We start from the raw sequence: 273219 nt of genomic DNA on the forward strand, positions 1-273219 counted from the left end.
CCTCCCCCCGTTGTAGTTCTTCTTCTCTCGTTTTTTGTTGTACTCGCCGTGAAGTGGTTTTGCGCCTGCCAGTAAACCCAGAGAAGAAGAAGACGAAGTGACGTCAGCGTAATCGTGCCTCAGGGAAAGTACTGCGTGTGTGAATGCGATTGGCACTAGCCCCCTGGCGGATTAGTGCCGTGGTACTTAGTGGTACTTAGTGCCGGCACTAAAGTACCGCAAGTCCTGCGGTGTGAAAGCGGCTATTGAATGTTACTCAGATTGTGGACAGTCCTACTCGCCCAAATATTAGGTCCCCTAATAAATCCTCCCTAATTGATCTCATTTTTAACTAATGTTCCCCATATATTCTTCTGTGGGAGTATTTGCAAATGATCTGAGCGATCACTGTGTTGTAGCCACAATTAGGGACATTAAGGCCCAAAGGTTAAACCTCGCATATCATTAAGAGAGACATAAAAACATTTTGTGGAGCAGGGTTTTGTGCCTGATCTGTTTGATTTTGATTTGATTGGGTAAAATCGATTTGTGTGTTGATGTTGAGACCGCATGGTCTTATTTTATCTTGGTTTTATGGAGATCATTGATAGACATGCACCCCTGTGTAAATTTAGAGTAAAGGGACGAGACAATCCTTGGTTTTCTGCTGAGCTGTCTAGTCTCCTTCATGAGAGAAACAAGGCCTGGGCAAAGGCTAGGAAATCAGGCTCAGAGGTAGAATGGCTGCGTTTTAGGCAGCTAAGGAATAGCTTCACTTCAAATGTCAAAAGTGCAAAGTCGAAGTACTATTTGTCAGTTACCACAGAAAACCTAAATAATCCTAGGAAATTTTGGAAAGCAATTCAACCGATATCAACCGTGAGATCCGTAATGAGCTACCTCCGTGCCTTACCACACTGTAAAAAAAAAAAAACGTAAAAAAACGGACAAAGTGCTGGTAATTTGCTGCCAGGACATTGTCCGTTATTCCACGGACACTTCCGTCAACCCTTTAACGGATATTTCTGTAGATTTACAAGACTTTTTCTGTACCATATACGGAAACTTCCGTCAACCTTATAACGGATATTTCTGTAGATTAACAAGACTTTGTCCGTAATATTTACTTACACTTCTGTTAATCCTAATACGGATAATTCCGTATTTTAACAGTCCTTAGTATGTACTATTTACAGACACTTCCGTCAATCCTAATATCTTTTTTCTTTTTAAATCGTGGGATTAAAAATGAAAATAAAATCCTAAATAAATAACAATTACACTTTCAAGCACACTGAATAAAGCACAATATATAGAAATTGAACAAAATGTATTTATTTCTTTCCATAAAACTCAACATTCCCCGCTGCCCCAACCTGTAGGAGAACATGCAATGACAAATATCCCCCTCCCAACTTCCCTCCCCCGAACATGGGGGATTTGAACCCAAAGAATCTGTGGTGGTGGGCAATAATTGTACCCCTCGCTACCTGAGTGCCATACAAATGGTTTTAAAAAAAAAAATACATTTCCATACAATTGTAAAACCCTAACATGATCATACATTCAAGTATGTAAAATAACAGCAACAATAACCTTTTTCTTAACACCATGATGTTAGAGGTCGGGCTGTGTGGACATGTGCGCCTCAAGATCAAATTAGTAGTTATAAAGCACTTATATACTAATAAAGGACTGGCTTATCTAAAGCCAGTTGAGTAGCACTTGAAATGTTTGGCTCTATGAAACCTGATGTACTTATATGATTCTGTTTTCTTCAAGGTTGTGTCTTCCTGGTCGAATGTACTTATTGTAAGTCGCTTTGGATAAAAGCGTCAGCTAAATGCAATGCAATGTAATGTAATAAATTCCTCCCACTGTTTGCCACTGCTGTTGCACCCTACTGGCTCACCTGTCAGTGAGGAAGGAGGAGCCTTCATGCAGTGACGACAAAAAAAAAAAAGAAAAAGTAAACTGTTTTTTGTGTGTGTTGGGATGTTCAGTCCAAAAGTCCAGTCCAAAAAGTTCTGTTTTGAGCTTTGAGGAATGCTCACATGTGCCAGTCAAATTTCTTCAGCTCAGTCACGAGCTTCGACAGTTTTGGAGGAATGTGGTGCCGTTTCTTCCCCTTCATCTCAGCCTTGGACCCTCGGTCAGGATTCATTCCAAAGAAAACTCTAAGGAAACAGAAATATGTTTAGCTACACATGCAACTAAATGAATGAAACTGAACTAAAGAGTAACATGCCGACAAAGCTCAGATACTACTTGTCGTGTGGCTCTACAGGAGTGGAGCCGTCTAAAATAGCATACATTTGTTTTCTCCACCATGCCCGTGTGTGTCCATCTACAGCTAATGTTGCAAAAATACTACTATTACAATAACACTTTGCTCCTGTAAGCTGAGCAACTCAGACAACGTGCTGTTAAAGTCTGCTCATCACCAACATACTATACTGGAAATGTCAGCATAACCCATGCACCTGTGACTTGTGTGGATATACTGTACGTGCACTGAACGATCTCAGGGCACCGTTAACTCAGTGCATGAGTAGCACAGCTAGTAGTAGTCGCTAGTAGTCACGAGTGCTGAAAGAAGTTGTGACGATTGATAACAAAGTTTTAATCTGAAATGTATGTCTAAAATGTATTAATTATCCGTTTGTGTGTCTGTGTGTGTATATGTCTGTGCGTACTGTATATGTGTGTGCATGTGTGCGTCTGTCTGTCTATGTGTGTATGTCTATGTATATGTGTGTGTGTGTGTGTGTGTGTGTGTGTGTGTGTGTGTGTGTGTGTGTGTGTGTGCCTATGTATGTATGTATGTATGTGTGTCTATGTATGTGTGTGTGTATGTGCGTATCTGTGTGTGTCTGCATGTGTGTGCCTGTGTTTGTATACGTGTATCTATTAGGGTTGCCAGAAACTGACCATGATCAAAATCGATTATTCGGCAGCCCTGGCGAATAATAATCGATTATTCGACCCCCCCCCCCGGGGGAGAAAAAAAAAAAAAAAACTCAGACAAAATGAATTCTGTTGTTGTCTTTACTGTAACATGTTTAACAGTACAAACACACAAGCATGTCATCACAACGACGTGGCCTTGAAGTGAAGTTGGTAATGGCCAGCTGTGCTGCGTCTTTCTCTGTAACCTCTTTGGCGTGCCTCGCACTCAAATGCGAACGCATTGTTGAGGTTGAGTTGTGATAGACCAACGTCTTTTCGCAGAGCTTGCATTTAACTTCCTTTGGACTTGTATGTTCGAAGTAGTTCCACAAGGAGGAACTCTTTTTACCTGCCGGCTGCCGCTTTGTTCATCTTTAGTCGCACGTGTGAGGGAGAGGGGGGGTGGGGGCTGGGTCGGTGTGTAGCGTGCTGCAGCAACAGTCTGCTCTGCACGCAGGCTTCCTCCAAGTTTACAGTAAAACAAACTGGTGGTGTGACCAATGGCCATTTCCAATTATTAATACTATTATTATTATTAGCATATATATATTTATATATATTTTGGTTGAAACTAAGCCAGAAAAAAAAAAAATACATAAATAATAACAAAAAATATATATAAATAATAAAAAAAAAATATATAAATAAAATCGATTTTTAAAAATAATATTCGATTATGGAGACTGTAACGAATAATCGAATAATCGCTGGCATCCCTAGTATCTATGTGTGTCTATGTATGTGTGGGGAGGCGTGTGGCGCAGTGGGTTAGTGCACTGATCTTCGAACCAGGGGATAGCAAGTTCGAGTCCCACTGCAGTCAGCATGTCGTTGTGTTCCTGGGCAAGACCCTTCACCCCAAATTGCTCCTGTGGGGATTGTCCACAGTATTGAGTAAGTGACGTGTGTATGTGTGTGTCTGTCTATGTGTCTGTGTGTGTGTGTGTGTGTGTGTGTGTATGCCTGTGTATCTGTGTGTGTGTGTCTGTATATTTATAAGATAAACTATATTTGTTGATGATCTGTCACATACATTGAAAACAGTTATTATGCTGACTTACATGCCACAGCCTCAGAAACCTGGAGTCATCCTCATGCAGAAATCCAGGCAGGGAGGAGAGCAGCACGTCGGCTATGGACGTCACCGTGATCCTTGTGTGCGAAAACATATCTTTGTGTTACTTTGGATGCTAAACAGCAGAGCCACACAACCATTTATATCACAAGGGCTCTTCCACGACTGCAGAGATGACCATTTTGAAGCAATTGCGGCATCTGCGATCCCACCTGTATCTCATTAGCACAGCAACAAGGTGCAATAACATTAACACTGCTGTTCCCTCCCCAAACACAAGTATCTTAATAATAAATCTAACCCTATCAGGCTGCCCCCCCCCCCCCCCAACACACACACAGAAAACTCCACTCTAGTATGATAATAAAACACCAAGAGGCTTAACCGACTCACCTGGAGGTCATAGGCGGTGAAGAGCTGAACTTCAGACACTTCGTCTTTGCGTGCCGCCTTCTTCCTGTACAAGCTCAACAGCATGCCGATCCAACTCCGCGTACAAGTGGTTCTTCAGGTTGAGGTTCGTTATCCTGTGAAACTCTGCCAACATATAAAATGACTATTTAATTCAGAGTACAATTTATATGTGGACTGAAGGCAGCTGAGATAAACAGAAACATAACATGCTAAATCTGAGTAAACATGCCAAGCTATTAGTGACAAAGGCACACAAAATTATTATATAGTTGTAATATCCAAAATATTTTCACCTGTGATTCCATTGTCAAGGCAGGCCAGCGTTCCAGGGTCTCTCCAACAGGTAGCTCATCATTGATTATCTCATTGCGCTGCAGGGCAAAGGTAGTCTGCATTAACTTTGCAATCAAGGGATGGTTTTTATCTCTCATCTTAACACACACACTAGCATGCACCCCCCCGTGCCTCCCCCACGCGCGTTATAGTTTCTCCACTGCAAGGCTTACCAGGTTGAAGACGCCCTTTATCTGCCAGTTGCTTCAGTTTCAGCCTAAAGAGAAAAACAAATTGAAGGTTAGCTGGGTTGCAAAGTTTTCACAAAATGATCAGAGAACAAAAAAGAAAAAAAAACTCCCGCCATTTGCGGTTCGAATTTTCCAGAGAACTTTTGCAACACAAACGTTCCACTTTGAGATATAACTTAAAGCAATATAAAATACTGTCTTACAGGTTTAAATCATTTTTCAAGTGAGGCAGATATTAAATCTAGGCTAGCTAACAAGAGCTCAAATCAAACTAACACACCATGCGACACAAAGTGCATTAGATGCAGAAATGAATAACAATTAAATACTGTGCAAAGGCAAGAGGTAACTTACCAGAGTAGCGCGGTCAAATTCCGGCAGTGAGACTCGAGAGCACGGTGGACAAACTTCTGGAAGTTTGAGTGATTTCATCCGAGAGGAGCTATAATGGCGGACTCAAATGAACAGCAGTGAGACACGTCGGGGGCGGAGCACATACGTGATGAAGTTAGAGAGATTCAGTAAAACATTTTAGTAAAATCCCCAATATGACCCAAAGTGGAATAATACTGTATGCACAATATTACAAATCAGTTCATAGTCATCAGAAAATTTGCGGTGAAATAACTTTTATAAATCTTTGGGTTAAAACAACCCATATTCTTCAAGAAGCTTGTACTTCTTGGTCTTACAGTGCAGTTAGAAGAGAGTTACCTGCCAGACGTCCACGTAATAAAACAAATATTTAACATTAACACAAACTTTATGTTTACCACAAATATCCTTTTTGATTAAGAAATGAGGTTCCATTCCCAAATTAAACACAATGAACCAACCTACCGAGCAGACTTTCAGTGCGGACGGATTCCTGTAATGGCGGCCACCACAGATATTTTTTACCGGGCAAAAGCACCCACAATGCAATGCGCAACCAGTGTTGCCAGATTCTGTGAGGGACACAAGGTCAAGGAAAAAAAAGCCCAAAAGAAGTGAAGTGGGCCACATGAGCACTTTAAACCTATACAGCAACTATTAGAAAATAGCAGATCACAACGTGCCTCAACGCGATGCATTGTGAGCATGGACTGTTTATATAAATATATAAATATGGTTGTGAGCTTGTAGATCTGCTATTTTCAAATAAAATCTTGGGGGAAACTTATAATAAGCAGACCTGGCAACACTGTTTTCAACGGAAAAAGTAATGTAAAAGTCGATTACAGTATTTAAACAGTAAAATGTTACACCACATTGGCCGTAATTTTACAGATTTTTCTTAGAGTGTAGTTCTTTTTCGTCCTGCATTTATTGTGCCCCCCTCAGAAAATAACTGGCCCCACAGTGGCCCCCCCAGTCAAATTGGTCTAGAACCGCCACTGTCCTGCAGCAGGGCATTCCCACAGCCCCAGGCCTCACTCTCTCTCAGCTCCGAGAGCTCTCGGACCAGGTCTCCAGCGTAGCTCCCCAGTCCGGGGCAGCAGCTCCAGTCAGCTCCCCATATGCCCCTTTCACACCAGCGCCTTTTCAGCTCCGGCTCGGAGCTAGAGCCTGAAAAGCGCCGGGTTTTCCTGTTCACACCGCAGCGGCGCCGGCTCTTAGCTCCGGAATCCGCTTCATTTCCAGCTCCAAAAAATTGTCGGTCCAGAGGCAAGAGCTTCGGAGCTAAGAGGTGGCGTCGCTTACGTCTCTCTTACGTCGAGGCGTGCAGGAAACTAAACCCACCTCCCCTGAACATGGGTCGACTGTTATGCCTGCCTGCAAGCAGTAGTGCCTATAAACACACTTTATAAAGGGCACGGAGCTTGGCTCTCCAAAGCGGACATTACCGATGCCTTCAAAATCATCCCCATTCATCCGATGGTCTCAGTGGAATTTGTTCGGTATTAAGTGGGAGTCCAAACTCTATTTCGCCGTTCACTTGACCTTCGGGTGCAGAAGCAGCCCCTGCATTTTCAATTCCTTCTCGGAAGCGCTCTGCTGGATCCTGCTGAACATCGTCAGAATCCCCTCCGTCCTTCACCTTCTGGACGACTTCCTCCTCATAGATCCGCCAAAGGACAGCTCAGGGATCTCACTGGCCAAGCGTAAACACTGCTTCAGGAGTTAGGTGTCCCTCTCTCCAAAGAGAAAACATTAGGTCCCGACACACGCTTAGAGTTCTTAGACATCATCCTCGACTCCATAGACATGAAGGCGTCTCTCCCCTCCGACAAATTGCAGCGCATCCGGGACATCACCAAGTCATACTGCGAGCAACAAGTTATCACAAAACAACAGTTGCTCTCCCTTCTCGGACACCTCAACTTCGCCATGTGCGTCATCCCCCAGGGGTGCTCGTTCATCTCCCGCCTCCTGGACGTGGCATCGGCGGTTGACAACCTCCATGACTGCGTTTTCTTAGACGAAGGCTGCCGCTCAGACCTACGTTTCTGGTCCCTCCTGCTCGCCCACTGGAACGGAGTTACTTTCTTTTACGATGACCTCGTGTGTTCCTCTGACTCAATGAGGTTTTTCACGGATGCCGCCCCATCCGTGGGTTTTGGGGGTTTCTTCCAGGGAGAGTGGTTCGCAGGGTCATGGCCCCCGTCATTCCCTAATCATGCTTCATCCTCCGCTCTGCACGAGATCCTGTGGTTCCGTAAACGCATCCCGGTGCTGTGCGACAACCAATCAGTGGTCGGAATCATTAACAAGGTGCGCTCCCAGTGCAGTGACATCATGCCATTCATGAGAAGCATCACGCGGTCCTCCATAATCCACAACTTCATAATCACAGCTCGGCACCTCGAGTCTGCTAGATTCTTCATGAGAAAGGGCTTCCACCCTCAAATCCTATGATTTCGCATGGAGAACGTTTGCCTTTTTCTGCTGCTCAGTAGGTGTCTCACTCAAACCTGTCCTCATCTCCACCGTGTGCGCCTTCATGTGCTACTGCAGCACTGACCGACACCTCAAACCTCAGTATATCCGGAACCTCTTAGCAGGCATTCAATTTAATATTCGCTGCTCCGATCCTAGCTTTCCCAGCCTATTTTCAAACCCAACAGTTAAACTTATTCTAAAAGGGTTGTATAAGACGTTTCCCCCCGCTGCAGACCCGAGGCTCCCTATCACGCTCCCCGTCCTGCGCCTCATGCTGTCCACACTTAGGAAATAATTATTCTCCCCCTATATCGACGCGCTGTTCGATGCCGTATTTTTATTAGCCTTCTATGCGTTCCTCCGACCTGGCGAATTCACCACAGCTTCCCTCACGTTCGACCCCAGTCAAGATGTCTGCCTCTCCGACCTAGTTTTCAACGCCAGCCACTTTAGTCTCAGCCTCAAACACTCCAAATGCGGAGGAGCCTGCTCCGTTATCGCAGCTCGTACCGATTCCCCGTTCTGCCCTTTTAATTCTATGATTAAATTCCTGCGCTGCAGACCCCCCACCAATCCGTCCTTACCACTTTTTCTTATTAAAGGAAATGCTCCCTTAACGCAGCGCCTGTTCAATTTCTACCTCAAGCAAGTTCTCATTAAATCCGGCCTATCACCTATATCATACTCGGGACATTCCTTCAGGATAGGTGCAGCCACCTCTGCTGCTAATCAAGGTCTCTCTACCTCATCCCTACAACAACTAGGACGGTGGTCCTCCTCCGCCTTCACAACCTACATTCGCCCGGACATCAGCGCCGTACTGGCTTCCCAAAGATCTCTCAGACCCTAACTATGGTATCTATGCATATAACAGGTGGTGGTTCATAACACGTTTACACGTATACATGTCTCATTATGGTATCGGATTTCAAACTGCATTCCTGTCCTAGTCCGCGGGCCCCCGCCCACAGGGAATAATGTCTCGTCTCACATTGCATCTACATGTCACGGGCTACATTCTCCTGCACGCAGGTATCTAATCCCAGGCCCGTGCTCAAATGTGTCTGTGTAAAATGTATACCCTGCGACGTCAGGTTGTGGACTGTGGGTCCCCGTAGACTTCGGTCTTGTGGACTGCGGGTCCCCGTAGACTTCGGTCTTGTGGACTGTGGGTCCCCGTAGACTTCGGTCTCTGTTAAAAAACAAGATCCCTGCTTCGGCAGGACGTTCAACCTTCGTGGCGGCGTAGTCAAGCCCTGCTAGCCGGGCAGGCGACCCTCAGGTCGTTTTCAGATAATACCGGCACTGATTTTGGCCGTCAGAGTCTCAGCATGACCCGTTAGCTCCGGCAGTGATTCCGGCCTCCTGCCGCATACATATATTAATCTATTATTTCATCCCCAGATCACCACAGTTACCCTACAAGGTAAGAAACTCAGTTAATCTCAGTATTCTATATTTCACTGGTTTTGGGGATTTTCTCGGAGCGGTTCTTTCCCTCCTGAATGATTATCCTGCAAACTGGGGCCTAATCGCCAAACACCATTCCATTCTCCTGTCGTATTATCATGGTAATCATTTCATTCATATGACCAGCGGCGTAGCTGTGGGTGGGCCCGGGTGGGCCTGGGCCCACCCACATGCACGTCTGGCCCACCCACAGCCAATTAGCGCTTCATAGCGCAGAGCCGGGAAGCCCAGAAGGAAGTGCCACAAACTGCAGTTCATCTAGTGGCCGACAGGGGATGGATGCAAAAAGGAGCAATTCCCATAGACCCCCATGTTAAAATGCCCAACTTTACAGCAGAAATAAACATCTTTCTGTCCTGGATCCAATAAAACGTATTCTGGATATAGTTAGATTCCACCTTCATGACAATGGAATAGGGAGTGCATTTTTTTACCGTGAGTTTTTATAGTAAGTAAAGTAACTTTTGCCGTGAGTGAATGAAAGTATTATTTCATCTTGAGGTCTGCAGTTTAGCGTGTACACATTTGCTGAATATGAAAACACTCAGTGTGTGCCCATTGTGCGACTGTCAAGGATAAACAACCTGTGCCCCCGATATATGTTGTATGTATTATTGCTACACAAACATTACATTGCAGTTTAAGTGTCGCCAACTCCGTTTAAGAGATCTCGCCCCCGTCTGTGTGAGAGGGGGCGGGGCAGTTTACACACACGCAGCTGCTACAACATGCAGCAACACACACACACGGAGGAGATGGCGGAGAGAACGCGCTCCGAGGTGTGGTTAAACTATAGCCGTGTCTATGTGGACAATACTCGTTATCAAAAGTGGAATAAGAGTTTATCATGTGAGGGCGGTAACACGAGCAATTTGTCTAAACATTTAGCAAAAGTGCTCCACATCCAGACGGAGGAATGCACCGGGTTCCACTGTCTTTCTAGTAGCTCTGTAGCCCCATCCACGAGGAACGTTTCCACGTCAGGTGTTATGTTTGCTAGCAGCGACACACCGAGTTAACTACATTATACAAACATGGGTTAATGATTAGAGGAAACTGAGTTATTTATTTTGTTAAAGTTTCAGCTATTCTGTTTACAGTTCTGTCATCACATTATTTAATATGATTTGTTAAAACATTGTTGTTTCTTTTGATGTGAAATATTATGTATTTAATTTAAATAAAAAGCAATGTTAGTTTTGTTCACAATTTGTTTAGTTAGTTTACCTTCTTTTTTTCTCCAAAAGAACCGATAAAAGTAATGTTAAAGGACCGGATCGATAAGACATAGACATAGACATACTTTATTGTCATTTCAACAAGACACAGAGTGTACTATTAAAACGAAATTTCGTTGTACTGGCTTACAGGAACAGGACAATATAAAAACTTGCTAAAATTGTACATATAAATAAATAATAGTGACGTGGTGCTGATACAATTAAAGATAAAGTGTGTGTTTAAAATATAAAGACTTACTATACATATAAATAAAATAGACATACTATATAACAAATATGTGCCCTTTACACAGCGTAATGTAATCTTTATGTTACTGGTCTGCTTGCTGTTCAGCAGTCTGATGGCTTGGGGAAAAAGCTATTGCAGAATCTGGCTGTTCTGCTCTTAATGCTGCGGAACCTCTTGCCGGAGGGCAGCAGGGAGAACAGAGCATGGTGAGGATGAGTGGGGTCTTTAAAAATGTTCTGGGCTTTTGTTAGGCAGCGTTTCTGAGCGGTGTCTCTGATGGGAGGGAGAGAAACTCCGATGATCTTCTCTGCTGTCCTGACCACTCTCTGCAGAGACTTCCAGTCTTTGGCGTTGCAGTCTCTCGACCAGATGGAGATGCCGCTGGTCAGCACGCTCTCTGTGGTTCCTCTGTAGAACGTGGTGAGGATGGGAGGGGGGAGCTGTGCAGGAAGTGTAGGCGCTGCTGTGCCTTCTTAAATAGTGATGTAGTGTGAGTGGACCAGGTCAGACTGCTTGTGATATGCACCCCCAGGAACTTGGTGCTGCCTGTAGTCTTCACTTGCTGTGCCGTTGATGTGGAGTGGTGGGTGCTTTTTGTTCCTGAAGTCGACAATCATCTCTTTTGTTTTATCGACATTCAGGATCAGGTTGTTGGTGTTACACCAGTCTGTCAGATGTTTCACCTCCTCCCTGTAGGCCTGTTTGTTGTTGTCCCTGATGAGTCCCACCACTGCTGTATCGTCCGCGTACTTTATGATGTGGTTGGTACTGAACCTGGAGCATAAGCGTAAGCGCTATCGATAAAAGTAGTAGTACCGTTAAAGCCTTAACGATAGCCATCCCTATGTGGATGTCAGTTTTACACACATTCTGAGGCCGCCGTGCCTATGTTTTTGTTTTCACTGCTAATTTATGCTTAAGTTCTATTGGTGCATTAAAAAATCATTACAATCATTAATGAAGTTTCAGCTCAGACCCCACACTTAATGTCTCCCCCTGGCCCACCTACATTTCTCCAGGCCCACCCACACAATAATTCCTGGCTACGCCACTGCATATGACGTGTAACAATAAATATGTATTCCATACATCACGTCTCTCCGGTTTGAAATGAAAGCTTTAGCGCAAGTTCAATAAGGAAGACCTAACAATGACTCACTTACGCCCCGTCCACACAGCAGCTTTGAAAAAATCTTGAAAATCTTGGACCTGGGCGTGTCTGAAAGCTTGGGGATTTTTTGCGAGCAACGCGACCAACAACCAATCACATGAATCTCCCGCCCCCGATATACAAAGCAAAAAAACCCGGGGATTTTATGCGAGCAATATATATATATATATAAACTCCCCAAACAGGCGAAAACCTACCAGTTTCACCCACTGTCTCTGCCACCTCCCTCCATGCCTGGTTCCTCCAGTTTGTATCCCGTTAATAGTTCTGGTCGTAAAGAACCGGGTGATTTGCTACCGTAATTTCTCGTTTGGAATATGAGGAAATGAACTGCGGTCTGGCTCTCCCAGCATACACGTGGTTTGATTGGCTAGCTCTTGTACTGTCGGATTTGCATAAACGGGATTTGATTGGCTGACGCTTCCAGCTCAGCTTCAAAAGTTGAACATTGCTCAACTTTTGAATCCTGAAAATCCTGGAAATCCTGGAAATCTTCGCTTCGCTACCCCACAATGCAGTTCGGCGAAAAGCGAGGCACAGTGACCTCATCCCCATTCAAAGTCAATGGGCAGAGAAGCGTTGGAAGATTTGTTTAAAGCTGCTGTGTTGACGTACCGTTACACGTCACTCTATTGCTCTCTCCCCCCTCATTAAATGCGAGGGCGTCACCCCTCAGCAGCCAATTGCTGCACATGTTAAATTCCTTAAATGCCTGCTCTTCCTTCCTGTCAGTTGTCATTTCAGGTGACCACACGCAACGCTCCTCCACCCCTCTCGCCTCCCGTCTCCTCCAGGACAAAGCTAAACCTTCCTCCATCAGACCGGTCCCACCTACTTATCACCACCACCAGTGTCTAGACCCCGGGGATTTCATCGGAGCGGTTCTTTCCCTCCTGAATGATTATCCTGCAAACCGGGGCCTAATCGCCAAACACCATTACATTCTCCTGTTGTATTATCATGGCAATCATTTCATTCATATGACGTGTAACAATAAATAGGTATTCCTTACATCACGTCTCTCCGGTTTGAAGTGAATATGTCAGATTACTGTGTCTTACTTAGAGAACTGTGTGCAGTGTTTTGCAAAAAGCGCCAAGTTGATTTGCAAATTGGGTGCAGAGCTGAAAATGTGTTTAGAGTTTTGTAGATTTGAGCTGAGGTTTTGCTCTTTGAGTCTGAGATTAAATAATTTTGTTTTATGTGAGATTGTTGTGTGTTAGCAACTGAAAAAAATGGTAAGTTCAATGGTATGTAGTTGGTTGGACAAAGTGTCTTGTACTAGAAATGAAGTGAGTGCCATGTGGTGCAAAAGTTGGGTTTTGATATGTTTGATATGTAGTTTTGGGTGCAGTTAGTCATTCTGCAGGATGTATGAGGTGTTTTGCACTTTGGGTGTGTGGTTTTGTGAATTGTGTAAAGTGTTTTGAGAAAATTAGCCGTGTTTTCAAACTTGTGTTAGCAATTGAGAAAAATTGTAAAGTGAGATGATGCTGATATTTCAACTTTGCATACTACACTACAAATGACAGTGTGCCACATTTATTGGAAAAATGTTTTAGTTTTTAGTACGACTTGTGCGTTACATGTATTTACCGAATTTCAAAGTGAATGATTGACAATGGATTGTTTACATTGCTCAACAAGTCCAAATAAAAAGGAAGCTGGCAGCACAGATAAGAAGAATCAACAACGCAGTGTGGCAATACAAGGTTAGATATCTTTGAGTTTTCTTTTCAAATGTGCATTTATTAAAACGTTTCACCTTTGCTTTTTTCCATACACAGATTTGTGTACAGACTGGGGAAAACATGAAGACTGTGATTCTCCCTTTCATGGTGTTGGTGGTGGTCAGCCAGGGTGGGTTCAGAGTTCAGGAAACACGAAAAGCCTGCAGTATATTCAATTCAAAGTGCTATGTTGATATGAGTAAAGTGTCAAGTAATAACGGGTTGAAAAAGAAAACATATATGTGACCCGCTCTATCGAAATCAGTCGGAAGTCGCAACGGCTCATTTCAGAATAAACGTGGATTTACGTAAAAAACAATTTTTTCAGGGTTCGGGTGTTTTGTTTGATTTTAAACAAACCAAGTCTTGGCTTTCAGAATATGAAACTTTTATTTCCAAAATCACACGATAAGTACATTTTTGAAGCTTGTGAAGGGACGAAGACAGGCACCTCTCACTCGCACTCTGCTCTTCCAGCAGCGCCGCCCCCCTCCCTCCGGCTGACATTATGAACGTAAGAGTAAAGAAATCATAGATAACACGGCAGGATCCTTTACAGTTTGTTTTCATCTGATTTAAATTAAACAGAGTCTTGGCTTTCAGAATATTAAACTTGTTTCGGCAAATTCAGATGATAAATATAACTTTGAAGCTTGTAACGGCATAATTACAAGCGGGGAACGGAGTCATTTAACGCCACAGCAGGCACAACAACAGCCGGTGTTTCTTGTGAGGGTTTTCCCCGGGAAACAAACACAATACACACAAACGCAAAAATACACAAACACACACACGCACACACGTATACACACACACTCGCGAGCTTCCCCTCCAAACGAAAATATCTTCCCTCCGTAGTATTTTGATCATTTGCTCCACTAATAATCAATCAGATCGATGGATTCCAGAGAAGAGGAAACTTTAAAGGCCTTTTTCTCAAAATGAGGACTCTGTGACAGTCATTATATAATGTGACATATTTCGCTTAATATTTGGAGTACAAAAACAATCCTGATATCATTAGAAAGCTAGGAATCTCCTCTTTCCAACCGTGTATACAACTCAAAATGTGTCTTCGGGTCAATGCGACTGATTTCGATGGAGCAGGTCACATATAGTGTGTACACTATGCTTTTCTCTGTGTATCGAAACCAGTAATGGTTAATGTGTTTAAAACTGATTTTACAGCTGAAGGACAATTGTATATGGCTGTAATAATGCAGCATTAATTTGAACACAAATGATTTATTTTCTTCCCCAGGTGAAGCGTTGACGTGTCACTGTTCAAGCATCCCTGCGATATGTCCAGGTTCAGTGGAAACCTGCAAGTTAGGTGAAGTCTGTGGCAGCATCGCCGTTGGTGTTGGACCCCGTAAGTATAGGCCACTCATTCTACTGTGTCTAGAGCTCATTCTTAACAAATAAGAAATAACATACTGTATTGAGTTCAGAATCATTACTTTGATTGAAAACTTGTAGAAGTTTACTCATAATTCATGCTGTGTTTTTTCATGTTTTCACAGGACCCTACAATGTGAGGAAGTGCATGGATGCAAATGAATGCATGCGTGTGAGTAACGCAGGAGGAGCGTATTCTCACGGCCGCTGCTGCAGCCGAGACTTGTGCAACTGATGGACAGCCTGCAACACAACTTCCAGTATTAATAATAACCTGCTGTGCACTCAAGCACTCATAATAAAGATCAATCTGTCACAACGTGGCCTTGTCACTATCTCTTTTTCTATTGGTATTTAAAAACAACATTAATCTCATTTCAATTCAATTCCAACAAAACTTCGTATTAAAGATCAAATGTCGCATATGTGAAATCCACATTTGAATAGCCTTGAGTGTTTTTCAACTATTTGAAGTGGAAAACTTTGCCATGTTATGGTTTGTGTTTATTTTGTATGTTTGGCTTTTTAGCTTACTGAGTTGTACAGGCGAGCAGGTGTCCAGTCAGAACTGACCAAATACATTTTAAAACACCTTTGTTTTTTACAGAGTGGCTTTAATAATTCTGATTTCATCATGTTCTAGTGTAAATCAAGGCAGTTTGTGCTTTCCATGTTGTCAGCATGTTGGAGGGGCTACACTGGGTTTTAACTGTAGGTTGTACTTGTAAAATATCAATGAATACACAAGATTGAGTATAACGACAACCCCCACACACAGATAAAACAGACTGTCCGCATGCATTCAAAGATATTACAGATTAGATCAAAAATACTGAAAAACCTTCAATTAAAATGACATTAAAGTAGTCTCAGTGAAGTTTATAGTGAAATAAATCCACATAATCCAATTGTTTTCCGGCCTGCTGCCAAGACTCTGTCAAACAGCTACAGAGGAGGAGGAGGTGAAGACAATAATACAAATATTGAATACTTGTTATTTGTTTACTTGGAGAGGTCCCAGACCACCTCCTGGGCCCTGCCGTGGTGCCCTTGAGCAAGGCATCTGACACCCCCACTCCCAGAGCTCCCCGGGCGCTGTACAATAGCTGACCACTGCTCCTAGTACTAGGATGGGTTAAATGCAGAGGCCACATTTCACTGTGTGTGCTGTGTGCTCTGCATGTGTGACCATTAAAGAGCGTTTTATCCCTCTGATTTTAATAAAGGTATTCTGATTCTGTATGCTCGTTAGGGTCTATTAAATGTTACCAATATTAGCCATTTTCCAGGTTAAGAAGTATAGAGGTAATGTTTGTTTTTTCACAGGAGGTGACTATCGGGCTTCTTTGGTCTATTCCTCTATTTGAGCATTGCATATTGCCCAACGAAAGGACAACATTTCCCTTGGGAAAGTACAACTTGTGCTACACGTGTCTTTAGAAGAGGGAATGTTTGACACTGGATTTCCCCTTAATTGCGCAACAAGCCGAAATAAAAAGGAAGCCTCAGCCTGGCAGCACACATCTGAGGAATCAACACTCGAGGAGGACAGTCGACCCGGTGAGATATCTTAACTTGTTTTGTGTGGATTTGGATTTGGATTCAGATGCTTCTAGGTAAATGGAACATTTGAATCCTCACACGTTTCACCTTTGCTTTTTTCATATAGAGATTTGTGAACAGACACGTGAAAACCATAGACTGTATTTATAAAGGTGAAAACATGAAGACTGTGATTCTCGCTCTCATGGTGTTGGTGGTGGTCAGCCAGGGTGAGTTCAGTATTCAGGAGAAAGAAAATAACTTCCTGTCCGTTCAATATTTCCTTTATTGGAGGAGTGTTTTTCAAATGTTTTTACATTTACTTTGTGGTTGTTTTTCTTACCTTTGATCTTCTTTAACTGTGTTTTTGTATGGACAATGTAAATTCCTCGTATGTGTGAATCTACTTGGCAAAAACCCTGTTTCTGATTATGATTATGACAAAGACAACAAAATATGAAATAACCAATTAATCTTGAACTGTGTTTGTGTTTTTTTATTTTATTATTTGGAGTCATGAAAATGCAGCACTAAACAAACGTTTTGTCTTTTATTTCCAAGGTGAAGCGTTGAGGTGTTACTGCGGAGGCTCAAAGGCATGTTCATCAGGCCGAATTGAGACTTGCCACGGTTTCAATCAAGTCTGTGGCAGCATTGTTATTCATGCTGGACCCCGTAAGTATAGGCCACTCATTCCAGTGTGTTGTAAACAATAAGGAAAAAAAGACATTCCCTGGACCAGTTCAGAGTCGATACTTTCATTGTTTCATTCGTATTTTTATCATGTTTTCACAGATGTCAGCTTCTTCAAGGGCTGCATGAGTGCAGATAGCTGCAGGCAGATGAGTCACTCACAGGTGTCGTCTGGCTCCTGCTGCAGCCAAGATCAGTGTAATACATGAACGGCATGCAGCACAACTTCCAGTTATAATAATAATCTGCACTCATGAGCTGTATATTATTTCCTTAATAAAGATCAATAAGTTGCAGCAATAGTTGTTGTTGTTTTTTAAATATCATATTTTCTTTTATTTCAAATGGAATTCTGACTTTTAAATATTCACATGTATCTGTATGATTTAACAATTTTCACAATTGAATTCCTAAATCCTAAACCGATGCTACAATATCCATCATGAGGAGTCAAATATTTGTGGGAAAGTTTACAGTTTTTTTCAGTTGCTAACACACAGAAATCTCACATAAAGCATCATTATTTACAGTTTTTTTTCAATTGCTAAAACACATTTTTTGACGACACGGCTCATTTTGTCAAAACACTTTACACAATTCACAAAACCACACACCCAAAGTGCAAAGCACCTCATATAGCAAAATGAAGCACTGCACTCAAAACTACAAACAAAAGGTTGGCACCAAATGGCACACACTTCACTTAGTGAAGACATTTTGTCCAACCAACTACACACTGTGGTGCTTTATCTAAAGCACACTCATTTTTTATGGTGTTCTGTATGTAGAGAATTCTGCATAAAAAGATTGTTCAAGTTCACAAACATGTGTGGAGAAACACAAATATACTGTTGTTATACTTTTACTTTTCTCCAAAACAAATTGTTGCAACATTCCTGCACAACACATTACTATGGAAGCCTGTTTGCGCCACTGGAAAAAAAAAAAAAATCTTGTAAGTCATTATAATGAATTAGCTATCTCATTATAATGACTTACTATCTCATTATAATGACTTAGTTATCTCATTATATTGACTTAGCTATCTCATTATAATGACTTACTATCCCATTATAATGACTTAGCTATCTCATTATAATGACTTACTATCTCATTATAATGACTTAGTTATCTCATTATAATGACTTACTATCATATAAGAGCGCTTTTTTAATTAGCTTTCATCCCTTTACACCAAAACAACAATAGCAAGTGTGTGGGACACCCTTAGCTGAACTAATGGATACTATAATTGAAGACTACTTTAGACGCGGATTCACAAATAAGGACATTTTAGTGGTTTTGGAGGAATCACACAATATTAAACTAAGCCTACGGACACTACAGAGGAAGCTACAAAAGAACAAGCTTTGGCGGAGAAAAAATAAGACAGATGCAGCTGAAGTGGCATCGTTCATCGAACAACAGCTACACACATCTGGCAAACAGCATGGCTACAGATGGATGCACCAGAAATGTTGGATGTCCGGTATAATTACAGACAGAGAAACGGTACGTCAACTGTTGCGACTGATGGACGGAAATGGGGTTGACCTACGTGCACGTAACCGTTTGAGATGGCGTATGTATGTTAGTCGTGGGCCAAATTACGTGTGGCACATTGATGGATACGACAAATTAAAGCCTTATGGCATATGCATAAGTGGCTGCATAGATGGCTTCTCAAGGAAAATGATCTGGCTGGAAGTATATAAAACCAATAATGATCCTCGTATTATTGCAGGTTATTTTATAGATTCTGTGACTGAAAACAATGGCTGTCCACAAAGAGTAAGGTTAGATCACGGTACGGAGAATACCCATGTTGCACAGATGCAAAAGTTTTTGCACAACATTGAGGATGAGAATGGCATGGAGTGTGTCACTTTAGGTCCAAGTACTGGGAATCAGCGGATTGAACGCTGGTGGGGCACCTTGAGAAGTGAATGTGCCCAATTTTGGATGGACCATTTTGACCAGATGAAGGCTGATGGCTATTTTGTTGGCAGCTTCCTCGACAAATCCTTGATCCAGTTTTGCTTTCAAAATACCATACAGGTACAGTAGCCTAAATAACTATTTATTATCAGCAAAGACAGAAAAAGTGTTATATAACGTTTTTCATCTTTTTCTATCCAATATAAAGGAGGAGCTTGATCACATTGTTGCTGTCTGGAATGACCATCGCATAAGAACAAGCAACAACCCTCGGGCTCCCAATGGTCGCCCCTCCATAATGTATGCGGTTCCCGACCTATATGGGGCTCAGAGTTTCTTGCAGCCAGCTGATCAAATGAAGGTTGAAACATGTCGAGAACACTGTTGTTTTAAGGACTATCCTTGTGATGAGGATGTGTTTGACCTATGTATTGAACTAATGTCTGAGCACAGCCTGGCAATGTCAGAGGATGTTTATGAAATTACGGACCTCTATATAAAACTTCGACAAATGATTATTGATGAGCTGGGGGAATAGAGTATGGTTTTGTTCTTTGCGAAAAAGCGCCACCTTAATAGGCCTACCAGTATACCAATATGCTCTGAAATATTCATTGTATCCTAAATGTAGGCCTGCAGGTAGATACACTTTGCTCTTGTTATCAGTCACGGTCCAAGGGCTTGATTGTGACAGTGACTGCATGCATCAGTCAAAGTGTGCATGGTAACTCTATAGTCTGTGGTGCTGAATAGTACATTAATAGGTAATCTTCAACAGGGTGTTTTAGAAGATCATGCAATGTAGTGAGTATCAGTTTAATAATGTCCATATTATTCCCAATATGTAAATAATGTTATTTAATGTACTATTTTGTATCAATCTATGCACCTTTTTTGGCACATGCTGTAATATTCATGTGTTCAGTCATTTTAAAAACATATTCATTTATATTTCTTTATTTTTTAAATAAAGGTTGATTTATAGCGATGGACGAATAACTAAGTAAAAGTAGCAATACTGCAATACCAAACAATACTGAATTATCAGCAAACTTTTTATTTAGTCAAAATAAACATGTGACTGCACAGTATGAAACAGGCACAACAACTGGCGACATTGTAAACTGCCATTACAAATAAAGAAAGAAAACAATTTGAGTCAGGAATTTTGATATCTTCAAAATATATTTTGGAATGATCTTACACATATCCCCACATATAGCATTTAGAGTGTACTGAACTCACACATACTTCCAGACAAAGCCTCATTCTACTTGGCGAGAATACACACATTTGTACCTACTTGGGCCAGTCAGCTGCCATGTTCTTCTTTAGAACAAGTGGACATGGACAAATTATTACTACAAAAATAAACCAAAAAATAAACCACCCAACCCATCTGTAGTGGGCAAGTAGCCACACATATTTTTACGATTCTTCGAATTCCCAGGGCCTAATGGGCCCCTGCCCCCATTGGGCACCTATCCAATGTATCCACATCCATGAAAAAGACACAAGAAACACTGATTATACACAACAAATTAATTAAATGTCAAGTTGCTGCAGGAATGATTTGCTGCAGGAATGATTTGGGATTAAGCATCGTACCTTGAACTCACAACCTTCTGGGGCATCAGCCTGGAATAGTTGCTGTAATAACAGATCCTGTTGGACAGATCAGATTATGTCCATTACCCACACATTAGACTCCAACACCTTGTTCATCTCAGAGCTGAAGTCAGGAAAGCTGTCATAATGGATTGACAGCTCCAGGACGCAGCCACAAGTATGGGCCACAGGTCTTCGCTGAAAACCTTGAATCTGGGTAAAGTCAATTATGATTTCCTTCCCCAGGAATAGATCTGAGCCTGTGCAGAACCTGAGGAACCAAGACAGATGCTGCATATCAGCATTCCTTAAGTATGTGGTTAGGTACTTTTGAATGTCCTTCTGCTGGACATTGATGGCCTCTGGGAAGGTGAGAGACTTAACAACCTTTCTTGCCGTTGGTTGTAGAGTTTCATACAATGATGGCAGGTCCTGAAGGCTGTGCCCAGCTGTGCATAGTACTTTTGCCCATTGTTCAATGACATATGCAGGCTCTTGGACAAGAGTTTTTTGGGTAAGCTCCTTGAGGATTTCATCTACATTGCTGGCTGTAGGCCTTCTTCTGCAGCTGTGGTTGTCCAGCACTTCCAAAAGCTCTTCTTGGTCCACACTGTCAAAATCGGATCGCCAGGACTCAAACACTGAACGATCCGATTCTGGCATGTACTGTAAGAAGTTCTCCACCAAATCGCTCTTGATACACCCTAAGGAAGCTTGCTCCAATATGACGGGCGCGATCTTCACAGGAAGATATTTTGCCCTTGCCCATCCGAAAGCAATGATACGGCCGACACTTTCCCACTGCTTCTCTTGTGACGACCGCTCCACACCACGTGGGGTGCCGTCTGGTTGTGTGTGTGGTTGTGTGTGTGATTGCAGGTTCCAGCTGCAGCTGTCTGATGAGGCGCACCTGCCGGATGAGTTACACCTGGAAAGGAAGAGGATATAGGAGGAGCCCAGCCATTACGTCGCTCTGTCTTCTCTGGGCACTTGTCCTGTGTAGCATCAGGGACCTGTTGCCGGTTCTTGTTGTTTGTTTGCTTGTTTGTTTTGGAATAAATTAACATTATTTATCATACCCCTCGTCTCGCCTCCCCACTTTATGTTGCAGCCCAGGAGCCGGGTTGTAACACACTCCAAAATCATGCCTGAGGAAAGGCACTCTAAATGTGTTGCCCATGGTGCACTGTTCATAGAATTCCTTCCAGAATTCTGAGAGGCAGTCTCTGACGACTCCTCCATCGTCATATGCCATCTCAGCTTTCCCGTCCGGCAGCACAAGCTTGATTTTGAAGTCGACCTCCTGAAGTTCTTCATCACAGAAATGTGCAATGAGCTCTTGCAGTACCTGGCCTCTGTGAACAACCAGTATTCTCTTATGATCACTGGATGGCATTGTTGGTGGGGAAAGAGGTAGTGTATCATCCAAATGAATGTGCTCATTTTCACCAATGTCTCCTATAAAAACAATGTTGCTGTTCTCCAAAACATCCTCATATCCACTTCCTGAGAGATAAAGAGAAAAGTCAAAGTTGTCCTCAGTTGTGCTCTCAAGAAATACCATATCCGAGCTGATCGTTTCAAAAGATATGGCTGTGGCAACACCAAGAGAAGAAGACTGATCCTGAACACTCTCTTCTCTCTCCAAAGGTGGGGTCAGTCCTGCGGTTTGACTTTGTGGACTATCATTTTCTTTCTTCTGTGTGGTCAAGTAAAACCTTAGAAGAGGAAGTTTTGTGTCAGTGTATAATTGTCTGATAGTAAGTTCCTCATCAACGGTCAGCTCTTGATAATTTTTTAGATCCAACTTAAAATGTGTTGATGGCCCTAGCCTGTTCCTCCCGTTTGGAAAGAACAAGCCAACTCCTTCCTGTATCAACTCCATTTTCTGAGCATCCTTTGAAACTGTGACTTTTCTGGTTCCCCCTCCTCGTTTGGCTCTCACTTGCTTGAAAACCTCTGCCTCATCATCGTAATGCATCCATCCTATTTCAACCTGTCGCATCGTCTTCATGGCATTTTTTTTCACTGTTGGTTGGGAATGGTCTCCTTGGTTTTTGCTGCTCTCCCCTTCATCATTGGGTTTTCTTTTGGACAATTTACTTTTCAAGCGCTCAAAAAGCTTTGATTTTCCAGTTTTGTTGTGACTGTATTCCTTTCGCCTACAAAATCCCAACACTGCTAGGCGATCACCATATGATGGCAGAAAAGTCTTTAAGTCTTCATCTGTCATCAGCTGTATGGTGCTGGCATCGATCTAAAAATGGTTTTAAAAGAGAAATCTTGATTATTGGCTTATCATTGGTTAAAATGTTTTCATAACGATCAACTGGAAGTCATTTATAAGCTTTAATTGAATAATAAACAAATGATCAACAAAATATTTAAATATGTTTGTAAATGATTAGGCGCTTAACATATCAAAATTGTTTTGTAACTCATCTCACACTTTAAGTAAATCATGAAATAATCATATGCAAATAAGATTTACAGTCAGCGAAGTTAATCACATGCAGGTAAAAAAGAGACTAGCAACTCCATGTGATTCATAGGACGCATAAGTTGTGTACCCTGTGAACCATAATAAACACACAAAATGGGCTATATGCAATGACTTAGACATCAAATCAGCAGAGGTTTATGTTATTTAATGGGAAGAAGGTAAAATGGAATAGAAACTCTGTATAGTTTTTATGGACGTGTATTAGGTTCCTGCGGCTGTATAAACCATTTAGAAAAAAAAGCCTCCACAACCATATTCGGTAATGAACTCTGTTACTTTCCTTACTTTAGACATTCTTTTAAAATGTATTTGAACTGTTTTTAGGCCTTTTTTTTTTTGCTTCATCATACAAATATCTTCACAGTCTGTCATTTCTTATTAAATTCATACATGTAATAATAAATACATGAACTACATTTAAAAGAGATCGTGAATAAATCCTAAACTAAGTAAATAAATATACAAATTAATACGAATACATGAAAACATGGAAAATTGAAAGAGCTGATGTGCATTATTTTAAAAGTAAATAAATAAAAAAGCCATCTAAAATAGAAATATAATTGTATGTCACATTTGACAAATTAATGAATATATTGGAAGGCATATTATTTCTGTTGCTAGACTGTCACTGTGATTAAATTCTTATTTTTCATCAATTACTGTAAAGTAAGCCAGCTCACATCAGTGATGTTTACATTTTTATGTCTTGTAACTTTCAGGGTCTACCAAAACGCATGGCTCATGACTAATACATGTGCATTTAAATAATTGCTTTTCCTTTGTAACAGCAGTGAAACTTGTATGTGTACATGGTGGATAGTTTAGATTGGGCGTAGGCAGTTTGAAACAGGTGAGAAAGATATACAATGATATGTAACACATTAACGTGTTATTAAAACGTTTTTTTGCTGTCTTTTCAAATGATTCAGTAATACATTTACACATTATTTACAAAATGTGAGTACAGAAGTCATAACATATTGTACACATAACTTTAAGACTTTGTTCATGCATAATAGTTTATACTTTATATTAGCTTCTGCTAAATAATTCCATGTGTTAGTACACATCTATTATAAATAATGGTAATAATGTGTGCATTTTTTGGGCAATGTGGATTATTTTTCTATACCTTCTCCCCAAAAATAACATAAACCTCTTCTAAACTGATGACCGATTTCATATTCATATGGTCCATATGCAAATGGTCCATTTATATTGTGTACCACAGTAAAGTAGGCTACAATGGTATGCCTTCTCTGACCCACATTAGTTACCAAGAAGGAGTTCCGGCCCCTTCTTTTTACCTGCCTGTGAATAACTTTACTGACAGGTCATAACATGTCTTACTTATTCACCATTTACAAAGGATTTGATAATGATTATTTCATGTTTGACAACAAGTAACTGTGTTATAAAACAGTGTTGTTATGTTAAGCACTTATTAAACATAGCAAAAAAGGTAAGGACATTTGTGTTTGGTAGATTATTTCTTTGTTGTAACAATGCTTCTTGGCAATAAATCGTATACCGTTGGAAAGCCTGTTTATTTACCTTTCAAATGGTGCCACATGTGTGAGGAACATCACATGTCCTTACTTTTTGTGCTTTGTTTATTATTTTACAAACATATCAACATGTTTTGTTGATTATTGAACCATTATCAAACTAATTCTTTACAACTTCAGAATGATTGGTTTTACAAAGTTTGACCTAATACATTTTATATGTTGAAGAAACAATGAAAGGGACAACAGTTTGGCTGATATACTGGTTATGCATATGCTTTTAAGTACCTTCTCATTCTCCAAGGTCTTTATTGTTTCCTCTGGAACATTTCTCTGCCTCAAGAAGTCACTTAAGGCATCCATCCTGTGAGTATGCATTAAAAGTAGTATAGTTATCATACAAAATAAACCATACACAACAAGAGATTTGAGCTACAGATGAGCTATGAGTTTGTAAGGGAAGTGGGCATGTTTACTTTAGAGTATATAACTGCAGTCAAACCCTATTATGAAGTGCTTGCATTACAAACTGTGGCAGCGCCTGGATGGGCCAACAGTGTTTACTTTGTAAACCGAAAAGTATACAAAGATTCAAATGACATCATTGTTCTGTATTGTAAAATCACGAGGTATATTGTATATCCAATTTGGTTTTGCTATTTTAACAATAGTACAAGCCGACATTTGATAATGCAATATAGTGTTCAATGAGCTAATGAAGTATGCATACTGTAAATATAGTTTTGAATGGATTAATTCAGCACTCAATTTAAAACATCACCTGCTAATTTTACAATTTAGTCTCCTTTTGCCATATATGCCATCCTGTTCTAATCCTGAAAACAAGACAATAGGCACAAACCATCTAATTGCAGATGGGCTGGGAAACGAAATCTGGAGCACCTGAAAGCCAAAGGAGAAAGCTTCTCCAATAGGATTCATTTTCCATCATGTCTCCTGCAGAAACACGTTTTTATCTCGAGCAGAGCAGATGGAGCAAGGCATGGCATTATAATTATATTCAGAAACCACAGCTATATACACGACATGTCTTATTTAGACCGCATGAGAAACAAGTTCACGTTAGGCCTGTAGGGACAGACTTGAAAAACGGCCCTAACAACTGTCAATTAACACACAATTCTTTAACCATATTGGCAAAGCAGGATAGTGAGTAAACCAGTCTACGTTGATATATGACTGAATGTGGGGGATTCTTACAGAATTAGCTGCCTACGGCTGCTTTCTAGTGTTAGAAGCGGTTTCATATGTCTTTATGAACTCTCTGCAGCATGTGAACTGAAGGCAGAAACAATGATGAACCTGCAGCCTCTGAGAACTGTCGCCAGCGCGCAGAGCGCACGGACGCAGAGCGCACAGCCAACCACTGTTTACCTTCATAAGATATGTTAAAAACCAGAGTTGCTGCTACAGTCCGAACTCTACATCAGATGTTCGGTTATACTTCATATTTTGCTTTCATGATTATGTAGACGTTCGGTCACCAGGGCGAGTTAGCCTCTTTCCGATTTAAACAAGTTATATTTTACTCTTGACACAGGCGTATGTACGTGTGTGTACATTCACAGTGGACAGGACACAATGAACACGTAAACAACGCTGTATGTGTACGGTCGCTTATGTGAATTTAAAACGTTATTCCTCAGTTATTCCTCAGAAAATAAATGTCCTGTAGTATCGTCCCGGTGCACTCTGGCAGCACTGCACATGGAAACGCAGGAGCCCGCAGCAGCTGTGTCACAAACTGAAAATCACAACTGTATGTCTACAACGCCTTAATCTGAACTCATAATATATATTTAATTGACGAGTAAGAATTTAACGTAGGCTATGGCTTATGGATAGGTAGACGGTGTGCAAGCTTGAACACGTTTTAAATAACCATGGTGGAGCTCCCTATGTCTCTAGCACAGTATTGATACTGCAAGATAATGTGCATTGGTCAATGCACATTAGCTCGCCACAGAATGCTGAGCTGACCTGTTTGAAACGTTTCTCCATCTACTATATGCGTCCAACACGGTATGAATCCTGTCAAAATGTAGTCAAAAGCAAAAACTCTCCCTAATTAATCGACCCACAGTGCGCATCGTTCCGAGGCTTCGATCCGCTTCAAGTTATGCATAAGTGCCATATGCCCTAGCTAGCGAACCTAGCACAGTATTAATTGCATGCTAACTGCAGTTCGCTGTGTTTACCTTTTAACACCAGCAAAACAACAACTATAGTAGCCTACTCATGCACATTATTGTAAAGAAATTTAAAGAAATTTCTGAACAGGAGTTTTTAATGTTATTTAATAAATACGTCAGTTAAACCCAGTAAGCTAACACTACACGAAGCTAACACGACACGAAATATAGCAATACAGTTAGTGCATGCTATATTTAACGTTTATCTATTTAACATTAGGCCTATACCAGTTCACATGTTACCTTTTTAACAGTAGATGATACCTTCATGAAGCATGTGGCAAGAGCAAAAACAATGTTCTTTTCAGGAGTGCTCAATGTGTTTTATAGACTTGGAGAAGGCGTATGACCGGGTTCCCAGGGAGTTACTGTGGGAGGTGCTGCGGGAGTATGGGGTGAGGGGGTCTCTACTCAGGGCCATCCAATCTCTGTACTCCCAAAGCGAGAGCTTTGTCCGGGTCCTCGGCAGTAAGTCGGACCCATTTCCGGTGAGGGTTGGCCTCCGCCAGGGCTGCGCTTTGTCACCAATCCTGTTTGTAATATACATGGATCGGATTTTGAGGTGTAGTCGTGGGGGAGGGGGTCTGCAGTTCGGTGGACTAAGGATTGCACCACTGCTTTTTGCAGATGATCACAACCGAGTGTGAAGCGGCTGGGATGAGGATCAGCACCTCCAAATCTGAGGCCATGGTTCTCAGCAGGAAACCGATGGACTGTCCACTCCAAGTAGGGAATGAGTCCTTACCCCAAGTGAAGGAGTTCAAGTATCTCGGGGTCTTGTTCTCGAGTGAGGGAACAATGGAGCGTGAGATGGGCCGGAGAATCGGAGCAGCGGGAGCGGTACTGCAGTCGCTTTACCGCACCGTTGTGACGAAAAGGGAGCTGAGCCAGAAGGCAAAGCTCTCTGTCTACCGGGCCATTTTCGTTCCTACCCTCACCTGGTCATGAAGGATGGGTCATGACCGAAAGAACGAGATCGCGGATACAAGCGGCCGAGATGGGTTTCCTCCGCCGGGTGGCTGGTGTCTCCCTTAGGGATAAGGTGAGAAGTTCAGTCATCAGGAAGGGACTCAGAGTTGAGCCGCTCCTCCTTCGCGTCGAAAGAAGCCAGTTGAGGTGGTTCGGGCACCTAGTTAGGATGCCACCTGGGCGCCTCCCTAGGGAGGTGTTCCAGGCACGTCCAGCTGGGAAGAGACCAAGGGGTAGACCTAGGACCAGGTGGAGGGATTATATCTCTTCGCTGGCCTGGGAGCGCCTTGGGATCCCCCAGTCAGAGCTGGTTGATGTCGCCAGGGAAAAGAAAGTTTGGGGCTCTCTGCTGGAACTGCTACCCCCGCGACCCGACCATGGATAAGCGGGAGAAGATGGATGGATGAAAGCTTTAGCGCAAGTTCAATAAGGAAGACCTAACACGAGTCACTTACACGTCACTCTATTGCTCCCTTCCCCCCTCATTAAATACGAGGGCGTCACCCCCCAGCAGCCAAATGCTGCACAGGCTAAATTCCTTAAATACCTGCTCTTCCTCCCTGTCAGTTGTCATTTCAGGTGACTACACGCCGTGGTAGTACTACAATACTCCTCCTCATGAGAAAAACCGTAAGAAACAATTAGCTCAAGATGTCCAACTCGGACAATTCGCAACACGAATATTCTCTGGAAGTCTCCGATCCCGGTTCGGCTCCCCACAGCGGCTTACCAACAGAGGCAGACTTCCTAATCGCCCGGCTCCTGCAGCAGGGCATTCCCACAGCCCCAGGCCTCACTCTCTCTCAACTCCGAGAGCTCTCGGACCAGGTCTCCAGCGTAGCTCCCCAGTCCGGGGTAGCAGCTCCAGTCAGCCCCCCAGAGAGCAGGGAGAGGACGCGGCCGCAGCCGCGGAGGTAAAAAAGGGCAGGAAGTCGAGCCCTCCAGGATCCCGTCCACCTCCAAAATCCACCCCTTCCCAGGCTCACCAGTCCGGGAGTGTCACTAACACACCCCTTATGGAGAGTAGCGTGGCCGGCTCCCTGCAATCCCTGGCTAGCTCCATGATAGCTATCGATGCTCGCCTCCAGGCCCTGGAAGACTCCGTCACAGGAGCTTCGACTCCGTCACAGGAGTTCAACTTCCGTTGCCCTCAGGTACTAGTTTTAACGAAAATGTTTTCACTCACCCTTACACAGGGTTGGGTTGTAACAGAATACATGTAACGGTGTTATGTAATCAGAATACAAAAAATCAAGTATATTCAGCTGGCGTTACATTTGAAAAACGAGTAATCTGAGTACAGTTACTTTCGTAAACCTGAAGTGAATACTTATTGGAATTATTGGTGGAAAAGTTTCCTCACAAAATGTAATATTCATTACCGGCAGAACCGTGTGCACACTGCACAGCGCTGCAGCGTGTCTGTGAGCGAGAGATGCAGCGTGTCTGTGAGGCCCCGCCCCCGCACGCAGATGAGAGAGAGATCTCTTTCAAAATATATTGAAAGGTAGAAACGGAGATGGTTAGATAAAACGTGGAAGATAACGTTTATGTAGCATTTATTTATTGTCGAAATTATGACATTTATAACGGATCAAACTGAACGGACTGCTGCTGCTGAATGCATGGGGCAAGTGACTGGGAAAAGTTTTAAAAGTTATTACATCGTTTCAGATAATAAATAATAATGATAATTCATTCTATTTAGGGGCGCCTTTCAAAGGACCCAAGGACACCTTACAATTCATAACATATTCCAAGGAAAGGTTTTAAGACGGTACAAAGAATGCAGTCTGGGTGAGTTTTTTATGTGTGTGTGCAGCAAGAGGGATCGGCGGAGCAGGTGTGTGCAGCAAGAGGGATCGGCGGAGCAACACGCTCATCTGTTAGCAACCAGCAGTTAGGTCGTTTAAAGTCCGTACCGTTTGTCTGATCCACCGTCATCCGTCATCATACCCTTGCTTCACGTTCTTGGATTATTGTGTACAAAGCTGAAAGGAGCCGCTCATCTCACAAAACCTTAAAAACCAGGACTGGATTGCTAAAACCGACTGACATTCTCCTGTGGTAATTGACTGTTTTATTTATTTTGAAGGACACCCGGAGTGGAACGTTTTGGATTTAACATTGAACTGTGGGAAAACGAATTGTTTGGGGGGGGGGTATTCAAAAATACACTTACTATTTGTGATTATGATTTTGAGTTGTGTCCTTTCTTATATTTTAATGTCATTCAATGTTGGGTGTTTGCAGTGAGATGTATACACCTGTGTGCAGATTTACAAAAACTGACTGACTAGCCAAATCTGAAACGTCAGGAGAGAGACCTGACTGGCACCCCAAATAACCTAAATAAGTAAACTGTCACAATCCGACCTCTGCAGCTCATTCAGAATGCAGCGGCTCGTCTGGTCTTCAACCTTCCTACATTTTCCCACACCACGCCGCTCCTCCGCTCCCTTCATTGGCTTCCGGTAACTGCTAGAATTCACTTCAAGACACTGGTACTTGCGTACCATGCTGCGAATGGATCTGGCCCTTCCTACATCCAGGACATGGTTAAACTGTACACCCCAGCATGTGCACTCCGCTCTGCATCAGCCAAACGGCTCGCTGCACCCTCGCTGCGAGGGGGACCCAAGTTCCCATCAGCAAAAACACGTGGGTTTGCTATCCTGGCTCCAAAATGGTGGAATGAGCTCCCCATTGACATCAGGACGGCAGAAAGCTTACACACCTTCTGGCGCAGACTGAAAACTCATCTCTTTCGACTCCACCTCGAGCGATATAATTACTAACAAAGAACTGTTAACAGAGCACTTATATACTAATAAAGGACTGGCTTATCTATAGCCAGTTGAGTAGCACTTGAAATACTTGGCTCTATGAAACCTGATGTACTTATATGATTCTGTTTTCTCAAGGTTGTGTCTTCCTGGTCGAATGTACTTATTGTAAGTCGCTTTGGATAAAAGCGTCAGCTAAATGCAATGTAATGTAATCTGCCACCGGTACCGGCGGGGACTGTTGTTAGCTTCTGATGCGCAGAAGAAAGATCTGGCCCATCCTATATTTTTACAGGCCCACCCTAAAGTAAATTTCTGCCTACGCTACTGGTCCGCACAGCAGCGTGCGTTGACGTTGGCGGTCGGCGTGTCTGAAGATTGGGGATTTTTTTTGCGACCAACAACCAATCACATGAATCTCTTGCCCCCGACATACAAATACAAATACAATAGCAATGTTAAAACGAAGTAAACTGGAAAAAATCCCCAACAGGCGAAAACCTACCAGTTTCACCCACTGTCTCTGCCTCCTCCCTCCATGCCTCGCTCCTCTGGTTTGTATCCCGGTAGATGAACTAAGACTGATCATACAGCACCGGGTGATTCACTACCGCTATAATGAATTTTCCCTCCATTTTTTGGAATATGAGGAAATGACCTGCGTAGTCTCTCCCAGCATACACGCGGTTTGACATGGTTTTCCATGTTGTCAGCATGTTGGAGGGGCTACACTGGGTTTTAACTGTAGGTTGTACTTGTAAAATATCAATGAATACACAAGATTGAGTATAACGACAACCCCCACACACAGATAAAACAGACTGTCCGCATGCATTCAAAGATATTACAGATTAGATCAAAAATACTGAAAAACCTTCAATTAAAATGACATTAAAGTAGTCTCAGTGAAGTTTATAGTGAAATAAATCCACATAATCCAATTGTTTTCCGGCCTGCTGCCAAGACTCTGTCAAACAGCTACAGAGGAGGAGGAGGTGAAGACAATAATACAAATATTGAATACTTGTTATTTGTTTACTTGGAGAGGTCCCAGACCACCTCCTGGGCCCTGCCGTGGTGCCCTTGAGCAAGGCATCTGACACCCCCACTCCCAGAGCTCCCCGGGCGCTGTACAATAGCTGACCACTGCTCCTAGTACTAGGATGGGTTAAATGCAGAGGCCACATTTCACTGTGTGTGCTGTGTGCTCTGCATGTGTGACCATTAAAGAGCGTTTTATCCCTCTGATTTTAATAAAGGTATTCTGATTCTGTATGCTCGTTAGGGTCTATTAAATGTTACCAATATTAGCCATTTTCCAGGTTAAGAAGTATAGAGGTAATGTTTGTTTTTTCACAGGAGGTGACTATCGGGCTTCTTTGGTCTATTCCTCTATTTGAGCATTGCATATTGCCCAACGAAAGGACAACATTTCCCTTGGGAAAGTACAACTTGTGCTACACGTGTCTTTAGAAGAGGGAATGTTTGACACTGGATTTCCCCTTAATTGCGCAACAAGCCGAAATAAAAAGGAAGCCTCAGCCTGGCAGCACACATCTGAGGAATCAACACTCGAGGAGGACAGTCGACCCGGTGAGATATCTTAACTTGTTTTGTGTGGATTTGGATTTGGATTCAGATGCTTCTAGGTAAATGGAACATTTGAATCCTCACACGTTTCACCTTTGCTTTTTTCATATAGAGATTTGTGAACAGACACGTGAAAACCATAGACTGTATTTATAAAGGTGAAAACATGAAGACTGTGATTCTCGCTCTCATGGTGTTGGTGGTGGTCAGCCAGGGTGAGTTCAGTATTCAGGAGAAAGAAAATAACTTCCTGTCCGTTCAATATTTCCTTTATTGGAGGAGTGTTTTTCAAATGTTTTTACATTTACTTTGTGGTTGTTTTTCTTACCTTTGATCTTCTTTAACTGTGTTTTTGTATGGACAATGTAAATTCCTCGTATGTGTGAATCTACTTGGCAAAAACCCTGTTTCTGATTATGATTATGACAAAGACAACAAAATATGAAATAACCAATTAATCTTGAACTGTGTTTGTGTTTTTTTATTTTATTATTTGGAGTCATGAAAATGCAGCACTAAACAAACGTTTTGTCTTTTATTTCCAAGGTGAAGCGTTGAGGTGTTACTGCGGAGGCTCAAAGGCATGTTCATCAGGCCGAATTGAGACTTGCCACGGTTTCAATCAAGTCTGTGGCAGCATTGTTATTCATGCTGGACCCCGTAAGTATAGGCCACTCATTCCAGTGTGTTGTAAACAATAAGGAAAAAAAGACATTCCCTGGACCAGTTCAGAGTCGATACTTTCATTGTTTCATTCGTATTTTTATCATGTTTTCACAGATGTCAGCTTCTTCAAGGGCTGCATGAGTGCAGATAGCTGCAGGCAGATGAGTCACTCACAGGTGTCGTCTGGCTCCTGCTGCAGCCAAGATCAGTGTAATACATGAACGGCATGCAGCACAACTTCCAGTTATAATAATAATCTGCACTCATGAGCTGTATATTATTTCCTTAATAAAGATCAATAAGTTGCAGCAATAGTTGTTGTTGTTTTTTAAATATCATATTTTCTTTTATTTCAAATGGAATTCTGACTTTTAAATATTCACATGTATCTGTATGATTTAACAATTTTCACAATTGAATTCCTAAATCCTAAACCGATGCTACAATATCCATCATGAGGAGTCAAATATTTGTGGGAAAGTTTACAGTTTTTTTCAGTTGCTAACACACAGAAATCTCACATAAAGCATCATTATTTACAGTTTTTTTCAATTGCTAAAACACATTTTTTGACGACACGGCTCATTTTGTCAAAACACTTTACACAATTCACAAAACCACACACCCAAAGTGCAAAGCACCTCATATAGCAAAATGAAGCACTGCACTCAAAACTACAAACAAAAGGTTGGCACCAAATGGCACACACTTCACTTAGTGAAGACATTTTGTCCAACCAACTACACACTGTGGTGCTTTATCTAAAGCACACTCATTTTTTATGGTGTTCTGTATGTAGAGAATTCTGCATAAAAAGATTGTTCAAGTTCACAAACATGTGTGGAGAAACACAAATATACTGTTGTTATACTTTTACTTTTCTCCAAAACAAATTGTTGCAACATTCCTGCACAACACATTACTATGGAAGCCTGTTTGCGCCACTGGAAAAAAAAAAAAAATCTTGTAAGTCATTATAATGAATTAGCTATCTCATTATAATGACTTACTATCTCATTATAATGACTTAGTTATCTCATTATATTGACTTAGCTATCTCATTATAATGACTTACTATCCCATTATAATGACTTAGCTATCTCATTATAATGACTTACTATCTCATTATAATGACTTAGTTATCTCATTATAATGACTTACTATCATATAAGAGCGCTTTTTTAATTAGCTTTCATCCCTTTACACCAAAACAACAATAGCAAGTGTGTGGGACACCCTTAGCTGAACTAATGGATACTATAATTGAAGACTACTTTAGACGCGGATTCACAAATAAGGACATTTTAGTGGTTTTGGAGGAATCACACAATATTAAACTAAGCCTACGGACACTACAGAGGAAGCTACAAAAGAACAAGCTTTGGCGGAGAAAAAATAAGACAGATGCAGCTGAAGTGGCATCGTTCATCGAACAACAGCTACAAACATCTGGCAAACAGCATGGCTACAGATGGATGCACCAGAAATGTTGGATGTCCGGTATAATTACAGACAGAGAAACGGTACGTCAACTGTTGCGACTGATGGACGGAAATGGGGTTGACCTACGTGCACGTAACCGTTTGAGATGGCGTATGTATGTTAGTCGTGGGCCAAATTACGTGTGGCACATTGATGGATACGACAAATTAAAGCCTTATGGCATATGCATAAGTGGCTGCATAGATGGCTTCTCAAGGAAAATGATCTGGCTGGAAGTATATAAAACCAATAATGATCCTCGTATTATTGCAGGTTATTTTATAGATTCTGTGACTGAAAACAATGGCTGTCCACAAAGAGTAAGGTTAGATCACGGTACGGAGAATACCCATGTTGCACAGATGCAAAAGTTTTTGCACAACATTGAGGATGAGAATGGCATGGAGTGTGTCACTTTAGGTCCAAGTACTGGGAATCAGCGGATTGAACGCTGGTGGGGCACCTTGAGAAGTGAATGTGCCCAATTTTGGATGGACCATTTTGACCAGATGAAGGCTGATGGCTATTTTGTTGGCAGCTTCCTCGACAAATCCTTGATCCAGTTTTGCTTTCAAAATACCATACAGGTACAGTAGCCTAAATAACTATTTATTATCAGCAAAGACAGAAAAAGTGTTATATAACGTTTTTCATCTTTTTCTATCCAATATAAAGGAGGAGCTTGATCACATTGTTGCTGTCTGGAATGACCATCGCATAAGAACAAGCAACAACCCTCGGGCTCCCAATGGTCGCCCCTCCATAATGTATGCGGTTCCCGACCTATATGGGGCTCAGAGTTTCTTGCAGCCAGCTGATCAAATGAAGGTTGAAACATGTCGAGAACACTGTTGTTTTAAGGACTATCCTTGTGATGAGGATGTGTTTGACCTATGTATTGAACTAATGTCTGAGCACAGCCTGGCAATGTCAGAGGATGTTTATGAAATTACGGACCTCTATATAAAACTTCGACAAATGATTATTGATGAGCTGGGGGAATAGAGTATGGTTTTGTTCTTTGCGAAAAAGCGCCACCTTAATAGGCCTACCAGTATACCAATATGCTCTGAAATATTCATTGTATCCTAAATGTAGGCCTGCAGGTAGATACACTTTGCTCTTGTTATCAGTCACGGTCCAAGGGCTTGATTGTGACAGTGACTGCATGCATCAGTCAAAGTGTGCATGGTAACTCTATAGTCTGTGGTGCTGAATAGTACATTAATAGGTAATCTTCAACAGGGTGTTTTAGAAGATCATGCAATGTAGTGAGTATCAGTTTAATAATGTCCATATTATTCCCAATATGTAAATAATGTTATTTAATGTACTATTTTGTATCAATCTATGCACCTTTTTTGGCACATGCTGTAATATTCATGTGTTCAGTCATTTTAAAAACATATTCATTTATATTTCTTTATTTTTTAAATAAAGGTTGATTTATAGCGATGGACGAATAACTAAGTAAAAGTAGCAATACTGCAATACCAAACAATACTGAATTATCAGCAAACTTTTTATTTAGTCAAAATAAACATGTGACTGCACAGTATGAAACAGGCACAACAACTGGCGACATTGTAAACTGCCATTACAAATAAAGAAAGAAAACAATTTGAGTCAGGAATTTTGATATCTTCAAAATATATTTTGGAATGATCTTACACATATCCCCACATATAGCATTTAGAGTGTACTGAACTCACACATACTTCCAGACAAAGCCTCATTCTACTTGGCGAGAATACACACATTTGTACCTACTTGGGCCAGTCAGCTGCCATGTTCTTCTTTAGAACAAGTGGACATGGACAAATTATTACTACAAAATAAACCAAAAAATAAACCACCCAACCCATCTGTAGTGGGCAAGTAGCCACACATATTTTTACGATTCTTCGAATTCCCAGGGCCTAATGGGCCCCTGCCCCCATTGGGCACCTATCCAATGTATCCACATCCATGAAAAAGACACAAGAAACACTGATTATACACAACAAATTAATTAAATGTCAAGTTGCTGCAGGAATGATTTGCTGCAGGAATGATTTGGGATTAAGCATCGTACCTTGAACTCACAACCTTCTGGGGCATCAGCCTGGAATAGTTGCTGTAATAACAGATCCTGTTGGACAGATCAGATTATGTCCATTACCCACACATTAGACTCCAACACCTTGTTCATCTCAGAGCTGAAGTCAGGAAAGCTGTCATAATGGATTGACAGCTCCAGGACGCAGCCACAAGTATGGGCCACAGGTCTTCGCTGAAAACCTTGAATCTGGGTAAAGTCAATTATGATTTCCTTCCCCAGGAATAGATCTGAGCCTGTGCAGAACCTGAGGAACCAAGACAGATGCTGCATATCAGCATTCCTTAAGTATGTGGTTAGGTACTTTTGAATGTCCTTCTGCTGGACATTGATGGCCTCTGGGAAGGTGAGAGACTTAACAACCTTTCTTGCCGTTGGTTGTAGAGTTTCATACAATGATGGCAGGTCCTGAAGGCTGTGCCCAGCTGTGCATAGTACTTTTGCCCATTGTTCAATGACATATGCAGGCTCTTGGACAAGAGTTTTTTGGGTAAGCTCCTTGAGGATTTCATCTACATTGCTGGCTGTAGGCCTTCTTCTGCAGCTGTGGTTGTCCAGCACTTCCAAAAGCTCTTCTTGGTCCACACTGTCAAAATCGGATCGCCAGGACTCAAACACTGAACGATCCGATTCTGGCATGTACTGTAAGAAGTTCTCCACCAAATCGCTCTTGATACACCCTAAGGAAGCTTGCTCCAATATGACGGGCGCGATCTTCACAGGAAGATATTTTGCCCTTGCCCATCCGAAAGCAATGATACGGCCGACACTTTCCCACTGCTTCTCTTGTGACGACCGCTCCACACCACGTGGGGTGCCGTCTGGTTGTGTGTGTGGTTGTGTGTGTGATTGCAGGTTCCAGCTGCAGCTGTCTGATGAGGCGCACCTGCCGGATGAGTTACACCTGGAAAGGAAGAGGATATAGGAGGAGCCCAGCCATTACGTCGCTCTGTCTTCTCTGGGCACTTGTCCTGTGTAGCATCAGGGACCTGTTGCCGGTTCTTGTTGTTTGTTTGCTTGTTTGTTTTGGAATAAATTAACATTATTTATCATACCCCTCGTCTCGCCTCCCCACTTTATGTTGCAGCCCAGGAGCCGGGTTGTAACACACTCCAAAATCATGCCTGAGGAAAGGCACTCTAAATGTGTTGCCCATGGTGCACTGTTCATAGAATTCCTTCCAGAATTCTGAGAGGCAGTCTCTGACGACTCCTCCATCGTCATATGCCATCTCAGCTTTCCCGTCCGGCAGCACAAGCTTGATTTTGAAGTCGACCTCCTGAAGTTCTTCATCACAGAAATGTGCAATGAGCTCTTGCAGTACCTGGCCTCTGTGAACAACCAGTATTCTCTTATGATCACTGGATGGCATTGTTGGTGGGGAAAGAGGTAGTGTATCATCCAAATGAATGTGCTCATTTTCACCAATGTCTCCTATAAAAACAATGTTGCTGTTCTCCAAAACATCCTCATATCCACTTCCTGAGAGATAAAGAGAAAAGTCAAAGTTGTCCTCAGTTGTGCTCTCAAGAAATACCATATCCGAGCTGATCGTTTCAAAAGATATGGCTGTGGCAACACCAAGAGAAGAAGACTGATCCTGAACACTCTCTTCTCTCTCCAAAGGTGGGGTCAGTCCTGCGGTTTGACTTTGTGGACTATCATTTTCTTTCTTCTGTGTGGTCAAGTAAAACCTTAGAAGAGGAAGTTTTGTGTCAGTGTATAATTGTCTGATAGTAAGTTCCTCATCAACGGTCAGCTCTTGATAATTTTTTAGATCCAACTTAAAATGTGTTGATGGCCCTAGCCTGTTCCTCCCGTTTGGAAAGAACAAGCCAACTCCTTCCTGTATCAACTCCATTTTCTGAGCATCCTTTGAAACTGTGACTTTTCTGGTTCCCCCTCCTCGTTTGGCTCTCACTTGCTTGAAAACCTCTGCCTCATCATCGTAATGCATCCATCCTATTTCAACCTGTCGCATCGTCTTCATGGCATTTTTTTTCACTGTTGGTTGGGAATGGTCTCCTTGGTTTTTGCTGCTCTCCCCCTTCATCATTGGGTTTTCTTTTGGACAATTTACTTTTCAAGCGCTCAAAAAGCTTTGATTTTCCAGTTTTGTTGTGACTGTATTCCTTTCGCCTACAAAATCCCAACACTGCTAGGCGATCACCATATGATGGCAGAAAAGTCTTTAAGTCTTCATCTGTCATCAGCTGTATGGTGCTGGCATCGATCTAAAAATGGTTTTAAAAGAGAAATCTTGATTATTGGCTTATCATTGGTTAAAATGTTTTCATAACGATCAACTGGAAGTCATTTATAAGCTTTAATTGAATAATAAACAAATGATCAACAAAATATTTAAATATGTTTGTAAATGATTAGGCGCTTAACATATCAAATTGTTTTGTAACTCATCTCACACTTTAAGTAAATCATGAAATAATCATATGCAAATAAGATTTACAGTCAGCGAAGTTAATCACATGCAGGTAAAAAAGAGACTAGCAACTCCATGTGATTCATAGGACGCATAAGTTGTGTACCCTGTGAACCATAATAAACACACAAAATGGGCTATATGCAATGACTTAGACATCAAATCAGCAGAGGTTTATGTTATTTAATGGGAAGAAGGTAAAATGGAATAGAAACTCTGTATAGTTTTTATGGACGTGTATTAGGTTCCTGCGGCTGTATAAACCATTTAGAAAAAAAAGCCTCCACAACCATATTCGGTAATGAACTCTGTTACTTTCCTTACTTTAGACATTCTTTTAAAATGTATTTGAACTGTTTTTAGGCCTTTTTTTTTTGCTTCATCATACAAATATCTTCACAGTCTGTCATTTCTTATTAAATTCATACATGTAATAATAAATACATGAACTACATTTAAAAGAGATCGTGAATAAATCCTAAACTAAGTAAATAAATATACAAATTAATACGAATACATGAAAACATGGAAAATTGAAAGAGCTGATGAATATGTGCATTATTTTAAAAGTAAATAAATAAAAAAGCCATCTAAAATAGAAATATAATTGTATGTCACATTTGACAAATTAATGAATATATTGGAAGGCATATTATTTCTGTTGCTAGACTGTCACTGTGATTAAATTCTTATTTTTCATCAATTACTGTAAAGTAAGCCAGCTCACATCAGTGATGTTTACATTTTTATGTCTTGTAACTTTCAGGGTCTACCAAAACGCATGGCTCATGACTAATACATGTGCATTTAAATAATTGCTTTTCCTTTGTAACAGCAGTGAAACTTGTATGTGTACATGGTGGATAGTTTAGATTGGGCGTAGGCAGTTTGAAACAGGTGAGAAAGATATACAATGATATGTAACACATTAACGTGTTATTAAAACGTTTTTTTGCTGTCTTTTCAAATGATTCAGTAATACATTTACACATTATTTACAAAATGTGAGTACAGAAGTCATAACATATTGTACACATAACTTTAAGACTTTGTTCATGCATAATAGTTTATACTTTATATTAGCTTCTGCTAAATAATTCCATGTGTTAGTACACATCTATTATAAATAATGGTAATAATGTGTGCATTTTTTGGGCAATGTGGATTATTTTTCTATACCTTCTCCCCAAAAATAACATAAACCTCTTCTAAACTGATGACCGATTTCATATTCATATGGTCCATATGCAAATGGTCCATTTATATTGTGTACCACAGTAAAGTAGGCTACAATGGTATGCCTTCTCTGACCCACATTAGTTACCAAGAAGGAGTTCCGGCCCCTTCTTTTTACCTGCCTGTGAATAACTTTACTGACAGGTCATAACATGTCTTACTTATTCACCATTTACAAAGGATTTGATAATGATTATTTCATGTTTGACAACAAGTAACTGTGTTATAAAACAGTGTTGTTATGTTAAGCACTTATTAAACATAGCAAAAAAGGTAAGGACATTTGTGTTTGGTAGATTATTTCTTTGTTGTAACAATGCTTCTTGGCAATAAATCGTATACCGTTGGAAAGCCTGTTTATTTACCTTTCAAATGGTGCCACATGTGTGAGGAACATCACATGTCCTTACTTTTTGTGCTTTGTTTATTATTTTACAAACATATCAACATGTTTTGTTGATTATTGAACCATTATCAAACTAATTCTTTACAACTTCAGAATGATTGGTTTTACAAAGTTTGACCTAATACATTTTATATGTTGAAGAAACAATGAAAGGGACAACAGTTTGGCTGATATACTGGTTATGCATATGCTTTTAAGTACCTTCTCATTCTCCAAGGTCTTTATTGTTTCCTCTGGAACATTTCTCTGCCTCAAGAAGTCACTTAAGGCATCCATCCTGTGAGTATGCATTAAAAGTAGTATAGTTATCATACAAAATAAACCATACACAACAAGAGATTTGAGCTACAGATGAGCTATGAGTTTGTAAGGGAAGTGGGCATGTTTACTTTAGAGTATATAACTGCAGTCAAACCCTATTATGAAGTGCTTGCATTACAAACTGTGGCAGCGCCTGGATGGGCCAACAGTGTTTACTTTGTAAACCGAAAAGTATACAAAGATTCAAATGACATCATTGTTCTGTATTGTAAAATCACGAGGTATATTGTATATCCAATTTGGTTTTGCTATTTTAACAATAGTACAAGCCGACATTTGATAATGCAATATAGTGTTCAATGAGCTAATGAAGTATGCATACTGTAAATATAGTTTTGAATGGATTAATTCAGCACTCAATTTAAAACATCACCTGCTAATTTTACAATTTAGTCTCCTTTTGCCATATATGCCATCCTGTTCTAATCCTGAAAACAAGACAATAGGCACAAACCATCTAATTGCAGATGGGCTGGGAAACGAAATCTGGAGCACCTGAAAGCCAAAGGAGAAAGCTTCTCCAATAGGATTCATTTTCCATCATGTCTCCTGCAGAAACACGTTTTTATCTCGAGCAGAGCAGATGGAGCAAGGCATGGCATTATAATTATATTCAGAAACCACAGCTATATACACGACATGTCTTATTTAGACCGCATGAGAAACAAGTTCACGTTAGGCCTGTAGGGACAGACTTGAAAAACGGCCCTAACAACTGTCAATTAACACACAATTCTTTAACCATATTGGCAAAGCAGGATAGTGAGTAAACCAGTCTACGTTGATATATGACTGAATGTGGGGGATTCTTACAGAATTAGCTGCCTACGGCTGCTTTCTAGTGTTAGAAGCGGTTTCATATGTCTTTATGAACTCTCTGCAGCATGTGAACTGAAGGCAGAAACAATGATGAACCTGCAGCCTCTGAGAACTGTCGCCAGCGCGCAGAGCGCACGGACGCAGAGCGCACAGCCAACCACTGTTTACCTTCATAAGATATGTTAAAAACCAGAGTTGCTGCTACAGTCCGAACTCTACATCAGATGTTCGGTTATACTTCATATTTTGCTTTCATGATTATGTAGACGTTCGGTCACCAGGGCGAGTTAGCCTCTTTCCGATTTAAACAAGTTATATTTTACTCTTGACACAGGCGTATGTACGTGTGTGTACATTCACAGTGGACAGGACACAATGAACACGTAAACAACGCTGTATGTGTACGGTCGCTTATGTGAATTTAAAACGTTATTCCTCAGTTATTCCTCAGAAAATAAATGTCCTGTAGTATCGTCCCGGTGCACTCTGGCAGCACTGCACATGGAAACGCAGGAGCCCGCAGCAGCTGTGTCACAAACTGAAAATCACAACTGTATGTCTACAACGCCTTAATCTGAACTCATAATATATATTTAATTGACGAGTAAGAATTTAACGTAGGCTATGGCTTATGGATAGGTAGACGGTGTGCAAGCTTGAACACGTTTTAAATAACCATGGTGGAGCTCCCTATGTCTCTAGCACAGTATTGATACTGCAAGATAATGTGCATTGGTCAATGCACATTAGCTCGCCACAGAATGCTGAGCTGACCTGTTTGAAACGTTTCTCCATCTACTATATGCGTCCAACACGGTATGAATCCTGTCAAAATGTAGTCAAAAGCAAAAACTCTCCCTAATTAATCGACCCACAGTGCGCATCGTTCCGAGGCTTCGATCCGCTTCAAGTTATGCATAAGTGCCATATGCCCTAGCTAGCGAACCTAGCACAGTATTAATTGCATGCTAACTGCAGTTCGCTGTGTTTACCTTTTAACACCAGCAAAACAACAACTATAGTAGCCTACTCATGCACATTATTGTAAAGAAATTTCTGAACAGGAGTTTTTAATGTTATTTAATAAATACGTCAGTTAAACCCAGTAAGCTAACACTACACGAAGCTAACACGACACGAAATATAGCAATACAGTTAGTGCATGCTATATTTAACGTTTATCTATTTAACATTAGGCCTATACCAGTTCACATGTTACCTTTTTAACAGTAGATGATACCTTCATGAAGCATGTGGCAAGAGCAAAAACAATGTTCTTTTCAGGAGTGCTCAATGTGTTTTATAGACTTGGAGAAGGCGTATGACCGGGTTCCCAGGGAGTTACTGTGGGAGGTGCTGCGGGAGTATGGGGTGAGGGGGTCTCTACTCAGGGCCATCCAATCTCTGTACTCCCAAAGCGAGAGCTTTGTCCGGGTCCTCGGCAGTAAGTCGGACCCATTTCCGGTGAGGGTTGGCCTCCGCCAGGGCTGCGCTTTGTCACCAATCCTGTTTGTAATATACATGGATCGGATTTTGAGGTGTAGTCGTGGGGGAGGGGGTCTGCAGTTCGGTGGACTAAGGATTGCACCACTGCTTTTTGCAGATGATCACAACCGAGTGTGAAGCGGCTGGGATGAGGATCAGCACCTCCAAATCTGAGGCCATGGTTCTCAGCAGGAAACCGATGGACTGTCCACTCCAAGTAGGGAATGAGTCCTTACCCCAAGTGAAGGAGTTCAAGTATCTCGGGGTCTTGTTCTCGAGTGAGGGAACAATGGAGCGTGAGATGGGCCGGAGAATCGGAGCAGCGGGAGCGGTACTGCAGTCGCTTTACCGCACCGTTGTGACGAAAAGGGAGCTGAGCCAGAAGGCAAAGCTCTCTGTCTACCGGGCCATTTTCGTTCCTACCCTCACCTATGGTCATGAAGGATGGGTCATGACCGAAAGAACGAGATCGCGGATACAAGCGGCCGAGATGGGTTTCCTCCGCCGGGTGGCTGGTGTCTCCCTTAGGGATAAGGTGAGAAGTTCAGTCATCAGGAAGGGACTCAGAGTTGAGCCGCTCCTCCTTCGCGTCGAAAGAAGCCAGTTGAGGTGGTTCGGGCACCTAGTTAGGATGCCACCTGGGCGCCTCCCTAGGGAGGTGTTCCAGGCACGTCCAGCTGGGAAGAGACCAAGGGGTAGACCTAGGACCAGGTGGAGGGATTATATCTCTTCGCTGGCCTGGGAGCGCCTTGGGATCCCCCAGTCAGAGCTGGTTGATGTCGCCAGGGAAAAGAAAGTTTGGGGCTCTCTGCTGGAACTGCTACCCCCGCGACCCGACCATGGATAAGCGGGAGAAGATGGATGGATGAAAGCTTTAGCGCAAGTTCAATAAGGAAGACCTAACACGAGTCACTTACACGTCACTCTATTGCTCCCTTCCCCCCTCATTAAATACGAGGGCGTCACCCCCCAGCAGCCAAATGCTGCACAGGCTAAATTCCTTAAATACCTGCTCTTCCTCCCTGTCAGTTGTCATTTCAGGTGACTACACGCCGTGGTAGTACTACAATACTCCTCCTCATGAGAAAAACCGTAAGAAACAATTAGCTCAAGATGTCCAACTCGGACAATTCGCAACACGAATATTCTCTGGAAGTCTCCGATCCCGGTTCGGCTCCCCACAGCGGCTTACCAACAGAGGCAGACTTCCTAATCGCCCGGCTCCTGCAGCAGGGCATTCCCACAGCCCCAGGCCTCACTCTCTCTCAACTCCGAGAGCTCTCGGACCAGGTCTCCAGCGTAGCTCCCCAGTCCGGGGTAGCAGCTCCAGTCAGCCCCCCAGAGAGCAGGGAGAGGACGCGGCCGCAGCCGCGGAGGTAAAAAAGGGCAGGAAGTCGAGCCCTCCAGGATCCCGTCCACCTCCAAAATCCACCCCTTCCCAGGCTCACCAGTCCGGGAGTGTCACTAACACACCCCTTATGGAGAGTAGCGTGGCCGGCTCCCTGCAATCCCTGGCTAGCTCCATGATAGCTATCGATGCTCGCCTCCAGGCCCTGGAAGACTCCGTCACAGGAGCTTCGACTCCGTCACAGGAGTTCAACTTCCGTTGCCCTCAGGTACTAGTTTTAACGAAAATGTTTTCACTCACCCTTACACAGGGTTGGGTTGTAACAGAATACATGTAACGGTGTTATGTAATCAGAATACAAAAAATCAAGTATATTCAGCTGGCGTTACATTTGAAAAACGAGTAATCTGAGTACAGTTACTTTCGTAAACCTGAAGTGAATACTTATTGGAATTATTGGTGGAAAAGTTTCCTCACAAAATGTAATATTCATTACCGGCAGAACCGTGTGCACACTGCACAGCGCTGCAGCGTGTCTGTGAGCGAGAGATGCAGCGTGTCTGTGAGGCCCCGCCCCCGCACGCAGATGAGAGAGAGATCTCTTTCAAAATATATTGAAAGGTAGAAACGGAGATGGTTAGATAAAACGTGGAAGATAACGTTTATGTAGCATTTATTTATTGTCGAAATTATGACATTTATAACGGATCAAACTGAACGGACTGCTGCTGCTGAATGCATGGGGCAAGTGACTGGGAAAAGTTTTAAAAGTTATTACATCGTTTCAGATAATAAATAATAATGATAATTCATTCTATTTAGGGGCGCCTTTCAAAGGACCCAAGGACACCTTACAATTCATAACATATTCCAAGGAAAGGTTTTAAGACGGTACAAAGAATGCAGTCTGGGTGAGTTTTTTATGTGTGTGTGCAGCAAGAGGGATCGGCGGAGCAGGTGTGTGCAGCAAGAGGGATCGGCGGAGCAACACGCTCATCTGTTAGCAACCAGCAGTTAGGTCGTTTAAAGTCCGTACCGTTTGTCTGATCCACCGTCATCCGTCATCATACCCTTGCTTCACGTTCTTGGATTATTGTGTACAAAGCTGAAAGGAGCCGCTCATCTCACAAAACCTTAAAAACCAGGACTGGATTGCTAAAACCGACTGACATTCTCCTGTGGTAATTGACTGTTTTATTTATTTTGAAGGACACCCGGAGTGGAACGTTTTGGATTTAACATTGAACTGTGGGAAAACGAATTGTTTGGGGGGGGGGTATTCAAAAATACACTTACTATTTGTGATTATGATTTTGAGTTGTGTCCTTTCTTATATTTTAATGTCATTCAATGTTGGGTGTTTGCAGTGAGATGTATACACCTGTGTGCAGATTTACAAAAACTGACTGACTAGCCAAATCTGAAACGTCAGGAGAGAGACCTGACTGGCACCCCAAATAACCTAAATAAGTAAACTGTCACAATCCGACCTCTGCAGCTCATTCAGAATGCAGCGGCTCGTCTGGTCTTCAACCTTCCTACATTTTCCCACACCACGCCGCTCCTCCGCTCCCTTCATTGGCTTCCGGTAACTGCTAGAATTCACTTCAAGACACTGGTACTTGCGTACCATGCTGCGAATGGATCTGGCCCTTCCTACATCCAGGACATGGTTAAACTGTACACCCCAGCATGTGCACTCCGCTCTGCATCAGCCAAACGGCTCGCTGCACCCTCGCTGCGAGGGGGACCCAAGTTCCCATCAGCAAAAACACGTGGGTTTGCTATCCTGGCTCCAAAATGGTGGAATGAGCTCCCCATTGACATCAGGACGGCAGAAAGCTTACACACCTTCTGGCGCAGACTGAAAACTCATCTCTTTCGACTCCACCTCGAGCGATATAATTACTAACAAAGAACTGTTAACAGAGCACTTATATACTAATAAAGGACTGGCTTATCTATAGCCAGTTGAGTAGCACTTGAAATACTTGGCTCTATGAAACCTGATGTACTTATATGATTCTGTTTTCTCAAGGTTGTGTCTTCCTGGTCGAATGTACTTATTGTAAGTCGCTTTGGATAAAAGCGTCAGCTAAATGCAATGTAATGTAATCTGCCACCGGTACCGGCGGGGACTGTTGTTAGCTTCTGATGCGCAGAAGAAAGATCTGGCCCATCCTATATTTTTACAGGCCCACCCTAAAGTAAATTTCTGCCTACGCTACTGGTCCGCACAGCAGCGTGCGTTGACGTTGGCGGTCGGCGTGTCTGAAGATTGGGGATTTTTTTTGCGACCAACAACCAATCACATGAATCTCTTGCCCCCGACATACAAATACAAATACAATAGCAATGTTAAAACGAAGTAAACTGGAAAAAATCCCCAACAGGCGAAAACCTACCAGTTTCACCCACTGTCTCTGCCTCCTCCCTCCATGCCTCGCTCCTCTGGTTTGTATCCCGGTAGATGAACTAAGACTGATCATACAGCACCGGGTGATTCACTACCGCTATAATGAATTTTCCCTCCATTTTTTGGAATATGAGGAAATGACCTGCGTAGTCTCTCCCAGCATACACGCGGTTTGACTGGCTAGCGCTTGTACTGGCAGATTTGCATAAACGGGATTTCATTGGCTGACGCTTCTGCTGAGGCACCAAAAATTGAACATTGCTCAACTTTTGAAGCGAGCAACGCTCCACGTCGCTTCCCAAAATACAGTTCTGCTAAAAGTGACGTCACCCCATTCAAAGTGAATGGGCAGAAGCGTTGGAAGCTTTAACGCACGCCACCGTGTGAACGGGCCGTCACAGTAGCTCTGCGCCAGAAACCTCGTGGATAAAAAATGTGGAATATCACCCCTCCACTACCATTAACATCCCTCAGCTGCGCTATCTACTCACCCAGATTCCGTGTTTGTTGACCATCTCCTGTCAGGGCTCTCCCAAGGCTTCAGGGTAGGGGTCCTCCCATCTCCCACAGTGACTTTCGTAGCAAGGAACTTACAGTCAGCCGCTAAAGAACCCAACATAGTTTCCCAGCTCATCGACAAAGAACTTCTCAAAGGATATATAATCGGCCCTTTTAGCTCCTCCCCCTTCTCAGTGTTCCGTTCAAATCCCATTGGAATAGCCACACGTAAATAAAAGGCTGATTTTCGATCTGTCCGCTCCCTGCTCCGGCCCATTCTGCAGTGTCAATAGCATCATCCCTCCAGATCAGTTCTCCCTTCACCATGCCTCAGTGGATAATGCAATAAAGATGATCAAGTTCACAGGGCACGGAGCTCGGCTCTCCAAAGCGGACAATACCGATGCCTTCAAAATCATCCCCATTCATCCGTCTCAGTGGAATTGATTCGGTTTTAAGTGGGAGTCCAAACTCTATTTTCACCGTTCGCCTGACCTCCGGGTGCAGAAGCAGCCCCTGCAATTCCTTCTCGGAAGCGCTCTGCTGGATCCTGCTGAACATCGTCAGAATCCCCTCCGTCCTTCACCTACCGGACGACTTCCTCCCCATAGACCTGCCACAGGACAGCTCAGGGATCTCACTGGCCAAGCTTAAACACTGCTTCAGGAGTTAGGTATCCCTCTCTCCAAAGAGAAAACATTAGGTCCCGACACACGCTTAGAGTTCTTAGGCATCATCCTCGACTCCATAGACATGAAGGCGTCTCTCCCCTTCGACAAATTGCAGCGCATCCGGGACATCACCAAGTCATACTGCGAGCAACAAGTCATCACAAAACAACAGTTGCTCTCCCTTCTCGGACACCTCAACTCCGCCATGCACGTCATCCCCCAGGGGCGCTCGTTCATCTCCCGCCTCCTGGACGCAGCATCAGTGGTCGACAAACTCCATGACTGCGTTTTCTTAGACGAAGGCTGCCGCTCAGACCTACGTTTCTGGTCCCTCCTGCTCGCCCACTTGAACGAAGTTACTTTCTTTTACGATGACCTCGTGCATTCCTCTGACTCAATGAGGTTCTTCACGGATGCCGCCCCATTCGTGGGTTTTGGGGGTTTCGTCCAGGGAGAGTGGTTCGCAGGGTCATGGCCCCCAGGGTCATGGCCCCCGTCAATTTCTACCTCAAGCAAGTTGTCATTAAATCTGGCCTATCACCTATATCATACCCGGGACATTCCTTCAGGATAGGTGCAGCCACCTCTGCTGCTAATCAAGGTCTCTCTACCTCATCCCTACAACAACTAGGACGGTGGTCCTCCTCCGCCTTCACAACCTACATTTGCCCGGACATCAGCACCGTACTGGCTTCCCAAAGATCTCTCAGACCCTAACTATGGTATCTATGCATATTGCTCAAATGTGTTTGTGTAAAATGTATACCCTGCGACGTCAGGTGTGGACTGGGGGTCCCCTTAGACTTCGGTCTCGTGGACTGCTGGTCCCAGCAGACTTCGGTCTCGTGGACTCGGGCCACCGTACACTTCGGTGTCAGTTACAAAACAAGAGCCCTGCTCCAGCAGGACGTTCGACCTACGGGCGGCGTAGTCAAGCCCTGCTAGCCAGGCAGGCGACCCTCAGGTCGTTTTCAGATAAGACCGGCACTGATTTCGGCAGTCAGAGTCTCAGCATGACCCGTAAGCTCCGGCAGTGATTCCGGCCTCCTGCCGCATACATATGTTAATCTATTATTTCATCACCACAGTCACCCTACAAGGTAAGAAACTCAGTTCATCTCAGTATTTCATACTTCACTGGTTTTGGGGATTTCATCGGAGTGGTTCTTTCCCTCCTGAATGATTATCCTGCAAACCGGGGCCTAATCGCCAAACACCATTCCATTCTGCTTTTGTATTATCATGGCAATCATTTCATTCATATGACGTGTAAACAATAAATATGTATTCCTTACATCACGTCTCTCCAGTTTTAAATGAAAGCTTTAGCGCAAGTTCAATAAGGAAGACCTAACACGAGTCACTTACACGTCACTCTATTGCTCCCTTCCCCCCTCATTAAATACGAGGGCGTCACCCCTCAGCAGCCAATTGCTGCACAGGCTAAATACCTGCTCTTCCTCCCTGTCAGTTGTCATTTCAGGTGACTACACGACTCCACCCCTCTCGCCTCCCGTCTCCTCCAGGACAAAGCTAAACTTCCTTCTTCAGACCGGTCCCACCTACTTATCACCACCACCAGTGTCTAGACCCCAGGGATTTCATCGGAGCGATTCTTTCCCTCCTGAATGATTATCCTGCAAACCGGGGCCTAATCGCCAAACACCATTACATTCTGCTTTTGTATTATCATGGCAATCATTTCATTCATATGACGTGTAACAATAAATATGTATTCCTTACATCACGTCTCTCCGGTTTGAACTGACTTCAGTTCATCCTCCCTCTCTCTTATCCTACCTCTTCCTCTTGCTGCTGTCCATATATCCATTGTTGTTTTTATAAATGTCTTACATGAAGCCTTTTTCTAGTGTTGACATCCTGGTTGATGAGTCAACAATAAAGCAGTTTGGTGTTTATGTTCATTTGGCACGTGTATTTGTTGATTGGTTCATGTGTGTAGCATTTTTAATGGCAGTGTTTTGAAAATGGCAGACAAGTGAATATGTCAGATTTCTGTGTCTTACTTAGAGAACTGTGTGCAGTGTTTTGAAAAAAGCGCCAAGTTGATTTGCAAATTGGGTGCAGAGCTGAAAATGTGTTCAGAGTTTTGTAGATTTGAGCTGAGGTTTTGCTCTTTGAGTCCGAGTATAAATAATTATGCTTTATGTGAGATTGTTGTGTGTTAGCAACTGAACAAACTGTAAGTTCAATGGTATGTAGTCGGGTATGTAGTTTTGGGTGCAGTTAGTCATTCAGGATGTATGAGGTGTTTTGCACTTTGGGTGTGTGGTTTTGTGAATTGTGTAAAGTGTTTTGAGAAAATGAGCCGTGTTTTCAAAAACTTGTGTTAGCAATTGTAAAGTGAGATGATGCTGAGATGATGCTGATAGTTCAACCTTGCATACTACCCTACAATGAAATGACAGTGTGCCACATTTCTTGGAAAACTTGTTGACTTGACTTGTTGAGCAGATCAGACCAGAAGAATCAACAACGCAGTGTGGCAATACAAGGTTAGATATCTTTGAGTTCTCTTTTCAAATGTGCATTTATTGAAACGCTTCCTGACGTAGCATTTTATTTCTCAGACCTTTTCCCCTTTGCTTTTTTCATATAGAGATTTGTGAACACAGACACGTGAAAACCATAGACTGTACATATAAAAGTGAAAACATGAGGACTGTGATTCTCATTCTGATGGTGTTGGTGGGGGTCAGCCAGGGTAAGTTCAGTGTTCAGGAAACAAAGAAAAAACCTTCCTGTCACAATGTGCTTCATTGGCATGATTGTAACAAAGAAAAAGTTGACTTTGATTTTGCCAGAGCTTCATAATGAGATCAAAGAAAAAAGTATTATTCAAAAAAATCTATGAAATAGCTAAATGCAGTTAACCCTTTAACTGTGTTTGACTGTGAACATGTAAATGAATTACACTGATCAGCCATAATATTATGACCACCTGCATGCCTAATATTGTGTAGTTCCTACTTTACATTTTATTTAAGTAACATTTCAGATATTAAAAATGGCTAATAAGAAGTAGTGTAATTACACCACTCTTTATTAGCCATTTTTTATAATTTGATATTTTTCATCAAAGCCAAATAAATCAAAGTCAACTTTATTGGCCGACTTTCAGTTTATGCGTACAGACAGAGAGATTAAATATTGTTTCCCACAATCCCGAGCATTACAAAATACAAATACTGTATATAAAAAATTACAACAGTCAGATGTGGATGAATATATTACAGTAAAACATTTTTACATTAGTGCAAAAGACTGTCCATAGTCAGCGTAAAAAGTGTTCGGTGCTGGATGTGTGTGTCTGTGTGTGTGGGGGGGATATTAAAGTCCAGGTCCAATGGGGACAGAGGGGAGGGAAAGAAGGGAGAGAGTTCAGCCTGGGGACAAAGCTGTTAAATCGGGTGGAGCTCGACGAGTGACGTGGTGTTGTTCCTCCAGGAGAGGTCCTCAGTGATGGTCACCCCCAGGAATTTGGTGCTGCTCACCCGCTCCACATCCACTGATTGTCAGTGGGTGGAAAATATTTTTGGTGGGGCTGTTGATATAGTGAGTAAACATTTTTTTTTTGGGAGAAATGACCCCTTAAATTAGGACTTCTGGTGATCTAATGGCGCGTTTCCACTGCAGCGCGGAGCTCGCTTTAAGCGTGCCGAGCCCATTTTTGGTTGCGTTTCCACTTGGCCTAGTACCGGCTAGCGGGTCCTAATTCACAGTTTTTCTGGCCCCATAAAATCGTGGTTCTAGGGCCAGGAACAACCAGGCTGAGTCGGGCTGAGTATGCTAAACTAGAGAGAGAATCGCTGACAAGGGGGCTACAACTACAACAAGATGAACATATTTGACCATGATTTAATTGTAATACACGTTTCAAAATGATGCCGAAGTGTTACGTTCCCAATTGGCTAGGGGGAACAATCAATCAATCAATGTTTATTTATATAGCCCAATATCACAAATGTTACATTTGTCTCAGTGGTCTTCACAGTGTGTACAGAATATCAGTATGACAATACGACACCCTCTGTCCTTAGACCCTCACATCGTACAAGGAAAAACTTCCAAAGAAAACCCAGTTTAAAGGGAAAAATGGGAGAAACCTCAGGGAGAGCAACAGAGGAGGGATCCCTCTCCCAGGACGGACAGACGTGCAATAGATGCCGTGTGTAAATTGAAAAGATAATACATTTGCAACATAGGTAGTCCAAATGTTTGGAAATGCATGTGTGTATAATAGGAAGATGAATCCACGAGGATATCCATCCAGGACCTATGATCCAGGACCACAGCCACGACTCAAGATCCAGCGCTCGCGATCCAGGACACAGGATCGCAGGATCATCCATGACTCCGGATCCCAGCGTATATAGACACCAAAAAGAAAGAAATTTGGGGAAGCTGGGTTAATCGGAACATGAGTGTACACGGGTATAGACAGAGAGAAGGAAGAAGTAAGATGTCCCCCGACAAACTAAGCCTATATCAGCAAAACTAGGGGCTGAATCTAATCAGCCCTAACTATAAGCTTTATCAAAAAGGAAGGTCTTAAGCGCACTCTTAAAAACGGATAGGGTGTCTGCCGCCAAAAGGGATACGACACGACCAGATTAGTATTGGTATAATTATAGGTGATTTATTATAAAGCAAGGTGTAACAAAATGGCAGGCAGGCAGCCTGAAACAAACAAAGGGGCCAAAAGGGCACAGGTTGACAGATAACCAAACTAAGGGAGGACTCAAAAGGAGTCTAAAGGCATACAGGGAAAATACATACTAATGTGCTAAAATAGAGAACAAAACAAAACCTCACTTCAAGAGTGGTACAACTAACAAAGGGAGTCTACACAAAACACACAGCTAACCTCAAGGCACCAGTCACAAAATCCTAATCTACTCTAAACACTAACTAAGCTACTCTACACTCTAACTAAACTACTCTAGACACTACTACTCACAAGTTTAACCACAGTTAACAGAATTCTATCATAGCGAGAGGCGTCTGTCCACATGTCAGAGCCTCCAGAGTGAGGATTGTCCGCAGCCTTTGTACTCCTCCCCAGCAGGTGTGCGCAGGCTGTGCTCTGCGATTGGACGACGTCGATCCAATCACCATCGTCAGAGGCGGACCAGGAGATGGGCAGCCAAGGATGTTGGAGCAACCACACAGCTCATTTGCATGAACACACACACACAGCTGAACACAATCCCAGACAGATTAAGGAGCAGACAAACAGCATCCGTAACACGAAGTAACAACATACTGATACCGGATAGTAAAAACCATGAATTAATGCTTAGACAAGTCTGCAAACATACTGCAGGTGAAAAACCCTTTTAAAATTCGTGTTTTCTAAATGGAGCTTGGCTAAGCTAACGTTATATATGCTCCGACCGTCCACACTCACAACAACGGCCTAAACAGACATAAATAAACCAGCGACTGTATTCACCATGACACAGGCAGTCTGTGGTTTGTACGTGTTTAACTTTTGTCTAGTTTCTGAACAGATATGAAGAGCTGTGAGCTCTGAGTGCTAAGAGCTAACGGCTGTGTTGTTATGCTATGTTAGCTTTGCCTAGCATGGCTAGCTTGAAGGTACTTGTCATATGTAACTTTGTGCACTCGTGCTTTTTAATTTTTTCGGACAAATGCTTCATATCGTTTACCCCCGTCACAGTCCACGGGCACATCGTATCTGTTCCCGGCTGTTTGAAGAGCAAGCATGGGAAACAAAAGACAGCATAACCTCTTTGCATCAGGTTTGCATCCAGCTAGCCATGCCTTTCTGGTGTACCAGCTACGTGAAAAGCCTCGTTGATACGTTTTGTCTTTTTCCCGAGCTTGCTGCGATATATACAAATCGGCTTGGTCCGGTCCAAGGTCTTTAAGCAACAGTTTATCTCCCAAACTTCTCCTTTCGAAAGGATTGGAGAGTAGCTCTTGCACGGAATTGGGTGCGGACCGAGGTCCGGCGACTCACCTGCACACGAAGCCATTCTCATCCAATTACTGCGTCACCTTGGTCACTCACGGGTCTAAAAAACAACTCACGTCAACGCACGTAAGCAACGTGGGCGCCAACGTGGGCGCCAACGTGAGCGCCATCGTGACCAAAATATTTGACGGCGCTGATTGGCTGAAATTATGTTTCGGCGGCACAGTTTACTATTGAGACTTTTGCAACGTGCTGGTTGCTGCTGTTTGGCTCGGGGGCACGGCCCGGTAATGATAAACTAATGCCACGGGCAAGGCCAGGCAGGAAACATGTGACTTATCAGTAACTTTAGACATCGTAACACAATTTTAAACGAGATTTTATTGTAGATTATACATTTTACTGATACCAATTGTATGATATTTACCTTGTTAATTAAAAATAAAAATATAAAATATATATATTTTTAAAATATATATTTTTTAAATATATATTTTTTTATTTTATATTTTTTTATTTTATTTTATTTTGTGTATGTGGGAAGAGGTGGGGCGACGCCCCTAGTGCCCCTATGGGCCGGCCGCCACTGGGGTGGGGGTGTTAGTTGTAGGTTCTCCTGAAGTCGACAACACTCCTCTTTCTTTCCCCCACATTAAGGAAGAGATTGTTATGAATGTACAAGTGGGAGGCCTGATTTTATGACTAGCACTAACACTTCATGATGGTGGAAGTCAGTACAGGGCGGTAGTCATTGAAGCAGGATGGAGATGACTTATTCGGCACAGGTACGATGGTGGTTTCCTTGAAGCACAGGGAACAACAGCTTGGCTCAGGGAGATGTTGAAGATGTCTGTGAGCTCAGCTGTGCAGTCCTTTGGTACCAACCAGGAATGTTGTCAGGCTGAGGCCCATAAGCGTTTTGAGTGTTAATCCTTAACACTGCCTTTTTTTTTTTTTTTTTTTACAACTTTTCAACTTATTTTCTCAGATTGTTTATGTTCGCACAGCCAGACACCAAATTCAAAAGTGTAATGTGTAATGTGTATGACAATACATTTGATTCTGATTCTGATATAAAAATGTAATTAAGAGTTCAGTGAGGTTATTTGATAATCGTAGTAAAATTATATTTTTAAACTGTTGTATTAATGTACGTGAAATGTAATATATAATCAATACGTTAAGAATTAATTCAATGTTATATTTCATATGTTCAAAATGTGTAATGACGTCGAACGAAGGTGTTTTCAATATGACAGTATGTTGGCTCTGCCTCTGAGGCCCAATATCCGGACATCTGATTGGCTGAAAATTGCATCACATGACTGACAAATCCAGGAAGTATTTTGGTTACCCAAGGCGGAAGCGTATATTTTACCGAACCTGAAAGTGTTTTCAAGAAAGAACATTGTTTAATAGGTCCAACACGGTTACAACTCACTATTCACAGGGAGGATTGGATGTCTTTACGTTGTTGGTAAGAACGCAAACTTGCTATGTTTGTCATTTGAGTATTTTTTCTTGTTAGCCGAGGTTAGCATGCTAACTGAGCGTTAGCCTCGAAGCTAACTTACAGTTGTTGTTTTTCATATGGTTATTCGGTCAAAGTTAGGATCAGCAGGCTAATCAGTTTGTTTAGACATTGTTATAGTCGTGCTATTAGGTCAAATACATATAAATGATATGTTATTCTATACTGTGTTTATAAAATAGTGATGCAAGATAATACAAGTTGTGTGTCATCTCAGTTATGTATGTTAAATGAACAGATAAACCTTCATAGTATCTCACCTTTTAGAAACTGTATCTCCCACATGTGATCTAACTAACGATTACATTATTTCTACAAACGTTAATAGAGTTAGGTGTTTATGTGGTGCCAACCAACATTACACTGTACACTTAATAAAGTGCACATGTATTTGTTGTTAACTGGTAAAGTAGAAGATAACCAGATGTAAATAAACACATACCAATTTAAAAATAATTAAAATAAAGGTTGAGTCCCTGTCCTATTTCTATAAACAAACAAATATAACTGGGCTGCAATATAAGACTTATTTGTATCATCAATTACTCTGCAAATGATCAATCCTTTTCTCCCAAATATGTCAGGAAAAAGTGAACAATTTGTTGACAGACTTTCAAAATGACTTCTTAAAAAAAAAAAAACGTCACCCAAAAAGGTCATGTTTAAACATCATGTTTTGAATTTAAAAAAAGTTTAATTAGTTGGCAATTTGTGTTATGTTTAAGGTTCCTTGGCAATACGTCTGGCCCGACTGGTTATGCATCATTTGTTTTGTGTGTAGTAGTTCACTGATAATAATAATAATAATATCCACTGATAATCCAGTAATTTCCCATGTTTTTATTCTTCAAGGTAGACTAGGTGACCCAACCGCTGCCCGATCCGATCTGGTTCTTCCCACCGGGAGTTTTGACCTCTGACCCCGCTCACACTCAGTACTTCCAGACTTAGCGTTAACCTGTAGTTTCAGCCCATCTCATACATAACTGCCCCTTTCTCTGTCAATGGCTGGGCGTGGTGGAGGATCGACCAGGCCAAATGGTGCTGCCGCAGCAAGCAAAATCTGCCAATTCAAACTGGTGCTGCTCGGGGAGTCAGCCGTGGGCAAGTCCAGCTTAGTGCTGCGCTTCGTCAAAGGCCAGTTTCATGAATTCCAGGAAAGCACCATTGGAGGTAAGAGACAAAAACATACCTATTGACTTTTGAAGAAGTGTTTTTTTCTTCAAAATGTGTTTTGGCTGTCTCAGTTGACAGATTGTGTGATGAATGCATGGATGAATGTATCAACAATAGTTCCAATATATTGAGTTCAGAAATGTAAATATAAAGACATTGTCACATCTACCTACAGATATTTTCACACGTCCTGTTCCCAATGCTAAAAATGAACTTGAATGCTCAGAAGAAGTGACATGTATCATTCAAAATTCAAAATAAATAATAATTGTGTGTGTGAGATTGAGAGAGTATTTAAGCCCTTAATTGCTGTGTACATGGACACTAAAACAACGTCATTCCACTGATCTCCATTATCCTGCTCTCCTCAGCCGCCTTCCTCACTCAGACCGTCTGTCTGGACGACACCACTGTGAAGTTTGAGATCTGGGACACAGCCGGTCAGGAGCGCTACCACAGTCTGGCTCCAATGTATTACAGAGGCGCGCAGGCAGCCATTGTGGTCTACGACATCACCAACACAGTAGGTTTCACCTGCAGGGAAACCACCCCATGATACACTCAGACGAGTTGTTGCTCTAGCAGTAGTGTTTTAGTTTTACTTCACTTAAGTGGCCTATAGGGCTGCCACGAAAGACATATGTTCAGTATCGACGAATCTGCCAATTATTTTCTGATTATTTTATTTGGTCAATTAAATGTCTACAAATTTGAATAATGATCACTGTTTGGAAAATCTTAGGTCATATCTTTTTAAATAGTCTTGTTGTGTCAGTCTAAAACCCAAAGTTATTTAGTTACCACAAATTATAACAGAAAAGCAGCTAATTTAATTTTCTTTATGAGGCCAACAAAAGCATTTTCTGCCATTTAAATGTTAATAATATTTTTTGTTTCTTAATTGTTTTCATATTCCTCGCTATCGTTACCAAAAGTGGCACTAAAAATATCTTGATTCACAAGTTGAGGCAAAACTATGAATATAATCAGAAGTCATTGAACATGTTGTAATATTTTAGGAGATGTCATTTAATTGTATGGCAGCTGTGTTGAAGGGTAGAGCAGCCTGGGTTCTGAGTTTACAATGAAATGTCACCTACAGTAGTCTAAAATTACACTTGTAGGTGTTCAGACATGAAGGTGTTTTGACGTCACAGTGACAATACATGTTCCACTCGGCCTGAATATAGTTATCATGTGTGAACATTCATCGCAGAGTTCCCGTTAGAATATTTTTTCTCGCCAGTCAACATGCCCGTTAAAGTTTACATCTTCCGGACAACATTTGAAACGTGCCGGTCAAAGGTCTTCTTTGTTATTTATTGAGCTTTAAAACAAATTGATATGATTCGATATTAAACAAACTAATTATAGTAGATTAACTATTCAAAAGTGTACAGTAATTTATAATAACACGGGAATAATAAACGGAGCGCTCTCCCTCTCCTGACAGCCCGTCAGTATCATGCAGCTCGCGGATCAGTAATGAGTGACCCGACAGTAAAACTAAACATATCTATAACTAGTTTAGGTAGTTTGAGAGGTCAGTAAATAGCTACGTGTGATATTCTAACCTGAAGTGTGTGTTTTGTGCCGCTCACAGTCACCGCTGCATGTGATCATGCAGAGCTGCGCGTCGACTCGTCAGCAGCAGCTGATCTCTCTCTCCCGTCAGATTAGACTTCACTCGTGTTTATGTCCATATCGATCGGATCCAGCTAGTTCTAGCTAATGATATGACTACCTGCTTATTAAAAGACACCTAAACAATAAGTGTCGCCATGCAACCGGGTGAGGCCGCAAAGTATAGCGCAGCATTATACATTTGTTTACAAGCGCACCGGAACCCCGAGGCATTACCAATAGATCAACGCACAATCAACCCATACAGGACATCTCTTTCTCCACATTAAGTGTTAGACATTAGAATGGACTATTCTTGTCTGTTACATACTCTTTTGTCTGTCACATAAGTCAAGTGGTGCAACTGATGCGGTATTGCGCTAAGAGGAAATTATTTTTGACCGGACACTTTGACCGGAGAGATTTAGATTTGCCGGTCTTCAGCATATTTTACCGGTCATAGTCCGGTAATTACCGGCTAACGGGAACTCTGATTCATCGATATTAATACAGTTTGTTGCTCAACTAGGATACATTTACAAGAGCAAAGAACTGGGTGAAGGAGCTGCAGAGACAAGCCAGCCCCAACATAGTGATCGCTCTGGCTGGAAACAAGGCCGATATCGCAAACAAGAGAGCCGTAGACCTTCAGGTATGACGAAGTACAGCACAATGAGTTCACACATTCAAAGCCTAAGTCTTAATTTATTTGATTGTAAAATTGTAATAAACTTTCCAGTGCTGTAAATGTTTATCTGTGTCCCTTAATATCTAAATGATGTGCTTAGGAGGCTCAAACATACGCTGAGGACAACAGTCTGCTGTTCATGGAGACCTCGGCTAAGACTGCCATGAACGTCAATGAGATTTTCATGGCTATTGGTAAGTTCAATTACACACATTTCAAAACAAGATAACTGACACTTACTTTGACTGACCTCACATGAATTAGATAGGTACTTAATTGATTTTTGGCCATTTTTTGATTGAGACTGACACTGGCTGTCAGATCGGCACATCCCTATTGGGGCAAAAGCAGATATATGTCCACATTACTTCATCCGAAATCAAAAGAAACATTTAATCACCTTTTTTAAATACAAGCGGTTCGCTCAAATAAGAGCTGTTTGTGTCCAAGAGATTTTAGGTGAAGACAAACTTAAAGCTTGTAAGTGTGAAGATTATTTTGTTATGCTGCAACTTACCATAGCTCTTTTCAAACATCCGTTGTCCTGTCCCTGCAGCAAAGAAGCTCCCGAAGAGCGACCCCCAGGGAGCTGGAGCGGGGGGGCGGACCAGGACAGGAGTGGATCTACAGGAGTCTGCGCCTCAGAGCCGCAGCAGCCAGTGCTGCGGGGGGGGCAACAGTGGCAATTAGCAAGGAGAAAACCATGAACTTAGTGAGCGAGCACTGAACATCGTTTTAAGGACAGCACGTAGCTAAAATCCCAGAGAGGCAGGAGAGGGCAGAGCCACTCGCCACCCTGCACTTAAACTGAGATTACAGATGAGATTATCTGGATCCTCTTTGATTAAAGGAACTTTTTTTTTAAAGAATCATAAGCTAGAAGGAATCACCAGGATCCCTCACTACTTCTCTGTCTCTCCCGCGTGTTACCATCTACCTCCCTGTTCCTCTTTGGCCTCCCCCTCCTTTGATTGAATTCTGTCTTAAAATATTATTATTTTTGAAGAGTGATGCTGAGGTTCTTTGCCATTTTCTGTATTTGTGTGTGTGTGTGCGTGTGTGTGTGTGTGTGTGTGTGTGTGTGTGTGTGTGTGTGTGTGTGTGTGTGTGTGTGTGTGTGTGTGTGTGTGTGTGTGTGTGTGTGTGTGTGTGTGTGTGTGTATATAGTACATACACATACATGTATAATGGCAGTTTACTTTTCTACTCATCCCTCTATATTGATCGTTACAATTAAAGATAAAAATACCCACCTACTAATGCGGAAATTGCATACGACAGAGCATTTAATCTTTTAAGGTTTTTGTCTTATTGCAATTTAGAGAACAGCATTCTGTTCTTGCTTAGGGACCTGGACATGACTCAGTTATAAGGAAAGCTCTAGACTTTGCTTCTCGAAGCAGGTTGTGATTTAATAGGCTACACTTCTGAAGATGTTTCTGAACTGTGCAACAAATGCAGTTGTTTGCATTCATTGTGTTTGGATACCTGTAACATCCAAGAGTTGTTAGCCTTTTTTAAAAGAAATGTGAAAATAATGTGTAAATCAAAAAAAAAAGTAATAAATAACATGCAAGTTTTGTTTTGTTTTGTTTTTAATTGTTTTGCAATGGTATGGTCAGTCATTGGAGGATGATAATTTGATTTGGATGAATGTTCTTTATTAGCAGGAGTGTTCAAACTACTCTGGTCTGGTTTAAGGTTTTATAAACGGGGTTTTTAGATTTCTAAGATAGTCTTCTTCATCTTTACATCCAGGACTATATATTTGTGTTGACCCTTTCTCTTATACTGGTATAATTTCACACATACATAGTGATATCTATATCACTCACATAAGAGATATGTCTCTTTTACCCAGTAACTAACAAATGTCTGAATCTTGCCCTGTATTATGCTATTGGAAACACATTTTTTAAATGATGGGAATTCTGAAATGCCCCTTTGTGCAGTGTGGGCCAGAAATAATCAGATGGCAGGAATGATATCAGTAAACCTTTCCAACCACTAGATGGCAGCATCACACTTTAATCTAAAGTCCCAAATGCGTCCTTTACAAGGCATGTGTGGCAATTAATGTATCATGTTTCCTTATGAGTAACTAAACACATTCAATTGGTATATAATTGCTCTTAGTCTTCAATCTTTAATTCTTCAATTGTTGATATTGAATTCAACATTAAAGTTATATTTTGTGCAAAATTGTCAATTCAATAGCTTGAAGAAAGTCTGCCAATCTGTGTGACGATATGTACATATATGCCAAAAGCTATTAGTGGCAAAATTAGAAAAAGATGTCTTGCAGAGGATCGGACCAGAAGGGGTTTGCTTCTTTTATGGCAGCCTGATTATTCTGCAGCTCATTTTAAAGAAGGGTTTTGTTTAATGAAGCGTGTACACTCTGCTTTAATGAACGGTGCCTTTTTAATAGAGGTCTGAAAGCTTTGAGCTTTAAGAATAGTTGCTTAAGAAACTGTAAATGTCATTCATGCAAAGAAGGTTTTCTATAAATGTAATAATTGCATCAGCCTGAGCAGTAATAGCAGTGAGATAGTAGCCATGCCATGCATGTTTAAATGTATCACACATTTAAAAAAGATTTTTCAGGAAATCTAATAAGAGAATACGTCTTACACACCAAAGGACCTTGAAAGTGTCCCTTTATAAAACATTTATTTGGATAATAACTTTGTCTTGATGCTTTACTTTAAATGTGAATTCTGCATACAGAACACACCCAACAAACACATTTAAACAAAATGTCAAATATGAGATTTATTTTTGAATGGTAATATAATGAGTACACTAATTGCTGTTTAACCAAAATACAAAATAAACTAATGAAGAATGATGTACAATGCAGTGGATTAAAGTATTGTCTGTTGTTCTGACCCTCCAAATTGTAATGCAATTTACAGACACACACACACACACACACACACACACACACACACACACACACACACACACACACACACACACACACACACACACACACACACACAGACAGACAGAGGCACACTCGCCTCAGAAAAAGGCAGCGTTCGGCCGCTCTTTTCACAGTAAATGATTTCTCATTTGTTGAACTGTCAGTCAAGATGTGTTCTGTCAGAAAAGAAACTCATTTCATACTTGGCCTCTGTGAATCATAATGCTGTGAGAGCTGGACTGAAATTGACTGCGTTTAGAGGAAGAGATTTGCAGAATAAAGGAAATGTGCCGTGAAAACAAATGCAGCCGGTTAAGCTTTTACATTATTTCTACTCATATTGGTTCAAGAAATGAGAAATTGGTTAAATAGCCAAAATCTAGATTTATTGTGTAGTTTTAATAACAATAAGGATTTCAGCATTGGTTTTGTGATCTTGAGCCACCAATGGGGCAATTTTAGGGTAGTACAAAAGACAGAAAAACAGACTCAGTCAAATTCTCGCTCTGATAGATTCCTTCTATCTGCCTGGACAGAAAGACATGTCATTAAATACCAAGGGCACAGAGACACGGTATCTGGATTGCATTCTGTAGTTAGAGATTCCTGATAGCGATAGTATATGTGATGCGGTACAATAATTGTCTCTTATCTAAAATGAAACATACAATGTTGCCACCGGGTAGGAACATCAGGAAGCAGGAAGCAGAATAAAGCACAATGGACAGTCGTTGAATGGAAAGCAAATGTTATGTTGAATCAGATTTTGCCCATGCTATGTTTTATTGAATATTCACACTTTGCTAACTGATTACTAAAAGCCAAGTAAAGAATGAATTCAACTTTTTTAATTTACCCATTCACTTGAGTGAAATAAGAACATATAATCCCATATCTGTAGAGTAAATATAAATCCCCTGTGACCATTTCACATTTAAAAAAATAACATTTATGTTCGCGTTTTCTTCCTTTAATCACTTTTTCTTCAAGGCATTACCACCCTCCCAAGCATAGTTCTGTTTCTGAGTAAACACAAGTGGACCTTAGTGGCATTGGCCCTCAAGGAAAGAGGGGGCGATAGAACAATGATGCACACTCAGCACATCTCACCCACAATCATTTGAATCCGTTTTTAAAGGTGTCATAATTTATTCTCAATTCCTAGGATCAGTATTTTACCGTCACATGTTTCTGTCTAACCTTACATTTATAAACGGCTAAGTGTTGACAATGTTTGAGTCAATCAATACCAAGAAGTTACTTGTGTTCTATGATGAATAAAAGCCCTTAATGGGCAGGCGCCATCTTACCTTAAATAACTCATTATACCCTACTGTCCTACTAGGGCATTGCGTTCCAAGAATGCAGGGTTGTTGGTTGTTCCTAGAGTCTCTAAAAGTACAATGGGAGCCAGAGCCTTTTCTTATCAAGCTCCACATTTGTGGAATCAGCTTCCAGTTTGTGTTCGGGCGGCAGACACCCTATCCGTTTTTAAGAGTGCGCTTAAGACCTTCCTTTTTGATAAAGCTTATAGTTAGGGCTGATTAGATTCAGCCCCTAGTTTTGCTGATATATAGGCTTAGTTTGTCGGGGACATCTTACTTCTTCTCCGGAAGTGTTTCCTTGTACGATGTGAGGGTCTAAGGACAGAGGGTGTCGTATTGTCATACTGATATTCTGTACACACTGTGAAGACCACTGAGACAAATGTAACATTTGTGATATTCGGCTATATAAATAAACATTGATTTATGATTGATTGATTGATAGATTGATTGATTGATTGTAGTGTGTTATAAAGGTGTTTGTGATGCAGGAGTTTCTCTCCCACACACTGCCCCCCCCCTGCCTGAAACGCCTCGATTGTAGTCCTTTGTTTACTTTTGCGCCATATTGACATCACTATGTAACACTTGCGTTTCTTTTGGCTAGCACTCCAACACATTGTGTATGTTAGCTAACCAATCAGAGCAGATTCGGCTCTGGTTTCAGACTGAGGGTGAAATTAGGTGATGCAGCACAGCCAGTATAAGAAAAGTAAAGCTCTTTTTGAACATTAAAGCATGTAAACATGTCACAGCAGAGGGAAAAAATACATTACATTTCATGTAATTTGTTAGACGCTTTGATCCAAAGCGACTTACATACATTCAGTACTGTGGAAAATCCCCACAGGAGCAATTTGGGGTGAAGTGTCTTGCCCAGGGACACAACGACATACTGACTGCAGTGGGACTCAAACTCGCTATCCCCTCCCTGATTTGAAGTCCAGCACACTATCCACTGAGCCACAGCCTCCCAAATACAAATATGAAACCTGAATATGAGCATAATAGGGCCCCTTTAACCGAGGAGGGTGACACTGTTTAAAACTGTGAACGTCCATCAACATGGGTGCAGCATCCTCTCCTCCAGATTCTCACTCTTTAAATGAACTACTCTTATCTTTCAAAGTGCCATCTTAATCAAACTTTATAGATGGAAAACGTTGCCATAGTGACCAGGTTAAACTGAAGGGTACGGCAGGTTTCTTACTAATTCTGGGACCAGAGGAATAGAAATGTCCTATAATGAAAGCACTCAAGATAATGAGCCGAGCATTGGTATTCACTTTGATGCCTGATTGGACTACGGCTTCTTGGAAATATGGCAACAAAATACACCATATTAAGCCATTCGTTTCAAATGTTGCTTTTATTGTGAAGCATTATTTTCAAATGTAACAAAATACGGTATTGCCATGCATTTTCTTTTTATATACATAGTGTGATAAGAAAAAGAAAATGGTTTATAATAAATTAAGTCATCTAAAAACAAAGTTATAGAGCGGCAACAATTATTTTACTTATTGATGAGTTGATTACCAGAAAAATTAAGTATTTTGATGATCAAGCAGTCATTTCAGTAATTCATGAGGCAAAAATCACAGAAAATGCTTGCTTTTCAGCCTTGAAAATATGGATATTTCATACTTTTCTCTGTTTTATATCATATTAAGGTAGTATCTTTGGGGTTGGAAGACAATTAAAGACATTACTTTGTACTGATATGGATAAAAATGTCAATAGATTATATGATTAGCAGATCGATAATGACAATAATTTATTGTTTCAGCCCTTAATAATAATATCACCTGTGTAACTTCATGTACAAAATGTTATTTATACGTAACAAAAAAACACAAAAGATCTAACACAAAACCAGCACACCCCATACCAACAGGAGACGCTGCTGTTGTGTGCTACATGTGTCCGCATGTTTTCTTTGTATCCACAAACACAAGCAGGGACGTCACTCCATGTTGAGCTATGATATCTTACACCGTTGTCTCTGGTCACACAAACCCGTGCACCTTTTATTTTTAGGGCGTCTGCCTTGTCTGCCTTGTCTGCCTTGGTCAAGCAGGGAGCAAAAGGACTTCAGTGAGAAGGACATAGCTCAAACTCCAAGTATGTTTCCATCGAGATCTATCATCGTCCGGCTGACAGCTGACCCAGACAGCAGGTTGAACGGCCGCAGCAAATACCAGCATGAGTCTGTGTCACTGTACTCCCAAACTCATCTGCAGGCATCTACTTTTGAACATGGCCAAACAATGTTAATAAGGGGCTATAGAGGGGTGGGATTGGGGGGTGATGTCTGTTGATAGCATACACACAAGACCCAAAGGTGGAGAGGATTTGACGTGTCAGGGTGATACAACATTTTCCTTTGATCCCTCAACCAATTCATCTTACTGAAGTGGCTTCTACGTGTAGGTTGTAATAGATGTATGAACATGCATTAGCAATATTTCAGTAGGTCTTTTTCAAATAACTTAATTGAGGTCACTCAAAAATGTATTTTCCCTGGACAACATTATCAAGTAATGAGACAGAGGTATACTCAACTGGGTTTACATATAATGTATACTCTTCATGGTGATTATTACAAATCCGTCTGTTGTATATTGTCCTCTCTAAACATGGCATTAAAAACTACAAATACCACCATGCATCCCACCTTACAAACAAGGTGTTGCTAGTTGCAATCCAGTTGCATTATGGTTGCATTTTACTGCTATTTCTTTTAATCTACTGTCTATATGTTGCCTTAATTTGAAATGTATGTTTTTTAAGAATTCCTCATGAAAAAACATATGAAAATGAATGATGTCAATTTAGAAGCAGTGGCAGCGTGATATACACTTGTTTGTCCACATCATAGCACTGACTTCAATGTAGGCCTACCACTCAGTCCATGTTGTGTTCCCAATTTGTAAGTATCTTTCTAAATTATTTTTATTTTTATGATTTGTGTCAATGTTTTTTGAAGAGGCAAAAACCCCATTATGTTATGCTCTACTATTCACTGTCTCATATTGTTGTCTTAGAGCTAAGCAGCATGTTGAAGAAACAATCACACTTAATCAAAATCTATTCTGAGTATAAAGTCTGTATTATTGTGTTATATATCAATTATTGTAGATGTGCAGCTAATTTGTAATACTTTGTATGCTGCAGGGTAGCTTGTGAATGTTTCTCCTTGTATAAGTGTTGTATATATTTCACATTATTATTTCAAATCTGCAAAGTTACTAAAGATATTAAATACATTTAATTGGGTAGAAGTACAGGATTTACCTCTGAATTGTAGTGGGGTATACGTTCAAAGTTCAAATTGTAATTGAGTAAAATAATTGAGTACTTAGTTACTTTAAACCAATGGAATGGTTGTTCCTCTGCTTTAATTTGTCCTCTCCCTCTCCCTCGTTCTCGCGCGCAACGTTTTGGTATCTCAGTCGCGCAGGCGGCAGTGGCACAGCGCGCGCACATTATCCGCGTGGTTTATCTCGGATTGCTCACAGGACTGAAAAGCCTGCAGCTGAGCTCGCTCTGTAATCAGTGACACCTGAACATGGACAGCAGCAACGGAGCAGCAGTGAAACACACAGGTAGGAAAACGCTTTTAATTCCCACATGTCGAGGCGGTGTCATTTTGTCCGAAGCTGTCACAAACCAGCAAATACACTATTAGTTGTGTTTGTAACGCTACTCGAGGGACAACAGTGTGTCTGCAGGTGTTTTACTTTTCTTAAATGAACACATTTACCCTCTTTTGTTACGATGAAGCTGTTGCTGCCTTTAAAAATAATGTGGTTGTTGTCGTTTTTGAACCAACTTGTTGTAAGGCTGTGAATGTTTGAGCAAGACTGGCCAGGATGCAAACATGTTACCCTTTATTTTAAGTTGAGCTTTCAATTTGTTATCTTTACTTAACTCTCGAGTTTAGAGTTAGAGTTTAATAAACATTATGTTTTTTCATACGTTTTTCTTTATTTATCATGGTTCATACTAGTGGTCTTTCAGTGGATGGAGGTCAAATGTGATAAAGCAGGTTAATGAATTGAGTCATTATCTAAACCTTGGACTTCAAGGATCTTACACATACCCACAAAGTAAAGTTGTGAATGTTTGTGTTCCACATTTTCACACTGGTACATGTGTGTTCGTATGTGATGCTTATGTTCACCATCTTTATACCTTTAAAAAAAAATACTATAGGACTTATTGAGGGTGACTGTTGTATGTGTAGGCGTTTTATTCCTCCATCTACACCTAGACTGAATAGAAAAATACTAACTCTTAGTATTGGAAAAAACTGAAAACTGCTTATGTCTTGTTATGTCCTTGGGAGAAGAAAGGAGTGAACTTGGTTATTAGTGGTTATTCTCTTGATGCATGCATTTATATTATGATCTGAAAACAATCAAAAAGGCCCAAGATAAAACATGTGTAATGTTGGTTTCGTCAGGCCAAAAAGTAAAACAGTAAATACTGACAATTGAGAGATTTTTATTTAACATTTTACAAAAAATAATGATTGAATCACTTATCTGACTTTGCAAGTAGTTACAGAATCCTTTCAGGTCTGAATTATACATAATGCAATGTGTTGAAACACATTGTGAGTCAGCCTTGCTCACATTTCAGCTCATTTGTGTTTTATCCTGCGGTCTTTCACTGTCCTTACTGAGTGTTGCCATGGCTTACTCAGCTGCTACTCAATTTGAGCCGAGTATACCCACTTAAACGCCAAGCGTTGGCCACATCATCTTCTTCATCCTCTTTAGATGACCTTGCTCTCCTGCGTCCCCCTCTGCGTCAGTTTCAAACCTAAATGGCTGCAAATAACGCCCGCCTTCCCGCCTGCCAAGCACCGCCGCAGAGATGTTCTTTCCCACTGCATGTGAGCAGTCATTTTCACTGTGAACAAAAGGTCCTTGATTCATCAAATCCCGCACCTCCTACTGCCCACTCTCCAGAGTGATGCTGTAATTTTCACTAGCACTGCTCCTGTGTGATGTGGGGAGAGTCCGTAGTGTTTTTGTTGTACCTTGTGTGATTCTGGTGGTGTTTTGCTGTAGGTGTGTTCACAGCTGGGACACACTTACACTCTCCAAGCAGCATGATGACTCAAATTCACAAAATGAGCCTCCTAAAAAAGGCTAAGCCGGTTTTGATATAGAATATTTTAAACATAAGATAAACTCATTCTGCTACATACACTTTACATTAAACATGTTGAGGAACCAGACTGCTAACAGCTTTAATTGAAAGGCAATAGGTAATTGATTTGGGGCTCGTTTTAAAGAAATGACTCTGACAATGAGACCATTTTAAATCCTCAGTCAGTGACAAACCTCACTTTCACCAGAACAGTGCACAAATGATGTGAGAGGTCTGGTTAGCTTCTGAGTGGGTATACAAATCGTGGTTCAAGGCCACCCAGAGCTCTGTGAACAAAAAATATTCTTAAAGGTTTTTTAGGGAGTAGAGGACACGAGCTGCCTAAAAATAAGAGGACAGATCCTGTCCCCTGCACACATAGCTTAATATTCACAATGGGGCTCAATGGCTTCATAAGTCTGCTTTGTGACATGGCAGGCAAATGCAAATATGGAGTGCATAGTGCTGAAATCAAATAAACAAGAAAAGTAATGGACAACCGTTTTCAAAAACCCTGCAAAATGTGCAATAATAACATCTAATGAATTACAGTGAAAGCCAATAAAAACAAATGTGCTCCTACGTAGGCCTGTCTTTGCTACTTAACCAGGAATATACTAAATGTACCAAATAAATATATTATTTAAACAACTCACAGTAAATTGTGTATTCGTTTGGGACTATTTTCTGCTGCAGGATTACTACGCTTGTGATAATTCAACTGCAGGACGGTGAATGTGGGATCTACTTTATATTCCCTACAGTGCACAGTTAATCTCTGAGATATGATGGGTGGATAGGCCACTCTAACCATCTTCAGCCACCTCTCTGGAATGATATGAGAAATCCAAACATTGATCTTCGCTTTGTGATGTGTGGCCAGGCCCTTGTTTCTTCAAGCAGAGCCAGCGTTTACCCTCACATGAATCAGGGTTTATACTCTTTGACCCCATATATAGCACACATCTCATCCCTGCACATGGCTAGGTCCCATTCACAGATTACTTCTCCAAACAGTGGTGATGAAGTTGAGTGTCCAGCCTATCACACCCCCCCCCCCCCCTAACTTTCCCTCCCACCTCAGAGCAGTGTCCTCTGTACTTTGGCATTTGGCCATCGCCGTCTGTCTCAGTAAAAACCATCGGCTGTGAAATTGAGAATAATCATGTGGAACGAGATTGGGACCGGAGCAGCTTGAGCTCCAGCGCTTCCCTGACAATGGACTCATGGCTCCTGCTGATAAAGTCCACCAGGGATTTAACAATAACCTACAAAACCCTTTTTGTTGACGTGTGAAGAATATTACTTTTGGTCTTTGGTATGACGAGTGAAGATCTACAGACTCGTCAAGCTTGAGCCTTTAGTTTATCACTCAGATCTGTTTATTGTTTAAATATTAAGGAGATTTTCAATTGGCACTCATAAATACTAAAACGTAACCTGTGTGTTAATAATATTTCACTGAAAGTATTCAAGTTTGACTAATGAATTAGGCACACAAACCTATTTTTCTCTATCTGATGAGCCTCTGGATAGTTGGCGAGATAAAATACAATTAAACTATGAAATAAAAAACCTAACAAAACATTCAAACCCCATGAGAAAAATACTATATGGAACCAAAAGGGTAAAGTGTGGTAATCCTATTATCTCTGCTGCACTTAGCAACATTATTGAATGCTAATGCTAACATTATCATATATTGTAGTGCTATCAGAAAGGATAAGTAGTCAAGTTTAATGTGTTGAAATATACGAACATCTCACAAAGTTCCCTATAGGAATATATGTTTTGAATAAATGAACGCTGTGCTCGGATTTAATACTAATACGCTGTCAAGTTTAATTTGTCTCTGTTATAAACTTCTATTTAAATCATGAACAATGGAAACCAAAAACAAAATAACCAAATGAAATAAGACAGTTCAGATATATAAAATAATGTATACAAGATGTAAGAGAATGTTAATAAGGTTGTAAAATCACTCGGTCAAATGCGCATTTCAAAATAAACCCATCATGTTAGAGTCAGTGTAAAAAACTCTTAACTTGCTCTGTGGATAAACGGTAATTATTCATTATCACACACAAACCAGAGACCTTAGTTGAAAAACCACTTCATGTCTGTACCTAATGTAAAAAGGTAATACTTACAACAATAATAATAGATAATAGATATCACACTGAAATGTCATTGTCATGGACTTGAACAAAGCCGGTTAAATATTATTTCTGGCAAAATTATAAATTATGTAAAGCTGCTCAATATTTACTTAGAGCCTTAATAAGTGTGAATCCAAATTTAGTTTCCAGTCTTGCTTGACATCCTGTTACAGTGACTTGCCTCTTTGGAAAAAATAAAATCTATATTATGTTTGTTTAATCTTTGTTAGTTTAATCTTTGGTAGGATGCTTCAGTGTCGCTTTGTGACTGTGGTGTTTTCCAGGATGAGGAGGAGCTGCATTCAGGGCCATATCGGAAGATCAGCAGTGCATTAGAAACACTTCATTGTGTTTGAAGTGTTTACCTCCTCTACAGATAATGCTTATAGCAGGTCTCCAGCCTCTTTAAAGGGGCAGATGGGCACCACCTGCTCCGTGGCATCTATAGGACCAAACGTCTTCAGTCAGGGCACATCCTGTTTCCCATAGTCACCTCAGTCTGTTGGAGGTATCACCGGCGTCATATCCCTTTCATTTTCATTAATGCTCATGTAACAAAATGTCATTTGTAGGCGGAAACATGTTTCACATATTGACTTACCTTCTGTAGCGCTATATTGATAATCGGTTTAATGCAAACCGATTTAGGCCTCCATAATACATAGATTTATTGCTTTTTCTCTGGTAGTTATAATATTATTCAGTGCAGTGCTTTTGTAGCAGCCATGTTCTGCCTAAATTGTTTTTGTTGCACCCCCTGCCTGTGTTGTCAGCACACATTACCCTTTGCAGATGTCCAATAGTAACACAGATAAAGGGAGAATTAAGACAACAAATGTTCAGACAAACACTTCTGTCTTCATTCTGTGTTACTAATTTGGCCCAAAAATACTCTTATCCACCATCAATAATAATTTCAAATGCACTGTCAGTGTAAATATATACCAGGGTCACCCTCAGACGAAGCTTCCAACAGTTAATGTGCAGCTTATCACAACAGACCCCCAACAGATTGCTCTTCCCCAGACTCCCCTCAGACACACTGAAATGGATTTCTGCTTACGTCTCCCATCAAAGATGTAATGGCTCTCTGATTGTGTCATTACAAGTCAGACGACCCCTTCGCACAGTGGCAGCTTGAACCTGCCTCTGGACTGATAACTGTGATCTTTATTTGGCTGCCCCCTGACGCTCTGCTGACCACCCTCCCCCCAACAAATGTCAGTCAGCTGGAGTCAAGCGTGGACAAGCTGTCCTTCAAGGTTCTGCAAAAATGTCAAAACCCCCCCAAAAGATGAATACAAAACTATAGGTTACTTACTAGAGCCGAGACTCGATTAAAAAAAGTAATCTAATTAATTGGAGGCTTTGTAATTAATTAATCGAAATTAATCGCATTTTTAATCAAATATACATATTTGACCTGAGAACAGTGAGAAGCAATTTTCACATGGATCTTACTCCAAGTGGTCTACAGTCGAGTGCAATCCAGTGAGCCAGGGAGTTGGTTATTTTCTCAGACGTGGACTTACTTATCCTGGCCCTGAAACCAGTCATCTGGTTGAGTGTGGGTTGGGTCAGGGTGTGGATCCTTGCACTCGGAGTCGGGCTAACGTCCACGCTAGCTGCTACATGCTTTGCATTTAGGTGATACTTTAGGCTTGATGTGCTGCGGTGATATGCAAATTCTTTTTTGCATAATTTGCACACAACCGTGCTCTTATCGACGCTTCCATCCGTCCGTTTTTTAAAACAAAATTTCCCATCCACGGGGCCGACCAAAGCGGTCTCATCAGCTTGTTCGTTCATGTTTGACTATTGTTCACCGTGGTTTGTTGTTGTTTGAAGTCCCATGCTGAAGTCATGAACGTTAGTTGGTGCTCCAGTATAATCGGTACGCCTGAAACTCATCCAGTGAGAAACGTTCCGCTGTGCAAAAATAAGTGCGATTAAAATGCGTTAATTTTTTTAACGCGTTAATTTTTGTGTAATTAATTAATCTTAATTAACGCGTTAAAGTCCCGGCCCTATTACTTACGTAACCCCAGTTCTCAGAGTAACATGAAGTGAGATGTCTCACTATGGGATGCGCCTAATCGCGGAGCAAACAGAAGCATCAATCTCAATTGACCCCCTATAAGTAGCTTGCGCCACGACGCATGCGTCATTCAAAATAAGCACCCCTTCTCGCTTCACCATAGCAAGGAGGGCCGTCTGGTGAGACATCTCACTTCATGTTACTCTTAGGGCTGGGGTTACGTAAGTAACCTATAGTTCTCATTCATAACACTCCGTTCGATATCTCACTATGGGAAATTGTAGCTCCCGTATTGCCAGACGAGCTTATCTCGAAAATCACCAAACCAACCAGAACTTTAACAGGTAGGGCTCTGACTCAACCAGGTGCCCAGCACTACTTGAGTCACACTGGGAGTAGAACGTCCAGACTGTTAAGAGGCGGACAAAAGTGAGCAGCGAGGACCCGCTCGCCGCTTGCACCAATGTCTTGGATGGGAGACATCCTGGACAGAGCCCAGGATGCAGCCAGACCCTGAGTCGAAAGAGTTCGTGGACCCGAGGGTGCCTGCGAACTCTCACTCGTATGGGTCCCAAAGCAATTGCTTCCACAAACCAGTGGGAAAGCCGTTGCTTAGTAACAGGCTTGCCCTTATAAGGGTTAGCCCAGGACACAAGGGGTTTGGTCATTATGACGAAGCACCCTTGATCTGTCCCTGTACGTGCGTAAAGCACGGGCTGGACACGGCAAATCCGGCCGCTGTTCCCCGGAGGAATACAGTGGCGGGGAGGATGCCTCAATGTCAAATGTGGTACTTGAACCAACCGCCTTAAAATAAAGGCAGGGTTGGGCTCCAACCACACTCTGTTTGCCCTGGGGCGAACCGAATGCCTGAAGACTGTACAGATAGCGCATGAGTGCCACTGGCTCGCTTGGCAGCTGCCAGGGTCCCCCGCTTGGGACAGTATGTCCCTGCGTAGTGGGAGCTGCCATGGCTGCCCGCACAGCAGCTGATATATCTCCGCTAGCCAGTACATAGCTGGCCAGTGCGGAGCTATCAGAATAAGTGTGTGGCGTTGCTCTCTCACTCTGGCCAGAGTTGGAGGTATCAGAGCCAGGGGTGGGAACGCGTACAGAAGGCCCGGGGGCCAATCGTGCGCGAGTGCATCCACGCCTAACGGTGCATTTAGATCACGCATCGAAAAGAACAGCTGACACTGAGCGTTGTCTTTCGATGCGAACAGATCCACCGCGGCTCTGCCGTAACGCACCCACAGCTGGCTCACAATCCTTGGATGTAGAGTCCAGTCTGCATAAAGTGGTGTACCTCTGGACAGTAGATCTGCCCCGAGGTTCATCACTCCCGGGACGTGCGTCGCTCTCAGGGAGAGGAGACGTCTACCGCTCCATAGGATAAGTTTGCACGCCAGTGTGTGTAACTGGAGAGAACGCAAACCCCCTTGGCGCTTAATATACGATATTGTGGTCGTATTGTCTGTCCTCACGAGGACGTGATGTCCCCTGAGGAAAGGCAGAAAGTGTCTTAGGGTGAGAAACACCGCTAAAAGCTCCAGGTAATTTATGTGCGCCCGCTGGAGGTCTCTGCTCCAGAGACCCCTCACCGGGCGACCTTCATAAATACCTCCCCAACCTGTCAGACATGCGTCCGTGGTGACCACTTTCCGTGAAAGGACAGCACCCATAGGCACACCTCGTACTAGGAAAGTCGGGTGCAGCCAGTGGCGCAGTGCCATTATGCATTTCACAGTAACCATCACTCTGTGCCATGGCGCGCGGGGTTTAGTTTTAGGGCGGCCACCCAGCGCTGAAACTCCCTCATGTGTAACGGAGCGTCCACACTACAGCTTCAAAAATAGCTTGGAGCTGGGCGTGTCTGGAGCTTGGGGATTTTATTCAAGCAACACGGCCAACAACCAATCACATGAATCTCCCGCCCCCGACATACAAAGCAAAAACCCCCGGGGATTTTATGCGAGCAATATATATATAAACTCCCCAAACAGGCGAAAACCTACCAGTTTCCCCCACTGTCTCTGCCACCTCCCTCCATGCCTGGTTCCTCCGGTTTGTATCCCGGTAGGTGAAGAGGGTCTGGTCATACAAAACCGGGTGATTTGCTACGGCGATAGTTAGTTTCTCCTCCGACTTTTTTTGAAATATAGAAATGAACGGCGGGATATCTCTCCCAGCTTAGACGCGGTTTGATTGGCTACGGCTTCAGCTGTCAGATTTTGGGAAACGGGATTTGATTGGCTGGCGCTGGCTACTCCGGCGTCTCAGGCGACAGAAGTTGAACATTGTTCAACTTCTCTCGCCTGAGACGGACCGCTCTGCTACCCACAATTCAGTTCGGCGAAAAAGCGCGGCTACGTGACGTCACCCCATTGAAAGTGAATGGGCAGATTGGAGCTTTCGACGCTGTCGACGCTGTAGTGTAGACGGGCCGTAAGCGTCCCAGTCGTACGACCAGGACGGCTGACGCCATGAGCCCCAGCAATCGCAGGCATGATCTGAAGAGAACATGTTTGTGCAGCTGGAAAAGAGCAAGACAAGCTCTGAAAGCTTTCACTCTTTCCGCTGACAAGCGAGCTGAAAAGGGCACCGAGTTCAGGCGTAAACCCAGGAAGAGTATAGTCTGCGCGGGGCACAACATGCTCTTCTCTGAGCCATCTCGCTCTTTCCTGCACCACCATGATCCCCATTGCCTTGCCCGTGGCCTGGACGGCGCAGCGTTGGACACTGAGACAAATGTCCGTGACCGCTGCCATCTCGTCCAGAGTGGCTGCCCCCGGTTTACCCGACAGGTCCTCGCAGAGCTCCGCTTGGTAAGCGGTTAGCAGCGAGGAAACATTCAAGGCCCTGGCGGACAACGCTGCAGCTTTGTAAGACTTTTCAGTCATTGTCGACTGAAATCGGTCCGACTTTGCTGGCAGCGTGGGGTTCCTGCTTGGTGACGGGCCCACCCTCGGTAGGAGGTGGGCCGCTACCAGCGGTTCCATGGGCGGTATGCAGAGCAGAGGGGTCCTGCTCTGACAGGCTAGCTTGTCGTGCTAACCGTCGGCGGAGGCTCTTTACCAGGGTTGCCAACTCTCACGCATCTGGCGTGTGACACACGCTTTCACCATCAATCTCACGCTCTCACTCTGCCCAAACTATTCTCACGCCAAAAACAAGAATACCGAAGACTAGAAACGGTTTTGAAAACTTTTGTCAGGTAGTGATCATCTTCTCAATAGAACATCTTTGATAATGTCTTCTGGCCAATCAGAATCAAGATAACGGCGTGGTGTTGTTGCAGGAAGTCCCGACGGAGAATACTTTTGCTGTAGTACATCGATACAACATTACGTGTTGATAGAAATCAACACGTAATGAAATAAGACCCCACGGTTTGATGATTGATAGGTGTGTGGTCTGTCTTTCATGTTGACACACAGAACAATGGGGGCTATCAACCCTTATCCACAATGTAAAGTAATTAACACAGCTTCTTCCCTCTTCTCTCTGTGAGGAGCAGCAGGTTCAGCTTTCAGAACAAAGTAACAAAAAACTAAAATGGCATTCATTTGTTTAAATATGTCGTGTAGATGTATTTATTTTTCTTCTCAAGAGAGTGTATTTTATGTTAGTATTTCAAAAAATCTCCTGGGGGAGAATCCCCCCAGACCCCCCCTACAGGGGTTGGGCTTTCAGCATGTCAACTCTTTCACCTGTGGGTAAATTGCAGGATTGGCTCCAGGTCGCCCTTTTTATTTACTACAAGACAAATGTGCCTTTTTATTTCATACAGTTCAATTTGGATTGAGACAGGGAAATAATCTAAACTTCACTCGTGGCGTTTCACTGTCAAGGGGTAGCGTGTATGTAATTACATTGCAAATACTGACTTCACCCCACCACTGTATGGGTTAGCCCTACCATAGATTACCCAACAAAAATACTCTCTGGTAACTGCCGACCCGTATTGCGTCAAGCGCAGATCTAAGATCCAGTAGAAATGATAAAAAAAGTAAAAGTCTGCTGCTTATTGTTCTGGCCAAAATAGAGTGTGTTAATTAATATGTTTGGCAGTTTGGAGTAAGTCTGTAGATTTGTTTGTGTGTGTGTTTCATGTATAGGCCTCTCACGATAATTAATTTTGTTGGATACATTTTCCAGGAAATTATTGCGATAAACAATAATATTGTCGGCACCGTTGTATGACCATTTTAGACCCCTGACATAATGATAATATATAATAATAATTGAAGTACATCCTTTCGAACTGCTAGTCACATCCTCATGTAAATGGAAATGTATCGAGTTCATTTTTATTTATCGTACGATAAGGCAATTAATTGCTTATCGCCAGGCACACAATAAAACAGTGGAAACAAACATGTGTTTGACTTTCATTAGTGAATGAAACTTTGTGCCCTTTATAGTCTGTGTCCAATTTTGTGTATTTGTATATATTGTATATATATCCTATATCCTATATATATGCTAAGGTCCCGCTGCTGACACGATAGCAGTCATTTAGTGCGCATATGTGTAATTAAATCCATGATATCAAAATCTCACTCCAGCCAGGTATCCAAAGTTGGCAACCCTGTCTTTACGGTGAAGCGGACACAATGTCCGCACGAGCCGGGGTTGTCGATAGCGCCTCGGGCGTGTTCCAGCCCGAGGCAGGACGAGCAGACCTGGTGTGTGTCTGCGCCCGAGATCTTCAACCCGCAGCCGCAGAGTCGAGCCACCGAGTCGAGCCACCGAGTCCCTGACTCCTCTGGTGTGAGGGAGAGGGGCGTCCATCTTGTTCGCCTCGTGGCGTGGAGAGGGCCCGCTCTCGACAGGTAAAATGGGAGAAAAAAAGATGTTACCACCCTGTCCTTAATCCGGAGAAAAGGACGGTGTGGGTCTTTTATTCCCTGAGAATACTGACTGGTGTGGCAGTATGCTCCTTTAATCCTTTCTTCCTCCGTGGAGAAGAAAAAAGAAAAAACGTCCTCGCTACCGTGGTGTCGATAGAGAGGGAGCGAGCTAGCAACAGGTGTGTTGCTAGCTTAAAAAATCAGACCTACCTTACTTTCCGGGAAGAGAAGGGCGAGGTCGATTTTTTTAATACTAACTAGCGTTAGTATTACCGTCTTCCTGCGAAGCAGAAGGAGTAGCCAGCGAGCACCCGTCGACCGAAATGGGTATTTGGGTTCAGTCTGTGGACCGTGAAGCTTGTCCGGCAACTGTAGAGAAGTGCTCTGAAGCGAGAAGAGGTGTTTGAATGACGCATGCGTTGTGGCGCAAGCTACTTATAGGGGGTGAATTCCCTGACGCTGACGTCAAGATCACCAGCCAATCAGGATTGGCGTAATGAGATTGATGCTTCTGTTTGCTCCGCGATGAGGCGCATCCCATAGTGAGACATCGAACGGAGTGTTATGAATGAGAACATGTAATGACAACACAAGTGGGTCAATACTGGCTGTAGTGATGAGAAAACTATAGAGAGACTGGCTTTCGGTTTTTAAGACTGAGTTAAATGTTTAATTACACTGACGAGTCTTTTCAAAGCTCAGACATCATTGACAGCATCAATCATTTTCTCAGCAGGTTAGGCCTGGTTTACATTTTTGGAAACGCATGGAAGGGTTTTCCTTGCTGCTGAACTGTTCATCCTCCTTCTAAATCACAAGCTTAATCTGAATTTGAAAGAGGTTTATTGCATAAAGCTTTTCACTTACAAGGAATGTGCTTTGTGTTTTAAGTATACAATAAACATATTATGAGAATGAACATACAACTATAAGGAAGGTAGAAGGTCGAGAACCGAAGTATGGAATAGAAAATATGGCTTTTATGAAGAACATAGAACAAATATGTACAATGTGACAGTTAAAGTGCAGGATGAATAGACATCTTATATGGGTAGAGGGATGTTCAAAATACACACACTGACTCCTCTTTCTCACAAGCTCATCTGTGTTTAAAAACGGCCTTGTTTTATGTCTTACAATAGTGTCAAGGTGCAAAGGATACACTGATTTATACAAATAGCAAAGCTTCTCTTGATTTCACCGTCCCAGTATTTTTCAAAATGCCAGGCGGTTAGGTTAGTAACACCCAATGGTATTTAGCATATCACATGTTACCTGCATTTACTGCATAAATACTTCTGCACATTGGGGTTTACGTTGGCTAATAGGTGGACGCCCACTCGGTCTCTTGTGTGTAAACTGGCAGCCATGATGGATAGTCACTCTTTGAGTCTCCATCATACGGACAGAGGGCCAGCAGACTCCTTCAGGGCTGTGTGGGAAGTTGCATTTCCGCACGGTCCATTACCTCTCCATTCCCCTGTGGCTGCATTGCAGGTAGAGATTCAACACAGTAGGCAGGCAGGTAGGTGTGTGTGTGTGTGTGTGTGTGTGTGTGTGTGTGTGTGTGTGTGTGTGTGTGTGTGTGTGTGTGTGTGTGTGTGTGTGTGTGTGTGTGTGTGTGTGTGTGTGTGTGTGTGTGTGTGTGTGTGTGTGTGTGTGTGTGTGTGTGTGTGTGTGTGTGTGTGTGTGTGTGTGTGTGTGTGTGTGTGTGTGTGTGTGTGTGTGTGTGTGTGTGTGTGTGTGTGTGTGTGTGTGTGTGTGTGTGTGTGTGTGTGTGTGTGTGTGTGTGTGTGTGGCCTGTGCATGCACATGCACATTAACATACTTGTGTGATAGTGAGGATGCATGACTTTAAAATGTCCGTTATAATGGGAAAAGCAGAATTCCTAAGAAAGAGAATTCCGTATATTTAGATGATTTAGCACCGGGATTTTACATTTTTGATCTACCATTTGAACTGCCAGTGTTTGTGTCCCATGAATTCTTCCTGTCCTTAAAACAAAACCCTAGTAACTGCTCTGCACATGTAAAACAACTCAGAAGGGGCACCTTGATGTTATGTTTGCAGCAGATGAGCTTTTCTTTTCTCTATGAATATTTCTCACCTATTTACAGCTTGCAGAGGGGACAATAATTGAAACAGGTTTCTGCAGTGTATGTTGTTCGCTAATCGCCAAAAGATTAGTAGATATCATCAGAAAAATCAGAATTCATTTCTTTGAAGTAATGCATAGGAGACCCTCGTCTTGTTGAGAGTTGTTAGCGGTTGTCAGGCCTACATATAGCAGTGAACCCAACAGAAAAATGATATGGGGGAGACAGCTGACGACAAACAGCACCCTGGCCATTTTCAACCTCCTCAGTTTTCCTCCGATTGAACAGCTTTGCTTCGCTCCAGATTTGTCATGCGATCTCTTTTCATAAAATGATTTTGCTCTTTGTACTTGCATTACATGGTGTGTTACATTCTCTCTAATGGCCATTGCTACTAAACACAAAAGACCAGTCAAGCAGGCCAAATGAAAGGGTCGTTAATTGAAGGAGCCATTATGGCTCAGCTGCCCGTAGTGCCGCCTTTCTCAGACTGAATCACAGCAAGCTGAGGGTGAAGCCTCCGGACTGTTATGCTCCATCACAAGCTAAGATCATCAGTCATACGACTCAAATGTTTTTTAATACATCTCAATAATCACTCATATGTTCATTATTTTAAGGCCCTATTGGGTAACAAAGTCTGATGATTTTTGTCACAATTTCTACCTTTTTAGGGAATGTTTTCTTTATATATTTTGCAAAAGTGAAGGCTCATTCTACTACAGTACATTCCCTGTTGAGAATTTAACTCGGGTGATGGATGAACGTTTCAGGGCAACAGCTGCTGAGAGTTGCATATTGTCTTATGTTGCAGAAATACTTCGTAATTGTTTTTGTTCAGAGTTTTTGCAGAAACTGTCCAAAAGACTTACACTGTTGAATCAAGTAGTGTTTACCAGTTACAGAGAGTTGGAAGAAAGTGGGGAGTATAACAAATGTTGATTTATAAACTGCAACAACATACTCTTTTTAGCCACTTGGGGACAGCAGATACGAGTTATGAACTCACAAATGACATATTATGGTCTTTTAAGTTGATCTGATAGTACATAGTGTAATACCTTAACACAAAAGATCATGTCAGATAATGCTTGTCAGCATTAACTGTATTTAATTTTGTTCGAGGGTGATAACAATTGGATTGAATTACCTGGCAGTCAGGCTGGTTTATTTGTTAAAACATCCATCCAGTGCTTCTCATTGCCCAACCACCTTAAGGAACCGCTGAGATAATTCAGGCAATTAAACCCATTTTACCTAGGGAGTGCTACCTAATTAAAAGTCAATCCAATTTAGCCTGTCAGGTTTCCAATACGAGTCAGTGCTGATAAGGACTTGGAGGATGGATGGAGGGGAGCGAGACCGAGCCACCATCTTATCTGCAGTCATCTGTCAGCGTTGGGATGATTCGATCCAGAAATAAAACACCATTGAGTTTATTCATGTGATTAGATGCCTTGGAAATTCTCATTGAATTGAAAAGCAACTCATTTCAAAGTCTGGCCGGATAATTACTAACGCAGGTAGCTAAGAATCAAAGTGATAACACATAGATATTTTCTTGCACATTGGAAGCAGAATTACTACCGATGTCTGCGGCCACGGGGTCTCTGGGTCTCTGGGTCTGTATACATTGTTTAAAGTTTTTAGAAGTTAGTAAACCCATTTATTTTTGCTGATATCATTTTTACTAGGAGATAAGTGACTGTCGCTCCTTTCCTTAAACCTTAAAAAGCGGATTTCTTTTTTATAACTGCTTCGGAGCATTGAAAAAAAAGTCAATTAGCTTTAGATTATTTTAACCGACAAAGACTATTATGTCTATATGCTAAAATGAACGATATGAAGAAATGCTAAACAGGAGACTGCTACTACTCCGGAAATTGGTTTTGTTGCTAGGGAATTAGCGACAGCTGATAAAAGCTTCCATGAAGTTACCACTAATGTCTAGCACTCTGCTCTTTGTTAATGGTAATTATTGCGCTAGCTTAGTGAATCTGTGCTTTTTGTAACACTGCATTGTCTAAACTCAGAGTCCCTCACCGGTGCACCAAGTCCTTTTTTTAACATTCACTCACTTTAATTTCCACTTTCATATGCAGCAAAGAGCTATCTGCTGTGATTTTTTAAAACAGCACAGCCTGGTCCGTGCGATTTGCAGCTAAAACAATACTTTGCATGTATTTAAACTATTTGAGATGGCTAACGTTTTTAAGATATGTCACTTGCATATTGTTTTCAACATATCAGTGACAATATTTTAAGATGAGGCAGGCAAGAGATACACAAAAGTTAAAAAGTGATCTCTCTTTGATACAAAATATTCTGATTTGACTCCCATTGTGATTGCCAATATATTTCAAGAATTGCTTGTCTTTGCTCACTTGAAGCCGTGTATCTATATAAATAGCCAGCAGTTACACACACCAGACTACACACTTCACACAAAGTATATTTTTGAATGATAAAGCTAGACATACGCCAGACAAATGACATGAAGAAAGCATCTCTTAGTCATCCTCATTAGTCATTGCTGCCTCCGTGCTCCCCTCCGCCCACCTCCTGCTGCTATCACCCAACATGGAAAGCATACGTTTCCCATCCATATGGAAGTATTTTCTACTTGGCATGCCATCAGTTTACATAAACATATTTAGCATGTTGCTGTAGTTCAACAAACAGTGAGAATACACGCTAAAGCTGAGAATCGTTTTTATAGGGCGGAGGAGAGACAATTTGAGATATGGTGCGTGTCTCTGGGATTGAGATGTCACGAGTCCCTGCTGCAGTGTTATCGGTGTCACGCAGAGACTGATCCCAGAGCTGTCAGGAGCACAAAGCCCAAAGGGAAAACAGGCAGGAAGTGGCTTGACCCTGCTCTGCCCCCGGCTCCTCTCAATGTGTAAACACGTGTTCACACCTGTGTGTCCGTGTATTGACTAGACCTCAGCCAACATTTCTTAAATCGCTCCATGGGTTCTTTTCATTGCCAAAGCTATATTCAGAATTTGAACTGTAATAATAAACTCGACCACCCCACTGCCTAAAAATTCGAAATAGACATTCAGCAAACTAGTTGTAGTTGGGGTGGCGAAGTCGATAGGGACTTGGCTTGGCAACTGGAAGGTCACCAGTTCAAGTCCCGGCAAGACCAAGTGCTACCGAGGTGTCCCTGAGCAAGGCACCGTTCCCCACACTGCTCCCCGGGCGCCGTTCAAAATGGCAGCACACTGCTCCTAACACTAGGATGGGTCAAATGCAGAGAAACAATTTCCCCACGAGGGATTAATATAAGTTCATCTTAGTTAAAAGCTAGATATCGAAATTAACGGAAAATGATCTGTTTATAAACTTGTCAGTTACTTTTGACTATTGGATTTTTGTCCTAATGGATTAACTGTTTTGACATTGTTCCAGAAGATACCTGTGCAAGTCATTGAGATGTAGAGCTTCTCTCAAACACAGCTGATAGCACGAGGGGAATAGTGTGCACATTCAACTTTGAGAACTTGTAGCTCTGACTACAACAAGAGATACACAAATAAAACACTGCTAGACCTAAAAAAGAAGCCCTTTCCTTACAGCCTTTAAAAACCATCTTCGATTGATAATAAAGCATCTGATGAGTCCTCCGAACATTTAGTATTCTTGTATGTTTGTAATGCATTTTATGAGAGTAAATACACCTGAATCATAATCAGATAGGACAGGAAACATAATCCATGCTAATTCTTGCAATAAACCCCTTTTGTTAAATGCAATGTACAGTAAACCATAAAAGGGAATGTAGGTCAAGTCTTGTTTTGAGTGTGGAAGGAGAAAGAGGAGGATAAGAGCTGACTTCCACAACCCACGTCTCCCTGTCGGAAAAGAAACAGCCCAGTTGTCTCAACTAATCCATGTCATTATGATCATCTCCCTCGCCACATTTAATGTCCCTGAACCTGCCTGAACGATCTTTGAAACTAGCAATATCTATTCAATTTAAAGCATTGATTTCATGTGTTATTTTATTAAAGGTATTATGCTTTTCTTGTTAGGGATGTTTAGATATACTAAATTATTATTTGTATTTGTTTCCTGTCTGTGTACACATGCAGTACAATACAATTAGACCGTGCTTTGTTATTTTTCCACTGACTATTCAATTTGGGCGTCAATTATGTGGTTTTGTTAAGAAAGCGCTCGATGTAGCCAGATGAACGTTTCCAGTACAATTCAGGCTAGCTTTATCTCATGTCAACACTTTCTCCCCTTCTTGTCTCCAAATCCTTACTGTATACATAACAGTTCATTTACATTTCAACAATAGCTTCGAGGAATTTAAATGGAAAAATCTGTTTGCTTGACTCATTCCAATTGGATTCTTAACAGGTTGAAACAACATAACTATTTTACCCTGTTTCCAGTCTTTATGCTATGCTTCATAAATACCAGACAGACAAGTGACAAAAAAGCGAATAAGCTTATTTCCCAAAATCATATTGGTCAACAACCTAACCGCAATTTATTATATCCCATTTTGTACAAAACAGCTAATGGATTGTTTAATTCATCACCAGGTGTAACAAGCAGAACGTTTTGTATTGAATGCTGTGCCATATGTTTTGCATCAATTACCCTTCAGATGGTATGCAAGTTGTGATAAACAAGTCACTTTCCTCATGTCCTCTGTTTGCATGTGACTATCAGCAGTGTCCCATACTCTGCTGTCATTCGTGCACAGGTCAGGGGAGCTCTGGTCCCCTGCAGCCGGAGGGTTTCCCAGATGGCCTATGACAGATGCCCACGATTGCTGTTGCCCTTGGTTGGAGCGTATTTCCTCCCTCCAGATAGAAAAACTAAAATATGTCCTCACACAACGTCCCAGTTCTCCTATTTGCCCTAATCTGAACCCCCCCCCCCCCCCACCTTCAACCTATGTGTCTATGTTGTCTCTTAGGCTGTATATCTTTGCTCATATATTAAACTATCTCAGTTTATTCGAGCACCTAAATCCCATTTTGGTTTTCCCAACATCCTCTCCCGTCCTGCTGCACCATTCATCGTCCTTGGCTTGATCCCATGTCCCCTGCTCCTTCTGTATCATAGAGCTGGATGCTAACCAAGAGTTGTATCCACAACGAGGTGTCCATTCTTTTGTCCTTAATGTGCTGTCTGGGTAAAGAACATGGAGACTCATCCTGTTATCTTACCCTGTCAGGCCCATGTGGTATTGGAGTGTCTTTGAAATATCTGCTTCAAAGCAAAGTTTTCTGAGAGAGTAAATGCATAGATATATTTTAATGTATTGTGTTCCTAAAAAGACTGTTGGTTTCCAATCAGTTATAATTTTCATTTTAATTTATTTCTGCATTGGATGAAAATACAGTGAATATCTGTTTTTGTTTTACTTAAGAAATGTTCACTTCCAGTACAACTTCGTTACTGCGTAGTGATGAAATACTTTATTCAAAACACAAACGAGCATTAAATTCATTCTGAAGTCTTTGAGCAAGTGGATTTTCAGTTAAAGAAATGAATGGAAATGAATCGCATCTTAGAAAGCGGTCAAAAAACTACTAATACATCTATAACAACAATCTAATATGACTTTGGTACGCTTATGATGAGTGAAATACAAAGTGTACAATGTAGGATGTTTTATATGAAACAAGCTAATAAACAAGCATTAACACAGTGTGGTCCCTCAAACGTTAAACATCATAATGAAGTAGGAGTTCTCTGGTAAAACTAAAATTGTCCAGTGCAAGTATTCTGTGTGGGTTATTATATTTCTGTCTCCATATGACAGTCATTCTGCTTTGCCATGTGCAGGAAGACACGTCAGCTGAGTCCACCTGGGGGAAGGAGATTACATTTAGTCCTTCCTGACTGTTGCCTACCTCAGCAGTGTTTATGTGGAGCACAGAACTACCTTTTTAAGTGAATGTGTCAAGGTTTGTGCTGCGGGGAAGATGAAGTGCAAGGACAGGGATTTATTCTCAATAGACGAGCACTGGGTTTCTAGGGTTATGAACAGTGCGCTAAATACCGGGCCATACAGTTATTAGATTCCTTCTAGTTCCCTTCACCGAAGCAATAACATTTAAGAACAGCTACGATATTTGGAGAATTAAAAAAGAGTTTATTGTTGTTTTGAGTTATAGTATTTATTGGTATGGTGATTATAACATCCTACTGTTATATCAGATTAGCTTACTTCAGTGTTTCTACAGCAAGAGGTTATTTGTATGGGTCAGAACATGCAAAAAAAGGATATTTATTGTTTAACATATTCAGTAAGTCTTGGCGAACACTCACTCACCTTACAATGACCACACCTAACATAAAGCCTTTAGTATTACAGAAACACAGGTCTGAGGTTGTCTCTGTTCTTCTTCTGGGCTATCTTTATGAGTCCATTCCAGAGAACAGGGTCTTAACTTTGAGGCAACATTGGGATACGTTTTCCTTAAAGTACTTGCTACTTTAAACAGTTCTGCTGGTACATTTTACTCTTTGTTTTTGGTCACTGGCGGCCACAGAAAATCATCACATAATCCTGCACATAAACATGACGGCAGCTGCCAGCCTCATCATTCTCAATCATAATATAAGGCAGCTTGTCGGGATCAAACGGATAGAAATAAATTCAACATACCAGACTGACCATGTGGTGTGTGTATGTATAGTTAGTGTGTTACTATTAGCCAGATGTATTCTGATGTCTGAATGGCACTGTGGCTTTATCATACCCCTCTTAGGGACGGGTGGCGCAGTGGTCTGTCAGATCAAGGGGGCGTTGGGGAACTCCAGTTCGAAACCCGCTCCCGCCCCACTGCGTCAGGCCGTTGTGTCCTTGGGCAAGACACTTCACCCGAATTTGCTCCTGTGGGTATTGTCCACAGTAGATGACCATTACATGTATGATCTGTATGTGTAATGTGTACTTGTAAAGCGCTTTGAGAGTCATTGAGAAAGCGCTATAATAAATATAAAGATTATTATTATTATTATGTGGCTTAGGTGAATCAGCAACTCAAAATGTCTTGAAGATGTGATATATCCATGATGCAGGAATCCACTTTTTTCAAAGTTATAAGTAAGTACAGAGAATGGTTGTATCTTGAGAAAACATAGATGGACTTCCTGATTAACCAATAATGCCTTTACACCTGTAGGACAATCTTTAAAACCTTTGGGAGGGAAGAGAAAATGTCTTTGTCTATTTGTCTATTGGTGCTTGCAGTTGATTTTCTTGGAACAACTGATGCATTGGACTTAAGGTTCTCTGTATAAAGTGGAAAGATATGAGTGCAGTATATTTTTGTCCTGTCTACGACGCTCTGATTTTGTCTTCAGCTTCCACTACAGACACAGAGACATCATCATAATCGATCAGCCTGCACACCAAAACATTTCAGACACTTTCTGCTGGAGGACATTACAGCGTTGAAGAAAGAGAGGCTAGAGAAAGTGTGTGTGTGTGTGTGTGTGTGTGTGTGTGTGTGTGTGTGTGTGTGTGTGTGTGTGTGTGTGTGTGTGTGTGTGTGTGTGTGTGTGTGTGTGTGTGTGTGTGTGTGTGTGTGTGTGTGTGTGTGTGTGTGTGTGTGTGTGTGTGTGTGTGTGTGTGTGTGTGTGTGTGTGTGTGTGTGTGTGTGTGTGTGTGTGTGTGTGTGTGTGTGTGTGTGTGTGTGTGTGTGTGTGTGTGTGTGTGTGTGTGTGTGTGTGTGTCCTCCTCAGATACCAGTGGTCTAATTAAAGAGCTGGCATGTCAGAAACCTGTCCTCCCTCTTTGTTTAACAGTAGGCCTAATCTCCTGCTACACAGTGGTTTGGGTGTGTGTGGATTGTGTGTGTGTTATCTTTTGATTGCTGTGAGGTGTCTACAAGATGGATGCCAAACCTCCACAGACATTTGTTGGGCCCCCGACCAAGATACCCCAGAGGACTGTGTGTGTCTCGCTGTGTGTGTCTCGCTGTGTGCGCGCGTGTGTGTGTGCATGCTTGGTTGTTCATTTGCACATGCATTTAGCATGCTACTGGGGTTGCCATGAAGTTTAAGTCAGGACATTGTTGAAAACATTGCTGATTATAGTCGAAAATAATTACCTCTTTATTAAATTGTCTTTTTTATTTTTTCATTTTTCGTTTATTTAATAACTTTTCTTAAAGATTGAACTTGAAATAAGGAATAGAAGTTCTAAAAAATAAACGGTGAGTATCTTTCCCTCTCATCACCTCTACTGAAATGTGATCTCCTTTATGTTACCGGCACCTCGGCTCGGTTAAAGTGCGTTTTTCTGATCGACTTAGTCAGAAGTAGACTGCAGTCCTCTATAGTCATTATTTCAGAGCTTACAGAATAATCGACATGGTCTTTTAAAGTGTATGTCACTGCCTTCATGTGTCCCAAACCATACAGTACACAGTGTAGATGTCCCATGTTCTCCGTTGAGTCTAATGGAAATGTAGAAACTAAAAATATGCTCCCACTTATCAGCTCCCACTCACTTACCTAACAGTGTGAATCACTGCATTATACGTATGAGTGGAACATTTTCTAGATGACCTTGTCATAGAGATCTCACTCACAAAATAGCACTCATGCTGTGCGGGTATGAATGCCAACACAGTTGTCTCTATATGATACATTACATGCAGTGTGTAATGAGCCAGTGTGTTGCAGAGGGGCGTTGACTATGTTTTTGAATGTTAATGTGTTGAATGCACCTGTGCGTGTCTGCGTGTGTCTCATTTGTGTGTGTTTATACTTTATTGAACCCTCACGGCGAGTCATGCTTCTCTTTGGACTCCTTTCATAACAAAAAGTTCTTTGTCATCCTCAAACTAAATGCACCACAGAGAAACATCTTCGGACAGTCTTTTACTTTACCACCAACAACATGTTCTGTAAAAGGGTTTACAAGGTGACAATTCAATCAATTTATTTACCAATGTATAACTTCACCAACTCCCCATTGCCACACCAAGCAACAGCCAGATACAATACTTCCCTTAGTGTTCGTATTTTAGGGCTGCAAGTAGAGATTCTTTGATTTTATGGCTTTATTATTTGCCATTAATTGAAAATATTACGTTGAACAATGAATGTCTGTAAAATTACAGAAAATAGTGAAGAATACACTTAACCTTTACAATGTAACAGCATGTCCCCTTCCAGAAGTGTTATTTGTCTATCTCAGACTCTTAAACCCTCCCTTTTTTCGTGCTTTTTAGATTTGTTGCTGCCTCTTCTGACTGCTTGCCTTTTTTGCTGTTGCATTCTCTCTCTTACTGCCTAGTCGGGATAGGGACAGATAGTTTAAAATAAAAATCTGTGATTTGAACAAAATCAACTATTTAATGACTATTTAACATCCATTACTTGATTACCTTTAGCAGGTAATTGCTTTTTGATATTTTCAATGTCACAGATGTAACATTTAAGAAGAAAACTGGCTTAAAAACAGTGTGGATATTTTAAACGTTCCACAACTGAAACAGTATTATTCTCTAATTGAATTCATCCTTGTTTCATCTCAGAGATAAATACATCTGCAGTCATCACACTGACATCTTACAGAGTTCACTCACATCCATTTATCGCTGCCTTTCTCCAGCCACCAATCAGTAAAATGCGGCTCTTTTGTCCGGTTCTTTGCCTTCTCTGTGCAAATTACACCATAATTGAGCTGCAATTTGAGTGAAAAAAGCCTCCAATTCATGTTTTCGGCAGATGTGTGCAGGGTTGCCTAGCAACACAACTGTAATTGTAGTCCACCTGCCGCTCGCTTGTTCAGTATGCGTTTCGACTGTCAGGAGTGAAGAGACATGTCGGTGTTGGCGTTTTTTATCTGGACACACTCATCCCTTTCATATAGATCTGATGCAGCGATTCATAGAAATGCCAAGAATAGTAGTCATATTTCTCCAGCATCCAGTTTTCCATGTTAAGCCAGAGACTTTCTGTGCTGTCGTCTGCTGCTGATTTCATGGAACAGGGGCGACAGGTGTTGAGACGTGACAAGTCATCTTGGGCCAAGCCTCTGGAACAAGGCCATTTTTTTAAAAGAGCATATGCTTGTGTCGACACTTCTCATTCACAGCTGCATTGCGTATCAACGATAAAGGTCCTTTTCTTAACACATCTGGATTAGACATGCTAGTTCCAGGAAGTTTCCTAGATCCCACACCAGAATGAACTTCAAAAGTTCACAGGCTCAGGTGGATTAAAATCCTGGAGGGTGTTGAATTTGTTCTCTCTTTGCGCTTTAAGGTCAGTCTAAACTGAGGACTTAGTTCCCTGAAATATATTCTTAGGCCATATTGTAATTGTATGTCATTATTTTGGATTTCAAAAGCTTTCATTGTATGGAGACAAACAGGCAGTGTGCAAAATAAATATTACTTGGAACCAAGCCTTTATGGTGTAATAGATACAGTTGCAGGGAATCAAGTTCAGCTATATATAGAGAATTACCACTCTGTTCTAAGTATCCTTGAGAAGATGTAGGACAATGATCCGCATGATGACAAATGCTTTTATCATATAACTAATGCAATGGAACCAGATCTTTCCACACAATTTAACCAAAGTCAAAATGAGCAGCTCTTCCGCTCTCTTTGAGCAACAATTGTATGCGTAAATCAGTGGAGCACCTGATATCCAATCCTGTTTAATTCCAAATCACTTATTTGTGTTACTCTTATCCATGCTACAGCGTTTCCCCCCTTATTTGTCAAAGGTCAGTTGCTCCCGGTGTGAAACCAGGGCACATCAAAGCAGGCAGCACATCACACAGATGGGGAGCGCAGCTTGAAGGAAACGGGTTGGTCAGGCTGCCAGTTTTAAAGCTGCCTGTCTGCTGGTTGGACTGTTCCTCTATTCACCATCCCAGATTGAGTGTATGCTGCTTCTTGTTTCTTTCAATGACAGCTCTCACAAAGACTTTGTATTGTTGAATGGTTTACATATATACTAGTAGTTTTAGTTTAGAGCCACGGTAGCGAGGCGGTTCCGTGGGCGTACAAAAGAAGCTTTGGAGGGACAGCCCCGTTATGGAAATTGCTTTTTCGTTTTTATTTTATTTTACTAATTTAGTTATGTACTTAAGTTGCCGTTTCTGGGTCACTAAAGAGATATGATTTGCAAAACTGTACTTTTAATATAATGTGACTCCAAATAAAGAATACAAAAAAATAAATAATAATAATTGCTCAGTGGCACATGAAGCCAACTTGGCCTGACTCGTGGGAACAAAAATACCCAGATCTTCCGTGGATCTTTCACTGATCTTCCCCATTGGACCATCAGAGCATGCGCACTGTAGGGATTCAGCTTAAAGTGCATTTTACAACTTTTATGATGATATGCTGATTTACACACATCTTTCCCAAGGCTAGTCAAGGGAAAAACCTATCTTGGGGCACTTCCTTGGGGCCTGGGCTTTACTTAAACACATTGGTGTGTTGAGCTAATAGCTAATGTTGCTAACACCTTTTCATCATTTTGATTGGCATATGGAATCTGGTTCTTCGTGTAATGCAAATTATAGCTCTGCCCACCTTCTACCTGAGGCTAATTATGATAAGTGACAACCCCTTTGCGGCTGAGAAGCAACCTTGAGATAAGGTCCCTTTCTCTTCCCATGTAATGCCCTAATGTGCTTTACCAAATACGTGACCTCGCTCTTTCTTCACAGGACTCTAAAACTGTGCATTAGATATAGTGTCATATCTATTCCGCTCTGCATCGGCCAAACGGGGAATGCACTTATTGTAAGTCGCTTTGGATAAAAGCATCAGCTAAATGTAATGTAATGTAAAAATGGGTTGAAAAATGATATCCTTGTCAAAGAGCAATTTGAATGATTCCTCATTTAAGTAGGACCCATGTGGAGTCCATTAACCTCTAGCCACTCGTGAGTATATACAGTCTATGTGAGGCCCTTGATAGAGTAATTTATGAGTTGACGGGTCATATCCATGCAGCTGTCTCAGATCATAAAGCAAAGATGTGGAGCACGCAGTTGGCCGCGGGGAAAGTTGAGTGTCACACAAAGAGACTTCAAGCAGGTGAACTTAATGTTATCTGCTGTGTTGTTCGCCTGGTCATTAGTTGGAATCCTTTAACAAGATGCAAAGGCTGGGTGGAATACCACTGGATAATTGGGACATTTTCTTCTTTTAAGAGTTGTGAGAAATCAATAAACAGATAGTTTCAGATGCTTTATCTTTAAGAAAGATCTCTGTCTATTTCTGTCTCAAAAATATATATACTATGGATAATGTTTTTTGTTATATTGCAAAATCCCATCTGCCTCCTTTTCAGAGCATTTTAAGTATGAGCATAAAAAGCCGAGTGGAAACGCCAAAATTCAGAACACCCTTTTTATGAGTTTTAAAGAATTGGTGTCTCGATTTGGTTGTCTTATGCTACTTGTCTATGATTTCAACTTCATAAGGCGAATCAGGTCAGAGAAAGAGAGAGTACACAGAGCAGCATTTACGACCTTTGCTTTATGTTCTTGGCTTGTGTGTTCTGATGGTGGACCAGCAGCCAGACAGGCTGATGAGTGCTGGTATTTAAAGAGCTGCTGAGGCCAGATACTTTGCTACTAAGTCAATTATGAAACTCTCCTGTATGACAACAAAAATGAAATTCTGGAATCAATTATTATTTGAATGTGATATTAGGGAACTGCAAAACGAATACAGTTTTTGAGTGACAAGTTCCCTGTTAATTACATTTGTGTGTATCTTCTGCTGGTAGAAGTTTTTTACGTTGTTCAGTTCCCATGATAATTTGCTCAATATCACGCTCAATTAGATGCTCTCCTTTTTAATGAGCATAGTTCAATAGTTTATCATGCATTCATTTGTTTTTTCTTATTCTTATTCAGTTTGCTTTGAGGTTTAATTTATTTATAGCAGTCCAGTTGTGCTCGGGAATTCTTAATTTCTCCATTTTATGTTGTCCTTTAAAAGATAATAGAGTCCCATCTGCACATGATATATTAGGTTTTTCTTCTTAAAGTGAAAAATAAACAAACATAACTTGGATTGAATGCCAAACAACTATTTTTACTTTTAAATGATCAAATGTAGGCCTGAGATTGTCATTTATTCCAATTTTAAAATGCTTCATTGATATTATTTAAACTTGTGACATATCACATCAATCAACTGAGGAATAGAGGAACAGATACAGTGAAAACCTTTTTATTTTGTGTAGCTTCATAATAGAAATCCAACACATTTAGTTAGTAATGGGAATTAGTATAATAATATACTGTTTATACAATAACATTGCACAATCTAACAACCTCTTTTTTCCCATTTAAATGTAGCAATATGGGACCAATGTGTTTCACTATTTAGTGTTCATTTTATTTAGTCTCTTCTTGCAACATAGGTATATGTTATATAATTGTTTGGGACACACATACAATTCAGCATAATTCCCTGTGCTAATATTGCTAGTGTTAAATGTTGTGAGAAGCTTTAACCTGTGTGTGTTAATAACCTTAAAGCTTTTTGTGATAACTTCATTGCAGATCAAAATGAAATAACACATACAAATGTGTTGCTTTTGTTAATGCTTGACAGAACAAAACACAAGGCACATACTCAGTAACTTGTTCTCTCTTCAGTCGTAATGAGAGTCAACGGTGTATTTCTGGGTTTCTGTCCAGATTATTGCTTTCCTGAGTTTGTTATAAACAGAAATCATCAATTCCTCTTTGACAATCTCACTCCAGTCACGTTCATCACACCTAAACAGGGCCTTTCTTAGGATGTTAAGTTACACACAATATTTTACAATCTGCAACACTGGCAAAAAGGAAATCTTAACATATGGATAAATAAAATGCTTCAATGCTCCAGAAACGTAGGCCTTCATCCCTGTAGCAGAGTGCCGGGTGGTCCCAGCTGCAGGCGGAGGCCCGCTCCATCAGGAGGGCCGGGCTGTGGAGCAGAGAGCCAGCAGAGACCAGCAGCTGCTGCCCGAGCAGCACCCTGTGAGAAGTAGTTTTGTAATGAGGCTGTCAGGTGCCAACTCCAGCTGACCACATAAAGATGATGAGTGGAGCAGGGCGGGGGGCTCCGGTGTGATGGAGAGTTTACACCAAGACTACGTCAAGGTGCATGATCAGACCTTAGCAAGTGAATTGATATATTTATTTTGATTTATTTATTTAAAACCATATTTAACCATATAATAAAACTCACAGATAAACAGATGATTAACGCTTTATTTATCGGCAAATGAATCTGTCATATTTCCTGAACATCTCTTGACAGGCTGAATCACATCTCACAGTTTCTCTAACTCATTGTCTGAATATGAAATTGTCCTTATTCCATGAGTTTTCAACAACATGACAATTTGCATAACAAAAGAGGACTAAACTGACATCCTGTAGTTTTACCATCCATGTTATCCCTGCATGGAGAGACCTTGCCAATGCAAATGTATGTCCAACTCAACGTATGTTGGACAACTCACACCTCCCTCAGACTGACCTTGTCTGTGGTCTACTCATCAATACTGTCTGTGAAGCAGACCATTTACTCACAAAATACTTTGGGTAATACACCAACAGTCTGAGCTCCAGCCTAGGCTGATAGAACTGAGCATGTTATTTAAAATCAGACAGTGAACAGCAGCATATTCCTGCCTGGGGCTTGTTTTGGGAAACACAATTAATTAGTTGTTGACATGTATTCATTGGTACATGTCCAGCAATCAAATCAAAAAGTACCAGCCAAGAAAATAAATATAAGTTTCTCAATCAGTCAGTAGATTAACTGAAATTGTTCCTTTTGTTTTAAATATTTGGATGGACTAGGTTTTAAATGTCCTCTTTAAAAACGTGGTAAAGATGTATTGAGTAAATTAAGAAATCTCCATACAAGGCATTTTCTGCTATTTTTGCACCAAAACTCACTTTAATGATTCATTGATTGTTAAAAGATCGACATTAATCGATTATTAATCTGTCGATGAACTGAATTGCAATTGAAGACATCAATTTAGGCTCTGGGCAAAGGCCGGTTGAAAATCTGGATTTTCAGTGAAAATACAGAGCAGCCGGTGAACAGAATTTTGCAGGGAATTAGGAATTATACATAATCCAGTCAGCTTTACATGTATTTCAAAACATATTCGCTGCTCCAATTAGTTTAACATAATCTCTCTGAGGCAGGCTTGTTTATTTTCATACACCTTGTTGTGTTAAAATGCTCCTCAAACCATCTCACCTCACCAGCAGTAGCTCATGTTCCTCTCCACCGGCAGCCCATACTAATATAAGGCATCATTCAAATAATCACGGTGATGATGGGCTGCAGCTTTGAAGTCCCTGCTGCTGGTCGGAGGCTGATGAATTCCAGTGAACACATTTCCCTTCCACTTTCATCTCTCACCAGTCAAATTGAATTTCGAGAACGGCAAAGATTATTTTTATTTTTTTTACAAGTACTGTTTGGCGGGGGTTGCGTTCACGAGGCGGGAAGGAAAAAATGTCCAGCACCATGAGGACTTAATTGATGCCATTATCATATGAACAGCAGCACCAAAACAATGAATTGAATTAGACTTGGGGTGACATTTCCACATTCACAGCAGCGCTCGTGTTATTACTGCAGATTGATTTATGCCGTCAGTGTGCCGCAATCGCTCAGCCATTACAGGTATTAAAGCTGTGTGCTCACACAAAGAAACATGTAGCTTTTTTGTTCCCCGGGAATCGGCTTTTATTATCTGTTAAATTGAAAGAAGCTGGAACAAGATACTCATCTGCAGACTGTACTCTGATGTAGTGCTGTGCCAGAGATAGCCAATTCCTTTCAGCTAAACGCATGTCTAAGGGTCGGGTTGTACTATGTCATATACTGTGGCCTTAATTTGAGCTCTTTAATGGGATTGCATATATTATATTTGTGCATGCTGACAGTGAACGCTCTGGTAAAAGGATTTAGATAAAGTGATAAGCATGTTTATTTCTGCCTGTAAAACCTGTTTCGTAGAATGAAATAAAAAGCACTGTAATGGTGGTGCTGATCAAATTGCAGTTTGAATCACACTGAAGAAAAAGAGCCATTTTCCTCTGCTCTGAAAGAAGCCGCGCTGCTCTGTTGCCCCCCTGTGGAGACTTTAACTACAAACATTCTGCTGGAATGCCTCACAACGGGGCTGTATTTTTTCTATTTCACATGTCAACACGTCTGATGAATACCCTTTTTTTATTTGTATTTCTCCAGATATGAAGCGTCCGAAAAGCCCTGACCCGCTGGAGAGTATCCCTACTCCCAGGAGTCAGGAGGAGGATGAGGAGGAAGAGGAGGAAGAGAGGAAGCTGGCGTCAGTGCACAGGGCCAAGAGAGAGCGTCGTCAGGGCAGCAGCAGTGCCACGATGTGCCAGGTGTGCAACATACAGCTGAACTCCAGCGCCCAGGCCCAGATCCACTACCGAGGGAAGACGCACCAGAGGAGGCTGCGCCGACTGGCCAAGGCCGTCACCACAGGTAGGGACGCTCCGATTTACTGATGTGTGGAGGTATGGGGAAACATGTAAAAAACACTTCATCCATCCAATTTACATGCTACAGAAAAGAGCTTCAAGAATTGATGGGAAAATACTGAATGTGCTCTTCCAATATCAGAGTAGCACATGATAACAAAGGCCCTACGTAGCTGTGTACGTGACAGGATGATTACCCAGAAGAGCGTCAGGACACACTGTTTTAGGCATATGATAGCTATAATCATCTCAATCATCATCACGATTAACATGATGATTCAGCCTCTATGGATATAGACATATGAGTATAGTCATGTTTATTGCTTACGCAGGCCTTAGCTAATCTGAACTAAGCATAGAATACTGCTTTGAACCGGTATTCTGCATCTTGTGACTGTAACACCCTCTCTTGTATTTAAGGCATGTCAAGGACACTGTTCGGGGAACTATTTTGTCCCATGCAGCTCTGTAAGTGATGACTACTTCCATTCTTTTGCAAGGATAATAAATAAATGTATCCTGATATTGAAGACCAAGCCGGTGACGAGTGATATTTTTCTAACAAGAATTAGCAGTCCATCTTCATTATGAGCAACAAACGCACAATATATTTTTACCACCTGCTTTCAAATGTTGTGATCTAGTCAATCTTGTGATAATGAATTACCTTAAGAAAAACTGGGAAACACTCAAATTTAGATGTAATTATTATTTTGTAGTAAAAATGTTAGTTAACCTTTACAGGTGGTTATTGAACAGGTGGCCTATTAGAAATTATAACAAATAAGGTCAGGTAAAATAATCCCATCCCCCTTTAAATCTTGGCAGTCAAACTATTTTTGTTTTCTCTTTTAATTTGATTCCTGAGTTTAATGGATGCTTTTTGGAAAATTGTGTACAAAGGCTGAACAGAAATATGACTCCTACTGAGAACCTATTTCCTTTGCCAAGAAGAATTACCTACTGATTAACTGAAGAAAATGATTTAATAAAAAAGTGAGCGAGCACTCGATGGCTAAAAAGAACATATCACTAAGATTTCTGTCTGTCATTGTATTTCCACTTTGTGCTAAGGATCAAGATGGCCTGACACAGTTAAAAGCTAAACAAATAGACTAATAACAACTATAATATTTAACTCAATGGTTAACTTTGAGGGTGTAGTTTACAATGCCGTTGTATTCTGTACCTCAAAGGGAATTTATTAAGAAGAATATAAAATGACTTTTCAAGATAAATTAAGCCAACTTTCAGTGGCAGAAAAAGGCCAGGTAGTCCCAAATGAAGTAACTGTGATAACAGGAAATGCACAGGTATAACTAACAAAGTTAATGATGGCTCCATTACATTTAAAGTGTCCCAGTAAGCCATACCAGAGAGACATTAAGTGCAATAATGGAGAACAGGAGCATCTGAATGGGACAGAGACAGTTTATAAATTACCCCTGCGGAATTTTTTCCAATGATGAAAAGTTAAAATGTAAATGCCTAAAAAAACGACTGTTGTTGGATCTTCAAACTTGTGTTATTTTGTAAAAAAAGCAGCTGAAAAAGGACAACAGACCACTTATTGCAAGACAGGAACATTCAACATTGGCTGAAAGACTCATAAACTGACTGAAGTTTAATAAACAGCTCTTACAGTCTGAACAAAAGCGGGACATTATGAACTTCTTCAAATTGCTATTTGCTGCAGGGCTTTTGTTATTTTGTCTTCTGCAGGGTTTTAATCACGTGTCACTCCATGGAGGGAGACTTTATAAGTAATAGAAACAAAATACTGCTTTGTCTCCAAGTCTAAAGGTTTGTTACTGGAGTTTGTTACAAATAAATCTCAGCTTCAGTAACAGTGTAAGTGAATGTGACAGTGCAGGTACTAAGAATGTCTCTTTTCAGAACCCGATTTACAATGGGAGAAACTTGATTTTGTAAAGAAATACAATTAAAATAAATATATTAACATGGAAAAGCAAAACTAAAAATGTACAAATTGTACTATATATTATCAATAAATATGTTAGAACATGTATTTGTATAATTCATGCTGGGGCTCAGTCCCTTTGCAAAGTATCTGGATTCGATTCTGGCCTGTGACAGTTTCATCAATAAAGACACTGGTGGCCTAAAAATATCTTTACAGTATATACATCATATTTAACTATTAGCATTATAATGATGTTATTGCTGAAAAAAAGGTATTGCTCAAATGTGCAGTACAGTGTAATTCAGTACAAATGTCAAAGTGGATCAAGTATTGCAGAGCTTACACATCTGTGTTTTTGTTCTGATACATAGGGGGAAAAGCATAAATGTAACATTTGGAGCCACCAAAAGCTGTCAAAACATCTTCACTCTCATAGACACTTACTAAGCAAGTTCTGCAAAGAATGTGCTTTCCAGCAGAAGTTATGCTGATTGGTGTTTTTCAGCACACTGGTGCGTGGTGTTTTATATATTGTTTATGTAATATAGTCTCTCTGTCACAGTCTTGGTAATGTTTACATCGGCAGACAATGAGGAGCTGTTATGTATTTGGTTCATTTTTAAACATTTTGAGCACACCTGTTTTGAAGAGGAGCCATTAATCACCTTCAGTCCCACCACCTGTGTCACTCTGCCACGCTGACCCGCCTGATCAATCAGCTCTCAGGAAAAGAGACTCTAATGAACAACTGGCCAATCAGATGGCACTTTTTCATGTTGATTTATGAGGCTGTCTCTCTCTGTTGGCTTACTACACATATTTAGCTGTTCCAATCTAACACAGTGCATGAAATACAATTATTACTTCATCCATTGTTTAATTTCTGCCTCACTTCAAACTCATCTTGATATCATCAGAATGTTATTGACTTTTTCTGTGTCAGATAATAGCTTTTGCAGATCATCATTCATACTTTAAAGTGTGAGACTGATCCGGAGCAGAAGCCATTTTTGGCCAAACTTAACATTTTTGATCAGGTCTTTCTTTGATTTTAGCTGCTGTAACTTTGATGGAAAACTGAGCCGATGGCCTAGTTTTGTACTTTTTAGTGCGGAAAAATACCTTTTTGGGAATCTTACTCCATTTCAGGTGAACACAACTCAGTTTTTCTCTCCACAATTCACAAGTCAATGACGATGTACTGCCATTAGGCAGCTTTGATTTGATCTCAATATATTACAATTCAAATGTTTTGTCTGCATACTGTCAGGACTGTTTTACATTAACTTTATTTTCTAACTCCTCCCTTGTACGAGACATACTCAAAACCCGCCTATATTTATGGGATTGGGTTACAGCTTATGTGTGATTGGGATAGCTGTAGACCTTGTTGGGACCATCTTTAAAGGCCACTACAATGTGAGAAACTGTATGTGACCTCATTCCATTTTTATTGCGCATCATTGCATGACTTCTAATTAGCAGCAGCATCACTGACAGAGTGTAAACAGTCGACCTGCTGCAGGCCACAGTGATGGAGCGATCTCATCCGATCATTTGAAAGACAAATAGAGACTCCCGGCAGATTTTTGTCAGTCCCTCGGGATGAAGGTTCCTGTTGTAACATCACGCAGGGCGCTCAGTGATTTCACACCTGCCATGTTATACTGTTCTAATGAACCCTACAGTGTTTCAACCCTTAGTTTGGGTTGATTTCAAATCAAAAATATCAGACAAACACGTGACTGGCTCAAATTAGCCCTGAAATTGTTTATATTTGGCGAAATAGAGCACAGACAGCTAAATAACCTGTAAATGATGCTTTAAAGACAAAGACCGCCTATGTTGTTGCCTGTGACTTCTGCTCATCATTTCATTGTTATGCTTTTGATTCTAGAAAATATCTAATAGAATAGAAGTTGATAAAAGTATAGATACTTTCTCACAGTATATTCCATTTTGGATTATTTCTGACATTTCTCCAGATCTAAAGCATAGATTGTAAAAAATGTTTCACTCAAACATGTATACATTTAGGTATTTTGTTTATTTCTGTTATGTATGAACCGATATGAACCGTAATGCTTCTCTTAATGTGGCAGCTGATACGTCGTTTTGTAAAAACAACATGACTCATTACTGGATTAAAAAAACATTTTCAGGCAGCCAAGCAGATTTTCTGTTAAACCTTGTAAACAAAAACAAAAGAACATTCATACACACAGATGCCAAGTTTTCTTTGTATCACAGCATTCTCCCTTTTGCTTATTTCGTGGTAGAGTAAAGTATATGAGGATGTGCCAGATCAATTAAGGTGATTCAGTCTGTGCTGCGAGGAACAACCCTAATAACACACAATCCCTCCCCACAGCTGAACTAGCACTCCCTTTATTTAGCCGCATGGAATGATTGCCCAAATTAAAAGAGACTTTAATAGGGTGCTTCTCACTCGGGGCCTTTTGAAAAGAGAATAGACGAAAGCAGTTTCCACCTCCTGCTTCTGGACCTCAGTGGAGTCGTTTCATATTGTCTAGGATGTGTTTGTGACATGCATTCATCAGGTTAGGGTATAAACTCACTTGATATTGCCATTAATATACTGTTATATACTGCGTTTTCAACCTTACCGGATAATAGGCTTTAAAATGTGCCTCTCATTCACCTATTGAATCACAAACCCACAGTGGACGAGCTGCCATTCAAGGCAACTGTAGGTAGAGGAGAATGTTTTTTTCAAAAAATGAATTATTACAGACACATAGTTGGCCCCAGATGTTTAGTACATTCAAGGTTAAGTTGCACAAATAGCGTGAATTAAAAATCTATATGTCTTTTCAGCAACGCACCCCTTTACGTTAATCTGACGGCAATTTAAGACATCGGTTATAAGTTTGATTTGTTACAGTGTGACGAAGATGGCTTCGTCACTGTGGACTGACGGCTTTGGGCCTTGTACTATTGCACATGTGCTTTTATTTTGAAAAGTGTTTCCCTTTCCCCATGTCTGTTACTCCTGATTGTGTTCACCTGGTGCCTTGTGTTGTCTCCTCCCCCCCCTCACCTGTGTCTTGTTGTGTTGATTAGTGTGTAGGTATTTAGGCTCTGTTTTCCCTGTCTGTGGAGGCTGGTAGTGTGGGTGAGATCCTTGTGGCTGGTGACTGTGTTCACCTGGGCAGCAATATTGAGGCTGTGTATCCACAGCGATGAATAAATGCCCACACCGGGTTATATTTGAATTCTCTGCCTCTGCCTCCTTGCTTGGTCGGGCCGCTCAACGGTCAGCTTCACATACAGTTCCAACAAAAACACCTTTCCCTCTAAACTTCTACGTTGGTTTTATTTAAAGCCCAAAGAAGTTGACTAATCCACTATTTCAGAAAAAAAAAAAATTCAATTTTTTCTTTTTCAATAACTTAAAAGCTTATCTAAGCATTTTGCTTTTCCATGGGTCTATTTGAGATTGAGCAACTAATGATCTTCTGAAGACCTCTAACCCTCGTCAGGAGCAACATAAATATCCAGGCTTTGCACCGTTATAATCTTATACACATCTACAAAAGTTGAAAAACAAACAAACATGTTCCCTTAATTTATGCATTTTCCTGCAAGATCCATCGTGGGGCCAAGCTGAATGTCACGCCTGCAGAATTGGAAACACTTTCCTGAGGGCAATGCTTGACGCTGCTTTACGGTTGTAGGGTTTATCTTTCCTGGAAGCAGATTTTGTCTAACTGATAATATCAGGGAACATATTTCTTGAGCGCAGTTGATACCACAGATAAAATGAACAAGACCGTATCATCATTGCATGCAATATTTGCACTGATATGCATCTTTGGCTATTTTTAATATGCACCCTGTACCAATGTGTATATCAGGGGCTGAAGATTCAAGTTTCACAGTGGTGTGACCAAACTTGGTTTTCTACTCTTTGATTTTCACATTATGAAAGTTCACATAAAAATAAATAAAAACAGAAAAATGATGTTGGTTATAGAAGTGAACCTTATCATTTCCTGCAGCTTTTATAACAATCTTCTATCACTAATGGAAATTCAAAACATTTCTCAAACAGAGCTCCACTGCAGATCGACTCGGCTTGATGCTTTTCTGAAGGTTAAATCCTTCCTTCTGCTGTAACATACAGTAGATACATAACAACCATAAATGCTGTATGTCTGACTCTGCAGGCACATATGCATACATAGACATGCACACGCATGCTTAAACACACTGTGTGAGCTGTGAACTGGGACATTTATCAGCTGGGGTTTTGTGCTGCTTGGCCTCATTTCATACAGCAGGGGCTGCTCAGCAGAAAGCAGACATTTCTAAGAATTCACTTGATCTGTCATCGGCCATTCAGCACAGTCTGAAGGCTTGCAGGAAGAGCAGGAGCTGGAGAGGGTGAGACAGAATGACGGGAGTGATGTTGAATTGTCTTTGTTTTGACTCAGTGGTTGCCAGCTATGGCACCAACACCCTCAGGGCGTATAGTGTCAGAGCAGACGCAGTATTCCCAGTGGCTGTGTCATGCCCAGGTCAGGGACGTATCGGAGATTACCCAGCGAGCTGTACCTGGATTTTTGACTCAAATAAAACGGAAAAAATCGTTTATTTTTGGTACTTTAGTGTGTTAGGGTTGTTATTCAGAGCCGTTAGACAAACATAGGATTTATCTTGGTGGATAAAGAGTACTTTTGGAGAATTTTGAATGTTTTGACGTTTGCCAAGATACAAATATGTTAATATCAGTATATTAACTTGTCTTATGTGTATTTAGGAACGTGTAGTCATTTAAAAACCTCTATGTATGTATGCAAGGGGCTGCAGTTTTGTTCAAATGCAGAAAACGTGTTTTTCTGGGTGAATTAGGTTGAGAGAAAAGAGGCTTTGTAAATCCTTTTTCTTCTCTGTTTCTGCCTCCCTTTACCAAATCAATGATTTCCATAAATAACATGGCATGTGAATCATCTCCACATACAGAGAACATGTAGGTTGAATAGAGATATGCATAGCTGATGTTTAGGATGTCCGCAGCTTGATGATAGCATGCTGTGTGTATCCGCTCTGCTCGAGGCCATCTCCCCGCACGTGTATACGGATGCAGCCGGATGCAGCCGGATGCAGCCGGCTGAAATCAAGTGTATAACTGTCAGGATTTGTCAGTGTTGTGCTTCCACGCCACACTTATTCGAGTAGACAAGGAGCCAGCAAAGAGCACACAGTGTAGACACAAGCAGCGTGTGTGTGTGTGTGTGTGTGTGTGTGTGTGTGTGTGTGTGTGGTGTGTGTGTGTGTGTGTGTGTGTGTGTGTGTGTGTGTGTGTGTGTGTGTGTGTGTGTGTGTGTGTGTGTGTGTGTGTGTGTGTGTGTGTGTGTGTGTGTGTGTGTGTGTGTGTGTGTGTGTGTGTGTGTGTGTGTGTGTGTGTGTGTGTGTGTGTGTGTGTGTGTGTGTGTGTGTGTGTGTGTGTGTGTGTATCTGTTTCATGTGTGTCTATGTGTGTGTTGACGACACTTGTATTTGACATTTGAGGCCAGGGTTTCAGGGCACAGGCTGTGAGAATAATTGTGTTTATTTGAAGTGATTACAGTGACTGTGGAATGAATAACAATGCATTGCAAGCCAAGCCTCTGTGTTGCCACTATGAATATCCAGCTATGTGTTTCTGCAATGAGCTGAGGCTACATGGCAGTGATTCTTAAGGTTTAAAGTATTACCCTATTATTCAAAGGCATGTCCAAATGGGTCACAAATTGTTTACCTGAGAGCCATAAGAAGATGTAAAAATATTCATATCCTCTATAGCCTGTATGCGCTACACTAGTATAATGTGTAAGACCAATATATAAAAGTTCTACAGTACTTGAAATAAACGTCTTATTTGCGTAATAATTCCTTAGTTTACAGTTATTTTGCTTTGTCATTCAAACAGTACAGAGTATTTGAACATCCTTAATTTAAATTATTTAGTATTAGTAGTTATAAACCGATACATTTACCGATTTCTTTGCCTTTTTTGGGGATCGGACAGTTGAACCACTTGCAACAAACATCTCCAGCTGGACTTGAACCAGCGTCCTTTCGTGGTTAATCCTTAGGCTTCAAGGTCATCCAATGAACATTTAATCTTAATCTGTAAAATAATGTATTTTACAGTAACTAGCTGTCAAACTAAGCTGCAATGTATTGCAGTATGTATAACCTAAAATGGTATATTTTAGGTTAGCCAGAAAATGAGCAAGCTATTAGGTGAACAATAATCTCTCCCACCTGCTCTTTATAACAAACACACTGTCGGTTCCTTGAGCTGAAATAGTTTTGATTAGCACGGAGTGAGGAAGAGCTGCACTATCTAAGCTTCCTTGATTTATGGTCTAGATGTGTGTAACTCGTTACAGAGATAACCCTCTGCTGCATGGAGCCATTGGAAGATTGGGGTCTTCTGATAATATATCTAAAATAAATTATGCCTTTTGAATGGAATATTTTATATTTTTTCATGACTACACATTATACTCTGCTAATACTTGAGTCCACCCTTTATCACATTGTACTTTGCAAAAAGCTGGTAATACTGTTATAATAAGATCATTCTTCGTTAAATGAGTAGCTTATTCTTTAGGTATTATGAATGTGTGTTTACTGCAGAGGGGTGAGACCTTTACATAACTGCTCATTCATTCTCTGTGCTTTACAATGTATTGGCATGTGTGTGTCAACAGTGTTCATTGTTTAAGAAATGAATACAGAGTCACTTTCATTTTCAAATCCTCCTTTTTTGTCATGGTTCCACATGCGGTGTGGCTTCCTTCCCCCCCCGAAAAAATGAAGCATTAAAGCCACTTCAGCCACTCATGTGATCATCATCACAAATAACCTGTAAAAAGATCTAAATATTTAGAAATGAGAGGGTGTTTGAGTCCAAAAGATTTGACATGCAGTGAATGTTTAGGCTTAAGAACACCGAACAGAGGTTTATTGTAGGAAAACAAACCGTTAATTTAAATATTACTCTACTCTATTGTGGATGTCATGCGAGCGTAACATGGTGAAAACAATCAGTCTAAATTAACAATCGGGACGGAAATGTTCGGATTTCCAAAGGGAGGTTCTGAGAATAAATGAAAAATCAAGAACCAAAATAATTGAACTATTCATATCTTAGACTGCACTGTAACTTTTATCTTTTAATGTTTATTTTATTAGCTTTTCTTTTTAATGACTGATTTTAAATGCCATTTTCTTAATGTCTTTCATTTTTTGTTTTTCTTTTAATGTTTCTTTTATTATCTTTTACTGTTTTTAAATGCCTTTTATCTGAATGTTTTTCATTTGTGTAAAGCACCTTGAATTGCCTGGTGCTGAAAGGTGCTATATAAATAAACTTGCCTTGCCTTACTGCTTACTTTGGCTAACACTCAACCATTGCTGTTCAATTATGATGGTGATTATTATTGCTATAGGAAAAAATAATGACTATGTGCTGCATGAGTGACTCCGGTATTCTGATTGAAACCTCTGCACATTCAACCTATTGGAAATGTAAACAGGAGTGTAGAAATCATTTATTCTAATCAAACAGGACCGTGCAATCAATCATCACCAACACAGGACTGCAGTATCTGATGGAAACGCTTTCGGAGTAACAGAAAACAAAGGATACGATTTTTTTTTTTAAATGGAAACTGTATTCTGTTACAGTTAAAGAAAGTGTAACATTTAGTACTATTAGGATTATTAGCAGGATTACAATTTTTATTTCAAAATAAAGAACAATTTACAGTACTACCAGGCACATTACAACACTTTGCAACATGAGTCTCACAAAATGGACAAATCCGTTCACTGGGTGAAAATGTCACAATTATGTTTTATGTAAAGCAGGGAAGGTTGTTCCACTTTCTGCTCGACACATCATGATTATATACATCATGGTAAAGTGCAAATGATTCCAAAGTAGGATGGTTTGCGCTCTTTACAGTTCATCTGAGGGCTATTCCAGTGTGAAAAGACATTTGTAGTAAATGAGTAAACCACTTAAACCTTCTGGTCAAGCAGAAGTAGTTCCTTCATAAACTGTATAGTGGACATAGTCAACATGACATCACCTATCGGTTTGTGGACCAACACTTTAAAGCTTTGAGTTTGAATTGTTACCGTTTCTATCTTGTTTATTTCCAACCAGAAGCTTGGTTGGAGCTCTGCTCGGTGATGTTTCCTTTTCTGCTTAACATACAAAATAAAAGCTACATTTTACCATTCTTTTTAGCAAGTAAGGAATTGAGTTTATCTCAAAGTAACGCAAACTAATCAACTTGCGTGACTGTAATACTTTGATTAGGTTACTGCCTTTTTTTAACATGTAAATAGAAATTGAATTGGATTTTTTTGTTAAAGGGCCCATGTCATGCTTTTCCGGTTATTACCCGTCCCCTTGTGTGTTATGAAGGTTTTTCTGCATGTAAACGGTCTGCAGAGTCACAACCCCTCAAAGTACACCCTGTAGCGAGTAAAACTCTAACACAGAGAAGACCTGTCTATGCTGCCCCAGAACGCCTCGTTGGAGATTGCTTCCTGGGTTCTGTGATGTGTGAACACCCAAATCAACAACAAATGACCGGATTGGCCCAAATATACCAATCCGCGGAGCACCTCGCACACCAGGATCCCTTGGCTAACTAACAGGGAGTCCCATTGACTTGCATAGAGCTCCCTGAATGCTGGTAATAGACGAGTTGGGATCGCGGAGAAATGCTCTCCGCAGACCCATTCTGACAGCCTTATAAACCTTTTTCTTACTCAATATCAAGCCACACTTATTGTTTTTACTTCGGCTGTGAGTGTTTGTGTGTGCTCAGGATGAGTTTCGCTTGTTCTCGCTGTATCGCCGACCCGGAAGCCTGTCTGCTCCTCGCAGCAACGAGCCTCGCAACGTCCCGACCAATCAGAGCACACTGGGCACACTGGAGCAGGAGCTCCAACAAGCCTGTTAGGACAGAGAGTCAATACCTGGTGAATACACATACTATACAGAGATGCTGTTTGAGAAACCAATGTGATTTTGGAAAAGTGCACAATTTAAATCTATTCTAGTAGACCTCAACAATGGAATTATGATCAGTAGAAATGGCCATGACATGGGACCTTTAAGTACACCCTGCATTTAAGGTGTATCATTTGGATGTGGTTTTAAAACTGTCAACTGTCTTTGAGCCTCAATAATGGAAAGTGTGGGGATAACATCTCACAGCTGCATTTCAAGCAGGGCTTTCAGCAGAATAGAAACAGATTGATAAATGATGGCCATTGTTGTCAATTAATGCCAGGAAGGAAATTATATGTAATAGTCCTTTAGGGAGCATGCAGGTGTGAACCCTAAATAGAAAATGTTTCTGGGAAGAAGAAGGAGAAGGGGGAGCGAGGTGGGATGTTCATGTTGTTGGTAGCCAGTCTTCTGCCAGCCCCCCCCCCCCTCCTCTTCCTCACTCACTTACTCACTCGCTCTCTCTAACACACTCACGCACAGAGAAGAATACACACTTGCTCTTCAGACTCTCACCATCGCGCTCTCAGCCTCTTATCCCTCTCCGCTGTTTCTCAATGCGCCTCGCTCCCAAACGTCTCACAAAGGCCAGCGGAGCGCGAGGCTTTTAATTGAAGCACGTATGTACCGTTCACTTTGGATCACAGCCAAGATGTGTCGTTGACCGGAAAATAGGATATCCCCTCAGTAAGTGAATCAAAGTGGAGGAAATATAGACACAGAAGAGAGACGGAGATCTGCGAGGTGGCACTTTGTTGGTTTTTGTTCAACTTCTCTGATGGGAGATAAACTGGCAGGAGACGCCTGAGTGAATCACAGAGAGAGTGGCAAGCCGAGGAATCACATAACACGTGGAGATGCTGTTCGGTAAGACCGTTTGTTTACTCTCTCCGTGTGTCAGCACCACTTAGTTATGGTGATGCAATTGCCTCACAAGCAGCTGAGGTTGTATCAGGTTGTATTTGTCTTGAGATGTGTTTGTTTTCATTGATCCACCAGACCAAACGCATGTGAGTACTCCCCTGACAGTGTGTGTTTTTCCCAACAATGACTTCACACCATTGCTCAAGGGCAGGCTCCTGCCTACCATCTGCCCTCTTTCAGTTCCTCTGCATCCAGAATGAGTCCCTCGCCTGTTTGTTTTTCTAATTGACCCCTTTTGATGAAACGGAGTGTGGAGTTCAGACCAATACAACACCGTCGCTCCCAGATGTGTCAAGTCATTTTAAAGCCGCACAAGAACAGAGCTGATATCCCTGCGCAGATTGGTGGCAATTATGTCTTTGCCTCCCGAGGGAAATATGCCCAGATTAGCTTGCATAATTGGAGCCTGTTAAAGATAAAGGCAGTGTGGGGATATTCAGTCATTTGTGTTTGTTTTCTTTACTCGGCTAAGGAGCAAAAGGCTGATTGCATTTAGGGTTTTTAAATTTAGAACCACTTAGGTTAAACTCTTTTACTCAGACAGCAGTGAATTCACCAGTCTCAAGTTCATAGTTTGACCTCTAGATAAATGCATGCAAATGAATCAGTAAACAAGAGTTCAGTATGAATATATTCTGTAGAGCTGAAAGGATGAATCTGCATTGATTTTGATTATCCATAATTCATGTTTTTAGTTTCCTAAATGCTAGATCTGTTTTACATGAATTTGTATTTATTATATTTTGAGCTTGGACCCTTGATTAATAAGAAGGAATTTAAACATGTCACCTACGCCTCTCGGAAGTTAAGATACAGTTTTCACTATTGTTTTAACATTCAATCGAAAAAAAACAACACATTAATGAAAATAAAATGTAGTTTTGCCATTAATACTGCAAACATTTATGGTTTTTTTCTTGGTACATATTCTTATGGTCTATATAAAACAGGAGGAGAAATGTGTAATTTCTCATCTCAAAGAGTCAATGTATGGCTCAGGTTTAAATCATTTGTATACATTACATTTGCATTGTGTGATGTGCTTCAGTGGCTCGGGGGCAAATACACGCTGTGCCGTGTGTGCCGGGATGGAAATACAAGTGTCAGTGCGGCTGCTCTGGATGCTGTCTTCTTCAAATGGCAGATTAGAGAGATCAAAGGGAAACAGTTGGAGAGGAGATAACTGTGGAGTTGTGCCTGGTGGCCATGCTGCAGCTGTCCCCACCCCTCCATCCCCCATCCCTCGTCTAAAGCTTCGTTCGGGGGCCGCAGTGACAGCTATGTATATAAATCTCATTTTGAGTATGAGATGCAAGAGACTTAAATATCCTAGAACAAAGGACATATTTCAGAGCTTTACATCTTTCTTTGTCTTTTGCAGAGAAATGATTGTTATAAAATTATATGTAGCCAAGCAGAAACTGGCCCTAAGTCATTGGATAAAACATGTATTCTACAGCAGACCAGGATCATAATCGAGTTATGACAAATATGAAAAGCTCTGTTTCGGTTTAAAATTCCCCATGATGCACAATCATGAAGTTAATCTTCGCCTAAAGTATGACTTGTTGACTGGTTTTGGTAATGGTGTGTTCAACACAATTAAACCACAATTGGAGATGAGCTGCATCCAACTGCAGGTAAGTGATTGTCACATGGTTCGTTCAAGTGTTGTTGTTTTTGTTTTTTAAACAAATATTAATTTAGCCCTTAAACAAAAGATTCACAATTGCTTTGAAACAAATAAAAAAACGTAAAACAGAGTGAAAAGATACAAGTTTTACTATTTGGCATATGTCAAGGAACTGTTGTGTACAACAAATAAACATTACGAAACAATGAATAGGGTTAAGATAATTCAAGGCCACAGCATTTAATGTGACTTTAAAACACATTCATTCATTATGACATTGCAGAATAATGTATTCCAGTGCTTTTGGGCACATTGTCTCCTATAGTTGTTAGTTATCAGCCCCTTGTCCCCCCTCCTACATATTTGTTGTTGCAGTGTTGGGAACAAATCAACATATTCATATTATAAACAAGGAACCGGAATTGGTTATGGTTACAATAAATATATTATCATTGAGTGTGTGCCACAGGCTGGATGGAGTCTTGACATTTAACCTCTTTATTCCCTTTAAAAGGTGACGAAACAAAAGTCTACACTTTACTAAAATCCTATTTTTGCCTAAAACCCTACTGCGTCATTTCATTATAGCACCCTGTGATCCATACCACCCACACCAATGATTTACTATACAGAATTTGACAGAAACAACACATAATTGCCTTTTATTGCAACCAATGATAGCTTTCTTATCAGCTGGAAATAAATGACTTTAGCAAAGCATGAAGCCGTTTAACTTATTGTATTGGATTTCACCTGAAGTATACTTAATAAAGTACATTTTCTGTATGACAAAGTAAAAAATGTATAGTGATTAGAGTAAAACCGGCTAATGCAGAAGAAGAAATAAAACCGTTGAGTGCATGACAGAGAATTACTCACTTTATTAGAAAGCAGTTACATTAGCAAGTGTTATATTATGACCCATCATTTGATAAATGAAGCATTCATCTGTTTCCAGTTGGGATCGAGAACGGTGGAGATAGCTAGTTCTTATTTTCGTCACATGCAATGAAAAGTTTTTCGAAATGTTTGGTGAGACAGAAGTCAGTTCAGAGATGGGTCCATTAATGTTCCTATTGGGGCTCAAACTCACTCTCCTGCCGCGTTAATGACTCATTATTCTAATCATAGAGTAATGAGTATGGCGCAGTATGATTTTAATAGCAATACTGATTGCAGATTATCATAGAGAACAAATTTAATTAGGCTACTGTACTTTGACTCAGCGCCTTGTGTCGGTGAGAGCATTTTAATCTGTGTGCCACAGCAGTATCTGAAACAACTGACATCAGTGTGAGGCCAAGTTTGCAAATGTAGTGAATAGAAAGTAAAGTATGTTGACAGTACTTCTGTTGATGATAATTAAAAATGTAATCCATATGTAACAGAAAGAAATAAGAAATGAACTTTCTCATGTCACTATTTAAAGAAAACCCACATAAGTTAAGTTTACTTTATCAAGGTTAGTAAGACAAAGTGTTATATTTGGGTCAAAGGTTAACGAAGTAAATATTTGATTACAACCTCAGTTGAAGGCAACACGGGTATGCCATCTATGAACCAACTATAATACAATGACTTTCTTTTGATACGAAATCATAATAAATGTGTAGTTTTATCTTTTAGATTAGATTATAATCAACTTTATTATTATCATCGCACTTACTGAAGTAAAATGAAATGCAGTTAATTCAGCCAACCAGAAAGTGTAACGAGAAGATAAAGTGCATGAGGTTACAATATGTTTACACCTTTTCATGGTATACAAACATATTTCTTTCACTTGTCCATAGAGCATGTACGCAGTGTTTTCATAATCATTTCACATAGTATGCTGATTTACACAAACTAATTTTAATACATTATGCATTCAGTCTGAATGGATAAATGTTGCTTCATTTCCAGTTTTGTGTGTGTTCAAATAAACGTGCCCTCCTTTAGTTAGCCACCCTGCTAACAGAGGCTGACGCCCGCAATCAGTCATTGTAGAGTGTAGAGTGTTGACAGTGTACATTTGATTAGACTGGTAATGACTGTGACACACACACACACACACACACACACACACACTTGTTTCTTTTACTTTGACTAGTGCCCATGTGCTGAACCCTAACCATTCTCTAATCTAATCCTAATCATAAATACAAGGTTTAGCTTTAATGCTAACACTAGCAGGGACCTAAATGTTGTCTCACTCTGACAGTCCCTGCCATTGTCTTAACAAGTTATTGTCCCGCAATGTGATCATTCAACGCAACGCACATGTCATCTTATTTCTTATCCACCACGGTCACCTTGATTTGTTCACTTAACATTTGGCTGCATCCGAGCAGCGTGGATGAGACGTTGCTTTTTACTCTGAAACTGCTTCATTCAGTGTTTTTTACCAGTATTAATCACCTAATTTTTTTGTTTGGAGAGATTTAAACATCTGCAGATAATTTGGCAAATGGTTAAAAACCTCCTGAATGAGGGGAAGGAATCCTAACCGGGAGAAGCTGACGGCAAAACGACAATATAACAACTCCCTTGATCAAACGCTACATTAGATCATGACGCCACCAATTGCCGTTTTGTGTATCGAGACTAGTTGCAGGAAATTATAAATTGTGCGTTTAATTTTGTATTGGTGTACATCTCCCTTTTAGAGCCGGATACGTTTTTCAAAAAGCCTGTATTTGAGCTGTTTTAAGCAAATATGTAATCATCATTTTGAAAGTGGCAAAATGTAGTTTTAAAACATCAGACGCAGTTAAAAGATGAAATTGTATGCAACAATTTTCTCCATTATCCTGTCAAACATGTAGGTGTACATGTAGAAGCTTCGAATGACTCACTTCATGAATCAAAATGAGGGCACATTTTTTCCAAATGTGCTTTGGGAATGAGACTGCATGCCAAGATCAACTACATGAAGTCATTTGAATGGTTTGGACACATGAATGCCATCGATTTCTATTATTCTTTTGGATTTGCCAAGAGCTCGTGTAGCCTCAAGATATTCGGTAAGCGAGAATGTGACAGGATGATCTCAGAGGTCTGTGGAGGACACGTGGACCTGTCTGGTTAGGACAATGCAGGTTTTTTTTTTATACATTTCAGATTACATCTCCTACAGTGTGGCTTGTAAAAAGAAAATAGTGATTATTTAGTTTCTCCAATTAGTAACATGTATAAAAAAAACACATAAAATCCTTAATAGACAAGTAGGTCCTGGAAAATATTTGAAATTACATTACAGAGCCCTTTTTTGGTTGACTGTCAGAACATTTTTGTGGTCAAAATTAGGACTAGGAAAGTTGATTACACTTTGTACCTCCGATTTGACTTTGGGACTCGAGGCTTACTTATTAATTACGGTAAATGAGTTTTTCACTGTTTAGTTCTGGTGGCATTACCTACAGAAACAATTAAAATATTTAGCGGCATTGCTAACACGCAAACACTTGTAAACTGGCTGTTATGTGTATATGTATGGCTATGTCAACAAACCCGTTAAATATTCAGCCAGAAGACGTTTTCACCTCGCGTAATTTGCACAAATATGATCGCTTGACTGTCCACTTGCATCTTTCATTTGATTTTGTTGGCGATCACAGTGAGTACTTACAATTGAATGCAAACACTGAACATACGTTGCATGTACACAATTCTTTGTGGTCTTTTGCTTTGCAGCATTGTGATAGATAAACGGCATAGAAACAGAAGGGAGGATGACGGGGTGTCTGTGCACTCTATTGTGTCAATAGCCATCAGACTGTATAGAGGCCAAGATTATGTTGTTGTCCTGTTGTTTGTTATTGATAGAGCAAAAATACAATCTTTCTTCAAGGTCCACTTTCCAGCGTTGTAGTTGTTACTCCCCAATGTGGCGCCAAAAGAGGATATTTCTCCAACATTTGTCATGGAATTTGGTATTTACTTGAAACCATGAAAATTCTTCAAGTGACCTTTTGTCTAGAACTACAATTTGTTTTCTGTGAATATTTATGGTCCCTGGAGGATGGTTTTCTTTATCATATTTTTGGTGACCTTTTTATGTCTTGGTGATAGCCGTGTCCCGAGGCATTTAATTCACATTCTCGTGAACCCAATATCTCGGGGAAGCCTAGAGGGATTTCTTCAGATGTTATGCGTGCTTCAAATTTGACTAAAGGATTGATTTATTAGAAGTTGCGGATCAAAGGACATGGTCACCATTGTGATGGAAACTTCTGAAGCAATGGAGACAGGACTCAGAGAGACACGAGGAGAGCAGGAACTTTCACTGATGGTTTATTTGGAGCTTCGGCCGGAGAATTCACATGTATTTCTCTGTCCCCTCAGCAAAAAAATCGATTGGCAGAAGAGCATTCATGTTCAAAGCCCCAACAGACTGGAATACTTTACCCGCTGCTATTAGATCTCTTGCATCATTGGGTATGTTTTATACATGCATTATCATCTCACTTTCAACTGGTCTGCACTTGTTATTGATGAAACAGGTATTGATGAAACTGATCTGCTCGACTGTCTCTCAAATTGTAATGATTGTATGTATTACTTGAATTTACGTGGGTTGTCTTGTGTGTCATGTTTTGCTTTTTGTTTATGTGTGTCTGTAAGTTGTTGCTATTGTCGGGACCCCCTTGAAAACGAGATGGTGCATCTCAAGGGGTTTATCCCAATAAATACAATTTCTATATATATTCACAAGACGTGCTGTGCCACGAGTTGACACAGCGGTTGCCAAACCAATTTTGAAGATCTCTACCCCAGACCCATGTATTTAGCTGGTTCTGAGAGAAGAATCAACATTGTGCATAAAAAGATAAAGCACTATAATGGCACATTTCCACTGCAGCGGGGTAGTCCCGTTCAAGCGTCCCTAAGCATCCTCGCTCAGGCCCGAGGGCTGCCTCGCTGGCCGTCCGAGGCCGTGGCGCATTTCCATTACAGTTTAGGACCTTGGGTAGCAACGCAGTGTAGGCGGGGCACATTTCGAGTTGTTCCGTTGAGCTCCCGCTGGATTTTATCATCCCCAATGAGATGTAGGAACGTCGTCACCTCCTCAGTCAACCACGGTGTGCTTTTCTTTGACATTGCCATTTTTGTAGCTCCTCCGTTCCAAAAATGCTGTGTATAAAAATGCTGCAAGCTTGCTTCTAGATATATACTGCATGAGACGCAAGGGATGATCTCGCGGGTGAACTTGTGACGATTCTCTCTGACCAATCAGTAGTCGAGTGTTGACGTCACTAGTTCAGTTTATGGGGCCGGAAAAGAGGGAAAAAGTACCCGCTAGACGGTGCTACGCTATGGAAAGGCCACCAAAAATTGGCCTGGCCGCTTGAGGACGAATAAGGACGCTTAAACGGGGCTACCCGCTGCAGTGGAAATGCGCCATCACACCTCCATCAGCTGACGCCAACAGGCAGGAATAGGGAGACAAAAGCCTGTGCTCATAAGGTCATTACAAACTGATAAACTGGGTCAGAGTTATGGGCCCAGGAAAATATTTACCCAGCAACCATAACTCAATATTTTTAACGCCAATTGTGACACTTTCATACAAAGACTGGCTTTCACACAGAGGGGAAATACTCACTACACAATGATCTTTTCTGAAACACACAACAGTGGTAGTAGTGCTACCTAGCTTAGGCTAGTTAGCCTGACTGATTCGTCCATTCCTAACACTTTTTTCTCTCTGTGGTTTTGGAAAGGTTAAAGAACTCTCCAAACTTTTTTCATTGATGATTATCACTGTTTGTGCAGTCTGCTGATGCTAGCTTGTGTTCTTTAATGTTTTCATGATAAGCATCGTTCCAGATGCACCAGTACGCAGAGATCCGGTGATTCTCAGCTCTCAACACGCAAATGTACGATCCTTCAAACTCACTCCGCTAGGCAGACAGCCAGAGTGGAGCATCCATACAGAAAGCTGCTAATTACTAAGTTTGTGGTGCGGATAAAGCTGCAACAGACTTTAAATATCAATAAGTATGTGCAGCACATCTGCTGACTGCCGCTCAGCAGTTCTGATTGGATTCAGGCTTATCTCAATTCAAGCAGATGGTGGCAGTTTATTTTAAGTGTGCTTGATAAAGACGTGCAGAGCGTTATGGAAGGGCAGAGGGTCGGTAAAGGAAACAAAACACTGCTCTATCTGGGCTGCACTGATAGTGCTTTCATGCTCATTTCCCAGCAGATCAACATTATCTCCTAGTGTTTGTTTATCCTTCATGGTCGAAGAAGCAAACAATATATTCTGTGCATACAATTTGGTGTTTACCTGTTTTCAAAAGAAAGTCTTCTCGACGAAGTAAATGGAAGATCATAGTGAGAGAATCTTAAATCATGTGCTCCCAGAAACTAACCAAAATTGGCAGTTATTAAATCTAATTTCGTGCCAGTTAAAACATTAAACTAAATATGATGTCCTGTGGAAACGCTGTGGAACAATAATGTAGATATAAAGCCACAGCCTCCTTTTTAAATTATGCTTAATCACATTTGCTTTCTAATCTGGAGACACATACATTTGAACTCTCTATTGTTTTTTGTAATTCTCCTATATGTGGACATTAAAGGCTGCGGTAGCGTGTGTCCTTTGCAGAATAATGACAACATACCCCAGGATTTCTGTTTGACCTGAGGACATTAGTCCTGTATTTCACCTTGAACAAAATAAATAGATGTTTTTGGACCCTGGGGTGAAAATGGGCCCTCAGTGCTCCTGTTGAAAGTAGGACAGATTACCGCGGGGAGCCTGATCTGGGTTGGATGTTGCCCCGCAGGTAGAAATTCTCAAGAAGCCGCCAGCTGCGGCTGTGTGAATTTAAATAGACAGTGACTGCCAGCAGGATAATTTGCCCGTTGGCTGCTGTTCGTGCCCTAAATGTACTTTGTCAGTATAAAGATGATTTATTTAAAGACCACACAGTGCAAGACGGGGGGCCGCATTCTAAGCCATCATGGAAATTAGGCCTTCACTTCCACCATTTTGTTTCCGGAGGAGGGAGCTAAGCGGTGCTGTCAATGGCGTTTTTAATGGATGCTAATTCATCCTCCAGAAATCATCATAAATGCCCATCTTTCGGCCTATTGTGTAAGCACTGAATAGCATCATCATTACTGCAGAAGAGCAGTGCACTAACCACTTCTGTTTTATGAGTCAGAGAAGCTGCTTGCTTCATGCTTTGATGAAGTGGAAAACATACCATTCCATTTTCATCCTTGGACAATGTGTTTTGCAGGCTGAACAGCAAAACTCTGTCAGAGAAGGGACAACACTTTTTACTATTTCTGGTCCACGTTCCTCAGTGCTTAATCCTGCCTTTGATTAAACCGTTTGTTATGACTGAGTGCCATTCTGCAAATAGAAAGATTACTGTAAAGATAGAGCGAGTGGGATTTTCTGATCTGCACCTACAGAATACACTGTGCAGCAGTGGCTTAATGTTTTGATTTAGAGCATGGCAATGAAAACAGCTTAAATATACTATGGTTGTAATAATACTGTATAATATTACGAGTGAAACACCTTTCACATGTCAAAAATACTCATGATGTCGTATTATGAGGTGTTTACAAGGGTGTGTTGTAAAATGTAATGTCTTGTAATAACAGGCTCTTTAGCCAGTGCTTATGTCAACTAGTTAAACACAGATTGTTAAACAGATTTATTATGTGTTACGGCCCTCATCTCAACTCCAGAAATTAAATAAACACATAACCAGATTTGTGGTTTACAAAAAGGTTCCTTAGCCTGGACCACTGAAGCATTTCATGACCTTGAAGCCTTGTCAAAAACAAATCCAAATCCTACTATAATGGAGACTTTTTATATATATTTATTTTATTTACAAGTTAGTTTTATTAGATAATTATTGACTGTTATTTCTTGATTTTTGCTCTCAAGACGAATCTGGTGAATTACCATTAAAACATTTTAATCATCAATTTATTTGTTTTTATTAATATTTTCCAAAAAAACAAACACACAGACTTCTTCCGCCTTGCTTATATTTACCATAATACTCCAAAAAGTGACATTGAAATCATAACAAAAAAATAAGTAAAAATATAATGACATTCACACAATAGAGAAAGGGAAAGAAAATGCTTATACATTCATTCATTTTCTGTTGTGATTTATTTAACAGAACAATTTTAATAATCCTCAATTACAAAAAATCAGTGAAAAATATTTCCAATAATTTTTCAAATGTTTAGTTTAACTATAGTATTCATTCATGCGGAATGAATGAATGTTGTGCTTCATCTTAACCTAAATAATAATGAAAATAACCCAAATGTATTGTCACAAAGCTTAAGCCAGAATATGAAAATAAAACTAATACAAGAAATCTTGAATTGATTCAAACGTGAAGGATTAAAGAGACCATAAAGTCACAAACCTGAGGTCGATATGGATCAAAGCTCTAATATGTATGTTATCTACAATAATAATGATAGAACAATCTGCAATTTCCACCTGCATGCTTGACATGATAGGAATCCATTTTACACCACAATGTCTTTATTCTCTGTCCCTGAATCTGCGTTCAATCCTAAAGCAGTCGGATGTGCATATTTCATTGGATGTATTTTAATGATGATATTATATCATTATGCCACATTATATTCAGTGAAATGAAACATGTTGTTAATGTCACAAACATCATCGGGAACTCATCAGGGGATGTTGGCAGGCGTCAGGAAAGAGAGTGTGCATCCACTCCGCCATGTTGTTTCTGACTGAAGACAGAGAGCCTGGCTCAGACAGATGATCTCTGGAAATGCATTCACCATGAAAGGAACCGAAGCTGCCTTTCCTCTGATGCTTTTGCTCTGATTCGCCGCATTGAAAGCCTCTCATCCCCCCTTTTTTTCCGCCCTTCATAAAGAGATGCCATTTCCTTCCCTCTGCCATTGCTGTGATGTTGAGTCACCCAGAGACTAATCCTGGAAATAATAGAGATTAAGCTTTTCCCCCAGTTTTTTTTAAGGTGCTATAATTTCTCCAGCTCATACGCTTTTATCCCTTCTCAATAAGGGAAGGTTGGCTGCTGTGACCTACACTCCCAGCTTCCATGAAGAAGCTATCTTTCTCCATAGGAAAAGAAAGTGAATGGAGATTAGAGCAAGCAGAAACCGGCTCCTTTTTCAAATGTGGAAATGCCTTTTGTAGAAAGAAAGAAAAGACAAATCTAAAGTGACACCATCCTCGCTCAATTAAACGTTTCCCAAATCCCTGTAAAGAGCAAAATGTATTGTATTAAAAAGTGTTTTTCTGCTCCCGCAGTTGTTCGGCAAACTAGTTAACCGGCAGTAAAAAAAGAACACCAACGGGTTTATGAGCTAACCAATGAAAAAGGTTACAGTACATGTCAAGTTAAACCTATACAACACACTTATTTATGTCAAACTTAAGTTTCAAATTAAGCTCTTTTTAAAACAATGTGTTTTACTCTTGAATCTTTAAATTCTTTCTAAAACCCTCAATCCACCAAAACAAAGTTAATGGGGAAACACAAATACACAGAACAGAAGGGAAGATGCGTCCTCTTGTGGTCTTGTTGATGTTATTTTCTGTCTTTAATGGTGACTTAATCCCTCTCAACCTTTTTATTTTAAGGCACAGTAATTGAGTTCATGAAGTTCTAAAGTGATGAATGACTATTTATAAAAACTAATCATGGCCGTGCTGGTTAACACATTCCCAGCATGATTGGAGGAAACCAAAATAACCCCCGCTTTAGTCCATCTTGTCAAAGTCACAGGATGAAGCTTTTCTGTGGCACTCTAGATGTAAACAAAATGGCAAACATGAAAAAGGAAAATCTGAAGCGACTGATGTACAAATTCTCACAGATGAAAGCGGTTTCTAGTCTTTTTTGGCGCAAAACGCAGTTAATTAAACGTCCCGCCTTGCTGTGTTTTGTGAATACATGCGTGGGAGATTAATGAGATCAATTTCAGATTTAGGGAATCAATGTCCCCAAAAGTCATACTGACAGGCAGATTAAGCACATCGGCCCAGCGGAGGGGGGAAAAACAGTCTCTCATTCGCCTGCGTTGTTTCCCCTCTATCGCTCTTTCACTCTCTGATTTCTCACCACTCTGTCATTCGCTCTGGATTCACTGTAACGCCATTCAATACACATTACTGGCATCAGTGGAACATGAACGGTCCTGGCGGAGCATTTAAATGAAATCGGAATTCATCGCAAACAAAATGAAATCAGTAAACACATGTAACCTCGGGGTGTTTTTGTGCATTTGTGTTCTCCTCAGAGATCTGCACTGCACATGGAGGATCAGATCAACAGTAATAATCAGCTTCAATCATTTCAAATTCTAATCTAAAGAGTACAGTATGCTTGCATGCCTGTAAATCCCTGAATTAACAATGTAAACTGTGCTGAAATAGGACAGGAGTAATATTATGTAGGCTATTTGATGTAACAACTTGGCTTCATTCGGTTAATTAGGTGTTACGTTTAGTGTTGTCTTTTGTTAACGCTAAAAAAGGCTGATTATAGTGAAAATCGCTTCACATGTTAATGCTATCTCGTCTTAGAATAACGTGTAGTATTTCCTCTTTTGTTCGTCCTTTCTCTTGCGTTTTGACCGAGGTGATTGTTGCTGTAGTTTTGGTCAGATCCTTCTCTTGTCTGTAGAAACAAAGATTTAACTGCCAGCTTTCATTCCATGCTTTGAATCAGATAGATATTCACTTTTCATTGTGTTGGCTGTTCAATGTTGCAGACAGGCAGCTTTAATTTGTTCAGTTGTGTCTTTTTAGTTTCAGATTGTGAGGCAGTGCTATTCTGAGGTGAATCCTTAACTGGTGAGTGTAGTTTGGGTTATTTGGATTCGTCCAATAATTTGGTTTATGACTTGTAAAAATGAATGACTTTCCCATTACCCACAGCTGGATTTATATTTTAGTGGTAGCATATGTTAGCATGCAACACTCTAAAACCGAAAATGGTGAACATGGTAAACATTGTATGCTAAACCTTAGCTTAGCCCTTTCATGCATGAATTATGAAAGCCTCAGTCAGGATTTTTTTACCAAGTGTTATTATTGCTCTTGCGGCATGAAAAACAAGATTTGAACTTTTTTTTTTAATCTAGTTTTTTCAAAGAGATTTTTATATGTCCACTCAGGTGGACAGTATGCGTTCAGGGTTTGAACTGAAGAGATGTATATTTTGAAAAAATCATACATAAAGATGTGCAAACTTCAAATTACATTATAATAACATAAGTATATTGATTTACGGCCCAAAAAGATATTGCAGATGAAGTATAACCAGGGCCAGGGGCCAATTTGAGTCCCCACGCACAGTTATTTGATGAGTGCTAGTGGAGCCTCGCAACGGCGAAACCGTGCCGTGCCACCCTAATTGCGCCACATAAGCGCATAGGTGCGCCTCAGATGAGGCCCCCCTCCACAAGGTGAGGCCCCACACAGTCTGCATGATCTGCCTGTAGGGAGGGACGGCCCTGGGAACAACAGCAGCAGTACAAGTATGAATTGTAGTTGAAATATAGCCAGTGATGCATGACGTCCACTGTAGTGGACAGGTGGTTAATCATGATTTCCTGCAAACATAAAATCAATACTTTGATAATTTATGAATTATATGATTCCTTAGTTGTTACTTGATGTCACCACATGTTTTATACCTGCAGGGGACACTTTCCATAAAAGGATTGGCAAGATATAGATGGGTGACTTGGTCCATGTGGCTTTCTGTCGTCCATCTTGGTTTAGAGACATGTATCATGCACTTACACTGACTTGGCACTGAGTGGCAGTGTCTGGGATGATGCAATAGGGTCCTATGTAGTGGCTGATGGTGCAACTATGCAAAAAAAAACAATGCATATACAAGAAAACACCTTTTGACCCTGAGGCATTTCCAGCTGTAAGCGATGATAAACCAACACAACACTGCTGCTCTTTTTGTCATTGAAGGCTCTGACAACAAACAATATAAAAACAATACATGAATAAAAACACACTGGCTAACCTGCATGGAGCAACTCAACGTCTTTGATCTCTGTAAACCTCTTTTATATGACTATAAGTCATGCGCTTGTTTTAAGTATTTCCTCTACAGCACTATTCATACAATTTCTTAGGGCCTGCAGATTTTGTTTTTTCTTTCCCCTTCCCCTTCCTCCGTGTGCTGCTCACTCAGGCTTTAGGAACCATTTTGAATATGGGACCAGATTAGAAAAATCATGCTAATGCTCAAAGACTTTTAATCCTGTCTCATCCCCAAGGATAAAACCTTGAAATCCAGAGGCAGAAAATTGGGGGAAATTGCTTTCTTGTTGCAGCTTCCAGTTATATAAAATGAAATCAACTTAAAGACTGTATTACATCTTTAAAGAACAGGAGAATAACTGTATTATAATCTGTGTTTGGGTGCTGTACGCCTGCATTCATATATCTTCCCAAATCAAACGTGAGTGAGTCATCTCTCTTCTTCCTCCTGTCGTCATCTGTTATGTTAATATTTCTGGCTTCATTGGTTAATTTCATTCAGTTTTTATATGCAGAAATCTCCTCCCACCAGCCCGTGCTCCCTTCAGCTGTCTCATCAAACTCCTCTTGACATTTTCCGTCCCACTAAGGCCAAATCAACCCTCAGTAACCACAGATTTTAACTTCATATACCAAGTAGAGCTCTGACTTTGAAATGGAAAGAAACACTTTATATAATTTGAAGAAACGTCTAGTGACATTACTTAATATTATGTAATGCTCTAAGCAAAACACACAAGTTTAATTTCTATTGCAAATTATTTAGTACATGTATAAAGACACTTCCGTAATGTATATTTGATTAAAAAAGGTCTTATCAAAATACATTTAAATAAGTTCAAATACATAAAAGAAACATTCAAATGAACTGAATCCTGATCCAGTGCTCACTTATATTCATTTTTAATATATTCTGTAATTTACACTTGACCTTTTAACAACCTCAGGACTTTGAGCTTATTCTTATGTAAAACACTGTGCATTTTAATGTGAGCGCACTCATGTTTACTCTGGGTCTATAGACAGGGGCGCACCTTGCAAACAGGCAAGGCAGGCAATTGCTTGGGGCCCCGGACCAGAAGGGGGCCCCCAAAGAAGGTAGATTAAGAATGTCCACAGCAACGACAACATGAAACGCCCTTTAATTTACTGCAACGACATCTCGGGTAACCCCCTCAAGGGGTCCCCATGCATAGCCAGCCATCAAAAGCTCATCATTTCAGTTGCGCTGCTCTGCTCCGGGGGGGGGGGGGGGGGCGGGGGGGCACAGACTCTAGACACTGTCTATAGACATAGATCAGGGCTGTGCTGCTCTTTAACAGCATGAGCAGTCTGGAAGCATTTAGGCAGACCAAAATTATGCGTGATGAGACGAGAGGTCATGTGGAAGGAGATTCTTTGGCAAACTGCCACGGGGTGCATTAAAACACACTTCATAAGTAAAGTAAAATATTCATGAAGACATAAAATGGGTGAGGAACAAACAGCCAACTAATATTAATTAAATTGATAATGTACCGTCTTTGAGTCTCTTAAGCCTTGTGACCTCCTTATACAGTACTTTTCTCTTTAAGTCGACTAACCCATTTGCAGGAAGAACAGAATGCACTTACACACTCCACTGCTGTTTTTAAAGGCCAGAGACATTTGTCATGACGTGTTAAGCTGGAAAAGGCCACACAAAGACTCTCATTATTTATCCCCTTCTATTGAGCCACTGAAGTCATTAAAGCTCTACTGAGTGAATCTTTCACTGTGGTCCTTATATCATATGTCGTGAGTTAAAATATGTCTCTACCCTTGTGAGTGTATAAGGATGTTCAGCTTTGGTTGTGTCAAATACAAATGGGTGAAATCTGTGTCCCTCCAAATATCGATTCACAGAATAAAGTAAATAAGCGTGTGGTCCTCCCTTCTGCAGGTGCCCTCTCCCAGAGCCAGCTCCACCCTCTCCTGGGCGCACTGCACCTGCCGGGCCGACCCCTGCAGGGCCGACCCCTGCAGCCGCGGCCTCACGCCCAGCTGGAGCACTTCCTGCCGCTCAGGGTCAACAGCTCCTCGCCGCTCAGCCTCTTCCCCAACTTCAGTGCGGTAAGATACCATATCACACCTACAGACTGTATACAAAGATCATGTTAGAGCCAGTATTTTGATTTTATAAGAAAGGCCACCTAATTGTGACGTCTGTAGTCAACGCACTATAAAGGACTACAATTCCCACGGCGCCTGTGCTAAAGCCACAGTGATAGGCAACCTGTTGAGAGACGCTGTCGAGGAACAGTTTTTAACCGTACTCGTACTCGTGCCGTACAAACCGTACAAGTACCCTTTAAGTTGTGAAGTTATAAGCCTTATCAAGAAAGAAATAATACCTAAGTTGTGTGTTGTTTTATTTGAGTTTTGCCTATTTCTTTTGAAAATTGTCAAGGCCTATTTTTCTTTGTTGCATGTGCAAAAGTTTATTATTTTATTTTGAACAAACACATCGCAACATCTTCTAAACCATCGGAGGCCAAGCAACACTTCAAACTGTGAGTAATTTAAGGAAATAAACGAGTTAGAACTGTCTGTTTAATGCGTCTAGTGGCTTGGTGGAAAAACAAGGTAGGAAGCCACGACAGATCATGTTATCCTAAATACTCACTCAAAAAGCGATTTCCTTCCAAAACAGAACCCTGATTTCTATTCCTCCAAACCCAAGGAAAGATTAAGGAATATTGTTGGCAACATTAAACTAAACTCCTACTGGATTCAGTGTGGCTTAGAGATTTAAAATGCTTCTCCGAGTGTTTCCTCTTCACTCGTAAAAATGTTGTTTCCTGTTATCTCAAAATCCCCAAACATATATTCAAACAAAAAAGTTGTTAGTTTTTAGATTACAGTATAATTGAGCTACAGTACACTCAATTGTATAAACAAAGACATATATACAAATAAAGCTGTGGAGCAGGGCTATTCAAAAGTAAGGAATGTTTTGCAAAAGACAACTTTATTTTACTTGAAATGTTAACAAAGTAGCTACACATATAACTTAAATAAATATAACTTTGCCCAGTGGTGAAGAAATACTATCCCGACATTCTGAATACAACAATAATCTCACACACACACACACACACACACACACACACACACACACACACACACACACACACACACACAGACACAGACACTCTAAATGTAGATGCGACAGACTGCCATAGTCTACATTTAGCTTAACCCATATGAGTCAGTCAGAGCAATGCGATAAATGTTTCAGGCATGTGGGAGGCTGCAAAAAAAAAACCTGCCTGATGCTAAAAAAATATGAATCAACTGACAAAGCTGCCCTGTAGGGGTTACACATATAAACAAAAGACGTAATAAAGAGTTAAAAAGTGTTAATTTAACAAAGGAGTTTCTACATATTTTATTCCGAAAATAGAAACAGCTTCATTCATTCTTTTCTCCGTGAATATCTAATTCACGGAGAAAATCTAATCTAAGTGAAAATAGTTACACCAGCACGGATTTAAGCTACTAAGCACTAAAGCACGTTCCAAAAGTCATGGCCATATTGTAATTGAAGACGTCTTTTCACACACAGTGCACCTTACACCTTTATCGCAGCAGGAGGCCCCCAACATCGCTACTTGTCGTCACTGTGTTATTTTTGGGCTAACTGCTTAACTGAAATTGCCTGTTTGCATTTACTCTGAAACTAAAATGTGTGTCTCTGTGTTTGTTTTCCCCTCCTAGATGGACCCAGTGCAGAAGGCGGTGATCAACCACACCTTTGGCGTGGCTCCACCCAAGAAGAAACCCATCATCTCCTGCAACATCTGTCACCTGCGCTTCAACTCCACTGTGAGTCAGACACTTCATTCAATTCAGTTCTTTCCCCTGATATCACAGAGGGAATCAAATGTGATTTATTCCCCTTTGAGCGTCCTTTGAACTTTGGAAAGTGGATAGAACAGAAGCTTGAAGAAAGGTCTGGATTTACTTTTTAACTCACTGGGGAAAGGTGAAAAACACCTTTAAGCACTCTTATCTGTTTTCTGCAGCATGTAGGCATTAGTTAATAAACTAGACCCTCTGACCCCCTTGATGTTATAGCTGAAAGTCTGCTTTGCTAAATTTTAAAACACAAACACTTATTGTCTCGTGACCTGTCATCTAAGGCCCAATTTTTGACCATTTTTGCACTCAAGTGTCCACACATTTTCAACATATCTTATATTTTCTGCATCCTATTCCACTAAAAGCAATCTTGGAGCGTGCTTTTCATCGTATCAGTATATTTCTAAAGCTTCCATTTTTTAAATAGAAACCAGTCAGCTAGTTCTATGCGGTTTTCCTCTTTATCACATCTCCCTATTTCTATTCATTTGGCTCTCATACCTATGGACTTCGTTTATACATATTTGCATTTATATTGTCACGAGGAACCTGGTGGAATAACAATTACTCCTCTTTGTAAAAATTGAAGAAAGCAGGACACCAGCGTGAGCCCATCATACCTCCCTTACTTCCTCATCTGCCTCTTTCTTCCTCTCTCTGTGTCTTCCTCTCTCTGCTCTGGACTTGTGGACACAGTGATGCTGCTGTAAGAAATGTGTTTCTAGCTAACAGGCTGTCTCCCCCCCCCTCTGTGTCACATGCAGCTGAGCTGAGGGTGCTGGTTGACCCGGGAGTTGGATTACGGGTTACAGGCAGGTACAGGGTGCCCAGTGCGGCTGGAAAATGCCCTTGATAGAGAATATTGACTAAAGGAATAGTTCAAAAATAAATTCAAGTCTTTTCATATTTTATACTGACTGTCTGTGTAGTAGATTTCATTTTCACCGTCATTTATATTTGACACACAACTTCAGGTTGTCATTTAAATGTAAACATTGGAAATCCACAGTCTGATACAAACTAGGATTTGTAACCAAAGCTAACATGATTGCTAACAACAGCAGTAGATTTAACAGTAGTCGATCATGCTGAATTTGAATGGTCATTATGAGTCATTATCAGAAATGTCATTAGGATTTCATTTCTGTGAACCATGAACAATCTACAGCTGTCAACATATTTCAGTATGTACCAGAGCAGTGGACCAAAAGACCAGCATCCCTAGAGCCAGACCACTAGCAAACCTAATGTAACAACTGTTTTAAGAGAGGAATTTAAACCACATAAATATAGGGAGATGGTTTTCAGAAGTGAATTCACAATGTGGTATTTTATTAGAATCAACTCAAGCAAATAAACAGAAGTATACATACAGCCTGCATAGTGGTAATATATAGAATAAACAGTAAGAGGTAGATATGAATATGCTAAGATATATAAACAGAATTACATTTAGCGTTCGTTAAGAATTACAAGTACAAGTAGATTACAAATACAAGTAATGGCAATAGTAAGATATTTTGTACGGTATATAGTTGCTCATAAAGTACAGTAAAATACTTTTCTTCTGTATGAAGACAAAGATGGATGGCTGTGAAAATGATTTCCACTCTTTATATTACATGACAGGTGTGCATAAGAAAAAGAAGAGACTTGAAGATTTTGAAATTATTCCTTTATTGCTGCTAAAATCATTGAAAAAAGCATGAAAGATTCAAGCCTGAAGGATCGCACATGATATTCTGCCCTGTTGTCTAGGACAGTGGTTTGGGCATCAGTGGTGTGAGAATGCATAAAGCAGCTTGAATCAGCAGACAGGCTCCTTCAGGTTTCTAACTAAGGATCTATGGTGAACTCATACTACACTGGCATGCCAGACAGTATGGCAGTGTGCGGATGGGAGCAGATGTACCCCTCTGAGTTGAATATCACGCTGAATGGTTAGTGTGCACTGACATTCAACGCAGCCAAAGGGGTCGTTCACCCTTTGCTCAGCCCTGTATCCCCCCGCCACACACTTTGACCCACTGTGGTACCCTTTCTGTTTGTGTAGCAGCCTAAGGTTTATGCAAAGTGTTGATGGGGAGAATCGTACTCCATGAGTGTGCACACAGTCACTGAAAGATCTGCACACTGAGCTCAGAGACTGTACAGTGTGTGCCTGGAAACTGGATAATTTGAGCAATGACAAATTATCTAAAGGGCCTTAGCTCGATCCTCCAAGTCTTGTTACACTGTTCAAAATGCAGACTATGTGACAATGTAGGGAGTGCACTTGTGTCTTTGATATACAGAACGGCATTTGTGTTGAAAAAACGTGTGATCTTAAATGATGAGACTGGTTCTGTTTGCGTTCTTGTTATTATCAGATCTCATGAAAAGAACAAAGTCCACTCAACATCACTACCTTGTCTGCGGGACTCAGGACCATTCATCCATATTGAAATATTTAAAAATGTCCCATAAATATTATTGTGTATATAAATTACTTCTTTAAACGACCAGTCATGTCAAGCGTGTTACTCAAACACATATTAATACACATACAGTCTAGCGTGTGTATGCCAGTTAATAAATGGTTGGTTTTGGTTTTTGGTTGACAATAACAACAATCTAGAATATCTCTAGACCCATCTTTTATGACTTCTGCTTGTTTTGTATCCTTTATGTCATGTCTAGGTTTCTCCAGGTAATGAAGCTTTCAGAACGTTTCACCTTCAGAGAGTAGGTCATAACTCTCAGAAGACTTGAGAGACCACAGTACATAAAAAGCACAGGTGTAAAAAATAGAATAAATAACTGATGAATTTCATTTGTGTTTGCGTTTCAGAGTCCTATTGTAACACCTGATTTTCTTACAATGAATACGAAACATTTACTCTTATATATTTCTTCCTCTAGTTACAAAGAGTTAACATTTTTAAACAGCCTCTCGGGATGGAGTTTGCTAATTTTTCATGAATTAAGTGATCATAAAATGTTATTGAATAATAAACAGGAAAGCTATATAACCTATTGTGAAGATATTTGTTTTGAGAAACAAATGAATCAACAAAATGCTTTACAATATTGCTGTTTGTTTCCTGAAACTAAGTAGAGCATGTAAAATAAATATGTGCTGTATTGTGTGGAAATATTAATTGTTTATGGATTACCAGATAATTGTGTTCTGCTTCACATGTTTTGTTTCTATGTTGGTGCACTTCTATTGGCTAGATCCTCTGTCCAATACATTAAGCTTTATCTAAAGCCATCAAGAGCCATTGTGGGATCCCTTATCTGCATGCATCTGTGTTCGCACTGCCACAAATGTTTTTCCTCTCTTGATAGGGAGGCACAGAGGTCATTTTCTGTGGCAGAATATAACGGACACGGGCCATTTTGTGTCATAACGAATCAGTGGGGAGATGAGGCAGTGGGCTCAGAGGATGCTCATGAGATGTCATCTGATGCTCATGAGATGTCATCTGATGCTCATTTGTGCACAACCGTGACGGCGATGATGATCAAAAAGGGCGATGTCACTTTTCCTTCGAGTCAAATTCTCATCGCATGAACTCCATGGAAGCATGTGAAGCCAAAGAGATGGAACAGATGGAAAGATTACACTTTACTGATTTCTGCTGCCCTTCATTAGTGTAATCATGTCAGTGGCTCTATTCATATACTGTACACTCACGTTCTCTTCTGTTTGTTCTGCCCTTATATGTGTGCTAGACTCAGGCAGAGGCCCACTACAAGGGTCACAAACATGCTCGCAAGCTGAAGGCCCTGGAGACGCAGAGGAACCGGCAGAAGAACGGACAGAAGAACGGACAGAACCCATCCATAACTGGAAAAGACAGAGACCGAGAGAAGGGGCTGATGGGAGGAGGAGCGCAGCCCACGGACTCAAATTTAAAAGACATAACGGGTATAAATCTTTCCTTTTTTTTTTAAGGTGCCACTCTCTCCCTCTTCTAAGTAATTAGTGTTAATTGGAGAGACATAAGCGGCACTAAAGCTTGGGAAGCTGTCACTCAGTCAACTGGCTAATTAGCAGCTATTACCTGTGTACCTGTGTGTATCATTGGCTATGTCAGATAGTTAATTACTCCCATCAAGCAAAGATGTGAAGCCTTAAAGCACCTGAAAAATAGATGCTATCTAAGGAGCGATGTAGTGGTGTTACTGACTTTGAGTTTTCATTTTGACTCAATGCAACACCCACTTACAGTTCCTTTTTCTATAATGAAATGTGTTGTCGGTTGCTAATGGGCACGTCAAAGGGTGGAGTAGAACATTATGGGAGAGAGAAGAGTAGTAGTGTGCGCCTTCATGTTTTCTTATCAAAATCTGACTTAATTAGAGTTGTAGTGGAGGAGGAGGAGGCCAGTAACAAAAAATAAAACAGCAGATGCACGGAAAGGCGAACAAATGTTTATCTTATTGCAACAACAAATTAAGATTCACTTAGAAGTTTGAATTTAAATCTTGGTAGGTTTGAGAATAGCTTTGCAATTTCCATATTTGACGTCATACTGAGAATAAGTCTGAAGACTATGTTCACTTAGAAGGCCACCTAATGTATATGTCTCTTTATCCAACCCCTTGGTGAATGTTGTACTGCACAAAAATGATGATAGATCATGCCCTTATTGTCTTTTAGTCTCCCCACTTCTCATTCTTTAATAAGGAAAAGTCACCATCTTCCTTTCTTTACTCTGTCTAGCTTTTCTTTTAATAATTGATCTTCCCCCTCCCATTTTCTTCCGCCCCTATCATTTTTCTTCCATCCACACAATGATAAGCTTGTTGCTTTCAGGGGTTGCCATGGTTTTTGATTGATGGTGACAGAGTGAGCTGCTGCAAAGATAATGAACAATTGACAGAGACAGAGGAAGATTGATTCAGAAAAAATAATAACAAAGGGAGGAAAGTGTACACAAATTCAAGAGAAAAGAGAGCAAAAAGAAAAAGTATAATATCAGGACTTTATTAAGACATAGAACAAAAACAGAAAATGTCTTGTCGGCGCCACAAAAAGACAGATAAGAAAATAAAACAAAGAAGATTGCATTAGTCAAGAAAATATGTATTTATATCTTAATTGTGTAAAATTCATTGATTGTTGTTGTTGTTGTTGTTAACTCTACTGTACAGGCTTTTGTTTGCTGTGGCTTTACAGGCGTAATGATCTCAAAGCTAGAAAAAAAGGATTTGTGAGCAGTGTATATTATAACTCAAAATAATGAAGATTTACCCACATATTTGGTGTTTATTGACGTTTTTTCCAACTAAAACTTTTGTTGGCATAGAGAGGCGAAGTCCCTCCCTTTCTGGGGGAGCTCCATGGGACCTTATTTCGGAAAAAGTATGTATTGAAGTCAATGGGGAGAGAAAGATTATCTTTCGATTCCGTTTGAATTGTGCCATGAATTACACACATGATGTTTGTCAATTTGTCAAAAGTCAAAAAAAAAGAAATGTGTCGTAAAACTGTGAAGTAACACTTTTTTTGTGTGAAACCACTCAATGAACTACATCTCCTGTCTCGCACCACACACCAAGACGGCTGTCACATTGGCACATTTCACTTCTTTCTTTCAGAGTGAGGTGAAAAGTATTAAACGAGGTGAAAATCACTACAAGTCTGGGCATGTTGAGAGCTGTACACACACACACAAGGGGAGTTAGTCGGTTCTGTAAGAGCCAGCATGCCGGACTGGGATTTGTAGTCTTTCTAGTTGCGTATTTTTCATTGTCTTATATTTCAACAGTTTTACAACAAACTGTGACTTTTTTGACATGGAAATTCATTTTAAAGATTGACAAACATCATAATTATGTGTAATTCGTGGCACAATTCAAACGGGATCGAAAGATAATCTTTTTCTCCCCATTGTCTTCAATGCATAATTTTTCCGAAATAAGGTCCCATGGGTCGGAAGTAGATGGGCGGGACTTCGCCTCTCTATTGAGTGAAGGCTGGTAATGTATATAGAAAGATAATGACTGATTGTAACAATATGTCTTCCTAAAGTAGATACAAATGTTGAAAAATACTGTATAATAACTTTTATTTTACAATACTAATTATTATCATCAGAATAACTTTGCATACATTTTGCATTTTGCTTTTGCATTTACTAACGTTTAACCGTATAATAAAAAAAACATATCATATTGTAACTCAAAGTATAACTTCTTTGTTTATTTGTCTTTCCTCAGGCCCAAGTACCTCCTCCCAACCTGCAGAGCAGCAACCAGAAACCGTGCCGGAGAGCCCACTGGTTCCCTCTCCGTCCTCACAGCTCTTACCCACAGACTCCTCCTCACTCGGGTCTCCTCAGCTGTCTCCACAAATCTGCGCCGACTCTCAGCTTCCTGATCTACCTTCTGACAGTCCTCCAGTGGAGGAGTGCAGCCCGGCGTCCGGTTCAGCCCCTCAACCTGACCCTCAGGGGAGCTCCACGGGAGGTGAGAAGGAGGTGGTGGGGAAGGTGGAAGAGACTAAGGAGGCCAAGAGCGACAAAAAACCTCTTCACTGTCCTACGTGCAAAGTGACGGTCAATTCGAGCTCACAGTTGGAGGCTCACTGTAGTGGTATGTCCTACAATACTACTGATATTATTTAGTGGAAACAGACAACTTTTCCCCTTTAATGTCTCCAATTGGCATCATTGTGGGCACTGCTGTTGCAAAGACAGCCGTGTTGCTTTCCATTTTCCTCACAGCTACCAACAACCCAGGATACAATAGATCGAAATGTAGTTTGCAACATGGCAACCGTCCAAAGCAAAACACAACCATAAATATTCCAATTTGACCTAGAAACCGTATATACTGTAAGATTTTTGGATGAGTTGTCAGCTATTTCTTTTAGATGCCTCCTGGTGCAGATCTCTCTGGGAGTTTTTGATTCAGTGTATATGTTTGGGGCTTTTTTTGTGAAAGGTTCAAATTAAAACCAGCTGTTAACAATGTAGAGCCAATACAACGTTTGCCGTCTTGTATCAGACGAAAGAGCCTACTTATTACTTATTATGATTGTATTAGCTTCATAAGTAAAGGCCCATTTCAAGGCTCTCCTCTTCCTTTGTGTGCCGTACATCGAGCCTTCATTTTCCCATGAGATCGCAAGCCAGAGGCTGACAGAAATGATCTGAATGCCGATGATGTCACTATTGTAGAGCCATTACAATGCGCAATCAACATTGACTTCATAATGACACGTTCAAGAAGAATCGTGAATGCCACTTTAATGTTAGCTAGTTTTTTATCCTAACATTCAGTCCTCTTTGTTGGCTGATTCAGGCTCTAAGCACAAACAGATGCTTGATGGTCACAAGGGCAGCCAGTCACAACGCAGGGTCCGGATGTCATCATCACCCAGGCCCACCAGTCGAATTAAGCAGCGAATGGGCAGCAAGCCCAGAGCCTTGGTGGGTGTATCCAGCCAGCCTTTTCACTGTGAAATGTGCCAGGTGTCCGTCAACTCAGAGACACAGCTGAAGCAGGTGGGTTTAACCTGATATTATAAATGTGACAGATTTGACTACAGAACCCTAACCTTGGTGTTTCTCGATTCAAGATTTGTCTATTTGGTTTTCCTAATCAGTGCTGTCCTGACTGAATAACTTTATATTGTTGCCCCTTTTTAGCACATGAGCAGCAGGAGACACAAAGAGCGTTTGGCTGGGAAGCCTGTCAAGGCGAAGTTCACCCCTTATAATAAACTACAGCCCAGTGCTATCTTAGCGGTGAGAATTTGTTACACACACACACACATACATTTGAAATAACATAATCAATTCTTCCTGGTCTAGTGTCAACATATTTACAAGTTTAATGACTGCTTAGTGGTTTATAAATATAAATTAATTTGTTATGGTAAAACACACTTGTCCAGACAGAAATATCTCAACATATCTTGGATGGACTGCCATGACATTTTGAACAGACATTGATGGTTACTAAATGGTGAATCGTCATGCCTTTAATGATACTCCGACCTTTTTAGAGGCATCATCAAGTCAGAATTGACATTTGTCCATTTGTTGTTTCATGTATATGCATGTGTATGAACAATTTAGATACAAGCACAACTAATGATGTTCCCATGTTACCAATATGTACTCTGTGTTAAGTGTTAATTAGCAAATGGGGAACAAGGTAAAGGTAAGTTATAACGGCTCATCAGCATCTTAGAATCTCATTGCAAACCAGTTAGCAGGATCATTTTGATATGTATTGTGACTTTGGTTTCAGACTAAACTGGCCCTGCAGAAGCACTTTTCCAAGGCCCTACCGGCGGGGTTCCTGGCAAACCACCTCAATCAGGCTGCTTTGTGCTCCATGGCTTCTGGAACCTTGGGACTTCGCCTGCCGCAGGGGCCCACAGCCATCATCCACGGCCCCCTGATCAGCCCAACACTATTCAGGCCTGCCCCAGGACCTCTGAGGGCCACACATGCACCTATTATCTTCTCTCCTTACTAGCAATGAGCCACGCTAGGTTGGAGGACTTACAGTAGAGTGGACATAGCCTAGCCAAAGCTGGACTAGCAGGAAAGACAAGCATGGTCGGTGAGGATAAGGCATGGGACCCCCTAATGGACACCGGGACACAACGCAGACCGCGCTGGCAGCATATCAACATGTCATGTTTGGCAGTTTTTAGTCATAAGAACAGTATGCCCACTCCCTGGTGTGGATTGATATTTCAGTACTGACCATATTGTCTCCTCTTTCAAAATGGAAGGACCATCACTCAGCTGTTTCCCCTTGACTTTGTGTTGAGTGCATGATCCCTGGGGTCTGGACCTCTCTGGAAGCCATATTGACAAGCATCTTTTAGTTTTATTTATAAGAGAATCCTAGACTAATAGAATAGCGTGAGTAAATGTAATTAAGTGTTTGTTGCCAAAATTCTTAAAATGTCAGAGCTTTCTAATTTTACGTACAGTACTTCATTCCTGCTTTAGTCTTCATAACCAAAATCAAGAAAAAATACAGTTTGCTAATGAAATGACAAAGGAGATTGATTGCTGAGGATCTTGCTTCTAAGTTGTACATGTCTACAGCCATTGTCTGAAATGTATGTGTTTCTTTATAATTTATTTAAGATAAATACATTAATTTCTCTGTCTGTTTCTCTCTTGCTCTCTGTGTTATGAGGTGACAATCAACGACCACCCTGATATGATGCCAAGAATTTTCGCCATATGGAAATACATTCAAGACTTGTTTTTAGTTAAAGTTATAAGATTAAAAACTTGTGTGAATAAATAATTTTAAGCAACAGCTTGATGCTGTGCATATGAACAGACTCGCTGATGTGTGCTGTTCCCCAAAATGTAAATCATGTATCTACAAGTTATTTAATGTGTCTTTGATGTCTTTATTACATCTTTTATTTTTGTAAGAGAATTGTATTAAAAATCAATCTTCTTTTACTTTAGAAATCCCTTCCCATCTGATTGTGTTAAATAATTTTAAGCAATATTTTGTTTTGAATTGCCCCTTGGTCAAATGTATGAATAGTGTAAGTGTGCATCAATTGCAATAATGTAAATGATTATGTGGAAAAAAACGTCAATACTGTATTCTATATGAACTTATAAATGGTACTGTCTTTTTTACACTTGTGTTATTTTCTTTCTTCATATTCAAATATGAGTCTCTTCTATAAGAAAGTGAGTCCTGATAGATATACAGTGAGTAAAGGTGTAGTTCATGATTGATTATAGTTATGGGCAAGAACACTTAAAAGTATTGCATCATCAGTAAGATACTGTTCTCATTTGAGATCACTCAAAGGTCAGGGATATCATAGGCAAATGAAAATAATAAATACATGTTTTTAACAAAATGAATCATCAAGCACAGTAGAGCATATCAACTGTGGAGAGTCACTGAACTCTAACTCCAATTCTTTAGCCGGAAACTGTTTAGTGGGAAAGTCATGCTAATGTGTGTCCCATACCTGATACCTTATGATACTCTAGTGCCCTCTATTGGTATTTTGCTAAAAAAAAAACAAGCAAGATGGGTTGAATAGGAGCGGAGATGTCAGGGCTTTTTCTGAAATATTATACATTTTTATCAATCTTTATCAATCTAAAAAGTAAGAGCGTATAAGTATAAATAAAACAGAAATGCCATTTAAATCACTGTATTGATACACAAACTGTGTTTTTCTATAGTGTCAGCTCTTAATGTGACACCGGGCACGGCGCCACGAGGGGGCAAACGGGGGCATTGACCCCTCAGTTGTATTCTTTACCCCCTCACTTTGAGCATCATTCATCCATCAAAAAGTACAATAAATGTCACAATTATTAAATAATAACTTTAAATAATTATCTTCCCCAATACACGTTACTACGTTTAGATCAGATATGTGGGCAGGCAGTCAAGCAACATGTAAAAAAGCCTCCACACCAAGTGAGCTTGTTGTCTTTATGTTAGCGTGTGTGCTTAGCTGTAAACATAGTCGGATGGGTGACAAAAACTACCCCTTTTTCCGGGCAGAGTCCCCGTTTTCGGTGGTTGGTACCCGGTTGAAACTCCCGGAAATGTTCCCATTTTTAACCTGCGTTAAAAAAAAATAGAGCAAGGTGAAATCAAATGTTATATGTCAGTAAAAACAGAGTAACAGTGTTGTGCCTGTTTGTAGCGTTAGCATATTTCTTCTTCTACTACTACTACTTCTTCTTCTTCTTTAATGGCGAATTGCTTCCACTTGGAGCATATATCGCCACCTACTGTTGATTTATTAAATGTTTATATTAAATCCTTGTCCTCAGACCAGTGTTTTTGAGGAACTTGAAGATCAGCTTGTTTGCTTCATTTCTTGATCTACTTTCGTATATTGACTTGAAATCCATGTCCTTGATGTTATGTTGTTCCAGTGCAAGAATGAGTCTTTGTCTGTTATAATCCGGGCAGCTAAATGTAATTTTTCTCCCCAATTTTCGGCACCCCGATGGGTTGATGCGCCCTTAGCATTCGCCTATACTGGTGAAAACAATATGACATCAACACAAAATAAGAAAGACAACTACAGATAGCACCACACATGATGGTTAGCCTACAGGCAGCCCTATTATTTAGGGCTGCCTGTATGCAGTGATGTACCTGAACGCGTTTAATGAACGATCGTTCATGAACGCGTTCATATTTTGGGCGAACGTGAACTGAACGTACTGTATTTCCGCTAGATGAACGTAATTGAGAACGCGTTCATTCTCAGCGCTGTATAACGGCGTTCAAAAGTGCGTTCATTCTCAGCACTGTATTATAACGGCGTTCAAAAGTGTGCCAGATTTCATATGCCTTTCAGCCGAAAACCCAGTTAAAACACACCGTAAACAGGCTTCAAAATAATGCGGAAAACCACCCAATCTGGCAACAGCAAGCTGCCTGTGACGCGTACGCGCCTGTCACCCCTGGCTGTCGCACTAAAATATAAATATACTAAATATATCAGACTCCTCACAACAAACAATGTGGAACCGGCGAGCATTGAATGAATGAATTAATTAGTATGGATGAAGCCGAGAGCAGCTGCAGCAGCACTCGCTCAGAGTGAGACTCTACGGCAGGGGTGGGGAACCTCCGGCCTCCGGGCCGTATACGGCCCGCGAGACAATTTGGTACGGCCCTCGAGGTAATTTATAAACACACGCAAAAAATAAAAAAATGAAAGAAATCTAGACCGCAAAAAAATTAAACAAGCGAGTGCCTGTTTTTCCTGGCCAAGGTCAGGGTCCTTGAACACAACATGAGCCTAACGTGTCATCACGTGGTATATGTCTCGACTGACAGGGGTGCAGTTCTGACGGAGAGCACCAGAACGCCACTCCAGCACTTCAGAAATTGCAGTACCGATAAGTCCATACACATGCCGCAGTTTCTGCGTGTCTGTGTCTTTAGTTGAAAGCCCAGTGGCGATCTGCTCATCTGTCATACTGATCAGACAGTCAATAACTGTGTTGTTATCATTAGCATCTGGTTAGCTAGCTATGCTAACGAATATAAGAAGCTTTGTCTACAACCAGTGAGGTAAAGGCACATCTTTATATGATCATTATAGTTATAAAAAAAATAAGAGAATAAAGTAAACGGGTATAAAATACTATATGACAGTTATTAATAAACAAGAATACAGTTTGAAAGGGGAGTGATTTGTCAAATATCCATAAATTAAAAGAAAATCTGCTTACAGTTGTGTTTGGGTGTTGAGAGATGTGTCCATAGATCGCCTAATGTTGCTCTCAAAGTGCAACAAATCTTCCCAGGGGAGCATGCCCCCCGGACCCCTCTAGAGGAGGTTAGGTCCCCCCCACTTAAACCATGTTCACATGGATAGGAAACTAAATACATTTGCACACATCTTGTGTCCATATCTTTCTGTGTTGGTGGTCACGCCACACCCTGCACGTGCATGCATACGCGAGTCATGGTGAGATATCTGGATTAGGAGGTTGCTTTTTCTTTGCACAGAATGAAATGAATGGGCTGTGATTTTAGTTTTTTTAAGCAGAGGTCAATAACTTGTACGGCCCTCTGAGGATATTGTAAAAATTGAAATGGCCCATTAACATCGTACAGGAGACAAATAATAGCTCGCAGCAACGTATTGAAAAAAGAACTATAAACTATAAATTAGTTCATTTTTGAAACCATGAACTTTAGTTCAACATTTTGAATTATGAACTATGAACTGAACTAGTTCATTTTAAAATGTGTGAACTATGAACTGAACTAGTTCATGTAGAAAGTGAACTTTCCCAACACTGCCTGTATGGATCAGGTTTTTGCCAAAGCGAGCCCTTTTACTAGAATAATAATATGTTATGTATTATATCAACCGTATTGGTACAATGAGCGACATCTAGTGACGGATTTTGGAACATTGATTTGATTTTTCTCCTGGCAGTTAGACTCTAGAGACAAACCAGGGGACTTTATTTGTATTCTGTGTCTGTCCATTTGGTGTAGTATTTTATCCAACATTACATTTGGTTTATATATGAGTCACTTTCTTATGAAATGCCAGGTTTTAGGCCTTGATTTGAACATTCAATCCTGAAAATAAAAAATCAACCAGATTAATGTTTCTTTAATCCTGACTAGAGGTAAGTAAATCTGTATAGGAAGACGAGTTAAGGGATATATGAGAAAAGGTTATGGTATAATTACAGAGCCTGTCAATTTATAAATTGAGGAAATCAATGTTAGTCTGTTAACCAGTGGTGTAGTGGGCGTTGGACGCGGGGGTACGCCGTACCCCCACTTATTTGAAGAATGATTTCTTTTTTTAATAGTCTAATCCATCTAAAATCATTGCCAGTGTTATCAGTTGCAAGTGTGTGTTTTTTGTAATAATGACGAAAACATAATAGGCAGATTTCACAGTAATTATAATAAAAACGTAGCTCAAGCATTTATGCAACTTGATTTGAAGCGTGTTTGTGTGTGAGGGGCAGCACCGTGTGTGTTTGTAGGGTAACCAGGTGTCCCGCACTGTGCGGGACTGCACACACAGCATTTTTAATATTTGTCCCACGTCCCACAAATTGAGACTATGTCTCGCATTTGAGTAATAGTCACGCAGAAAGGCCGGATCGGTTCGCTGACAGTCGGCACCGGCCTTTATTATTATATTGTCTAAACGGCATCATGTAAGTTGCGCTGACAGGCGACACAGAGGTCCCCCCCCCGTTGACAGTTCACGAGTGCGTCCATAGTGTCTCCCGTCCACCCACCACCCCCCCACCCCTGCCCCGTCCACCCAGTAAAAAAATCCCCACTACACCACTGCTGTTAACCAAAGTGCAGCCATCTATCTATCAACTATCTATTATTAAAGATCAGAGGAAAATAACAGAACGAGAGGGGTAAATCCGGAATAAAAATAAAGAAGCAAAGAGATTGTAGAGCAGTGAGAAGGAAAAAAGCTTGGTGTGTCAATTCATTACATTGCCAGTATTTTTCGTTGTTGTGAAAAAAAAATCGCCCCCTCGGATTTTTTAACAGCCCCCTCAGTCATTTCATCCTGGAGCCGGGCCTGTGTGACACTGTCTCTATACAATGTAAGCCAAAGCATTTATTTCATCTGATAATTGTAAATCGCTATGGATAAAAGCGTCAGCTAAATGAAATGTAATGTAATGTAATCATTCCTGATGATAGCAGCCTGATGACCACACACACAGTAAAGTAAGTAAAACAGTCATTACTGGTGAGTTTCCTCCTTTTTCAGAACATACATTTTTAAAAGCAAATGTACATAACTTTAAATATTGATTAAAGTCACATATATGATATATCTATTTAATATTGTATAATTGATGATGTGATACAAATCCTGCTTTGGGAAAGTTATGCAAGAATACATGTGTTTTGTATATTGTTTGTGTATGTGTTTTCTTTTATCAGTCTATAATAATAATAATAATAATAATAAACAATCTTTAATAATGACAATATAATAATAGTTATTATTATTACAATTGTAATAGAGTTGAACTGCTTTTTTTCTTCCAAATAATCATTTCAATTGGTGACAAATTCCTTCAGACAAACATCTCTAGCTACTGATATGCATTTCTTATTTGCTACGCATGTAGGATTCTAAATAACATTAATTTTAACTAAGAAACAACCCTGAAAGGACGGGGTTCATTAAGAAATGTAGTGTTACGTTTTCCTTTTTTTCATAGGCCTACTTCTTATGACCTCAAAAACTGAAGAAAAAAAGCTCTCTTACCGGAAATGACGTAGGTTCGTGTTCGTCCTTTCCAGAAAAAATGGCAGCTGTTGACATCGACGTACCGGTGGACACAGACCTTGAAATCCCTAATCAGGATGACTTGGAGCGGTAAACATTTAATTGTTGTGTGTGTTTAGTTGTGATGTGTGTATAGTATCAAAATAACCCGGGATTCACGGACTGAACCAACCCGCCGCTAGCTGACAAGGCTCGGGCACAACAACGAGATCACGAGCTAACCAGGCTAGCTTTACGTGGGAAAAAACGGCCCTTTATACAAAATCTTGCATTTTGTTAGTTGTCATAATAACAGGCAGTGGCATAATTGTAGTTGTGACGGTTAAATCAGTCCGCATATTGTGGGTTTCTTCTAATTCACTTCGAAACTTAATCGTCAAGAGAAGCTAGCTAAGACAATTAGCGTGTCTCGGCACATGCTCGGTTACAGCTTTTTTAAAAATATTTAGTAATGTGAGACCCATTAGTTATTTTAACTATTTGTACTGACCCATTTTAAATCTGAACATGTTAAAAAAGAAAAAAACAGGTAGGCCTACAGCATTTTTCTTGTTGCCTAACAGCAGCTTTCTGTGCTTAGATCTTTCTAGAAAGTTCCAGAAGAGGCAGGCAGATAGCATTTAGCTGGACTCAAATTATCAGATCAAGAAACAGTCATTATATAAACTTCCTAAAACATCTAAAACGGCCCAAATTAGTAGTACTTTAGTGTTGTGATACCAAATTAATGTTTTCAAAAGTAAAAAGCAAATTGGATAAATTCATTTTCTTTTATATGAATCTTCTAAATGATGCATATACAAATGAACCACTTCACTGCTGAAAAAACCGGAGTTTGAGCTAACATTGCTTAACAAAAAAGTTGGAAGCTAATCTGTACTAGTGTCAAAATGTAAAATTAATTGTTTGAAAGAAGACATGTTTCCCCTCTCTATTGTGTTAATATTTGAATGATTTCTGTAACTGAAATTATGCAAAGCTATTAGTCTGCCAGATAATATAAAAAGGAAAAGTGTAATTGTTTTGTGACCCATTTAAAGTAATACAAAAAAATCCCCTGGCTGAAATTAGGCAAAGGGGAAAAACTCTTCAAAGTATAATAGATTGAAGAGGATTTGAAGATTTCACTTTATAATAAAAAGTGTTGATGAAAGCTTCTGAAGGGTTCAGTGAGATGTGTTACATAAGTAGTTGGCTGCATTTCTGGTCAAACTCCAAGTCAGAGCTTAACAATAAATATAAAACATATTGAAATTAAAAAAATGTACTAGTGCAATCTTCAAATTTCAAGGCAAAATGTTGCCAAAGTACAATTTTTAAAGTGTAATATTCTTATGTCAAATTAAGGGTGAATATGCTTATGATATCAAACACTAATCATTGTTATAAGTTGTGTTGACCTTGCTGCCTGCATTCCTATCTTTTGGTTTCATTTCTCCTGATTCACAATCTGAATTGATGGAAAATGTTACTGCCCATGATGTCACTGACTTGGGTGTGGCATGAAAAGCAACTCTTTTGAATACTTCGTCACACAGAGAGGCAGCTTCTCCTTGAACCAGACAGTGTAGATTTACCCTTTAACACTTGGCTCTTGAAAGGGCTGCAGCAGGTGAATTTCACTGCTATGTTTAGTACTGCAGCTTCCAGGACTGAGTGTGCCCTGCGCTACTGTCCCAGTTCCAGGTGTAACTAACTCAGTCCTTTCAGGCTCTTCCTTGTTTCCAAGAAATTCTCTGATGGAAACAGATGAGCAAACCAGCTGGTCTGTTGTCAAACCTTTATGTAGTGCTTTTCATTTGTTGTCTGATTTATTGCTGAAAAGTTTGATTTAGCTATATTTGATGAGAACATTACTAATTTATTTGTAATTTACCTGTTCCAACTTGACATTGATTTCTGTTTTCTGCAGTGAGGCTGAAGGCTTCAAAGAGCAAGGAAATGCATTCTACAGCAAGAAAGATTACTCCGAGGCTTTCAACTACTATACCAAGGCCATAGGTAAGATTACCACTCTTTACCTATTGACCAATCTTTATTCATATTCTCCTATCGAAAAATGCTGATATCCTCATTTTGTTGCGCCTCTCCCAGCAAATCAGCAAAATACATTACAGTGACATATGAGTCATTGCCCCCTCCTTAGATATTTCCCATCACATGTCCCCTCCATGTATTTTAGAACTGTAACTTGACTTCTGGACATACAATATATTTGCTGTACTCATCACTTTTTTGTCCCTACATCTCACTTTGCCTTCTCTCAAGGTGCCAGTCCCAAAACAGCCAGTTATTATGGGAACAGGGCAGCTACCCTCATGATGCTCTTCCGCATTCGTGAGGCCCTAGAAGACTCCCAGCAGGCTGTGCGGTTGGATGAATGTTTCATGAAGGTCGGTTTGAACATCATCTTCATTTTTTTTGCTTTGCCTGCCACTAAGATACATGGAAAAGTGGGTTTACGTTTTTACGCTGTTTTAAGTAGGACATGTTTCCCTTCTGTCCTCCAGGGTCATCTACGTGAGGGAAAGTGCCACCTGTTGTTGGGAAACGCCATGGCGGCCAATCGTTGCTTTCAGAAGGTCTTGGAGCTGGAGCCTAGCAACAGAGAGGCCCAGCAGGAGGTGTGGATCACCTTAACATTTTTGATTTCATGTTATTCTCATTTAGGAATGCATTCAATTGAATAGCATACTAAGAACAGCCTTGAAGCTAAAAGTTGAATCTTGTAACTCAAACCCATCTCTTAACAATGTAAATAAAGTTTTGATTATTGTCCTTGTTATGTTTCAGAATAAGACTGCCTCAACTCTACTAGAGTACGAACGAATGGCAGAGTTTGGCTTTGAAAAACGGGATTTCAGAAAGGTATTTTATTCCCCGTTTCTTTCCCCCCCACCAAACTCATTAACAGTACAGCCCATTTAAGATGTGATCAGTTGTTCACATTGTCCGACTAGTTTTTCTTTGCATTTAGGTATTTCTAACAACTTTTATAATCTATGAATATGCTTTGGTTTGTAAAAGCCCAATATTTAAACACGCTGACAGCAGGGCTCAAGCTTAAGGGCGTCCCGGGGCCGGAAAAAATAGGGTCGGGGAGGATAAAAAATGTTTACACACAGAGTACGTATACCGACAGTCAGCGGCACAGCTGCCCGCAAATTCCTGGCCTGCGAATAATGAGAACTCTCCATCACGGGGCAGTTTGTAAACGTCTCCTGACTGTGTTACAGACTGTCATCCTGGTTAGTGGTTACTCTGGGTTCTGTCTTCAGGACAGAGTGTTGGATTTTTTTGTTAGTTGGATGGGACTTGATTGGATTCAATATTAGAGTAACTTTCTCGTTTGTGTTTTTTTTTAAATATATTTGGCCTTTGTTTCTGTGTTTGACTGATTTCCTCAAATACAAAGGTTGATGAATTATCATCTAGATTTGTATGGTGTTTTATTTATGTTAAAGGTCACTTTGAATGATTTTAACTAGTGCTGTCAAAATTATCGCGTTAACGGCGGTAATTAATTTTTTTAATTAATTGCGTTAAAATATTTAACGCATTTAACGCATGTGCAGAATGGCCCACCCCATACGTGCCACCAGTGGCAGCGCCAGGGTATGGCTGGGGTAGGCTACACCCATACCAAGAAATGTTTTAGCCCCACCATGAAAAATGATGTTAAAGTAAGCAAAATAAAGTCTGCCAACTCGCGCGGAGTAAATTGCACAGACAGCAGTTAGTAAGATTTATTTCAGTACCCACGGTTTTGAAAACTTTTGTCACGTAGTGATCGTCTTCTCAATAGAACATCTTTGATAACGTGTTGTTGCAGGAAGTCCCGACGGAGAATACTGTTGCTGTAGTACAGGGCAGAGCCATATAATAGTAATAATATGGCTCTGGTACAGGGGTGCACATAACTGGTACGCAGGTTATGTGCTTAATCTGAAATGCGTACCGTCACTTGTGTCACAAAGCGCATTTGCGTACCGACGTACTTGTGAAACTTTTCCAGAAGGCGGTTAGATCACCGGACGACAGAGTCGGTCTCCGTGTGCACACAGACAGGGTGTTAACGTCGGTCTGTACAACGGAATTGGGCCAAAACTACGCCAACCGGCTGCAGAGGGAGACTCCCCCCTTCACTGGAGAGCTGCGCTAAAACAGCTGATCACAACGTTCACACACTGTGGTCACGAAGTACTCCACTAGCCGCCGCCGCCCCCCTCTGTCGACTTTCCTGAAGTAGCCTACTCCCCCGTTGATATCAACACGTAATGAATTAAGACCCCACGGTTTGATGATTGATAGGTGTGTGGGCTGTCTTTCATTTTGACACACAGAACAATGTTATAATAAACATAGATAGGCCTACTGTATGTTAAATGGATATATCCGCCATCTTTCATTTATCTTTCCATTCCCACAACAATATACATAAATAAATGGCATATTTTGGACATAGTTCGAATGGTGATTAATCATGATTAATTAATTTTTAAGCTGTGATTAATCTGATTAAAATTTGTAATCGTTTGACAGCCCTAATTTTAACTAATGATAATGTAGAAAAACTAATATTTTAAATTCGGGACGGTCCACATTAATTTCGGGACGGCTTAGATTGTATTTCAGGACGGTTCCGGGAGGATGGTGAAAAGTTAGTCGAGAGCCCTGGCTGACACAGTTTACAGGCATCCACTTGATTATTTGTACAAATACTTACTGTCCGTTGAAAACTGTGTTTAATAGTTCTGCTTATACTAGGACGGGTAAATGCAGAATCTTAACTTCCTTTTTGAATTCATTGCTCAATGAATCAAATATTGAAATGTATTAATGGGCTCTTGTGCTGATCCAGGTGGTTTACTGCATGGACCGGGCCTTAGTTGTGGCTACAGCCTGCCACCGCTTCAAAATCCTCAAGGCCGAGTGTCTCGCTCTGCTGGGTCGCTATCCAGAAGCCCAGTCCGTTGCAAGGTAGGAACCACTGGGGTTAGCTTCACGCTGTATGATGGTTTTGTTACAGTTACCGTGATGCATTTTTTTTTCTTGCATTGATTTAACTTGAAATATGTTTACAGGTTCTGCTTTAGTTGCTTTCTAAGAAGAGGAATTAGATTTACAGATTCTTCAGATCTTTCACTATACTTTCTTTTCCAGTGATATCCTTCGAATGGATTCCACGAACGCAGACGCACTCTACGTCCGAGGCCTCTGTCTCTACTACGAGGACTGCATCGATAAAGCCGTGCAGTTCTTTGTCCAGGCTCTGCGCATGGCTCCTGACCACGAGAAGGCTCGGTTAGCCTGCAGGGTAAGATTGTTATTATTTTCTTCCTCCTCACGCAGTATCTATTTGAGAAAATCAAGTATTTTGAATGAATAAAATCCAGATTTGCATGACAAATTCTGCCAGTGTTATCTTAGTTGTATATGTTTTGGCACAGTGCAACACATTTTCAGATTTCCTATATGTTCACCACTTGCTATGGCTAATCCTTTATGGCATGATGAAAAGGGTGCATATATAAATATAAGCAAGATGCTCACAAAGACAGGTAAGAAATACTAGATAGATGTTGATTTGTTTGACTGGGTGGCCCTCCACCATAGAGTGCCACAGTGACGCCTCCTAAAACCTGGTTTTAGTTAGCATTTTACCACTTCCAATTTCTCCATAGGATTAGAAATTGCGTTGGTTTTTGTCGAAGGAACCGGAAGGAGTTTACTTCCAGGTTTTAGGACGCGTCACTGTGGCACTCTATACACACCTTTTGGTATTGTTGTGAAAAACAGTGTAAAGAACTTGTGTTCTTTACAGACCCACTCAGGTTTAAATTTCACTTAAAGTTTGAGTCAATATTTTTTAAAGTAACAGTGAATTGTTCCCTTTCTAAATCAGAATGCAAAAGCATTAAAAGCCAAAAAAGATGAGGGCAACCTGGCATTTAAGAGCTGCAGCTATGACGCTGCCTACAAGCTGTACACGGAGGCCCTGACGATAGACCCCAACAACATCAAGACCAACGCTAAACTCTACTGCAACAGAGCCACGGCAGGAGTAAAGGTAAGGAATTAAAGGGCATATTGCCATTCCAAGGCGTTTTATAAATAATGCTGTCTTATTATATGCTTTTAAATAGAAATCTTGCAAAGTGTTCAGGCTCTTTTTCCTCTTCTACAGCTGAGGAAACTTAATGAAGCCATTGAAGACTGCACCAGTGCCATCAAACTCGATGATACCTACATCAAGGCCTACCTAAGAAGAGCTCAGTGGTATGTTCCACAGACATGAAGACAATTTGTATGCTCAGTATTGTGCAGTTTTTTTTAAATACCTTTTGTGACCTCTTAGTTTCATGAACACAGAGCAGTATGAGGAGGCCGTGCGCGACTATGAAAAAGTTTACCAGACAGAAAAAACGTCAGGTAAGCTGGTGTTTGTTGTGTGTTTGTTTTCTGCATGGTTACCTTTTCTTAACTGATAGATTGGCTCAAATTTCACCACTCACATTTGATCCCTTTTTAGAGCACAAGCATCTGCTGAAGACGGCACAGCTGGAGCTGAAGAAGAGTAAAAGGAAAGATTACTACAAGGTGCTGGGAGTCGGCAAAAGCGCCACCGAAGACGAGATCAAAAAAGCGTATCGCAAACGGGCCCTCATGCACCACCCTGGTAGGTCTATTTTTCATGGAAATGTAACTAAAGTTGCATCAAATATAATTTATGTTTGATCTAATCGACGAAATAGTAATACTATAATGATGATAAATACTGTATCGTATAATAATGGAACGTAAAATGGCATTTAACTGACGAGGTATTTTGCTGGTGAGAGATTTTAGTTGCTTTAGCCTGTAGAAGCTAGTAAGCCTACTATTTTCAGTGGTACAGCTGAGAAAGAGTATTTTTTTTTGGTCATGGAAAATTAGGTAAAGATCATGGAAAATTCATTGGTCAAAAAGTGTATGAACCCTGCTGATTACATTTGAAGGATTATTTATCTCACGGTTTCTGTATTGCTTCATCGTCTTGCAGACCGCCACAGTGCAGCGACCCAAGAGGTTCAGAAGGAGGAGGAGAAGAAGTTCAAGGAGGTGGGCGAGGCCTTCACTGTGCTCTCCGACCCCAAGAAGAAGATGCGCTACGACAGTGGCCACGACCTGGAGGACGAAGGCTCCTGTGACGGCGGAGGTAGAGGTTTTTACAAATTTTTTTTTCCTTGATAAATGTACATTGAACCTGCATTTGTATTTTACAAAAAGTATTTTAAAGGTATATATTTTTTAGAACACAATCATATGCCTCTTTAATAGGGATGCACGATATTGGGTTTTTGAAACCGATACCGATAACTTCCTACTTCTCAAGACCGATACCGATAACCGATAATAAAAAAAGATTTACGCCACTAATTATTTTAACGCGATTAACGCATGTGTATTTGTTGTCCTCGGCCGCCCCGTAGTTTCAGAGCGCATCGAGTTTAAAATACCATCTACAAGCTGGTGCTGACACGCCCGCTTGTGGCAGACCACACTTCCACGCTCACCGGCAGGCACCGACTGGCCATTGGGAGGACCGGGAGGGTGTGTGTGTGTGGCCCGAGCGAGCGAGAGAGAGAGACCTTACGTGCATTGTTGTTGTTAGCATCTGGTGCTAGCTAGCTGCGCTAACGGTTATAAGGAGCTGTTTAAATGAAAGCAGAGGAGCGACATTTCGCCACAACTGCGCCGAGCACTTGACTTGATGCAGGAAGCAGACAGCGGGACATTGTACGAACAGTCGGTACGGATAGTGCACAACATGATTGCAGCTCCGGTTTGAGCATATGCCTTGAGTTGCACATAGCTCCAGCGCGCGCACACACACACACTTTGTATTGTATTATTGTCTTCGTACGCTTTTAACACACCATCGTAGCGATGGCGATGTTTCAGGTGACTGATCAGGTTCGAAGTATTAGGGAGCGCTGGATTTGTGAAGAACTCCCCTCTTCCTAAACCACTAATACCACAGTACTGGCAAAACGGGAGGAGCAGATTGAAAAACAAGCGCCCCTCATCCCAATCCACCCACACCGCAGTATTTTTTTCTTTTTTTTACCCAAAAAATATATTGTATATTATCGGGGCTATTAATACTGTTATCGGGTTTATCGGGATGACGTCATAATTCCTAATATCGGACCGATAATTATCGAGCCGATAATTATCGTGCATCCCTACTCTTTAATGCTGTGTTTCTCTGTGAGTACTCAACGGATCCAAATAACCCACCTTTAACTTTAGCGTTTGTTTTAGGTACAGGACACTAGTTTCCTGTATCTCTCTGTAGTGTACATATGCAATGCAGTGGTGACACTGTATTATGATATGTTCAGTGTCAAATAGCTTGATTCACCTCCACTCTGTTTAGCCTAATGAATCATCTTGTTCTACCTAGACCTCATCGTCACCAGCTAATTCTGCTATATTATCTTTTCCTAGATTTTGATGCAAACAACATCTTCAGGGCTTTCTTTGGCGGCCATGGTGGTGGAGGTGGAGGAGGACAAGGAGGCCAAGGAGGAGGAGGGGGAGGATATAGTTTTGACTCTAGTCCAGGTATGTTTTTTGCCCAGTTCAGACATCCTTTAGTTCAGTGGTTCGCGGACCCATTTCTAGTGGGTCGCAGATGTGTGAGTGAAGAAAGAAATAAAAAAATTATTTATTTTCCTTTTTTTTTTTAAAGTCAAACTTTTATTTTGAAGGCCCGATTTTCTAATGCTGTGCATGCAGTAGGCGTTGGACCAAAAGTAACGGAGACCATAAACAGTTCTGTCACGTAGTGATCATCTTCTCAATAAAACATCTTTGCTGATGTTTTTTCGAGTCTTCTGGCCAATCAGAATCAAGATTGTTGCCGGAAAGCCCCACTTTGCGGTAGAATTATTCTTTATACATCCATGGGTACAACTTCAGATAAAAATGAACAAATAATTAAATGACCCCGGTTTGATGAGTGACAGGTCACAGAACAATGGGAGCTATCTACCCTTATCCACAATTTAAAGTAATTCACACACTCTCTCCTCTTTGCTCTTCTCTCTGTGTGGAGCAGCAAGTTCAGCTGTCAGAACAAAGTGAAAAACAAACAATGGCATAAAATATTCTTAATATGTCGGGTAGTAATAGATTTATTTATTTTCTTCTCAGAGTGTACCAGAAGGCGTAGTTTATATGTTAGTATTTCTCCCCCTGCTGGGGTTGGGTTTTCAGCATGTGTGCCTTTTTATGTTATACAATTCAGCTTTGATTCCATCATCTCATTAATCCTTTTTTAAAAGCATACTTTAGTTCTGTTAAGGGATATATGCACTGTACTTCACTTTAATTAATATTGTATGCTGAAAAGCGTATATATTACAGCACGATTTTTTGTTGAATAGATTTGAGTGGTTCAAAATTTCGGGTCGCGATCTATTGCCAAAGGAACAAGTGGGTCCTCAGGCCTGACCAGTTGAGAACCACTGCTTTAGTTTATTGAAGCACAGAATAATTGATAAGAGAAATCACATGATATGAACTAACTTTCTTTTTCTTTTTTTCAAGACTCTGGACCTGGAAATTTCTTTTTCCAGTTTGGTTAAAGTGAAGGAGCATGCGGGAAAATGCCACCCTGCAGTGGACAGAATCCCACAGAATGTGGGACAGTTGGACCCACAGTCACCTCCTGACGCTCACACTCCTGAGTGTCTCGCAAAATCTCCCCACTATTTTCTTTCTTTTTTTAAAGGTGTTTTTGATTACTCCATACACTCTTAAACTCTCTGCCCCGCATTGATGCTAACAAAAAGTGGAAAGGATAATTGAGAGACTTTAGTTAAGAATTAACATTGTAAATAAGAAAGTGCTTAAGAAGTCTTTTTTTTAGGAGGTTTGGATCAGCTGATCAGAGCATGCCCCTTTTGCCAAAATCAAAATGATACTAAATTGAAATCTTGTTAAACTGCCTATACTTTCAGAAGTAAGCAGATGGTGGAAATGAATTGGAAGTGTAAGCATCATGATTGATTTTTAGAAGACTTAACATGGCATACGTTTTTTTTAAGGTTCTCCTGGGACAGCATGTCTCCATAGAGCAAGAGTCAATATGCTGTGGAAGTTCAATGTCTAAACTGACCTCAGGACAGCCTTTATAGGACAACACCGGCGAGCGCGTGTTCAGGTTTTTTGGCTCACTCTGCAAATTTATAGAATCAACGTGCAGGGTTTTTTGTTTCTTCTCCATGCTGCATTGTATATTTGACTCGAATGTAAAGCGTTTTGTCCATAAATGTTTTTTTCTTCTTCAGTTTTCCCTTAGTCTATTTATATTTATTGTACTGTATATCCTAACCTGTATACAGCATAATGCCAGTGTTCATTGTCTTCCTCCTTTTTTAAGAGACTCATTTGTAAATGTTTTTCACATCATCTTTGCTTTCAGATTTGCTTTGCTTTCAGTCTTTTTTTTTTTTACAGGCCAAAATACCCACACACGCACACACCTACAGATTTCCTACTCTCGAAAGCACCAATAACACATCTGCCCCATTGAAATGTAATTGGTGCCTTACCAAAAACACCAGATCAGTTCATCTTCTTACTAGTACAGCAAAAGCAAAAGTTTGCAAAAGGCAGCATTTACACTTGAATAGCACGTTGTTTTTTGTTTTTGTGCTCTTTTAAAGGACGTGTTTAACATCTGGCCAGTGAAGGAAAATTATTTTTTGCAATTAAATTCTTCATCCCGTCAAACATAAAATACTTCATCTCATGTGTTGTCAATCACGCCTGGCTATCATCCACCCATACTTGTAATGCACGTTCTGTCAGTACAGCTCTTACCCTACTCGTTCGACCTGTTTTTAAAGGGGCACTGATGGTAGGTTGGAAACTTCTATTGTTAATTGTTCTATCACTGATCTATGTATCATTTTTAAACTTGTCACAGTATTACTGACATGCTTTTCTTATTGCGAAAAATAAAGGCTCGTCTTTTACTGTAATGTTGGGACTTATATGTAAGTTATGTATGGAGTAATTTACTAAAATACTGTACTTCAATTAATATAATGTATTCTCTCTTCATTTGGCAGCCATAGTTACTTTCATTAGGATTTACACAAAAACATGTAATCTGCTTTAAAAAGTTGATTAACTGTTATAGAGTAAACTGCCTTACAGAATATACCGTGGAGTAGTTTTTAAATGACACCTCAACCTATAATCCAAAAACATATTGTATACCATTTTGAAAGAGGGTTTCCCTAAAGTATGCTTGTTTTACATATGTATTCTCATAATGAAAAAAACCTATGCAATGTGTAAAGAAATAGTTTTAGAAGACTTTATTTTGGTATTACTTGGTCTACTTTTATTTAAGTTAGGGGTATTATTTCTTCTTCCAGCACAGATAGTTTTTTTTTTAAAAAGTGGCTCATTTTAGAATATTTATAAACAAATTATAAAAGAAAACATGAACACAATCTATTAAATGTGTCTAAATTGCAGGAATAAATAGTAAGAATATTAGGGAAATATACAAATAAATAAAAGTTTTGCACATTTTAAATATTATTGCACAATAAATTCTTACAAAATGTTATTGTATAGTTAAATCAGTATTACACATTCTTTAGATATAAATAAACATTTGGGTGGCCTAATGTAGTCATGTGGGCGTAACTGACGTAATCACGTGACCAGGTTTGGACCAATCAGGCGCCGGCGCCGACGTGTATTCGGTCGCAAGATTATGGTGAGACAGTAGGGACGAAAGTGAGGCGAGGTGGCAACTGGCAGAAGCGGGTTCAACAACAAATAGTGACTCTAGCTGTGCCATTTTACACCGGGACGTGATTCTTGCACTTCAAGAAGGTGCTACTTTAATTGACAAGGTAACCCCATCCCGTTAAATGTTGTTTTTGTACACCAACGTTAGCTTCACCAGTTAGCAAAAGGCTGCATGCAGCAGTGTTAGGCTACAGCAGTTAGCCAGTCAGACAGGACTTTCAGGTGTAAGATGCTGTAATATCTGATACAACAGCTGTCACCCTACCTAAGACAGAACAAGTATAACTCCTTATTACTTTGTTTAATTTAGCTCTTTATCTTTGGGATATATTCAAACCACGCATAATTTGCCTGGTGAGAAAAAGCAGAAATGAATCACAAACATAACTACATCAGCTCCCTCTCCTGACCGTCCTGAAAAGCTTGTTGTTTCCTTTTCCTCGCTCACTTGTCGACTTTCGCTTCACCTTATACATGTGTGCATCTCCATTCCAGGAAGTTCCTTATTTACGCACAGCACGTTATTGAACTTGCTTGGTTATCTAGTCGAGGCTACTAACTATGTGGAGTGGGTGTGGTAGCTGGTACAAGAGATCCATTCACTGGTGTTGGCCTGACGCACAAGATGTAGCATTACAGAATACATGGGAAAAGTGATGCTATAGCAGCTGAAACAGTACCCCCTTTCTGGCCCCATGTGATGTTGCCTCCTACCAATCCCAGTCTCCTTCATCTCAGGAGCCTGTACAGTGACACATATTTCACGGCTAAATAGCTTCAAACAATAGGCTGGACCCGTGGATTATGGAAGGCTAAACACTGGGACATCTGGCTATGAAAGCATGACAGGATAGCGTGCTAAGCTAAATCCAAGCCAGACACCCCCAGGTTACATTTGACATACCTTTTGCAGACTGACTTTATATGTTGTAGTGCTGCAGCTGATGCAGAAGCTGCTATCATAAAGCTACTGTGAGCATTTGTAAAGCTGAAATAAAGCCACCATGACGTGTTATCAGATACACAAAGGCAGGGGAGATATGATGCATGTTACAAAGGCTCACTGCTTATCTCTGTTTGGTCTTTAGAAGTGGTTGTAAAGGTTCTTCATTGCTTTCTACATTATTTCTGATGCAGTATGTAAGTGACAGTGACATGTCTGCAGAGCAGGTACAACAACGCGTTTAAAACAGGAATTTCAGCATCATCAGTGCAACTTCACATCTTACCACACAAACATATAACAAAAGGATAGTTTGCTTGCTTTTTGTGGTTCATATCCTTTTTGTGATTTGACTGCATTGCAAAAACACGAAAATGCCTCATTTGGTCAAGCTGTGTGCATTTTGATGAAATTGCCTGACTTTAACGTTTGTGGATTAAAAGAAGGGCACTATTTGGAATATCCTCTTCCCTCTCTATTACGACAGTTTGAAATCCTTAGTGAGATGATGATGTAGCCTAAACGGAGACATTATTCTTATGAATCAATCAATCAAATAAACCCAGGATTTTTCTGTATTTCACGCACTATTTCATACCGTTTTAAGTTCTGGTGAATACCCATTGGCTGTGGACCTTAACTCTCTCTTGGTCTGGATTTTACAAGTTGCCTTCATTGCCAGCTCAAGTGAATTGTATAAACATGTGACCATTCAGCAGACAGGGAATACTTTTACGCTTTAGCTCAATCTGTAGCAAAGGATTTGTCGCTGTGGAAATATCAAACACAAATATTGCTGGCAAAACACCAGAAAACTTTAAAGGTTAGCTTGAACTTAATGAAATATGTATATGTATACATTAGTGTGTGGCTCCAAGGACAATAGGTGATTGATAAAATGTGTCCCAAAAAACAGATGCACAAAACATGGATTTATTATTCAGGAGATTCACAATTTATTTCTATTTCTATATTTGTTCGAAGGAATGCAAAAAAAAACGAATCGATTTGTCCTGGCTTTTGTTTGTTTTATCCATCAATGTCGACATGTGGTGATGTAACTCTGTGAAATGAACTGTCGGCCTCTCTCTCCTGAAGGTCCTGTGCTATCCAGCGCCACCATGTCAGCGAAAGCCATCTCAGAGCAGACGGGAAAAGAGTTCTTGTATAAGTATATCTGCACCTCGGCGGCCGTGCAGAACCGCTTCCACTATGCCAACGCCACGGCTGAGACTGACTGGGTCCGCCTGGCACAGGATCATCCATGGCTGCTGACTGAGGTAAGGCTGCAGAGAAAGACACAACGCATCCTTCTACTCGCCTGTCTTAGTTTGAGACTCTTTCCTCTGCTGATTGAAGTCATGAGACTAATTATCTACTGTATGTACTGTGACTGTGTGCATGATTTGCTGGACATTATGTGATTACCTTCACAGTGGCATGTGATGTGTGATGCATTATTTGACTCTTGTTTTAGTAGCATTAGGGGTACCACTTTACAATAAGACTACCCTTATAAAGGGTTTACGAATAGTTTGTAATTAATTTATTATTTATTTAATTAGGTTGTGAACACTTTATAAATCATTAATAAACTTTTATAAGACATGAGATAAACAGGGCAACTGTGACCGGTTGCTTGCCAAATAGTGAGCCTACATTTATCTGTACTGCTAAGTCTTATATTACATTACATGTCACTTGTTAGACGCTTTTATCCAAAGCGACGTACATACTCAATACTGTGGGCAATCCCCACAGGAGCAATTTGGGGTGAAGTGTCTTGCCCCGGGACACAACGACATGCTGACTGCAGTGGGGTTTGAACCTGTGACCCCCTGATCCCAACACCAAGGCTCTATCCACTGCGCCACAAACCCCCCTGTTATATTGGCTACTTAGCTTACTTCGTCTTCTTCATCAGCCAGCATCCTTGGTATCTGTTGCTCACTGAGTTGATTCTCGCTAAGTAGCCAATATAAGGCTTAGTCATCTTGCCAAATAGTGTGCCTGTGTTGATGTATGAAAACATGTTAGAACTGGTTTATAAATGGTTCTTAATGATTAATAAAGTGTTTACAACCTAATTATAAACCCTTTATTAATCCTTTTATAAGGGTAGTCTTATTGTAAAGTGGTACCGCATTTAATGCGTTTAATATTTTTTAGTTTGTGTCAAATTATTTATAATTCTGTGTTCCAAGAATCCTACTTTAGCGTATATGAGTTGTATTTGTCACACCAGTATCGGTGCAAATCTGTGCCTTTTTTAAATAATTAATTAATCGTTGACTTTCTTCCCTACAGCGGCTGGTGGTGAAGCCAGATCAACTAATCAAACGGCGGGGAAAGCTCGGGCTGGTGGGCATCAACCTGGACCTGCAGGGTGTCCAAGAGTGGCTTAAAACCCGTATGATGAAGGAGACCACTGTGAGTAATCTCTCCGTCTGTCTTAGTGAGCCTTGAGACAGAAAGCAGCCCAGCATTACCTTTTTTTAAAGGCAATGGAATATGATTTAGGAACTCTAGCTGGAGTAACAGATCAAACACACTGTTTATCAGGCACCAAAAAACCAATCTACCAGAGACATTTTTTACACTCCTTCATGACATTCCGAAAAGCAGCTTTACTGGTCATCTGGCTTTTTTACTAAAGGGAAAGCCGTTTGTTGTTTGTATCCCTGTTCAAGATTTTTACATTTTCTCAGAATTTACTAGGATAAGTATCAAATACTTTGACCGTAAATCCGCTCTCGGATAACTTTATTGTCTTCATTTGTTTATCTTTGTTATCTTTTTATCTTCCACTTTATAATCCTCCAATATTGAAATATGTGGAATAACAGCTGACATAGTATGTGATGTTATAAAAAACACAAAGAAGTCTCATTTAACGATATAAATGCATTGCGTCTTAGATATGTTTAGCACATGGGGTGTTTCTCAATGTCGAGGAAGGCTGCTCCAGAGCCACTATTTCAAGCATGCTACGTCATCGAGTGCCGCCGAAGGACTGTTCCAATGTCCAGCATACTTGGAATTCTACCGAGGCCGGCGTACTTCGTAACGAGAAATTTCGAGGCTGCACATGTGTAGACTGCGCGGTCTTAAAATCCCCACAATGCTTTGCGCACGGACCAATTTCCAAATCTTTGGCGGGAATCGCGCTCCATTAAAGGCGGGGCCTCGCATATGACGCACACCTGCACACCTGCTAGCCTGTTCCACAATTCTTCGTTTTCCGAGGCTAGGAAGGAGCAAGCAAGCGTCCTCGACATTGAGAAACACCCATGGTCTCTGCTTCTCAGGGAGACTTTTCTGATTTCTAATTATGTCATAAAATGAAGATAACAATGCAGTAAAACAGTCCGACCCATGCAGTAAATCACATCTTTTGTACAGTAACTGAAAAGACTGTACGCTTCTTTTTCTTGTGCATTAGTCCCAGCATGTGGAGCTGTTATGTGCAGAAGGCTGGTGTGTCTAGTGCCAGAGGCCATGGGCTTATGTTTAGATCTGCCAGGTCAGAGGTTATATAATGCCAAGGAAGAGCATGGACTATTTCTGGTCCACCAGACATGCAAACATGCCGTGCTGCACTTCAAACAAACTGTCTCCATACTACCAGTAAAAAAGGAAAACTCATTTGCTGTCTAGACATGCCATTCAATTAGCCTTTTTAGTATCATACATTTAAACCTGGGAGGAGTATGAAATGACAAGTGTTTGTCTTGAACAGGTCGGAAAAGCAAAGGGTGTGCTGAAGAACTTCCTCATCGAGCCGTTTGTTCCACACCCACAGGTACGTTTCATCATTTCACATCCTGTTCTGAAAGTCACGTTCATTTGTTTACCCTTAAGTCATAAACGATAACCACTAGTAACCCGCTTAGCAAGTAGGTCAATTCTCCAGGGCAACGACACAAATATGTTTTTGTATTCAGATCATGTGATTAGGTGCTTGATGCCCACTGTTTTGTGAAGAGAACAAACTAAGATGAAATAGTGTTGCAGCATATGTGTCACCCATGACTGTGAGAAAACATGTCTCAAGGTCAGCTCTGCTAAATTGGATATTTGTCAAACAAGCTCGTCGGCCTTTTGTAAACGGGTGAAACAGTCGCTCTGCAGTTTACCAAAGATATCTCTGTTTATATATGCTTGAACTCGCTGTACTGATCTACCCAGGAGGAGGAGTTTTATGTGTGTATTTATGCCACACGTGAGGGCGACCAAGTGCTTTTCCACCACGAGGGAGGAGTGGAGGTGGGCGATGTGGACGCCAAGGCTGAGCGGCTGATGGTGGCAGTGAACGAAAAGCTGAGTGAGGACCAGGTCACTGAGCAGCTTCTCACACACGTTCCTGAAGACAAGAAGCAGTAAGGACACATGCTTTCATTTATTTTTCATCCGCACTATAAGATCTACAGCAGTCAACTCAACCCAATTTCACTTCAGAGATACTTGGATAAGAGGTTGTACCCCTCATGTGTTAGGCCATTGCTACAAATACAACACTGATAAGCATCCATATTTGAAATCATGATATATAGTTATTGTCCCACCTACCACAAGCTGTGTTTCCTTTAACTTCATATGAGTGTATTTAGAAGTGCTGCATTAGTATGAAAATACAAAATGAAAACGTCTGAATTGCCCGTGTTTTTGCATCTTCTTGGATTTATATTTCTCCACACAGCATAAAACAAGGCAAAATGAACTGCCATGAATGAACAATTTAAGCTTTCCCATTTAAAAACTAGCCCAGTTATAAACATTCGGAAGAGTTCACCATTTTTCTCAGACTTGCAACCTCTAACCTCAAACCGTCTTCAGATCCGTTTACTGCCAGATAACAGCCTTGCAGAAAGTGTAGCATGTACCACGACATGATGACGAAACTAAACTTTTTGCAGCGTAATTTATTGCTTCACTGCTGGCGGATGAATGTGCAAATCATTTGCATTTCTGTTTTGCAACATTTAAAACGTTTGCTTAAAATAGACTCATATCCTCCTAACCTGGTTTTGAATGATTCCTTTTGTAACTGTTATCTTTTTCTTCCAATGCATCAAAAATAGTCTCGTCTTCATTGTGGTTTGTGTTTTTTAGCTGTTGGGTTACCTTAAGATGTGTGTTTTAGATTAGTTTTTGCCTTTTCCAAACACCATCCCTGGGGTGCAGAGAACATGCTCATCCCTCTTTGATGCAGCAAAACATTTCTGTTTGCTTCCGAAGGCAGAGTGCGTGAAGAAACTAGTCAAAGTGTGATCCACTCTGAATTAAATTACTGCTGCACTGTATGTTATAAGTGGCAGCACTTAGCATAATATGTTATGTAATGTATAATATATGAATGTTCTTAACGTTTCCCAATTTTAATGGAATGTTTTTGTTTTTCTTAAAGAGTCTTAGCCAGCTTCATAGTTGGCCTCTTCAACTTGTACGAGGACCTCTACTTCACCTACCTTGAGATCAACCCTATAGGTACAAACTATGTTAAACTTCAAAGACTTTAGCACACTAAGCAGTGAGATGGAGTGTCATTCTTCACTTTGGGAATATGTCAATTAACGGCTCAAATTGACCATTATAAATTCAACAGAATGAATTAAGTACTTTGAGGGGATTCATTATTCATTTATGGGAACAATTTATTAATGGTGCATATTAATGATAAATGTTCAAATGTACCACTGTGGCATATTCTTCTATAACATCTTCATTTGAGAAAAAACATGAAAACATCACAATAATAAATAGCACAACTTTTATTCTCTTAACCAGTCGTCACCAAAGATGGAGTGTACGTCCTGGACATGGCAGCCAAGATTGATGCCACAGCAGATTACATCTGCAAGGCTAAATGGGGGGATGTGGAGTTTCCACCTCCCTTTGGCAGGGAAGCATATCCAGAGGTGAGATCTGAAGTACAGTAAAGAAGGTTTTTATGCACATGTGTGTTAAGATCTATTGGGTTGAAATGCATCACACAATGTGTAGTTTTGGACTGCCTCAAATATACTAACCCATGAAACTGAGGTGCAACATTGTTATGCCCTCCTGCTTGGCCTCATTACCACTGTATGATTTGTCGTGTGCAGGAGGCATACATAGCTGACCTGGATGCAAAGAGTGGAGCCAGTCTGAAGCTGACGCTGCTGAACCCTCAGGGCAGGATCTGGACCATGGTGGCCGGGGGAGGGGCTTCAGTAGTCTACAGGTACACCAATCTTTAATAAGGCCTCATATCAAGCTTCTTTAGCGAACGAATCTGCTTTGCTGGATTAAAAAATATACTATATGGAGTTTTTAATATTGTGTGAAACTGTCATTGCTCCATGGCTTAACATGTATATTTTCTACTTTCTTGTTTATTTCTAGTTTTGTTTTATTGTAAAATGCCTTGTCTCTTATGCTGCTGCAACACAAACATTTCCCAAATTGGGATCAATAAAGTACCATCTTATCTTAAAATATAAAGGGATTTTATTTTGCCTCAAAGCAAGTTTTTGTTTGGAAAACAGCTGTTATTTTAAAGGCTGCCTGGGGAGGACTTTAACCTTCATTTATGCGATCGAGCATGGCTCTTGTAGGTTTGTGTCCCTGACTCCGTTAAGTTTTTCTTGTGGGCACATGAGGCATGTATGCATTATACCATACCCTGTAGAAAAAACGGCTGTAGCGCTACTGTCTAACTTCCGGCTAATCTAAAAATGGGGTTGTCGGTGGAGATGAGTCAGGCAGAGGTGAGCAGAGCAGACGGAAAGTGCTAGCGGCGAGTGAACTGAGGCACGAATAATTGGCAACTTTAAGCCTTTTAATGTAATTAAACGGGTGAGTTATATAATGCAAACCATGCACACCTATCACTAATGGGGGAAATTAGCTAAAGAGACCAAAGCTGCCTTTCATACCAGGCTGTAGACGCGTTTTATTCTGCTGCAAAGTTTAAAATTGAGGTATATGTTGAATGACTCTCTTGAAGCCAGCATTAAGTGCAGTTTTTGCACCGTTATTTTTAAACCAAAAGCAACAACTAAAATGTGAACTCAGTACTTAACCATCCATCTTTCCTCTTCCTTAGTGACACCATTTGTGACCTGGGAGGGGTGGACGAACTGGCCAACTATGGAGAGTACTCTGGCGCACCCAGTGAGCAGCAGACCTACGACTACGCTAAAACAATCCTCTCTCTCATGACACGGGAGAAACATCCTCAAGGTCGGTGCAGCCAACACTTGTTGAGACTTGTTTTTCCCCAACAAGGTCAATACAATAAGCCACAAAGTCTCGGGAGACAGACTTTAGGAAACCAAGCTTGACTGTTTTATATTAATAGGACGTTTGCTTTTAAACAATAAAATGTGGGTTCTGCAATGTGACCTTCATGTTTTTGTTAAGATTGTCACAAGGCCGCTGTTCACTGTGTGTGGGCTGCCAGCAATAGACCTCATGGCTGTCACCAAGCTGTAACTGGGGTGTCGCATTTCAGTCATGAACATCTTCCCAACAACACTACTCTCTCTGTTTCCTGCAGGGAAAGTGCTGATCATCGGAGGAAGTATTGCCAACTTCACCAACGTAGCAGCAACATTCAAGGTGAAACGCATACATATAGGAAAAACATCATGAAAAGTAAACCCCAGTCCAAATCTTATTATAGGTCTTTAAGTATGTTAAAGCTAGGGTACGTAACATTGGAAAGGATGGAGTGATATTTTTAAATGATCCAACCCCAAAACACAGACCAATAGAGTGGTGCAGTGACGCGTCCTAAAAGCCGGAAGTAAGCTGCGCATGGGTACCTTCCGGTTCCCTCGACAAAGACGCAATGCCATTTCTCCATAGGATTTTGGAAAATAGCTGGAAATAAGGTCTGTGGTTGACACGCATTTAAGAGACGGATCACGTTTTGTTCAGTTGGATAATCTCCACATGTCTGTCACATCCTCTAATAGATAGATTTATGATTCGAAATTTATAAAAGTAGGGTAGACATGTGGAGATTATCTGACTGAACAAAACGTGATCCGTCTCTTAAATGCGTGTCAACCACAGACCTTATTTCCAGCTATTTTCCAAAACCCTATGGAGAAATTGCATTGCGTCTTTGTCGAGTGAACCGGAAGATACACATTCGCAGCTTACTTCCGGGTTTTAGGACGCGTCACTGCACCACTCTATTTCCGTCTCTCTGAGCAGCTGTTATTGACCGACACCTTTCTCTCTCTCTCCTTAGGGCATTGTCAGGGCAATCAAAGACTACCAAGGTCCTCTGAAGGAGCACGAGGTCACCATCTTTGTTCGACGTGGCGGACCCAACTACCAGGAGGGGCTGAGGGTGATGGGAGAAGTAGGTGAGTGAGATGAGAGCTACAAAGAGACCAAGACAAAGAATCGTTTGTTACTTTAGAAATGCTTGATAAACTGATTTCAGTGTTTGATTGTTGGCTGTAAAAGCGGCAGGCACTGATGGATGGTCGACCCCGACTCTCTTCCAAGAACTAATTGTCATTAAAAGAAATGTAACATATTTATTCAACAAACTTAAAGATGTTAAACCATTTATTTGAACAGCTATGTCTCTGTTTGTCTCTTTCTGCAGGGAAGACCACAGGTATTCCTATCCATGTGTTCGGTACTGAGACCCATATGACGGCCATTGTTGGAATGGCTCTGGGCCACAAGCCGATACCTAACCAGCCGCCGATGGACGCTCATACGGCTAACTTCCTCCTCAACGCCAGCAACAGTGCAGCGGTACTTACATTCAGTCACACAACGAGAGATCATTTTACATGACCTGCAGCTCTTTTATTTTAAACACATTACAGATGTCATATCGCTTGAGATTAATTTCAATGTGCCAATTGTCCAGTTGGATGGAATTCACATTTTGAGCTGTCCTTATCATGCATGTTCAAACACTATTTAAGGTTTGAGTTTGTAACTTGCTTGAGTAGCTCTATTGTGAAGCCTTACAGTTTTCTTTTTTATGGTCTGTCCGCTACTCGGCCTTTTTGTTTGTCAGCTGTGGTTTTTCTTTAAAATGTATTCTTGTCACAGCTATAAGGACGGGTAATAAGCTCATACATTGCATGCGTGCACTGAAATGTAAAACGTATACTGTAAGGGGGAAATGGTTGGTTCCCTGCTACCATTTCTTCTTGGAAGCTTCCGGAAAGCTTTCAATAACATGAATGTTTCTCTATTTTCTTTGTACCAGACTCCAGCAACAACAAGGACAGCTTCATTCTCCGAAGCCAGGACGTCTAACGATGTCACCCCCGCTAAAAAGTCTAAAGCAGGTCTTCCAGCAGGTAACTAACACGGTGTTACTGTAGTCCACTGTCTAATGAGCACAACCCCATATGTACTCGTACACTTCTGCTTTTTCATTTCACTGATCCCTGCGCCCTGTATTTCTCCCTTCTCTTCCCCAAATGCTACTTTTCTGCTTTTTAATTTCCATTCAATTTTTTCCTCCTCTTCTTTTGTTTGCTGCACAAACTGTGTCCCCTCACCCTCGTCCTTTTCATGCTTGTTTCTCTAAGACTCTCTTCATTCTATACTGTGGCCTCTGAAGAATGTGGTCATAGGCGATTGGAAAGGTAAGCGATAGGTGTGCCATGCCCACACTGCGCCCGGCTCCTTGTACCCTCTGCTGGTGTGTGTGTGTGTGTGTGTGTGTGTGTGTGTGTGTGTGTGTGTGTGTGTGTGTGTGTGTGTGTGTGTGTGTGTGTGTGTGTGTGTGTGTGTGTGTGTGTGTGTGTGTGTGTGTGTGTGTGTGTGTGTGTGTGTGTGTGTGTGTGTGTGTGTGTGTGTGTGTGTGTGTGTGTGTAAAATTTGGGCTTTCCCTTTTTAAAGTAAGGGCATGCTCTGTAGCAGCTGAGCTTTGCATGGTGTTTCCTCTGGTCTGCTTTTATGAAAAGTTGACACAGTTTACAGAATGCACTGAAGTCTGTTTATGAATGAGATAAAGATGCACTCATTATGTTCTCATTTTGTGTTCCTGTCCCGTTGGGTCACAGAAGCGATAGCCTCTTCAGGCTGCAGCAGAGGTAGGGAAGGGTGTGAACCAACCTGTCTTCTGTCCCCTGCCTTCACATTGTTGTCTTTTTGCTGATGTTTCCCTGCAATCTGTTCCGTTTAGGTGTTGTTAGGGTGGCTTACTCACCTTTTTAAGGGTCAGTTCTTTCTGAACATACATTTGTCAAGGAAGCATACAGTGACATTGGTGAATAATTCTTATATATTATAAGAATAAACAAAACTATGATGTATGACAGCCTAAACGAGTCAATCATTTTAACATTTGCCTTACCCTTTTAAGGCCAGCACATCCTTATTCAAATCATTTTATCAAAATGGCAATGTGGCTTATTGTGGGGGGGGGAAATGTGTCATAAATCCCCTGCAAAAATCTCACCATAATCATTTTAATATATCTTTTGAAAAAGGATAATTTACTCTTATAATGCAATTGCAATATCAGTCAAATTATTCCCAGTTATGTTTTTTACTAAGGCAGTGAGTCTGGACAGAGAGGAGAGACTTGCGAGGCCTTCAACTAATGTGTGGCATGATGGTGACTAACTGAAAACAAATTCCAAACCACATTGTACCCTAACAGGACAATCTGCATTTTGAACCTAATGCACGCTACTCTGGGGGTTGCTTTATCTGGACCTTGCTTTGAAATATGTTAATTATGTTCAATATGGCCGGCAAACTGCATCAGAGAAACATGGCCTTCCTTCTGGAGCGATGTTTGTTATGGTGACGAGTTGTTTTCTCTACCTCCTGTCCTGTATCTCTGTTGTTACCATTCCTGCTGTTTTCCTGAGCCTGACCCCCCCCCCCTCCCCCCCCATCCCCCTCTTGCCAGTTGTGATTTCTATTTCTGCTTAAATCGCCAAATTCATTTTCTCTCTGTCTGACTTCTCTTTCTTTCAGCTAGAGCCACCACGCTCTTCAGAAAACAAACCAAGGCCATAGTGTGGGGTATGCAGACGCGTGCAGTGCAAGGCATGCTGGACTTTGACTACGTGTGCTCCCGGGACGAACCCTCTGTGGCAGCCATGGTGTACCCCTTCACGTAGGTTCCCCAAGATCTTAAGTTTGTTTAAAATCAGTTGAATTACAGGACTTTGTATTCCACTGATTATGACAATCTCCACAGTGTTGCAAAAATATCCTCCTTATTTCAGTTTCAGTGCAGACATCATGTGGCGTTGTCTTATAATGTGTGTGTTGTTGCTACCAGATCCAAATGTTAAAAGAACAACTACACAGATCACATTGTGTAAAGAACTAAGGAGACATTTCTTCCACCCATACATTAGTTCTTTATCCAAATATCCTGCTTTAACTTGTCAGATATGCATGTCTTTTCTCAAGTCATATTTTATCTTGGTTAAATTGATCCGTCTTTTTAGTTGACATGTTCTGACAAATAACAAACTTAGAAACCGGTATTCGACTATAGACCAAATCTTTTATTTATAGTCTTCTGCCTTGTGTTACGTAGTGGGGATCACAAGCAGAAGTTTTACTGGGGTCACAAGGAGATCCTGACCCCCGTCTATAAGAGCATGGACGACGCCATGAAGAAGCACCCCGAGGTGGACGTCCTGATCAGCTTCGCTTCACTGCGCTCAGCATTCGACAGCACAATGGAGGCCATGCAGCACCCACAGGTACAAAGACTTACTGTAAAATATGTTTAAATATATGCCCATACATCACTGCATAAAGGTTAAGGATGCAGTTCCACATGAAAGTCATCTCTCTCATCTGATTGTGTTTTCAGATTCACACAATCGCCATCATCGCTGAGGGCATTCCTGAAGCTCAGACAAGGAAGATAATCAAGATGGCAGACGAGAAAGGTGTCACTATCATCGGCCCTGCTACGGTATGATTCATATCTCACCAAGAGATACAAAAAAAGGATCTCTTTCCAAGTACTGCTGTCGACTGTCAATGCAGGTGTCATTGTTTTTGTCTGAGTGTATAAACGCTTTCAATCATCAGATAGTAAGCGGAAAACGATCAAATTTCAACTGGCACACATATGATACCCATTCTTTTTTGTGTCCTAGGTTGGTGGCATCAAGCCGGGTTGTTTTAAGATCGGCAACACGGGTGGCATGCTGGACAACATCCTGGCTTCCAAACTGTATCGCCCTGGCAGCGTAGCTTATGTGTCGCGCTCCGGGGGCATGTCCAACGAGCTGAATAACATAGTCTCCCGCACCACAGACGGCGTCTATGAAGGTGTCGCCATCGGGGGGGACAGGTAAATAACTTATTAGCTGAGGAGTGATGTAGGTCCAGTTAAAAACATGTTGTAAAACTATTGTCTTTTAAAAAAAAAGATATCCAGGTTCCACCTTCATGGACCACGTCCTTCGTTACCAGGACACTCCAGGGGTTAAGATGATAATTATGCTGGGAGAGGTGAGAGTTGCTCCACTAATGTTTATATTTTCAGATTAACCTCAACACAATGTTGTTGTTTTTCTGTCATTTTGCATTTTTTAAATCTCTTTCACTATTATAACCCAGATTGGAGGCTCAGAAGAGTACAAGATCTGCCAAGGCATCAGAGAAGGGAGGATAACCAAGCCTGTGGTGTGCTGGTGTATTGGAACCTGCGCCACCATGTTCACTTCCGAGGTTTGGTGGCCACAATGATTTCAAAACATGCTTGAATTGTGTTGCGTTTTTGAGCTCAACCTGTCTCACTGCCATCTTCAGGTTCAGTTTGGCCATGCAGGAGCCTGCGCCAACCAGGCTTCAGAGACAGCAGTAGCCAAGAACCAGGCCCTGAGGGACGCCGGCGCTTATGTACCAAAGAGCTTTGATGAGCTGGACGATGTCGTCAAGTGAGAAATTCATCACACAGTCGCACCACAGGATGTCATTGAATAGTTCGGGGGTTTGAGCTGATTTTGTGAATATATTGTTAAACAGGAGTGTTTATGACGAACTGGTGGCCAATGGTACCATCATTCCTGCTCAGGAGGTCCCCCCCCCTACAGTGCCTATGGATTACTCTTGGGCCAGGGTAAGGAACTTTATTATTACTTCTTAGGAAAATGTGGCTTATTTTTCCCGCTTTTCTTTCAAATGCATCTCTGTTGGCCACTAAAGAATAATATGTTGAATCTGGTATAATTACAATTTACAATACATTTGATAGGATAAGGTGAATGTATAAGGAGAATTTATGTATAAACTATTAACACATTTTGACCTTTGAACGTGGTGCCTAAAAGTCAAAATATTAGACTTGTCAGTTTCCTCTGGTGGACAACATATGTAATGACGCCACTGTTTCCATTCCCTCCGCATACAGTATAAACCAATACTGATCTCTGCTATAAGCTGTAATGACATTTTCACACTGTTATTTTCATCTATCTTAATGCACTTAATGTTTTTCATTTTCTTTAAAGCACTTTGAATTTCCTTGCTTTTTAAAAGGTGCTATATGAATAAACGTCCCTTGCCTTGCTTATGTGTTGATACCCAGTTATTATTGATTCAACCCTCCTCTGGTTCTCCTGCAGGAGTTGGGTCTGATTCGTAAACCAGCCTCCTTCATGACCAGCATCTGTGACGAGCGAGGCCAGGAGCTCATCTACGCCGGCATGCCCATCACAGAGATTTTTAAAGAGGAGATGGGTCTAGGAGGAGTGCTGGGCTTGCTTTGGTTTCAACGAAGGTCAGTATGACGCCTAGACTACAACTGGTGATATGTTGCCGAGAGAAGAAGTGTTGACTGGCTTCATTTCCTACACATAGATCTGTAGAGGGATAAGCTGTGTTTGTGTCTAGGTTGCCGCGCTATGCCTGCAAGTTCATTGAGATGTGCCTGATGGTGACAGCTGATCACGGACCTGCTGTCTCTGGAGCACACAACACCATTGTCTGTGCTCGTGCTGGCAAGGACCTTATCTCAAGCCTCACCTCCGGCCTGCTCACCATTGTAAGTACTGCTTAGACACTTGTGCACATGCACCATCAATTCAAGTACCGTAGTTTTCGGACTATAAAGCGCACCTGCATATAAGCCGCAGCAGCTAAATTGTCCGTCTGTCTTGCTCTCGTTCTGTCTCTCGGTTCCACTTTTACTTTGGCGCGCTACCTGGCCCGTCTACACTACAGGCATCGAAAAATGCTTTCAACGCTTCGCCCATTCATTTGAATGGGGTGACGTAGAAGATTTTTAAACTTCGCCGAACTGCATTGTGTGGAGCATGGCATGGCTTTGCAAGCATCACGAGCATTTCCTCATATTCAAAAAAATGGAGCGGTAGTGAATCACCCGGTGCTGTATGGTCAGTCTCTGTTGTGTTCATCTACCGGGATACAAACCGGAGGAGCCAGGCATGGAGGGAGGTGGCAGAGACAGTGGGTGGAACTGGTAGGTTTTCGCCTGTTTGGGGATTTTATATCCAGTTTACTTCGTTTTAACATTGCTTTTGCTTTGTATGCCGGGGGCGGGCGGGAGATTCCTGATTGGTTGTTGGTCGTGAGAAATCGCCAAGCCTCAGATACGCCCAGCTTCAAGATTTGTTGATGCCTGTAGTTTAGACGGGCCTCTTTTCCAGCCTCCAGCTTTTCCTGCTGGAGCCCGCCTCTTAAAGGTGGCGGGCGCGGACCGGTCATAGAGCCCATAGTGTTAAAGGTGGTTAATTTTACCTGTAAAATCCATAGATTTAGGAGGTTCCCTGGTGGCTGTTAGCTGTACAAAAAAATGGGGGAAAAAGGCGAGGCTTATAGTCCGAAAAGTACGATAATAATGTTGATTTTCTTTAAAAAAAAAATAGCTGTAAAGTTGCAATGATCTTTGAGCCTGTGTCCCTGTGATGAAAGCCCTTAATATAAAACATTTGTATCGAAACAAGTGAAAGTTGGATCTAAAGACGCATGCCGTTACCGCTTATTTCTATAGGTTCCACCAAAGAAAACACAACATAGATCTAAGAAATTGTGACTTTAACCAGAAAACAATGACAGAAATTATGAAAATGCTCACCTGTCATCACCTATCGCTTCTGTACTGAAGCATTGGTCATTCATGAATTCCAGGGGGACCGTTTCGGAGGCGCTCTGGATGCAGCTGCAAAGCAGTTCAGCAAGGCATTCGACAGCGGCATGCTGCCGATGGAGTTTGTCAACAAGATGAAGAAGGACGGCAAGCTGATCATGGGCATCGGCCACAGAGTCAAATCGGTAAGCGGCGCTCAGTTTCTCATGCTCTCAAGTTACCTCATCAAAACAATGGCACTGATTAATTAACACAGTTGTTAAGATTATGCCTAAGAATAATTATTGTTATAGTTAAAATCAAACTAAATGAATATCTACAGTTAAGAGCTTTCATTAGAAATAAAAACATTTGTCTGTTTTCAGATCAACAACCCAGACATGCGTGTGCAGATTCTGAAGGACTATGTCAAACAGAATTTCCCCTCCTCCGTAATGCTTGACTACGCCCTAGACGTAGAGAAGATCACCACCTCTAAGGTACTTGTCCGCTTTATTATCAAAAGTGAACAACTTTGAAACGCACAATGTTTTCAATGAGACTATTTAAACTTTTTCTCCTTTTTTCATTTGACATTATATTGTGCAATTTACCGTTATTCCTGTGACATTTTTCAGAAACCCAACCTGATACTCAACGTAGACGGCTTTATTGGTGTTGCCTTTGTGGACCTGCTCAGGACATGTGGTGGCTTCACACGGTAAGACTAAAATGGCAAGACACATTTTATATTTCTACAATAGAATTGTTCAATATAGTCATTCATTATCTCTGAAAACACCAGCTTTCACATGAGGAACCTCATCTTCTTATGACTCTATTAAACTATTTAAAAATCCCTTTTATTAAACTGAAACTTCAGAAGCCAAAAGTACATTGTCTTTTCTCTGCAATAGTAAGCACACAGTCGAGTATTGTTTCTCACATGAATGTTGAACCGGTTCCAGAGACGAGGCTGACGAGTTTGTGGAGATCGGTGCACTAAATGGGATCTTTGTCCTTGGCCGTAGTATGGGATTTATTGGTGAGTTCCATTCCAATAGAGCCATGATCATTTGTAATGTAAATTGTAAAAACAAAACATCTAACTGGTCTTTGTCTTGCATTAGGGCATTACCTGGACCAGAAGAGGCTGAAACAGGGTTTGTACCGCCACCCGTGGGATGACATCTCATATGTGCTTCCTGAACATATGTCCATGTAATCTCTGCATCCCAGAAGAGGACGCGCTTCCAGATGGGACTGCCCAAATGGGTCAGGCAGCATTTCACATCTCACTTAAGGTTTATGTAATCTCTCCGGTTGTGATAAACTGAAGCCTTGGGGAAACTGGGCAGAGTCATTCTAGAAAAAAAGTACTGTCTGGCTGAGGGATATGGGAAAAGGTTTTCAATCTAGTTTTTACGGAAAAAAGGGGAATTATATTTTTAGATTTTAGTTTTTGACAAATTATTTAAAGTATGCGATGTAACTTATTCAATTTTGACCACAAACCCAAACCACAGCTGTTGCAGAAGCACCAAATCAATTGGAACTTTCATTAAAGGCAAAAACTGTGGGATTCAAAGCACATTTCAAACCCGACTCCTGCATTACGCTGGCTGTTCTGTTAATCTTCAGTAAAGGCTACTGGTGTGGCATTTTTCAAGCTCTACAATACCATGTATTTTTTTTTTTAAACTACTCAAAATAGTTTAACAATTTATTTGATTTAGTCCACAAGAAAGTGAGCTTGATTATGCTTTCTAAGTATTGCACCTTAGTTAAAACACGTTAGCAAATAATGTCAGATTAAAACTCTTCCTTCGGTGTTCACCTCATTAGGAAAGGTCCTTTTTAAACCAAAGTCATTATTAGGGAATTTGTCATCTTTGTTAAAAGTGAAATGTTGTTACGGGTCCATTGGTGAATATTCCAAAGCTAATCAAGATCTCATGTTTTGGAAAGGAGGTATTCTACTGAGATAAAGGAACTAAACAAACAATCAAATGATGATGATTTAAGTGGTACTACACTATTGCCTTTACAAGAACAACCCTGGATGTAAACCAGTGGTTGAAATTCATTGGTTACTGTAAATTAGATGTGGTTTTAGGGAAGTCTTTCACACCAAGTATAAATTGAACTTTTCGTGTTCTAAATAACTGTCAGAAAACAGGAAAATGTTGAAGCATCAGAAGGGGAGTGACAAAATGCTTCATGAATGAGCCCTTCGAGTCTTTGAAAGCACATTTCTGTGAGGGACCATGAAAGCAGTTTGCTTTACTTGGAATAGTTATTGCACATAATACAAATAATAATACAGTTCTGGCTTGACACAGATTCAAAACGCTTTGTTACCACCCACTGTACGGCCTGCTGTGTTCGATCTTTGTTTTGCTGTTTCTATTTAACTGTGAAAAAAATGCTTTGTTTTTTTGTAATACGCTGTCGTATAGTATAATAATAAAGAACTTATTGTTTTACTTTTCATTTTTGGCTGATGTGTATGTCTAAATCTTTTGTAGGTCCAGTAAAGATGAGCAAATCCTCTGAAACACTCCTCTCCATCAAAGTGTATGAAGATTTGCTCTTTTGTCAAGTTAAGAGGTTATTTTCAGTGGGAATGTAATTTCGAATGAAACAATTGATTTATGAGTCATCTCCAAAGACAAACATAGGGAACATTTTAATTCAAATGTAAAAATGTTGAGGTTAATATTGAAAGAAAATGGTAGATATTAAGTTAGTTTGAAGATCTGAAGGTAATTTTTGATTAAAGGATATTACATGAGTGTTTTGAGATATATTATATATAATAATAATAAACTTTATTTATATAGCACCGTTCATGCAAGATGCAGCCCAAAGTGATAATTGCTGGAGAAAATGTTACTCAAGAAAGCTGAAATTACAAGCAGCACCAAAAGTTAGATGCGTCGCAACACGCATGCGCGAATCCGATGCACCCTTTAAACAAAGTTAAATTTCACTCAAAGACGTGTTAATGCGTCATAACATCAAAAAAAAATGTGATCATGCGGGACTTGACTGTATGCGTCCAGGATATCGGTCTATTGTGTGGACTTGGTTATCTTAAATCGTAGAGCCTCTCTCTGACTCTACAGCCAAAATCGAGTACATTTGGAAAATTCTTAAAGACGGAAGTGAGCACTCCTGTTTTTCGACCAAGACTGTGAGCGCTGCGCATGCATGTCAGTTTTTGAATGTTTATTTACTTGTGTTATACATGCCTATGAGTTCTTCCCGAAGATACAGAGCTTTAATCTGCTTCTTAGTCTATCCCGCTGCGGAATGGCAGCGGCAGCAGAAGCGACGGAGGACCGCAGCGGCGGAGCGCTAACAGGTGACGGGGAACCTGAGGAGGCCGAGGACTTCACCTGCTCGGCCTACTGCTCCGAGCTCTCTCGGCGGCAGAACGAGCAGAGGAAGTCGGGGCTTTTCTGCGACGTGAGCCTGGTTTTTAGCTCCGGAGGGGTGTCTGAGGAGGAGAGGGTCCAAACCTTAGCCGCCCACCGCTCGGTGTTATCCGCAGCGTCGCAGTACTTCACGCTGCTGCTGGGCGGTGACTTCTCGGAGTCTCGGTCGGGGCGAGTGGAGCTCAAAGAATGGAGCTCACCAACGGGACCAGACCCAGACACTGTGGAGAGTGTTATACAGTTTATGTACACTGGACAGATCAGGGTGACCACTGCCAATGTGCATGAAGTGTTGGAAGTGGCTGACAGGTAAAACATTTCAAACCATATTTCAAATATATTAATATACTTCCTCTTACACGGAAGCGTGGGCATTTGTCCTACAGGTTTTAGCCTCTATTGATACATGAGACACACCTGTCTGTGTCCTCATCACATCAGCAGGTGTGACTAGTTTTGAGTTTACACACCTGTGCCACTTGGCACTCCACTGTTCACCAAGTGCATTTGGCAGGTATATGGGCCTAAATGGTGGTGTAAGTTGTTTGGGAAATCAAACAAGGACTTTTGAAAAACATATTACATTTGAATGCCATGTACCTGCCTCAGCGTTCTGGTATTGTGCATGCTGGCTGCTGTCACAGTGCCGTTGGCTTACTAATGTAACACCTGTGTTTTTCCTACTGTGACATGTCAACATTTCTGACTTTTCTATGTATTGTATCATAAGCAGCAAGTCGAAGTGTTTATGTTAAGAACAATTATGTATCTGCCACATGGGCCCCAAAAAGTATGCTGTTGGTAGGTAAGTTTAACAACAAGATACATCCCAGGTAAAATCACTTGGAGACCTACAATTTGGCTTATTTAAGCATTGTACTGCAAGAAACTAAAAATAGTAAACCACTACAATACATAACATGTTTTCTGGCTGACAGTGCCTTGATTTATTTTGCTTAACGTTTCTACAGGGTGTATTTCCGAACATAAGTTTTAACCCGATATCTAATGTGTTTTTTTACCTAAATCTTTTGTTTTATCTTACTGTTTGCAGGGTTTAGTTCCATCTGCTTTTACTGATTAATTAATCTAGACTCCAAACTAATTTGCATACATTACTGCTCCTACAGGTTCCTGTTGGCCCAGCTGAAGAACTTCTGCGGAGAGTTTCTGATGAAGAAGTTGAATTTATCCAACTGTGTAGCGGTACACAGCCTCGCCCACATGTACACCTTGGACACGCTGGCCTTGGGAGCAGCCAAGACGATTAGAAGACACTTTCACAAAATAATCAGCAATGAGGAATTCTTCACACTGCCATTTCACCTGGTCCGGGACTGGCTGTCAGACTCAGGGATCACTGTAGACTCTGAACAGGAGTTGTTTGAGGCTATAGTAAAATGGGTGCACCAAAACACAGAGGAGAGAAGGAAGCAATTTGAGGAGCTGTTCAAACTTTTACGGCTGCCTCAGATTTCTCCTACTTACTTGAGCAGGGTGGTGAGGAAGGAGCCCTTAGTGGAAAACAATGCGGCCTGTCAGCAGCTGGTGATGGAGGCCCTCGAGGTCCACGCTGTTCACTTTGAGAACCTCAAGTCAGCTGATTTTGAGCTCTGTGCCTCCTATACGGCAGCAATCCAGCCACGACTCGGCCAGAACATGGATGTAATCATGGTAGTCGGTGGTGTTTCAGAAGGCGGGGACTATTTGAGTGAGTGTGTGGGCTACTTTGTTGCTGAAGACCGTTGGGTAAACCTGCCCCACATTCACAACCATCTCGACGGACATGCTATCGCAGTCAATGGCCACCATGTTTATGTGGCAGGCTCCATGGAACCAGGTTTTGCCAAGACGGTGGAGCGCTTCAACCCCAACCTCAACTCCTGGGAGCAGGTCAGCAGCCTGACAACCCGCAAGCACTCCTTTGGCCTCACAGGTGTCAAAGACTTACTCTACAGCATCGGTGGCCATGGCAACTTCAGTCCAGGCTTTAAGGACGTTACTGTCTACGAGCCGGAGCAGGACGAGTGGCACAATCTAGAGCCAGCACCGAAGATACTAAGAGATGTAAAAACAGTGAGCATAGAGGACCGCTACATCTATGTGATGGCAAGGACTCCTGTAGACATGGACAATGAGGACGGACTAAGCACTGTGACCACCTGCTACGATACAGAGAGTCACAAGTGGCAGGAAGTGGACTCCTTGCCGCTTGTTGATAATTACTGTAGTTTTCAAATGGCTGTCGCATCCACCAACTTCTACCACACAGCTTCTTGTTGCTCAAAGAGCTACAAGGTAACACTTCAGGATGCTCAGCAGACAATAAGCAGAGACATCTCTGAGGAAATCCTGGACAGCCTCCCTCCAGAGGTCCTCAGCATGGAGGGTGCTGCTGTTTGCTACCTGGGTGAAGACGTTTTCATCATTGGCGGCTGGAGGAACTGCAACAACATGGACAAGCAGTACCGCAAGGAGGCGTACCGTTACTGTGCTGAGAGGAAGCGCTGGATGCTGCTGCCGCCCTTACCCCAGCCCCGCTGCAGAGCCGCAGCCTGCCACGTCCGCATCCCGTACCATTATCTCCACGGCTGCCAGCACTACCCCATGCCCCAGAACCTGGCTCGCCAGCGGGACCGCATGCAGCAGATGCAGCAGCTCCACCGACGCACCCTCACTCTGCGCAGACAGCTGCAGTCTCAAATCGAATGTTGAGAGATTCTTCTAGTAAGCACTTCATCTGCTGATACATGCCTTGCTGTTACCATGTAACCTTTGTCTTATTGTTTGTCTTTATTGAGGTCAAATGTCTGCATGGATTGACCTGGGGCTGGTTAAGATAAAAAAAATATATATATATATATATATATATAATTAACCGGATGTGCTCTTAATTTATCCATCTTACATTTTAATGTTGGCCTTGCATTATTAACCTATGCCTTATTCTGCCAGTAAATCAAACTGATTGTTGTCTCATTTCTGAAAATGTTGATGTCATTGCCAAAACTACTTAGCCCAGCTGTATGTGCTCTGTTAACACCTAATGATGTCAACGTGGTGTGATGAAAAACAGTTGACAGTGATACCTTTAGGTTTAATTAAAATGTTGTGTTTGGGTCTAAACTTTAAAGTAATGTTTGTCTATGTTTATTGTCATTGTTAATTATAGGTGTGTGGATAATTAACTTACTGTAACAACAACCAGATGGGCTTTCCCTATTTTACTCCTCCTGCTACTTTAATGTTTCTTCTACCTCCAGTTTCCACCATGTTTTTTTTTGCACTCTAGGGCTTCACACATCTAAATAATATTGTGTATACATAGTGTGTATGTTACGTGTGCCCTACTTAAAGCGGTCAATCATAATATTTGTAGCAAAACTTAAGTATTCAGCGCAGCACATATTCAGGAATTTATGTTATCCCCTTCTTAAAACATAAGCTTGCTTAATACATTTTTGCACTAAAGTAAGTGCATTACTTTTTCATATTGTACAACACTTAGCCATTCCAATGTATACATGTGTATGATTTATTTTTAACAAAATGTGCATTATTTGATGATACAGGTCTATTATTTATTTCCACCTAAATTCTCGTCCCATTCGACTTTTGTTAAGACTCTTACTTATGACTCAAGGTCTTTAAGAAACTGGCTTTGTGGACTAATTGGTTTTGTTTCCTTTGTGCTTCTTGCAGAATTGGCACTGTCTTACTTTGTCTTACTGCACTTAGAAATGTGGGTAAAACAATAAACAACAAGGCTTTTTACGTGCATACGGTCTTCGATATTTCCCAATTGTGCCAAAAAAAACACAGCTGCTCATTAATACATTTGAAGTCACTGTTGCCTGCACTTAAGGGACTTTATTGTTAAGTTAATCACTGTAAAGTGTTGCTTTCTGTTTTGCTTTCTATTAATATGATCTAATAAGGCTTTGCTAGGCTAACAGTGTTTCATACTGTTTGTAATGTGAACCGTATAGATTTATCAGTTGTATGTGGAGTTTATCATTTTCTCAAGAATGTATTCTCATAAACCCTGATTTTAGTGAATGGCATTCGTCTAACCAAGTTGCAAGTTAATTTTTTTCTGGGATATGGATTTTGTGAAAGTTTCATTCCATTCGTCTGTGCAAGAGAAAGTGTACTGACATTTGCAATCAATTAAAAACCAGTTGTCATCTTTGAGGATGTCTCTCCATATATTTATATTACATTACATTGCATTTAGCTGACGCTTTTATCCAAAGCGACTTACAATAAGTACATTCGACCAGGAAGACACAACCTTGAGGAAAACAGAATCATATAAGAACATCAGGTTTCAAAGAGCCAATCGTTTCAAGTGCTACTCAACTGGCTTTAGATAAGCCAGTCCTTTATTAGTATATAAGTGCTCTGTTAGCAGTTCTTTGTTAGTCATTCTATCGCTCGAAGTGGAGTCGAAAGAGATGAGTTTTCAGTCTGCGCCGGAAGGTGTGTAAGCTTTCTGCCGTCCTGATTTCAATGGGGAGCTCATTCCACCATTTTGGAGCCAGGATAGCAAACCCACGTGTTTTTGCTGATGGGAACTTGGGTCCCCCTCGCAGCGAGGGTGCAGCGAGTCGTTTGGCTGATGCAGAGCGAAGTGCACGTGCTGGGGTGTACAGTTTAACCATGTCCTGGATGTAGGAAGGGCCAGATCCATTCGCAGCATGGTACGCAAGTACCAGTGTCTTGAAGTGGATTCTAGCAGTTACTGGAAGCCAGTGGAGGGAGCGGAGGAAGGTTGAAGACCAGACGAGCCGCTGCATTCTGGATGAGCTGCAGAGGTCGGATGGCACATGCAGGTAGACCAGCCAGGAGGGAGTTGCAGTAGTCTAGGCGTTAGGTGACGAGAGCCTGGACCAGAACCTGCGTCGATTTCTGGGTCAGCTGGGGGCGTATCTTCCTGATGTTGAAAAGCATATAACTTATTGATCGGTCAAGTTTGAAACCGTCAATATCTTTCTAACTTTAATAAACGTAACCGTGGGCATGATGTTTGCCAATGGATCCCTTGGATTTTAGAGTTTCATGTGATATCAGGATCTTTCCCAGTTTAGGAAATTAGCTTGTTATAGCATTTGGTGGATGGACATACATTTAAAGAGAACAAAACAATCCTGATGGCTGCTCTATCCTTAATGTGTCCCAATGATTTTTGATGTCTTTATATTTATACATATGTCTGTATCAGAGGATTCATCCAACAGATTGGCCTTTTTGTGTTGATAAATTATAAAATGATATTCTTGACTGTTACTTTATGCAGCAGCAATGCTAAAGTGTGGATTATTTCAGTAAAAACTCGTTTTTATGTTTGAGATGCTGTACGCAGGGGCGCCGTAAGGGGGTGAAAAGTTAGGACGATTCTAAGGGTCCGTGACTGACAGGGGCCCCAAAATGTTTAGAACTTAAGACTAAAATGTAAGTAACCTTCATCAATCCTCAATAATTAACATTAATAGAACGTTATATTGATACATTTCTCACTAAATTCGATTCATTTAACTTATTTTCTTCCAAAAGTTAATTACCCAAAGCCTCTGTACACCCCTATTTACATGTAATGGTTTGGTCCTGCCTCCAAACGCGTTGTGGCACCGGTGTAGGTACCAGATGTGTTCGGGGTACCAGATGTGTTCAGGGTACCAGATGTGTTCGGGTGTATTTCCGTCGCATCCGTCATCCCTCATATCCGTCATATACTCACCTCCCTCGCTCCCAGCGCTCTGCTGCCACACACCGGCCGTCCGAGGAACTCGGGACAGCTTGTTATGTGTGGGGTGCTATGGTGGGGTCCCATGTACCTTGTGCACATTAAATAATGTTTCTAATTATTTACAATCTAAAAAATTTATATATTCTGCGTTACTTTACCCAACTCTTTTATAAGGCCACTAGATTAGATAATTATGAAATGTGTAGATATCTTTCAGGTTGTTATTTTGTCATTATGTTCATGTTGTATTTACCTTTTAGTATTTTATATAGTATCTAAACTTTGGAGAGGAGTTGGGAGACACATGACACATCAAATCACATCTACAGATCGAGACCAAAGCGAGATGGACGTACTCCATACTCCTAGCGTGAAAATGTTGTGAAAATGTGTGCAAAGTCTCAAAAAATGTGCGCGTTCGTGTGTGTTGGAGGAGGGGCTCTGTAAGGAACTCTGAAGGAAGGGGCAGATATTTGTCGGTTGTGTACTTTCAAATTCTAGCGCACTTGAGCTGGTTTCTCCATTCTTACCTCCCTACCTTTAATAAATGCAGGCACATTTTTAGCGCCTATTCATACTAAATCAGTTGTCCCTCCCCCTGGTGCCAGGACCCACAGATCCATCTTTAGGCTCAGCAGCCCTGTCCCCCCATAAGGCTGAACCTGAACCAGCTTTTCTCCCAACTGAAGGAGGTGAGCAGCATTGTGTTGAATGACATGCCACTTAACATATCTGAAGGGAGACTGGAATACAACAAATATATATATATATAACAAAAAGCTAACATCTAATTTAAATTATACATTTCAAACACAGTATTTACCCACACAGCCAATGATCTAAAACAAAAAACTGCTTTTAGTCTATTTAGGATGATGGACAGTTTGAAGCATTGAGTGATCAGTCTGTATTAGGTAAACAAAATGTTAATCACCGACATTTTGGTTATGATATTCATTACTAATGTATATATTAAAGCAGGGGTGGGGAACCTCCGTCCCCGGGCCGTATACGATCCGCTAGACCATTTGGTACGGCCCTCGAGGTAATTTATAAACAAAGTGGCCTGTGCCTGGTGGTGGGGCCCAATGTGATATATTTTCATGGGGCCCAAAATCCCTGGCGGCGCCCCTGGCTGTACGGGAAGAAAGTGAGTGCCTTCAGTGAGGTAGGAACGAAAGTTAGTCCGAACCTTTGTGTGAATTACGTAGAAGCGGGACAATTATGTGGATGCAACAATAGAACGTAAACAAATCATTCAAACCGCTAGTCGTCTGTAGACGGTTGCACTATTTTTTAAAAGATTTAAAATGTACTTTTGAATATATATATATATATATAGCTGATGTATTTGAACTGTTCTTAATAGCTGTCCAAACCTCGTCAGCTCTCCGCTTAAAAATGGTAAGTTATTATAATATTAACGGCCAGCTGTTAGCTAACTCCTGTAAATAATCAGTAAACAAACGGACTGTTCAAGCTTCACTTTATTTGATTTTAATGTCGAAACAACAAAGTGCAATGCAATTTCATTCAAATATAAATGGCCCCTTTGTATAGCGAATACATACTGTGTGAAATCCTACTGAGGACACACATCAATCAATCTGTGCAGTACTGTCAGGCAGTTAGTTAGCTATTATTTCTTAAAAATAAAAATCCTTCAAAAGAACAGCTCAATTTGAGCTGCACAGTGGAGGACACGATCTACGCCATGCAGCGAGCAGGGGCAGGCCGCCTGCAGGTGAGAGAACTCTGCAGCATTTCATCAGAAGAGTTGAATACAGGAAATAACACTCAAACATACTATGATTAACCTGGAAATAAAGAGGTGCATAGCAACACTTTTCAAAAGCAGTTACTAAGCTTGGAAAGTCCACAAAAGTCAGAGGTGGTATATCTAATTACACAGTCTAGACTGTAGACTATTGCATTTCAATTATATTTGTAATGCACCAGCGCCAAAGTTTTGGACCTGACATAAAGACTTATGACGCTTATGATCAATGCAATTAGAAGTCAGCATGTTTGTCTATGTGCCTTTTGCTCATACATGTTGGTAGTAATGACCAGCGTGTGAGCATTTATAGGGAAGTACACATTTGCCAAGTTAAAACTGAGCGAAAGTGGACTATATCTGTGCTTGATCATGAATGTGTGTTTGCTGAGTGATAGAGTACTGATCGAAATAGTCATATATCCTCAGGTGATCTCAGACTTCGATATGACACTGACCAGATTTGCCCACAACGGAAAGAGAGTTCCTACCACGCACAGTAAGGAACATTTTTCCTGTCATTTTATTTGCCAGGATGGTGTGTGCTTTTTCTGAAATTGCTACTACTTTTTTCTTTATTTTCCAGACATCCTGGATCACCGGTTGTTGATAGACGAGGATTGCAGTAAAAAGGTAAATGTACTACCATCATAAGTTCAGTAAAGAGTGAACAATTTAAAAGAATAATAGGTCCATTTTCCCCTTGTAACAATGTTTCCATGCTGTAACGGCAGGTGTTGGTTTTTATGCAGTGACATAAATGCATGAACTTCTAGATATACGTATTTTCTCTAGTCTGCAATTCTCATTCTCTCAGCAAGTACCAAGTGAGGCATCCCTTTCAGGTGGTCTGTATACGTATATGTTCATTGTTGCTCTTGGTCCACTGCAGATAAGGGAGCTGCTGAACACCTACTATCCAATAGAGATTGACGCTGGCCGGACTGTTGAAGACAAGCTGCCTCTCATGGTGGAGTGGTAAGAGACATACTGATATCAATAATAACACCTGTCTTCATCATATACTGTTCAAATTCAATTAAAACTTTACAAGGAAAAAATCCCACACTTGTGATTTGTCTCATTGTTTTATGGACCAGTTGACATTTTTTAAAAGCTCCACTTCCTGTAAGGACTAAAGAGAAGTGAAACAACCCAAAGCCTGATGGGGGGGTGTGTGTGCTGCTCTCTGCAGGTGGACTCAAGTCCACGAGCTGCTGATTCAGCAGAGGATCAGGAAGGACCTGCTGGCCCAGGCTGTGAAGGAATCCAGCGCTATGCTCAGGTTAGCACTTTGCCCATATTAATCAATACCCTGATTCCATTGATGGAAAGTAACTAAGTACATTACACTACATTTGTCTGGCAGCTAAAACACTGACAATCCTCTGCTTAAATAGTCATTTAACTTTTGCTACTTTTAAGTACATTTTGCTGAAGAAATAACCTACTTTACTTGTAAAAAGCAGTATGTTGAATGTTTTCCTAGATAGTCATTGGTTCATGTGTCTCGTCATGTTGCTGAATTGCCTCTGTCACGTCTTACCCCTCGCCGTGTGTGTGTGTGTGTGTGTGTGTGTGTGTGTGTGTGTGTGTGTGTGTGTGTGTGTGTGTGTGTGTGTGTGTGTGTGTGTGTGTGTGTGTGTTTAGGGAGGGCTACAAAGTGTTTTTCGACCGTCTGACGGAGCAGCAGGTGCCTCTGCTGATCTTCTCGGCTGGTGTCGGAGACGTCCTAGAGGAAGTGATCCGACAGAACAACGTCTTCCACCCCAACGTCCACATCATCTCCAACTACATGGACTTCGACCAAACTGTGAGTTTTATATTGTATTATTACTCTCTATGACATGTTTTATTGACATTCTATACTATAAAAATGTACAACATTTTAAGACAACTAATAAGTCCTTTTTTATGATCTACTATCGTATAAACCAAAATATGGAATGTTTTATGGCATACTATAGCCTACTATGATTTGTTATGAGATTTTTATGTTTTTTTTAATACAACACTCATTTTAATGGCATTTGTATTGCATACTATGACCTTTTTGACATACAATTACTCGTACTGTTCTATGATTATTTATCAATGTTTTTTTCTTATTCTGAAATGCTACATGTCAATATAATGACTTTTTTTCAATTACACATCTAAATGTTTATATCATTTATTGTCTTGTATTACTAGAAATGGGCCTTGATCATTTTCTCTAATCAAGTGATACATTTTAGGGCTTGGAAACAGTAACAGAATAAATGAATACATCAAGCACTATTAAAACCACATCTACGTGTATTTATCATAGTACAATTCCTCTGTGTTGCTGGTAGACATCAATACAAGTACATAATGTACCTTTAATGCAACATATCCATTGATTCTTCTCACCAAACATTTGAGGGGGTCAACATAATTTCACTCCAGCTTTATCCTCCATATGATGAAACAGTAACTGAATGCTGTGTTGTTCATAAGGGGGTCCTGCGAGCGTTCCAAGGCCAACTCAACCACACTTTCAACAAGAGGGAGGGGGCTCTGTCACACGCCTCTGGCCTCCGAGTGCTGCAGGGTCGCCCCAACGTGCTGTTGCTAGGAGACTCTTTGGGAGACCTGACCATGGCTGACGGTGTGTCCGAGCATCAGAACATCCTCACCATCGGCTTCCTCAACGACCAGGTCAGTCTCATATAGCGTGTTTCCTTTTAGAAACACATTGAGATCCAGAGTTTGGGTTCTCAGTGTTTGTGTCTTGCAGATGGACGAGAGGAAAGAGTTGTACGTCAAGTCCTTTGACGTCGTGCTGGTGAAGGACGAGACGATGGAAGTTCCCAACGCTATACTCAAATACATTACCTCATCAACAGACAACAAGTTAGACGCATGATCTTCACCTACCTCAATCGTCTGGTCTTTCTTTTACACTCAGTGTTTTGGCTGTTTATCTAAGCCATAATACAAATGTTTTGAATTAGGTCAGGCATTTGCTACTTCGTTGAGAAGCATCTGTGATGTTCGCCAGTACCGTCTCTTCACACAGTATAACAGGGCTGGGTTTTCCTCCCTGCCGTTTCATTTGTTGGAGAGATTCCTCAGATAAAAACCTTACTACCTACCTGGCCATGAGCCACCTTATCAGACCTCAGTGCAGGGAGGATTCATACCAGCAACCTCTTAAAAATGTCATATGTATTTATTCTCACTCCTTTTGAGCAGAAACAAATTCTTATTTTACTTTTTGTTTACAGTCTATTTAATGAATCTTGTTTGAGAAAACACACATTGCATTTTGTAAATGTCTCTTTATCTGCCAAGTGTTCTGTTTCATATTCTAAGTTGACAATAGTGATATCAGTTAGGCTATTGTAGTAGTGAGTAAGAACACTAGAAACACAAAGCTACAATATTTCATGTTGATTAATTATATGAGTGTTTTTTCATTCAACTGATTCCTAGCTACTTGGAATTATAACAATGTGCTGGTTGTCCTTAACTTTAAGTGTAATTAAAGAAAGTATTAAAATGTACCATCTGGTAAGTGTACCATTTTCAACTTAAAACATACTATGACTTTTTTCTGAAAATACTTGATACGATGGTGTTTTTTTTCAGAAAAGTTCATTACCTGGGACTGTCTGAGAAAATAAACATCATTTTCCATTTTCTTAAAAACCTTTTTTATTCATGTGACTTTCAGGGACAAATAAAAGGTGCTCGTTTGGTTTTCTGAAATACAACTATCAACACTCCACAAAAAAGACTTTTTACACTCGCCTTGTCATAAAAAAAAACCATCCAATGTGATAAAGTAAAAAAACCATGATGATGTATGGAAAAAGTCTCTGACAGCTTGTTTTTAAGGTGGTGGGTTGTTGTTTTTCCTGAGAAAAAGCATTGTGTCTCTTTACAACTCCTCGTGTAACTCCCGTTCTTTGTCCTCTTCTACCTTCAGTTTAAGTTCGTCGGCCGTGATCACTCCGTCTTTATTCCGGTCCTGGTTGCTGAACATGTCTTCAATGACTTGCTCCATGATCATTCCAGGCTTAATCCGACCTTTGCCGTCAGTCACCTGCAGCTTGATGAACTCCCCAAACTAAAACGTGACAACAAAAAGAAAAGAATCACATATCAATAACAGTGCTGTGTGATATAACTCAAATCATTTATGTATGCGTTAAACTGGGGTTCTCCTGGCGTTTTACAGGTCGTTTGGGAAAAGCAGAGGATGCACTATGGCATAGTATCCAATAACTATGCTATAATAGGATTTTTTCATATTACTTTATCTTTTTATAAAAATGTAATGGCACAATTTAGTTATGACTTTTAATAATGTCATATTACTTTTTCTGACTATTTTAAAAGGCATACTATACAAGGATTATTTTGGTATGCCATACTATGACTTTTATTTTCGATTATTTTATGGCATAGTATACCAAAATATAGACAATGACATTTTAAAGAATATTTTGGAGGCAAACTTTACAATAACTTTTGTATGGCATACTATACTAAGACTTTTTAAGCCCAAGCTTTACTTTGTAACCTCTAAGCTCAATGTTAATTTACAGAACACACTTGGACACATTGTTCATTCCTAATCTTAGGGGCTCTTATCTGCCATGTGAAATAATGTAGCTGGTTGTGTCACTGTAAGAGTTAACGTACCTCCTCCTGTGGGACCTCTTTGTTCTTGTTGATGTCCAGGGCTTCAAACAAATCAGCAGGGCTCTCTTCAATCCACACGAACAGATAACCAGGTGGCACTCCCTTCTCGAAGCTCACCAGTTCAACGTCGAAGAGCAACACAGCACTGCTCGGCACACCGGTGGCTGACAAAGAGAAAACAAAACAAAAATGTGTTTACCTTTCAGCATTTTAGGAAATCAAATGTATAAAACCATTTAAACTGCACTGATATTGTGAGTCTTACCTCCTTTTTCTCCGTGTCCGAGGTGAGGAGGAACTGTTATCACCCTCTTCTCTCCCACACACATGCCTCTCAAGCCTTCGTCCAGACCGTCGATCACCTTATCTGACCCCAGAACTGCATCCTGAAGGTGCTCGTAGTCGTGTCTGAGGACGTAGATTGGGAAAATGTAAGTGGTAATCTAATATCATTGTTTAAAAAAAGTGGGACGTGTGGGTGACTCACGAGGAAAAGAGAGGCGTTCCGTCCACCAGGGTGCAGTTGTAGTGGTAGCGGACGAGGTCGTTCGCCGCCGTGGTTTCGTTACACGCTGCGGGTTTGTGTGTGATGGCGATGCTCACTGTGTCGTTGGGGTTGTGGAAGTCGATGATGTGAACGTCGAACACAAGCACAGCAGAACGGGGGATGACATCACCTGGAGAGACAACGTCATTATTTCATCTCCTGATGTTATACATTTTATGTTTTTAATTTCCTATTGTTATCTTTATCTTGTTTTACCTATACTACCACATGTTTTATTATGCATCTTATTTCCCATTCTATCTCAATTTGTATTTTAATTCTGTCTTTGTTTACCATTATTTTAAACTTATTTGTGCAAATAAACACTTTTAAAGCAATTCTGTCTTCATATACATTTTGGTTTACGGGTTTGTTTAATAATAAATCAATTCAGTTCAATGTTTGCAGACAACTTACTACAAGCTGCATGGTAGATCTACTCTGACTCACCTGCTCCTTGCTCTCCATACGCCAGATGAGGAGGAATGATGACTCTGCGCTTCTCTCCGATGCAGATCCCCAGCAGGGCCTGGTCCATGCCGGCGATCACGTACCCCATCCCGATGTAGGTGTTGTATGTGCTGTTCCTCTGGTAGCTGTTGGCCACGACAATCATAGATTCATTTTAAAATTACATTTATACCTTGAGAATAGGAATAAACACTTCGGGGTCTCTTGTGTTCAAAACTCAAAATATGTCTTTATTGAGACAGCACCATTATAATGAAGTGATACATTGACATTTCGATTTAAACAGACGATAACATGTTCATAGATAAAGTACAAATTGCTGCAATATGACTTGCAACTTTACTGTGACTGTAACGTGAGCTCACCTGGTGTCAAAGGTCCTTCCGTTCAGGAAGGTGCCGTTGTAGTGGTAGCGGACGTAATCTCCAACCACAGACTTGCGTGTGCAGGACTCCGGGACCACCGAGGACTCAATGGTGAGGTTATCCTTTGCGTTGTGAATGTCTTCCAATAGGATATCGTACACCAGGGTTGCCTGGGGGGGAATCTCCTTACCTGGAGAGCAGACGGTGAATAATTAAAAAAAATTGTAATGAGGGGATGTTATTTGGTTTTTGTAACTACAGGATTTAAAAACTTTGCATAAAGATAAAAGTAACAAAATACAAGGGGCAAACATGTTTGTTTCTAACCAAATCCATTTCCTTCCATATTTATTTATGTACATGTACCTTGTACATGCAAACACAGGGGACCCGCACCTACAAATATTGCTCAATAGCACTACTAGTGGTAAAAAAGTGTTTTAAGTGCAAAGATGAAAAAAGCTTTTATTAATGTATAAACACATTTATTGATGAGATGTGATTTGGGGGATATGTCTGGTACTTCCTTGTAACATTATTTTATTTTTCTAACCTCTAATATCTTTGTGTTTGAACAATCATGGTTTGGTTGCAAAGCAGTGACACCAGATAAACTATGACCTCTCATTAGACTTTTTATTGATTCATAATTTGTGCTCACCTGATCCCTTTTCTCCGTAGGCTTTGAAGGGTGGGATGATAATATTTCTGATCTCTCCCACACACATACCCAGCAGGCCTTCTTCCAAGCCCTTAACCAGCCAGCCTTCACCGACCAAAGTGTTGTGTGTCTGATGCCTGTTGTAGCTACGTAGGGCTCATACAAGAGCAAAGTCAAACACAACATACCTGCATGGCACAGTACAAACACAGAAAGAGCTGTTATTCAGACAAGGCATTCCTTCAGATGAGAAAGAGATTTAGTGTCAAACAAGAATCTTTTCATTGAGAGTGGTTTATTTACTAATTGTGAGGCTACAGTTGTTAAGCTATCTGTATATTGTATGATGAATAGGTCAGCATTTTGGACACCAACAGTAATCAAAGCCATAATTTACCTGGAGTCAAAGACTGTGCCGTCGAGCAGAGTGCCGTTGAAATGGTAACGCACAAAGTCAGTGCTCATCACGGAGCGTTTGCAGTCTTTGGGGGTGCTGATGGTTTTGGTGACCACCAGGTCGGCTTTGTTCCACAGATCCAACAGATGGAGCTCAAACATCAGGGTGGCATCTGGAGGAACCACGTCGCCTGTAAACATGGTTGATAAAGGTTAGATAGCAATGACATAAATAACTTTAGATATAATAATTGAAAACTCATTTAAACTTGTGTGAAGTAAAATCAGGGTTGTGTAATGGTAAGATAAAAAAAAAAAAAGATGTGATGGTTGCAGTACCTGAATGTATTCAAGCCTAATGGTATTTGATTAAAAATAACTTTGTCAAACATTTTCATATTGAATTCTGATAAACTGTATCAATACAGTGCATTCATTGCAGCAGCATGTTTTAAGGTTTATTGACTTTTAATGGTTACTTGACTTTTACTCTGGCACCACCACAGTGTTAATAGTATCACTTATATGTGAAATATCTCAACATCTTCTGGATGGAATGGCCTCAGTTAAATAGAGGCAATCATGTTCCCCAGAGGATTGAGCATACTTTGGTGCCCCTTCATTTCCCCTCTAGCTCCACCTTAGGTTTTCTGATCTATTCTCGTCTAACTCCATCATTGTGCCAACATTTCACAGATAAGAAAGCATAAGCATGCTAACATGATAAACTAAGAGAGGTACTGGTAAAGGGCTGGCTTATCTAAAGCCAGTTGAGTAGCACTTGAAATGTTTTTGCTCTATGAAGCATGATGTACTTATATGATTCTGTTTTCTTTAAGTTTGTATTTTGTTGGTCGAACGCACTTATTGTAAGTCGCTTTGGATAAAAGCGTCAGCTAAATGCAATGTAATGTAAAGGTACATATGGGAAACATCACACCTGTGAAGCATTAGCATATATGCATATTCATTGTTAGCATGCTAATGTTAGCATCTAGATCAAAGCACCATTGTGCCACAAGTACAGCCTCCCAGAGCAGCTAACAGACAGCTATACAATGTCTGCTCAACTAACTGCAATAAACACTGAGCCTATGGGGCCCCATTTAGACACAGAAAACAGTATGTATATGCTGCTGCTACTACCATTGCTCAATTTTTAAATATATAAACTAATTTGGACAACTTGATGAGACACAAAAATAGTTTAAGGTTATGCATTACATTAAATAAAATATAAAAATGTCTACAAACTTAATTGTAATACAGGGCCCCTCTTTATGACAAGACACACAACATACCTTAGTATTACAAAACCCATTTTTTAATTGAACAAATAAATACTAACATAAAAAATTGCCACATAGACAAGTTGGAGCCTGGTCAAAACGGAAATTTCAGTTAACTCCTACAAAAATAATGTCCTGTAGCCTATATGCCAAGAACTAGAACACACCATGACTAACATTCAGTCTTTAAAGGCAGCTGCGCACCTCCAACAAGGTACCGTTTGCGCAGACCAGATTGAAAGTGACATGTACCTGCTCCGGCGCTTCCATAGGCCAGGTGGGGCGGGACGGTGATCGTTCTGCGCTCATTCACACACATGCCCTGCAGACCTTTGTCTATCCCAGCGATGAGCCGGCCCTCTCCCAGCAGGCCAACCTTTGCGTCTCCCTTCTCATGACTGTGGATGATCCAAAATTAAAAAATCAGAAGTTAGGATAGGATGTTCACTTTTTGAGAAAATGAGCATTATGTCTATTTATAGACTAATGCAAACTTTTTTGAACATTTAAATCTCAGCTGATTCATTTTTTTTTTTTTAAATGGCCAAATTGCATCGGGCCTCTGCAGCAAAATAACTAACTTTTTAAAGTAATACAAATGAACGCATTCACAATTTAAAAAAAAATGCATATGAATTTACCTTGAGTCAAACGTTTTTCCGTCGAGAAATGTGGCGTTATAGTGATAGCGAACATAATCGCCCTCCTTCGCTTCCCGTGCACAGATTGCGGGGATGAATTTTCTGTCCACGACTACATCTAACACGGGACTGGGATTACACTCCACAGATGACCACGTAGTAAGGAGGAAAAACGCAACGCAGCAGGCAAACATCGTTACAGAATCAGAGCAAATAAGTTAAACGAATCCAAAATATAAATTAGCCACTAAATGGAGGAATTTAAAGCCTGGAGCCGTGTGCACTCTTTACGCACAGGGCCGTGGTTGCAGATGTGGAGCAGGCAGCGGATCTAAATGCTGTAAACGTGGACAATCTCCAGGTTCCAGTGAAGAGTTTTCATAGCCAGGGGGAAGGAATGTCGGAGTTGGAAAAGGGGGGAGCGCCTCTGTCAAATTACCCACAATAATGTAAGACCACTACTTCCTTTAACAAAATAAAACAAAATCACAACAGATGCTAATAAACAGAAATAGTCAAAACATTGATTGTAGTCTAAATTCAAATCTTTATTCATACACAATGTGTCTTTAAGGGTGTGTTATATTTTAAATGTGGTCCACTTCTGAGATCGATTGATATGTCCAGATTTTACGTTTTGTATTCAATTGTGTCTGTTTCCGCTTTTATTTTGAAAGGATGGCCTCCCGTTGATTTGCTTAGCTTGTTTCTTCAGCACCGTTGCAGAAATCACAGAGATCCGCCTCTGTGGCTCAGTCAGACCATCAGCCGTAAAGAGATCTGAAAGCCCCCAAAGTTTCAGCTTTTCCACTAATGCCGTGAAGTTTCAAAATGTGATTAATGTAGAGATGACACGTCCCAAGTTGATGCAACAAGTCCAGTCTCGTTAAACATGCCGAGTCGGGCCTACGATAGAAATCATTCCGGGTCAATCATCAATAAAAAGTCTCCATAAGACTTAAAAGAGAAATCAAATAGCCTAGATATGAGCATGGAACGTTTTAAGCACACATCCTGGTTACAATTATAAGAACACAAATCCGCAAACCCAATAGAAGACACTGTATTCATTTCTATAGGACTTACGTTTTATACATTTGATCTTATGCTGATGTATTACTCATATGTTAAGTAAACTTGCATTAGGGAGCAATCAACAACTGCAGATCAAACAGGACAACAATGCGCACTCGCAGTCACTTTTACGCACGCATATTCTTGTGCCAAATAAAGAAGCAGAGCAGTGTGTGTGCAGTGTGTGTGACAGCTGAAGGCCTGCATGGAGACACCCGAGACAGAAACTCTGAAAGACCCAATCCCGGAATTCCCACAGAGCCCTAAGCACTTCAGCAGACCACCACTCAGGCACAGGAAAACAAGAAGAACAGAGAGAGGACGCGGAATAATATGTGGGATATTATCTTATCATGGTGGCATTTTGCGCAAAAGGAGGCGCGCTATTGACGTTGCTCTGTTTGACCTTAGCTTTAGGGACAGACGCGCAATACGAAAACTACAATTTCAAAATGTTCCCCAAGGAGGAGCTCATGCCCCTCACCACTGCGTATGGATTGGCTTTGGATCATTACGCAGCGGAAAAGTGGACGGAGACGATCAAATACTTGGAATTGAGTTTGCGTTTGCACCGGCTCCTCAGAGACAGTGTGAGGTACTGCGTGCTGCACTGTAATAACAGCAAATATGAAGAACCGTCCTTCACAGGAAACAGGGACCTCAGCGTCAACTGGCACGTGATAATGAGAGCGTCTTGTCAGAAGAAGTGCAGAGCGCATTTCCCCGCGCTGCAGCTGCCTCCTCCAGGCAGAAACATTCTGGAGCAGTTCAGCAGGAGATCTCCCTACAGATACCTGCACTTTGCATACTCGAGGGTGAGATACACCGTACACGTGTAACAGCACACCTTGAATCCACATACTACAGTCATATGTATATCATTACCTTATTAGGAACACCATCTTAGTATGAACAAATCAGCACATTGAATAGCCTTTACAGAAGAAATAAAAACATGGTCATTGGATGCCAGGTGTCTTTGAGATGGATTACATGGGTCACTGCGTGTTGCATACACGAGCAAAAACAGTTTTGCAGTTATACAAAATTACCATCAATGACAAATGTGAACACAAATAAAAACGAAATTGTGTCTTAGACAAAATACCCAACATGAAAATGAGAACTACAAACCTTGGTTCCAATATACTTAAACTAACACAAGCAAAATTCCGCAAGTTAACCCTCTGTAAATGATAAATGAGTGTGGTCAAATATTTCTTCCAGCTGAATGACTTGCAGAGGGCCGTCCCATGTGCCTACACCTACCTCCAGAAGAACCCTGAGGACCAGGAGGTGCAGCAGCTGATGGAGGAGCACAAGAGCCAGTACGACCTGAAGGGCTACCTCTTCGACCACGAGCAACAACCCTATGAGGTGAGGGCCACCTAGACTCTGTCCTTCATACAAATATTTTCTGCACGGAAAAGCTGCACAATATTTGGTGAATAGTCACATTAAGAACATCCCACTCCTTCAAAGATTACAGCTTTTTCTAACTTTGACAATATTAATAATGTCCTTTCTAGGCCTCATTTCTGAGAGGAGTGAAACTCGTAAATTCAGGTGACTACAGCGGCGGTGTTAAAGACATGGAGGAAGCTCTGAGGTTCTACCTCCTGGAGTTTGAGCTCTGTCAGGCAGACTGTGAAGGGATCAGTCAACTTTCACCAGACAGGGACTTCTATGCAGTCATAGCAGGTTAGTATGCTGTTAAACAAATGAAGAGATAACATCACTGAACATCCAAGAAAAGCAAAACTGGACTCAACTGGCTGTTTTACATAAAAAATACATATACATTAATACATTTTAAGGTTCTTATATCAAAATAAAATATAACAAATTGTAAAAGATTAATGTCATGTTTCGTATGTATATTAGTTGCTTTTTCTTCGTTCCTCTTCCTATTTCGCATTTATTTATTTTTTATTCTAACATTTAGAACGTTTTTTGCTAACCGTTTTATGATAATCGCCCAGAAGTTTTTAAAAAGGGACCTATTTTTAGCAGAAAAAGTACTTTCACTTTTGATTTTAAGCATATTATGTTTGTACTTTTACTTAAGTATGATTTTAAATGGACTTTTATCTGCAATAGCGTACTTTTAACACTGTATTGGTGCTTTCAATTAAGTAAAGGACCTAAATGCTCCTGTCTTTGGTTTTACTTAATAATCTCTGCTCTTCCTCTCCACAGATGAATATGTTGATGTATTACGCTGTAAACTGAAGTGCGAAGAGAACCTGATGCCTAATGTCGGAGGTTATTTTGTGGAGAAATTTGTGGCCACTATGTACCACTACCTCCAGTATGCCTATTATAAATGTAAGTTTACAACAGAAACTCTCCATCAGCTCTCCATCACTGCTCTTGAATAACATCAACACTCATCTGAGTATCTCCTGTTTCTCTCCGCTCAGTGAATGATGGCCGCAGTGCGCTGCCCTGCGCGTACAGCTACTTCCTGTTTGAGCCTGAGGACCAGGTGATGAAGCAGAACCTGCAGTACTATGGCGCCTACAGTGAGCAATGGGGCCTGCAAGACAAACACTTCACACCCAGGATGGTGAGAGCAAATATCAGATCTGTCTCCTCAGCTTTCCAAAACAACAGCTCCTAATTTGTTATTATTTCAAGATATTCAGTGTTATGAGAAGAACACATCTTACAAAATGTAAACTCGAAACAACCCCTGAGGAACCAAAGACTAAAGTGTGTCCTCATCTGCAAGTTGTCACATTATATCATAAAGCAAGAAATGGTCAGAGATACAAATGTATCCTGTCAAATCAAAAGAAAAATCGGTAGTTAAACATTTTCTTTTTTGTAAAAATAAGCGTTTAATGTACCGTTTACTGAAGGCCACTGCTTTGAAGCAGAACTGGGTAAAGGACAGGAGCTGAGTTTGTTATTCTCATGCTCTTGTTGTTTGTCTGTTTGAACAGGAGGCTCTGAAACTCTTCAACCACACTGTCACCCAGAAGCAGATGCTGACCTCTGCACAGAAGTACCAAGAGATGGATGATGAGGTGAGATAAAGGGAAAATACAAAAAAAGGAGAAAAAATCACTTGAGATTTTACAATAATTAGGAGGAACAAAGTTGGAGTCCACTGACTTTAGATAGCGCTTTGTGACATGAAACAAAAGGCCTGTTTGCGAATATTGTAATAAAGAAAACAGATTTTTGTTTTCCCCTCAGGATTTTCTTGGAGCAGAGGAAGCAGCCCTTTTGGCCTCAGAGTCTCCGGATGCAGAGTTTGAAGGAATGGGAGACTACGAGGAGTGTTTCACCGCTGACTGGAGGCAGCCCAAAGGCAAAGGAGACGCCGGAGAGAGCTGAGAGTTAGGAATTCACCTGGAACAGTGTTTCCTAAAACATGTCAGAGATCACCAGAAGAAAAGGACCAGTTTTCAGCATTTCAGTTTCGTGTCAACATCTGTTCTCAGAGTTTGTTTGAATTATTCTCTTTTGTATCTATTTATCTGTTTTTTTAAGAAATAAAGTCAATATGAACTGTTCATACCAAACTAGTCTGATAAGGTGTTCAGCAAAGAGTTTGATCAGCTTGATTAAAATACTGTATATTAAGGGAATGACCGTAATATACTGCATGCATGCCTGTATTTACTTTGAAATGGCGCCTTGCAAGGATTAAATACCCAGCAAAGTTGAAAACATTATTAAGTTTAGAACATGTTTATGGTGATTCAAGGCATGCAACACCTGTGAACTGGGTGAGGCACAGATACAGAAACATGCTTCCAGTCCTAAACATCCCTGACAAATACTTACAAATATTTACAAATACAACCTGCTAACTGAGTAGGAAGAAGAACAAGAAAGTGAACTCTTCACCACCACAGTAAAACCACTGCTATACATCGAAGAGTATTTATTAAAAGAAAAATGTACTATATTCTTGAAGCTGCATCTTGAAACAGACATGCGTCCAATGTAACAGTCATTGTTTGTAAGATATCTTTTAATATGCATTTCAATATACAATAATATAAGTATTTACATTATAAGCTAATACCTCCCTGGGACTGAACGACGTTGACTGTGAATATAGCGCCAATATCCTTAGATGAGTCCACCTTTGATGTGTGATGGCGGTAAACACAGTGTGACCTGTAAAAGTCTGTCCTTGAGTATTTGATTTTATACAGCATGTATACGGAGTTAAAGTCAAATCAAAGTGTTGACATTTTAAAATTCAGACACAATTTGCATTTTCAACCTCTTTAACCAGTCAAAATAAGGTAAGCATCTTTTTTCAAAAACGAATTTCTCTGACTGACTGCACTCTTGATTCATATAGGAATGTAATTAAGCGTCTTTTTTTTATTGTTTCTAATTTCAGAGGCAACGTCAACATATTCCTTTAATGCTACTGTACTGGCAGTGTAACTCAGATCATCTCTTGTGGCGGCTGTGCGAATGCGCAGTTCCTCGTTGTTACCAAGTGAAGTAAAGCTTCTTTATAACAACAACCAGAGGAGGACATCTTGTGAACCTGATATAGACTCTCCAGAGAGGATTAACAGAGTGATTCTCATAAAAGCTGCTGACTCTTTCTCCTAAAGGGAGAACATGCTTCTGACATGTTATTTGAAATATATATGTATTGCTTATCTAATGGATCTATTTAACTATCTGACACCCTTTAAAGATAAAGCATATTTTGATTTCTTCTTTACTATAACCTCAGCTAGAATGCACATCCTTATAATGTATGTACACACGTTGAATCAGAGCTTGGAAGTCTGATCCAGGTTATAAATGACAATCTCTCAGAGGCAATAAGAAACCTTCGTGATCATGCATTCACCAGTTTTGGAAACCTATAGTTCAGACTACTTTAAACTGCAAAACTCAGATCCTCTCTCAGACAGAAACTTCAAAATGAGCAGATTGACGCTGAGCGGCGGGAAGAGTCTTCTCTCTCCAAGCTTGTGCTTCATTCAGAGTGGCAGTGAGTCACTGCTGTCTCAAAGAGTCCACACTATGATACACTATGTACATCAGCACCAGCATACTTCTATGCATTTTGGTTGTGTAGAGATCACATATCATACAGCAGGATAAAACATTTGGTGTGTACCGAAATCTAATTAAATGTCATCGGTGCAGAGACACAACTAGCTTCCTAGCAGGCCTGAACTACATTCATACATTAATGCATATTATGTAGAAGCATTGATTTAGTATGGACTACTGTTTGATAATGAAAGGCAGCACAAGAAGCAAGTATGCCTAAGGAATGGCCTAGCACACAAAAATAACCCTCATCTGGTCTGATAACATGTCTTTTTTATCTTAGCGTCAATGTTCTATGTTTCCTCATGAGGTTAAATATGTATTAAAAAGGGAAAGCTTCCCAAAAAAAGTCCCGACTAGGAATTGCTGTCGGGTAAATGTGGCAGAAAATCAGCTGTAACCAGAGGAAGGAGGAGTTTAAGATGTTGAGTATACACACTTCAGTTAAGTGTTGAGTGTGTCCTGGATACAAATACAAAAAACTAATGAAATGGCTGGAGATACGGACCATGTTTGGGACTAGATATTTACTGACAGTCTTTCAGATCCAGTGGGAACGTGTCCTCAGGGCTCGGTTAAAAATATTAATAATGAGACTTTTCAGGAAGCCTACAGAGACAGGGGTATTGAAATCAGAAAAGGAAACAGGAGAGGTCTGAAGGATCGTAAGTGGAAGACATCTTTGTTTCGTCTCCTCGTGCCGGACTGGACACAGTGTAAGGAAGACAGGACAGCAGAGGGACACGGCTCATGCATTTCTGGAAAGAGAAGAGGAAGAAGAGAAAGAAGAAAAGAGGAGGAAAAGAGGAGACGAGAAGGAAGAACAGTGAGGAATCTGATAGTACACACAGGGCAGCTTAGATTCATTTAAACATAGCAGAAATCTCATTAGAGCTACAACCAATGATTATTTTCATTATAAATTAGTGTCCGGCTTGTTCTTTTCATTGAGTTGTTTTGTATACAACACATCAGAAACTATTTTAAAATACCCCTCAGGATTTGTTAAGCCCAAGGTGACATCTTGTTTTATCCAAAAACAAGTCAAATGTATGAAATATTTAGCAAAAAAAAGACATTAAATCAGTTCATCAGACTAATATAATTGACACATTTTTCTGTTGATAGAAGAATCGAGAAAATAAACTAAACAATGTAATGTAGATAATCATTAAAAATAACCAAAAACTTAAAAGAGGCATTCACCTTTTATTATAGAAATAATTAGGAAATCAACATTACAAAGTCACCACTAGTAAGGGGACACTCAGAGACAAATAATAATCAAGCAAACTGGTATTACAGATTATAAGTAATAGATGATTTTGGATTATGATTAAATTGCATAAATTGTTGTGTATTTTGAAATCTATGGGAGAATAATGCAAACCCAAGGCTATATAAATGTATGTGGCGTTGGTTCATGCTGCATACTTCCCTATACAAATAAGTATTAGATTCAAAGTTGAAGATAAAAATAAAGCCATTGAAGCAGGTGACAGATAATAAATATAGAAAATAAAATACCAAAAAACAACTCCACCCCTCTGTTCCAGAGCAAAGAAGCCCATCATTAAGTGTGTGTGTGTGTGTGTGTGTGTGTGTGTGTGTGTGTGTGTGTGTGTGTGTGTGTGTGTGTGTGTGTGTGTGTGTGTGTGTGTGTGTGTGTGTGTGTGTGCCTATACATCTTTGAAGGTGCTCAGCAGATCAATAAGGAGAGGATTCTTATAAAAGCAGACAGCATTATGTCGACATAATGAACAGTGAGTCAATGTTTTCAGAATCAGGACGGTTAAGCGGCATCGTACCTTCCTCTTCGGTTGTTTCTGGATCCGCAGAGTGGCAGGAACAAGATGGGAGGAGCAGACAAAGAAAAGACAAGTGAAGTAGATAAAGACAGATATTCAACTGTACATGTGCGCGAGCAGCAGGGAAAAAGATGTAAAAAAACATGCAATGAACCCAAGGCTTTAAATGCAAAGCATCAAAAGAGACATATTTGTTGTTATCCCGAAAGTCTACAAGCAAATTGCAACTGTACAATCTGTCTTGCGATGCTTCAATGTTACTCATGAGATGAATGCAAATGATGACAGTTGCAGACAAGCATTTTAGTCTCTTTACATTCTGCAGGCATGCCACAGCAAAGCTATCATGAGGCAAGGCAGCATGTCGAGTGTGAATAAACAAAATCCAGAAAGAAGATCCAGTCGTGCGGAGAGGAACATGGAAAGAGCTTATAGAGCTATTTGTTTGGGGGGTTTGTAAGAATCTGCATAGTTCATTCAACTGATTTCACATTGCACTCCTACAGCACAGTCAGAATCGCAAAGGAGACATTTTAAAGTATAGAGGTGTTCTTCATTATTCCGCGCATTCTTCCTCCAAAAACCTGTCAGAATCTTGTGCCTACATTTCCCACAATTCAACTCTACCAACCCTGAAACAGAGATGAGGATTAACCTCTTGTACTTTTAGAAAATTAACAAAAAAAATCACACATTAATCAAAGTGGTCGATTATGCCATGTCAGGATGAGAATGTCGTTAAAGAGTTTACTAGCCAGAGAGAAACAGGAAGGTTTCGAAGTACGATAATTCAGAATTGGTCCACCAGCATTAACAATAATCCCACATGGTCTCTGGTTGTGAGGATGGATCAGACAACAAGCAGAGGAGCATTCAGCAGGGTGTGTTAGCTGACAGAGAAACACAGCAGGCACACACAGATAGAGGCATGCCAGAACTCTTACTTAAATCCCCAGCCAGTCCCCCCCAGGACTATCGCTGCCACCAGAATCGCACCTGCGACCGAACCTATTATGATATTGGTGCCACTGGGACCTGTGGGGGTGAAGGGGTCAACGTGTGAGGGGGAAAATAGGAAAACAAATAATAATGTGAGAGTGCTCAATACCAAAAAATAGACAGACATATCCTTTAGTCTTCTATTACTAATTATCAGTGCTGTAATTATTTATTATTATTATTAACAAAAACTACGTATAGTATTCTGTATGCATTAGTGAATGGGTGCCTAGTGGACTTTGGGTACATGCAAAGGTGAGACAAGATATTGAAGTATGGACACCAATAAACAAAACAAAATATTTATCTTTTATTACAGGCTTTTTTTATTTATTTTAAAGCAATATATAAATAAATCTATGACTATCGTTTCGGTAAAATTCAATTAGATTGTTCTTAGATTGTTTAGTTGTTAATGACATGTAACAAATGTGTTTACTTTATTTATTATTATATATTTTAATAGTCTAAGTTACAAAAAATAAAATGACTTTTAGTTGTTTCGGGACGCAGGTCGCAGTTTTTAAGACCATCCTTTGATGACAACTTTTGCTTTATTTTCTGGATTAATGAGGAGAGAAATTTATTTTGTTTTGTTAATCATTTTCTTTTTTTCCACTGGGGTGAGGAGCCACAGTATCTGCACAGTTAACTGCTCGGTGTAGTTACATGTACCTTTGTACACGGGGCCCTCAGGCGGGGTGGGGATGGGAATCGGGTCGAACACGCTGCAGTCCTTCCCGGTGTGGTCGGCATCACAGATACACCTCACCTCGTTGCTGCAAGTCTGCAAACAGGGAGGAGAAATGCAGGCATTTAAAAGCTTATCTTGTTTACTAAACACAAGAAGTAGTTCCCACCAGCAGAACTCAGTCAGACTCACCCCGTGGTGGGAGCAGATGTGTGACACAGAGGAGCCGGGGCAGGTGCTGAGGTTGAAGGTGGTGACGGGGAGGCAGCGGCGCTCCAAACACATCATGTTGGGCCCGCATGGCGTCCCGTCCTCCACGTAACCCATATCCAGGCCGTCATCCAGCACCGCATGGCCGCCCCTGAAAGTCAGAGGGTCACAATCATCAGTCTTTGGTTTTTGACTAAAATAACTATTTATATCAAAGGTGTTCCAGGATGAATCATTCTTCCGACATCAGTGCTTTCTTTATGTGTTGTTTTTTGTTCCAAACCTTGATTTGGATGATTTGTTTTACACATTTTTAAGTGTCTGTCACTCTTTTTGTTACTACCAAAACAAAAAGTTCAAGGTCCAGCACATCATCATCATCATCATCATCATCATCATCATCATCATCATCATCATCATCATCATCATCATCACCACCACCACCATCATCATCATCATCATCATCATCCTCATCATCTTTCCTGCATGTAGTGAATCCAGATTAAGATAAAGTCAGTTAAAATAAAACAGAACTTTAATAATCCAAAAGTATTTTATAAGTAAAACATTTATAAAATATTTAAGAAATAAAAATCACAATAAATGTAATAAAAGACTTCGGTGAACTAAAAGTTATATTGCTCAGATTGAAGACATTTGAAGAACATTTAGATTAAACGGCCAACTATCATAAGTCTTTTGTTTTTGACTAAAAGTACTATTTGTATCAAAGGTGTTGGATGATCAATCATTCTTCCGACATCAGTGCTTTCTTCATGTGTTATTTTTTGTTACCATCCTCCTCATTTGGATGATTTGTTTTACACATTTTTAAGTGTCTGTCACTCTCTTTGTTACTACCAAAAAGAAAAGTGCAAGGTCCACAACAAAATAATCATCATCTTTCCTGCACATAGTGAATCCAGATTAAGATAAGGTCAATTAACTAATGGTGTTCCTCAAGGTTCTGTTTTAGGTCCACTTTTATTCTCTATCAACAGTTTAGGTGAAAATGTGGATGAAGCTACTTTACATTTTTATGCGGATGATACCGTGATGTACCGTGCAGGTCCCTCCATTAAGGAGGCTGGTGTTAAATTACAGGCTGTTTTTAAAATTATTCAGACTCAGCTCTCTGAGCTTAAGCTTCTTTTAAATGTTGAGAAAACCAAGGTAATGCTCTTTTCTAAAGCTAAAAAGACACCAGAGCCTGTTTTAAATATTGTTACTATGCAAGGACAAGTACTTGAAGTGGTTACCTGTTACAAATACCTTGGTATCTGGCTTGATGATTGTCTTACTTTTAAACTTCATGTCAATAACCTGCTTAAAAAGCTGAGGGTTAGGCTAGGTTTCTTCTACAGGAACAAGTCCTGTCTCTCGCTTGAGGCCAGGAAAAGGCTAGTCACTGTGACCTTTTTACCTGTGCTGGACTATGGTGATCTGGTCTATATGAATGCACCTGCCAATTACCTGAACAAGTTAGATGCCGCCTATCACAGTGCACTGAGATGTGTTACTAACTGTAAAGCACTTACTCATTACTGTACCCTGTATGCCCAGGCAGGTCTGCCTTCACTTACTGTAAAGAGGCTCAGTCATTGGTACACGTTTATCTATAAAGCTTTGTTGGGTAAACTCCTGTATTATATCTGCTCTCTGATAACACAGAGAGTTGCAAGCAGCTATTGTCTGAGATCACATGATGTAGTCTTGTTAGATGTGCCAAGAGCAAGGACTGTCTTAGGTAAGACAGCTTTTATGTGTGCAGCTCCACTTGCTTGGAACAATCTTCAGCAAGAATTGAAACTGAGCAATCTCATTCCTCTGCATGTTTTTAAAGCTAGGCTAAATGAAATGCTCGTTGATACTATGGGCACTTTTAAATGTCTATAACTATGTAAATGTATCCTGTAAATATAATGTATGATGTCCTTTATTGTTTTATGTTTCATGTGGAACCTAATTGCTGCAGGTCTCCCTTGAAAAAGAGATCTATGATCTCAAGGGACCAATCTGATTAAATAAAGGTTTGAAATGAAAAATGAAATGAATTAAAATAAGACGGAACTTTGATAATCCAAAACAAGAGTAAAACATGTCAAATAAATAATACACCAGTGCATAATAGAATCACAATAAAAGTAACATTTAATAAAAGACTTAGGTGAACTAAATGTCATGTTGCTAAAATTGAAGACATTTGAAGAAAACATGTAAATGAAGCGGCCGACTGTATTTGTTAATTCTCCAACTGTTCACCAACCGAGCTGCCAGAGAGAAGCTGCCTCACCTGCAGTCCATGTATCTGTTCTGGTGGTGGATGGTCAGACTGGTGAGCCTCCCCTGCAGCTCACCAAACCTCGGCCTGTCCGTCAGGTTGGTGCACAGCAGCAGACCACACAGGACGTCTCTGATGGAGGCAAAGAAGAAGGTCAATGATTTAAAACTGACTAAAGGCTCCACATTTAAAGACTTAAGCAATTATATAAAACCAAAAACAGGCATCCTCAATCCAACCATGTTGTTTCTTGCAATTCTGTGTGTTTGCCAAAATAAAGTGCATTTTATGAAGCCATGCCGTTCACTCACTGCTTGTTGCACTGAACCCATCCCTGACCGCTGGAGTCCGGCCCACAGTTTCCTTTCTCTGTGCCCTGAGAGTTCAGCTTCTCATAGCAGAACCTGTCCGCTGAGTCTGAGCAGAGAGAACAGAAGAGTCTTTCACTTTCATCAGAACATCCCATAGCCTTGCTGTAATTGTTACTAAGCATTTCTCAGAACCAATAATAGATTCAAACATGTGAGCCTGCTTAAACTGTCAGAGGGCCATGCAACCTGGAGAATGTAAGCTTCATATCCGATGCAAACTTACTGTAGCCCCACAGATTCCTGCACTGTCCATCTCTGGTCTTACAGCGACCTCCATAACAACGGCCCTGGAGAGGACAGACAAAAAGAGAAACATTGTTTTAATAACCTTTATGCCTTGTTGTAAAAGTTGCTTTTATTTCCTTAAAAGGAAAAAACATACATTAATCTATTAATATAATTTAACCAAAGATCAATCTTAGTCATAACCATCCAATATTTACAGATTTTAGAGGGTTACAATCCCTTGTCAGTCGGGGTACACAGTGTCACTTTGGTTTATTTATTTTACAAAGATCAGTAACAACAGTTATTATGATGTATTGCACCAGACACTTTGTAGAGCAGACATGCCCCTAGTGGGAAATGGAAAAATGGCAGGCTCTAGATTGTTAAAAACATCATGATTTACTATAATTCTATAATGTTTGACGGATCCAAATATATGTTTTAATGGTTTTTCTACACAGTATATTATTGAACTGAGATTGAACTGAAAAAACTCCCATGCCTAAATGTATGCCATACAGTGAAGTCAAATGTTAAAAGCACCAAAATGTGCTTAGTGAAGACAAAGGTTAAATTAAAAGAGCAAACAAAAACATAAAACAATAGCTTTATTTCACCTGTCCAGCATCACACGTGTAGCCATCTAGTTTGTGGACGTTATGAGGACACTGCAAGAGATGACATTATATTACATTACATTCTATAAGCATCTTATTTATTATTATTTTCAAATATACAAGTTTCAAAAGATTATTAAAGCATCTTTATAAATGTATAATGATACATTTACCTGGCTGGTGTCTCCCATGCAGGCCTCAGGGATGTCACAGTCGTTTACAGCATCACGGCACGTCACCCCTCTCAGCTCGTACTGTCCCAAACAACCATAGAAGAAGACGAATGAAATATAAATAATTAGTCAGAGCCTTAAGAAACAGCAACAAACTATGAAGATGATGTGATGTATTAAAGCAGCTCACCCTGCAGTCCCTGCAGCAGAGCCCATTACTGCACATGGCATTGTGGGTAAGCGTGCACTTCTTACAGCAGTTGGCGCCACTCCGTGCACACTCCTATGGTTCAGAGAGGGTTAATAGTACATCTTTAGATCGATTGTGTCTTTGTGTGTAACACACGCAATGAGATATGAGTAAAGTGAAATGTACTCACCACTAGTGATCCACAGTCACACTCCTCTCCCATCTCCACATATCCATTCCCACACTCTGGTGGGTCAAACAACTACAGGGGGGGAAATATATGTAAAGTCAATTCCACTGATACATATCTTTCAAACAGACAACAAAAATACATTTCAAACTATTTCATCTTCATTTATTCACAGACAAAATCTGTAGTTGCGTGTACTGATGTACTGAAAAGGTTTTAGTGATGTGGTCTTTAGACTTGCTTTGATTGTTTATCATGTGATATAAAGAAAGTGAATGTGATGAAACTCCCCAGGCAGTGATGGCTGATCACCTCTCACCTTGTTGGGCTTGTTGAAGAGACAGCTGCCTCCTCCCTGCTGGAGGAAACGCAGGTACTCGTCGATACTGCAGCGAGAGAACTTCCTGGGCAGGTAGTAGCTTTTCGATACAATTCAAACAAAGACAAATAAATCAATATTGTTAGATTTGTTTGCAACAGGATTTGCAACACTGCCTGAACCCTTCGAAAATCTGAATGGACCTATCAACTAAAATGCTTTTGATAATTCACCCAGATAAAGATTCATTTATTAGATATTCCTAAAATAAATAAATCACCCCGACCCTAACAATGCTAGCTGCTTTACCAAGTAAATTAGTGTGGAAAATATCCGTTTTTGTTTTCAAAGACTCCTGTCTCACCTGAGAAAGATTTCTTAATGTAGGAAAATAAAAGGTGAATACCCTGTGTCCTCCATAATGCAGCCAAGCCACGGGTCGGGACACCGGCAGTCTCCTGGACACACACACACACACACACACACACACACACACACACACACACACACACACACACACACACACACACACACACACACACACACACACACACACACACACACACACACACACACACACACACACACACACACACACACACACACACACACACACACACACACACACACACACACACCACACACACACACACACACACACACACACACACACACACACACACACACACACACACACACACACACACACACACACACACACACACACACACACACACACACACACACACACACACACACACACACACACACATCATCAAGCAACTCTGAGATCTCCCCACGAGAGGGAGCTGTTATTACAGCAGAGGTGGAGTGTTATTTAAAACTATCAGCACACACAGCTAAAAATAATACTTTTAATATAATACATTATAATTACATTTTGAGAGCTTTTAAGAGGAACTCAAAAACACTTCACGTGTGCAGTTTAAAATACATAAAAATCATAAAAAGAACAACACATTTAAAGATTAAAAAAACATTAAAAACCATTATGAAGGTTTTGATTTGAACAAGGAAAGTTTGGTAAAAAAACAAAGGGTATTTGTAAAAGACAGATTTAAGATAAAACAGCTTCACTTAGCTTAAATAAAATTGCAGGAAACCATAATAAATAGGAAAAACAAGAGTATGTTAGGTGTCGCTGATCCATGTCAAAAGAGATTGTCCTCCTCCGAATCTTTTATGAAGATCTCAACCAGTGTCTGCATGCACGTGTTTGTCTAACCTGCAGTGAGTCGCTCTTTGTTTCTCAGCATGCCGATGTTCTGGCCCAGACTCTGACTCAGTGTGATGGCCATGGGGCCAACGCCGCCATACTGAAGGCACACACATACACACAGTTAAAGATAATAACTGAGTCAGACACTCAAGTGAACTATTTGTTATTTAAACACGTGACCCTATAAGACCACAAACATATTACATTGGACACATGAGGACAGTAAACTAAATACTAAATATAAACATCTTAAAAGAACAGCTGAACAATGAAATCCAGTATTTTGTATGACAAAAGAAAACCTGGTGCTAATTGGCAAAAGGTGAGGGTTATAAATGTACTATCTGCAAATGAACACAGATAACCGGCAGGAACACACTATGATGGAGCAAATAATAAGCATTAACTTCACATCATATATTTACCATAACTATTTTAGTTTGGTGTGTAAATTTAATCAAATGTTGGCTGAATCTCTGTGAAACGCCTATGGAGCCAATAAAGGAATATTTATGCATATGTAATATTTCAGTTGATTCTAAGGCTTGTGGCTTTTCCATTAGATGTTTCATCAGATGTTATTTATAGGGGAAGCCTGACATATCCTGCTGTGTTGCCCAATACTCATTTCTTCACTCTGCAAAAATAATAAGGGTCCCCTCTTATATAAATTATACTATAGGGCTTTAACATGTAATTGTAATAAATATAACAGATCATGTCTATTTCTAAATCACAGAACGTTCATCAATATTCAATTTGAATTGTATGTCTTTTTTGCAGGATATAATCTTTGCAACACCTTTAAGATAAAGAGCACCCAGTATTAACTCAGTTAACCTTCATGTGCAGCAATCATGCTACCTGCTGGTAAAACTACTCAATCACAACTGTACATAATATTAAAGATGAGTGCATACCAGTGTCATGAGTTATACCCGAGTCACTGCTGCAAATCTGAGCGATGTACTACTTTCATCCCTCATAACTTTTGTGTTTTACGTCTGGTTGCATCGAGGCTTTATGATATCCTCCACAGTAGCCATTTGAACTTGTAAAATTGCTGATCACCACATTCATTTAATTTTGGGTGGTTTAGTCAACTTTTTGATCAGAATTTGGTCTCTGTTTTTGAATGCTTTCTTTTTTTTTTACAATAAACGTTTATTACATCACAAAAATACAAAGAAATACATGTTCATTGTGTATTCTTTGTATATTTACTGCAGTTGTTCATGTATAGCAGTAGTCTGATACATTGTTTACAGTTTGAAAGGGTGTTAAATTAAATGTGGTGTTGATTCATGTTTTTTTTGTTAATGTAAGAGTATTTAAAACAGGACAGGTCAAATTTGACCGGGAACACCAAAGTAATGGGGGGGAAACGAACACAACAGGAGGGTTAATAAACCATTTGTATTAGGTTCATTATAACTACCATGATTTGTATCTTAAATCAATAATATAAACAGTGTTAGGGACACAAATCTCACCTCATTGATGCCTCCACCTCGAGTTAAAGAGCAGATTCCCCCGATGTAGGCCGCCTCACTGCGGGTGCTCATGAACGTCCTCCCACTGCAGGGAAGACGAGATATTCATAAGAAACATTAATACAATAAAAAATAATACCAATAAGTGACAAACTCCTTCAGACAGAAATCTCACGCTACTAATACGCATTTCATATTAATAGGCATGAAGAAAAGGAAGAATACAGGGAAGAGGAGGAAGAATAAAGAAAAAGACAAAATTAAGAAAATGAAGCAGCAGGAAAATAATGAGAGAAAGTAGGAGATGAAGTCGGACGACAACAACACCAGTATCTAAAATAAGGAGAGTGAACCCACGAGAAGAGGTGCACGGCGTCGCAGCGCTCCTTGATGCTCTCCTTCCTGTACTTCATGAAGTCTCGCAGGGTGAGCAGGGCATCGTCGCCCACAGAGATCCTGTTTTCAGAAGACCAGGTTTCCATGGCCACCAGAACGATGCGAGTGTTGAGCTGGTCCTTGTAGATCTGGAAACATCGAAATTAACAACAACAAAAAACCATCAGAAAAAAGCCTTTCTCTTGATGTTTGCCATCGTACCTCCAAAGAACTAAAGCTTAAACGGATTAGAACAGAAACGAATGACAAAACAAAACAGATAATTGTATTAAATAAATAAGAAACAAAACATTTGTGAAAATATGGAGCAGAGCAAAAGAGTTTCATGGGAACTTGGTGCAGATGTTATAAGAGCATTTAAAATGACCTAAACACAGCAGTATAATGAAATACTGTATCAGGATCAAAACGACTAACAGGGTTTAGCCAACTGCCTTTTTTTTTAAATGTTGGTTTTATTGTGATAAAGAGTAAATATGACTGTTGAGATTATATACGATGTTAGATTCCAGCCCTACGCTAAGAATAAACTGCACTTCTCTTAATAACCTGTTAGATGGATGAAAAGAAATCAGGTCTTCGGGGTTAAGTGAGAGTTACATTTTGTAGATGACGGAGAGTTGTTTCTGAGTGGGAGAAAGCAACCAGCAGTCGGTTGTCATGGAAACTAGCATCACTAGGTCTGAAGAGTTTCCCGTGCGAGCGTTACAGATAAGGACACAGAGGGAGTTTTTTTATTTTTTGCACTTCACCTGCTTTTTATGGAAAGTAATCATGTCCGATCAGTCCCATCTTATAAAGGTAATCAAACATGTTGCTAACAGCTCAGGGTTTTCAGATAAAGCCTCAACATGTCGCTGTATTACAGCAAAGATTTTCCATTTCTTAAAAGGCGTAGACTGAGACACTGGAACTATTTATATCTATCCTGGTTAAACCTTTATTTATTTCTATATTTCATTTCTAGAGATGGGGGGAAATGTGTTACATATATCAAGATAAAGCTTTTTATGGGTATATTTTACTGCAAAAGAAGAACAAGAAGACTTAACACTGAACATACTTAACTATTTTTTAACTAAAAGGGTGGAGTTGCTCTTGGTTTGGGTCCTTTTTAAGAACATCTAAGCACAAGAAAGATGGGCAATGTCATTCTTTATGTATGTTTCTAATTCATGTTTGGTCTTTAGTTATGTTATGCACGAGGCTCATGTTTATGCGACATTACGGGGCTTGAAATGTCTCCTATAAAAAGACCCTGTGAAGGGGTAGAAGACCTCAAGAGATGATAGCAAATATATGGCATTAAAGTAGCTGTTAAAAGTTGAAATAAGGGATGGCAGTTCTCTCACTGAGGAAGGTTTCATCAGCAGGAGGAAACACTCAGACATTTGGCAACGTTCCTGATTAAGTTCAGGAGGCTTCCTACAATAGACTCCCTATGGAGGGGTAACATGGTTTAAAGACAAAAGGATGATTTGAAGAGAAAGCTCATAGTCAAATTAACAATATTTCCACTCACTGCGTCGGCCATGTTCACCACCGCTTTGGCAAAGTTCTTCGTCTGAGTGGTTGACCGTCGAAGCTGCACAAACTTACAAGGAGAGGAGAAACACTTAAATACTGATTATAAAGTCTAATGAGCTGATTGCAATCCTTTTTTAATAAGAGTCACGCTCGCTTCCTATAATTGCTTTCATTCAGCAGCTACAGAGATAAGGTAATATAGGCTTCACACGTACCAGCTCATGGTCGTTCACCACCATCAGCTCGATGTACTTGGTCTCAGTCTGGACGGTGCGCGGGCCTCTCCTCGCCTGGAGGGGGCGAAAGAAATCCACACAATCAGACTTCTGAGTCCGCTGTCATAACCACCTTCACACAGGACAAACAGACACACACAAACAAACAAACACTCACACAAACCCAGCAGGTTTTACTGAATTACTCACACACACACAAAGAGACACACACAAGTGCTGATGCTGGTGAAACTCTAGTCTTTGTCCTTGAGAGGGAAACACAACTTGGAAAGCAACAATCATTCTTTCAATAGAGAGAACATTGCTCTGGATCTTCATATCCAAATACTTCAGGAGTCTAACAAGTAATAAAACACAACTTTGAAAGCCCAAAAAGACTATAGAAGTGGCAGTGAAGAATGTAAAGAAAATATCCTTATTTAGGATTATCTATATTTATTTAGTGATAACTGACACGTTTTGATTCAAAGGTGCTTACTGGTACACAGATCAAAATCCAGATGTTTCTACTGATCCCAGAACATGCAATATGTCAGTGAGAAGTGAACAGACATACATAAATACAGATATGTCTCAATTGAAACCACTAATGTTGATGTTTAGGGTCAAAAGGTGGAAATGAAAATAAGAAAGATCATGCCTGGGAAAACCCACACCTTTAAAACCTTACACACCGACTTAGTACTGAAAGTACTCGGTTTGAAGTTTGTAGTACAAGCCAAATCCAAAATGAACAAAGGAGCATCCCCTGAGATTTTAGAAAGCTCCTTCTGGCGTACAACACCACTACTTAATTGTTTTCAACATATTAGCATGAAAGCTGAGAGAGGCTATCAGCATGCGTGTGGAAATGTGGCTTCATCCACACAGACTAAATATTAATAGTAATAATAATAATGCATTTTATTTATATAGCGCTTTTCACAACTCAAAGACGCTTTACAGTATGAGGGAGGGTAGACAGACAAGGACAGGCAAACAATATCTCAACCCTGATGTTTCCCTCATGGCGACACTTGAAATGCATGCCACATGTTTCTGGTGTTGGGCCGTCTGTGTGCGTTCCAGTGTGTGTGTGTGTGTGTCAGGAGAAAGAGACACATAGTATGAAAACTGACTTGTCTTTTTGAGCGTCGCAGGCCGCCTGTAAAGACAGGCTTCTCCTCTTCAGACACATCGTCTCCATCCTTCAGTTCCTCGTTGTCTGTCTGCCCCCCGGGCTTAGTGCTGTTCACAGAGCATCCTGACACACACACACACACACACACACACACACACACACACACACACACACACACACACACACACACACACACACACACACACACACACACACACACACACACACACACACACACACACACACACACACACACACACACACACACACACACACACACACACACACACACACACACACACACACACACACACACACACACACACACACACACACACACACACACACACACACACACACACACACACACACACACACACACACAGAGTCAGTGAGGTGGAAAAGTGTCTAGTCATCAGTCCAGAGATGGATGTAACCATGTATTTTAGTCCACTGATCTGCAGAAAAATCAATATCACACAGCGAGAGGAGGAGAGAGAAGGGAAAGGGGAGAGTATAACTGGCCAAATGGAAAGAGATGGGGTGAGGAAGCAGGCTAAGAGGAAAAGCAGGGGTTGGATAACAGGAAGGAGGAGGGGGGGGGGGGCATCCAGAAAGGCAGATAGTGTCAGGGACAAAGAGGAGAGGCAAAGAAAAGGCAACCAAATGAGACGTTAAGCAAGGGCGAGGAGGACAGCTGGACAACCCTAGGAGGACACTGCAGTCAGTGTGTGTGTGTGTGTGTGTGTGTGTGTGTGTGTGTGTGTGTGTGTGTGTGTGTGTGTGTGTGTGTGTGTGTGTGTGTGTGTGTGTGTGTGTGTGTGTGTGTGTGTGTGTGTGTGTGTGTGTGTGTGTGTGTGTGTGTGTGTGTGTGTGTGTGTGTGTGTGTGTGTGTGTGTGTGTGTGTGTGTGTGGAGGAGAGCCTGTTTGGTGGAGGTCTTCCAGGTGACAGAGCCATGTTTCTACGGCTATTCAGTCTCGAATGATTCCCCTGATGTGCTGCCATTTCTGTGATTTAGGTGCTCGGCCAGCATTACGATGAAAGAGAAGAAAGCTCTGCGTGTGTGTGTGTGTGTGTGTGTGTGTGTGTGTGTGTGTGTGTGTGTGTGTGTGTGTGTGTGTGTGTGTGTGTGTGTGTGTGTGTGTGTGTGTGTGTGTGTGTGTGTGTGTGTGTGTGTGTGTGTGTGTGTGTGTGAGAGAGAGAATAGCCATCAAACAAACAGACTTGCGTTACAGAACATTTGGTTTAGACGATCCAGTGTCGAGGAACGAGGCTGAACATGTTGTCTCCAAACAGCCTGCGGGCTTATCGTTAACAAGAGGCATCCTGCCAGGTTTTATCAAATCTAATGTTTTGACAACAAATGACGCACCAAAGCTGCCTCACATCACAAACTCTTATCAAAATCTAATCAGTTTGACATGTCTATCATTTGTATTACAGCAGGTATCTTGTCAAAAAGGCTTAAGAAGGGCAGACCAGGTAAAGGGATTTGGTTTCTATCAAACTTGTAATGCATCAGGAAGGGCTGAAATACTTTGTTCCAGGAGAAAGTAACTGAGGAGTTTCATCGTGGAGCTTCTTGGTAAAACGGGCCTACCTGGACGGGGAGGTGGGAAGAGGTCAATGTCGGGCATCCGATACACACTGTGCTCCTGAAGGGCGTCAGTGACAGATGGAGAAACAGACACAGAAAGAGCAGAGGAATGAGTAAGCCTTTTTTCTGCAAGTATAAAACAAAGTTATGTTGTCGCTGAGTCTAGAGTTTTATGTCAGAACTTTTCTGAGCCGCTTGTTTTAAAAATGATGACTCGGAACATTGTTTGGAAAACTGACTCATCAATGCCAAAGAGATCCTGCATAAACAGTCTCACATACTGTAAGGTAAATAATAATAAGTTAAAAGTTATACTAAGTCAAACTTCACCCCAAGCCACTGATGGTGGATTGGGTCACAAGGAAATCTTAAGCAATTATGGTCAAAAGAGGGAAAATTGTAAATTATAAAATGTAGAGTTGATCATATTATGGTGACAACTTCATATAAGCCTTGAAATAACTTTAACCTGGACTCAAATCCACGGCTTCTCGGGGTGAGATTGATCAACAGGGAGATGCTCTGATGCATAATAAATTAATCACTGGGCTGTCATAATGGCAATTAAACTAGTGGACACTGTGGCACACTTGAGCTCGGGATAAATACTTTATAATAACCCCTCTCAGAGAGAGAGAGGGGAGAGAACGGTTTTGAAGATGAGCTGGGAGGCTATCGGTCCATCTCTCGAGTATATGGAATTGAGCTATTACTGTGGGCCTTAATGGAAAAAAGCTCAGCCTCTCCCACTCTAAACCCTTTCTTCTCCTCCCATTCATCCTTCTGTTGTACACCCATTTCTTTTGAATACAAGATCTATTTTAAAATCAAATCTCAGTATTTTGAAAAGATCCAAAAAGCCTCTTTTGTCATTTCCCTGTGAGATGACGTCTCCCTCAGATATGAGACAGGAGATGTGTTTCAGAGGCGGTGGATTGCGTGTCAACTCAATACTTTCCATACAGCAGCTCAGAGATAGAGTGACACTGATGCTAAGTCATGGAGACGAAAAAGGAAATTGAGCCTGTGGGCGACTTTTAACAGTATTTTGTTGAGTTTGAACGATTTGTGCCAGGGCTGCGATATTTTGTTTATTCACACAAGCTTTATGCAACGTTGGTTTAATGCCAAATAAGTTGATATGTGTGTGTTTACTACTAATTCGACTAGTTGATCATCCCCGATGGGTTTCTCCTGCTAAAGCCCTGACTCACCTCTCCACTGCCAACAGGTTCAATCCCGTATGAGAAGTTCCCATTAGAAAACATTCCCCTGAAAACACAAAACACAGCAGCATATTAGAGTTTGTTAGGGCTAGTTTGTGTCCGTATGTGATTGATATTGATGTGCTTTAAATTTGGCCTCCAGCAGTACATGTTTTTTTATGTAATAAAAGCTTTTCGGAATAGTTAAGCTCTGCCGTAGGCTAAATATGTTTGAGTATTTAAAAAAGAGTTTGGGATAATATTTTATCCCAAGTCTTTACAGTAAACAAGAGGCTAACAGCCTTGTCGCGTAGCACACAGACTGGAAAAAAATAGCCTGGGGATTTACAAAGGTCACTAAATGAGTGTAGCGGCTCACATCTTGTTTGTTTAATCTGTGCAAAAACTGAGTAAAACGTAAATGTTCTATTGTGAAAGAGATATGATATGTACCAAGCTATTTGGCAGTTTGTATGTATTAAACAAACCAGAAATAATATGTTAATTATTGAGCTTTAGAGATGCCAGTAGGTGGATTTAGTTTGATAGAGCCAAGACAAGCGTTTCCCTGTTTCCAGTCTTTACAATAAACTAAGATAAGCAACTGATGGCTCCAGCTTTATATTGACCAAAAAGGCTCGACAGTAAATGATTCACTTGAAAAAAAATGAAATATTCATTAATATTCTTTGTGTCATTTTCTTCTAAAATGAAAACTGGGCTGGCATGGATTTTCCACTTGACTTCACGTAGCAGAACTACTGTGTTTTGGGGGGAATGTACAGGAATACAGAACATGTGAATCACATAATAAACACAACACTTTTTAATGTGGAATTATGGTGAAGTGATCACATTTGCGTTGGACTCACCGCAGGCCGTGGCAGGTGGACAGTGCGGCCCAGGAGCCCGGCAGCCCCCGCACATGGCCATGGTAGTAGCAGTGCTCTCCTCCCTGGAAACAAACCATAAGGAACATTGAGACACGGACCATCCACTAGAAATCACCTCATACGTCAGAAAAGAAAACTGACTGTGATCCCCTCACTGTTTCTGATCTTTCGGCCCCTAAATACAAAGAGGGCAGGTGTTGACTGTCAGCTGAACTGGTGGGTCAACTGTAAGATACTGTATCAGTGACTCCTGAAAGACTGTGGGAAACCTACACCTACAGAAACTGCAGCCGAGTTTGAGTTTCAACAAGGTCTCTAGGTGTAAATTGTGTCTGTTTTAGTGATGTGGAGAAAATTCAAGTGTAAGAATTATATTGGCAAAATGGGAGAAACTTGGCATTGGCAACTTTGGTTTAAGATTTCAATAGTTGGTATCAATGTTTTAATGTAATGAGCAGTTAACATGTATAAGTTGATAATGACTTGTAACTGGACATCAAAAACCTCCCTATAATGTTTTAACACCGTTTCTTATTAAATAGTTTTTTCATTTTACATCTACATTATCTTTATTTATCTATGAAATCATTTACTATTATCTGACAGGTCTGGAGCATATAGGGTGAGAAGCCCACTTTGGAAAATGTTGTCCTCTCGATAACTTAATTTGTAATGGGTGGCCTAACTTTACACCTGGCTTCCAGCTACCGTCACCTGATTATTCATAATCCGCTAAAAGGTTTCGCCTGGACGATCATGATTTGATGATAGTGTTTCCACGCTGCCTCTCACAGTACAGGAATGATCAGATTACGACAATCTGAGAGGAGACTTGCTGGTGTCATTCAAGCATCATGTGCATGATAAATGTGTGAGAAAAAAAAAACGTTGACAGACAGTATTACACTAAGGATAGTGTTCTTGGATAATCAGGCGGTCTGCATATAAATGGATGGAGATTACAGTCACATGCTGTTTGTGTCAAGTGGTGTGTGTGTGTGGAAGAGAGAGTCGGTTTCAGGTGTTTGTAATGAACCCCAATAAGTCATGTCTGCCACCTGAGCCTGCTGTCGTCGGGCACGGCTTCTGGACCCAAAAGAAAAGAGGCAACGTGGAGCTGCTGCCCTTTATGCTTGGGCAACCTTTACTCCGAGCCTGAAAAATCTTTGACGTCTTGTCAAATGAAGTAGGAACACATCAGAAAATATTTCCCATTACAAATACGACTTTGGGGGCATCATCACTGGATCTAAAATAGGCTACTGTACTGTATTTTTCCGCTTCAAGCTAAAATCAAATGCTTTTTTCATCCCTTACCCGCTGGGAGTCCAGCGTGGGGGAGCTTCAAATGAAACCGAGTCTGTCTGTCTGTCAAACATGATGTCTCCAAGGACACAAAGTGCTGGTTTCAATTTTGATTAGATTTGGGGGATGGTGATGTTGATGCTTTTTTTTGTTTAGGTGTTTTACACTGATCTGGTTATAGCAAGGAAGCTGTTGAACATTGCAAACCATTATAGGCTTACATTCCTTTTCCACTAGTTCCACAAAACAACACTAAGGGATGAGGCTTCCATTTACAAAATATAAACATTTGCTTAAGTATTAGATGTAAATCAAAACAAATATAGACTCCCAAATGTTTCTGCATCAATATAACTACAATCAACTCTAGTGTAGTTTCAGTTTGTCAGAAATTAATCAGAATTCCTGATTTTAAACATTTTGGTTCAGAGATCACAAGCAATGCACGCACGCAAATATTTATTACGAGCACAAAAGCATTTAAAATAATGCGCAGTAAAAGATTAAGTTGTAATAAAAAAAAAAGTCACAACACTTGATCATTTCAGGGATTAGTTTAAGGTTAAGAAGCCACATATTCTGACAATTAACCAAAAATAATACCTACTTTTATCTAGCTTATTTAGATTCAGTGGCAGCTAAGTTGTTGAGAAAAAAGAGACTTTAATTAATCATTTATACCGAATAATGAGACAGCCCACAGCACTTAGTCAGGGGCAAGATAATAAATAAATAAAAAGGTCGGATTACAAGGCTAAATGGAGGAAATCAAATTGTCTAACACAGCAGACACACGCTTGCTGTAAGTGCTGGATGTATGGGGCTCAAATAATGGCCACTCGCACATACAAAGAAACCATGTTGTATGAGAAAGCATGGATTAAACATAAAATATCATCAGTGCTGGTAGGGCAAGAAAAAGTAAGCAGTATAGAAGTGTGACTAGAAGAATTAAATAAAATAGCTTGCAAGCACAAATAGAGGCGTATAGGCAGTTCTGTCCTGGAGGGACGAGGATTAAATGTGACATAAGAAACTAAGTGAGTTATAAAAGCTGGAGTTAACTCGATGCCTGGACTTTGACTCAGCATTGTTGAGCTGAGAGGAGCAGAGGAAGGGTACTGAAATAATGGGAGTTAATGTAAAGTGAAAGGAAGACTAGATGGTACACAATTATAAATAAGACTATTTGACGTCCTCAGTGACAGCAAGATACATGGTAACTTTCACATCAAATAAAGCCACATTTTGCTTAGGATATAAGAGATTTAAATAAATTAAACAGAAAAACGAAATCATCCTTTCAATTGGGTTTTCATCAACAATTCCGAGGGATCGACATTATTACACATTTCTAAAAAACTCAGAAGAACATTAAAATATAAAACAGCTTCTATCTATTCAAGCCCATCCTCATCTCTAATACAATATATCCTCTGTCATTTAGATTCAATCCAAGTGAACCAGTCACCAGCTCTATGCAATAATATGGATCTGCACTGCAGGGACCAATACAAAAAGTGACACACAAAAGGAAGGAGGAATTTATTGTCACGTCAATAAAACTAGATTGAAATGGTGTTGGAGGGGGAGGGAGCTACCTACAGTGTAGCATGCAGATAATCAAATGCCCATATAAGCTATTTCTACATTTGATAAACTATAGACCACAATTAACCCTACCGTATTCATCTAAATGTCCCATCAATTCAGTTTAGCTATGACTTTTGTAAATAGAAACATCTACAGCATTTGGTATTAATTTATTAATTTGTAACATACTCCTCTTTTTTGGAGAGCCTTTTATGCAAGAGTCATCATTGAGTAAATATTGTATCTAAGATTTAAAAATACTTCCCAATACAGAACTATCAGACTAATGGGCTGCCACTCTCAAAACATGCAAGTGCCACATGGTGTTCCCCAAGGGTCAGCTCTTGAGCTACTATTATTCTCAAAAGGTATTTTTCACATTTCCCCAAACATGAGAAATCCTACTTTATTATTTTCAGTGGCAAAATACATATTGTAAACAAATAAAGGCCATTAGACATTGCATATCTGAGGTCAACACAATTGTCAATATTTGGGAATGATTTGAGGAGGATCCTTTCAAATGGATCATTAGAGACTTTGACAATATACCAAGCGGGCCATTACAGTTGAAGCATAAACTCTGTGATATGTGGTGGGCAAACAAATGTAAGACACTGAACACAATTACTGTACTGTGGAAGAATGCTGCATTATGGTCTAAAAACATGTTCGATGCTCACTGAGTGTTAGACTCCCATCAACATTACTAATTCATGGGGCAAATATTCTAAGAATTCATTTATTTAGAATGTGTCGACACAACTTTTGCTTTATAATTTTGCTCCAACATATTCTAAATATATGTTGGACATTATTTCATGTGATACATTTCATAATTTAGCATTTACATAATGTACACAGATCTTTGATATTGGGATTATTGTTTTACATGATATAGAGATAGATTCCAATATTAAACATCTGGTTACAAAAGTCGGTACAATGGTGGTTGAGAGATTTGCTGTTCATGCTTCTAGAAATGTACATGATTTGAATTCCCCTCACGACACCACAACATGGACCAACACTGCTGCTGCCACTGCTGACTGCTGGAAGCCATGGCAACCATCTACTGATTGGTCAGGTGGTCGCCGAGACAAAGACAGTGAAAGAGAGACAGAGATTGAGGGGCAGGAACAGGGAGGAGAAATACTAAAATAAAGCAGAGGATACAGACAGAAAGAGGCCGTCTATCAGATGTTCTTGAGTCTAAAGAAATTATAACATTGGTATAAGGCTGTTTGATCAAATGTGTAATGCACAACAGAGAGGACATCAAAAATCTGTGTGCAATGCAACCAGACAGCTGATTATGGACGCCAACGATTTATGATGTTTTAACTGATGTAAGAAACCAGAGTATACAGCAAAACAGATGAGCTAACAGTCACTTTAACAAACCAACTTCACAAACGTTTACACTTGCCTCGACACATTCAAACACATTTGCCATTTCTAGGATTATCTGCCTAAACTATTCAATATTGATTCTGTTTAACTTCTCTCAGGGGAAATACACCCATTGGAAACATTAATCCCTGGAAACAAGCTACGCTAATATTACAATTAAATAAACCTTTATGCATTGGCACAAATCAAATAGTCTGTGATGGAAACGCATTTTAAATTCTGATTAAAATGATGATGGCATTATTTATCAAGAGTTTATTTAAAGGAAACGTTTGACTTTATTTGAATATATAAAACAGAGAGCAGAAAATGTCCATATTTGAGAGGCTGAAGCAGAATATTCTGTCCTTTTTGCATCACAAAAATCAGCAGGCGATTATTTGTATGTCCATTGAATAATCACATGGTTGATTCAATATTGCCACTCTACTTAAAAATCAATGTGAGAGTAGTAAAGATTTTTTCTCAAGTCTCAGACAGGAAGTGTATATCCCAAAATGTTGAACAATTTCTATAAAAATCGCTTACCATATTTTCAGACAGCTTTCCATCCTCGCCATAGTGACGCTCCACATAGTCAGTAGAAAGCAGGTTGCTAGAGAGAAGAACAAAAAAGGGAGAAGAGCAATAATCATTCTAACATTTAGTTGTAACCTGAATTCAATGCTTATTTGGAAAAGCAAGATTGCAACACTGGCTATTAACTGCCGTTTTGGGTCATTATTCTGGAGTGCTATTTAGCAGAATAGCATTTCTAGCCAGACATTATGACTTGCCTGAATCTAGATCAACAAATGTCTGATTATAACCAAAGGGTCTCAAGATTAATTTATTCTAAGTGTTTGGAAAGCCAGTGAAAGGTATTACAGAAATACAGTCCATTAGAGCAAGAGAGAATAGGGGGAGGTATACATTTGGCAAGCAGCCAGTCCTTATAATGCCAACGCACAAGACATACTGTAAAATACTGTAAGTGGGCGGGACAAACGGGTAAGGAAAGATAGGTGGTGCTTTAAACTTTCTATGCAAGTATCTTCATGTCAGTGTGTGCTGTAAACAAACCATTAAACAATGTGGGGTGCGGACGTGTGAATGCTTTGCACGCATGAAGCAACTTACTGGTTGAGTTCCAGGTCAAGGATGAATGAAGTGCCGAAGGCCTTCACCAAGAAGCTGCTCTGGGCCAGATGGACGGGCTGAGGGAGGGGTGGAGGGAGGAGAGCAAAGGGGATGGGGAAGAAGTAACTTAGATTTACAGTTGATTGAATGTACAAATACTGATCAAAGTCGCAACAACATTTTTCAAAAAACTGAATTTGATGTATTATGTTTGTCTGTTAATGATAGTTTTCGGGTTAGCACACCTCAGAAATCAAGGGCCTTTTTACCCAATTTCTAGTTCGTTAAGCGGTTTCGCCTATTAACACTACATACTGTGCAGTATATACTCAATCAAATGAAATGATCACTACCTCAGCTTTGAGCAGCATTATAATTTCGTTGTCCAATCATGTTCATCAAATAGAGGAAACATTTGTATCTCCTGCCTAACACATCCAAACCACCATCAAGGTCATGCATTCATATCGGCTTCAGTTTCTAGTTTATGTGTCATAGCGCTTTCTGCATGGGAGGTGGATAAGCAAAGGATTAAGACCTTGAGTGATGTGCAAAAAACAAGTGCTTTATAGTCTGAAGTGTATTTCTATTTTTAAAAAACATGCTTCTCTTATTCAAATCCATGCAAGGTTGGGGTCCCAGACGTTGACTCAAACAAATGACAAATTTGTCAAGTATTTCATGTTTTCAGGAAGAAAATGTGACAGAATAAGAAAAAGAGAGGGTGGAGCAGGGATTTAAGGAATTAAATTATTAACAGTAAGTATGCATAGAGACACAAGCAACAAAGACATATAATAATGGGATGTCCTATTTTGGTAGCCTCTCCTTGAAGTGGAGACAGTCTCATCCATCCCAGAGGCTTTTTAGGATAACACTGAGTGTTGGGGCTCAGTGTAACCTTGCTCCAAGGTTACACTGAGTGTTGGGGCTCAGTGTAACCTTGCTCCAAGGTGAGCCTCGTGCACGTTAGAGACAGAGCTCTGTGGTGGCTCCCATCAGGCAGGTCTCATTAGTATTGCCATGCAGTCTCTGTAAACCACTTAGCATCAATCTAAACCTCCACTGGGTCCATATACTGTACAATAAAAAGCCCACAGCCTGTGAGTAGAGATAAGAAAGCTGCATCGGAGTTACGACTGTGGAGATTTATACTGTATAGTCATATATTATTTTTACATCCAATACAAAATATCCAATTTGGACACCATCTCAGACTTATATTACCTTATACACCTTTTTTTTAACAATTAGTTTGATCACTAAATGTTTGCCATCTTCTCAAGTATGAGTATATACTAATTACTGTGGATAGGATTAAAGCATTATATAGGCTTTAGTCATTTGACATAATTGTTGACATAATTGTTCGGCATTTTAACCACTGAACATAATGGATTATTAACCATGAGAAATTAATTAAGTATCAGGTCCTCGTTTATCTCAGTTGAAAGAAAAACATCCAATTATATTTTTTCTTATGGCATTTTTTTAATGTCCTTTTGAAGTTGAGATTGTGAACTTGCTGGCAACAAGTTACCAATTTAGGAGAAATTACAGGTGACAAATATATATTCTATAAATATATATTTTTTGGGAAGCATCTGTGTTTTAAAACTACTAAATGCTCCTGTATTAATATATACTATAAAAAGACTGTGATATTGCACTGAGAGTGTATCAGTTAAAAACTACATCTTAAATGTATCTATCTAAATATAATTTATATATTTTAACATACATGCTATGTCAAGTTTTGCACAACATGTGATCATGGTATGTTTATTTTGCTTTTAAATGTGTAGTTTACAACTAGCAGAGCAACTCTGAATCCTGGTTCTACCACATATATCATTTTGCATATTGTACAGTCAGCATTAATACTTCTCAATAATGACAACAAGCATACTTCTTCCAATGGGCGTCTACAATCTCCAAAAGAGAGTTCATGAGACAGCATGACACCCTCAGAGGGTGGCTGAAGGTCGGAGCTGTGTCATATCCACTGACAGCCTGCAACTGACTGACAGTGTTAATAGTGAAGGTAAAGAGAGAGGGCAGGTAGAGGTGTGAAATATAATCTAATGGACTGGAAAGGAGGAGGCAGCTAGATGAGGGGGGGGTGGGCTGAGTTTTTGTCTGCCCTGTTATGGCCGGGGTATCATGTGGGGGGTGTCACAGGGTGTGGGGAGTGACAGACACATGACCCAAAAGGAGGACTAACAAGGGTGACTCAGGTTGGGACACAGAGCAGTTGAGGACATTTCTCTAGATTTTTAAAACATAATAACATGTTATCTATTTATGTAATGCATTCCCACTACTGTAATCTTCCCTGATATTTTGATTTATTTTAAGGTTATAATATATTTAAAGAAAGCCATATTGATATCATGTTAATAATACATATAATTTAAGTAATCCAGTGCAAATTAAATTCAAACAGCCCATAGATCTATAGATATCACAATAGTAATAATTTTAAATGCTATAGTAAAAGCTATACAAACTTGATAAAGAAACAAATTAAATACCTGAATCTGGCAAAAATGATTACTAAAACATGTCAAAACAGAAATGATGTCTGTACAGCATGAATATAGGGATTTGTATCTCAATAAGAGGAATGCATCTCTGTGACATTATCCTGAAATTATTAATGATTCAAATGTGTCAACACAGAATTTCTATGATATTCAACTTATTGTTTTGTCTCGAAGAACTCAGCCCTTCTTCATATTTTATAAGAAACACCATTTACTGGGGCGATGTTGTTCAACATTTGTCCTCAAGCACTACTGATGAGAACATGGTGAAGCTGAGATTGAATGAAGGGGAATAATAATAAACATGTGATCGTGTCTGAATGTAAAAACCAGCCACAGGTGCAGACAAAGCTCACCTGCCCTCCGGCTGTGGAGTTGTTGACCCGGGTGTCCAGGCGGCTATGGAGCAGCTCCTCCTGGGAGTGGATCTGAAGCAGGAGCCGCTTGGGCTGAACAACCTCTTCTGCAGGCGGCAGTCTTCCCTCCAGACTTCCACCCAGACCTGCAGATGACACACGATACAAAAGTGATTGTCTACGGATGTGAATGTGATGTGAAATGCCTAATTTCTGCAGAATTCAAAAGCTGCTGGTCAGCTGCTCGTTGACACCAATGCAATTACACACGATGCATGTAATTGAACGGATGCGATACCAGACAGAACACGTATATTTCTTATTTTGTTTTTTTAACCACGTATAACTGGTTGCTTGTGACAAACTACTCAATTACATGATATAAAAAAGGTCTTACCTGTCACGGCGCACCGTGCACACGCTGCAGCGAACAGCAAGCAGCTCACAGCGAGCATGATGCTCTCATAGTCCCGGGGATTTCCTCGGTGCAGCGCCGTTAAATGAACTGATAGTAGCCGAGGGCGCAGCTGCAGCAGATCTGATGTTGACAGTGTTGTTGACAATGAAGACAAACACAACAGCGGGGTTCCTTTGAACGCAGCGACCGCATCTCTCACCGCCTCTTCCCGCCTGTAGCGAGTTAAAAGCCCCCGGACGAGGCTCCTCTGCTCGTCTGCAGCAGCATGGTGTGTCTCGGTGTCACGGAGCCTCACAGCGGGAATCACACTCCTGTCTCTCGGTCTAACGATAAATGATACTAAGATTGATTGAAGCAGTGAGGCTGCGCGAGGAGTCTTGGACCTGGTAACAAGGAGCACGTGGGTTTTGACGGGCCCACGCTCTTTGATGACACTTGATGGGCTCAAAACTCAGGTTCGGGGACCCAGGCCTAGGGTAACCCCTGATATGAGCTATAAATATGAATGTGAAATCAACCAGTCAGATTTGGATAGATGTTTTCAGGGAAATAACAGCTTCTAAAGAGAAACACATTTTAAATGCATTAGAGGTGGTGATTTATTATAATATAATAAGATAAGATAAGATGAACCTTTATTAATCCCCGAGGGGAAATTCAGTTGTACAAAGCAGCAACAGGGTAAGCGGAAGAAAAAAAACAGTACAGCAAAGATTCACACAGATCAATAAAATCTAAAATAAATAATATCTTACAAAATAATATCATACAAATTAACATGATCCAAATATCAATCATACCTTTCCCCTAATTGTGCTATTTTTCAAATATATGTAAGACCTGCAGCCTTACCAGCCAGAGAACATTACTTTTGTTGAATGCCAAACTTAAGTGGTCTAGATCTAAATATAGTGTCCCAGGATCAAATGTAAGGGTCACAAGATGATTGGGATACAAAAATACATAATACGATGAGACGAAACAGGACACATTGACCGCCTGTTGTCCTTCCCTCTCTCTTCCCTCCCTCCCGATTTTGCTCTCTTTTAGCTCTCCTGACTCAGCATTTAACGGTAAAACACCCTCAACATACCAACATTCCTAAACTTTGTTTTAATTGAGCAACAACTTCGCAAGCACAACATGCTTATGGTAAAATCATTTATTTTAAAACACTGTACAATAATTTACATCACAAGTTATTAAGAGAACTGCTTGTCTTCCATAAACTGAAACGTTGTGTGTCTTTGTCAGACACGTTTTAAATATCCATGCAACGTATTCAGAAGGTGTGATCTTTGAACGTGGGGTATTGGCTATTGTTGTCGTTTGATTTGTTAAGAGCAATGACGAGTCTTTAATGGTAGGTGACCTTACACTTGGCAAGTTAAGACAATAAACCTGCCTGCAGCGGCTGCAGCACAACACTGTGCAGCCGCCGCTCTCCTTGACAAAGTCAGTCCGTTGGCCGACCTTCACGAGGAAAGAGCAATTTTGACATTAATCACAGATTTTTGTCTCACGGGTTGTGCGAGTCCTCCACTCTACGAATGCTTCATCAACGCCGGCGTGAGTGGGATCTGGTCCAGACGCAGCACTTACAATAATTGAGTAATGCCCCTTTCAGAAAAGCCTCATTAAGTTCTACCACCATGTGTTCCCGGACATAGCTGCTGAAAGACTGAGTCAGCACCACATACAGAATATTGCTTAGAGTTCTGTGCACGGAGAGGATAAAGGGTTGACAGGAGAAATTATAATTGATGCTCTTCAACTTCACGGGAAGCCACATGATTTGCTAAAGTAAAATCTACGAAATAAATTAAAAAAAAATCAGCATCTGTAAAAACACCTAAATATTACTTTTTAGTTTGCACTAAGTTTCAAATATGTATTCAGTTTTATTGACATATTTGGATGAGCTTAAGTGTGGCCCATTGTTTCTTGCAGTGGGATACGCAGCTGCAAAGTCTGGAGCCTTTAAGTTTCCTGGTAGAGATTCTTCCGGTTCTTTAAATTGACTAAGATAATAGCCATTAGTGCTGAACTTCAACAATCTGCACCAAAGTCCTGGAAAAGGCTGAGGGGTCCATTTCTTCCCCGCACAGCGATCCGGCCGGGTTTGGCGGCTGGAGGACGTTGTGCAGATGTGACTCATAGCTGGTGTCGTGCATCCAGGCGCACGGCATCTGGCGGAGCTCCTGGTCCAGCTCGCAGCTCTGCTCAGCGGGCGACAGAGGACCAGCAGAGGTCGCTCCGAAGCGGGACAGCAGGCCACAGTCCCAGTCAGAGCCCGATGATGACGGAGAGAGCCTGTTCAAGTCTGGGATGAGGGATGACTCGATGCACACCGAGTGGGAAAGTGAACGCTGATAGTCTAGACTGGATAATGCACTGGGACATTGATCATTGGGCGACTGAAGTGGAGGATAACAAGTCTTTGAGGAGAGTGGCTGTGATAGTTGAACAGCAGCAGAAGTAGATAACATTTCCATTTGACGTGGTGTTTGTGAGAAGTTTAGTACAGTAGGAACACAAAATGTGGTAAAAGTCTGTTTAGAGTCAAGCGATTCTTCAGTGCATGTTGGCGAAACATCTGGCGCAGGACAGGGCTGTATTGCCTGACAAAAGAACTTATCGAATAACCATGAGTGCTGATGTTTTGGCATAGTGTCACTTTCTGGTTTGGCAGCTGTATGCCCTTCTTTAGTCCAGCTACCACTGCAGCCAAAATCTGCTTTAATCCTCCTCCTTTTGCTCCGGCTGTGTTCGGGGCTGGCGGATCTACAGCGCTTTTTGGGGTTCGGTGCTGTCACTGACTGGTGTCGAGGGAGGGAGCGGGATCTGCGTGACAACAGCGTAGCCAACTTTAAACCATTCGTGGAACACGTGATTTGACCTAAAAAGCTTTCTTGGTTTGATTCCTTTACTACTTCTGCATCGGTCAGAGACACAGAAGGAAAAAGTCGGGTAAGATCTGGGACACAGTGAGACACACTTTCTGCAGTGTCCATTTCACAAGTGCGTCCTTCCACAGTCTCCTCTGCAGCGTACATTTGAGGACTGAGGACAGGAGGGTCTGAGTACAGGCAGTACGGCTCCATTATGTAATAAGGATAAAGCACTTGAGGACTGAGGGCCGGAGGCAGGGAGTAAGGGTCAGGGGAGGGGCAGGGGGAGAGATCTTGAATATCAAGCAGCTGGTTGGCTGAGTAGTAGTATTGTGGTTCTACATCCAAAACAGGCATGGCTGGACTTGAAGTGCGAGGAGGGCTGACAGGAAGTTGGAGGTTGGTGTTGGTAGTGAAAGGCTGGATGTCAGCAGGTGGAGCGGCTGGTGGAGTTGGGATGGTAAGTGGAACTCCTGGTGATGGGCTGGACGGAGGACCCCTAGTCGGGCTGGAGATGTGAATGTTGGAAGGTGAACCTCTCTGCAGGGACTGAACAGCATGCTCCGCCTCAGCATCAGTGAGAGGCTCCAGCTCACAGAAAGGCAAAGGAGTCGGTGGTCTAGGAGGAGGACAGAGAATCTTAAAATGAAAACTCTTAAATGCAGAAGACCCCATTTTTGTCCCGTGATAAAGAAAAATTACAATAATTGCACAACAAATTATAAACTGCTGGTGTAAGGCTCCAATAATGATTTAACTAAATTATTGTCAGTAGCAATTCAGTTATTTTCATCACAGATTAGATTATTTTCAAATTAATCTCATGAAGTCGTTTAATTGGCCCATTGGATTGAGTCATTTTATTGGCTCATTGGAAAGGGTCATCGAATAAATGTCAGAGAATACTTATAAATCCAAGGTGCTGTCTGGTTTTTCAGTTCAAAACAGAAGGTACTCTGTTTAATATGATATAAAAACAGAGAAAAGCAGGAAATATTCATATTTCAGAGGCTGAATATAGAATTTTCTGCAATTCTTTTTTTTTTTAATTGGGAAATGTAATTGATTATCGACATTGTTGAAGATCAACTCATCAATGCAGCTCTAGCTGGGTGAAAATCAAAACTCACCGGTCCAGTTGTTCCTGTGACTGTGGATCTGGATCGGTGTTGAATCCTGGAAGCATTTCAGCCACCAGTTGGTCCACCACACTGTAGTTTGAGGCGTCCAACGCAAACGCACGGTGCTGTTCATACTGAATGTGCTGCAATGGCCAACAAAGACAACCGGTCACAATTATATAATCAAAACAATGCAAGGCAAATGATCAGTTATGTGCCAAGAAAAGTGATTGTTTAAGAGTTTTACCTCTTCCAGATTATGGAAGGGTTGATGACAGCATTCACAGTAAGACACGTTCTTTTTGGGGGGCTGCAGAGGGTTACAGCTGAGTGGGGTTTGAGACTTGTCCTGGATGCTGCTCTCAATTGTTATCTTCTCCCTAATTTATAAAGAACAATAGTTAGGATGAGTCGTTCAAGATAGACTTTAAAAAAAAGTGTGTTAGCATAGGTTTAGATCACTTCAATGACTGCAGTTAAACAAACCTTGCTTTATCTTCGTCTTTCTCTGCCAGCTTTTCCAACCGAGGAGGAGGAGGAATTTCAAAGGGACTAAATCGGCCCGAGTAGCGCAGAGTAGGCAAGGTCATATTTTGCAAAAGAAAGGGCTTGTATTTCCTGGATAGAAAAACAAAAACAACATAATTCAATACACAAAATGTAATTCAAATAAAACGTTTTACCAAAATTCAATTATATCCGGATGGAGGTTGAACAATGTAGTGAATATTTGTATCATCAACATCATATTTTCAAATTGAAAATATTGTAATCCACTATGTGCACCCGTGTACTTTTGCTGTAGTACACGGGTGCACATAACTGGTAGGTTATGTGCGTAATCTGAAATGCGTACCGTCCGTCACTTGTGTCACAAAGCGCATTTGCGTACCGACGTACTTGTGAAGCTTTTCCAGAAGGCGGTTAGATCACCGGACGACAGAGTCGGTCTCCGTGTGCACAGACAGGCTGCTGTTAACGTCGGTCTGTACAACGGAACTGTGCCAAAACTACGCCAACCGGCTGCGGAGGGAGACCCCCCCCCTTCACTGGAGAACTGCGTATGTTAACTGTATGTTAAATGGATATATCCGCCTTCTTTCATTTATCTTTCCATTCCCACAACAATATATATATAAAGAAATGGCATATTTTGGACATATAGTTCGAATGGTGATTAATCATGATTAATTAATTTTTAAGCTGTGATTAATTTGATTAAAATTTGTAATCGTTTGACAGCCCTAATATATATCTATCTAATACTGAAATGTTTCAGATGTGCCTTCACCCACACTCACTGCCTGCCTGGAGGAGATACAGGCGTGGATGAAGCAAAACTTCCTGAAACTCAACAGCTCTAAGACCGAAGCCATTATAGTTGGCACCCCACACCAGGTTCGGTCATCCACCATCACCTTCTCCGGCCAGGACATTACCCTCTCCTCAATAGTCACCAACCTGGGTGTGAAAATGGACGCCCATCTGACCTTTGAGGCTCACATTAAACGGCTGTGCAAGAACTCCTTTTATCACCTCAGGAACATCGCCAAACTCCGCCCCACACTCACTCTGTCTGACGCCGTGGAGGCTTTTAAAAAAGGCCTCAAAACCCATCTTTTCAATAGAGCCTTTCCCTAGACCTTTTATTTATTACCACCTTTTTATTTTATTTGTATCGTTTGTTTTTTATTGCTTTTTATTCATTCTACCGTGTTGTGAAATGTTTTTATACTGTTCATGCTCACTGCTTGTAGCACTTCGAGATTTGAAGTCAAATATGAAGTGCTTTATAAATGAAACCCATTATTATTAAGTCATGGGTTCTTCTACACACATTAGCCAGAGCACTTCACTTAACTAAATTGGGGTGGCAAGTGAAAAGACCTGTTGACACACATAGATCCCCTGCAGGATGGAGCAGTGGAGCTTGCAAAGGGTCATCAAATGGAAATCCAACCCCTTGAGCTCTGGGCTCCTGGAGAGCGGTATCACAGGGGGGGCTTGTCACATTACACGATGGGACTCCTCGACAGGTTCAATTAACAACATCGCCTGGGCTGAAATGCAAACCTCCACAACCAATGCCCAGTGGGGGATAGGAGGGGCAGTAATATGGGGAAAGTTCACTGCAACTCATTGTAGTTTCTCTCTCATGCAAAAAAGGATCTAATCTGATACTGAACAGCCATTACATGAACCTGCGTAGGACAAAATACGACGTTATTTCCTCATGCGTTTCTTTATTACCTGGTATTGGACACAGGATTAAAGTAGCTATAACAGATATAATAACAATGTTATCAAATGACTTTGTGAGACCACTGAATGGGTCGTGATGGACCAGACAAGAAAAATCAAAAGTCATCAGCTTCCTTCAGAAATACAGTAGGGCTGGACCATGAATAACATCAATATCGAGATATGAGAATGGATATGGTTTTATTACATGTTAGACGCTTTTATCCAAAGCGACTTACACACTCAATACTGTGGGCAATTTGGGGTGAAGTGTCTTGCCCAGGGACACCACGACATGCTGACTGCAGTGGGGTTTGAACCTGTGACCCCCTGATCCGAACGCCCTACCCACTACCTTGTTATATTTTGGATGTTGTAAGACGATAGTAATTGTCTTTAGCTGGTTTTAAAGGTTTTAATGTATTAAAATGTTCCAGCTTTTATATTATTTTCCTCTACCCATTTAGTCATATTCACATTACCAATAATCATTTATTAAAAAGTATAATTTTGTGTAAACATAGACATAAAAAAAACTACAGAAAATTTGAGATGAAACTCACCTGCTTGAGTCTTCAATTTTAACAAAGGATGGCCTCAAAGGCACAGCTGTAGACAAGGCAAAGTGGAGATAAACAGATGAATTAAATGAGCACAAATACCCACAGAAAGACGGTATTGTTGTGAAACAAAGACATGAGCAGCGCATTCATAAACTTACCTTTGACAACTTGAGCACCTTGATGTTTGGCCTTTAGCTTTAAGAAAAAGCACAAAATAAAACTCATACATTAGAGAACAAATGCTGGCGTTACTTTTTCCTTCGTAAATTATTTATTTGCTAGAAATGTATGAATGTAAAAACGGCTGCATTTGGATAGCTAATGAAATTAAGAAAAGTATTCAGTCCAACATCTTACCTCCGGCTTCCTGTGTGGAACATCAAAGCTCTCTCGTGTCAAGTGTTTCAAATAAAAAAGGACATCTGATACAACATTAAGGAATAATATGTATACTGTTGTTAGATAAAGAATGTGACATATATATGCAGACCTCTTCAGCTGGCATCAGTAAACCACAGCAGCACAGAACAAAAGCATTCACATGGTGCCATCTGCTGAGAGCAGAGGTTCACTGCACCACAAATGTGAACACAACATTTCTAATAGCAGTTTGCATCAAATTATGTTATTAGTCAAAAGGATACCATCCACAAACACAATCTTCACTCCCCATGATCGAGCATTCGTCAAAACACTGCTCGCATGTAGTCGCTCCTACAAGACAGAACCATGAGAGTAGTCAAGATAACAAACCATGTCAGTCGTCAGTAAATCCCCAATATCCACAAACAATAAAGCACCCAGATCTGCAAGATAAACCACATGTTGGCTGCACTGACACTTACATTGTTGCGAATGGCTTTTTCAAGCAGGGCCTTCCCACGGCTGCCACAAGCCTGATGAGAATAATACAGCATTAATACACAAATAATGATTATAACGATGTATCTAAATGGTTATATGTAGCATTTTCAAAATGTGTAAATATACATAACAACTGACACGTCTCACAATGTCGTATTTGTATCAGGGCATTCTACAAGTCATTACCTCAGGGGTCTCAAACTCAAGGCCCGGGGGCCAAATCCGGCCCGGGACTTCATTTTATGTGGCCCCGCAAGAGCTTGCAAAGAATATAATACGTTTATTATACGGTTACATGCCACTTTACAGAAGCAGGTTGCCCATACACTACATGTCCCACAATGCATCTCGTTTTGTGACATCCGCACTGAAGAGACTTGCAATTATTTGCCCTGGACTTCTGCTTTCAGACGTAGTTAATTAGTTATTATCCTATCCGATAATAATCCAATTCAGAGGCAATTATGTAATATAATACATTAATTTATTTTATATATATATTATATATTTATATAGTTACAACCGGCCCTTTGAGTGCAACCTTTATGCGAATGTGGCCCGTGATGAAATTGAGTTTGACACCCTTGCATTACCTGATAACTGGTTATTCTCGGTCATGTGATATTAGGTATGGCTATTAATAAATAACAGCACCATCATTCTACAAAGCCAGTGGTGGCATTGTTTTAGGGCACCATTGCTTGTAAAATCTGAAAGGTTTTAAGCATGCATGGGTGATGCTCTGTACCGTCGGTCTAGGAGTTCCTGGTCGGCGTTTTTCTCTGCTAAGGATGCTCTCTCGCTGCATTATAGGATGCTGGGCTTCGTCACTCTTCCCGTTTGCTTCTATTTTGATATCTGTAGATTTCTGCTCCTTCGGGCCGTCTTGGCTTCCAGTCACAACAAAGCTTATATCCTTGTGCAGAAAACTCTCAATCTTCTTCAGAAAAAAAAAAAACACAGAACTGAGCATTAGTTTCAGCTAAAATACATTCTATACCAGACTTGTATCATTCCTTGTGCAAAACCTAACTTGAGGCTATGTAGTTATACAATTTACCCAAGATAACAGCCTTAGTATTAAGTCAATTTGGTAACTTCAAAAAAAATATTGGATTGACAAATTCTCGCACAACAACAACAATTAATTCTGCATGTAAACCACTACTAACAATGTTTACATCAATAGGATTCACAGGCCACACTGACTTAATCTTCACACATGCTTACCCCTCCTAGAAGAGATACAGCCTCCAAAAGCAGGGCTGTGGAGCGTTTCTTCAAACTGTCCAAATAAAAGGTTTTCCCCTGCAGCTTCTTCTGTCCAGGACACAGTGAGCCGAGAAGGTCTCGCTCATCTGCAGCCTGCTGTTGCTGCATGATCCTGGTGCAGGAGAGATGCTTACAACTTTACAGAAAAACACCAGGATCCTACTTAAAAAGAAAAAAACAAAGCACTGTTAAATACATGTCATAAGTCTGCATACACATTGGAAAGAGAGCAACTAAAAAAGAAGATGACAGGTAGCTCATATGTAAAAAGCTATTGTACTGATATTGTTTAATAACTTTGTTTTGACAATTTTGAGTGCAGTATAATTTGCTAGACTAAAATAAATAAATGTCTCCATGGTGCAAGTGGCTCATCAATAATCATCAAAATCATGCAGGAAAGGCTGTCTAAAAGTTTAAATGTTGTTTTTCTTAATGGTCAGATTGACATAACCTTATATTTTATGACTAGTTAGTTTGCTCAAAAAATATATTTTTGAACTTCACAACAATCCAGCAAAGGGTTCTTCAAAAAACAACAATGTAGCAAATAATTACTACACAACTACAATACATTGGAATACAATTGTAGTTACTACAATACCAAAGAGCAGTGCACTCAGTATTGACCTAGCATTAGCTGAACTTAGCTAGCTTAGCTTTCGTCAACAACGCCTGGGCCCCAAACAACATTTTGCTAGTTTGTTAAGAGGTTTAAAAGTCTGTTAAAGTGGTTTCTTCGTTGTCAGGGCCAATATAGAAAAAAACATAGTACACTTACGTGTTTGTACTGTCCTGGAATACTACAATAAAGAAATGAATCCTACTTATTCACAAAAGGTGGTCGATGAGCAACCGCCGCTTTTTAAAAACACTGGCAGAGACGTGAACGTAAAGTCGACGTCACATTCGAAAAAGGTTGCCTTCACGTACTAGCTTCAGACATCAGAAGGGTGGCTGACATTATTATATTTTTCAACGGTTGAAATATTAATGCTATTTATTTAAGTAAGAAGTTATACATAACTTACATTTAGTCTATTTGCCTTGACTTATCAGGCAAGTGCTTATAAGTCATTATCTGGAGCATCAACATAATTATTTGTCAAATTCGAAGTTTGTATTATGAGTTTTACGTGAGTACCCTGAATGCAGCACAACGAATGTAGTGTCAGCATATTGTTGCCACATAGCTACTCAACTACATAACTAACAGTTTTATTTCTTATTATTTTAAAACTTGTTTTGGGAATAATTCAATGTAGTCAATCAAGGGGAACGGGTTTTCCTAATTTTAAACTTGAATATCAGAGCGATGGTCATTTATGAGTGGGAATTATTTGTTATCCCTTACTGCCCAGCAGATGGCAATGTGTCTGTAAATATAGAATTCAAAACCTACATTGGGAATTCAAATCGTTATAGATCGAACAGTAAACCAACAGTTTTACATGAATTAGGTGTATATATTGTGAGTGGAAAATGTGGACTATAATGTGATAAATTAAACTTAAACATTATATATATTATATGGTCATACGTTTCATCACACCAACTCTGTTGCAATACAAAACAAAGACAAGATGAAAAAAACCAATTCTTTATTAAAACCATGCACTTTTTTACCATAAAAATATATTTTCACAAAACACTGGCACAGTGCAAAGGACTAGCCTTAATGACATTTCAATTTGAAACTCTTGCAAATTAAGGTAATTATTAATGACAGCAAATGCATTATACCAGGCGGGGAAAAAAGAACAACAGGCCAGATACACTGGTTATGGTTTGTTATGTTAATTAAACATTAATGATGCAGAACATCTTTAAAGCATAAAGGTGAAACAAACAAAAAAACAGCTTGGCACTAAGACAATGACAACAGTTTGAACAGTTAGGTCATTAAACGTTGCCAAACATTTTCATTGAATGATACATTTCAAAAACTTTTAAAACGTTACAATTTGGCTCTTCAAAGAATACATGGAAATACTGTAAAATGATTAAATGAAAACATACTCTCTTGTTTATCTTCATGGCTCGGAAAAACAATGAATCAAAACGTGCATATAATATTGCATACTCAGAAAAAAACAATACTTTTTAAAGTGTAACCTGGATGGTAATAAAAAAAGACTCGCATAGACATAGACTCACAGTCCATAGTGATGAGGACTATTTTGTGTTTAACTAAGGCACCTTAGGTTACAGCATGGCAGCCTCTGCATATTCACAGGGAATTAAAGAAAGCACCAACGTCTTCCTGCATCAGGATTTGCATTTTTAAGAATAACGAAAACACAAATCTGTAGTGTGAATTTCAGATCCACTCAGAGCCCTTTATGACTCCATATTTGCTGCTACTGCTGGTGCTGCTGCCCCCGGCCCTGTTTGACTTGCTTGCGGTGTGTTTGGAGGCCTGTCTGTGTTTCTGCTCACGGTGAGGCTTGCTGTGGTTGTTAGTGTGGCTCTGTGGCTGGCTGTAGGCCTCCAGCTGGTTCTGAGGATGATGGATGTCCTTAAGAACTCTGGAAGAATCTCCCATCCCTCCTTTGCACAGGTTCTCTTCATTATTGGTGTACTGCTGGCGCTCCTCTTGGGCAATGTTCACGTGGTTTTGCCTGCATGTCATCTTAGCATTATTGAGATCAGTAATGGGAAGTGGCTGGTCGTGGTGCCCTGTAGATACCAGGAGAGGCTTGATGGCGTTGTTGTACCCAGGCGGAGCTGATGGTGCGTTCCAAGAAAAAGGGTAACTGCTGTAATCGTCTCCACTCAATCGTGCCTCATTAAGAGCTCCTTGTTCACGCGTAAGCCCGTACAGCTCTTCCTCTGGTAGGCGCACCCGGTGAGAGCGCACGATGTCACAGATGGTACCGACGCCCAGGTGAAGCATCTCCCAGACATTGAGTGCCAGGCAAAGCAGGGAGACTGTGTACATGATGAGGAGGAAGATAGTTTTCTCAGTGGGCCGGGATACAAAGCAGTCCACTTTGTGAGGGCAGGGGTCGTCAGAGCACACGTAGGAGGCGGGAACAGCAAATCCATACAGGACATACTGTCCACACAGGAACAACACCTCCAGCACGCAGCGCGTCAAGAGCTGAAGGACATAAATACGCATCAGTCCATCCTCTTTGATACGCTGGCGGCCATCATGGCGCACCTTGACCTTTGCATTTTTATCACCACTGTCTCCTTTCGCTGCTCCATCACCGTCACTCTCAACCTCGGCCATTTCGTAGATCATCGGGTCTTCCTCTTGGTCATCCTCGGCCTCTTCGATGCCCCTGTGCTGCTTTCTGCCAGCAAGGTAGGGCTTCTTGGTCTTCCTCCGCGACAATCCACTCACTCCCCCATTTTCGCACTGCTCCTCTGCCCGGGCAATTTTGTTCACAGCGTAGCCCAGGTACATGAGGGAAGGCGTGGCCACCAGGATGATTTGGAACACCCAGAAGCGGACGTGTGAGAGTGGAGCGAAGGCGTCGTAGCAGACGTTCTCGCAGCCCGGCTGGCCCGAGTTGCAGACAAACTTGCTCTGCTCATCGTAGTAGATGGACTCCCCACCCACGGCCGTTAGCACAATGCGGAAAACTATCAGGACTGTGAGCCAGATCTTGCCCACGAATGTTGAATGGTTGTGGATTTCTTCCAGCAGGCGAGTCAGGAAACTCCAACTCATGGTAATGGAAAGGAAACTACAGAGAGAGGCAACGTACACCCCCGCTTACTTCCCTGTGGAGAGAACATCGATGATTAAACTCTGTGCCGTGCAGGAAACTCTGTATGGAAAATGCACACATTAATACTGAATCATATCTAGACAATATTCTTTTTATTTAAAGATCTGCCCAGAACTAAAGACCAGTACATTTAAAATAACATGTTAATCCTTGATGCTTTTAATAGCTTTGCCCTACAGCTCACGTCTAAACATCCTCTTGGCAATAGTACACAAAGGGAAGAATAATGACTACAATGGAATGTGTAACCATAATTGCTATTGTTAACTGAACGCTCCTGATAGGCATCTTACATGAGGTTGTTAGTGCATCCAGATGTTCCATAGACTCAAAACTTGAATTTTTGCTACAAGACAACTGCTGAAATACTAAAAACCTGGAGAGGAAATAGCTAAATCACTTCAAAGTATAATTAATATCAAGTACTGACTGCATCATTTGTGCAATTTAAAAATATGACCTGAATTACTATGAATATATATAGAACATGTTATGATAATAGTTTAAGCCGTTTAAAAAAAAAAGAGTTCTATCTCACATTGTTTTTCCCAGATACTGCAGACGAATAACAGTAAGGTTATAATTAATGAATTGAACACAACAACAATATGAAATACTAGCTTCAAAACTGGCTCGGCTCCTTGTTTAAATGTTTATTGGTGCTGTAATTAGCTAGACATGACTAGTTGTACACTAGATGGCTGACTAACAGATAGCAATGAAGCAGCACACACACACATGCCTAACAGCTCATTTAAAATAGTATACTTTCCTTTCAGTTACATTTAGATGAAATATTTATCCTTGTCTAATCTAAACCACCTCACACTGTACCTAACCCTACACAATCTCAGTTTTACCTGCAGACATCCATCTGCCCAAAACATAAGGAACCAACATCTCGACAAGTTACTCATGTGAGAGGAAATCTAAAAGGGTCAGACTTCTGCGGGACAGACCATGTCTGCATGTGTTTAAGTTAAGAGGGTTTGTTAGAGGGTAGTTTATATTCCAACTATCAAGGCTCCTCCATGGTTGCTTATTATAACATGCTCTTGACATTAATCTACCAACAGGAGGCAGACACTGAGGCAAACAAGGTCCGCTGATAAGAAACAGCCTTGCGGTTGTTGAGAGGCTGTCGCTGTATGAACTGAAGTCAATTATGTTATCATGTTGTTCGGCAAGATACTTTTTTTCAGTGTTTACAATTTAAATCCAAAAGTTATTCTTCTAATTAGCTGGCCGTTTGGATCCGTCAAGGAGTTTATGTTTAGTGTTTGGTTTGTAAATTGCTTCATTTGTTTTAGAAAACTTGGTACAAGCGTGAAGCATGGTCGCCACATTTTGGAGCGGATCCATATCACGGGGTTAATACATGGATTTATTTTTTAATTATAGAAAAAGCCTTGCACTCTCCAAGGGACCTTCTAGTTTCACAAGTTTGAAATCACTATATATTAAATAACAGACATTTTTTAGGGCTGCCGCAACTAGTTGGCATTATTGACGTAGTAAATGCAGTAAACGTAGGCATGTTTTTTTCCATCTTTTCTCCTTGTAGCAGCTAAGTACACTCATAAAGCCATGAAGTTGCTACATTATACATTCCATATAATAAGGGTTGAATGGCTAGATAATTGGTCATTAGTGGCAGCTCTACATTCTTATTACAGGCTGTTGGTCTGAAGAAACAAGATATTTGAATATTTTCCACAAATATCTTTAGACTCAACAACAATTTAATAAATAAAAAATATAATCAATAATGATAATAACTGTCAGTGGCCTCCCTAATATCTTCTGATAACATATTGTAAATTGTGTAAATTATTTAAAAAGTTGTTTTTCATTTTACTTTCTTTTTCTGTATTCAAAAACCCTAGAAACCCCAATTAATTCTTTGAAATGTATTTATACTCGTATATAGGTGTATACACAGGTCTGACATTTTTATTTATAATAGGCACACTGACTCCCTGTCGCATTAATTAGTATGACATTTGATTTGGTTTTATTTCTATTTTACACAAACAACTCCTATTAAAGCAGGTCCAGCTGCTGTTACCATGCTTTCTCATTTCTCACTCTGGAAAGAAAAAAGTCTCGACTGTCTCATTAAGAGTCACATGCGCTCTAAAACTGCACATCTGGCCGTGTTGTGTAATGTGCTATTTGGAGGCCCGGTAGCACAGTTATCAACAACACTCCAACACAAATCTTGTGGATGGCAAGAAAGCAAATTTAGGTCATAATATCAAGAATTTTAGGTCATAAGAATACAATGTTACACCAACACCTCCAAACAGACACAGACAAATAAAATAAGATGAACATTTTTGAACAGATTTCTATGATAAACACACTCCAACCTCTCTTTTTAAAACATGCATTAAACTAGATCCTGCTGTTAACACATTTGTTTTAACAAGAATCAATAGGACACCCCAAATCTATTGTTAAGTTGACTAGAAAATGGCCAACAAATATATTTGAATGGCAAATTAAGTCGAATGATTTGTTGCAAAACACCTGCCTCGACTCAATATGTATCACCAGCTCAACCGCCCAAGTTGCTAGTAGCGCCACATCGAATGCCTGAAGGTGATACATTGCATTTCCCCCAGATGTCTTCCAGCACCAGACCAACAGCCTCCAGTTTCCAACAGCGCCAGTTAAAAAAACTATTTGTGGAGTTTTACTTTAAAGAGCAGCCAGCCTTGTACATGCCTATCTAAGAAGGCTTCAAGCTGTGAATGTGAAGGTTTGTGGTTTCCTTCAGTGCAGTTAAAGTGATGCTCTACCCAAAATCTATCTTTTGAGTGAGAAACACTCAGCCGATATTAACTTGAAAGGCGACTGTAAAAATGTTGTAGCTTGCTGACAATGCATTTGTTATTTAAAGGTACAGTATGTTTTTGGGGTATTTGTTTTGTTCATTAGCGACATACCAAACACGAGAAAACTGATGGGAAAAGCATGCATCATACACAATGTCTAGGGTTAGGGTTAAAGATGCCCCGAGACAGGACTTCCTGTCCATAAATCAAAGCGTGGCTAATTATAAGTTTGCTACAACTCCCCCGTTGGACATTTAGTGCAGATAAAGACAATGGGACTCAATTAAATCATGTAGTTATAACTAGCAGAACTGAGAGCAATCACAATAACAAGAAGGAAATTACTCATATAAACTAACTTTCTGTCCCGACTCCCGAGGAAATACTATGTGGATGACTTCAAGTGTAATCACCAAACTCATCTCCAATCACTGTAATGGATGCCACAGGGTTGGATGTGACTCTGAGCCATCAAACCACATGTCAAACCACACAAGGAAGTCGTGTATGTATTCACAACAGAACTTGATCAAGACACACGCCTCTGGCGTAACCAGCTAATTTGTGATGTAGAAAGAGTCGATGCAAACTACGCTAGCTTCCATAGATCTATGATCAAGTTCAAAGGAACCAGTATTACAACAAGAACAGGGGAACTATTGCCTTGTACAAAGGCATATTTGGTTATTTTGCTCTGTGCTCAGGTCATGAATGAAAATACTATTTTCAGAGAGAAGCACACTTTGTTTTCCCTTCAGAATTCACCACCTTTTGCTATGGAACTAAACACATTATGTTCTATGTATTTGGGGATTCCTCTTAAAAATAAGCCTTTAGTTTTTAGGTATCTTTGATTTGAAATATCATAGACAACCAGAGGTTTTTAGTGTTTATCTTAACCAAGTCATGTCCTACTATCCCTTATTTTACAACAACCAGCACTAGTACTGCTACTTCTCTACTTCTTAACTACTCAAAGTAATACCAAAACTAAATATGCTTTAAATATTAATGTGATTAAAGCACAGGGTGTAATGAAATGTATTCATCCTTCTTAATATTTTTGCATATGGCCATAAATCATGTTATCTATTTTTGTTTTATCCTTCCTGTCCTCTCAAGCCAGAATTCAGAGATATGTCAAACCCCATGTACCTGCAAAATAAAAAGACGTAACAAATACACAGGTGTTATTTATGAAAGTAGTTTTGTTAGTTGACATGGCAATATCCAATGGTTAATGTATTTCAATATCTCTGTTGGAAAAGCTTTGAAAATCTAAAATGCATTTCATGTTTTTTTTAATGTTCTTCTGATTACTTACTTTGTGCTTTTTAATACATTGATGAAAAGTTAATAATCTGTGAAGATTGCACAGATTTTTCAATAGAGATTACAGGACATTGTGATGGTGTTTTTTTTTACTTTTCTTACGACATATAATTGTCTTAACTAAGTTAATAACATAAATAGCATTTAAATGTATAGTCATTGAAATTAAAAGTTGTCTGCACTCCTTACACCAAATCAAATTCGCAACTAGAGATCCCATGACGTATTTTTAAGGCAAGCAACGTTAGGCTAACGGTAACGAACGACCCTGGAAACATTTGCAAAGGGTCGTTTTTTTGTTATGACTTTAATAACTAAAATAGGTTGTATTTGCTTATCAGTGACTATAGATGATTATCAGGTACGTTGGTCATGTAACAGTAACTTAAATAGCTTGTAAAACACAATAGACAAAGTTAATCTTACGTTGTCGAACCTGCTAGTAAACATTATGACGTTAACAGTTAACATAACGTTAATTAACTAGCTAAATCAGCTAACATAGCATGGTTGTTTTTATTCAAAAAATGCATCCAGACCTGGCAAATCTCATCGCATTTCTAGTGCCTTACCTTTGTCCTATCGTCGTTCTAGTAAGTTCTCCTCAAACACACTTTTAGAGGTAACAGGAGACCGACTACCTGATGTGTGTGAATCCACCCAGCATCCTCACCTTGTCACACGCACATTTGGCGCCGCTGCCCTCCGTCAGAGAGCTGCTCCCACTTCACAAATCAACCGGAAAGAAACGGCGGTACTTCTGTGCAGGGGAAATAAAATCTTCATAGCCGAATTTCAGCAAAAACTACGACATAGACGTTTTGTCGTGAAAATGTACTGAAAGTTTTGAGAGAGTGAAGTTTTTACTAATTCAAGTATTAAATTGACTTTACAAGACGGAGGCTTCACTGGGCAGCTGGGAAGCTTGATTGTGTGAGAAAAGAGGAAGACAAATGGGCTGGAGCAAGTCAAGGAGGGGATGTGTGTGTGTGTGTGTGTGTGTGTGTGGGTGTGTGTGTGTGTGTGTGTGTGTGTGTGTGTGTGTGTTGTGTGAGAGAGAGAGAGAGAGAGAGAGAGAGAGAGAGAGAGAGATAGAGAGAGAGAGAGAGAGAGAGAGAGAGAGACATTATAGAGAGAGAGAGAGAGAGAGATTTAGAGAGACTAGAGAGCGATCGCGAGCTGAAATCCACAAGGAATTTTTCATTATGGAATTTTGTTGAGATAAACTACATTCTCCATTTGCAAATGCATACATTTCTGGCCACATTACTGCAATGACACAAAGGGAATTCAAATGATAGTTTTTTAAGAACTGCCATGGACGAAACATGCAAACTTCAACCTAATTTCAATGGCATTAGTTCCTTACTGGATCATTGAATATGCCTCACATTTTACACCTGCAGTTAAATGCTGAAGAAGTCTCCATTGTGCAGGAAATACCAGTTCTTCCACTATATAAAAACATTGCATAGTCTATTATTCTTTAGCCACATATTTCCGGAGGTTATGACCTATTGCCTTCCTCATCTTCATCTATCTGTCATCATTGACAAGTGGAAGATTATTGTGACAAATTAGGACTTTGTCATCCACTCACAATGAAGCAAAGAGGTGAAATATGTTGTAAAACATAATGATAACAATTATATTTATTTATTTTAAATTTAATTGCAGGGCATCTGGTTCCCTCCAGTTCCTTATATGGCTTCACAGACCGTAGAGGGACTCAGTGCTTTATGAAAAGGGCACAGACCAGAGATTTCAGACAACACATATATTTACCACATTGTTGCCTGAGGCTGAACAGACACAGACAATTTGTTTCATCTTCTTCCATCAGGCTTTGGAGAGAAATCATTAGCTTTCATCCCTTCTGCTATCAATTCCTCAACAAGCTTTAAGTGGCTCTCCATGAATTTCACACATAAAGGTCAGTTTACTCACCACGGACAACACCACTCACAGCTGTATAATGTCATCTGTAGATCGGCTGGGACTGGAGCCCAACAAGTAACACAGATGATATGAAAATGTTTAAAGATATGGGGACTTTACAGTATTAAAATGATGCTATACAGTTGCATTGTGGGAATCATGGTACATTTTTTTAACCATACTACTGACCTTATGGGTGTCAGCAAAAGAGAAGGTCTGAAGTATAAATGAATATCAGTTCAGGGAAAATATAAATGTATCGTTATATTATCTATAAACTTTTTAATGTGATCTCTGTGGTGGATTAAATGGTTTGTCATGCTATAAGACCCCCTCGTAAATGTGGAAAAATGTTTGGTTGACTGTGGGAACCCCCTTCACAGCTGTGACTATGTGACACAGGAAATGGAAAAAAAGGTCAAAGTCAGGAAGTCTTGACTTATGCTAATTCAGATTCTACTTCTGTCTCACAGAAGTACCTTAACTTTATCTTGGTGGGAAACTACATTTAGTACACCTTTAATAACAACATGGAATACTTTAGCCCAAATTATTTGTTTCCTCTGCATTGCCCCACAAGATCAATGATTATATCCATCAAAGCATGGCCTTTGTTCCGTTCCCCTCGATCGCTGCAGCTGCAACAGATAACTCACGGATACAAAAAAGCTCTTCCCAATGCAGGGAGGTTTATTTTATGATATTTAACCTGCTCAAAGAACATGCAGACAATGACAAGCATTGTTCCTTGTGTGGCTGATGACCTACAAGTGAAAGAATCTTAGTTTTATCTCCACCCTCCATCTCAAGGAGGATGAGAAACGTCAGCTCACCCACACTTACTTCTTCCTTCTAACTCCTTATGTAGCCAACCAGCTTTTTTCTGTCATGGATGGGCTCAAAGATATTAGCTTGACTTTTGGCTGGCATTGTATTCTTAAACTATCAGCGGAAGAATCACACACAGGGAAGTAAAACAACCCTAATCAGTCTGATAGTGTTTTGGCATAAGTCCACATCCTAATTTAAAGTGACCTCTTACAAGGCTCAAGTCCCTTAATGGAGTTATCTTTCACCTCAGAAGGAGTAATTAAATGGAGAAAAATCTATGAGAGTATCAATAAAAGCAATCATCGGACAGCTCTGCCAATTCAAAAGCATTTTAACAGACAAGGGTCTTCTGTTATTGGCATAGACTGGTTATTGGTGGGGGGAAGGCTGGTTTGTGGATATTGACAACAAGAGGTACAACAAGAGTCATTGACGAGTTCCATATCCTCAAATACGATTCGTCATCATTCTCAGCAGATTGATGTTAATTGGGTTTCCTATGCATTCACTTTCCTCTGGAGGTCATTTGAAATTGGGTTGGGCAGCAATTTATCTTTAGCCTATTAAGTCATAATAGACACAGCATATACTCTTTCCCTAACAATGTCAGCGTGTATATGACCCAAATTGAAAGATCAATTCTTTGAGGATCTATTGAGCTGAGAGTTGCAAAAGCCCAGCGCTAACAGATGGCTAAATCATATTGGAAGAAGAAGTCAAGACAAAGAAAGCGAAGTTCAGTGTGGGCGCTACAAGTGCATTGTACAGTCAGCTTTTTGCTGGTGACGTTATCATTTGAAGCCCTGGACTGACAACAGAAAATATGATGGGAGACAACAACAATGACATGGATTCACCCGAGGGAGAGAGTGACAGATTACATCAGTAAGAAGGAATCAGATGTGGAGAGAGAGAACAATGTGAGATTAGATGGAAAGATGACACATGGCATGTCTTCATCTGATCTGACAGAAGTCAAACTAGAGGAAGACTGGGGTAACTGGGGGAAGGGCTTACGTTGGGGATAAGTTCAGGGACAAAAAAAGACTGAATTCTTTATAGCTGAATCAGAAGATTACTTGGCTGACTCCAGCAGCACGTCAAACTCACACAAACACCTCATGTCAACTCCGTCACCATCACCTCCAGACTGAAGGAAGCCTGTTGTTGTCAAATTGTTTTCTCATTAACCGATAGCAACACAACTCAATGTTACTGTGAGCTTGGTGTGTTGTATGAACTGATATATCTCTGTTACTGCACAGCACAGCAGTAGCTTTGATAGAGAAATGTTCACTTGGCGCCATCTTCTGGTCAACATTTTTTATTTTCTGCACATACTGAAACCAGTGTTAGGCAATCTTTGGCCCCTTCAAAGGTTAAGTAGGGGCAGTTCACTTCAAGAGTTTTTAAGAAGCCTGAGAAGCTATACGTTTTACATTTACCTTTTGTGTTCTTGATTGGATTAAATTGCAGCGCTGAATAGTTTTAATTTTGAATCTCAGATTTGTGTTATTATAAAAAAAACATGTTAAAGCATCAATACGATAAATTAAAGGCTTATTGTCATTTTTAAAATAAACTGTTGCCTATCAGTTTTATCGCTCAACTTGCTCTCGTTTTTATAAAAAACAGTTGGTAAAATTATTGTTTTTTTCTCTATCTCTATTCATAAACTTTTCTGTCAAAACCTGGAGCCTACATTACAATCCAACTCAACATTTCTGTCAGATTTATTATGCTAATAGCGGTACAGGCATCTAGCAAAGATAAGGAGCGTAACATTGTTTTAGTTCAACCCTCACAGATTTGTTTTGTTTCAAACTTTTAGTCTTCAGCCACAATCAACGCTGACTCGAGTGACGTCACTTTAGGCTATTTTTCTGATTTGGGGTTGCGGCCTTTAGAATCAACAAAGGCGTTGTTTTTTCTATGCAGTAGTAATCTGGAAACAGACTGATGTTTAAAAACTAAATAGTTCCCCTTTAATGTCCCATGAAGGTCACTATGTCCTGGCAATGCTGGTGGCACGTGTTTACTCATCTAATTTCTAATGTCTTCTCTTATCACCACAGCTCAGTGTTTCAGTCTGTCTTTCCTCTCCTCTTCCACACTGCTGACTCTCTTTCAGTGACACCACCCCCTCCACTCTTCTGTCTGCACTCTCCTCTAATCCTGCCCTTCTGTCTTCACTTTGTCCTTTGGCTGTCTGAAGTCCTGCAAGTTGAGAAAGCGGATTGGATGACTCCTCTCACTCGGAGTCTCTTCTGTCCTCCCTTCTGCTAAATCAACCTGTCAAATACTTGGAGAGGGCAGATTACGTCACGCGAGGCTTCCTCTCCTTGTCCCTTCTCTCTAAATCACTCCCCCATCCTCTTATCACTTATTCGGCAACGGCTTGACATTGTCTCTCCCAAAACATTAGCATAAAACCATCAGCAAATGTCTGTTTGTTCTCTAGTAATATTATCAGCCCTAACTGGTTAGGAATTTATTTCAGAATATAATGGGCTCTCTACAGTGGCGTAACTATTGACGGTGGAGCCGGTGCAACGCACCGGGGCCCAGAGCCGGACAGGGGCCCATGCAAAAAAGAAAGAAAAAAAGATTACATTTTTTTTTAATATACCTTTTTTTTGGGGGGGGCCCCAATGGCATTGACCGGTTCATGCAGTCTTCTAAGTAACCATGCAACCTAAATTAATTTGTCATTTGTCTGTCCAATGACCTTGCTCCCTTTCATGTCATGTGATACCTTGCCTGATGAGCGAACCTTTTAATCAACCTCAAAAGTTATAGGTACTTTAGCTAGCATTTATAATGTACAGCAAACCAAAGTACAAGAGCAGCACTCAAAAGAGAAAGGACAAGAGAGAACAAGGAGATGTAATGGCTAAACTGACGAAATTAGATCGATTTTTTTGTCATATATCGTCCTCCAAATCGCGATTAATTCTGTAAAGTGATTGTGTGATTAGTTCGCTGTGCCGTTGTCAGGCTGTGGTGGTCTGAGGCCAGGGCAGGCTGTTGTTGATAGCCTACATGTGGCGCTTATGAGTGGTTGTGTGTGTCTGTGCGTGTGTGAGTCCATCAGCGTGCGCTTATGTAAGGGGCGATGTGGGGGGCCCCAAAACAATATTTGCACCAGGGCCAATCACAACCTTCTTACGCCACTGGCTCTCTAACAACACAGTACTATGTTGAGTTGTAAAATGTATAAGTGCTCTTTGAAACAAATGCTGACAAAACAATCTCGAGTCTAACTGTATCGGATCTTTTGATGATTTCACATGATTTGCTCGATAAGAAGGCTATTTAAAAAAGATTGTTTTTAATTACTTAACGGTCCAACACCCAAATAAATTAAGCATGATGACAAACAGAGAAAAGCAGAACATGTTTATAACTAAGAAAAATAGCTACAGGTTTTGGGGGATTTTGCTATTTTCTTGAGTATTTCTTAAACATCATAAAAATACTATATATCGACAGTTTTCATTAATTTATATACTATACATTTATTTTAATAAAGTAACTTCAATCCGTCTTACTTAAACAATCTAAACTGATCAAGAGCTCCAGGATAATTACCAAATGAACATTGAAGTGAGATTGTTTTGTCATTATAATACAAAAGCAGCTGATTATATCATGAGTTTTACTGACCCAAAAGTGGAAACTAGTAGTTAACGTGCAGCTGTCAAACACACAACTGAAACAGATTCATCAGATAATGGCTTTATATTCCTGTTACACTGATGCATTACACACATACATTGATTTTTTATTAGAAACACACACAAGGTACAGCAAACCAAAAATTAAGGAAAAAAGTTTTAGCTTAGCAGAGTACTAACAACACTTTTATTTGGTTGTTGGGAAGCCATAATGCCATTTTAAAGTTTAATAAAAAAAATCTAGTTTAGTGATCTGGTGTCAATTCACATCCCTGAAATGTCAAGTTCTTCATGATTAACCTAAAAGTTATTTATTCCGTATCAAGTATACAGCATTGTATTATTGCACATGGAAGTGTTACAGCTACACAGACAGTTAAATAAAATACCATCTGTACAGTACTTTTATCGCAAAAGGAGTAAATCTCACAGAACTCTAGTGTCCCAATCACAAAGCATTAATGGATTATTTTTGATCTCACAGAGTTTAAGGATCACACTGTGAATGCATTGATTACTTCTCATAAACATCGCTTTCTATCATACATTAAAATGTTGTTCTCAGAGCAGCAAATACATTTATTTCTCCAAACATTTATTATTATGTTTGCTTGTTAATACGTTCTTTACTCCCTGAGAAACTAAAATGGAACATTTCCAGCACTTTTACAGCATAAAGTTGCTTTTTATGGCTAGAAAATGTTCATCAGCTTATACTATATATACTTATATCTTTGACTGCTTTTCATCAGCACCCAACCTTTCTTTTTGTGAACTGCAATGGCTTGTTCAGTGTATGGATATGGTTGAAAAATGCAAACATAGGCGGAATTATTCATACTAAGTCTGGCCTTAAGTTACCAAACATGACCTAATGTGAGTGATTGTTAACTTGTGTGTACTGTACTAACATGAAAACCATAAACAGGCGGCAAAAATCAACAAACACACGGTATACATGCCCTGTTACAGGATGGAAAAACAAATTGGGAAAGACAAAATATTTCACCATTTCCTTAATATTAACAAAATATGAATGCCTCTTGTTAACCGCCTAAATGTATGTGCTTCTTGAAAATATATTGTCCAGTTCCTGTTATGGATTTAGTGAGGCAGCATGAGGTTAGCTTGCAAACATACTACATAAGTGCATCATCACTCACTCAAAACACTATAGTTGACTGGGAATTCATTCAAACCTAAAGAAGGCTTTTAGAGACTATGAATCCTACTCAAACTAAACAAATAGCTTTTAATAATACTAACATTTACTAGTAGTTTTGTATATGGTACACGTACAGTGAGTGCTAGCTAATAATTACACAAATACAATTCAAAGTCGTCAATTGGTTCTTTGCATCTAGCTTTCTTACATTGTTTTAGTCACAGGGTTTTATGTTGGGCAAAGTGCAGGCGTATGGCTACAGCGTTCCCTTTGGATCTCATGCTGGTGTAGAATATCATTATATAATCAAGCCCTAGATTAGGTATCAGTAATGAGTGACGGAGAGAGCAAAGGTACTGAACATGAATCTCCGTTACCTTATCCCTGCTGTATGCTGTCCTTGTAGCTGCCTGACACGATATGTGTGGTCTTTTGTCTCAGGTAGTGCTGCAACACCTACTTATTCTTCAATCATCAAGGTCCTTCAATGCAGTGTGACGTGTTTAAAATATAAGCCTGTCAACACAAGAGACCTTCGAGAGTGGAATAGATGTTGTTAGTAGTCACTGAAATCTCCAGGATTAGTTTAAACAAGTCAGTGATACTGGCAAATGTACCCTAAGTTACATTCATATTTAAGGATGTTTAGAGGTTTTAATTGAGCTGACTGTGTTGGACTTGGCTCTCTCCAGAGTACAGTACAACTAGACACAACTTTTTTTTAAAGATTATAAGCGGTCGAAAACCAGAACATCATCAATACTATTTATCTCTATATTGATCGCCAATTCTTTTGAATTAGATAACAGAAGGCTTTGAGACCATGCAAGCATTAAAGGAATAGTTCAACATTTTCGGAAATCTGTCTTTCTATACCTCTAAAAGTCTCTTATTAACATGTTATGTATTTGTATAAGATTTGATCACCTTTGGATATAGCCTGATAGAAGTATCCCCGTTTTTCATTCTTAATACTAAGCTTTATACCGGCTCCTTTCACCGTCCACATAGTAACTGTACAGATATCCTCGTGGTAGATTTATAAAATCTAATCTCCATGAGAATGGGAAATTCTGAAATATATATTTCTAATCAAACTACTCTTTACAGGTTGTAGCAAGTGTGGCTGGGTTAAAATCATGCATGTCCTGCTTCTCACCAGGACTGGGGTTTGTGCACCTTTGCTGTTTGTGCCCCCCTAACGTACTCAAACCAACACACACACACACTCACACACCTCATCTCTCCTCCATTATTTTCTTCAGGCAGTCCACTATGTCCTCTCCACTGACCCAGGGAATGACGTTTGCCTTGAACTTGGCCGCCTGGGCCTGCTGCCTCTCCAGAAGCAGCTTGTGCATGGGGAAGTCCCTCCTGGGGAAAGCAGTGTCCCGGGGCCCCAGAGCCAAAGAGGGACATATATCATTGGCCCCATCTCCGATATAGAACACTTTCTGGAAGGGGGCGCCTCCACGCTCCTTTTGCCGGCCTGCCAGATACTCTCGAAGGATCACCTGCTTGCACATGTTTTCAGGGCAACAGGAGCACGAGTGGGAGTGGAACGGGAGCAGCACGAGGCAGCCGGTGTCACCGAAACTTGCCGGGTTTGTGAAAATCTTCCGGAAAAGGTGACGCACGCCGGCACGCTCCAGCCACGTCTCGATGATGTACATGTTGGCGTCAGAGACTACTGCCAGCTCAAAGTCCTGCTGGTGGCTGTGCAGGTACTGGAAGAGGCTCAGGAGGCCGGGGGAGGGCTGGATCTTCTCCACTGCTGAACGGATGGAGTCCTCGGACACACCCTGCTCCGCCATGTAGACCAGGACCTTCTGCATGTGCTCGTTGTAGTGCCCCTCCCTGTAGCTGTTTCTCAGCCAGTCGGGGAGGTGTTGGCCCGGTAGAGCTCGTACCACAGCATCATCGCTGTTCTCATTGATGATGGTCTCATCAAAGTCGAACAACACCAAAAAGCGCTGTTGCTGCGGCGCTGCATGGCTCAGGTTTGGTGGAGCTGTCATCTTTGGTGGGTGGAGGAAATGTTGAGTGGTCCCTCTCTAAGAAAAATAGATGGAAAACTGTCAGTACGTTTTTTGTAACAGATTTAAAGAAGCATTTTACAGTTTTTTTTTTTATTACACCCTACTGGTTTTACAGTTCGACATCACACTGTTAATTTAAACTGCAGCACCGATGCTGAGGACACATTAAAATGTATGACCCAGAAAGCCACGCAGGTTCTGGTCCAGGCTCTCGTCACCTCACGCCTAGACTACTGCAACTCCCTCCTGGCTGGTCTACCTGCATGTGCCATCCGACCTCTGCAGCTCATCCAGAATGCAGCGGCTCGTCTGGTCTTCAACCTTCCTACATTTTCCCACACCACGCCGCTCCTCCGCTCCCTCCACTGGCTTCCGGTAACTGCTAGAATTCACTTCAAGACACTGGTACTTGCTTACCATGATGCGAATGGATCTGGCCCTTCCTACATCCAGGACATGGTTAAACTGTACACCCCAGCGCGTGCTCTACGCTCTGCATCAACCAAACGACTCGCTGCACCCTCGCTGCGAGGGGGACCCAAGTTCCCATCAGCAAAAACACGTGGGTTTGCTATCCTGGCTCCAAAATGGTGGAATGAGCTCCCCATTGACATCAGGACAGCAGAAAGCTTACACACCTTCCGGCGCAGACTGAAAACTCATCTCTTTCGACTCCACCTCGAGCGATAGAATTACTAACAAAGAACTGCTAACAGAGCACTTGTATACTAATAAAGGACTGGCTTATCTAAAGCCAGTTGAGTAGCACTTGAGATGCTTGGCTCTATGAAACCAGATGTACTTATATGATTCTGTTTTCTTCAAGGTTGTGTCTTCCTGGTCGAATGTACTTATTGTAAGTCGCTTTGGATAAAAGCGTCAGCTAAATGCAATGTAATGTATAAAACGTCTTAATGAGGCTATGAGCTGTAGGGGAAACACATGTTTACAAGAGGGAAGGAATGGAGCAGAGTTTGAATTAACCAACACATAAACAGGATGTTCATTACATTTAGGAAAATAAAAAATCCAAGTACTCTGTGTGCTGCGTTTATTTTCAGGAAAGATCACTGTTTAAATCACTGCAGCATCTGATATGAAACACCCAGACATACACTTCCTATCATGGTTATCCATTAAGACATGCTCTCATTCCTTTAGGATTGGGGAATACAACTTTATTTAAACATGCCACATTTCAGATCAGGGCCAATTCCATATTTACATAGCGGATATATTTCGAGCACAAGGGTCTCACTGTTAAAGGCATGCGGTAACTTGAGCAAAGTGAGAGCTGTTATGTCACAGCATACCTTTACCATATATGGAACAAACAAGAATGTTGAAGACAAACCAGCAATGATGAGATAAAGAACAAAAGCTATCGCTATAGTGCTGCATTTGCTACTTTGGGTATTGTGCTATTTTATACTTCTTCACAGCATTTCATGACATTCAAACTATGAACATTAATCTGTGTCAATCCCAGGGGGGTGCATAAAAAACCCAACCTGTAAATCTGTATGAGTTGATTAACATATGGATTACTATTGGAACAAAAAGAGAGGAAGTTGGGTTTGCATGATAGTTAGGTGTGACTCCTCGAAGGGTCTGCCTCTCCTTACAATACAAGAAGAGATCCAAAATGGTATTCATTGCCAACGACGGCTTAACTACTAATTCATTGTTGTGAATGTGGGAACATGAAACTTAACAAAGGAGTAACTCGTAGTTAATCAATGGAAACTATTCTCAACACATTAGATCAAGACACACAAAGACAATATCACAATCTAAAACGGTTTTCTTCTACATGTATTTGGTCAAAGAGATTATATAATATACCCACTTTGTACTCCTGTGATGGAAACATCGTTTTTGATTGACAAACATTAATAAAAAAAGATAATGTAGTTACTCAATCTAATAAAAAATGATTAAAAAAGTAACACCAGATAGGGGAGTCCTGATAAAATGTAGTTTGGCAGCTAGATTAGCTGACTAACTATTTGACCTAGTAATACCCTAAAATCACATTTATTTATTATTATTAAAAAGAGTTTATGAAACTACATCATTAGTTTAACTGAACAAAAAATTTAAATTGTTAAAACTTCGTCAATTGAATAATTAACAGCTCATTGACAATTTAAACAACCCTTAATCCCTAAACTTCATATCCTGTAATTATAATTCTCTCTGTTTTAGAGCAGTAATGATATATATATATATATATATATATATATAAAAAATGTGTGCTTTCAAAGACATGATAATCCTGGTAAATAATATGTATTGTTATAAATTACACTACCTATAGGCTAGATACTACATACAGTAGTTTAAAACAACATCAACCTCAGTACAACATTTACATTATATTTGCAAATCAGTTATGAGTTATTTGCGTATGCTGCAGAATGAGAAGGCCTACTCAGCTGTTGATGCCATGGATAACTCTGTGAACTTATTCCATTACTGGAAACAAGAAGTTGTATAAGGATGACCAAACTGATATATTTAGATCCAGTCTATTATATAAAAATGGCATACATATTACATTAGATATATTAACATAACGCAAACATAATTGAGAAGGAAATACCAATGCCCTGACAATCTTAAAATGTGCCTTTATATCATGACATAAGAGACAGTGTACCTTGGTGTCAAAACCATTTTGAGTATGCAAAATAATCTAACGCTAGGTTTTATTTATTAAGCAGACCTAAATTCTGACATTTCATTTAATAATGGTATATTATTTAGACTGACTATATGTATTTAAAAACAATTTGGGTTTGCAGGGCAGCTGGGCCTGATGGAACATGTTGAAATGCATGCATACCGTTGTTCATAACAATGTCAGCTCACTATAATAACATGAGGCCAGCTGGTTGGTGTTGTTCAGTAATGTACTGATGTCCTGCAACCTCTGACGCATTGTGCCAAGTGAGCGTCCTGTTCCCACACAGCAGATACATTATTTACGGAGCACATTTAAACTCTAAGCTATCTAAATTTAACCCGGGAGCTGCTATTCCTGTAGGAGAGGTTACCGCTGAAAGTCATTGGCGCAGCTCTGCCAGGAGTCGTTAAGGCTGACCGCCGGCTGCATGATGTCCGAGCGCGAAAAATAACACCCAAATGCAAACAGTACCATCACAAACAGGGACAAAATGACAGAATTCAAAAGTGTGCATGATAACAAAGAAATGAAGGCCTACCGGCAGTGAGCAAGAGCTGGGATGTTCGGCTATGTGCCCGGCTCCGGCGACCGCATCCCAGTGACGCGACGGGATTCGTTAAAGGAGACTCCCACAGCAGCAGAGGGTATTCCCATTTAAAGCCACTCCGTCAAGTTAGCGTCGACACAACTTCCGGCGTGACCTTTCAAGTTAAAAGCCCAGGAGAGGCACATTCTTTTTCCAAAGTAAAAAGTAGTCATAATGCATAATGTCCTATTTTAGAAGAAATGTGTAAAGAGTTTATATCATTATATTTTCCGGTTTTTCCTTTTTATTAAAAAATTAAGCTGGGATACATACTGTGATTCAACCAACATTCCCCTGAGATAAATACCTTATTCTGATTGTACATGTGCATCACTTTAATGTTGCAAAAGGAAAATGTCTGACATATTTCTGTGTATCACATGCTTGGATAGACCTAATTCTCGTCCACTCAAAGGGCAATATCATATTAATACATTAAAAACTAAGCTACCTCACAGCGTATAGATATATGTTCTATCAACATTAGATTGTACATGCATTAACATAAACTTCAACAATCTGAGGATTCTGGATGTTTGTTTCTACTAAATTACTGTGAACAAGACAATTCCCTCCACAAATTGTGTTAAAAAAACTAAATAATTTAGCTGTGGGAGAATTAACATCAGTATTTTAAACTGATAACGTGATGTGAGCCTTGATTGGCAAATCCACATTTTAAGAACAGGTCTCTGCTCTTTTAAATCCCAAAATAGTCCTCCGTAACCAAATAAAAGCTCATTGGAAATTCTTTGCAAGTTCCTTTGCATGAGGTAAACTGTTGTAAGTGCATGTACAAAAATGACCTAATGAGGACACCTGCTGGTCACCATGAATGTCTACAAATATTAGTCAACCAAATAAGAAGTGGTTCCTTTAGGCTTTAGAGTTGTGTAGGACAAATAAAAAAAACACATCAGAATTTGTACATTTAAATGTCACTCCAACCAGCTGTAATAACACCTTCGGCCTGTGTCGTGGTTTTGTTGAGCTTGATTAGACGCCATCACAAGAGAAAACTTAGTACCATTATGGAATAAATTCACAAGCTTATTGGAACATCATGCGATAACATTTTAATAATACAGACGGGTTAGTGCCATTTAACACAGAAGGCAAGTGTGCATAAAGTGTGTATAAAAAACAGGCTGCGTAATTTGAACTTCAACAAATCAAATAGTTTACTTGAGACAAACCATTGTAACAACATAGAAAGATTAAAGGCTAAGAACACAGAAAAAACCTTATCATTTTTATTATGCGGCAAATCTAATGCATTTTGTACATCGTTTTGAAGAAGTGAGAAAGTGTGTTAGAATATTTCAATGGATTTGTGATTAGCAATCTATTTTTTTATAGCTATAATAATGTTTAAGTATTTTATAGCTGCTAAGGCAGGTTGCAGTACATTTTGTTCATAGGCAACATTGTGAAGAGTATTTTAATGAGTTATTTAAAAAGGCACAATTTCACCACTAGATGTCCCTCGCAGCATGAGTGAACACTATCAATTAATGTATATTGTTGTCAAATTATTAAGAGAAACATTATATTTTAGACAACCACTTTTGAGGGTTAGATTTAGACACCATGTAGTTTTGTAGCTAGATTTTTTGTCTTTCACTGAAGTTTTTTTTTTTTAAAGTTTACAATCTTATAGAATTAGAGAAATATATGGGATTTAGTAGATCTTGTTTTAAAATCACAAATGTTTCTTTAACAATCAGCTCTAATTTACTCAGGTTGCTCATTAGTTAGACTCATCTCCCATTTGGTTCAGTAGTTACATTTTAACATTTACCATGCAGGCAAACACCAGGCTTGTGGGTAGAGAAACATGTCAACAAAAATTGAAAAGAAAATTCTACACACTTAGATTTAAACAAAAGGTCACATAGTCAAAAGGAGCCGACTCCAGTTCCCACTCAAACTCCACATCAGATCTTACATCATACTACGAGAAGGAAACCTGGCCAAAATTAACAATACTTGTCCAAGTGGCCAAAAGAAAAAATGTCCCAGATGTAAATAACATAAAGCATTATCTGTGCGTCTTTCAAAGCAGAGTGAAGAGGGAGTTTTGAGAAGGTTTGGCCACAGAGCGAGACAGAGAGCAGGACTGAGGGTGGAGGGAGGAATGTGAGCAGCTGCTCGGTGAGGATGGGAGGAAAACTCTTTCTCTTGTGCTTCGGTAGCGTCTTCTGTATCACAGCATTGTATTACACCCACAGCTGGACAAAACATCTGAATTACTGAGCCCACTATTTGAAGTTATGCACTCAAAGAAACAGATGAGATATTACAAATGATTACTGAGAAGAATGAAGCCTAATAAACCATTACTATATTGCAGGAGCTAAATGAATATGTATAAAGCACTGAAAAACAAAAACGCATGAAAGCAAAGAACTCAGTTTTTTTCCTAACTTTTTTGTAAACACGGCACCATTTTTTACTTTAAACAGGCAACGTAGGATTTGAGAAACAGCTAAAATCAACCAAGGTGGAAACCCTTCCTTAACGTGGCTCTGCCAAAAAGTTGAATCTCAAATTCAGCACGACATTGTTGGAAGAAAACCCAGAGGCAACGAGTGCCAAGGCATGGAAGTCCCGCTAATTGTTATTCACAGTTGGCTTGACGGCAGTGGTAAAAGCTGGCTTTATATTTGGCACAAATATGTGAAAAACACCTAACAATTTCAACTATAATACAATACTGACCAATTGTTTAACAACCTCCATCAACAAGACATTTGAGTGCATCATAACCATCTTTTACTAACAAGTCTTACACTACAAATAACTGATAACAAGCTTAGGTTGGCAAGTTTTAGAACAGATTCCTGATAGACTAATCATTTGTAACAGGATTCAATGAACTACAAGAACTGACACTCTGATTTCATTATAATCACATTGCCAGGTTTGAGGTTTGACGCAGAAAAAAGGCAGAATCAGGGCAGGTATGTGTCAATTTATCTTAAATTAGTCAAAATTCTACGAATGAAGTAATGATGCTATTTCCCTACTGTTTTATCTTCTTCTTTAACTCATTTATTTTTATGTAGAATAGAAAGTAGCTGTAATATGTAGGAGTTTTTTCCACCGATAAGCTCTACTCTACTGCAGTGCAGTGCAGTGAAGCATATGTAATGTTGGCTACACTGCATGACTGGGAACCTAATGCAATTCTATCAGCTTCTTGAGACAGAGCGGAGTTTTATTTAAACATTTCTTATAGGACCATTTTATACATACAGGCCCTGGTTTGTTAAGGTTTGCTAAGCTGTTGTCAATGGGACCTTGTTTTTGCAGACACACCCTTACATTTTTAGCAGAATTCATTTTTCCTCACGTAATGTAAAACAATACTTTGTTATTTTTTCTTTAAACACAAATTTCCCAACATAGATACCACACTATCGACATATTGCACAACAAAATCTTCATAAACATTTGAAAATACTGACAAAAGTCAACGAATTCATGGCATCCTGCTTTTTCTTCTCTTTTTGACAAGTGAACAATAGGGATCGCATTCAGGAAGTGCTTGAAAATATCACTCAAATAGACACTCTTACTCATTCCTCGGCTTTAACTTCCTCTGTGGTCTCTTCCTTCTTCTCGTTGACGGCAGCTTCAGTTTTTTCCACATTTTCTACCGGCTCAGGGTTGGACTTTGGCACCCATTCCTCTTTCTTCGCTTCAGGAAGAAGGATGACTTTCCCGATGTTTTGGCGTTCGTGCATTCGCTTCATGGCATCAGTCGCCTGACAGAACACAGAGGAGCAGAACGGATGTGCACAATGAGGTTTTCCGCCTATTTTTAGGTTTGTTTTTACAAGTATCATTAATGCGTAAAACATGTCTAACACTTCATTAGAGGTTATCTTTATTACCATCTTGCTTTTTCGACAAGTTATTGTATCCATGAATAAATAATAAAGCAGCACTATAACATTATGTTTCCTTGGTTAATACAGCTTAATGGATAATCTTACCTGCACCAGTTTTGCATTGACTCCCTGAGCACATGATCATAATTGCTCAGTCTTAATGGGGATAAATGAACACATGGGCTATCTACGCTACGTATCTCTGCCCTGCTTATTATTTCCTGCCTCGGCTTTTGTCTGTTTGTCTGAATCCAACTTGAAACACTGAGAAATCCCCGTAAATAGTGGATGCCAAGGCAACAATTTAGACCATCACCTAGCAACAGCCCTTACGGACTGACTCATCTGATGGGGGGGGGGGGGGGGGGGGGGGGGGGGGGTTTTTGAGGTAATCTCGTCTGCATCACATGATTGATGGAGAAGGGGAAAACACAAGAAGGGTGTGACGCAGGAGAAGCTTCAATGGAGCTGTGTGATGCACACACACATCTCATCCATGTGAATACTCACTGTGCAGCAGAGAAAACATTAACGGTTAGGGGTTCTCACAACAATTCAACTTAATCTAATAGAATTATGTGCAGCAAATCAGCCCGATATCAACCATTAGGTTATTTATTTTCATTGTTTCCCTTTTCGCACAATGCTAAAAGCTGCACTTCAATTCTGATATACTGCAAATATTTTCTTTGCATTAATTTATTATTGTATTTCTTTTTTCTTAATGTATATTTCTTGAACTTTTATTTTAGTATTATGGTTTTTATTATAGTTTATATTTGCTATTTTCTTTTACAACTTTATTCCCCTGTATTCATATCTTACACAGCACTATTATTATTTGTATCCTTTTATTTTGTATCTGTCTTACTAAGTTTGATTTTCTAGTTCTGGTGGATTTGTATGTATTTAAATGTAATTTTATAATGTGTCTTCTTGGCACTATATCTTAATACCTGTATACCTGTTTTTTTGCCATGTTGTTAAACTCTGAAAAAACTTGTCTCGCCTTACTGTGTTTATGTTTGCAACATTATACACCAAAGCAGATTCCTTGTATGTGTAAACCTGCTGAGCAACCGGATCATTATTATCCTTTGAGTCACGCCTTAAAAGTAGTCCCTCTGTAACATTTTACATTTCAAACATGATGAAACTGACCTCCTCAAAGTGGTAGCAGGAGTCGATGCGGGGCTTGATCTTGCCCTGGCTGTAGAGCTCCAGCAGCTTCCCCATGGTGCGGACGATCAGCTGCTCATCGGGGATGTAGCCCAGGTGGAAGCCGCAGACGCCCTTGTTGGTCTGCATCAGTTTCAGCATGCTGAGCGACAGCTGGTTGTACCAGGTCTTCGCCATGGCCAACAGGTTCTTCTTCTGACCCGTCACACAATTGGCCGCGCCTAGAAAGCAAGAGTAAATTATAAATAATTACCTCTTAGAAGGTAAGGCGTGATGAAGTAAACTTTCTGCATTCGAAATGTCACTTGACAAACTATACTCATAATGCAGAAATCTGTGCCATTACAGTAGATAAATACTAATTAAAAGGCTATAAACATATTGCTTCAGGTTGAAGAGCTCATTATAATTAATTGGACAATGTTTTGTAGTGCAACCTACACAAATGCATCATATTTCATTAACTGATGATACATTTAAAATCCAAAACATCAAAATAACTTCTAGCTAAAACTGTCAGATCAGCACAGTATTTTTCTCAAATGTCTTGTAGTGGAATATAGATTAGCATGACATGGAAATACCCAAGAACCTCAAATAACATACAGTATTTCAGTAAAGTTGATTTCCACCTCTGTTAGGCCCCACTCCTGTCATTTCAGTTTTGATAAATTATACAAAACAGCATTATTACAAGCATTAAAGCAAAAATAGAAATACATTAAGGGAGACTGGACATTAAGACATGTTTGTTCTGTTTCCAGATGTCTTACCAAAGACTATAAGCATGCCCAAAGGCTTCAACAAACTAAAGCCTTTCTGGGTGTCTGAACCACCGAGGGGGTCCAGGACGATGTCCACTCCTGCAGAGACAGAACAAAAAATGGAAAAGATGCATAATGTTTCCGTGTCAACATGCGACAATCTTTATTATTACATTAAGAAATGTCCTGGCTAGGTAAAGAAAGGTAAGGATGTGTGTTTTTTTGTCAGTGTGATGCCCAAGTGTGGTTTCTCACCCTTGGGGCTGATTTTGCGGACTTCCTCCACGTAGTCTTTGGTGCGGTAGTCGATGGGGTGAGTTACGCCGCCTTGGGAAATGATCTCATGTTTGGAGGCTGAGGCCGTGCCAAAAACCGTCACATCTGGCACAGTCTGACAGAGCTGGGTAACGGCGACACCGACACCACCTACAGATGTGCAGACAGCCGCACCAACAGGCTGAGATGAGGCTGCAGGCGCTTCACTTCACAATCAATTACAAACTGTTTGATCCCTCGCTGCAATTCTCAGTGATTTAATCTTCAAAACAATGGGTCTGCACTGGCTTTTCCACTCGGAATGACTCTCAAGGACGTGTTTTATGGCTCACCGATTCAAAACTCATGCTGTGCAGCCAGACATTGTTCAGAACCACAGAAATGTATTTTAAAGTTGAGTGGACACCACGAAATGTCCAAAGACATTCGATACGTCAAGCAGAACGTTGGAAAAATAGGAATAAAAGACATTGAGAGTAAGATATTTTTTCCAGCTCTGAGATACTTAATAGCTTATGAAAAATAAGAAAATTGAGGTATAATGATGATAAAATGTTATACTATTTATTTATTTATTTAATTCCCAATGTATACATTCAATGAGACTTGAGGCTGTTCTCAGCTAAGGCTTAAGTCTACACCTTTTCTGCCAGTATAAATTGGCTTGGTTTGACACCACCTCATAAACAATGTCTTATTGTTGGTTTTATTATTATTTCATATGTGGTTTTGACTTCTTAAAGATGGAAAAAAAATGAATGGGGTAACCAGATTGTATAGGGATAAGGAGTACAAGTAGCTTTAAAAATGTTGAGTATATGGTCATATTAATTTGAGTAACTCCGGTTGCTAGTGGCCTCTCAGCTCTACGGTGGTGTGTTATGTGATTTTATGATGGCTGAGATGGTGGAGGAAATACTTTATGGTCGTGTTTTTCATAATAATGCCTGCCTGGGTGTGCAGGCTCAACAGTAATCCCTCCTGACCTCCCCTTCACCCTGTCCTCGTGTGGCTGATTCATACAGGTCAGCTGACAGCCCGCCACATAACAAACACTGACACGCAGCTTTTGAGAGGGAAGTGCACTGGAGTGTGATGGTGGAGGTGGACGCTGACATCACCATCATGTATACTTAGATTCAAGAGTGGCTGATAAACACGGATCGAGTTACAGCTGCATTACCATCCTTTAAACATACACTAAATAACTTCAAACAAACAAAAGCTCAAGATGACAAAAAAAAAAAAATCATTATTCTACCCACGCCTAGCTGATGTTGTGACACATTATGCTCACCAGTTGTAACTATGGTGACAAAATAGCAATCCTTTTAAATTGGAAATAATTATCTCTTAATGAAAAATCCTATCATAACAACCCTTAAACAACTACAGTGCTATGTCGCCTTGAAGAGGTTTTCCCGCCTGTCTGAAAGGTTTTACTGCCTATCCCTCAAGAGAGGAGCACCTGAGCGTGTGTCTGCTCATGGTCAAATATTATATCACATAATATGTATCAAGGATAAGGCACTGGTCAATGTTATGATCCACCTGAAATTTATTCAGATTTTCTGCTACAATATGAATGTGGAAACACTGTTTTGAAAGTGAATAAAATGTCAAATTGGTCGAGTAGTCTTTTTTCCAGTAGTCTTTTTAGTAATTTAATAACCACATGGTCATAGAGTTTCCCCAGTTTTAAAATAATGGAAGTCCAAATTGATGTATTGTTTTTCAAGGTTCATACCTATGATTCCCTCCTCCTGTGATTGTACTGGTTAATGAAACACACACACGGTGCCGTGCACAGAGTGAGACGCATTTGCTTGTTTAAAAAGGTCAGGTGTTGCCAAAGCAACCCCGCCTGATACTGATCCTGTGTTCCCTTTTATGAATACACTCACACCATATTTTCACCAATGACCAGCAGTCTCTTTGATGATCATTTATCAGCACAGCTATGTGGCTGCATTCTGGGAAGTGATTAGTGACCTCAGTGAATAAACCGTGCCCCTCTTCACAGGTTTCCCAGGAGACTCTGGGAGGTGTTTGATACAAACCACACCATGATAAGGGAGCGACTGTCCAAGCGTACAACACAATGGACACCACAGATTTAGCTTGAGGAGATAAGAAAGAGGAGAAAAGTGTGTAAAATCTCAATTTTTGTTAAATTATCCTTTAAAATGTTCATTTTAATTCAGGGTCTTGGGTATGAAATGTAAGATATTAAGAATTTTCTATCAAAAAGCCAGTGTCACATACTAAAATTGCTTTTTTTTGTCCAACAGTTCAAAATAGATGTTGCTGATCAGTATTTGAGACCTCTGATTTTATTCTCAGTATTCCCTGTGTGTGTTACCTGCAGCCATATGGACCAGGACACTCTTGCCTGGCTTCAGGTTGGCCGACTCGAACAGCATCAGGTAGGCGGTGAGGTAGTTGACGGGCAGCGCAGCTCCCTCCTCAAAGCTCATCTGCTCGGGCATGGGGAAGGTGTTGCCAGCGGCCACAACGACCACTTCCTGGTACATGCCGCTGCGGATCAACATGATGACCCGATCCCCCACCTGAGGGAGGGGAGAGAGGAAGGGAGGGATGGGGATGCATCTGTGGTTAAGGTCTGCTCAGATTACTTCGAAATTAGTCGGTAACTGAATGCAAATTACACAGCAATTATTAGTTGGGATTAATAATTTTTTTTAAATAATACATTTTAAGTAACTTCTTAGCCTAATCTAAATATTCCATTACTTCAAACAGTGAAAACATTTCCCCATAAAACATGAGCACCTTGATGTGTCTCTACATCTCGGACACAATATTCACAAGTTAATAGGATTCGTATTCTTTTCATAATTAAAAAATTGCCATATCCTGACTATTTCCCATTAATTTCCCCAAAGTCCTGCTAATTTTCACAGCAGGTTTACCTTGAACTGTTTTTTGTTTTGCAACCCTAGTCCTGACACTTTTTTGTGGAAGAGTATAAGACCATTTAAATGTCTCTTGTCATCACCACTTTGCTCTTGTTAACGGGGATGTGAAATGGCAAATTGAGGGCCGGCAGGCAGGCAGGAAATTGTCTGACGTATCTCAGTTTTAGACTGACACGAGGGCAAGTCATTACACTGCTGCTGCACTGTGTCAACAGACTCATCCTCACAGAGGCATGATTACCTTGTGATCACATTGTGATATCGGCAAGTAACTGAAGCCAAATTCCCTTCAGTGTTTAATGGTTCATCAGGAATACATGTGACCTACCGAGATGATGGCTGCAACCAATGATTGTTTTTTTAATGTATTTATCTGACAAATATTTGTTTTAACCCATTATTAGATTGGCCAATGAAATATCAAAAAATGCTTATGAATTTCTCCAAGTGCCCAAGGTGGCAGCGTCCAATTGTTTGAAACCAAATTTGATTAACTGACATATATAAAAGCAGCAAGTTCTCACAATTAAGAAGCATGAACCTGCTTTTGTTATAAATGTTTTTAATGCAAATATATTTTCCTTTGTCCAGTCTGTTAAGTTTCTTTCTCTCTACATCATTCTTTTTTTTTAAAAACAAGTCCAGAAATGTAGTCTTAAGACCCCACAACCAGCTTTAAACATGTTATTTTAAACAAGGTAATAAAAGCTGCTCCATGTTCCTAAACAGTTGGAAAAAGTGGCCTAATGGGAAATGTTGTTGCTGCATTCTTCCACAGGGACATGCCAACATAAAAGAAACCTGCCCAAAAGTGAAGGGCTCAGGAAAGAAGTGCGATTGTGAGCGCTGCACTGCTTCCCGTTAAAACAGTCTCGAGCCCTCTGAGCCACGCCCATTTCCTGTTGTGTAAACCCATCACAATAGACAGACTGCACAGGGCCACAAATATTTACGCACACATGCACAGACAACACACACACTTTGCATATGTCTGTTGCAGTGAGATAACTAAGAGCTGCGGTCTCCAGCCTTTACTTCCACATCAGATGACTCAGATGCTCCTTTTACATTACATTTAGCTGACGCTTTTATCCAAAGCGACTTACAATAAGTGCATTCGACCAAGAAGATACAAACTTGACGAAAACTGAATCATATAAGTACATCAGGTTTCATAGAGCCAAAACATTTCAAGTGCTACTCAACTGGCTTTAGATAAGCCAGTCCTTTGATAGTCATTTTATTGCTCGAAGTGGAGTCGAAAGAGATGAGTTTTTAGTCTGCGCCGGAAGATGTGTAAGCTTTCAGGAGTCGATAACATTTCTCAACAACTGGTCTTATGAAACGCACTCTGTGTAACCTCAGAAAATGCATGATAGTCAATTTTAAAAAGGCTGAGCTCAGTTCCTGGAGCACTGGCATGAAATTAAGTAACTGAAGTAAAGTTCAAAGCAGGACAGTGAATTTGACTTACACCAGCGAAATAAGTCCATTTAAAACTGCTGATCAATTCAATGCATGATATATAAACAGTGAGAGACGTGTCATGATGCAAGTTTTATGCACATATCCAACTAGACAAACCACATCTCATAAGCAGAGAAGCATCTTCAAAGAGAGGCTTTTGTGTTTTACATTAATCAAAAATGGCTCGTTATTCAAAAACCATGACATCTACAATATTAAAGACACCTGCTGTAAATTGTTCAAATATTGTCCAATGTATTAAGCCGAACACAGAACCCTTCATCCTCTCGTCATGCAACATTACGTTGAGTGTATTTGCAGAACATTGCGTGATAAGACTTCAACTGCTCAATCTTCCAAAAATATCATTCACATTATGGAGCATAATCATTGACTTTCTAGTCTTTTTTAATATAGAAACATCTGCGAGGAGGTCATGCTGGATTTGGAAACTGGCAAGAGGAGCTGTAATGGGATCCTACATCACACATCTGCAATCCATGCGTTTCATAAATCAGCCACGCCCTCCCGTCTTCATCTGACGGAGCCTCGCTGCTCCAGTCTGTCCTCATGAAACAGCATCAGCCTCTCTGCGTAAACAATTCCCTTAATGTGATTGTCTGCTGCTCTGCCTCCCTTATGCGTCTTACTGCAGCCACACACATTTTTACAATGAAATAACCCACAATTTTGGGTCTAAACCTAAACTACTTTCAACCTACACTCTATATGCTTTCAGTGCCTATGCATTGTAAATACTCAATAGGATTCTTACATTTCCACCATCACTTCATGAGCCAAAAAAAGAGTGTTCGGTAACATAGCATTCCTCCTATAGGATCCTTGCTCTTCAGAAGAAAGATGTAGGGAGGAATGGGAGGTGGGCGGGAGGGGACATTCCATAATGACAGGGGGACACAGAGGAGCTTCAGTAATATAAAACACACGTGTTTAACTTAAATGACGCCTTGACAATGAGTGTGGGAGAAGACTGACCTCAAAGACATTTAACTGAGATTGAAATGTAAGTTAAGGCATTGTTCAAACAACTAAATATGGTTACGGCGTCTTGACGCTAAATATGGTCAAGTTAAAGCTCAGGATGGTAACAAATAAGATCGGTAACTAGCACGTAAAGCATCCTTTTTGAAAGAAGTGACAACAACTGACTGAATCTGAGCTTGGAGGGGCTCATATGGATGGCCCAGTGTATGCCTGCTTAATGTACTATATATGTTTTAATACACAGCCAAGTAAACTAGGTAACATCCTGCAGAACAATATAACCAATATTGACATTTACATTTTAGTCCAAGGTGTTCAAAATCAGCAAGTTGACTTTCATATCTGGCCCAAGAGAGGAGACGCAACCTAGGAAACGGGTTTTAAATATTTTTATCATGAGTATTTTTCATGATAATAGTTACTGTAGCTGGAACCATAGAGGCATAACGTGTGACTGGTGGAGGAACACTGATTAACTGTGTGAAGCTGCCTTAATGTTTTACTTGTCTCAACAATATTGGCAGGAAAAGCAGATCATAGTTCAAACTTAATTCCCGATTGTAAACTTAAAGAGATTCCTCGGTTTATGGAAGGATGGAGTTTCTAAAATGTTTGTTTGAAAAGTAAATAGGAGAAAAAAACATCAGAGCATTGAGTTCTGCATGGGAGGAAAAAAACCTCCTTATGAACCCAATGGCACAGCTTAGAAGTCCAGTTTCTCATTCAAAGACAAGTGTTTTGCATCTTCCATATGCATTAGTGTATGCACGCAGAACATAAGCAACTCAAAGTGTTGCTTAAGGCTGCGGCCCCACGAGGACGAATTCGGTCGTTTGCGTTACTGTTTAGTGTCATATAGACCGTTCGGCCACACGAGGACGACCGAATACGGCACTAAACGACTGAGGAAACGACAACGGGTCCCAAGGTGGATAGAAATGCATACGCCACTCTCTGGGGGGTCAAACAGCTCCGTGTGTGCGCCCTATACGGACATTTTCAGATCACTGATAGTGATTGCGCAATAGCCCCGCCTCTCCCCACCTCTTCTGCTCACCTCCGCTTACCCCGCGCCAGTGCTGAAGTGTTTCGCCACCAACAACAACAACAATGGCGGATCGCAGAGTTGCTATCGTGCTCCGGACGCTATTGACCATGCTACAGTTGTTTGTGCAACATCTACAGCAATAATGATGAGGCAATAGCCCCGCCTCTCCCCACCTCTGCTGCTCACCCCCACGTCAAAGTAAACTGCACCCTGAATTCAGATTATTTATCTTTCTCTCGCGAGTGAAGTCTAATCTGACAGGACGGAGACACGCAGCTCTGCTCACCTGCAGCTCCTCCCTCTGCAGCAAAACACACACTTCAAGTCAGATCATCACCCTTAGCTATTTTAATTACCTCTCAAACTCCCTAAACTAGTTATACATATGTTTATTTTTACAGTCGGCCGGGTCACTGATTACTGGATGAGCTGCTGCATGAGACAGACACTGGCGCTGTCCGAAGAGAGGGAGGAAAAAGAGAGGCTCCGTGTATTTTATAGAGTCGTTATTCATTTGTTTTAAAGCTCAATAAATAACAAAGAAGACCTTTGACCGGCACTTTTATAATTTTGTCCGGAAGATTTCAACTTTAATACACGCTGACTGGCGAAAAACTCTGCCCGGTTCCCTCGGCCCCCACCGCGGAGAATAAACAGAAGGGCAACCATGACAACCATGCTTCTTCGCTGCTTTTGTGGAGGAAGTTACAGCGCCCCGTACAGGCTCCTGCATATGTACTGCAGCTTCTCCAGCGGTTGGAGCTAAACGGAGCGGTCTCGTGTGGGCAGACACTATCCGGATAATTATTGCATGTGGACGGAAGCCGTTTGCGATTGCGTTTGCGTTAATCCTATGCGTTTAGCCGTTTTCGTCCTCGTGGGGCCGCAGCCTTATTCTTTCTACCAGTGCAAGAAAAAAACCTCTGAACCTCAAAGGGAGTTCTTTGCAGAAGCTGACATTTAGTAGATTTAGAAAGGATTAGGAAGCACAGAAACAGAGCTTATACATATTTTTGAACCCTTTTATCAGACTTGATAAATGAAGACTCCATAAAACTCGACCTTTGGAAAGTTCTTATCAAGGCAAACGTAAATGTTCTTTTGTGCCGGGAGGAAGAATGCAAACACATCTCAAGGACACGTTGTAAATCAAAAACGAACTGTTCATGAGGATGTTAGATTTAGCAGCAAGAAAGCTTCTTTCCATCCTGTTTTTAAGAGACCACAGAACATTAAAGGATTAGACTGGTGGAGGTTATTTATCATTGGGTTCTGCTTTCCCATTGTGCAGCAATTTGAACAGAGATGTTTTAAAGCAGGGGTGGGGAACCTTTTTCCTCTCAAGGGCCATTTCAATTCTTACAATATCCTCAGAGGGCCGTACAAGTTATTGACCTCTGCTTAAAAAAACTAAAATCACAGCCCATTCATTTCATTCTGTGCAAAGAAAAAGCAACCTCTTAATCCAGATATCTCACCATGACTCGCGTATGCATGCACGTGCAGGGTGTGGCGTGACCACCAAGACAGAAAGATATGGACACAAGTTGTGTGCAAATGTATTTAGTTTCCTATCCATGTGAATATGATTTAAGTGGGGGAGGGACCTAACTCCTCTAGGGGGGTCCGGGGGGCATGCTCCCCTGGGAAGATTTTTTTTTAAATGTTGAAGTTAAAAGCATCAATCTGGTGCACTTTGAGAGCAACATTAGGAGATCTATGGACACATCTCTCAACACCCAAACACAACTGTAAGCAGATTTTCTTTTAATGTATGGATATTTGACAAATCCCTCCCATTTCAAACTGTATTCTTCTTTATTAATAACTGTCATATAGTATTTTATACCCGTTTACTTTATTCTCTTTTTTTTTTTTAATATTCTTCTTATATTCGTTAGCATAGCTAGCTAACCAGATGCTAATGATAACAACACAGTTATTGACTGTCTGATCAGTATGACAGATGAGCAGATCGCCACTGGGCTTTCAACTAAAGACACAGACACGCAGAAACTGCGGCATGTGTATGGACTTATCGGTACTGCAATGTCTGAAGTGCTGGAGTGGCGTTCTGGTGCTCTCCGTCAGAACTGCACCCCTGTCAGTCGAGACATAATACCACGTGATGACACGTTAGGCTCGTGTTGTGTTCAAGGACCCTGACCTTGGCCAGGAAAAACAGGCACTCGCTTGTTTAATTTTTTTGCGGTCTAGATTTCTTTCATTTTTTGCGTGTGTTTATAAATTACCTCGAGGGCCGTACCAAATTGTCTCGCGGGCCGTATACGGCCCGGAGGCCGGAGTTTCCCCACCCCTGTTTTAAAGCATGAACAAGTCCAAATAGATGGCATTGTTTGATAGAGCCTAAACAATTATTTAATGTCAAGCTACTTTTTCTTTAACCAATCAGCAATATGACAGAACATGTCAAATGTCTGTTTTAGCCTCTCATTTGAGAGATTATCTATTTTTCTAATAATTTTATAACGTTGAAATCGTTCATATGTGGGGTTTCAGACAGTTGGTCTGACAAAACAAATTATTTAAAGAGATTCCTTATTAGGTTTATATGACTGTCATTTTCCCTCTGCCATGACTTTTTATAGACGTTTATTTTTGCAGTTTTCTGCCTTGAAGATGCAAACCATATTCTTGAATCCAAAAGACAAGTGGAAACTAAAGAGAAAACAAATCTGGTTTAGTGTTTGGAAAATATTACTAGCACGTTTCTTTTGGCAGTAGTGACAATGCACGTGCCACTGAGAACCAATGGGTGCAGTCTTACTCTTTATACAGAAACACTTAATTGAATGAGTGCATGTGGCGGGGTGTGAGTCATGGATGTGCAATTTTCAGACAATGATTGGGAAAATATTATGCAAATTATTCAAGAATCATCTTAAATTGCAGCCCCAATTACTATACTTATAATTTTAGAAAGCCATTCGTAGTCAGTGACCTATAGGAAGGATAAATGTCCATTCCGAATGCATGTTATCTGAATTATTTGGTAATTCTTTAGATGGATACGATGGACTTTTATTAATCCCTCGTGGGGAAATTGTTTCTCTGCATTTGACCCATCCTAGTGTTAGGAGCAGTGTGCTGCCATTTTGAACGGCGCCCGGGGAGCAGTGTGGGGAACGGTGCCTTGCTCAGGGACACCTCGGTATCACTTGGTCTTGCCGGGACTTGAACTGGTGACCTTCCAGTTGCCAAGCCACCACCGCCCTTTAAGTGTTAAAATCATTAAACTGTCATTTTCCCACTGAAACTAAGAGGAACCATTCCAAGGAGGCCAGTTTACAAGGTTTCTTGAATTCTCTATAAAAGACAGAACTTAAGAGAAATCAAATCTGGTTTAGTGTTTGGAAGATATTTCCAGAATATTTTTTGCAGTAGTGACAATGGATGCAGGTTTATACTTTTCATAGGCATCAACGTCATTGAGAGAGTGAGAGGGTGTGTGAGTCATGTGTGTGTAGGTGTGATCAGCAGGCCTTCACTAACCTTCCTGTCTTTCACATCCTCCCCGACCGCCTCGATGACCCCGGAGCCCTCCATGCCCAGGGTGACGGGCGGGGGGGGAAGCAGCTCGTACAGACCCTGTTTGCCCATCAGCTCCGCGAAGTTCAGCCCGCACGCCTTCACGCGCACCAACACTTCTCCCGCGGCCAGCTGCTGCTTCTGCGTCTTCACCTGCAGCTTCACTTTATCATAGCCCCCGTAGCCCGTGAGGACCAGAGCCCGGATGGAGAGAGGCTGCTCCTCGGCCGCCGCAGGGCTGCTGCTCCCGGACTGCTGCGGAGCCTCTGATGCCGCCGGGGGAGGCTCCTCGTCGGGCTGCTTCTCCTGCTCAGGCTGCAGAGTTGGAGCCTCTTCGCCAGACATCATAGCCTCTTGTGATGAGCGCGACTTCAGGTTGTTAGTCCTGATCGATAGTTCTGGTTGTTTGGGCGTTTCTTTAAAGAAGATTATCACTAAATGGAGATGAACAGTTCCCGGTAAATGCAGTTATTGGAGGGAGAGCTGACATAAAAGAGCAACCTCACTGGAGACGGTCTGTCGTTTGTAAAATGAGAATATGTGCGGGGTTTCCTCCTATGTATGCGCTCAACAAGTGACCAACGTCAATGCTGACAGATTGAAAAACACGAGTTCCGGTTTGGATTTTCACAATAAAACACTTCAAAAAAGCGTTGCACAGTTATAATGACGGTTTTGAAATGAGAGACACCTAAAACCGTTTTAACTATATTTATATAGCACCTCATGCAGCCCACTGAAATTCATAGAGCAAATTTAAAACAATACATTAGATTACATTACACAACGCTACAATCATAAAATAAAAAGAGTCACTAGAACAAATAAACACATGTGATATATTGTAAGAAATCCATTGGTAAGGTCTTAGAGACAAAGGAAACTATTGAGTATGCACAATAAGTAAAACACATGTCAACAGAGTTTGAGTTTAATGCACGATGTTGTAAAAACCTAAATGAAAATAAAATATGTTATATCTGAAATATCAAATAGCTTCATATATCCCATGAAGACTTGGCTAATCAACATTACAATTGCTTTGCAGGGTAAGCATTGCAATGAGCATTATAACTTTGCTGATGCTTGGTTGTGCTCAATATTTATTCTAAATGATTCCATTTATGAATGGAGGCTTTTATTTGAATGCTTAGTCTTGCAACTTCCAGTGTGTTTCTACCTGATTGTCGCCGGCTTGACACCTCTTAAAAAGTGACGACCGTTTAGTTAGCGAACAGCTGAGAGATGAGAGCCAGAGAGCTGCGGAGAGCTCCAAACCCCGGACACTGGAGTAACGGGGGGGGGGAGGAGGGGGGTGTCTGGTCACAGCTGGAGGAAGAACATGCAGCAGTTCACTCGTCTGCTATTTAAGAGTTAACTAATATAATATCTATCTGGTTCACATCTGTGAATCCATTATTATTTCACCGCTTTTTGTGGATTTTGCAAAAATGGGAACAAATATAAGTGGGGTTCCCACCTAAAAGTAAAAGTGTTTTGTTAATTTTAAGTTTGTGATGTGACGACCCCTGCCTTGTTATCTCTGGTGTGTGTATGTTCCTTTAAGGTTTTCCCTTTGGTCTATCAACTAGGATTGAGGACACCTGGCGGCCGGTACCAGAGCGTTAAAGGGCCTGAGTGAGACCTGCAATCTCGCTCTGGCAGGAGGACGCAACGTGAAGAGCAGCCATGACCAGCTGACCTCTTGTTTCGTCGTTTGTTTCGCCTGTTTGTGTCCTTCAGCAGCAGTGATTAAACTCTTTTTCTGTCGCGCGTTTGTTGTGGCTGAGAGCCAAGCCATGACAGCTGGGGTCTCGTCCACTTCTTTGTATCTGTGATACAGCAACGGATATAGGTGAGATTTGTGTTGGGAGTTGGTGCGCATGTATACATTTGTTGGGAGCGCGTTTGCAGTGGGCCGGTTTCTTTGTTTCGGCTCGTTGTGGGAAGGACATTAGATTTCAGATTGTTGTTTGGGGGACTGATTTGATTACTTTGTGAGGCTTTGATTTGTTTTGTATTATATTTCGGGAGAGTGGTTGCTTCTAATTGTTCTTAGCCGTGGTCAGCTGTTTGTTTTGTTTTTTTCCTTTCTCTCTTGTGTGGGTTTGTTGGTGCGTTGCATGTGGAGCAGTGCGGAACGGTGCAGAGTTTTCCCTGGCAGGTTAAGCGGCGGTTGAAGAAAGCTTTGAAGAAAGCTTTGAAGAAAGCGGTTGAAGCTTTGGCTTGGGAGCATGGCCGTGGTCTCAGTAGTGTTGCTAGTTTAGTCGCTTTGCTGGATTAGCGGTCTCCAGTGCATAAATACCCACCACAAGTAACTGCATGAAGACTAGGGAGGAGATTAGTCAGTGGGATGGTGAGTTAGGAAACTCCAATAAAAAAAAAATGAGTATTCCACGTTGGACACATAATAAACGTGGTGGTATCTGTCCGGTTGGTTTTTGTTTTTGTTCTCTTCTTTCGGTTTAAAGGTCCGGTGTTGTGTTGCAGGGCCGCCTTAATGCACGGGCTGACCTGGGCTGAAGCCAAGGGGCCTACAGAGATCAGGGGCCTATCAGGGGCCTATCAGGGGCCTATCAGGGGCCTATCAGGGGCCTATCAGGGGCCTATCAGGGGCCTATCATGAGCCAATAAAAAAGTTTTTTATTTGATTTTTTTTATTTTTTTTAAATAAATAAAGTCTTGGCTTTCAGAATATGAAACTTTTGTTTCCAAAATCACACAATAAATACATTTTTGAAGCTTGTAAAGGGAAGATGACAGCTCTCACTCGCCACTCACTCCCCCTCCCTCTGGCTGAAATTATGAATGTAAGGCGTATAGTAATCATAGATAACACGGCAGGGTCCGTTACAGTTTGTTTTAATCTGGTTTCAAATAAACAAAGTCTTGGCTTTCAGAATATTAAACTTGTTTCGGCAAATTCAGATGATAAATACAACTTTGAAGCTTGTAACGGCATAATTACAAGCGGAGAACGGAGTAACTTGACGTCACAGCAGGCATAACAAGAGCCGGTGTTTCTCGTGAGTGTTTTCCCCGGAAAACAAACACAACACACACAAACGCAAAATTACACAAACACACACACACACACACACACACACACACACACTCGTGAGCTTCCCCCAGACCAGTAATCCAAACGAAAATATCTTCCCTCCGTAGTATTTTGGTAATTTGCTCCGCTAATCAATCGGATCGATGGATTCCAGAGATGACTCCGAAACAGTCAGTGGGCACCACTTAACAGCCAATCAGAATGAGAATATGTTTCAGATGTGACTTATTCAAATTGCGAGTGATTGAGTGACAGATGAAGGTTGTTTAGGAGAAAAAGTTTGAGAGTGGCGCTCAGAAAAGGAAATTGTTGAGGGAAAAGTACTTTCGAGACAAGCAGCTATTACAAAAAATGCCGAAGCTTACAGGTTATTTTAAACCTGTAGGCCAGGATGAGGAGGAAGGACAGATTAGTTCTGTACCGAGCGGTAGCGGTGCCGGCCGCGGGGCCTCGGAGCCAAGTAGGCCGTCTGGTTCTGATAGCGATGGAGTAGCGGGAGAGGAAAAACAGACAGGAGGGGAGGAGATGGAGAGGACGACGAGGACTTGCTACGTGGAGGGGAGCCAAAGGCAACCGGACAAATACATTAGGGAGGCCCGATACGTCACTCATCTGGAGGAGAGGACCAGGCGCGCGTAGAGCAGAGTGGAGAAGTGCGATCACAGAGGCTATAAATGACTTTGATTTGTTGTTTAAATAGGGGGCCTACAAAACCATCAGCCCCAGGGCCTGATGGCAGGTTAAGGCGGGCCTGCCGGTGAGGGGTCGGTGTAAATTAAGATGGCTGACGTAGAGGCATTTATTGAAGCTCCGTCTCAGGAGTCTCTTGCCACTTTCTCAAGAGAGCAGCTGCTCTTAATTGCTGAGCATTTCTCTGTGTCTATTGTCGGTGATCGAAGGGTGAAAGACAACATAAAATACTCTATAGTGTCGACATTATGTGAGACAGGAGTGTTTGCTGCAAAGGAAGAGGGGGTTTTGTTAAAACCTTTTTTTCAGGCTAGTTCACTGTCCTTTGAGCAGCAGAAGGAGATGTTGTTGCAGCTGAGTCATGACAAAATGCGGTATGAGATGGAGTTTGAAAAGGAAATTGCAGTGGAGCGGATGCGGCAGGAGACTGAGAAAGCCAAACTGGATATGGAAGGACAACGTCTTTCTATGGTCAGAGATGGTGTTGGGTGAGTGGCACGGTGAACAGGTGCCCAGGTCTCCTCATCGGTTCGATGCTAACAACTTGCGCTTGTTACCACCATTTAATGAAAGTGATCCTGACACTTTTTTTTGCTTTTTGAACGTGTAGCTAGGGCTAGAGATTGGCCTGATGCGGACTGCGCTCTGATGCTTCAGTGTGTTCTCACAGGGAGAGCGCAGTCAGCATATTCCTCCTTATGTCTTGAGGATAGCTCTAGCTATAGTAAAATAAAATCGGCGGTGCTTAGAGCATATGAACTGGTGCCAGAGGCCTATCGACATCGTTTTAGGTCCTTTGAGCAAAAACAAGATCAAACATATGTGGAGATGGCGAGGGATTTCTCTGTTGATTTTAAGCGTTGGTTAACTGCTCTTGACGTCACTTCTTTTGACGATTTGACTTTGGAACAGTTCAAAAATATTCTTCCAGACAAGATTGCTACTTACATAACAGAACACAGGGTCACTTCTGCGGCTGAAGCTGCTGTGGCAGCTGATGAGTTTGTGTTGCTTCATAAAAGCAGGTTCGGAGGGCGCTCTGGGGCCCTGGCTGTTTTTGAGGGAAGTAGAAAGGTTGGTTCATTTGGGATGGAGCCAAGGAACTTGGGTTTGGTCAAATCTGAGGGGGATAATAATGATATTTGCCACTACTGTCGCGAAAAAGGCCATTGGAAGGCAGACTGTCCTGTGCTTAGAGCAACATCTGAGGGAAGAAGATATTTTGTTGGGCCTGTTGCGTTGGCTGCTCCTGTGGAAAGCTGCTGTGTTGCCGATGTGCTTACATCCCACTTAGGTGGATCTGAGGTTTTGGCATCTTATGCTCCATTTATACGAGACAGCTTGGTGTTATTGGTAGGTATAGTAATGTCAGAGTTCCAATCAAAATCTTGTGAGACACAGGGGCTTTTGACTCCTATATTGTTGACTCTGTTTTGCCTCTGTCTTATGAAAGTGACACTGGTGACACCCTTCTGAGTTGGGGAATGGGATTAAAAGTTCTTCCTATTCCTGTTCATAGGATGTATATTGACTGTGGTCTTGTTAAGGGTGAGGTGGCTGTTGGTGTGCGTCCAGCTTTGCCAATCGAGGGGATACAGTTCATCCTGGGCAACGGTTTGGCAGGTAGCAGAGTCTGGACTGATGTTCCCCCTGTGCTTTTAGTGACTGGCGATCCGATTGAGTCAAGGTCTGAGGAGAGCTCTACAGTGTTGGCAGACGTCACGTCCTCTTGTGTGATCACTCGTGCTATGGACAAAAACATGTTTAGAAAACAGAAGACCAAGTATTGTCCCACTAGTCAAAGTGGTCGGGGCGGCCGTGGCGTTGATGGTGGTCGTGGTGGCGGCAGCGTTGATGGTGGTCGTGGCGGCGGCAGCAGGGGTCGAGGAAGAGGCAAGGAAATGTCCTGCTATCGGTGTGGAGACCAAGGACACATGGCTCGTGACTGTGGGCATGCCAACGACCGGAAGTGCTATTCCTGCGGTGGGCTTGGTCACATCCAGAGACGTTGCAGTAGGGTGAAATGTTACAGGTGTGGCAACATTGGCCACGTTGCGGTCCATTGCAGTAAAGCCAGTGAAACTAACTGCTACAACTGAGGAAACATGGGCCGTGATGGTAATGTATGGTCTGTCATACTGTTTGATAAATCGTTCTCGCTCTGCCCATCCTTTTTAAAGTGTGCTTCTCAGGTTGCTTACCTGTGTTGCTAAAGATGTGGCTGGGTGTGGGAGGAGCGGTTGGCAGTGTGAGGGTTGTATGTTGCAATTGTTGGTTTTGTTGTAAGTGGGGTGCCGTATGTCTTGTATTTTTGTTGTTCATTACTGGTGTTTTGTTTTGTCAGGGTTGGTGTGACTTTAAGGGGGTGGGTGTGACAACCCCTGCCTTGTTATCTCTGGTGTGTGTATGTTCCTTTAAGGTTTTCCCTTTGGTCTATCAGCTGGGATTGAGGACACCTGGTGGCTGGTACCAGAGGGTTAAAAGGCCTGAGTGAGACCTGCAAT

At 40.6% G+C, this 273219-nt stretch overlaps 13 protein-coding genes and 3 long non-coding RNA genes across 27 annotated transcripts; 9 read left to right on the plus strand and 7 right to left on the minus strand.

Annotated features, from left to right (window-relative positions):
- Positions 1-1956: 1956 nt before the first annotated feature.
- On the minus strand, positions 1957-5385 carry LOC117465224 (uncharacterized). The gene is made up of 5 exons (XR_004554161.2): positions 5296-5385; positions 4924-4967; positions 4711-4788; positions 4397-4540; positions 1957-2156 (listed from the first exon to the last, which is right to left on the minus strand). It is a non-coding gene; the product is annotated as an uncharacterized lncRNA (long non-coding RNA).
- A 10747-nt stretch (positions 5386-16132) lies between these two features.
- LOC117464916 (uncharacterized) lies at positions 16133-16756 on the plus strand. Its single transcript, XR_004554134.2, has 3 exons — positions 16133-16268; positions 16369-16602; positions 16712-16756. It is a non-coding gene; the product is annotated as an uncharacterized lncRNA (long non-coding RNA).
- A 15293-nt stretch (positions 16757-32049) lies between these two features.
- On the plus strand, positions 32050-33369 carry LOC117464931 (uncharacterized). Its single transcript, XR_004554135.2, has 5 exons — positions 32050-32064; positions 32165-32398; positions 32508-32610; positions 32942-33055; positions 33176-33369. It is a non-coding gene; the product is annotated as an uncharacterized lncRNA (long non-coding RNA).
- Positions 33370-55563: 22194 nt separating this feature from the next.
- Positions 55564-60841, plus strand: LOC117464962 (ras-related protein Rab-5C-like). Of its 2 annotated transcripts, none has more exons than XM_034107752.2 (6): positions 55564-55720; positions 56627-56947; positions 57322-57473; positions 59103-59225; positions 59362-59455; positions 59818-60841. In XM_034107752.2, exons 2-6 carry the CDS (start codon positions 56779-56781, stop codon positions 59949-59951), a joined length of 672 nt encoding a protein of 223 aa, XP_033963643.1. In that variant the 5' UTR covers positions 55564-55720; positions 56627-56778; the 3' UTR covers positions 59952-60841. The 2 variants fall into 2 exon arrangements, with proteins under 2 accessions (XP_033963643.1, XP_033963645.1); XM_034107754.2 differs by having other exon boundaries at positions 56631-56947.
- A 6172-nt stretch (positions 60842-67013) lies between these two features.
- LOC117464437 (zinc finger protein 385C-like) lies at positions 67014-135389 on the plus strand. 3 transcript variants are annotated; one of them, XM_034106861.2, is made up of 9 exons: positions 67014-67123; positions 96079-96342; positions 123836-124005; positions 125653-125760; positions 129514-129709; positions 132007-132381; positions 133093-133295; positions 133440-133538; positions 134047-135389. In XM_034106861.2, the coding sequence occupies exons 1-9, from the start codon at positions 67087-67089 to the stop codon at positions 134275-134277; spliced, it is 1683 nt and encodes a 560-aa protein (XP_033962752.1). In that variant the 5' UTR covers positions 67014-67086; the 3' UTR covers positions 134278-135389. The 3 variants fall into 3 exon arrangements, with proteins under 3 accessions (XP_033962752.1, XP_033962753.1, XP_033962754.1); XM_034106862.2 differs by having other exon boundaries at positions 132007-132255; XM_034106863.2 differs by lacking the exons at positions 67014-67123; positions 96079-96342 and adding an exon at positions 107811-108175.
- Positions 135390-140558: 5169 nt separating this feature from the next.
- LOC117464797 (dnaJ homolog subfamily C member 7-like) lies at positions 140559-151630 on the plus strand. 2 transcript variants are annotated; one of them, XM_034107486.2, is made up of 14 exons: positions 140559-140665; positions 142488-142576; positions 142844-142968; positions 143086-143199; positions 143369-143443; positions 145437-145555; positions 145739-145892; positions 146481-146645; positions 146763-146854; positions 146934-147007; positions 147108-147254; positions 147618-147779; positions 149069-149185; positions 150173-151630. In XM_034107486.2, exons 1-14 carry the CDS (start codon positions 140595-140597, stop codon positions 150208-150210), a joined length of 1542 nt encoding a protein of 513 aa, XP_033963377.1. In that variant the 5' UTR covers positions 140559-140594; the 3' UTR covers positions 150211-151630. The 2 variants fall into 2 exon arrangements, with proteins under 2 accessions (XP_033963377.1, XP_033963378.1); XM_034107487.2 differs by having other exon boundaries at positions 147618-147773.
- A 729-nt stretch (positions 151631-152359) lies between these two features.
- Positions 152360-170877, plus strand: aclyb (ATP citrate lyase b). Of its 3 annotated transcripts, XM_034107451.1 has the most exons (30): positions 152360-152502; positions 154440-154621; positions 155649-155771; positions 157081-157143; positions 157530-157720; positions 158749-158828; positions 159129-159259; positions 159446-159564; positions 160429-160565; positions 160882-160943; positions 161584-161701; positions 161950-162104; positions 162571-162664; positions 162899-162955; positions 163376-163405; positions 164301-164442; positions 164875-165043; positions 165157-165261; positions 165449-165645; positions 165725-165806; positions 165915-166025; positions 166107-166234; positions 166323-166416; positions 166922-167076; positions 167190-167340; positions 168447-168590; positions 168771-168884; positions 169023-169105; positions 169353-169429; positions 169515-170877. In XM_034107451.1, the coding sequence occupies exons 2-30, from the start codon at positions 154463-154465 to the stop codon at positions 169607-169609; spliced, it is 3366 nt and encodes a 1121-aa protein (XP_033963342.1). In that variant the 5' UTR covers positions 152360-152502; positions 154440-154462; the 3' UTR covers positions 169610-170877. The 3 variants fall into 3 exon arrangements, with proteins under 3 accessions (XP_033963342.1, XP_033963343.1, XP_033963345.1); XM_034107452.1 differs by lacking the exon at positions 162899-162955; XM_034107454.2 differs by lacking the exons at positions 162899-162955; positions 163376-163405.
- Positions 170878-171360: 483 nt separating this feature from the next.
- Positions 171361-176018, plus strand: klhl11 (kelch-like family member 11). Its single transcript, XM_034107846.1, has 2 exons — positions 171361-172133; positions 172955-176018. The coding sequence occupies exons 1-2, from the start codon at positions 171598-171600 to the stop codon at positions 174537-174539; spliced, it is 2121 nt and encodes a 706-aa protein (XP_033963737.1). The 5' UTR covers positions 171361-171597; the 3' UTR covers positions 174540-176018.
- A 2859-nt stretch (positions 176019-178877) lies between these two features.
- LOC117464588 (7-methylguanosine phosphate-specific 5'-nucleotidase-like) lies at positions 178878-182246 on the plus strand. Of its 2 annotated transcripts, none has more exons than XM_071206772.1 (8): positions 178878-178977; positions 179780-179849; positions 179937-179983; positions 180243-180328; positions 180546-180635; positions 181001-181163; positions 181832-182032; positions 182112-182246. In XM_071206772.1, the coding sequence occupies exons 1-8, from the start codon at positions 178975-178977 to the stop codon at positions 182238-182240; spliced, it is 789 nt and encodes a 262-aa protein (XP_071062873.1). In that variant the 5' UTR covers positions 178878-178974; the 3' UTR covers positions 182241-182246. The 2 variants fall into 2 exon arrangements, with proteins under 2 accessions (XP_071062873.1, XP_033963009.2); XM_034107118.2 differs by lacking the exon at positions 178878-178977 and adding an exon at positions 179255-179317.
- Positions 182247-183006: 760 nt separating this feature from the next.
- fkbp10b (FKBP prolyl isomerase 10b) lies at positions 183007-188802 on the minus strand. Its single transcript, XM_034107812.2, has 10 exons — positions 188395-188802; positions 188006-188151; positions 186466-186655; positions 186069-186214; positions 185408-185597; positions 185022-185167; positions 184512-184701; positions 184290-184432; positions 184025-184188; positions 183007-183446 (listed from the first exon to the last, which is right to left on the minus strand). Exons 1-10 carry the CDS (start codon positions 188586-188588, stop codon positions 183258-183260), a joined length of 1698 nt encoding a protein of 565 aa, XP_033963703.1. The 5' UTR covers positions 188589-188802; the 3' UTR covers positions 183007-183257.
- A 791-nt stretch (positions 188803-189593) lies between these two features.
- On the plus strand, positions 189594-192996 carry LOC117465212 (endoplasmic reticulum protein SC65-like). Of its 2 annotated transcripts, none has more exons than XM_034108147.1 (7): positions 189594-190283; positions 190696-190845; positions 190998-191169; positions 191668-191796; positions 191892-192037; positions 192417-192500; positions 192673-192996. In XM_034108147.1, the coding sequence occupies exons 1-7, from the start codon at positions 189822-189824 to the stop codon at positions 192811-192813; spliced, it is 1284 nt and encodes a 427-aa protein (XP_033964038.1). In that variant the 5' UTR covers positions 189594-189821; the 3' UTR covers positions 192814-192996. The 2 variants fall into 2 exon arrangements, with proteins under 2 accessions (XP_033964038.1, XP_033964039.1); XM_034108148.2 differs by having other exon boundaries at positions 192654-192822.
- Positions 192997-193407: 411 nt separating this feature from the next.
- Positions 193408-221429, minus strand: LOC117465210 (disintegrin and metalloproteinase domain-containing protein 11-like). 2 transcript variants are annotated; one of them, XM_034108146.1, is made up of 27 exons: positions 221029-221429; positions 220632-220777; positions 217730-217806; positions 217139-217205; positions 212279-212361; positions 211416-211473; positions 210205-210259; positions 208602-208726; positions 207463-207537; positions 207243-207314; positions 205682-205848; positions 205325-205409; positions 203838-203928; positions 202998-203049; positions 202592-202691; positions 202273-202344; positions 202083-202175; positions 201893-201973; positions 201720-201770; positions 201098-201161; positions 200815-200920; positions 200516-200635; positions 198205-198373; positions 197997-198108; positions 197267-197357; positions 196323-196340; positions 195181-195272 (listed from the first exon to the last, which is right to left on the minus strand). In XM_034108146.1, the coding sequence occupies exons 1-27, from the start codon at positions 221084-221086 to the stop codon at positions 195263-195265; spliced, it is 2298 nt and encodes a 765-aa protein (XP_033964037.1). In that variant the 5' UTR covers positions 221087-221429; the 3' UTR covers positions 195181-195262. The 2 variants fall into 2 exon arrangements, with proteins under 2 accessions (XP_033964036.1, XP_033964037.1); XM_034108145.1 differs by lacking the exon at positions 197267-197357 and having other exon boundaries at positions 193408-195272.
- Positions 221430-222196: 767 nt separating this feature from the next.
- Positions 222197-230888, minus strand: dbf4b (DBF4B-CDC7 kinase regulatory subunit). The gene is made up of 12 exons (XM_034107422.1): positions 230783-230888; positions 229960-230163; positions 229478-229669; positions 228711-228761; positions 228510-228579; positions 228223-228287; positions 228024-228060; positions 227866-227911; positions 225548-225679; positions 225309-225441; positions 225071-225204; positions 222197-224559 (listed from the first exon to the last, which is right to left on the minus strand). Exons 2-12 carry the CDS (start codon positions 230107-230109, stop codon positions 223086-223088), a joined length of 2484 nt encoding a protein of 827 aa, XP_033963313.1. The 5' UTR covers positions 230110-230163; positions 230783-230888; the 3' UTR covers positions 222197-223085.
- Positions 230889-231585: 697 nt separating this feature from the next.
- On the minus strand, positions 231586-238853 carry LOC117464768 (gap junction gamma-1 protein-like). Of its 3 annotated transcripts, none has more exons than XM_034107426.2 (2): positions 238604-238853; positions 231586-233736 (listed from the first exon to the last, which is right to left on the minus strand). In XM_034107426.2, exon 2 carries the CDS (start codon positions 233681-233683, stop codon positions 232322-232324), a length of 1362 nt encoding a protein of 453 aa, XP_033963317.1. In that variant the 5' UTR covers positions 233684-233736; positions 238604-238853; the 3' UTR covers positions 231586-232321. The 3 variants fall into 3 exon arrangements, with proteins under 3 accessions (XP_033963317.1, XP_033963315.1, XP_033963316.1); XM_034107424.2 differs by having other exon boundaries at positions 238590-238853; XM_034107425.2 differs by having other exon boundaries at positions 238489-238853.
- Positions 238854-244407: 5554 nt separating this feature from the next.
- Positions 244408-250894, minus strand: LOC117465009 (probable phosphatase phospho1). The gene is made up of 2 exons (XM_034107838.1): positions 250794-250894; positions 244408-247581 (listed from the first exon to the last, which is right to left on the minus strand). Exon 2 carries the CDS (start codon positions 247543-247545, stop codon positions 246766-246768), a length of 780 nt encoding a protein of 259 aa, XP_033963729.1. The 5' UTR covers positions 247546-247581; positions 250794-250894; the 3' UTR covers positions 244408-246765.
- Positions 250895-251900: 1006 nt separating this feature from the next.
- On the minus strand, positions 251901-267510 carry LOC117464546 (synaptic vesicle membrane protein VAT-1 homolog). The gene is made up of 6 exons (XM_034107051.2): positions 266929-267510; positions 259319-259526; positions 256936-257106; positions 256690-256779; positions 255899-256137; positions 251901-254611 (listed from the first exon to the last, which is right to left on the minus strand). Exons 1-6 carry the CDS (start codon positions 267310-267312, stop codon positions 254423-254425), a joined length of 1281 nt encoding a protein of 426 aa, XP_033962942.1. The 5' UTR covers positions 267313-267510; the 3' UTR covers positions 251901-254422.
- Positions 267511-273219: the final 5709 nt, after the last annotated feature.

Source organism: Pseudochaenichthys georgianus, chromosome 19, assembly GCF_902827115.2.
Source record: "Pseudochaenichthys georgianus chromosome 19, fPseGeo1.2, whole genome shotgun sequence".
NCBI classification, from domain to species: domain Eukaryota; kingdom Metazoa; phylum Chordata; class Actinopteri; order Perciformes; family Channichthyidae; genus Pseudochaenichthys; species Pseudochaenichthys georgianus.

What these genes read in the sequence shown, in the direction of transcription:
- LOC117464546 (XM_034107051.2), bottom strand. Translation starts at nt 267,312, where the DNA reads ATGATGTCTGGCGAAGAGGCTCCAACTCTGCAGCCTGAGCAGGAGAAG. An exon ending in AGGATGTGAAAGACAGGAAG is followed by an intron (nt 259,527 to 266,928) that starts GTTAGTGAAGGC and finishes CCCCTCCCTCAG; the next exon opens with GTGGGGGATCGGGTCATCAT. An exon ending in CCTGGTCCATATGGCTGCAG is followed by an intron (nt 257,107 to 259,318) that starts GTAACACACACA and finishes GCACATCTGTAG; the next exon opens with GTGGTGTCGGTGTCGCCGTT.
- LOC117465212 (XM_034108147.1), top strand. Translation starts at nt 189,822, where the DNA reads ATGGTGGCATTTTGCGCAAAAGGAGGCGCGCTATTGACGTTGCTCTGT. An exon ending in TGCACTTTGCATACTCGAGG is followed by an intron (nt 190,284 to 190,695) that starts GTGAGATACACC and finishes TATTTCTTCCAG; the next exon opens with CTGAATGACTTGCAGAGGGC. An exon ending in ACGAGCAACAACCCTATGAG is followed by an intron (nt 190,846 to 190,997) that starts GTGAGGGCCACC and finishes TGTCCTTTCTAG; the next exon opens with GCCTCATTTCTGAGAGGAGT.
- klhl11 (XM_034107846.1), top strand. Translation starts at nt 171,598, where the DNA reads ATGTCAGTTTTTGAATGTTTATTTACTTGTGTTATACATGCCTATGAG. An exon ending in GTGTTGGAAGTGGCTGACAG is followed by an intron (nt 172,134 to 172,954) that starts GTAAAACATTTC and finishes CTGCTCCTACAG; the next exon opens with GTTCCTGTTGGCCCAGCTGA.
- LOC117465210 (XM_034108145.1), bottom strand. Translation starts at nt 221,086, where the DNA reads ATGCTCGCTGTGAGCTGCTTGCTGTTCGCTGCAGCGTGTGCACGGTGC. An exon ending in CTTCCCACCTCCCCGTCCAG is followed by an intron (nt 208,727 to 210,204) that starts GTAGGCCCGTTT and finishes TGTGTGTGTCAG; the next exon opens with GATGCTCTGTGAACAGCACT. An exon ending in AACAGATACATGGACTGCAG is followed by an intron (nt 198,374 to 200,515) that starts GTGAGGCAGCTT and finishes TCTGACTTTCAG; the next exon opens with GGGCGGCCATGCGGTGCTGG.
- dbf4b (XM_034107422.1), bottom strand. Translation starts at nt 230,109, where the DNA reads ATGCAGCAACAGCAGGCTGCAGATGAGCGAGACCTTCTCGGCTCACTG. An exon ending in TTCCACACAGGAAGCCGGAG is followed by an intron (nt 228,061 to 228,222) that starts GTAAGATGTTGG and finishes TTTTTCTTAAAG; the next exon opens with CTAAAGGCCAAACATCAAGG. An exon ending in CCTTCCATAATCTGGAAGAG is followed by an intron (nt 225,205 to 225,308) that starts GTAAAACTCTTA and finishes TGGCCATTGCAG; the next exon opens with CACATTCAGTATGAACAGCA.
- LOC117465009 (XM_034107838.1), bottom strand. Translation starts at nt 247,545, where the DNA reads ATGACAGCTCCACCAAACCTGAGCCATGCAGCGCCGCAGCAACAGCGC.
- LOC117464797 (XM_034107486.2), top strand. Translation starts at nt 140,595, where the DNA reads ATGGCAGCTGTTGACATCGACGTACCGGTGGACACAGACCTTGAAATC. An exon ending in TGGATGAATGTTTCATGAAG is followed by an intron (nt 142,969 to 143,085) that starts GTCGGTTTGAAC and finishes TCTGTCCTCCAG; the next exon opens with GGTCATCTACGTGAGGGAAA. An exon ending in ACAGAGAGGCCCAGCAGGAG is followed by an intron (nt 143,200 to 143,368) that starts GTGTGGATCACC and finishes GTTATGTTTCAG; the next exon opens with AATAAGACTGCCTCAACTCT.
- fkbp10b (XM_034107812.2), bottom strand. Translation starts at nt 188,588, where the DNA reads ATGTTTGCCTGCTGCGTTGCGTTTTTCCTCCTTACTACGTGGTCATCT. An exon ending in CTATGGAAGCGCCGGAGCAG is followed by an intron (nt 186,656 to 188,005) that starts GTACATGTCACT and finishes CCATGTTTACAG; the next exon opens with GCGACGTGGTTCCTCCAGAT. An exon ending in CGGACACGGAGAAAAAGGAG is followed by an intron (nt 184,189 to 184,289) that starts GTAAGACTCACA and finishes TCTCTTTGTCAG; the next exon opens with CCACCGGTGTGCCGAGCAGT.
- LOC117464962 (XM_034107752.2), top strand. Translation starts at nt 56,779, where the DNA reads ATGGCTGGGCGTGGTGGAGGATCGACCAGGCCAAATGGTGCTGCCGCA. An exon ending in CCAGGAAAGCACCATTGGAG is followed by an intron (nt 56,948 to 57,321) that starts GTAAGAGACAAA and finishes TGCTCTCCTCAG; the next exon opens with CCGCCTTCCTCACTCAGACC. An exon ending in TGAGATTTTCATGGCTATTG is followed by an intron (nt 59,456 to 59,817) that starts GTAAGTTCAATT and finishes CTGTCCCTGCAG; the next exon opens with CAAAGAAGCTCCCGAAGAGC.
- LOC117464768 (XM_034107426.2), bottom strand. Translation starts at nt 233,683, where the DNA reads ATGAGTTGGAGTTTCCTGACTCGCCTGCTGGAAGAAATCCACAACCAT.
- aclyb (XM_034107451.1), top strand. Translation starts at nt 154,463, where the DNA reads ATGTCAGCGAAAGCCATCTCAGAGCAGACGGGAAAAGAGTTCTTGTAT. An exon ending in ACGCCAGCAACAGTGCAGCG is followed by an intron (nt 162,105 to 162,570) that starts GTACTTACATTC and finishes TCTTTGTACCAG; the next exon opens with ACTCCAGCAACAACAAGGAC. An exon ending in GCCATGGTGTACCCCTTCAC is followed by an intron (nt 164,443 to 164,874) that starts GTAGGTTCCCCA and finishes TGTGTTACGTAG; the next exon opens with TGGGGATCACAAGCAGAAGT.
- LOC117464437 (XM_034106861.2), top strand. Translation starts at nt 67,087, where the DNA reads ATGGACAGCAGCAACGGAGCAGCAGTGAAACACACAG. An exon ending in AGCAGCAGTGAAACACACAG is followed by an intron (nt 67,124 to 96,078) that starts GTAGGAAAACGC and finishes GTATTTCTCCAG; the next exon opens with ATATGAAGCGTCCGAAAAGC. An exon ending in AGCCCAGTGCTATCTTAGCG is followed by an intron (nt 133,539 to 134,046) that starts GTGAGAATTTGT and finishes CTTTGGTTTCAG; the next exon opens with ACTAAACTGGCCCTGCAGAA.
- LOC117464588 (XM_034107118.2), top strand. Translation starts at nt 179,288, where the DNA reads ATGCAGCGAGCAGGGGCAGGCCGCCTGCAG. An exon ending in CAGGGGCAGGCCGCCTGCAG is followed by an intron (nt 179,318 to 179,779) that starts GTGAGAGAACTC and finishes ATATATCCTCAG; the next exon opens with GTGATCTCAGACTTCGATAT. An exon ending in GAGAGTTCCTACCACGCACA is followed by an intron (nt 179,850 to 179,936) that starts GTAAGGAACATT and finishes TTTATTTTCCAG; the next exon opens with ACATCCTGGATCACCGGTTG.